The 288,358-nt window shown below is 44.6% G+C and overlaps 1 non-coding gene across 1 annotated transcript; it reads left to right on the top strand.

Moving 5' to 3' along the window:
• The first annotated feature begins 212,581 nt into the window (after positions 1 to 212,581).
• On the top strand, positions 212,582 to 212,688 carry LOC128899540 (U6 spliceosomal RNA). The gene has a single exon (XR_008463133.1). It is a non-coding gene; the product is annotated as a U6 spliceosomal RNA (small nuclear RNA).
• The last annotated feature ends 75,670 nt before the right edge of the window (positions 212,689 to 288,358 follow it).

The following is a 288,358-nucleotide window of genomic DNA, read 5'->3' as shown; positions in this document are numbered from 1 at the left end:
TTACAGCCCAAGGAATTATGGCTTCAGGCTGTTGTCACATTTGCTCTAGTTCATATTCATTATGTCTTCTGATCTGTCTCTAGGTTCAAGCCGAATCAAACCAACCAACCACAGCAGCAACAACAAAACCCCAAAACAACAAAACCAACACCACCACCACAAAACCCCACAAAACAATAACAAAAAACCCCAAACAAACAAAAAAACAGGCAGCTTTATAGAAGAAGCAGGACCTGTAAGAGGAATTCATGCAATTAATTCATCTGTCTGAGGGGTGAAGAAGAAAGAAAGAAGCCATGTGTGATTCAAATAATATATAATTTATATGAGTCAGGTACTTATCTGCAGAGGAATTTGGACATCATTTGCCAACCATCCCTGCCTCACCCCCTAGGGCTATCAGTGTGTTATCCATGGGCAACTAGACTTTCAAATAAGAAAAATATGAGCATGGCTTCGTTTTGTCAAGTCCTTTTATTTTCACTTCACTTTGAAAGAGGTACATGAAATTGGAATGACTTGGGTTAATGATGCTGTTTATGCACAAATTTTCTCATTGGCAAATCACAAACAATTTTACAATATAGTATCAGAGATTTAGCAAGGTCCATCAGACAAAGTGAAGAAAAAATTCTTTATGCTTATTCTGTATTATATATTTACAGCTTGCTACTGTAAAATATTTCACATAGTATGGATATCCTAACAGGCTGTCAAATGGAAAAACTTCCTAGATGTAGGAAAAACCCTTATAGTTCTTCAGATATGGTTTAGTTCTACCCTCTATACTACTTTCTGTAAATCAAGTGCCTAGCCTATATATAAAATCAATGCATCCATCTAGAAAGATTTTCCCTGTAGATTAAAATAAAAATAAAAAATTGGGGGAAAAAAAAGGTTGCATAGGATTTGCTATATCAGAAGATATGTTAACTAGGGCCACGAGGATGATCAGAGGGCTGGAGCACCTCTCCTATGAGGACAGACTGAAGGAGTTGGGGCTGTTCAGTCTGGAGAAGAGAAGGCTCCCAGGTGACCTAATTGTGGCCTTCCAGTATCTGAAGGGGGCCTACAAGAAGGCTGGGGAGGGACTTCTCAGGATCTCAGGTAGTGATAGGACTAGGGGGAATGGAATGAAGCTGGAAGTGGGGAGATTCAGGCTGGATGTGAGGAAGAAGTTCTTCACCATGAGAGTGGTGAAGCCCTGGAATGGGTTGTCCAGGGAGGTGGCTGGGGCCCCATCCCTGGAGGTGTTTAAGACCAGGCTGGACGAGGCTCTGGCCAGCCTGATCTAGTATGGGGTGTCCCTGCCCATGGCAGGGGCGTTGGAACTAGATGATCCTTGTGGTCCCTTCCAACCCTGACTGATACTATGATACTATGATAAAGTTAATAACACTATCAGTAAGCCACAATCTGAACCTCCAAATTTTAGAGATGGTAGTTAGTCAGAACATCAGAAGTTTCCAAGAGGTTACTTGAATGATCCATATCTAAGTTGCCATTTCCTGCACTACACACTCATTTTGCAAGGGAAGATTTGTCTAACATCAAAAAGCTCCTTTCTTGGATTGCTGAGATAACAGGAGAAGCAACATGTTTGTGGCTTTTCTTCTGCTCCTCTGCAAGAAGGGGACTTCTGGGGTCTCTCTCAGTTCTTTACTACTTCCGTGCTTTTCTCAGTTCTAGTCCAAAATTAAGGGAGGTTCAAACACAAATAAAATCCTTAATTTAATCAAGGAAATCTGCTCCCTATGCTAAAATATCACTTAAATATACATATAAACACACACAGTAAATTTGCTGATGACACCAAGCTGGGGGCAGGAGTTGATCTGCTGGAGGGTAGAGAGGCTCTGCAGAGGGACCTCGACAGGCTGGGCAGATGGGCAGAGTCCAACGGCATGAGATTTAACACATCCAAGTGCCGGGTTCTGCACATTGGCCACAGCAACCCCATGCAGAGCTACAGGCTGGGGTCAGAGTGGCTGGAGAGCAGTCAGGCTGAGAGGGACCTGGGGGTGCTGGTCGACGGTAGACTGAACATGAGCCTGCAGTGTGCCCAGGCAGCTAAGAGGGCCAATGGCATCCTGGCCTGCATCAGGAACAGTGTGGCCAGCAGGAGCAGGGAGGTCATTCTGCCCCTGTACACTGCACTGGTTAGGCCGCACCTCGAGTACTGTGTCCAGTTCTGGGCCCCTCAGTTTAGGAAGGATGTTGACTTGCTGGAACGAGTCCAGAGAAGAGCAACAAAGTTGGTGAGGGGTTTGGAACATAAGCCCTACGAGGAGAGGCTGAGGGAGCTGGGGTTGCTTAGCCTGGAGAAGAGGAGACTCAGGGGGGACCTTATTACTCTCTACAACTACCTGAAGGGAGGTTGTAGACAGACGGATGTTGGTCTCTTCTCCCAGGCAAGCAGTACCAGAACAAGAGGACACAGTCTCAGGCTGCGCCAGGGGAGATACAGGCTGGATGTTAGAAAAAAGTTCTATACAGAAAGAGTGATTGCCCATTGGAATGGGCTGCCTGGGGAGGTGGTGGAGTCGCCATCGCTGGAGGTTTTTAGGAGAAGACTTGACGGGGTGCTTGGTGCCGTGGGTTAGTTGCTTGGGCGGAGTTGGATTGGTTGATGGGTTGGACGCGATGATCTTGAAGGTCTCTTCCAACCTGGTTTATTCTATGTATTCTATTCTATATATTTATTTGATATTCAGGATTACAAAAAGAGGAGGGAGTACAGTTCTGTTACATTTTTCTTCTCATTATCCTAAGCTAAATTCTATGAAAAGCCATGAAGTACAGGGAGGTAGAGTGATAAGATGACAAATCCACTCAGTGTCAATAATGCAGAGTGCTTAAATTTTATCCATGTGAGTTTCCATCCTCAGATACAATTGTAAACCCAGAATGCTTTGGTATTGACACAGACATGAAGTTTCAAAGCTGCAAGAATAAGACTGACTTAGAAATTCCATGTGAGACACTTTCATTAATAAAATTTCAATTATTTAGCACTTCGGATTTTTACCCACCTGAGCCCTACATGATTATTCAAAATTTTAAAAGATTTTGAAAGCTCTAGCCCATACATATCATGTAACTGCAGAATATGTTTCTTCTGAAGGACATTTAAAAAAAAAAAAAATTAGGGTAAAACCATCTTTTAGTGTCTCTGGCACACTCTAGATCACTTTTTCTGGTCCAGAAAATTCAATGACCCCAGATAGCCACAAAAAGCCTCAGCCAGGAAATTGAAAGGCAGCCATTGCAACCACGGAAATTGGCTAAAGCATGTCAAGTAGAAAGGAAACACTTAGATACTAATTCAGGAACTTTCTGTGGCAGTATCTGACAGCAGACATTTCTGTGAACTTCAGGTGAATTTTGAAAATTTCCTCCAGATCTGAATGTAAATGTTTCCTCCAGTGTGGCAACAGTTGTTGACAGAGAATAGTCACAATTCTACTTTCTCTCTCTCTCTCTTTTTTTTTTTTTTCTTTTTTTTTTTTTTTTTTAAGAAAATAAATTAAACTACCTTAGATTTCTCTTTCTCTCATGCAAAGGGAAGCACTGGAGCCACACTTCAAAATGCACTTTAAAACACTCTTCCCCCTAGTTTCTGGAATATATATACCTAGACACAGTTGAGACTCCCAGTTTGAGGGAGAAGAAAAGTTCAACTAAATTATTTTCCAGATAATAGAGAAAAAGAACCACATTGCTTTACTTTTGGCCTGTCTTCAAGATAGTCTTTCTTTGATTAAACTTTTATAAATACTAAGCTGGGCTTTAAAGGAGAAAAAGTGTTCTGTCTAGGGAGAAATATCACATATCCATATGCCCTTACAGCCTTTGGAAGTTAATATCCTTTACATAAAGTAGTGGAGAGATCAAGAAAAAGAATATTTTCCTATTTATCAGCTGTATGTGCCCAAGTCTTGAGTAAATTAGATTATCATCTTCTTCTTGCAGTGGAAGACTGCTGATGCCATTCAATATATATGCTGTTAATGAGAGGAAAGGATGATATTTTTGGGGAAAGAGGGTTCTGTCTATGCATGCAGGAGAAGGATTCCTGCCTTTGCCAAGCTGCTGTCCTTGCTTTTCAACACAGTTTGCTCCACTGCCATTCACCAACTGCAGAAAGAGATAGACCATCTGATGAAGCCAAGACTAATACTTGATTTGGATGATTATCCTGTAGGTGTCTTATCATTGTCATGATACTTAGAATTAGTAATTATTTTTCTTCTATTTTTCTTCTATTTATGCAATCAATACATATATACATATATCACAACATACATTCTGACCAGATTCTGACCAACCTGACCCTTGATCAAGCTTTCAAGGAGAGACCACTGGCTCACTAATAAGGAATATCCTCTGCTAGAGGACAGAAGAAATGTTGGAGATGATCCCAATAGAAGATCTGGTCCATCTTCTTTCCCATCTTCTCTCTCCCTTTAACGGAACATTACTTAGGTAATAATAATGAGGTATATATTAGGTTTCCTCAGTCCATTTCAGTGAGGATTGCACCCACATGTGGCTAGGCTTATTGACTCCTGAAGTTGTGTATGACCATGAATAAATAACCAGGTGCCAGCACAGGTATTATTTTTTAATTCCATTAACAGTCTATTCTATTCTATTCTATTCTATTCTATTCTATTCTATTCTATTCTATTCTATTCTATTCTATTCTATTCTATTCTATTCGCTATGACCTTTAAAGTATGAAGTATTGTTTAGTTGAATAGGTTCCTTGTGTGAACTAGAATGTATCACTCAGATCCTACCTTGTCTATTCATAAAGGTCAAAGAGGATGCAATTTTGTGTATAAAAATATTTTTTCCTCACCATACTTGCCACCACAATATACTTTCTGGCTACATGACACTAAAAAAGGGGTAAGTACCTTAAAAATTATTAACTTAATGGTATTCAAACATCTTCAACATGTTCAATCTATTGGATTTATTTTTTTACTAGGAAAAAAAAGCATGGGTTTGTTTATTTATGGAATGTCTGAATAGAAATGGCGACAGAAATGCAAACTGTTAACATCTCACTTCTTTTTGAAATTAAGTTAGTTTTCAAGTGACAAAACCAAAATGCACCAAATAATATTTTTGCATTTGAAAACACATTTTTTTTTTCTTTTTTTCCTGAGGTTTTTGTCTACAGTGAACAGTGGTGGAGGAGACAGTTCACACTGATTGAAATTAAGATATGTTACTGTATTAATTGCTGATATTTCCCTGGTAATATTTTGTTCTAGAAAGGTCCTTCATTTTTCACTGCTTTCAATTCAGCTCAGAAGATATTTTTGAGATACTGGGTAGCCCCTCAAAGGAAAGAAGATGCTTTTTTCAGCCACTTTTGAAAATTAAGTTTGGAAGAATGCAGAACTGTTCATATTTCTGTGGGTCCCTCTGTAGCAGTTTCACAGGTAGAAAATTCTTTACAAAGTGGTGACACACTATATGATTACACATATATATAATGAAGTGGTTGCAGTTTAGACATATTGCTGCTTCCTAGTGTCAGCAGAAGGAGCATCTTCACCAGGAACTGAAAGTGCTTCACTCTAGGAACTAGAAAAAACACAATATGTGACTCTGTATTCAGACTTTACATGTGCTTTAATCAGGTAAATAAGACATATAGGATTTACAGGATAACCTGTCATCTCCCAGAAGCCCATCTAACATCCAAAATTATATGCTAAGACAATCAGCACATGAAAATTTGTGTTCATTTTGTCAGGTAAATACAGGCATGAATATATATCACTAAGGAGGCTTAAACAGAGAAAAGGCTTCTTTTCTCTGAGGAGGCACCAAACTCCTAGCAAGACATGAGGGTTCATGGGATATGCTTTCCTGCATTTAAAAGCTGCACTATGTGTTTGCAGCTATTGCTTGCACTGCTGCAAAACTGCAGCTCTTCCCTTGTAATAGTTGGCACTGCTGTCAAAGAAACCTCTGAATTGTTATGTTTGCACTACTATTCTTGCCAAGACAGACAGAATACAGACAAGGGCAAGAGGAGACAGAGGATCTGGGAGGGAAGTGGCAGCATCACAGATGGGAAATAAAGGCTTAATGAGGTAACTGAAATTCACACTGCTGTTAATAAAAAACCAAACCCAAACCCACACAAAACTCTACCCAAAATCCAAAGATCACAATGATTTAATTATCTGTCCAAACTAGGGTATGATGTATTGATGTCTCTGAAGACTTGCAAATTTAGAAACAAATAGTGGAAAGAGTATAATATGATGCCAAACAGAACTAATAAAGCTTGCTAGTTAGAAGGCAGTCAATTCCTTCTTTAAACATGTTTTCAGATGCAGCCTAAGTCCATCATAGCTGGCTTGAATGGCCACCCAGGATGAAAGTGTATTTGTTGATTGAATCATCAAAGGTAATCAATAATGGAAGTCAACAGCAGCAAATAAATAGAGCACTATTTGGGACAGTGATGTCTAGCTTTAAAAGTAAAAAGGTGGACATGAATCAGACTGTATTTCATTATTTTTGTGTTGGAAATTTCCATGTGACTAGCAGACTCCTCTTCCTGGACAGCAAAATAACATATACTAGAAGGCATGAGTGTTCAGACTCAGAAATGCAAAATGACTGCTATTAGTTAATCAATTTTATCAGAGTTTAATTGGTTTAAAACTGTCCAAGTACTTGCATCCCCATACTCAGAAATATCTTATTGCACCCTTTTAAAGCAGTGTGTATACAGAGAGCACAGTAGGTGGTACAGAAACAAATCCTCATTTTTGTCAGGAACAGGTTTGTGGCAGCTTGATCACTTCCTACCTGCTGCCAGGCTCCAGAGCAGGCAACACATAACAACACAGCAAATGCTGGAAACATAGTCACTCCCAAGCAGCCCAAACTATCCCCCACCAGGGGAGGCAAACCAGAATTTTCACATCTATTGCAGGGAATAAATAACTCACAGCTTCTTCTGCTCATCTCTACAACAGCTGCAGATGCTTAATTTCCTCACACACAAACCTGGGTAGCCCCATCTACACACAGCCTTCCTGGGGTTGCCCAGACACAGCAAACAGACCTTGACCAAATATAATCTCTGCTAAGCAGATGTGGGTGATGGAATCCTAGACTCTGGATAGTCAGGGTTTCAGTAGGTTTGGTTGTCTGCTATACACTTGTTCTAAGGCGGCAGCTTGCATTTCTCAAGTGCAATCTAAATAATCAGTCTTCTGTTTCATTTCCGTCAGTCTAGCCAAGAAACCTCTTGGAATTGCTTTTCTCAAGTCTCCAACCAGTAAGGTGGTAATATATACTTATATATGTATAAAAAAAAAAAATGCTTATACTCTATATATGTATTACACGTATCTCTCACACTGGGAATGTGAAATACAGCTAGCAAGACAAGTTAACATTGCCCTACTGTGGCTTTTCAGAGAGACCTGTCAGGTTTACACAGCTTTAGTCATCATAACTGCAATTCTTCATGCTCTAAAAAGTTTCTGAATGCTTCAATTAACTATAAAATCATTAATTTTATTTCCAACTCAAAGTCCTCAGCTTGAAATGTCACCTTACTTCATATCAAACAGAACATCAACTGGACTTAAGAATGAATAGTGAGAAACACTAAAAACAAGGGAACAGAAGTTAAAATAAATTCATGTAGCCCCAAAGAAGTCAGTTAGGATGTGCAGCTAAGCAGAAATCCCATATCTATGAACAAAAAGATAGATATATTTAAAAATTAGGACTTGTTGAAAAAGTTAACATTTATTTGGGCTGTATCAGAGGAAACATAAAGTAACTTTTTAATATTTTTCATTTTCAGTTCAAAAAGCTTGTGGTTTTACTACATTCTCTGTTTATAATTGTATTAATGTCTACAAAAGTTTTTCTTGTCATAATGTTTTTGTTGTCATAATTTTTAAAAAGAAGGAAAGCTCATTTGTGATATTTTTTTCAAAAAATTCACAGCATAACAGAAAACTGATTTGAAAGCATTTTTTAGACCCTGAAAATTTGGTCAAACATATTGCAAGAGAAATATGTTCTTCTAAAGACATCAGTTTCTGGACAGCTATGATTTTTTTGTACTTTTTGTGCTTATCATCAAAGAGAGTACAGGTTTTCCCACAAAAAGGGAAATAACTGTTCTGAACTTCATAACCATGGGTTGAGTTGAATCTGCTCATGTATAGTCAATACTATGATGACATCATGGCAGTTTAAAATGAAAGTGTTGTCTGGGCCAAAGTATCATGGAGCTTGAAGTTCAGATTGCAATGTGAGAGGGTTGCTGTTTCATTTGCTTCTTCTTATCCCAGGTGCTGACTGAGCCTACCAGGGGTAAGGCTATGCTTGACCTCCTCTTCACCAACAGGGAAGGGCTGGTGGGTGATGTGGTGCTTGGAGGGTGTTTAGGGGCCAGTGATCATGAAATTATTGAATTTTCAGTATTTGGTCAAGCTAAGAGGGGCAGCAAGAAGACCTCCACTCTGGACTTCTGGAGGGCAGACTTCAGGCTACTCAAGGATCTAATTCAGAAGGTTCCTTAGGAAACAGCCCTTAGAAACAAAGGGGTCCAGGAGAGCTGGGACTACTTCAAGGAGGAACTCTTGAAGGCACAGGAACAGGCTGTCCCAATGTGCCAGAAGATGAGCCGCTGGGTCAGATGGCCAGCCTGGATGGGTAATGAACTTCTAAAAGAACTAAGGGAAAAAAAGAGGGTCTATCATCTTTGGAAGAAAGGGGAAGCAACCCTTGAAAAGTTTAAGGATGTTGCTATGTCTTGTAGGAAGAAAATTAGGCAGGCAAAAGCACATTTGGAGCTTAGACTGGCCTCTGCTGTGAAGGACAACAAAAAGTCCTTCTATAAACACATTAAGAGCAAGAGGAAGGGCAAGGACAACCTCCACTCCTTGGTGGACACGGAGGGAAACGTTGTAACAAAGGATGAGGAAAAGGCAGTTACTTAACACCTTCTTTGCCTCATTTTTTTCTAGCAGGACAGAATGTCTTCCAGACAGCTGGCCTGTAGAGCTGGCAGAAGGAGTCAGGGAGCAGCATAGTTTTCCTCTGTTCCAGAATGGGGTAGTTGGTGATCTGCTTAGCCACTTGGATCCCCACAAATCCATGGGACCACATGGGATCCATCCTAGGGTGCTGAGAGAGCTGGCAGATGTGCTGGCTAAGCCGCTCTCCATCATTTATCAGCAGTCCTGGCTCATTGGAGACATCCCAGAGTACTGGAAGCTGGCCATCGTGGTGCCCATCCACAAGAAGGGCCGGTTGGATGAGCCAGAGAATTCTAGGCCTGTCAGCCTGACCTCAGTGCCAGGCAAGATTATGGAAGAGGTCATCTTGAGTGCAGTCACACAGCACTTGGAGGATGGCCAAGGGATCAGGCCCAGCCAGCATGGGTTTAGGAAGGGCAGGTCCTGCCTGACCAACCTGATCTCCTTCTATGATCAGGTGACCTGCCTGGTGGATGTGGGACAGGCTGTGGATGTAGTCTACCTGGACCTCAGCAAGGTCTTTGACACTGTCCCCCATAGCAAACTCCTGGCCAAGCTGTCAGCCCATGGCTTGGATGGGAGCACATTGTGTTGGGTTAGGAAGTGGCTGGAGAACCGAGCCCAGAGAGTTGTCGTGAATGGTGCAACATCCAACTGGAAGCCAGGCACTAGTGGTGTGCCCCAAGGATCAGTGCTGGGCCCCATGCTCTTTAACATCTTTATTGATGATCTGGTTGAGGGCATTGAGTCCATCATCAATAAATTTGTAGATGACACCAAGCTGGGGGCAGCAGTTGATCTGCTGGAGGGTAGAGAGGCTCTGCAGAGGGACCTCGACAGGCTGGACAGATGGGCAGAGTCCAACGGCATGAGATTTAACATATCCAAGTGCCGGGTTCTGCACACTGGCCGCATCAACCCCATGCAGAGCTACAGGCTGGGGTCAGAGTGGCTGGAGAGCAGCCAGGCAGAGAGGGACCTGGGGGTGCTGGTTGATGGTAGGCTGAACATGAGCCTGCAGTGTGCCCAGGCAGCCAGGAGGGCCAATGGCATCCTGGCCTGCATCAGGAACAGTGTGGCCAGCAGGAGCAAGGAGGTCATTCTGCCTCTGTACACTGCACTGGTTGGGCCACACCTCAAGTACTGTGTCCAGTTCTGGGCTCCTCAGTTTAGGAAGGATGTTGACTTGCTGGATCGTGCCCAGAGAAGGGCAATGAAGTTTGTGAGGGGTTTGTAACACAAGCCCTATGAGAGTCTGACGGAGCTGGAGTTGCTTAGCCTGGAGAGGAGGAGACTCAGGGGTGACCTTATTGCTGTCTACAACTACCTTAAGGGAGTTTGTAGTCAGGCAGAGGTTGGTCTCTTCTCCCAGGCAACCAGTACCAGAACAAGAGGACACAGTCTCAGGCTGCTCCAGGGGAGGTTTAGGCTGGAGGTTAGGAGGAAGTTTTACACAGAGAGAGTGATTGCCCACTGGAATGGGCTGCCCGAGGAGGTGGTGGGGTCGCCGTCGCTGGGGGTGTTCAGGGCGAGGCTTGACAGGATGCTTGGTTGCATGGTTTAGTTGATTAGGTGGTGTTGGATGACAGGTTGGACACGATGATGTTGAAGGTCTTTTCCAACCTGGTCTATTCTATTCTATTCTATTCTATTCTATTCTATTCTATTCTATTCTATTCTATTCTATTCTATTCTATTCTATTCTATTCTATTCTATTCTATTCCATTCCATTCCATTCCATTCCATTCCATTCCATTCCATTCCATTCCATTCCATTTTCCAGGTTTGGGCTGTTGGTCTTTCATGCTGTGCTGAGCGCTGTGTGCTTGGCTAGAAAGAACCACTTTATCACTGTCTTCTCCTGCTGCTTCATCTTTTTTTTTTTTTTTTGTTTTTCTGGAAATTGGGTAAGGTAATTGCACATTGTATCATCTTACTAAATTCCTTGTCTCAACCCATAGGTTTTTTGTTGTTGTTGTTTTGGGGGTATTTTGGTTTGGTTTTGTTTGGTTTAGTTTGGTTGGTTGGTTGGTTGGTTTTGTGTTGGTTTTTTTCCTGTTACTTTCCCTCCTGTCTGTGTGGGGGAAGAGTGACTTATGAGAGCAGGCTGTATTTGGTACCAAATATGGGGGTTGAAAAGCAGCTCCCCAAAATGAAGCCCAGGAGTTTGCTGGAGGATGGAAAGACAATGTCTGGGCATAGAGCACCCAGGATAAAACCAGCACATAGACTCCGGGTTTCCTTCTCTTGGAAGTTACAACCAAAGGAGGAAGGACTGAGGAGGGTCCCTGTGGAACAGCATCAGCCGAGCAATGCTGCCTGATAAGGCATCTATCTGCAAGCATGTCAATGTAGGAGCATGCTGGTTGTGGGTACAGCACTCAGCAAAAAAACTGAAATCAAAGGAAAAAAAAACACACAAATGAGTAAGTAGAGAATCTAATTATAGTTTTCTAATATAAAAGCAGAATTAAGGGTCAGGTTCCAAAACCTTGGAGAGTCATTCCTCACACATTGATTCCAAGGCAATGCTGTTCTCCCAGGCATGTTCTTCCTGTATCTGTATTTTTTAAACAGCAGATGGGAAGGGCAGAATAAGGGAGTCTTCCCTCCTCCTCACTTAATCACCTTCATCCCTCCCTGGATGCTGAGGAGGAAAACTGCATGAGTTAACCAGGCGAGTGGGAGGGAATTAAAATTAAAAAAGGAAAAGAAAGAGAGGCTGGCATAGCACACAAACCAAACCCATCTTGTATCACCAAAGGAGTATTTGCAAGGTCCAGTCAAGCTGACAATAGCCTTCCTTCAAGTTCACCATGTGGCATGCAGAAAAGAAGTGCCCTGCAGCTTCCAGGGAGGGCAAGCAATAGAGAGGTGGGAGGTGAGGATAGGGGCAGAGAGGCAAGCAGAGGGAGGGCAGGACAGCAAAAAGGGAGGAAAACAGGGAGAGTGCAAATCCAAATGTCGATTTGTAGACACAGCGAGGAGAGCCTGCTGGCTGACAGGCTGATTTATTGGATTCTTCCAGTTAATCACTGCCAGCCTGTGGCCAAACGGATCTCCAGCAAAGCTGAAAGGCAGCCGAGGGAAACAGGCTTATAAGCATAAAGCCACATAATGGTGTTCAATGAAGTGTGAGACTTTTAGTTCAGTCTCAGTGAGCTGGCTGCATTGCTGGAATGTCAAAGAGGGATTGTGGGTGGAAAAATTATGGATTTAAACTGCTAGCTGTAAATGAGGTCAATATGTCTGGTTCATAAACAGTCCGAGCCTATTCCAAGAATGCAGTGAGGGGGAAAATTAGCGTGAAGCCAACACTGTAGACAAACCTCATTGAGATATAATTGCAGCTATAAATACAAGCGAAAAGCTTACTGAGTGCAATAAAATACAGACATGGGTTTTTATCTCCCCACCGCATATATTTCCTTCTTTCAATCTATGCATTTGTTAAGTGTTGTGCATCTATAATATTTCCCCCTCCTCCCTCTTCTTTTTTCTCTGACACCCAGTGTTGAAATTAATTGAGTGTTCTTGATCTCCCATTCCATTTTATTCAGGCAAGATTGGAAAAAATCAAAAGAGCACATCTAAAGCATTTTCTTCCCTTTTGCTTTTTTTTTGAATCAGGTTGAAATGTGTTAAAAAAAAAAAAAAGCCATTGCATCTTTTTTATCTTAAAAAAATGAAGTAAAATGTCTTTTTAAACTAATACATCTGTTAGATCATTTGAATCTCAATTTAATGAGGTGACATCAAAGGCAAGTATTGGATTCTACGGAGAGTCTCTTTCAGAAGATACCTGGTCTTTGCTCATGAAACACTGACTTTAAATTAATGTGATGTTTCAGATTTTTTTTTTTTTCACTCTGTAGGTCTTTCATGACTAGGAGGGTGGGGATGAGGGTGAGAGGTGGTGGGGAAAGTGGTACCAAAGGACATAAGGACAGACATTGAGCAATATGCCTTACCCATCTTAAAAGCTGATACAGTAATAAATTGAAGTCTAATAGATCTGGTTAGGCTGTTTTTTCCCCTAAGCCAATTGATTTAAATGACAGTAATTTGGATAGCAAGGCTAGTCCTCTTTAAATTAAACTCATTAATATAATAGCACCAGTCTTGAATGAAATCCGTCTGTAACAGAACTTCAACTGGTCAGTGGTTTAATGATGCAGGGATGTCCTGAAGACACTCACATCCATAGAAACAAGACTAAGGACCCAAAAAATTGCAACCTGTTTCACTAGTGAAAAGGAATAAGGAGAAATACTGTCAAAGAAAGGTGAAAAATAATATGCCCTTTTTTTTTCTTTCTTTTTTTTTTCCCTGCATGACAGTCATGTAAGAAGCAGGGGTCTGTTATAACCAAGGAAGGAAAAATTATAAGCCTTTATTATTCCTCTAGAATCACAATATACACCCTCTTTCTCTTATCTTTAGGTATATGATTTCACACATTCCTACCCCTCCAGCTCTCTTTTCTCACCTTAGCAATTGCACATAAATTTGTTGTCCAGATGATATATACAAGTGCTGTCCAATGAGAAATGTCTATTTCACAAAATATCATATGAAGCACTAGACCCCCAAAAGGACATTTAAATGTATCCAAGGATTAACATACAGTGTAGAAAGATTATTTTTGGCAGAGGCCTTCACAATATGCTTAGGATTCATCTTTTACCTTCCTTCTCCACTGTTCTTGATTCCTATTGTGGCAGGCTGCTACATATTGTGAGGTAATTTCATTCTGTGCTTGAAGGACTATGCAGGATTTTCCTTGGATCTATTTAATGTGAGGCTTCGCCTGTGGGAACCTGAGAATGCAAGACTTCCATTTTGAAGAAAGCAACTTTGTGCTTCAGGCTCACCTTTGTGGGATCAATAGCACCTTCAAAACAGTTCTTCTTTTGAAAATAACCTTATAGTTTATCTCTTTATCCATCCACCCCACTGTATTAAAAGGTTGAATTAATTTTATATTTTATTTGATTTTTTTTATACTGACTAATGTAAGGCTGGTTTAAGTTATGATTTATCAAGTTGTACATCAGTCAGCTTCAGGTGAAGTTGTTTATTCGACTAGACAGGAGGTTAATTTTAATACTTGTGTGTAACAAATAAATTTTTGTTTGTCTTAGAATGAAGGAATTCTGCTTTATATGAAATAGCATCAGATATAATTGTCTTGACTAGGAATAAATTTACAAGGCAGGAATTATAAAAATATGGTTACCTTTATTTTCCCAAAAAGTCCGCCTCAAAATTATGTACAAAACTGGTTAGATTTTATTTATAGATTCTATTTGGATGGAAATTCTACAAGGATGTTTATGGGCAATTTTGGTTTCATTTAGAGAATTCAGAAAAAGGCTAAGCCACAAAATAGCTTAACCTCAGAGGCAAGCCAGGTCCCTAGGGAAAAGCCAAGAGTGACAGATGTTACTCACAAGGATGGAGACAAAACTTGTAGAGCAGCCCTGCTTTAGCAGTGCAGGGAAGCTGTACTGATGGTGTGTTTCCAGCAAACAACTGCAATTTATGTCAGGCAGAGTTGCTCCAGTGGGGTATGGAGCAGGAATCCAGGGCGCACAATTCCAGGGAGAAGCCAGGTCTGGGTGTTGCAGGCAAATCTCTCTAATTTTGCTGCAAACCTAGTGAATTCCAAATGAGTCCTAAAATGAGCCCCAAACAAGTCCCAGAACAAGTCTGAGACCACTTTCTGGTCATTCTATTTATGATTTCACTATACAATGTGCCCTGAGCCAATATATACTGGGCATGAAGAGCCCAGCCAATTACAATTCCGGATCCCAGCACGGGCTTCCCCAAGAGTGAATACATGTGTGGGACTTTAGTTCCCCGTGGGAGAAAAGGTGCTTTTTTTCCCTTTTTGTGCTCAAGCCTCCAGAAGGAGAGAAAAGGGATTTTGCACTTTTGTCTTTTCCCATTCAAACCTCTGCAGATGGAGGTGGGGGAAAGAGTGTTTGCAGCACCCTTCAACACTCCATTCTGATGGCAATGGACAGACTTGTCTAGGAATTTAAAGTGATGGGTAATTATCCCTTGCAATTCAATAAGGTTTGTGTGCTATTTAATAATAATAATAATAAACCAGGTTGGAAGAGACCTTCAAGATCATCGCATCCAACCCCTCAATCAATCCAACCCACCTAACCAACTAACCATGGCACCAAGTACCCCATCAAGTCTCCTCCTGAACACCTCCAATGATGATGACTCCACCACCTCCCCTGGCAGCCCATTCCAATGGGCAATCACTCTCTCTGTGCAAAACTTCCTCCTAACCTCCAACCTAAACCTCCCCTGGAGCAGCCTGAGACTGTGTCCTCTTGTCCTGGTGCTGGTTGCCTGGGAGAAGAGACCAACCTCCGCCTGTCTACAACCTCACTTCAGGTAGTTGTAGAGAGTAATAAGGTCCTCCCTGAGTCTCCTCTTCTCCAGGCTAAGCAACCCCAGCTCCCTCAGTCTCTCCTCATAGGGCTTGTATTCCAAACCCCTCACCAACTTTGTTGCCCTTCCCTGGAGACGCTCCAGCAAGTCAGCATAGTTCCTGAACTGAGGGGCCCAGAACTAGACACAGTACTCGAGGTGTGCCCTAACCAGTGCAGTGTACAGAGGCAGAATGACCTCCTTGTTCCTGCTGACCACACTATTTTTGATGCAGGCCAGGATGCCATTGGCCCTCCTGGCTGCCTGGGCACACTACAGGCTCATGTTCAGCCTACCATCGACCAGTACCCCCAGGTCCCTCTCTACCTGTCTGCTCTCTTGCCATTTTGACCCCAGCCTGTAGCTCTGCATGGGGTTGTGGTGGCCAATGTGCAGATGTGTTAAATCTCATGCCCTTGGACTCTGCCCATCTGTCCAGCCTGTCGAGGTCCCTCTGTAGAGCCTCTCTACCCTCCAGCAGATAAACTCCTGCCCCCAGCTTGGTGTCATCTGCAAATTTACTGATGATGGACTCGATGCCCTGATCCAGATCATCAATAAAGATGTTAAAGAGCACAAGGGCCCAGCACTGATCCCTGGGGCACACCACTAGTGACTGGCCGCCAGCTGGATGTTGCACCATTCACCACCACTCTCTGAGCTCGGTCCTCCAGCCACTTCCTAACCCAATGCAGTGTGCTCCCATCCAAGCCATGGGCTGACAGCTTGGCCAGGAGTTTGCTATGGGGGACAGTGTCAAAGGCCTTGCTGAAGTGCAGGTAGACCACATCCATAGGCCTCCCCACATCCACCAGGCGGGTCACCTGATCATAGAAGGAGATCAGGTTGGTCAGGCAGGACTTGCCCTTCCTAAATCCATGCTGGCTGGGCCTGATCCCTTGGCCATCCTGGAAGTGCTGTGTGATTGCACTCAAGATGACCTGTTCCATAATCTTGCCTGGCACTGAGGTCAGGCTGACAGGCCTAGAATTCCCTGGCTCATCCAACCAGCCCTTCTTGTGGATGGGTACCACGTTGGCCAACTTCCAGTCCTCTGGGATGTCTCCAGTGAGCCAGGACTGCTGCAAAATGATAGAGAGCAGCTTAGCCAGCACATCTGCCAGCTCTCTCAGCACCCTAGGATGGATCCCATGTGGTCCCATGGATTTGTGGGGATCCAAGCGGCTGAGGAGAGCGCCAATATCCTGCTCATGCAACACAGGGAAACTATGCAGCTCCCTGGCTCTTTCTGCCAGCTCTGCAGGCCAGCTGTCTGGAAGACATTCTGTCCTGCTAGTAAAATTGAGACAAAGAAGGTATTAAGTACCTCTGCCTTTTCCTCATCCTTTGATACGACGTTTCCCTCCGTGTCTACCTAGGAGTGGAAGTTGTCCCTGCCCTTGTTCTTGCTATTCATGTGTTTATAGAAGGACTTTTTGTTGTCTTTCACAGCAGAGGCTAGTTTAAGCTCCAAATGTGCTTTTGCCTCCCTAATTTTCCTCCTACATGATCTAGCAACATCCTTAAACTTTTCATGGGTTGCCTCCCCTTTCTTCCAAAGATGATACACCCTCTTCTTATCCTTTAGCTCTATTAAAAGTTCATTACCCATCCAGGCTGGCCATCTGCCCCAGCGGCTCATCTTCCAGCACATTGGCACAGCCTGTTACTGCGCCTTCAACAGTTCTACCTTGAAGCAGGTCCAACTCTCCTGGACCCCTTTATTTTTAAGGGTTTTATCCCAAGGAACCTTCTGAGTTAGTTCCTTGATGTGGTAGGTTGAGAGAGGGCTTAGCTCTCCCTCCTCCACAGAGTAAGGAACCACAGCTAACTCAGTCGAAGAGCAAAAGCTATATATTTACAAGCATATATGGAAAGCAGGTTATATATAACACAATATATACAGGTATTTACAATATATACACAGAAATACACAGCAAAGACAAATAACACAACAAAAATCCCTCCCTCAGGGAGGGATCCCCTCTTTGGAACCCCCTCTCTCCCCCCCTTACCTCCCTTTTTCCCCAAAAAGGGGTTAGAGAGAGAGAAAGGCAAGTTACTAAGGAAAAGAGTTGTTAGCAAGCTTCAAAAGCCCATGCAGGATTAGTGTTTGCTTATCTGAAGGCCAAGTCCAGCAGTTCGCAGAAGAAGCAGGCAGGGAGAACAGGCTGAAACACCAAACTCCCCCAACTCCCAAACCGAACTGAACTGAGGAAAAAATTTTCCAACCGCTTCACAATCTAAAGCTGAATTTTTGTTTATTAACCAATGAAATTCGTTTAGAATATCAGAATGTTTTGGTTCTAGTACCAAAAACATTAGCCAGTGTGTTCCAGCAGTGTTTGTTCTTAAAGGCACAGCCTCAAACGACCACACTTGAGCAAGCAGCACCTGGAGGAATTAAGGGAACAAAAGAGGCTGTATCTCCTTTGGAAGGAGGGGAAGGCTTCTCGAGGTATGTTCAAGGAAGTGGTTATATTATGTAGGAATAAAATTAGAGAGGCAAAGGCCCAGTTGGAACTGAAGCTGGCCACCTCTGTGAAAGAAAATAAAAAGCAATTTTACAAATATATCAACGCTAAAAAGAAGGGCAAGAAGATCATCCACTCCTTATTGGACCTGGAGGGGAACACGGTGACCGAAGATGAGGAAAAGGCTGAGGTCCTGAACGCCTTCTTTGCCTCGATGTTTAACAGCAAGGTAGGAGTCCAGGATGTGGCCTCCTGAGCTGGGTAATAGGGTCGGGGAGCAGTGTAATGCCCCAGAAATCCATGAGGAATTAGTTCAGGACCTGCTGAGCCACTTGGACACCCACAAGTCCATGGGACCAGATGGGATCCATCCTTGAGTGCTGAAAGAGCTGGCAGATGAGCTGGCCAAGCCGCTCTCCATCATTTTCCTCCAGTCCTGGCTCACTGGAGAGGTCCCAGATGACTGGAAACTGGCCAATGTGGTCACCATCCACAAAAAGGGATGGATGGAGGAACCTGGAAACCACAGGCCAGTCAGCCTGACCTCAGTGCCAGGGAAAGTGATGGAACAGATTATCCTGGCAGCAATAACTGCGCACCTGAGGGATGGCCAAGGGCTCAGGTCCAGCCAACTTGGATTTAGGAAGGGCAGGTCCTGCCTCTCCAACCTGATCTCCTTCTATGATCAGGTGACCCATAGGGTGGATGTGGGGAGGCCTGTGGATGTAGTCTACATGGACTTCAGGAAGGCCTTTGACACTGTCCCCCACAGTAAACTGCTGGCTAAGCTGTCAGCTCGTGGTTTGGACCGCAACACTCTGTGCTGGGTTAGGAACTGGCTGGAGGGCCGAGGCCAGAGAGTGGTGGTGAATGGTGCCACATCCAGCTGGCGGCCAGTCACCAGTGGCATCCCCCAGGGATCAGTGCTGGGCCCCATCCTCTTTAACATCTTCATTGATGATCTGGATGAGGGGGTTGAGTCAGTCATCAGCAAGTTTGCAGATGACACCAAGTTGGGAACAGATGTTAGTCAGTTAGAGGGTAGAAAGGCTCTGCAGAGGGACCTCGACTGACTGGACAGATGGGCAGAGTCTAATGGCATGGCATTTAACAAGTCCAAGTGCTGGGTGCTGCACTTTGGACATGCAACCCCATGCAGAGCTACAGGCTGGGGTCAGAGTGGCTGGAGAGCTGCCAAACAGAGAGGAACCTGGGGGTGATGATTGACAGCCACCTAAACATGAGCCAGCAGTTTGCCCAGGTGGCCCAGAAGGCCAATGGCATCCTGACCTGTATTAGGAATAGTGTGGCCAGCAGGAGCAGGGAGGTCATTGTGCCCTTGTACTCTGCATTGGTTAGGCCACACCTTGAGTCCTGTGTCCAGTTCTGGGCCCCTCAGTTTAAGAAGGATATCGAGACACTTGAACGTGTCCAGAGAAGGGCAACAAGGCTGGTGAGAGGCCTTGAGCACAAGCCCTATGAGGAGAGGCTGAGGGAGCTGGGGTTGTTTAGCCTGGAGAAGAGAAGGATCAGGGGTGACCTCATTGCCCTCTACAACTACCTGAAAGGTGGTTGTAGCCAGGAAGGGGTTGGTCTCTTCTCCCAGGCAACCAGCACCAGAACAAGGGGACCAGTCTCAAGCTGTGCCAGGGGAGGTTTAGACTCGAAGTGAGGAGAAAGTTCTTCACTGAGCGAGTCATTCGTCATTGGAATGGGCTGTCCAGGGAAGTGGTGGAGTCCCCGTCCCTGGAGGTGTTCAAGGGGAGATTGGACGTGGCACTTGGTGCTATGCTCTAGTCGTGAGGTCCGTTGGGACAGGTTGTACTTGATGATCCTTGGGGTCACTTCCAACCTTAGTTATACTGTGATATTGTGATACTCTGTGTGGTAGGTTGAGAGAGGGCTTAGCTGTCCCTCCTCCACAGAGTAAGAAACCACAACTAGCCCAGTTGAAAGAGCAAGCTATATATTTACAAGCATATATGGAAAGCAGGTTATATATAACACAATATATACAGGTATTTACAATATATACACAGAAATACACAGCAAAGAGAAATAACACAACAAAAATCCCTCCCCGAGGGAGGGATCCCCTCCTTGGAACCCCCTCTCTCCCCCCCTACCTCCCTTTTTCCCCAAAAAGGGGTTAGAGGGAGAGAAAGGCAAGTTACTAAGGAAAAGAGTTGTTAGTAAGCTTCAAAAGCCCATGCAGGATTAGTTTTTGCTTATCTGAAGGCCAGCTCCAGCAGTTCACAGAGAAGCAGGCAGGGAGAACAGGCTGAAAACTCCAACTCCCCCAACTCCCCCAACCGAACTGAACTGAGGGGAAAAAAAATTCCAATTGCTCTACAATCTAAAGCTGAATTTTTGTTTATCCACCAATGAAATTCGTTTAGAATATCAGAATGTTTTGGTTCTAGTACCGAAAACATTTAGCCAGTGTCTCAGCACTGCTTGTTCTTAAAGGCACAGTGTCAAACGCTCACACTCTGATACTGTGATACTCTCATACTCTGATACTGTGAGTAGCCTGAAGTCTGCCCTCCAGAAGTCCAGAGTGGAGGTCTTCTTGCTGCCCCTTTTAGCTTGACCAAATACTGAAAATTTAATTCTCTCATGGTCACTGGCCCCTAAACAGCCTCCAACCACTTCATCACCCACCAGCCCTTCCCTGTTGATGAAGAGGAGGTCAAGCATAACCTTACTCCTGGTAGGCTCATGCAGCACCTGGGATAAGAAGCTGTCCTCCATGCACTCTAAGAACCTCCTAGACTGTCTCCTCTCTGTTGTGTTGAGATTCCAGCAGATATCAGGCAGGTTGAAGTCGCCCATGAGAACAAGGTCAGGCAATCTTGAGACAGCCTTAACCTGCCTATAGAATGCTTCATCAACATCCTCTTCCTGGTTGGGTGGTCTATAATGGACTCCAACCATCATGTCTGCCCTGCCAGTGTTCTCTCTAATTCTTACCCACAAGCACTCAACCCAATCGTCCCTAATCTCTTTCTCAATGGCACCTAGTGCTTCCCTGATGTACACGGCCACCCCTCCACCCCTTCTTCCTTACTTGTCTCTCCTGAAAAGCCTGTAGCCGTCAATTGCAGTGCTCCATTCATGTGAGTCGTCCCACCATGTCTCTGTGATGGCAACTACATCATAACTTTCCTGCTGCAACAAGGCTTCCAGCTCCTCTTGTTTGTTACCCATGCTTCGTGCATTAGTGCACATGCACTGCAGCTGGGCTGCTGGTTGCACCTCTGACTCTAGCTTATAACCCCTAGACTCTTGCCTGAGGGGACTAGTTTCAGCCCCTTCCCCCTTTGAAACTAGTTTAAAGCCCTGTTGATGAGATCTGTCAATTCGTTTCCCAGAATCTTTTTACTTTTGGGGGACAGGCCATTCTCATATACTGTGACCTTTCCCCTCCTCTGGGACAGATGTACTCCATCTATTGCCAGCTGGCCTGGTGCAGTAGAAAGTTTACCAAGATCAAAAAACCTGAAATTCTTTTGACTGCACCAGCCTCTAAGCCACTTGTTGACTATGGCTGCTGACCTGTTTCTTACGGTATTCCCTCCTGCAACTAAGGGTATTGATGAAAATATTATTTGTGCACCTGACCCCTCAACCAGATCTCCCAGGGCCCTGAAGTCATTTTTGTTAGCCCTGGGAGTTCTGGTTGCAACATGATCATTCCCTAACTGCATAACTAGTAAGGGGTAGTAGTCAGAGGGCTGCACCTGGCTAGGTAGCCTTCTGGTAACATCATTAACTTGAGCTTCTGGGAGACAACAGAATTCCCTATGAGATGGGTCTGGCTGACATATGGGGCCCTCCGTTCCCCTCAGAAGGGAATCATCAATAACAATTACCCTCCTCTTTTTTTTTGAGGGAGCAGGTCCTGATGCCAGGGGAAGGCTGCTTAACCTTAGGCTGCTTTGCCTTAGGCTGTTTAACCTTAGGTTGTTTAGCCTCAGGGAGAACCCCAGATGGTGTGTCCTCTGGCATCAGGATCACCTCACCCTCGATCTCCAGTGCCCCATACCTGTTTTCCAAGAGCAGCAGGGAAGGTGTTGGGAGGCAAGGAGGTTTTACTTTGTGTCCTTTGAGAGGAACATGTGTCCATTGCCCTCTGCTTTTTGGGTAACCAGCCTCTGCTGGGGGAGCCTGCAGAGCCTTCTTACTCTGGTTCATCTCTTTCCTCCTCTGGTTCATCCCTTTCCTCCTCTGGTTCATCTCTTTCCTCCTCTGGTTCATCCCTTTCCTCCTCTGGTTCATCTCTTCCTACATTCCCTTTCATCTCTAAGACTAGCAACCTCGTCCTTCAGTCTGGCTACCAGGTTAAGCAGATAGTCAATCTTCCCAACATTATGCAAGAGTTGCCCCCACTACCTTGCATCTCAAGTGCCAGGCTCCAGCACTTTCTGCAGCCAGATGCCTGGACACCTACGTCTTGTTTATGACACCTACCTACCTGCATATATTCCCCCTCAGTCTGAGTTGAGACTGATTTTTTAAAGGAGCTATTGCGCCGAGTTACCACCATGGCCAGCCCTGCCCGCGGGACCTACTGGACAAAGTTTTAGAAAAAGTGTGGTGGCGTGCGTGTCTGAGAGAGCACCCAGGCTGAAATGGACCCTCCCGCCAGCTACCGGTGGCTTTAAAAGCGCTACGGCCGGTAACGTAGCGAGCCCGAGCAGTCCCAAGCAGCAACCACGTGGAGAAACTGCAGTGCCAAATTCAGCCAAGTGCCGAGGTGCTGCTCACTGGTCCCGCTGCCCCGTAGATTGAAAAAAAAAATTAATTTGCAAGTTAGCATTTCCCATATACCAAATGATAACAGTAACAAAACTATACTTAGCAATGCTACACAGACATATAAGCAAGCAATTGATTGCCCTGTATGTAGAGTCCATGGCAGAGCATTAATAAAGTTCATGATAGAGCCTTAGCTGCTCTGAGTCCATAACTGGTGGTCACACTCTCTGAGTCCTCATGCAGTCATCCATTGGCCACTCCCGTGATGTGCCTGCATCCCCTATGTGGCAGTTTCTGGTTCTCTCTCTCCCAGATGCTGGTTAGGTACTGGTCAACACGCCAGAACCAAGTCCTTAGCTTTGACTCTGTCCTGCGGGGAGACAAACTAGTCTTGGCATGTAGTAGCCGGCTTGACAGTTAATAGCTGGATACAATCTACCATGCACTGATGCAGTGTGTCCTCCCATGGCATCCAGGACTTCCCAGGCATATAAGCCCCTGGGCTTAGCCAATGTCATGGATACAATCCCTATGGAGGGCGGTTTATCCAACACAGGTTGTCCCACTTGAATCTGGGACAAGGATTTCTCTTTGATCCCTCCAGGCACATGGTCAGCATCTGCGACAGGCTCGGCTGGGCAGAAGGCTTTAATCTTGGGGCTGCCGTAAGTTCTCCAATGATTATCTACAGGAAAGACTTCCTGAGTCAGTCTCTTGTCCCAGCCATCCTTAGAGACATTTGCATGTCTCTTGATCAGGCCATTGGTTCTCTCCACAATGCCATTTTCCTGGGAGTAATATGGGATATGAAACACCTATTTAACCCCTTTACTGTGTGGCCAGTCCTACACTGAGGCTGCAGTGAAGTGTGATCTGTTATTGCTCTGGATGCACTCAGGCATTGGCAGGATGATAAACTAATGTTTGTCTCAGTTGTCTGGGCCCCTGTGGCTGCACAGGTGACAGTGGCCATGATCAAACCAGAGACCAGTTCTGCCCCAACCAATATGTATTTCCTTCCACATGAGGGTTTTAGGGGCCAAACATAACCAACCTGCCAGGTACCCCAGAGAGTCTTATCCTGGCAGATGTGTTGGGCTGATGCCAGTTTTGGATAGTTGGCCCTGAACATTACCTGGCTTTGTGGGCAGGCTGAAATGATGGTCTCATGTGCTGATAGAGAGACTAGCCATCCTCAAGATCTGCACTCATTATACAAACCAGCTTTGCCTGAGTGACCCCTTTTAAGGTGTATCTGCTCAGCTAATCTCTGCCGATCCTTCCCTTCTCTACTCACCACATAGATGCATGCCAGGTCATCCACCTGCTGGTTCCACTTTGCAGCAGGGGTATCTTTCTTTGAGTGCCAAGACCCGCCTTGATGGGTCTTGACCAGCTTATCTCCAGGAGTCTCTGCCAGTCCTCAGATTGCTATACTTTGGTGCTACCCACCTCCCACTGATCTGCCTGCAACCTGCAAATTCACTCCATAACTCTTTTAAAGGTTTCATAGGAGTTGGTGTAAATAGATCTGGCACCATTTTCCACTGCCCACAGTTCACCCACTTGGGCACTGCCTTCACCCTCTTCAGTGACAGTCCTACTTGTATTGATCACCAGGTCGGCTGCCTTGTAGGGCCATTGTGATTCCACTCTGTGGGAAGAGGCATTGGTGAACCACACTGCCTCGGTGTCAGAGCCTGTGGTCACCTGTGGAGCTACATCTAGTGAAGATGGATTGTACGGCTATTCCAGTAAGGCTGTGTCTGGGTTTACCAGTCACTGGAGTTTAGGCATTTTAGTGGGACCCTCCTTCAGAGGCATGAGGTGAGCAGTTCCCTCTAGGAAGGTGTACCACTTCCTCACAGTGGCTTTAGAAGCCACCCCCTCAGGAGGAGGGGTACCCTTCAAGATTGCCTTAAGTAAAGGGAAAGAGTTGCACTCCAACTTCTTGGGTGGTGTGAAGCTTCTCTGTTTCTTTAACAGCCTTTGTAAGGGAAAGGAATCCCTGTTCTTATTCTGAATACCCCTTTTCAGAATGCTGCAGAGGAAACCAAGAGTGCTCTATTGGGGCCTGTAGGTCCCTTCTGTTAAATGCCACAGTAGGAAGCATGTTCAGGGAAGCCCCATTCTGCTCTTAGGTAATCTTTTGGATGTAGTGGACCCAATTTCTGGTAGGTCTTTAATTTATCCTTAAGGATTTTAAGACTCTTGATGTATTTTGGGGTCCAATCCCAGGTGCTGTGCTTTTTAAGCAGATCAGAGTATCGCAGTCTAACTAAGGTTGGAAGAGACCTCGAGGATCATGGAGTCCAACCTGTCTCCACAGACCTCATGACTAGACCATGGCACTAAGTGCCACGTCCAATCTCCTTTTAAACACCTCCAGGGATGGTGACTCCACCACCTCCCTGGGCAGCCCATTCCAATGATGAATGACTCGCTCAGTGAAGAACTTTCTCCTCACCTCGAGTCTAAACCTCCCCTGGCGCAGCTTGAGACTGGTCCCCTTGTTCTGGTGCTGGTTGCCTGGGAGAAGAGACCAACCCTTTCCTGGCTACAACCACCTTTCAGATAGTTGTAGAGGGCAATGAGGTCACCCCTGAGCCTCCTATTCTCCAGGTTAAACAACCCCAGCTCCCTCAGCCTCTCCTCATAGGGCTTGTGCTCAAGGCCTCTCACCAGCCTTGTTGCCCTTCTCTGGACACGCTCAAGTGTCTCGAAGTCCTTCTTAAACTGAGGGGCCCAGAACTGGACACAGGACTCAAGGTGAAGCTTAACCAATGCAGAATACAGAGGCACAATGACGTCCCTGCTCCTGCTGGCCACACTATTCCCAATGCAGGTCAGGATGCCATTGGCCTTCTGGGCCACCTGGGCACACTGATGGCTCATGTTTAGGCGGGTGTCAATCAGCACCCCCAGGTCCCTCTCTGTTTGGCAGCTCTCCAGCCACTCTGACCCCAGCCTGTAGCTCTGCATGGGGTTGCATGTCCAAAGTGCAGCACCCGGCACTTGGACTTGTTAAATGCCATTCCATTGGACTCTGCCCATCTGTCCAGTCAGTCGAGGTCCCTCTGCAGAGCCCTTCCACCCTCTAACTGACCAACATCTGCTCCTAACATGGTGTCATCTGCAAACTTGCTGATGACTGACTCAACCCCCTCATCCACATCATCAATGAAGATGTTAAAGAGGATGGGGCCCAGTACTGATCCCTGGGGGATGCCACTGGTGACTGGCTGCCAGCTGGATGTGGCACCATTCACCACCTCTCTCTGGCCTCGGCCCTCCAGCCAGTTCCTAACCCAGCACAGAGTGTTGTGGTCCAAGCCACAAGCTGACAGCTTAGCCAGCAGTTTACTGTGGGGGACAGTGTCAAAGACCTTGCTGAAGTCCAGGTAGACTACATCCACAGGCCTCCCCACGTTCACCAGAAGGTCACCTGATCATAGAAGGAGATCAGGTTGGAGAGGAATGACCTTCCCTTCCTAAATCCATGTTGGCTGGACCTGAGCCCTTGGCCATCCTTCAGGTGTGCAGTTATTGCCACCAAGATAATCTGCTCCATCACTTTCCCTGGCACTGAGGTCAGGCTGACTGGCCTGTAGTTTCCAGATTCCTCCATCTGTCCTTTCTTGTGGATGGGGACCACACTGGCCAGTTTCCAGTCATCTGGGACCTCACCGGTGAGCCAGGACTGGAGGAAAATGATGGAGAGCAGCTTGTCCAGCTCATCTGCCAGCTCTCTCAGCACCCTAGGATGGAGCGCATTTAGTCCCATGGACTTGTGAGTGTCCAAGTGGCTCAGCAGGTTCCAAACTAATTCCTCATGGATTCCCAGGGCATCACACTGCTCCCCGACCCCATCGCCCAGATCAGGAGGCCACTCATCCTGAACTCCTGCCTTGCTGTTAAAGATTGAGGCAAAGAAGGTGTTCTGGAGCTCAGCCTTTTCCTCATCTTCTGTCACAGTGTTCCCCTCCAGGTCCAATAAGGGGTGGAGGTTCCTCTTTCCCTTCTTTTTAGTGTTAATGTATTTGTAAAAATGCTTTTTATTGTCTTTGACAGAGGTGGCCAGTTTCAGTTCCAACTGGGCCCTTGCCTCTCTAATTTTATTCCTACATAATCTAACCACTTCCTTGAACATACCTTGAGAAGCCTTCCCCTCCTTCCAAAGGTGAAACAGCCTCTTGTATTCCCTTAAATCCTCCAGGAGCTGCTTGCTTATCCAGGCCGGTAGCCTTCCCTTTCGGCTCATCTTTCGGCATGTGGGAACTACCAGTTCCTGTGCCTTCAAGAACTCCTGTTTGAAGTAGGTCCAACCCTCCTGGACCCCTTGGTTCATGAGGGTTGGTACCCAGGGAACTTTGCAAATAAGTTTCTTAAACAGGCTGAAGTTTGCCCTCTGGAAGTCCAAGGTTAAATTTCTGTTGGTGGTCCTCCCTATCTCCCTGCATATTGAAGACTTCACTATCTCATGGTGACTGCACCCTAGGCAGCCTCCCATGGTCACATGTCCCACCAGCCCTTCCCTATTGGAGAACAGCAGGTCAAGCAGAGCCTGTCTCCTGGTAGGCTCACTTAACAGCTGCGTCAGGAAGCAGTCCTCCATTCACTCCAGGAATCTTCTGGACTGCCTCCTCTCTGCTGAATTAAGTTCCCAGCAGATATCTGGCAGGTTGAAGTCACCCACAAGGACAAGATCTGATGATCTTGAGACAGCCTCCAGTTGTTTGTAGAATAATTCATCAGGCTCCTCATCCTGGTTGGGTGGCCGATATCAGACTCCAATCAGGATGTCAGATTTGTTACGTATGTGAGCATGACCATTTGGGTTAGAGCCAATAGGATAATGACTAGTAGGCATACATTATCGTATGATTATAAAAGTCTCATGTGAACCCAATAAAGCTGAACTTGCTTTATCACTCATATTGAGTCGGCCGCTTGTTCCACCACGGGAAAACCCCTCTGCAAGCACTTTGTCACTCATATTGAGTTGACCGCTTGCTCCACTGCAGGAAAACTCCTCCGCAAGTGGTGCCTGAAACAGGGACCAAGGATGTGGAAAATATGTGGAAGGACGCAGAATGCAGTAAGACATGGAAAATACGCGGAAGGACATGGAACGTGGTAAGACGTGGAAAAGACGCGGAAGGACACAGAATGAATGTGGAAGGATGCGGAAAGGATGCAGGAAGGCACAGAACATGGAAGGACACGGAGCGTGGAATAGCGTGCAATGGATAAAAAGGGAACTCTCGCCCTATTACAATCCCTTTAGAAAAGTGGCAACCAGGGTTCCCATTGAAGCTCTTACCGGGACTGTTAGCATTTGGAGCAGCCAAGGGCTGTTTTGCCAGCCCTGAGTCTTATTTTCAAGAGAAAGAGTGGGCAAAGTATGGAGAGATACTTTAGGACTTAGTCATAGATGAGGATAAGAATGCCCAGAAACTCATAAAGCCATGGCGAGAGACAATTAACTGTATAAGGGAATTTAAAATGGAAAATGAACTAATTGCCATGGCGATGCAACCGCTCGACCCCCCTCTCAAAGAGATGAGAGAGGGACTGTTTGGTCTTGGGAGAGATTATTTAGCTAAGCTGCCCACGGGCTGTTCCATACCAGTTGTCCCGCCTAACAGACAACCTTCTCCAGTGAGCCCACTTTCACCACCCTTGTGTCTGGCACCACAAACACTTTCTTCGCGAGAAGAAAAACTTTGACCATCACCAGCAGCACCCCCACCCCCACCTAATGTTGAGATCGGTATTCAAGTATCACAGGGCGATAAGAGTGATAATAACGATAGTGATAGTGATAGTGATAAGGAGCTGTCAGGTAGAATCAACAAATTGATACTAGAGGTAAAGAAAAGGGGAGGGGTCCAACAACGGGCGTAGAAACCAGTAGAGGAGCCTGCGAGTAAGGTCTCTTATAGATGATGTAATAGGGTGGACTGGGCAACAATGACTAGGGAGGCAGCGAAGGGAGGTGACTTTAAGTTAGTAGAACACTTAACGGCACAGGCTTTTCCTGTGGTGTATACTCGGGACCCCAAGGGCAATATGTTAGGAGAACACCATCCATTAGATTGGAAAATATTGTCACAACTAAGGGCAACAGTAAATGAGAGTGGCTTGCATGTTGAAACCGCACAGCAGATGCTGAATTTTATTTGGTCAGCTGGCATTCTTTGCCCTGAGGATATTAAGACCGTAATGTGGCTGATATTATCTCAATCACAGGTACTATTGTGGCAAGCTCACTGGCAAAGAAAATGTGAAATTAGTGAAGCCACGCCTCATGAAATCAATGATCCCCTACATGGGGTGATAGTGGCTCAACTAATGGGAACAGGGCATTTTGCCACCACGGATATACAGGTCTGCCTAGGGCCAGAGGTGAATATGGAGAGCATGTGGATGGCAAGGCAAGCCTTACGGCTAGTAAAAACTGCTCCATTAGTGCCATCATATATGTCAATCAAGCAAGGTTCGGAGGAGGCGTTTGCTGATTTTGTGGATAAAATTTGTAATGCCATTAATAGGGCTGATGTCCCAGATCACATGAAAGGGGCCCTGCTTATGCAGTGTATACTTGAGAATTGTAATGCAAAAACCAGAAATATATTGGTCACATTACCGAGTACAGCGACAGTTGAGGAAATGCTGGAGAGAATGTCCCAGGTTCCAGTTGGAGTCCAGGCGTTTGTCTTAGAGACCATTCAGCAGCTTGGGAGAGAAATAACCAGTGCACAAACGCAGGCACTTGCTGCGCTAGCTCCACTCAATCCACCTAGATAGGAGGAGGGAAGAGATTCTAGTGGCCCAACAGGAACCCTTTACTGAGCCGCAGGTACAATTTCTCTCATGTTGTATGAAGAGGTGTGGACTTGTAATTGCGCTCAAGAAAATACAGAGAGAATCTCCATGGAAGTATTTGGGCTGGCAAATTACTCAAAGTCAGATACTCTGCACACGAACATTGCTATGTTACTGTACTCCAAGGACAAAAACAGTTCCTAGGTGCATTGACGCAATGCAAAAAGAAAAAGGGGGAGAGTACGGTATTGGAGTGGTTTTTTTACCTCATTGCAGTTAAAAAAAACTGTCCAGGAAAAAAATTCACAAACAAACAAACAAACAAAAAAAAAAACCAAGGAAAATTTGGTTGAGTTAATCAAGGAAGGGCGACTCTCCCGCCATACAGCTCAACCTGCTATCATCTCCGAGCCACTGGATGTACAATCATTAAATGGATGGCCCAACATTGTGCCATCAAAGAGGAGTAACAAGCCACTAGCAAACACAGTTACAGTTTTCACGGATGCTGGACGGAAGTCACAACACGCAGCAACAACCTGGCAGGAAAACGGACAATGGAAACACAAACTCTTGGAATCAGAAAAAGAGGACTCCTTACAGACTTGAACTTGCTGCCGTTGTTTGGGCCTTTTCAAAGTGGTTACAAAGCCCTTTGAATGTGGTCACAGACTCTCTTTATGAGGGTGGACAATTGTGTCCCCACAAGGAAGGATGATAACCCGTTTGTTGTTTGATTGCAGTCTGTATTTAGTAATCTTTCTCCTTGGTCAATGGGATTCTTTAAGGAGGGGTTGCACTAGTTAGGAATAATTCTGTTGACGTTAATTGTATTAGGAATAATTCTGTTGATGTTAATTGTATTGAGACTTGTTTATGGTTGCATTATACGTAGTGTAGATAAGGTAACCGCCAAAGCCTTGGTTGTGCAAAAAGAAAAAGGGGGAATTGTTGGAGAACAGCTCAGAAAGAGAGGTCGAGGGCCCCTAAAAGTGCTGCACAACCCAGGCTTTGACACTGATTAGGCTATTAGCATAAGAATTGGCCAAGCTGGAGGTTGATCAGCAAGCTCTCAAGGACAGCTTGCCCTTTGAGAACTTGGTAAACAACTTGGGTGGAGTTGAGAGACAGGTAGAAGAGGAAAAACCACAAGTAGGAGGGTATGTGAGCATGACCATTTGGGTTAGAGCCAATGGGATAATGACGAGTAGACATACATTATCGTATGGTTATAAAAGTCTGATGTGAACCCAACAAAGTTGAACTTGCTTTATCACTCATATTGAGTCAGCTGCTTGTTCCACCGCGGGAAAACCCCTCCACAAGAGCTTTGTCACTCATATTGAGTTGACCGCTTGCTCTGCCACGGGAAAACTCCTCAGCAGATATTGCAGAGGGCCTTTTCACCATCCCCTCCCTGGGCAGCTGCTGCCTGGGTGAGGAGCAAAGTTGATTTTATCTTTGTTGATTCACAACAAGAGATAAAAAATTTAGTCTCTTACACATTTTCCTCACATTGACTGTAAATCTGAGGGATTATGAGGGATGGTTTATTCTTCCCTTTCTACTTCAGTGGTTGCATCCATGGAGGATTCTGTCCATTCTGCCTACAATCTTGATCTGTGAGTGCCTGAGTAGAGTTCCAGAATCAAACTGTGACTCTTTGGTGCCCATTCAAAACTTGATTTGTCAGTTGGAAAGTTAGGATGTCATCAGCAAAACTCATTCACCTTTCAACAGTCCAGTTTGGCTTGTGAGACATGGCAGATTGATTGTATCACTCCACCTCATTCTCGATCTGGTAAACAATATGTGCTGATGTGGTAGAGACAAGCACTGGATGGTTGGAAACTCATCCAGTTCCTCATGGAACTGCACGTAACACCATTCTTGGTCTGGAAAGACAAAAGCTGTGGAGATACGGTATTTCAGAGAGAATTGAGTCAGTCAATGGAACTCATTTCAAAAACAATCTTGTGAAAAACTGGGCCAAAGAGCACAGGAGCGAGTGGATATTCCACATTCCCTACTATGCACCAGCTGCAGGGAACATTGAACTCTATAACATTTGCCAAAAACTGCTCTGAAAGGCATGGTTGAAAAACTGGGACAAACATCTAACACAATCAACCATGTTGGTAAGTAGTAGAGGTTCAGTTAATCGAGCTGGACCTGCACAATCAGATTTGTTACAAAAGATAGAAGGTGATAGAGTTCCTGTCATTGGAGAAAAAAAATCTGTTAGGGAAAACTATTTGGGTATTTCTCCTTCAGGAGAGGCCAGGCCTACCTGAGGGGTGGTTTCTGATAAAGGTCTGGGTCACACTTACTGGGTAATGCAAGACAATGTTGAAATTCAGTGTATTCCACAAAGAAATCCAACTTTAGCTGAAAGAGTTTGAATTTATAGTGTTGTACAGATACAACATTGCACCCAAAGGGAGAAACCATGAGGAATCTGGCCCTGAGGGCCCTCAGTCACTGGAGAGTCCATGTCCTTTACTTAATTTCATCCACAAAGAGACAATCTGTTTTGTTATCTCCTGTTTTTTGAACTTTTAAATCATCTACATCTGAGGTAGCCAGAATAGAATACAACCTGAACATATGGACAATTAACTTTATTTACACTTTATTGTAGATATTGTTTTAGATTAGATTGATAGTATTAGCAACCAATGGAATTGTTTAGAAAGGGTGGATTGTGGTAGTTTTAGGGTATACCTTTCAAATTTTCCAGAACAGAAAGTAGTAGAATGTAAATAAATCACTATTGGGTGTAAAAAGGAAAATAATGATAATTCTAAACAATTCCCTTGGAGAAGTATCTACCATAAGACTTAGTTTGGAAAACAATTCCTCTTTTTGCTTCTTTGGCTCTGGCTGATGCCTCTCCTGGCTTTACTGATCTTGGCTGGACTGCTTTGTTGTGACTGGTATTAACAGTACCTTCGCTGCTATTTTCTCTTGTCCCTTTTGTGTACAGGGGGGGAGGGAAGGATGCAGGGAAGGGAGAAGCTATTGTAGCTCCCCTGATCTTTGGCCAGGGGCATCCTTGTGCTGTTAATTGCAAATACTTGCAAATATTATATATATTGTATATTTGTACATTGCAGATTGTAGTTTTGCTTGTAAATACAGCTTTCGTTTGCTTCCAACTTTGCTGGTCTGGCAAAATTTGATGTTGGGGGTGGGTGGTAGTTTTAGACTGTCTATAAAAATTTTCACAGATCTTGAATAGAAAGTAGCAAAATGTAAAAAAATCACTATTGGACATAGAAAGGAAAATAATGATAGTTTTAAGCTATCCCATTGGAATCATAATGGACTTAAGCCAGTAATGTAAAGAATTTTTCTCTCTTCTTGCTCTGGGAAAGATGCTAACTCACTTCTGCTTGAATTTGGTTGCATTGTTTTGGTTGCATCTAAGCTCTCTCTGCTCCTTTCTCTTGTCCCTTTTATGTACATGGGGGTAGAGAGGGGGCAGGGAGGGAGAAGCTATTAGCTTCTCCTGGTCTTTGGCCTGGAAGGTCCTTTTGTTTTTCATTAGTTGTAAATACCTGTCAATATTGTAGGCACTGTATATTTTTTACATATTCACTGCATTCCATTGTAGATTGTAGTTTTGCTTGTAAATACAGCCTTCATTTGCTTCCAACTGAGCTAGTCTGGCAAATTTAATGTTGAGGGGAATTTTCAACCCACCACAGGGGGAAATTTCAACCCATTGTACTGTTAAACACAGATGACCTTGAAGGTCTTACAATACAAAGAACAATGGGTGATTTTACTACTTACAGGCTTATAATTCCTGTCTGTTTTTAAAGTGTTCTCTATATTACAGAATAAGGTTACCAGGAGGAGATGTACAATATCTTACAGCAAAGTAATACAAGTCATTTTGTGATATAACTTTTCTGTAAAATGTGCCTGTGTTGATGGTTAAGCACATAGCCTTCAGTGTTGGTAGCCTCTTCAAAAATCTTTAACGTGGTTGCAATCATACGATATTCAAATCACGTTCTTCTTACAGACATTCTGAAAATTTTTCTATTCTTTTCTCAGCTTTATTCAGTTTCGGTTTGCAAGCCTAGCTGTAGACAGAGATCATGGTGATTTCACAGAGTTATTATAACAACACAAAGCCATCTAAATCAAAAAGCTTTCAATGAAAATGATGAAGAGAGGGAAATCATCAGGCTGCACAAAAACATCTGGGGCAAGATGATATAGATCAGACTCTTCTATCTGAACTCATTACTCTTGACTTTTGCAAGGATGGGAACAGAGAGTCTTATTATATTGCTTAGAGGATCTTCTTTAAGGAAATGTGTAGAAATTTTCTCTTAACTGAAAAAGTCATCCTTTGTTTGCCATTTTCCTGAAAACTTAATTCCCAATGTGTGCACTACTGTTGTAAACAGAGTGGTCAACACAACTTTCCCACTTTCCATCAAACCATACAAGACATCAAAGAATGCTGATCAAAATGCCATGGTGAGCACACTGAGCTATCTTTGGGCACACCTATAACCCCTGTCACATAGTCTATCACATACACAGGACATCACAAGATTCCCCAGCTTTATATCACTGAACTAAATTGCAGATAAAAGCTAGGAGCTCTCTCTCCTGATTTCATATACAACTGGCAAAGAATTTGCTGATTTTCACTCCCTTAATTTTCAGCACTGCAATCTTCCTTACCTGATGGATTTTTTGAGTTTATGATAGCCTGTGAGATGACTGAGACTAAAACCTTTGACAAAAAGCATACTTGTGAAAGTGTATGTAGGACGCTGCCACATTTACAAAAAAAACCCTACATTACAGCATCTGGAACCCTATCAAATATTTGCTGTGTTCCAGTGTTACGAATGGGCTGAATATTTTGTTGAGAAATTAAACAAAACAAATAAACAACAACAACAAAAACCCACAAACAAACCCCACAAACAAAAAACCAAGCACAACAACTTGCCTTAAGATCTTGATTGTAATTCCCATGGATTCTTCTCTTTAAAGTGAATTTAATGCACATCAGAAGTATTGGAGTGACATGAAAGAAGTAACTTGCATAGAATAATTTTATTTCTATTCAAACACTTTGGCTTTGATATTAGAAAATGTTCTATCACACAGCCTTTTAATTCACAAAAAATTCCCAAATGAGGAAATGAAGTCTTTCAAATGCTAGCCAGGATTCTATTTACCAAAAAATTTGGAGAGAGAGGGAAGGGAAAAAAAAAAAAGAGAGAGAGAGAGATCCACAATGCTATTGTCATTTTACTTGCAATTTATTGTGTCATGAAATGAAGTAATATAAATGATAATAATGTGTTATGACTCTGTGTGTCATTTACATTATGTGACATTCCAAATTTTCGGTTGAAGTGTTTAGAACAGAAAGTGTTGTCTTTGTTCATGTATTTTCAAGTACATGATGGCTGAGTTTTGTGTAAAATTACATCTGTTGACATATCTTCAGTTAAAATTATTTATTCATTTACTAGAAATGGTGCCCTCAAATGTATGTAATTATGGATATATATCCTCACATTAAGCCATAATTATGGATATAAGTCTTACAGCACATTATGAACATACTGCATAAGTTCACATTTACCTGAAATCCCACAGATGAGCCAATACTATACACATTAATATATTCTTCATTGCATGTATTCATAATATTGGGTTTCTGATGGCAGGAAGAACAGCATACTTCATTTTCATGAGTTAGGAATGGTTGCATAACTCAAAGGTGGCAGAGCAAAACAAAGCCACTAATGGATTCTCTACAGTCATCTCTACTGGATGAAAACAAAATTCCATTACAGTGACCACCATCACATATTTTATTTATACCATATCAGAGACTTACATCTACTGAGTAACTAAATTTTTTGTTACTTTTTGCTGAAGAAACTAATACCATTGAAGAAATAAAAAGATAGATTTTATTTCCCACTGGTAGGGTTCAAATATGTTTTTCATGCAAGTAAACACACACACACGTTAATAATGTCTTGCTTTTCCTAGTCCATTTCTTAGAGCTATTGGAATGAGTTCATGTGTCCCCTGGATATGATGGCATTTTTGCTCTTTAGATTTATACATCTGGGGGGTTACATCTTTTCATTCTCTGAAAGTGATTCTGGACTGTCTCGGTCTGGAGAGGGAAAGAGACTCCGTTCTTTTGAATATTCCTGTGTTATGAAATCAGAGGCACTGGCAAGGCCAAAACATCAACAGCCCTCGAGGCTATTTACTAACAGAATAAAGTGGATGGAACAGAGTAAGGGAGAGAGGGGGTGGAGGAAATGGAGAGATGGAGAAGAGGGAGAAGAGGGAGAAGAGGGAGAGAGAAGAGGAAGGGAATTATATTACCACCATCCCCCACCCCCCCCAAAGATGGTTTGGGTCTGTGGAGAAAGGGTGCTGCCACTTTGGTGTGGAGGAGATGTCATCCTTGTTGGCAGTGCTGTTCTCCACTGGAGGAAGGGAGAGAGAGATCCCAAAGTCCAAATCCAAGTCCTTCTCTGAGCAGCCTCTTCAGCTTCATGAGTTGCAGCAGGTGGAACTTGGGACACAGAGACAGGGTTCCTCCTGGCCTGCTGCTTCCAGGCTACATGGTGATGTCTTTTCTCCTGTCTCTGTCCTTGTATGTTCTCTGTTTTTCCTCTCCAGAGCTGGCACTGATCAGGTATTTTTCTTCTCCTAAGCAGGTATTGCTCAGATCTTTTATACATGTTTTTAGGTATGTGTCCAAGTGGTGAATCGATTATCCTTTTCACCATCCTCCCTTTCTGGGGTAGCTGATGGATAGAGATGATCTTGTCTATGCACATTCCAGAGAGTTGTTATCCAGTGGCTCTGCCCAATACACATCAGCTATTGTCTCGGTGAGGAGCTGTCGTGAATATGCCCTCAGAAATGACCGGCAGATATATCAATGAAAGTATATGTTAAGTTTATTTTTATATATATATACAAACTCTGCAACAGGGTGTTTACAGTCATCCGTCACGGGTATTGATATTTGGTCAGTGGAACTATCTTTACAGAATGTTTATGTATGGGCACTTAAAGCAAATGATTCACAGCACTTAGAATCAAAACTGATTCGGAAAGCGGTGGGGGAGGGGTTGGTCAGTGACCGGCAACCCTCCACCCGGAGTGATTTGAATGCTACCCTAACTGAAACTCTATAAAGAAAGGCTTGGCTTACTCACAAGCTGAGAACTTTGTGAAGACTTCCCTTAATAATGTTTATAATCCGCAGAACGTGGCACGGATGTGCTGTAATAAGGAAATAGGAAATGGCACCGACCACATGGCTGCACCGCGTGGCTGCAGCTTCTTACAGGATACAAAGGTTCCCCGCTTGGGGTGGGGCTGTGGCAGTTCAGCAATGCTAGTTCACACGGGCTACAAAGTTTTCTTCTGTAGCAATTGTGAGGGGTTGAGAGGAAAGGCTCTGCTTTCCCTCCCCCACTGAGAAAGAGACCACGGCTAAAACTTAGTCGGAGAGAGTATATTTTACAAGGAAACAGATTATATGTAACACAGCAAATACAGGTATTTTACAATATATACAGGAATATACAGCAAATAAACACAGTCAGAAACCAGACCCCCAACAGAGGGGGCTTCACCCTATGCCCCCTTCACCCCCCTACCTCCCTTCTCCCCCAAAGAGGTAGAAGAATAGAAAAAAGGGGAGTTAGTACAGCAGAGGCCTAAGCACAGGGAGTTAGTTAGTTCTTATCTCTTGGCAAGAAGCCCAGAAACAGTCCAGTGTGGAAGGGACAGGGAAGAAAGGAAGACTGAGAGAGAAAGTCCCAGCTCCCCTGGGTCCAATCTCACCTCCCACCTTACTTGGCCAATGAAATTCGTTTAGAATACCAAAATATTTTATAAACATTTAGCCAGTGTGCCCCTTCCTTAAAGGCACAGTGTCAAATGGTCACAGGCAATGGATCATGCAGTGGTTGATCCCACAGAGTACTGTCCACGGCACTGCATGCAGCTGGGTGATGGTGGCAAAGTACCACAAGGCCTCTTGGAGCACTGGTTTAGAATAGAATAGAATAGAATAGAATAGAATAGAATAGAATAGAATAGAATAGAATAGAATAAACGAGGTTGGAAAAGACCTTCAAGATCATCCAACACCACCTAATCAACTAAACCATACAACCAAGCATCCTGTCAAGCCTCGCCCTGAACATCCCCAGCAACAGCGGCCCCACCACCTCCTCGGGCAGCCCATTCCAATGGGCAATCACTCTCTCTGGGTAGAACTTCCTCCTAACCTCCAGCCTAAACCTCCCCTGGTGCGACCTGAGACTGTGTCCTCTTGTTCTGGTACTGGTTGCCTGGGAAAAGAGACTAACCTCTGCCTGACTACAACCCCACTTCAGGCAGTTGTAGAGAGCAATAAGGTCACCCCTGAGTCTCCTCCTCTCCAGGCTAAGCAACCCCAGCTCTGTCAGTCTCTCCTCATAGGGCTTGTGTTCCAAGTACCTCACCAACTTCATTGCCCTTCTCTGGGCATGATCCAACAAATCAACATCCTTCCTAAACTGAGGAGCCCAGAACTGGACACAGTACTTGAGGTGCGGCCTAACCAGTGCAGTGTACAGAGGCAGAATGACCTCCTTGCTCCTGCTGGCAACACTGTTCCTGATGCAGGCCAGGATGCCATTGGCCCTCCTGGCTGCCTGGGCACACTGCAGGCTCATGTTCAGCCTACCATCAACCAGCACCCCCAGGTCCCTCTCTGCCTGGCTGCTCTCCAGCCACTCTGACCCCAGCCTGTAGCACTGCATGGGGTTGTTGTGGCCAATGTGCAGAACCCGGCACTTGGATGTGTGAAATCTCATGCCGTTGGACTCTGGCCATCTGTCCAGCCTGTCGAGGTCCCTCTGCAGAGCCTCTCTACCCTCCAGCAGATCAACTGCTGCCCCCAACTTGGTGTCATCTACAAATTCATTGATGATGGACTCAATGCCCTCAACCAGATCATCAATAAAGATGTTAAAGAGCGTGGGGCCCAGCACTGATCCCTGGGGCACACCACTACTGACTGGCCGCCAGCTGGACGTGGCACCATTCAACACAACTCTCTGGGCTCAGCCCTCCACCAGTTTCTAACCCATCGCAATGTGCTCCCATCCAAGCCATGGGCTGACAGTTTGGCCAGGAGCTTGCTGTGGGGGACAGTGTCAAAGGCCTTGCTGAGGTCCAGGTAGACCACATCCACAGGCCTCCCCACATCCACCAGGCGGGTCACCTAATCACAGAAGGAGATCAGGTTGGTCAGGCAGGACCTGCCCTTCCTAAACCCATGCTGGCTGGGCCTGATCCCTTGGCCATCCTGGAAGTGCTGTGTGACTGCACTCAAGATGACCTGTTCCATAATCTTGCCTGGCACTGAGGTCAAGCTGACAGGCCTAGAATTCCCTGGCTCATCCAACCGGCCCTTCTTGTGGATGGGCACCATGTTGGCCAGCTTCCAGTCCTCTGGGATGTCTCCAGTGAGCCAGGACTGCTGCAAAATGATGGAGAGCAGCTTGTCCAGCACATCTGCCAGCTCTCTCAGTACCCTAGGATGGATCCCATCTGGTCCCATGGACTTGGGGGGATCCAAGTGGCTAAGCAGATCACCTACTACCCCATTCTGGAACAGAGGAAAACTATGCTGCTCCCTGGCTCTTTCTGCCAGCTCTGCAGGCCAGCTGTCTGGAAGACATTCTGTCCTGCTAGAAAAAATTGAGGCAAAGAAGGTGTTAAGTAACTCTGCCTTCTCCTCATCCTTTGTTATAACATTTCCCTCCGTGTCCACCAAGGAGTGGAGGTTGTCCTTGCCCTTCCTCTTGCTCTTAATGTATTTATAGAAGGACTTTTTGTTGTCCTTCACAGCAGAGGCCAGTCTAAGCTCCAAATGTGCTTTTGCCTGCCTAATTTTATTCCTACAAGACGTAGCAACATCCTTAAACTTTTCATGGGTTGCCTCCCCTTTCTTCCAAAGATGATAGACCCTCTTTTTTTCCCTTAGTTCTTTTAGAAGTTCATTACCCATCCAGGCTGGCCATCTGCCCTGGCGGCTGATCTTCCGGCACATTGGCACAGCCTGTTCCTGTGCCTTCAAGAGTTCTTCCTTGAAGTAGGCCCAGCTCTCCTGGACCCCTTTGTTTTATAGGGCGGTTTCCCAAGGAACGCTCTGAATTAGTTCCTTGAATAGCCTGAAGTCTGCCCTCTGGAAGTCCAGAGTGGAGGTCTTCTTGCTGCCCCTATTAGCTTGACCAAATACTGAAAATTCAATTATCTCGTGGTCACTGGCCCCTAAACAGCCTCCGACCACTACCATCCCTTCCCCATTGGTGAAGAGGAGGTCAAACATAGCCTTACCCCTGGTAGGCTCATGCAGTACCTGGGTTAAGAAGCTATCCTCCACACACTCTAAGAACCTCCTGGACTGTCTCCTCTCTGCTGTGTTGAGTTCCCAGCAGATGTCAGGCAGGTTGAAGTCACCCATGAAAACAAGGTCAGGCGATCCTGAGACAGCCTTAAGCTGCCTATAGAATGCTTCATCAACTTCTTCTTCCTGGTTAGGTGGTCTACAACAGACTCCAACCAGGATGTCAGCCCTGTTGGCCTTCCCTCTAATTCTCATCCACTGGCACTCAACCTGATGATCCCTGATCTCTGTCTCAATGGCATCTAGTGCCTCCCTGATGTACAGGGCCACCCCTCCACTCCTTCTTCCTTGCCCATCTCTCCTGAACAGCCTGTAGCCATCAATTGCAGCGCTCCAGTCATGTGAGTCATCCCACCACATCTCTGTGATGGGAACTACATCATAACTTTCCTACTGCAGCAAGGCTTCCATCTCCTCTTGTTTGTTACCCATGTTTCATGCATTAGTGTATATGCACTTCAGCCGGGCTGCCGGTTTCACCTCTGGCTCTAGCTTGTCACCCCCAGACTCCTGCCTGGGGGGACTGGTTTCAGACCCTTCCCCCTTTGAATCTAGTTTAAAGCCCTATCTATGAGACCTGCCAATTCATTTTCCAGAATCTTTTTCCATTTGAGGGATAGGCCATTCTCGTACACTCTGATCTTTCCCCTCCTCTGGGACAGATGTGCTCCATCTGTTGCCAGCTGACCTGGTGCAGTAGAAAGTTTTTCAAGATCGAAAAACCCAAAATTCTTTTGACTACACCAGCCTCTAAGCCACTTGTTGACTATGGCTGCTGACCTGTTCCTTATGGTATTCCCTCCTGCAACTAAGGGTATAGATGAGAAAATTATTTGTGCACCTGACCCCTCAAAGAGATCCCCCAGGGCCCTAAAGTCATTCTTGATAGCCCTGGGAGATCTGGTTGCAACATCATCATTCCATAACTGCATAATCATTAAGGGGTAGTAGTCAGAGGGCTGCACCAAACTGGGCATCCTTCTGGTAACATCTCTAACCTTAGCTCCTGGGAGGCAACAAACTTCCCTGTGAGTAGGGTCTGGCCGACATATGGGGCCTTCTGATCCCCTCAGGAGGGAATCACCAATGACTATTACCCTCCTCTTTTTTTTAAGGGAGCAAGTCCTGGTGCAGGGGAAGGCTGTTTAATCTTAGGTTGCTTTGCCTTAGGCTGTTTAACCTGAGGCTGTTTAGCCTTAGGCTGATTTGCCTTAGGCTGTTTTGCCTTAGGCTGTTTTGCCTCAGGGAAAACCCGAGATGGTGTGTCCTCCATCAGAATCACCTCACCCTTGACCTCCATTGCCCTGTACTTGTTTTCCAAGAGCATTGGGGAAGGTGATGGGAAGCAAGGAGGTTTAACCTTGCATCTTTTGAGAGGAACTTGCGTCCATTCCCCTCTGCTTTTTGGATAACCAGCCTCTGCCTGGGGGGCCTGCAGAGCCTGGTTACCCAGGTTTGTCACCCTTGTATAATCTCTTACATTTCAAAGTCTAGCTGCCAGGACCCCTGGAAAAGCCAATAACTGCTCCCTCAGCTTGTGGGACCCGCGGGTTTCTTGGTACTCGACTGAGACTGCCTCCTGCCGATTCTCCATGTGCTTGGGATCGCTTGGGCTCCCTGCGTTTGCCACGGTGCTTTAAAAGCTGGTGGGACCACGTGGCGGGTCCATTTCAGCAGTAAGCCCGTCCTCTTGCTGAGATGTGCGTGCTGCCACACTTTTCCTAAATCTTTGTCTAGTAGGTCCTGTGGGCAGGGCTGGCCATGGTGGTAACTCGCTGCAATAACTCCTTTAAAAAATAAGTCTTGACTCAGACTGAGGGGGAATATAAGCAGGTAGGTAAGTGTCATAAGCAAGAGGTAGGTGTCCAGGCATCTGGCTGCAGAGAGTGTTGGAGCCTGGCACTTGAGATGCAAGGTAGTGGGGGCAACTCCTGCATAACATGTGAGCAGATTGACTATCTGCTTAACCTGGTGGCCAGACTGAAGGACGAGGTTTGAGTCCCAGGCAAGGTGGATCACAACAGCTCTGGCATGGACACAGATACAGGCTCAAACACAAATGTGGGGGGCTCTTTTACCAAACAACCCCTATTTTCCATTTGCCCCATTAATACTGGTCCGATGAGCATCTGTTGCTAACACAAAGATTAACCAATGAACTGATATCTTCCAAATATGGCATAAGCATATGCTATAAACAGGGAAACAAACATATAGCCTGGCCCTTGTGCACCACAGGGATGAGACCACGCCCAGGTAGGCTGTTTACCTGGACTCAGTGGCACTAGGATCCCCCCCTGCCGCCTCCAGAAAGGAGGGGGAACAAAGGAAGGTTAACACACAGGGAAGTATGTCCTAGAAATATTTGGGGCACAATCCTGGCCATTCACTACAGGAGCAAAGATGATTTTATCTGTGTTGGTTCACATCAAGAGAGACAATATTTAGTCTCTTACATGGACTTATGGTGGTGCAAGAATAACGTCTTGAAAAATAACACATGCAATCATCTCATGATGAAACAAACTTTGGACTTTGTTCCTGATTTAGCAGGAAAGGCATAGTTAGCACCTTTTCCACTTAGAGAACAGCAAAAGGCAATGCCAATAGTTATGCTAAATCTGAGACATGCATCAGCTGGAAACAGGCTGGACATAAATGACCATGAATGCAGCAGTGACCAAAATGTGAGAAAAAAAAGATCTTTTTGCAAGTACTTACTTAAAGTATTCCCAAGATTAAGGAAGCCCAAGCTTTACGTCAATACAGCTTCTACAAAAAGAAAAAAAAGAAGGGAGGAAAAAAAGAGGAGAGTAATCATTATAGGTGACTCCTTTCTAAGGCAGATGGAAGGCTCAATACGTAGACCTGATCCTCATCTGCTGAAAGTGTGCTGCTTTCCTGGGGTCTGAGTTAAGAATGTGGCAGGAAAGCTTCCTACCCTGGTGTGACTCACAGATTATTATCCACTAATGACATTCCAGTCAGGAAATGATGAACTACAAAAAAGAAAAATGATGGTTCTCAAGAGGAACTTCTTGGCCCTGGGTCAACTGGTCAAGGGAGTGGGAGCACAGGTAGTATTGTCCTCCATCCCCATAATAATGGGGACCAACCCAGTTAGACTGAGAAAGACCTACCAGATAAATCCTTGGCTCTGAGCCTGGTGCCACCAACAGCATTTTAGATTTTTTGATCATAGGTTGATTTATGTGATGCCAGGTTTGATGGTGGTAGATGAGGTACATCCCTCTCAAAAGACCAGACTCATTGACAGGGCTTTAAACTAGATTGGAAGGGAGAAAAGCTTGCCAGAGAAAAACCAGAGCACTTGTGGGATGCTGTGATGGCTCCACTGATATCTGAGAGGAGGTAGGGGACAGTGGGCCATGTGGCAAGAAAGATTCAAGGACCACTGACAAGCCAGGACACATGGTAGTGCCTAGGAGAGATAAACCAGGGAGCAGACCACTACCCTGCAAAAAGGTGCCGCAACTGAAGTGTATCTCTGCCAGTCCATGGAGCATGAGGAGCAACCCAGAGCCCAAAGCTCATGCAGCAGGAAAAACTACGATATTATTGCCCTGATGGGAGTATTGTGGATTGAATTGCATATCTGAAGTGCTGTTTTCGGCTCTTTAGAAGGCACAGACCCAGAAAGGGAGTCAGTGGGGTGGCTATGTATGTAAGAGAAGGTCTTGACTCCCTCAAGCATGATGATGATCATGGAAAAGGCCAAGAAAGCAGATGTCATGATGGGGATCTGCTCTAAATTGCCCAGTCAGGATGAGGAGGTTGCTGAAGTGTTTTATAGGTGTCTGTGGATGGTCTCAGAATCAATGGGGGACTTCAACTTACCAGATATCTGCTGCAAATACAACACAGCAGAGAGGAAGCAATCCTGTAGGCTCTTGGTATTTTGCCTCAGTATTTGTTATTGACACCAGTTGCTCCTTGAAGGTTCAACCCCTGGAACTGGAAGGCAGGGATGGGGAGCAGAAAGCAACTTCTATAATCCAGGAGGAAACAATCAATGACCTATTGTGCCACTTAGATGCGTATGAGTCTCTGGAACTGGATGGGATACACCCAAGGGTATTTAAGGAGCTGGCCGATGTGCTTACCAAGCCACTCACCATTATTCATCAACAGCCCTGGCTAACCACAGAGGTCTCAATTGACTGCAGGCTGGCAAATGTGGTGCCTTTTGTATTCACTATAGGAAAGATATAGAGGTTTTGAAACACACCCAGAGAAGGGCATTGAGGCTTATGAAGATCCTGGAGCACATGAGCTAAGAGGAGCATCTGAGAGGGATGGGGTTGTTTAATCTAGACAAGAGGAGGCTGAAGGGAAACCTTTTTGCTCTCTGCAACTACCTGAAGAGAGGTTGAAGAAATGAGGGAGCCAGCCTCTTTTCCTTGATGACAAGCAACAAGGTAAGAGGAAATGTTTACAAGGTGCACCAGGGGAGGTTGAGGCTGGATATTAAGAAATACTTTTTTCACTGAAATGGTTATCAATCATTGGAATGGTCTGCCCAGGGCAGTGGTGGAGTCACCATCCCTGGAGAAGTTCATGTGGACCTGATACTTAGGGGTGTAGTTTATCATTGACACTTCAGTACTGGGTTGAAGGTTGAACTGGGTGATCTTTGAAGTCTCTTCCACCCAGATATCTTCTGTGATTCTGTGATTCTGAACAGCAGTATCTCCTAAGTTGCATGTTGAAGTATAGGAAAAAATTAACCTACACCACTATAAAGTTCTACTCTTTGTGCTCTTGCTGTTGTACTCTCATATTGACTATTCTACTACCCCACATCTGCAACAAATCAAAACAAAACAAAACAGAAGTTCCTTTTCCACTTAAAAAAACCCATGCCTCTGGTCTTATTTTGACAACCTGAATTTTCTTCATTTAAAGACTGCTTAATTTCCTTTAAAAGCTAGTAACAGTTCCAAGAAGTGCCGTAAGACTGTCATCAGCTTGACTAAGTAGATTTTGAAGGATTGTAGGTAGTGTTTCAACTAACCATTTGTGCCAATTTGAAAAGGAGCTCATGGACAAATCATCAGGTGTTACAGAAGCTACAGTTCCTTTCAAAGAAAGCAAAGTGCAATTTTTCATGATGTTATCTTTTTTCTTTCCTCTTTCCTTTTCCTTTTCCTTTTCCTTTTCCTTTTCCTTTTCTCTTGCCTCTCCTCTCCTCTCCTCTCCTCTCCTCTCCTCTCCTCTCCTCTCCTCTCCTCTCCTCTCCTCTCCTCTCCTCTCCTCTCCTCTCCTCTCCTCTCCTCGAGTCTCCTCTCCTCTCCTCGAGTCTCCTCGAGTCTCCTCTCCTCTCCTCGAGTCTCCTCTCCTCTCCTCGAGTCTCCTCTCCTCTCCTCTCCTCTCCTCTCCTCTCCTCGAGTCTCCTCTCCTCTCCTCTCCTCGAGTCTCCTCTCCTCGAGTCTCCTCTCCTCGAGTCTCCTCTCCTCGAGTCTCCTCTCCTCTCCTCTCCTCTCCTCGAGTCTCCTCTCCTCGAGTCTCCTCTCCTCGAGTCTCCTCTCCTCGAGTCTCCTCTCCTCGAGTCTCCTCTCCTCTCCTCTCCTCGAGTCTCCTCTCCTCGAGTCTCCTCTCCTCGAGTCTCCTCTCCTCGAGTCTCCTCTCCTCTCCTCGAGTCTCCTCTCCTCGAGTCTCCTCTCCTCTCCTTCCTTCTTTTTCTTCTTCTTTTTATCTTTTTCTTTTTTTTTTTTTTCTTTTTCTCTGTTTCTTTTTCTTTTTATCTTTTTCTTTTTCATGGAAGCAGGAAAATAAAGAAGTCAGCTCTCTAAAATCTCTCTTCTCACACCGTCTTACATTTTTGTTGTTGCTTTCCAGGTTAAAGTATTAAACTGAAGTTTAAGTGGCATCATTTGCCTTGGTCCTGCAGATTTCAGTGACATGGACAGGTTACTTCTCTACCTTCATGTCAAATAGAGACAGAAAGTAACTTGCAGTATTCCAGATTATTCATGTAAGGGAATGATGTCTGGCACACACAAAAAATATCCCTCTCCTTCTTGACTGTTTTTTTTTTTTCCCCCAAGAAATTATTTAGTTTGCAGAAATAGAATGGTTTAATAAAACTGGTCTTCTTTCTTCTACTAAAAGTTTACCTGCGAGAGCCCCGAACATAATAAAATCAGATTATGAAGGCAATCATATTTACTTGTAATAAATCAAATCTTACAGACATCAGTTAAGTCTCCTGTACTGCACTGGGACAATATTGCACATGCATACATCAATACATGAAGTGTCAGAAATATATTTCATAAGTTCAGAAAAATTGCATGCACACTTGCAGTACCACTATACTCAGTGAATTTGTAATGTGAACATTATGATGTATAAAGTGGCTTTGTTCCTACATTTAATAAGCACCACATGTCAAGCCCACAAATATAATGGAATTTGGTGATGATTTCTTACCATTAGATGTAGGTTATTATTTTCAGGAAGAGAAATTTTCCACATTTTATCAACAGTATCCAATTTTAAGAAGCCATCTTCTTTGTCTCCTCCAAATGCAGCCAGTTCATTAAATTAATGAAATAAAATCCCAGCCACTGGGATACTCAATTGAGTCAAATTGAAGAAAGCACAAGACAACTCCAGTTCCAGGGAAAATTGTTTTGTCTGAACTACCTGCATAGAATATTTGTGCTTATTATTCTAATTCTTGTATGTGCTTGTTTGAGTTACAACAGAACTATTTCTCTTTGGAGATTTTGCTTTTCATTTTGGTCTTTTCTAAGTAACTGCGCTTTCTGAAATTAACAGCATGCTTTTGCATATAGTGTTTGTTTCTCGTAGTGATAACACTTGGCATTTCCAGTTAATACCAAGGACTGGTATGCAGACCAAGTTCACTGCTAGATTTTGTACACTATGCAAAAGTGCAAAGTAAAAGGCCACAACTGCAGGGAGAGCAGGCAGTTCAAATGATACCAATTTGACCAGCAAAGTATTATATACATAGAACCATAGAATCATAAAATCACAGAATAGTCTGGGTTGGAAGGGACCTCCAAAGGTCATCTAGTCTAACTGACTCTGCAGTAAACAGGGGCATACTCAACTAGATTAGGTTGCCCAGAGCCCTGCCGAGCCTCACTTTGAATATCTCCAGAGACTGGGCCCCAGCTGCCTCCCTGAGCAACCTCTTCCAGACTTCCACTAGTCTCATAGTAAAGAACTTGTTCCAAACATCCAATTTAAACCTCTTTTTCTCTAGTTTGAAACCATTTCCCCTTGTCCTATCACTACTCTCGCCATCCTTCTTGTAGGCCCGCTTCAGGTACTGGAAGGATGTTATTAGTTCTCCCTGAAGCCTTCTCTTTTTCAGGCTGAACAAACCCATCTTCCTCAGCTTGTCTTTGTAACAAAGGTGCTCCAACCTCCTGATCATTTTCCTGGCCATTGTTTTGTCTTGGTCTGGAGGGGGAGAGAGATTCAGTTCTTTTTGAGCATTCCTGTGTTGTGAAACTAAAGGCACAAATGAGGCCAAATATGAAAGCAAGGCTGTTTATTAACAGAATCAAGGGGACAAAACAGAGGAAGGGAGTGAGAGAGAGAGAGGAAATGGAGAAAGAGAGAGAGAGCAGGAAAGGAATTCTACTACAACCCTCCCCCCCAATATGATTTAGATCCAAGGAAGAGTGCTGTCGCTTTGGCTTGGAGGAGACATCATCCTTCTTGGCTTGTGCTGTCCTCCACTAGAAGAGGAAAGGAAGAGATCTGAGCAGCCTCCAGCACACTGTGTCTTCAGTAAGCATGTCTTTTCTCTTCTCCCTGAGTTCTTCTTACAGCAAGCAAAACTTAAGGCATGGCTTTGCTGGTGCTGGTGGAGACATTCCTGGGCTACTTCCAGGCCAGATGTTCATGATGATGTTTTTTCTCTCTCAGACTTTTTCCTCTCTGTGTTATTCTCTCTGTCTGAGCTGCTAAGGCTCAGTGTCTTTTATTCAGTTGATCACAGCTGCCCCTGGCTCACACCCTGGTGACATTAATGCATATGTGACTTCCAGGTGTGCTATCAGTAGGCAGACCTGACCTATCAGACAGGTCATTCACAGTAATCTTATCTTTTTGTTGGATATTGCAGAGGGCCTTTTCACCATCCCCTCCCTGGGCAGCCGCTGCCTGGGTGAGGAGCAAAGTTGATTTTATCTTTGTTGATTCACAACAAGAGATACAAAATTTAGTCTCTTACACATTTTCCTCACATTGAATGTAAATCTGAGGGATTATGGAGGGATGGTTTATTCTTCCCTTTCTACTTCAGTGGTTGCATCCATGGAGGATTCTGTCCATTCTGCCTACAATCTTGATCTGTGAGTGCCTGAGTAGAGTTCCAGAATCCAGCTCCTAAAACCACTTCTCATTTGCAATTGAGCCCAGTCTGGGACTTCGCAGTATCACAGTATAACCAAGGTTGGAAGAGACCCCAAGGATTATTGAGTCCAACCTGTCTCCACAGACCTCATGACTAGTACCAAGTGCCATGTCCAATCTCCTCTTGAACACCTCCAGGGACGGTGACTCCACCACCTCCCTGGGGAGCCCATTCCAATGATGAATGACTCGCTCAGTGAAGAACTTTCTCCTCACCTTGAGTCTAAACCTCCCCTGGCACAGCTTGAGACTGTGTCCCCTTGTTCTGGTGCTGGTTGCCTGGGAGAAGAGACCAACCCCTTCATGGCCACAATCACCCTTCAGGTAGTTGTAGAGAGCAATGAGGTCACCCCTGAGTCTCCTCTTCTCCAGGCTAAACAACCCCAGCTCCCTCAGCCTCTCCTCATAGGGCTTGTGCTCAAGGCCTCTCGCCAGCCTTGTTGCCCTTTTCTGGACACGTTCAAATGTCTCGATGTCCTTCTTAAACTGAGGGGCCTAGAACTGGACACAGGACTCAAGGCGCGGCCTAAGCAATGTAGAGTACAAGGGCACAATGACTTCCCTGCTCCTGCTGGCCACACTATTCCTAATACAGGCCAGGATGCTGTTGGCCTTCTTGGCCACCTGGGCACACTGTTGGCTCATGTTTAGGCAGCTGTCAATCAGTACCCCCAGGTCCCTCTCTGTTTGGCAGCTCTCCAGCCACTCTGACCCCAGCCTGTAGCTCTGCATGGGGTTGCCGTGGCCAAAGTGCAGCACCTGGCACTCTATAGTCTAAAGACATCCATTGATAAAATTGCCCATTGGCCAAATCAAATTTAATAATCCATAGTTAATAACCTCTTCATAACAGTGCCTAAGAGCACTGGTTAATACTCAAACATCTTTTCCTTCAAGCTCAAGAACAGAGCATCCCAAGGAGTAAGAAATCAAGTAAGGGAGACAGAAGACGTACATGGTTGAGCAGGGAACTACTGAACAAAATTAAGTGGAAGTTTATAGAATAAAGAAGAGCCTAACCATTTGAGAGAAATACAAGATTGTTGTCAGAGTATGTAGAGATACAATGAGGAAAGCTAAGGACTCCTAAGTATTAAACCTGACAAAAGAGGTCAAAGACAACAAAAAAAGGCTTCTTATGTATATTGGAGAAAAAAAGACTAGAGGAAACATGGGTCTGCTGCTAAATGAAGTGGGTGTCCTTGTGACAGAGGATACAGAGAAGGCAGAGTTCCTGAATGCCTTCTTTGCCCTGGCACTTACTGCTAAGGCCAGCACTCAGGAATCCCAGACTTTCAAGACCGCATAGAAAGTGAGAAGAAAGGAAGAGTTTTACTTGGTTGAACAGAATTAGGTTAGAGAACAATCAAGTAAACTGAAAATCCACAAGTCCTTGGACCATAAAGAGCTATACCAGCAAGTGCAGAGGGAGCTGTGAGAAATTATTGCTAGGCTACTCTCCATCATCTTTGAAATTCCTAGAGAATAGGAGGTGTCAGAGGACTGAAAGTCAGTGTCACTCCAGACTTCAAAAACAACAAGGAGGACATGAATAACTACAGAACAGCCAGCCACACATTCATCCCTAGAGAGGTGAAGAAACAGGTTTTCTCTTGGTGTCATCTCAAAGCATATTGAGGATGAGAGAGTTATAAGAGTAGTCAGCATGGATCCACCACAGGTAAGTCAAACCTGACCAATCTGATAGACTCTTATGATGAGATAACTGGATGGACAGATGAGGGGAGGGCAGTGAATGTGGAATACCTTGACTTCAGCAAGGGTTTTGACACCGTCTCCCACAGCATCCTCACATCCAAGAATAAGAAGTGTGGATTGAATGATTAGACAGTGAGATGGATTGAGAACTGACTGAAGGGTAGAGTTTCAACTGTTTAGGTCAGTGGGGCAGAATTTAGCCAGAGGTTTATGGTTAAGATTTCTGCTTGGGACCGGTACCGGGACCAATGTGCTTGAGTTCAGAGGTCTCTATTTTGGTTTCTTTTTGTGGCCTTTTGGAGTGGAAGGACGTCAGCAGACATCAAGGACTGGCATGGTCATCTTCTCACATGCCTGCTTGAGAGGGTGACATCAGCCATGGCAAATTTAAAAACAGGAGAGCAAAGCTGTATGATGCCATTTTATCAAGAAAGCTAGTCTCCTCATTTGAGTGAAGCTAGCAGCATGTGCCAGGTCAGCTAACAGAGTGCAGAAGCCTCTGTGGTAGCTTGGGCAAAATATAGTAGGAAGGTGGAATATATATATTTAATAACAAAAAATAAAACCCCCAAACTTAATCTCACCTACTTGAAGAGATCCAGCCATGGTAACAACTCATCCGAAGGCTACTAGAAAAACAGTAGGTACCCAGACAGAGTCGGTGCATAAGCACTCAGGTGTCCAGGCTGCTAGCTGGAGCCTGGCACTTGGAATGGAGGATGAAGGAGACAACACCTGTGTGAGGTGTGACCAAGTGAATTATCTCCTCAGTCTGGTGGCTGAGCTAAAGGATGAAGTATCAAGGCTCAGGACTATAAAGGAATGTGAAAGGGAGTTAGATATGTGGGAGAAGGCTTTACAGACCTCCCCTGTCAAGGGAGGCACCCCAGGAAACTGGGGACAATGGGTACAGGTCCCTGTTAGGAGAAGCATGGGGAATTCATCCCGGCTCTGTTCAACTCCACCATTGACCTTGTGTAATATGTATGAGGCCCTGCAGGTTGAGGGCAATGTGGATGAGGAGGCAGAAGAGGAACCTTCTAAGGGGATGCCTGAAGCAAATCAGTCCCCACCAACCATCAGGACTAGTGTCATAATGAAAAAGAGGAGGGTAGTTGTTGTAGGGAATAGAGGAACTTATATGTTGTCCTGACCCATCCCACAGGAAAGTCTGCTGCCTACCTGTGGCCTGGGTAAGTGACATCACCAGGAAACTACCAAAGCTAATCCAGCCCTCTAACTATTACCCATTACTGGTAATCCAAGATGGAAGTGATGAGACTGATAAAAAGGGCACCAGGACAATCAAAAGGAATTCAAGGCCCTCAGATGATTGCAGTGCAGGAGTTCAAGTGGTGTTCTGCTCAGGGGTGTACACTGAGAGGAACAGGAGAAATCATGCTATCAACAAATGGCTCAGGGGATAGTGCCAGAAGTAGAATTTTGGGTTCTTTAATCCAGGGGCAACTTTTACCACACCTGATCTGCTGGACCTAGATGGGGCGAATCTGTCTAGAAAGGGCAAGAGGGCTCTAGCACTAGAGTTGGCAGGGCTCATTGGGATGGCTTTGAACTAGGTCTGAACCAGTCTCTCTGGAGAGGAGAGAGAGGGACATAAACCAGAGTTAGATGAGAAATCAGCAGCCCAGCTGAAGTCCATGTACAACAATGCATGCAGTATGGGTAACAAACAAGAGGAACTGGAAGTCTTGGTTCACCAGGAAAACTATGATGTAGTTGCCATTACAGAAACATGGTGGGATGATTCACACAATTGGAGTACTGCACTGGGTGGCTGCAAGCTCTTTAGAAGAGGCAGGGAAGGGAGGAGAGGAAGAGGGGTGGCCCTGTATGTTAGGGAATCTCTTAATGCCACTGATTGAGAGTATTGAGTGCCTGTGGGTTAAAATCAGAGGGAGGGCTAACAAAACTGATGTCCTACTTGGAGTCTGTAATAGACCACCCAACCAGGATGAAGAGGTTGATTAAATATTCTATAAGCAACTGGAGGCTGTCTCAAGATCATCAGATCTTGTCCTTGTTGGTGACTTTAACCTGCCAGGCATCTACTGAGAACTTAGCAGAGAGGAGGCAGTCCAGAAGGTCCTTAAAGTGTATGGAGGACAGCTCCTTGATGAAGCTGTAAAGTGAGACTACCAGGGGTCAGGCCCTGCTTGACCTGCTGTTCTCAAATAGAGAAGGGCTGGTGGGAGATGTGATGGTAGGCGGCTGTCTAGGGTGTAGCAACCATGAGATAGTGGAGTTTTCAACATTCAGGGAAATAAGGAGGAGTAATAACAGAACCCTCACTTTGAACTTCTGGAGGGCAAACTTCAGTTTGTTTAACAAACTATTTTTGAGAGTACCCTGGGTAGCGGCCCTTAAGAACTAAGGGGTCCAGGGTGATTGGACCTACTTCAATCAGGAGCTCCTGAAGGCACAGAAACTGGCAGTTCCCATGTGCTGAAAGATGAGCCAGTGGGGAAGGCGACCGGCCTGGATGAGCAAGCAGCTCCTGAAGGAATTAAGGGAAAAAAAGAGGGTGTATCACCTTTGGAAAGTGGGGGAGGCAACTTGTGATATATCTAAGGATGTTGTTCAATCATGTAGGAGAAAAATCAGAGAAGCAAAAGCCCAGTTAGAACTTAAACTGGCCAGTCCTGTGAAGGACAATAAAACTATTTTTATAAATATATTAATGCTAAAAAGAGGGGCAAGAAGACCCTCCACTCTTTATTGCACCTGGAGGGGAATATTGCAACTAAATATGAGGGAAAGGCTGAGGTACTAAGTGCCTTCTTTGCCTCCATTTTCAACACTAAGTCAGGAGAACTTCAAGATAACTGGCCTCATGAACTTGTAGATGGGTGCAGGCCCCCTGAAATCCATGAGGTATTAGTTCAGGACTTGCTGAGCCACTTGGATGTTCACAAGTCCATGGGACCAGATGGGATCCATCCTAGAGTGCTGAGAGAGCTGGAATATGAGCTGGCAAAGCCACTCTCCATTATTTACCAGGAGTCCTGGTTCACTGGAGATGTCCCAGATGACTGGAAACTGGCCAGTGTGATGCCCATCCACAAGAAGAGCTGGAAGAAGGCACCTGGAAACTCCAGGCCTGTCAGCCTGACCTCAGTGCCAGAAAAGATTATGGAGCAGATCATCTTGAGTGCAATCACAGTGCACCTGCAGAATGGCCAAGGGATCAGGTCCAGCCAACATGGATTTAGGAGGGGCAGGTCCTGCCTCACCAACCTGATCTTCTATGATCAGGTGGCCTGCCTGGTGGATGTGGGGAAGGCTGTGGATGTGGTCTGCCTGGACTTCAGCAAGGCCTTTGACACTGTCCCCCACAGCAAACTCCTGGCCAAGCTGTCAGCTCATGGCTTGGACAGCAGCACTCTGTGCTGGGTTAGGAACTGGCTGGAGGGCTGAGCCCAGAGAGTGGTGGTGAATGGTGCCACATCCAGCTGGCAGCCAGTCACTAGTGGTGTCCCCCAGGTATCAGTGCTGGGCCCAATCCTAATCAATATCTTTATCCTATTCAATATATTTATTGATGATCTTGACAAGGGGATTGAGTCCACCATTATTAAATTTGCAGATGACACCAAGCTGGGGGCAGGTATTGATCTGTTAGAGGTTAGGAGAGCTCTACAGAGGGACCTTGACAGGCTGGACAGATGGGTAAAGTTCAACATGATGGCATTTAACAGGTCCAAGTGATGGACTGGAGCCCATGCAACACTACAGGCTGGGGTCAGAGTGGCTGGAGAGCAGCCAGGCAGAAAGGGACCTGGGGGTACTGGTTGATAGTATGATGAACATGAGCTAGCAGTGTGCCCAGGTGGCCAAGAAGGTCAATGGCATCCTGGTCTGCATCAGAAATAGTGTGGCCAGCAGGAGCAGGAAAGTCATTCTTCCCCTGTACTCGGTACTGGTTAGGCCACACCTTGAGTCCTGTGTACAGTTCTGGGCCCCTCAATTTAAGAAGGACATTAAGCCACTTGACCGTGTCCAGAGAAGGGCAACGAGGCTGGTAAGAGGCCTCAAGCACAAGCCCTATGAGGAGAGGCTGAGGGAGCTGGGATTGTTTAGCCTGGACAGAAGACGAGGCTTGGGGAGACCTTATTGCTGTCTACAACTACCTGAAGGGTGGTTGTGGCCAGGAAGGGGTTGGTCTCTTCTTCCAGGCAACCAGCATCAGAACAAGGGGACACAGTCTAAAGCTGCACCAGGGGAAGTTTAGGCTTGAGGTGAGGAGAAAGTTCTTCACAAAAAGAGTGATTGTCCATTGGAATGGGCTGCCCAGGGAGGTGGTGCAGTCACCATCCCTGGAGGTGTTCAAGAGAGGATTTGATGTGGCAGTTGAACCCATGGTTTACTTAGTCATGAGGTGTTGGGTGATAGGTTGGACATGATTATCTCTGAGGTCTTTTCCAACCTTATTGATTCTAAGATTCTATGATAACAGTTCTCTCCAGGAGTCACTTCTGGGTCCAGTCCTGTCCAACCTATTCATCAGTGACCTGGATAAAGGGACAGAGTGTACCCTCCACAAATCTGCTGTCAATACAAAACTGGGAGGAGTGGCTAATGTACTAGAAAGCCACTAGAATGATGACATACAACAAGACCTGAACATACTGGAGAGCTGAGTGAGGAGAAACCTAATTAAATTGAACAAGGGGAAATGGTGAGTACAGCATCTCAGGAAGACCGTCCCCAGGTATCAGCACAGGTTGAGTGCTGACCTCAGGGTGCAGCTCTGAGGAAAAGGACCTGGGATTCCTGGTGGACAACTGGCTGACCATGAGCCAATAATGTGGTCTCCTGGCCAAAAAACTCAATGGCATCCTGGAATGCATTAAGAGGAGTGTAGCCAGCAGGGATCTTCTCTTTCCCCTCTACTCTACGCTGATGAGGCCTCATCTGGAATACCACATCCAGTTCAGGGTTCCCCAGTTTAAGAGGGAAAGGAACTACTGGAGTCCAGCAGAGAGCCACTAAGGTGATTAAAGTATTAGGGAATATCTACCTTATGAAGAAAAGCTCAGCGACCTGGGTGTGTTTAGCCTGAGAAGAGGACTCTGAGGGAGGATCTCATTAATGTTTATAAATATCTAAAAGATGAGTGTCAGGAAGATGGAGCCAGACTCTTCTCAGTGGTGTCCAGTGACAGGACAAGGGGCAATGGACACAAACTGAAACACAGGACTTTCCATGTAAACATAAGGCAAAAATCCTTCACTTTGAGGGTGGCAGAGCACTGGCACAGGCTGGACCATCTCTGGAGGCAGATTTTAGTGTGTTTTTTAAAGTTTTAAAATCAAGAGTACTTAAACTCTAAATATGTGTTGATGGTGAGCCACAAAGATCCCAGGGCTGGAATACCTGTAAGGCTCTAGCAGTCCAGTTACAACACAGGAGTTTTCAAAAGCCTCAGGATCACAGCAGGAATAATGAGCCAGAAAGGGATGAGACTACCAGAAACATCTTGAGAGATGTCTGATCCAGCAACTTTCTTTGGCACTATCAGTGAAAGATTATCTGGAAGAAGAAGAAAACCTGTAGAAGCGATGGGTTTCTGTTTTCTGTATTTATTTGTATTTACTGAGGCTCAGGAAGTTTTTCTGGCTCAAGCAGCTATAATTTCTGGACCTGTGTTGCTGTTTATGGGCTAGTCAATGAAATAGGTAAATGGATTGTGTGCTTGCATTGATGGGAATTCTACTTTTCCATGTGTTACTAGTAGTTCATACATTCATTAAAAATTTACTTATCAACCTTTAGAATAAATACATCTGAGCCCAGATCAGAAATCCAGCTGAAGAAACATTCACAATTTGTATTAAGGAAAAATCTCTTGCTGAGCTTTCCTGTTCTAGAATATAGAATTAACCAGGTTGGAAAAGACCTTTGAAATCATCACGTCCATCTTATCACCCAACACCACCTAATCAACTAAACCATGTCACTAAGTGCCTCATCCAGTCTCTTCTTAAACACTTCCAGTGACAGTGACTCCACCACCACCCTGGGCAGCCCATTCCAATGGCCAATCACTCTTTCTGTGAAGAATTTCTTCCTAACATTCAGCATAAACCTCCCCTGGTGCAGCCTGAGGCTGTGTCCTCTTGTTCTGGTGATGGTTGTCTGGGAGAAGATACCAACCCCCACTGGCTTTTGCAGTGAGGGTTATAAAATACAGTAGGCCACCAGCTACCTTCAAAGGTAAAACTTTTGGAAACTATTGATAAACAATAGAAGGAGAATACAGGAACTGTGTTATGAATAGGTGAGGTGATGAAACTCTATATTCCTTAATAATTTTACACTATCTTGTGTAATGCAAATTCATAGTATCATAGAATTGTTTTATTTGAAAGAGACCTTTAAAATCATCAAGTCTAACTGTTAATCTAGCACTACCAGGTTACCACTAAACTGTGTCCCTCAGCACCAAATTTATCAGGTTTTAAAATATCTTCAATGATGGTGATTCCACCAATTTCCTGGGCAGTCTGTTTCAGTGTCTCAAAAGCTTTTCAGTGAATAAATTTTCCTAATACTCAGCTAAACCTCCCCTGGTACAACTTAAGGCCATTGCCTCTTGTTCTATCACTTCTCATTTGGGAGAAAAGCATAACCTCTACCTCACTGCAACCTCCTTACAGGTAGTTATAGAGAGCCTTATGGTCTTCAGTCAGCCTCCTTTTCACAAGGCTAAATAACCCCAATTCCCTCAGGCACTCCTCATAAGATTTGTGCTTGAGACACTTCATAAGCTTCTTTGCCCTTCTTTGGACATGCTCCAGCACCTCAGTGTCCTTCTTGAAGTGGGTCCAAAACTGAATACAGTATTCAAGTTGTGATCTTGCCAGTGCTAGATACAGGGGGACAATAACTTCCCTACTCCTGCTGGCCACACTACTCCTGATACAGGCCAGGATGACGCTGGCCTTCTTGGTCACCAGAGCACATTGCTAGCTTATATTCAGCCTGCTGCCAATCAACCCCCACAGGTAATTTTCCACCAGGCAATTTTCCAGCCACTATTAGAATATATAGAATACATAGAATACATAGAATAAACCAGGTTGGAAGAGACCTTCAAGATCATCGCGTCCAACCCATCAACCAATCTAACACCGCCCAAACAACTAACCCACGGCACCAAGCACCCCGTCAAGTCTTCTCCTAAAAACCTCCAGTGATGGCGACTCCACCACCTCCCCAGGCAGCCCATTCCAATGGGCAATCACTCTTTCTGTATAGAACTTTTTTCTAACATCCAGCCTGAACCTCCCCTGGTGCAGCCTGAGACTGTGTCCTCTTGTTCTGGTACTGGTTGCCTGGGAGAAGAGACCAACATCTGTCTGTCTACAACCTCCCTTCAGGTAGTTGTAGAGAGTAATAAGGTCACCCCTGAGTCTCCTCTTCTCCAGGCTAAGCAACCCCAGCTCCCTCAGCCTCTCCTCGTAGGACTTATGTTCCAAACCCCTCACCAACTTTGTTGCCCTTCTCTGGACTCGTTCCAGCAAGTCAACATCCTTCCTAAACTGAGGGGCCCAGAACTGGACACAGTACTCGAGGTGCGGCCTAACCAGTGCAGTGTACAGGGGCAGAATGACCTCCCTGCTCCTGCTGGCCACACTGTTCCTGATGCAGGCCAGAATGCCATTGGCCCTCTTAGCTGCCTGGGCACACTGCAGGCTCATGTTCAGTCTACCGTCGACCAGCACCCCCAGGTCCCTCTCAGCCTGACTGCTCTCTAGCCGCTCTGACCCCAGCCTGTAGCTCTGCATGGGGTTGCTGAGGCCAATGTGCAGAACCCGGCACTTGCATGTGTTCAATCTCATGCCGTTGGACTCTGCCCATCTGCCCAGCCTGTCGAGGTCCCTCTGTAGAGCCTCTCTATCCTCCAGCAGATCAACTGCTGCCCCCAGCTTGGTGTCGTCAGCAAATTTACTGATGATGGACTCGATGCCCTCGTCCAGATCATCAATAAAGATGTTAAAGAGCATGGGGCCCAGTACTGATCCCTGGGGCACACCACTGGTGACTGGCTGCCAGCTGGATGTGGCACCATTCACCACCACTCTCTGGGCTCGGCCCTCCTGCCAGTTCTTAACCCATCGCAGTGTGCTCCCATCCAAGCCATGGGCTGACAGCTTGGCCAGGAGTTTGCTATGGGGAACGGTGTCAAAGGCCTTGTTGAGGTCCAGGTAGACTACATCCACAGGCCTCCCCACATCCATCAGGCGGGTCACCTGATCATAGAAGGAGATCAGGTTGGTCAGGCAGGACCTGCCCTTCCTAAACCCAAGCCTATAATATTGCATAGGGTGGTTGTGACAGAAGTGTGACCCAACACTTGGCCTTGTACCTCACATGGCTGGCTTACTGATCCAGCCTACCCAGATCTTTCTGTAAAGTCTTACTACCCTCAACCAAACCAACACTTCCACCCAGCTTAGTGTCATCTGCTAACCTACTAAAGGTACAGCCTAACCCCTCATCCAGATCACTGATAAAGATATTAAACAAGACTGGTCATAAAACTGAGCCCTAAGGAACAGTACTTGTTTTGCCACTGACTAGATTTAACTCCAATCACCACCACTCTCTGATCCCAGCAATCCAGTCAATTATTTATTCAGTGAAGTGTATGCTCATCCAAGCCATGAAGAGTGAGTTCCTCCAGGAGAATTTGGTGACAACAGAGATTGGAATCAATACAGCTGATCAGTATGATCTAGTATTGTTCCTTTATTGCTTCAGTATTGTTCGATTATAATGCAAGCATAGTACAGAGCAGACAGTAGAGCTGACAGGCTAGTAAGAAGTGCATAGAAAACCTTTACAACTTATATAAACTTGGAGGGCATTCTTGGCATGGCTTCATTGGCCCCTCACGAGTGACCCCACACTATTACTATAGATTATTGGTTAAACAGTAATAACACAGGAGATTGTTGATGCACGTGTGCATCCTGTTATTCTGAGATAACTCTCTTCGTTTATAACTACCAGCGTCCTGCTTTGGTTACACGGTGCAGGCACAGCACTATTCTGCTATACTGCTAGCCACTTCCGCACCCATGCTGGACACAGCCTACCACCATGTCAGGCTCTAGGTCTACACTGCCAGATTGCTCACACTGCTTATTGCAACCATTACCACAGAAGAATGCTGTGGGAAAAAGTTTTATTAAATTCCAAGTAAGAAACGTTCACAGCCTTTTCTCATCTACTAAGTAGGTCACCTTGTCACAGACGAAGAACTGGTTAGTGATTGCCTTTCACAAACCCATGCTGACTGGGTCTGATCACCTGATTGTCTTGCACATACTGCATGATGGCACTCAGGATGATCTTTTCCACAACTTCTCCTGGCACGAAGGTCAGACTGACAGGCCTGTAGTTTCCTGCATCCTCCTTCTTACCCTTCTTGTAGATGGATGCCCCATTTGCTGACCTCCAATCAACTGGAACCTCCTTGATGATTCAGGACTGCTAATTAAAGATGGAAAGTGGCTTTATGAGCACTCCACTAGCTCCTTCAGTATGAATGGGTGGACCCCATTCGTCCCCATAGACTTGTGTGCATCTAAGTACTGTAGTAGGTTACCAAGCATTTTCTCTGGAATACAAGGGGTTCACTTTGCTCCCCATCTCTACATCCAGCTCAGGAAGCTGGTCACTCAGAAAACAAAAGGTTTTACTATTAAAGACTGAGACAAAGGAATTCAGTACCTCAACCTTTTCCTAATCCTTTGACACTATGTTTCACTTTGCATTTCTTAAAGGATGAAGATTTGCCTTAGTCCTTGTTAATACATTTATTGAAACATTTTTACATTTCTTTTATGAGACTAGGCAGATTAAGTTCTAGTTCAGCTTTGGCTTTTATAATTTTATCCCTACATAGCCCTATAAAATCTTTGTAGTCTTCTTGAGTGGCCTTCCCCTTGTTCCATAGACCATAAAGGTTCCTTTTCTTCCTGGCTTCCATTCAAAGTGTTCTGCTTATCCAGGCCAGCTTTCTTCCCCATAAGCTTTTTCTCTCAGCACACAGGGATGGCTTGCTTTGTGCCTTAAAGATTCCCTTTTTGAAGAGTGTCCAGACTTCCTGAACTCCTTGGCCCTTCTGGACTGATTCCCAAGGGACTCTATCAACCAGCCTCCAAAACTCTTATCAATTTCATGATCACTGTGCCCAAGATGGCCCCCAACTAACTCCTTCTCTATTCACTAACAGCAGGTCCAGCAGGGTGCCTCCCCTAGTTGGCTCTGTCACCATCTGTGTTGCTTCACAGACAGTAGAAGCAGGAACAGGTAACCTGGGAGGAATACAGAACACTGCTGTTCTGTTCATGTATACACTGTTGTGTATAGATGAGGTCAGGTATCACACTTCTGTTTTGGGGTGCTGAATGTAGTAGTAGCAGCCTCTGTTAACAGGGTCCCGTTGTGTGACAAATGTAGGGACATGAATCCTGCTGCTGCTGCAAGCAGAATTCCAGAAATGCAGAGAGTAGAAAATCTTGGAACTACTCTCAGAATTACTTTATTGCAGATTCAAGATAGCCAGCATGGCTTCCCCAAGGGTGAGTACTGCATGAGAAACCTAGTGGCTTTCTATGACGCTCTAACTACAACAGTGGACAAGGGATGACTAAGAGATGTCCATCTATCTGCACTTCTGTCTAAGCTGGAGTGATATGGATTTGAGGGGTGGACTGTCCGATAGATAAGGAATAGGTGACAAGATTGCATACAAAGGAAAGTGGGCAGTCTTGATGTCCAGATGGAGATAGGTGACAAGTGTCCCTCAAGGGTCTGTACTGGGACCAGTGCTATTCAATATCTTCATCAATGGTATAGAGAGCAGCAATGAGTGCACCTTCAGCAAGTTTGCAGATGATACCAAGATGAGTGGTGCAATTGGTAAGACTGAAGCATAGGATGACATCCAGAGGGACCTGGACAGGCTGGAGAAGTGGGCTGAGAAGAATCAGTTGCGGTTCAATAAACACAAGCGCCTGCACCTAGGCTGGGCAACCCTCAATATCAATAGGGGCTGGGGGATGAAGATATTGAGAGCAGCCCTGAAGAAAAGGACTTGGGTAAGGCCTGTGGATAACAAGCTTTGACATGAGCCAACAATGCACACTTGTAGCCCAGAAGGCAAATCCTGTGCTGCATCAAAAGAAGTGTGGCTAGCAGGTCCAGAGGGATGATTCTGCCACCCTACTCTGCCTAGGTGAGACCTCACCTAGAATACTATGTCCAGGTCTGGGGCTCCCAGCACAAAAGACACATGTAGGTCCTGGAGTGGGTCTGGAGGAGGGCCATCAAGATGATCAAAGATGAAGACAGGCTGAAAGAATTGTGACTGTTCAGCCTGGAAAAGAGAAAGCTCCAGGAATACCTTATAACTACATTTCAGCATTTGAAGAGCACCTGTGAGAGACTAAAGCTTGTCTCTCCTTGTGTGACTCATCAAAGATAAAATCACTTGCTGCTTGACCAGACAATAGCTGATATGTGTTGGGCAGAGCCACTGGAACAACTCTTGGAAGGTGCAAAAGATAACATCAATCACTGTACCACAGCTGGCCTCACAACAATGGACCGAGGCCAACTTTGGGAATATGCATAAGACAAGATAATCTCCACCCATCAAGTACCCTGGAAAGGGAGGATGGTGAGACAACGGATTCACCACCTGTTTCCTGATGTGTAAGTGTGGAGGCATGTAGATGGAGAAGGAGGAGGTGGAGCGCCCCGCCCCCACCTCCATCCAGACCCTTGCCCAAACACACAGGAATACACAGAAAGATTTCCTGGGGAATGATACCTGGATATTTACCTAAGGATGATTTTCTGGCCCCTGAATTCCTGAGGGACAATGCTTGGACACATACCTAAGGACTAAAAACTCTATAAAAGACTTGAGCCACTACTGGCTTAGAAGAAGAAAAACACAGGAGAAAAACGGAGATGAAGGAAAACACAGAAGAAGGACAATGCCGCTGAGAAGGAAAGCATGAGAGAAGGAAAAGCCCGGGATGATGCTGCTCTGGAGAAAAGAGGCTGTGGAGCCTGGGAGAAGCAGACTGAACCCTCTCTCCGTGTCCTAAGCCTCACCTGCTGCAACTCATGGAGCTGAAAAGGCTGCCCAGAGGACCACATCTCTTCTCCAGCCATAGCCTCAGCACCGTTTCTCTACAAACCCAGCATCTCCTGCAGCACCTTTCCTCCACAGACTCAAACTGTCTTGCGGGGGGGAACGGGCTGCCCCAGTGTGTGGTTTAGATCCCATCCCTGGAGACGTTCAGGATTAGATGTGATGTGGCTCTGGGCAGCTTGATCTATTTGGAGGTGTCATAGCTCATTACAGGGGGATTGGACAAAATGACCTTTGAGGGTACATTCCAATATAATGCAGTCTGTGAATCATAGATTTGTAGAATCATTCAGGTTGGAAAAGACTCTTGGGATAATCAGGTTCAAACATTAACACTACTCTACCTAGTTCACCACTAAACTGTATCACTAAGCATAATGACCTTGAGACATTTTCAGGAATGGTGACTCGATCACCTCCCTGGGCAGCCTGTTTTAATTCTTGACTACTGTTTCAGTCACAATTTTTCTCCTGATGTGTATCCTAAACCAGCCCTGGTGCAACTTCAGGTCATTCCCCCTTTTTCTATCACTAATTTACCTGTGCGAAGAGACCAGAAGAGACTTCTCCATATTGTCCCTTCAGGTAGTTATAGAGGGTGATAAGGTCACCCCTCAGCCTCCTCTTCCTCAAACTAAACAGTCTCAATTCTCTCAGCTGCTCTTCCTAAGATTTATTCTTTAGGCCCTTCACCACCTTAGTTGCTCTTCTTTGTGCCCACTGCAGCACCTCAATGTCTTTCTTGTATTGAGGCACCCAATGGTTTTAAATTGGAGCAGGGTAGATTTAGGTTAGACATGAGGAAGAAGTTCCTTACAATGAGAGTGCTAAAATACTAGAACAGGCTGCTCAATGATGCGGTTGAGACCCTGTACTTGGAGTTTTTTCCTATCCCTGGAAGTTTTTAAGGCCAGGCTGGATGTGGCCCTTAGGCAATCTGACCTATTGGAAAGTATCCCTGCCCATGGCAAGGTAGGTTGGAGTTCGATGATCCTTGAGGTCCCTTTCAATCCTGACAATTCTGTGAAGATCAGGCTCATTGTGGCCCTAGGAATCCTGATCTAGTTGGATGTGTCCCTGCTGACTGTAGTGGGGTTGGACAAGGTGACCTTTTAGGGTTTCTTCCAAACCAGTCTGTGAATCTGTGAAGTCATATGGTGGACAGTCTAGAAGCCTATGGGACTACTCACTTTCTGCTCTGTTGTATTTTCAGCATATATCAGGAAAGTTGAAGTCCCTCACAAGAACAAAGGCTAGCAATTGTGAGATTTCTCCCAAATGCCTAAAGAATAATTTATCTGTCTCTTTATTGTACTTGGGTGGTCTATAGCAGACTCCCATCAGGATATCCATGTTGTTGGTCTTCTCTGGATTCTTACCCATAAACAGTCTGATTGTCACCATCATTAACCTCAAGACAGTCAAAACATTCCCTGGTATAGAGGGTCAGGACACCACCTCTCCTTCCTTGCCTATGCCTTCTGAAGAGTTTGTAGCCATCCAGTGCAGAACTTCAGCTGCACAGATCATCCTACCACATTTCTGTGATGGCAAATATATCAAAGTATTCCTGCTGCACAATGGCTTCTAGCTCCTCTTGTTTGTTTCTCATGTTGCATGCATTAGCATACATGCACTTCAGCTGGGCTATTAATCTTTTCACCTTTTTGGAGGGAGAAAGTCTGATTTCTACCTGACCATTCCCAGGCACTTCTGTACCTTAAACTAGGGACCCCAAAAGCATGTTATCAAACAAAGTGGCTTTTGCCATGTGTTCCTCAGAGAATTCACTAAAACAGACAGATGGACAGATGAAGGTTAAGCAACTTCCAGATTATGCCAGAAGTTAACAATACAGGAAGGTGTTATAAGTCATATTGCACATACACACACATATATATGTATGTATTTTTAAAAAAATGTATATTATGTATATATAAAATTAAATATTCTAGTCTTTTCTATGGATATTTCTTAGTAACCAGCTGTAGAAATCATGGAATGTGTATTTGTCATTATTTTTACATTCATATCTTGAAATAGTAAATAAAATTAAAGCACTATAATTGTCCATATGTATTATAAGTGATCAGGAGACTGGACTCTTTTTCCCTATGTATTTCTTATCACCTACCCATGTGCTCACTTTACACAAGTGCAAGTAGTGCACCATGTTGCTCTCACCACTGGTATAGAGGCTGAACAATTACACAGAATGAATATAAGCAACCAAAGAGCATAAAACTGATGTTTGAGGAGGACCACACCCATTTTAAGAACATTTGATACCTAAACCCAAAATTAATTGCTTGTGTAGTTTAGTGTCTACAAGAGCAGTATTCCAAAGCAAAATGATGAACCTACAAGAAATAAACATTCTTTGAAATATTTTTAAAATTATGGGCAATACAATACCACTAGTACATTTAGGGAAAGAGTGAATGATTGTTTCCTGTGCACTTCAGTACTGCCAAGTAGAAACATTTTACTGGGGAGAAGGTAAATTGCAATATTTGAATATCAAGCTGATGAACATCTTGAATACTGTACAGTGGAAACAACTTATGTTGAGTTGTGAGGCAAATGGTCTTTAAACAGATACATATTACCAAAAATCCCCATAGATTCTAATCATACCATGTGACTTGAGCAATGAACATTTACTAAGATGAAAGGACATTGTGGGTGGTGGGGCTCAAAAATTTTGCTTGTTTTGTAGTAGGAATAAAAACAGTAGAATGTGCTGTTTGCATTCTTTGGACATACTGTTTTACATTCTCTTAATAAGGCCATTCAAAGTGTTGTAGACTTCATTCAACATTGTGACATATTCTCAAGGAAGTTTACTCTGTAGTGTTTGTGTGTTTCCTGGCAGAGCTCATAAGATCAGATTTAATCAGTAGAGGTTCATATTGCCAATGACTTCTCATTTTGTTTCCCTTCTCCATATGAAATTGCCTGAGGATATTTACAGCTCTGTTCTGCAACAATATCTTTTTTTTTTTCCCAAGAGTAACATTACAGCAATCCATTATTTAAAAGAACTGGTAAACTTTATTCCTAGAAAGAAACAATCTCTACATCCCACTTGCTCTGGTTTCAGCCAGGCCCAACTTCTACAGGCATTTGCTTAGGGTAACATTTTTCTACCCAGATGTTTTTCAAACCACCATTCCTTCTTCAGTGACCCTTCAGTTGCTTCAGCACAATGTTTGAGTAGCCCGGTATGGAGGAAGAAAACAGTGGCTTCGAACGAGACTGAGAAGCATCTGGTGTGTGTTTGATTATTTCCCCAGTTACATGTAGCATTCTGGTTGGAATTAGAGCAGCAAAAGTGAGAATGGGAGGAGAGGGGGAAGGCTACCTAAATCGTGCTTGAGACTGACAAGAGTGCCCAGAAAACCTCTCACAAAAACCAACACTGCTGTCTGAAACAGACAAATATGAAAGACCACACCACTGTGGTATCCACCTTGTTTTTGTGGTGAGCCCGGATAAAATGCAGTGGGGAGGACAAAACACATCAAAGCACCTCAGCTTCTGTTTTGGAGCATGCAGCAAATCACAACCCTAGCACTTTAAATGATAATCAGACCTTCAGATCTGATTCCCTTGATTTGTAAGTAGTGCTAAACTTTATATCACTCTTGTGAAGCACCATATTGCTAGAACTGAATATATTTTAGGAAAAAATGAATGTGGGGTGAAGATAGTGGTAAAAGTTCAGGATTTGAAAGACAAGCATTCAATTGAAAGACACTTAAAAATAAAACCCATAAGTTCCTGAAAGTATATGATATTTATCTTGACCTTACTAGTAGTAATATTTTTAATATTAAAAAAATAAATAATTTGTAAGGTCTTATTTAAATTTAATTGATTTTTTTTCCAAATGTCTTTCGGTAGTAAAGGATATGCTTAAAGCTTCAAAATCTTGATAAAACATCTAAAGAAACTTTCAAAGTTCTTTTTGACCTACATTTTTAGATCTATTACTTGCTGAAACTCTGACCTAACTAGTTCATTACCTTAAATGAGCAGCAAAAATCTTGTTTTTATTACCATATTGATTTTATAAATGAAAGTTCACTATATGGGGACAGTAGTGGTAAAATAATCCTATGTCCATCATTGTGGTGCAACCAAGTTGAAACAGAATTACTTGCTTTTTCTCAGTGCATAACTTTTTCAAAATGCAGGTGTCATCATTTCCAGTTGTAGATGTGAGTGCTCCACATTTCTATCAATCAAGATCTAAGAATCCTAAATTAGTATCAGAAAAAGAGGAACATATGCAATTAAACCCTTGAAGAAACTATGATTCAAAAGTCTTGCGCAAGATCAATAACAGACAAGTTTAGGAGGAGTAACACAGAAAAAGATGTTCCCTGAAGGACAAGCCACCTCCTTCTAAGGACCATTCTGCTTTTCTTACAAAACATTGCTTCATTCATCTTTCAGGTTAAGTCACCTCTCATACAAAATCCTGGTTTGTCCTCAGAAGCAGTAATAAATGAGGCAGGTGTCTTCTAAGAGGAAACATGTTACAGTTGTATTGTCAACTTTTTCTCTATAATTTCTTAAATTCTGAACACTTGGGTTTACATCTTAAGTAGAATATACTGAATATAACAAATAATGAAAAACATTGGTTCTATAGTGCAGAAATTTATCTTCCCACATGGTAATCATAAGCACAGAAGTCCTGTAATTTGAAAATATTATTTAGGTTCTACAGTTGTTCTTAAGAAGTGCTTATATTGACCCTGTTAGCGTGGTCCCTTTCCAATAGAAGGATATTGCATGTTTTATTTTTTCAGTGTCTCCACAGACATAGAATTCCATATATTACAGAGTCTTTCATTTAGTGGTATCTTCTTTTCTGTTATGGCTTTTGTACTCGTTATTAGAAGCAAGTTCATTTCAGTTCACTCTGCTTTCAGAGAAAATTATATGATAAAATGTAATTATGACTACATCAGAACATATACCATGCAATTATTTCAGAAGCAAGAAACCACATCATAATTTTCCAGCCTTTAAGAAACTGGTTTTAGAATGGATTTTTATAGTGTTAATTTTAAAAAAGTCTCCTGAATTAAAAAACACCAGCAAAACAATTTCCCAAGAATATTTAATATGAAAATACCCTTATCTCTCACATAAAACATTTAGATAGTCAGCATGGATTTCTGCTTCTTAAGGTAATCAGATGAAGCTAAGCCATTCTATCATTCTGTGATTCTATGAACCTGATTATAGAGGGTTTCTGGGTTACTGAAGTTGAGGAAACAAAGCTTGACCTTGTGGTTAAACAATGCAGACATAGAGTGGGTGCAGAATATGAGCTAATAAAAAGGATATTCTTACTAGTTTCTTTTCGATTATCCAACAGGTGTCCTGAAAGAAGGATTCTGTAAAACTGCTAAGAAGTAAAAATGATTGGATTAGAATAATCTGAATATTTAGATGTTTAATCTTGCATTGAAATTTGTGCACCATAATTTTTCATTTTTCTTTGAATTCTCTGCTTGCAGCACTTGACTAGAAAAAGCTTTCTGTCATCTGATGAGAAGACTTTTGGGTATTGCTTTTACAGACTGAATGGATTTAGTAAAGAAGTTTGGGAAATACTGACATCACCTGCCACAAGAAAGCTAAGAGTGTTGCCTGCCTTCCTCATTCTCCAGAACCTACATTTCCAAATGAACCTATTTTTAAAGCCTGATGGTAGGCACTGATGGGCTGGCATTTCTTTTGCATGGTTCTGAGCCTGAAGTAGCTTGGTCATGTCACATTCATGTTATACATGAAACTTTGTCCTCAAAGATGGGATTACAGAGGCATGTTATTTTACCCATTCTCTCCTATGTACAATATTCACATTTTAGAAGTATCTGAATACTAATGTCTACTTAAAATATTGTTCAAAAGATTTTCTGATTTCTCTGGCAATACATATTTATGTATGTTGGCAGGTGTTTTCTGCTTGGTCTGATGATTCAGAGGGGATCCCAAAATACTTAAGTTACATGCTTACAAAGCCTTATCTCCATGAGAAGGTGTTTTATCACTTTCAGCAGCACTTCATCATTCATTCCTGTTGTCTGCCATATAAACTGAGTCAGAAGAACAATTAAAAAAAATAGAATTTATATATTGTCCAGAATTTTCCATTGTGCCTTCTGGTAGCAAACCAGAATGCAAAAACATACCATCTAGCAATCTAGCCATAACAATTTAAAAGAAAACAGCAAAAAGGCCATTGAGGATCTTATAAAAAGATAGGAAAAGCATGGAGACATTTCACATCAGCAGTCTTAAAAGCCTTCAGAATTTATTCCTACAAAAAGTTAGCAAAGTTAATTGAGGAAAAGTCTGCCTAAACACACTGAAATACCAGTAGGCATTGGAAATTAGAAACATGAGTGGCATGAGGTTGCAAAATATCACAGAATGGATGCAAATAAACCTTTCATGAAAACTGAAAATCTATTCAGCATGTCTATACAGACATAATTTCTGTGATCAGCAGATAGAGGGGTGTTCTTTGTGGGGTGGTTTTACACCAAGGTACACTGGAGTTAGACATATCAGTAGCTTGAATAACTTTGAGATTATTTTGAGAAGCAGCCTAGCATTTCTACCTCTGCTGCTAGCTCACAAAGCAACCCAAATGTTCTTGTGATCTAACTTGCACTAGTTCTTTACCTCCATAATATCAAAACCAAACCAATTTGGTTGTTCAGTTTAAGAACATGTTTTGTACATTTCTTTCAACAAGAGAACCATTGCCACAGATTACATCTGGAGACCAGAGTGAAAAAAAAAAAAGAAAAAAAAAAAAAAGTAATGAAGTGAACATAATGAGCACTCATGACAACATAACAGCATTCATTCTTGTTTGACATCCAGTAAGCTTCTGAGCCTAGAGTGTATGGTTAAGAAGACACTGACCTCTGTGTCATAACCCCTTCATCATTCTTGGCATTCTTCTTCAAAAATACATGTGAGTAGTTTCCCCTCCCCTGCTCTTTTTTTTCCACCCTAGAGAATGATTTTATCAGCATAGAGTGTTGTGTTCACCACAATGCATTAGCTACTTTATTCTTCTGAAAGAAAGCACAGAGATGCTCTGTAAAGTGGACATTAACATCTAAATCCAAATCTCTCCAAAATTCTCTCTGCTCAAAACTATTCAGATTTTCATCAAATGGCAAGGCTTTTCTTTCCTGTTTACCACAAAATGCAATGCAGAAAGACTAAAAAATGAAAGTTGGGCCGCAAGGCAGAAAAGTAATTTTAAAAAGTTAAAAAACATGAAACCAAAAGCTGTCTATTTTTCTGAAAGAAGCCTAATACTGAATGAAATGTCATTTCTATATATATGATTGCTGTGAAAATTAAGAACTAAGTGAATTCAAGAAGAAACTTGCATGTCTGTTGAACAGTGTTTTGTGTCAAAACCCTTAATCCTAATAGAATAGAATAGAATAGAATAAACCAGGTTGGAAGATCATTGTGTCCAACCCATCATCCAACACCACCCAACCAACTAAACCATGCAACCAAGCACCTTGTCAAGTCTCCTCCTGAACACCTCCAATAATGGTGACACCACCACCTCCTCAGGCATCCCATTCCAATGGGCAATCACTCTCTCTGTGTAAAACTTCCTCCTATCCTCCAGCCTAAACCTCCCCTGGTGGAGCCTGAGACTGTGTCCTCTTGTTCTAGTACTGGTTGCCTGGGAGAAGAGACCAACCTCTGCCTGCCTACAACCCCCCTTCAGGTAGTTGTAGAGAGCAATAAGGTCACCCCTGAGTCTCCTCTTCTCCAGGCTAAGCAACCCCAATCTAACCACAGACAAAATTTTCACCAATATCAAGTACTGGTACGCTGAAAAAATACTGAGAAACAGCAGAACCTTCAGGAATTCACCAATACACATTTGTGAAATAAAATGACACATGACAACATCTCCTGTCAGAGAACTGAAGAGTCGTTTCCTGTTTCTACCCTGAATCTTTGCTACTCAGGATCTTCAAACCGCTCTGTAACTGCTCTAAGAGGAGCAAGAAAGTTTTGCACCTATTATCCAGGCAAGAACCAAATGGAGGTGGAATGTCACATAGGCAGACAAAGAGGTAAGTAAAGATGTCATTTCGTTGTCTATCAATAGGCATTATGTACACTGCAAATGAATGTAACTTCTCAGCAGCCTGACAAACCCACTGTGAGAGGAGGTGCCTGTGTCATGCAAAGTACCAGAAAACATGCCTGGTAATATGGGCCACCATTGTGGCAAGAACAGTGTAAATAATGAAAACTGTATAGAGATTGAAATATTCTAAATCAATCACAGGCTGACACAATTCATATTCGTGGGTTTTTGTTTATTTGTTTTCAATAGGGACAAAGTGGCACCTAGAAAATAAATATATATATATATATATATATTAATCTTGCTTTTAAAAACAATTGATTCATTAGTATTCCATGTGATAATTATCATAATAGAGAGTAGGCTATTGTTTGGCAATAGTTATTTTTATTTTGTTTTCTCAATAGAAAATGGTATCAATTTCTGATTCAAAACAACCTCTCATAGTTTCACTCTGGAATCACCACAGAGAAGTATTGCAGTTTGAGCTGGGTGCCTCCCTGGTGTGTTCACTTCCTGTGTCCAGAAGTCCAGCCCAGAGGGATGGACACAGGAAATTGTGTATTTCCTACCATGATTCTTTGCACCACTATAAGATCCAGTGCGGGGTCTAGCACTTTCTCTTTTCTTCCTCCTCCGCCAGCCGGTAACTGGGGGAGATGTCTGCTGGCTTTGGGCCTGGCTAGGCCCAAGGCCACGGGGGGATGGGCAGTCTCAGGCCTGGCCAGCTGAGACTAGCCCAGCAGAGGGAGGGGGAAGAAGGAGCCCTGAGGGTCTTGGGTGCACCCTCAGGTGGGGATGGGATGCCTCTGGGTTTGCTTTGGGATCTTTCTTGGTCACTGCGCTTTGGGTTCTCTGTAACATTCACTGCTTTCTATTTAAACTTTCATCACTTTTGCAATCGGTTTGTTTGAGTGTTTTATTCCTGCCCGTGGTGGGGAGAGAGGGGGCTGCCTCAACCCAGCACAAGAAGTTATAGTCTCATCACTTTAAAATTCTTCTTGTCTTGCCAAATTCTGTTTTATAATGTCATTTTCCTATAAAACAAGCACATTAACTAAATATTTCCTTCCTTTAGGTGTAGATGAATTTTAGAGTAAAAAGTTTATAGTATAGTATAAAAAGCTTATAGAAGCAAATTTCATTTAACAGAATTCCTGCCCTTCCATTAGTATAAATTTCCACAGGTACAGAGATGGAATACATAAAGTTGTATGAACCAGTGGTCTGTGTCATTAAGGCAATCATGATAAAAATACTGCATGGAAAGAAATCTGGTTTGTGGACTTACACGTTACAATGGCACATACAATAGAATGGCTCTTTCTGAGGTGAAGTTCAGATGTCTATTGTAACTATTGAATTAAAATGCTGAACCTAAAAGCAGTGACTGGTCTGAGCAGGGGGAATTCAGGACAACTACTCAGGCATGTTTGCATCATCACAATGTGCCAGCAAGTTGAAATTTAAGGCTTACTACTTTAATCATCCACATAGCAAATGCTCTTGAAACTAAAATGATAACTTGGAGTTTGAGCACAGGGTAATCACAGTCACTGATGAAGACTACTAGCACTCAGATCTCAAGATTTAAATCAGTTTTCTTGATAATGGCACAGAAATTTTAACTAGAAAACTTGCATATGGAAAAGATTTTGGAAGCTGATCCTTGCTTCCCTTCAGCTATTACCTAGTAACTAATGGTGTGGGTGCTTCCAGTCCATTTGACAGCAGAGTTGCACAGGTTAGCTTAAATGGCTCTGCCAGACAGTGAGAAAGTCAGGGTAAATCAACGATGTCAGCACATTACTGAAGCATTCAGTTGGTACTCAGAAAGATGCATCCAGAAAGCATTGAACTCCAGAGAAAGCATTGAATTCCGGGAAATTTCAGGCAGAAGTATCTGATTCTTACCATCAGAGGCAAATTTCTATTGGTGGGATCAGTGTTGTCTAGCTCAAGGCAGTCACTAATTACTACTTGTAGCAAGCTGTTGCTATCCATCAGCTGTGGCGATGTACAGCAGTTTATACCTTCTCATCAGCAGTCCTTTTCACCAGTAGTGATTATTTACTTTTGGAGATAAGCTTTCATTGCTGACCAGCTGCTTCACAGTATTGCTACCTCTGAGGATAAACATTTTCTATGAAGCAACAGAGTATTACAGAGGTTGCAAATGCATATGCACATGTATTTGCAGTAATGAATTTACCATAGCAGTATCTAATTATGGTCAGGCAGTACAACTGGCACATTCATTTTCCACTCCAAACTTTGCCCTCCTCTGCTACATCCTCGTTCTAGCACTCTCTATCTTTCTGTCTCTCAGTTGGGCAGTCTTATCCATCCTTTCCAGCACTCTTCTGTGACTATTTGTACAGCATCAAAGGGGCCAGGAACCTAGGCAAGCTACTGTCAATACTTATCCCAATAGAGTCATCTGGATGTCTGAGAGAGAGAGCAGAGAGCCTCTGCTGGGGGCCTATGCTATGTGCTGAGGGAGGTGAGAATGTCAAAGACACTCTGCGGATGCAGTATTTTGAACATAGCCTGTGTTTCATGGTCACAGGTATTCAAACAGGGTTCTGGAAAATCTGTGTTGCTACAGCTACCAAAATCAGTGCTGTGGTGGTTAGCACAGAATACATCTGATTGGAAGAAACCTCAAAGATCATCCAGTCCAACTTTAAACCCAATACTGAAGAGTCAAAGCTAAATCATATCCCTAAGTGCCAGCTACAGATGCTGCTTATTCATCAGTCAACTATCAATCAATGCCCACAGGTCCCTCTCCAGGAGGTAGCTTTCCAACCACACATCCAAATCTGTAGCTTACCATGGAATTCTTGTTACCAAGGTGCAGCACCTGACTCTTGGCCTTGTTGAACTTCATACAATTACTCTTGGCCCTGTCCAGATACGAATGTAATTCTTCCCTAGCCTTTAGCGGATTGTGGTGGTTTTAGTCTATGCCTTTGAAATTTAGCTGCAGATTTTGAACAGAAAAGTAGAAAAATATAAATAAATCACTATTGGGTGTAAAAAGGAAAACAAAATATTATTTAAAAAAAATTCATTGGATAAATGTCTGGGATAAGAGGAGCTGTACTGTACCAATTCTTTACATTTCCCACTTCCCATTCTTTTTCTCTTCTCTTCTGATCTCAGCTGTTTTGCTTTGCTCAGGAGAGAGGTAACATGCTTCTGACTGGCCTTGGGATAAGTCTAACCCACTGCTTTTCTCTCCACTCTCTCCCTCTTTTGGGACAGGGGTTGGGGGGCAGTGGAATGGTCTTTTGACCAGGGGAGGGTTCATGTTGTTTGCTAATTGTAAATGTCTGTATAATATTGTAAATATTGTGTATTTTGTACATATTCATTGCATTCCATTGTAGAGTGTAGTTTTTGCTTGCAAATACAGCGTCCATTTGCTTCTAACCAAGTTGGTCTGGCTTAAAGTTAATGCTGGGGGGAAACTCCAACCCACCAAACAGAACACAGCTACCCAGATTGCTGTCATTAGCAAACCTACTGAGGGTACACCCAATTCCCTCACTGAGGTTATTGATAAAGATATTAAAGAAGACAGGCCCCAGGCACAGGACTCTGGGAGACACCACTAGTAACTGGGCACCAGCCAGATTTAATGCCATTCACCACCATTCTTTTAGTTTGGCCAGTTATTTATCCAGTGCAGAGTTCACTTATCCCAGCTGTGGTGAAGGCACATTATGTCCCAGCATGTGGACAAGTTTCCCTTCCTTCATGACGGAGACAAAAGCCAAGGCATTAGCCAAGCCAGTACAGCCCACTGCACGCACCTATCGCATGCAGTGCTCGTGCTAACACCAAATCTGGGCATAATTCCTGCTTCACACTTTCTACAGGCTGAAGCCAGTTGTTTACAAGAGTGCCCACTGGTCAAACCCAGCCTCGAGGAACCTGTAAGTATCACCCCAGTTGGTAAACAAGTTGCCCCCTCTTTCACTTTGTCTCTCTCCTTGCTCGAGAGGACAATGCTCATGCTATAGCCTCTACCATTGAGCTCGTTGTTAGCTTCTCTGTCATACATGCATGTATATTGAAAGCCTCTGCATCGTGAGAAGCAGCCCTGAGAATCATCTCCAGAGGGAGGACCTTTGCTGAGCCTGAGAAGTCCAGCGTCATCACAACTAGTCACACTGACCGGGAGAGCCCACCGTGCCTTCCGAGGACTGGCTCCCCCGAGGGTAAGATCTGCCCAGTTGCCAAGGAGAAGGGACTTGACCAAATCTGGCAGTCCATATATGTGCCTAACCTCGCTATTGCGGGAGAGGAGCCCTGTGAACCTCAGGGAAGATCCAGAGCACCATTCATGCCTATACCCACCATATCTGGGACTGCTCTGAGAGTCCCACTGTCCCTTTAAGTCAAGTAAACAGGAAGTCGCCACTCGTGTAGCCACACTTCTTCCCCAGGGCTGCTCCACACCAGCCCCAGAGCCCATTGCAGCTGGGCCACCCCCACTCTGGGTCCGCCCTGCCTGCTGCCATGTCCGATCGGAAACCTCTGGCCCCGCAGCCCTGCCTGCTGCTGTGCCCGATCAGAAACCTCCAAACCTGCCTATTGGGAACCATCACCCTGCCCTGCTATGCAAGCCAACTCCGAGGGCCGGTCCCATAGGTCAACCTGACCAGGACCACTCCCTATTGTCTGGAGGGAGCTGGCTGCTTATGAGCTAAGCCCAGGTTCCCTTTCCTCTCCACTACTGCAGAGAGAGGAGACAAACCCCCAGCACTGCTGGCCAGATTGACTAGGCATCAAGCCAGTGACAGTAGCCTGCCAGAACTCAACCTTGCTACAAACAAGAGCTACAAAGTATCTTCCACATGCTTTCCATCCACTAGCACTCAGTTCAAAGCCTCCACATCTCTGATGCATAGCAATAGCACTGTATATATCTATAAGCTGCCCACGCCCCATCGAGACACTATCTAGTAGCCAAGTGGCAGAATTGCACCCTTCATTATATAAATATAGAAAAGATTCTGTAAATAGTTCAATTGAGTTCTAATTAACATACTAAGACACTTATGGAATGCATTTCATGAACGTGCACTAGAACATGTATATAAAATAGTGATTCATTGGTTATTAATAATTTTTATAATTAATAAAAATATTTTCATAATTCATGTTAATAAATTTAATAACCTCTTCATCACACCAGCCTTGTGCCATGAGTTTCTGAAGGAGAGGAGAATGCTGTGGGAGACAGTGTCAAAGACTTTACAAAAGTCCAGGTAGACAATGTTCACAGCCCTTTCCTCATCCATTAGGCAGGTCACCTTATTGTAGAAGGAGATCAGATTAGACAGATAGGACCTTCCTTTCATAAACCCTTGCTGACTGGGAGTGATCACCTGGTTGTCATATACCTACACTGTGATGTCACTCAGGATGACCTACTCATGACTTTTTCTGGCACTGAGACTGACAGTGCTATAGTTCTCTGGATCATCCTTTGGCCCTTGTTGTAGATGGGCATGACATTTGCTAGTCTCCAGTCAACTGGGACCAGGAGTGTTGAGAAATAATGGTGAGTAGCTTGGCGAGTACATCTGCCCATTCCTTAAGTACCCTTGGGTAGATATCATCTGGTCCATAGACTTGTGCACATCTAAGTGGCACAAGTTATCTGGACAGGCAGGAGAGCTGGGTGAAGGCATACCTCATGAAGTTCAATAAGGACAAGTGCAGTGTCCTGCACCTCAGGAGGAATAACGGCAGGCACCAGTACAAGTTAGGTATTGCCCTGCTGGAAAGTAGCCCCATGGAGAAAGACCTTGGAGTGCAGTGGACAGCAAGTTATCCATGGCACAGCAATGTGCCCTTGTGGCCAAGAGGGCAAATGGTATCTTGGGGTGTGTCAAGAAAATTGTGTCCATCAGGGCTAGGGATGTTCTTTTCCCCCTCTACTCTGCCCTGGTAAGACTACACCTGGAATACTGTGTTCAGTTTTGGGGTCCCCAGTTCAAGAAAGAGAGGGATCTGCTGGAGAGAGTCAAATGGAGAGCCACAAGGATGGTTAGGGAACTTCATCATCTCCCCTGTGAAGAAACACTGAGATCTAGGGCTGTTTAGTCTTGAGAAGAGAAAACTGAGAGGGGATCTGATCAATGTCTATAAATATCTGAGAGGTGGATGTCAAGTGGAGGGGGCCAAGCTCTTTTCAGTGGTGCACAATAATATGACAGGGAACAATGTATACAAACTTGAACATAGAAGATTTCACCTCAACATGAGGAGAAATTTCTTTACGGTGAGTGTGATGGAACATTGGAACAGGCTACCCAGAGAGGCTGTGGAGCCTCTTTCTCTGGAGACGTTCAGACCCTGCCTGTGTGGACTACCCTAGGTGATTCTGCTTTTGGCAGAGGGGTTGGACTTGATGATCCCTGGAGGTCCCTTCTAACCTCTAACATTCGGTGATTTTGTGATTCTGTGATCATTTCCTCATGGACTGTGAGGGTTGCTTTCTGCTCTCCATCCCTGTCTTCCAGTTCCAGGGGCTGAACCTTCAAGGAACAACTGGTGTCACTGACAAGTACTGAGACAAAGCAGCAGTTCAGCAGCTCAAACTTTCTTTGTCTTTTGTCACCAGGTTCCCTCTTACATCCAGTAGTGGGTGTAAATCCTCCCTAACTCTTCTTTTACTGTTAACATGCTCATAAAAGTCCTTTTTATTACCTTTAATGACACTGGCCAGGTTCAGTTCTAGTTGAACTATGGCCTTTCTAATTTTCTCCCTACATACACTTGCAAGGGCTTTGTACTCTTTCTCAGTTGCCTGGTCCTTCTTCCATAGGTAGTAGACTTTCCTTTTCTTCCTGAGTTCTACCCAAAACTCTCTACTTAGCCAGGCTGGTCTTCTGCCCTGCTGGCTCATTTCCTGATGTACAGGCAATGTTTGTCCCTGTGCCTTGAAGATTTCCCTCTTGAGGAATGTTCAGCCTTCCTGGACTCCCTTGTTCTTCAGGACTACCTCCCAGGGGATGCCATCAACCAGTCTCCTAAACAACTCAAAGTCTGCCCTCCAGAAGTTCAAGCATGTGGTTCTATTGACTTCCCTCCTAATTTCACTAAGAACTGAAAACTCCACCATCTCATGGTCAGTTTGTCCAAGATGGCCACCAACCTTTATATTTCCTGCTAGTGCTTCTCTGTACACAAACGGGCCTAGTATAGAGGCATTCCTCATTGGCTCATTTAACATCTCTGTTAGAAAGTTATCTTCCATGCACTTCAAGAACCTCTTGGTTCCTGTCTGCTGTGATGCATTTCCAGCAGATATCCAGTAAGTTAAAGTCCCCCACAAGAACAAGGGCTATCGATTCTGAGACTATCCCCTGTCACCTATAAAACACTTCAGCAGCTTCCTCATCCTGATTGGATGGTCTATAGAAGCCCTCCATCATGATATCTGTCTTTTGGCCTTTCCCATGATTCTTACCCACAAGCGTTCGACCCTATCATCACTGTCGTCATTATGCTTGAGACAGTCAAGGTCTTCTCTTACATACACGGCCACCCCACTGCCTCTCCTTCTGGGTCTGTGCCTTCTGAAGAGCCTATATCCATCCAAGACAGCACTCCAGATACTGGATTCAGCCCACAATAATTCTGTCAGGGCAATAATATCATAGTTTTTCTGCTGGTTGATAGAATCACAGAATTGTCAGGGTTGGAAGGGACCTCAAAGATCATCTAGTTCCAACCTCTCTGCCACTGTGTTGCAGTGTGATGGTTTAGCCCAACTGCACTAACAAGAAGCTCAGCTGAATTCAGCCAGAGAAACTAATGAAAGCAGTATTTTACAAGCAGTAATGAAATGCAAATAATACATACAAAATATGCAGTATTTACAATATTATACAAGAATCTGCAAAAAGGATACAACACAGAAACCCTCCTCAGAAGGAGGAACCCATCTCAGGTTCCCTCCAACCACTCTCCCTCCCCTTTCTCTCTAGTTAATTAGAAGAAAAAGAGAAAAAGATAAAAATATTAGGGACACTTAAGTTAGCTCAAAGCATTGTTAGAAGTTAGCTGCTTGTCTTATCAGTTTCTGTCCAGGGTCAGCATGCATGCATTCTGGCGAAGAAACAGAAGACAGACTGAGACCAAAATGTAAGATCGTAAAACTACATCCCACTCACCTACCAATGAAATTAGTTTAGAATTATCTTCCTTTTGTTTTCCTTCTTACACCCAAGCATTCAGCTAGAGAATTCTGCAGCTATCCTTTCATAAAGGCACAGCCTAAACTATCACACATGGGAAGGGACACTTTCCACCAGATCAGGTGGCCCAGAGCCACATCCAGTCTGGCCTTGAAAACATCTAGGGATGGTGCTTCCACCATCTCCCTGGGCAACCTCTTCCAGTGTCTCACCACCCTTATGGGGAAGAACTTCAGGATGGCTAATCTAAATCTACCCTTCTCCAGCTTGGACCCATTCCCTCTAGTCTTATCACTACCAGACACCCTAAAAAGTCCCTCACCAACTTTCTTGTAGGCCTCTTAAGATATTGGAAGGCCACAATAAGGTCTCCTCAGACCCTTCTCTTCTCCAAAATGAACAAACCCAACTCACTCAGCCTGTCCACATAGGATAGGTGCTCCAGCCCTCTGATCAACCTTGTGGCCCTTCTCTGGACATGTTCCAGCATGTCCATATCTTTCTTGTATATAGGGGCTCTAGAACTGGACACAGTACTCCAGGCAGGGTCTCACCAGAGTGGTGTACAGGCAGAGAATCACCTCCCTCCACCTACTGGCCACATTTCTCTTGATGCAACCTAAGATATGTTTGGCTTTCTGGGCTGCAAGTGCACACTGGCAGCTCATACTGAATTTCTCATTCACCAGCACCCCTAAGGCCTCCACTTGGACATGGACCCATTTACAACCACTCTTTGGGTGTGGCTGTCAAGCCAGTTCTTTATGCACTGAGTTGTCTGTCCATAAAACCCATATTTTACCAGCTTGGAGAGCAGGATGTCTTGAGTGACAGTATCAAAGGCTTTGCTCAGGTCCAGACAAATGACATCAGCTGATCTCCCTTTATCTATTGATGTTGTGATTATGTCATAGAAGGCCACCAGATTCATCAGGAACAATTTGCCCTTGGTGAAGCCGTGTTGATTGTATGAAATCACCCCTTCATTATTCTTCTGCCTCAGCAGTGCCTCCAGAAAGATCTACTCCTTGATATTACCAGGCACAGAGATGAGACTCACTGGCCTATAGTTCCCTCAATCACGCTTGTTTCCCTTTGTGAAAATGGGGGTTATGCTTCCCCTATTCCAGTCAGTGAGGACTCAATGGACTGCCATGATTTTTGCAATATAATAGAGAGCAATTCAGTGACCTCATCCACCCTCAGTACCCTGTGACCTCATCCCTCAGTACCCAGTGACCTCATCCCTCAGCATCCCTGGATGTATCCCATTGAATCCCTTGGAATTCTACATTCTCAAGTTCTTCAGGTGTTCAGAAACCTGATCTTCACTTACAGTGGGCAGTTCCTTCTTCCAGCTCCTGCCATTGTATTCTGTGATTTCAGGAGTGTGGCTGAAGCCTTTGCTAGTGAAGGTTGAGGTAAAGAAGTCAAGAAGTCATTGAGAACCTCAGCCTTCTCTACATCACTTTTCACCAGTTCTCGTGTGAGAGGGCCTACACCTTCCTTAGGATTCCTTTTGCCATTAATGTACCTATAGAAAATTTTGCTATTCCCCTTGATCTCCCTGGCTCGGTTTAATTCTAACTGAGCTTTAGCTTTCCTAACCAGGTCTCTTGGGGCTCAGACAGTTTCCATATATGCCCCCCATTCTAGCTGTCATTTCTTCCGATCCTTGTACAGCTTCTTTTTATGTGACACTGAGTCCAGGAGATCCTTGCTCACCCAGACAGGTCTCCTAACATTCTTTCCTGCCTTCCTCTTTGTCAGTACACTTTGCTTCTGGGCACAGACAAGGCGAGCCTTGGATATCTGCCAGCTGTCCTGGGCTCCACTTTGTCCCATGATACTTTGCCCAGCAGATCCCTGAAGCGATCATGGTATGCATGCCTAATGTCCAGGGTTCTAAGCTTGGAATACATCCTCCTAGGTGCCCTGAGGATCTTAAATTCTAGCGTATTGTGGCCATTGCAGCCAAAGCTGTCCCTGAGCCTTATAATGGTCACAAGCCTTTTGTGCTGGTGAGAACAGGGTCCAGCATAGCAACTTTTGTTGTTGGTTCCTCCACCATTTTGAGGAAAAAGTTGTCATCTATGCATTCTGTTAGAGAGTATAAGGGCTCTGCAGAGGGACCTTCACCAACTGGACAGATGAGCAGAGTCCAAGAAGATGATATATAACAAGTGCTAGTGCCAGGTGCTGCACTTTGGCTGCAGCAACCCCATACAGAGCTACAGGCTGGGGTCAGAGTGGCTGGAGAGCTCCCAAACAGAGAGGGATATGGGGGTGCTGATTGATAGGTGGCTGAACATGAGCCAGCAGTGTGCCCAGGTGGCCAAGAAGGCCAGTGGCATCCTGGCATCCATCAAGAATAGTGTAGCCAGCAAGAGTAGGGAAGTCATTGTGCCCCTGTACTCTGCATTGGTTAGGCCACACCTTGAGTCCTGTGTCCAGTTCTGGGCCCCTCAGTTTAAGAAGGACATTGAGACACTTGAACGTGTCCAGAGAAGGGCAAAAAGGCTGGTGAGAGGCCTTGAGCACAAGCCCTATGAGGAGAGACTGAGGGAGCTGGGATTGTTTAGCCTGAACAAGAGCAGGCTTAGGGGTGACCTTATTGCTCTCTACAACTGCCAGAAGGGAGGTTGTAGCCAGGTGGGGGTTGGTCTCTTCTCCCAGGCAGCCAACACCCAAACAAGAGAACACAGTCTAAAGCTGCACCAGGGAAAGTTTATGCTTGAGGTGAGGAGAAAATTCTTCACAGAAAGTGTGATTGGCCATTGGAATGGGCTGCCTAGGGAGGTGGTGGAGTAGCCATCACCAGAGGTGTTTAGGAAGAGACTGGATTGGGTGCTTGTTGTCATGGTTTAGCTGATTAGATGGTGTTGGGTGATAGGTTGAATTTGATGATCTCAAAGGTCTCTTCCAACCTGGTTAATTCTATTCTATTACAATTGATCTCCTTTTCTTCCCAGTTGAAGAAGTCTAGAGGTGTGGGACTGAGTTACAAGCCCTGGGTAACTCACTGGATGGGTCTTGTCTTCATATTCATTCCCCTCTACCTCCAGAGCCTTGTACCTATTATGTGAATGTATCTGAGGGGGAATTGTAGGAAGGGAAAGGGGATTCCTGTGACTCCAAACAGAAACCTGCTTCCACATTCCCTCTTTTTCTCTTTTTTTATTGCTATTTTGTTATAGCCTGGTGGCAGGAGGCTAGGGGATTATTTTTCTTCATGTGTCTCTGAATGCACCTGCCTCAGGGATGGTACAGGGGCCCCTGTACTGTGTGGCAGGTGCTCCTATTTCTGCTGTAGGCAGGGCAGAGCCTGGCTCCACCACTATCTCCATTTCAGCCTCCCTAATTCTCCAAAGCCTTTCCATTTCATCTTGAAGCTTTTCATTTTCACTTTGCAGCTGTGCAGCTTGGCTGAGAAGATCACCTAATAGCTCACACCACACACAACCTCCTGCTACTAGGGAGAGACTGTATCATTCCCTGCAGCTTGGTCTGCACCATCCCATCTTCTGTGAGAGCTCTGTCTGGGTTCCCACCTCCGTTTTGGATGATGTCCACTTCTGCTGGGTGGAGACCATTGTACCTTGAATGGGTTGGTAATGTAATTATTTTTTTAAATATATTATTATTTTATTTTATTAATTTTTCTCAGCATCAAGCCTGCTTGACTACTGCCAATGTTTTTGTCTGGCTATCATTGAGACTGCTACACTATGCAGCCCAACCCCACACACACTGCTTGCTGCGTTGTGGCAAGATAGCTGCTGCCTTGCATTCATGGTCTGAGTGCTGCTTCCAGTTTTGCCAGTTTTAGATCTCCCATGGTTTTCCTGGCATCATGTAGATGATCCTATGGTCAAAAAACCCTAAGTCCTTAATGAAGGACAGGGAACTGCTTGAAATAGTCCAACACAGAGCCACAAGAATGGTTACGGGAGTGGAACATCTCACTAATGAGGAAAGAATGAGGGAGTTGGGCCTCTTTAGCTTGGAGAAGATGAAACTGAGCAGTGACCTCATTAATGTTTATAAATACGTGACATGTGAGTGTCAGGAGGATGGAGCCAGGCTGTTCTCAGTGCTGTCCAGTGATAAGACAAGAGGAAGTGGGTGCAAGCTGCAGCATAACAGGTGAACATAAGGAAAAACTTTTCCATGGTGCGGGTGACCAAACACTGGAATGGGTTGTGGAGTCTCCTTTTCTGGAGACATTCCAGATACAATTGAATGCATTCCTGTGTGACCTATTCTAGGTGATCCTCCTCTGGGAGTGGGGGATTAGACAAGATGATATTTTGAGGTCCCTCCTAGGCCCTAATGTTCCGTGATTCAGTGTGATTTTTAGTCAACTAAAAGAATTCTAGGTGAAATAGGACCCCAGCAATTCTTTCTTCATGATAATGTTATCAAACCCTTTTCTTTTCAGACATCTTTCCAAAAGCAATTATGATCCTTTTTGCTTGCCATCCCTTTCATTTTTGCATATGGTCATCTGCTGCATTCCAAAATTGTAAATAGTGAATCACATTTTTTATATAAAAATATTTTGAAGCCAACAATCCCTGTAGAATACAAAGTTTAATGCTGAGAATGCAGTTCTTATTAGAAAAAAAAGGAGAAAATCCATTACTGGAATTTTGTATACTTAAACTACATATGGTTATTAAATCCCATTTTCATAACTAGTAAAATAATATCTGGAATTACACATGTATTTGTACTATTTCAGTTGCTTAGATTGCAATAGTTTGTCCTTTTCTTTATACATTAATCGAAAACTCACAGAAATCAGCTTTCATTGAACTCTTATGATACCTTGAGTACTGTGTGCAGTCCTGGGCCCCTCAGTTTAGGAAAGATATTGAGGAGAAGCTGAGGGAGCTGGGGTTGCTTAGCCTGGAGAAGAGGAGGCTTATGGGAGACCTTATTGCTGTGTATAACTACCTGAAGGGAGGTTGTAGCCAGTGGGGGTTGGTCTCTTCTCCCAGGTTACCAGCACCAGAACAAGAGGACACAGTCTCAAGCTGTGCCAGGGGAGGTTTAGGCTGGATGTAAGGAAGAAGTTCTTCATGGAAAGAGTGATTGGCCATTGGAATGTGCTGCCCAGGGAGGTGGTGGAGTCACCATCACTGGAGGTGTTTAAGAAGAGACTGGATGAGACACTTGGTGCCATGGTTTAGTTGATTAGATGGTGTTGGGTGATAGGTTGGACTCGATGATTTCAAAGGTCTTTTCTAACCTGGTTAATTCTATTCTGTTCTATTTTATCCAAAAGCATAGACATTTTAAATTATTGAAATAGATACATTTTGTTGGAAAATGTATGGCTTGAGTGAAAACAATTCATTTTAATGAACGGTATCCAATTCAACACAATTTTTTTTACTATTGAATTTTTTTTAAACTTGCTTCTTTATGAATGTTTCTTTAAAGAACTTTTAAAATTCAGACTTTATAAGTCTTTGGGAGAAAGAATATTTAATAAAGCTTAAAGAAGAGTAGATTTTTACTGTTACTCATAAAACTGGCAGAGGACAACCTTTCTCTCATTTGAAACAAGTGGGAAATAGAACATAGCTTTGAGAAACTCTCTAGTCCATTCCATTTGTGTTTCCATTTTCCTTTCCCTTTCCTTTTACCTTTCCCTTTCTCTTTCTCTTTTCCCATTTTCAATTGTCTTCCTCTTTTACCCTGCTTTGTCTTCCCCCTTCTCTTGTCCCTATTTGTTTCTTCTCCCCTTCCCACTTCATTTTCTCTTTTCACTCCTCCTTTGCCCCTCTACCCCAGTGTTTTTCACCTCCTCTCCTTCCTCCTTCCTCCAGTTGCAGAGAAGTTTTGACCAAGTCCAGGAATCACTATTACCATTTAAACAGAATTTAAAACAAATTTCCTATCCAGTTATCTCTACTCTTTGGAAGGTTTTTGAATTTGACCCAAATCTATACATGGACAGTCCTATACAACATCACACTTCACCTTGGCAGTGACTTAAGATATGCATTCTTCCGACAGGAGGTAGTTAAATAATTTCCAAGAGCTGCTACAGAACATACATTTAGCTCCTGACTTTCTAGCTAGTAGGTGATTTTGGGTTGCCTATTTTCTCCACAATTTGAAGAAACAGGATTAAAACCTTGAGGCATTTGCACACTGTTTAATTTTTTCTTATTCTACATCAACGTCACTGAGTATATATCTTATGTTAAAGTATTTTTCTTTTCCCTGGACAGATGATGTACTTTTAAAGCACAATAAAAAATGAATAGCAGACCTTAGGCACATGTGGGGAAGGGGGGGGGGTGAGGTGGTTGGTTGGTGGGGTGGAATACAAGCAGCAGCCATTCTCCAAACATCTGTGAGAACAAAGCATTAATCCACATAATAAAGAAAGATAATAATGATCTTTTGATGATTTCTACAGTTCAATCTGAGAAGACAAAGTGGATTCATGCTATGTGTAAAGCTCGTGCATGGAGACAGTCTTGTCAAACATGGAGTTTATGCCTCTTCATGTGCCTGTAAGTCTTTCCTGCTCATCACAGTCCAGGTTAATAAAAAATGTGACTTGAACAGTTTCAGCAATATTTTTCTGACCACTGTACAGTAGTCATGACAGGTCACATTTTCAGCTCCTGGACAGATTTCTTATATTCAGAGATTTTTCCAGAAATTATTATTCCTGGCACCTGTATGAGGTGAAGTGGCATAAAGAGGCTATGGGGTGGAATTTTTATTTTCAAATTTACTAATTTTACAAAGTGCTTTCAGATATCCACAGCTTGAAAATATCCTTAAGCAGTAGTAATTTGTAGGCTCTTATCCTTATTTCAGATTAATCTCTTTTCACAAATGTTCACAGGATTCTGCTTAGAATAATGAGTTAGAAAAGAAGAAATTATTAGCAATTAAAATCATGTGCACCATCAATCTTCTAGAAGAGCAACTAGGACTAGCAAATTAGACAATCTATGCCTTAATTTGATAATAGCTACACAAACCAAGGAGTTTTGTTCTGACCAAAAATTCAGAATTGGAAAGATAAAAAATGGATGTATAGACAGCTGTTTCCTAAAAGATCCCTAGATAAGAGAGAGATTTTTTAAAAATCTAATATGTTTAGAAACATGACAACTTATCACAACTAGCGAGGACTAACAGGCAAGAAAGGTTTTTTTATCCAACTTCGTGAGAGTCCCAGTCATTAGGTTACCTCCACTGACTCACCTGACTACAGCTAGTGAGTGCTGGCAATTCTAATTAATTTTTATGACTTTCCTCACTCTTTAATTTTACAGTCTCCCTTTGGCAACAACTGGAGATGCATTTGATGTCTCAACACATATCCCCTTCAAGCCGTGACTCTCATTACCTTTACTCTCCCAAACACTTAGACTTGCCTTCTTTGAACTAAAGGATAGAGCTGGTCTTCCATATGCCTCCCTGATCCATCAGTTCTATTGTCACATCTGGTTCTCTGTATATACTTGCTCTCTTTCCCTCACAGTCTCCCAGCTACCAAGGAGTGAGACAATATTTCCTGTTTCTCAGCTCAGATCCAATTGCAGGCAAATTACCTCTCCACAACTGTTATTTTGGCTCTCCATCAGTTACCTAGTCCTGCCATCTCTTGAGCCACATTAATGATTCCTTTAGAGTTCAGGCTACACTCTGTATATTGTATATTGTTCTCAGACTGAACTCAGTTATTCTGCATGGGAATTCATCAGCATGAGATGCTCAAAAATATAGCAAGTGCTTAAGCAGTTGTCCCCTGCTCCATGTGAGGATCCTGAGCACAGTATCACACTGAAATACTATTAGCCCAATTTGCAAGTCTGATTTTGGATGCTGTCTACAGATTAAAGAGTGATGCAGTAAACGACAGTAACTCCAGAGAGAAGTCTATTACATCCATGTTGGTCTAGAGTAAGAAGAATGTCTTTCCAAAACAACTGGAGAAAGTGACAGCATGAAAAAATATGCGTAAAATTTATTCTGGGAAAAGATAAGACAAAGACAATTCTGTGGAACATATTTGGTCTTCTGTCTGCCAAAGCAGATCTTCCTTTCACTCTGTGGTAAAATTTTCACGATGTGTTGAGTTTCCAGCAGCCTCCTGTGGGACATTAATCAGTGGATTCTCAAACAATTTGCAAACAATTGAATAGAGAGCTTGATGGAATGCCATTCACCTTTCCCTCCATGTACACCTACCCATGCATTCTTCTATTTAAGTACAGTTTCAAAAAATACTTGTAAGAAGGTGGCAAAAGAAAATTCTTCCTTTATTCTTAACTTTCCTAAGTCAAGTTGTGCAGGGACCATATGATTCCACTTATTCTGCTTTACACAGCTGCTAAAGAATCTTTAAAATGTCATGGTTTCTCTCACCTAAAATCTTCAAAAACATAACAAATACAGAGGTTTACCTCCTTAAGAAAATGGATGAGAATATACTTCCTTGACAATAACTGAAAAATGGAACACAGTCACTCAAGGCGATTGTGTGTCGTGTGTGTGTCCCTCACCCCAGTAGCCCCTTCTGTGCTCAATAATTGCCATTTAAAATTTTTCTATTTTCAAAGGGCCTTTGAAATAAAAGTGAAACTTCTGTAGCAGCAGGATGCTATCAGCTGCTGCACAAGCACTGTATGATGCAGTATATATATGTACTATATATTACATACATATTTTAATCTTTCAATTTGTTCTCTGTGAAGTCTCTTGACACCATGATATGCTAGGAAATATGTCTAAAATGTTTAAGTTCAGAATTAACCCTCCTCACTGAAGTAGCTTTTTATGAAAAATATACAGTAACACAACAGAATAGCTTTATATCTGGAAAGAGAGATTTGGCCCTTAAAAAAAACACCTCAGAAGGCTACAGAAAAGTATAATTACAATTTAAAAATATTTGCACTTCTACAGTTTGCATTGAAACACTGACAATGCTACTGGATGGAATCAATTATTTGAACTTAACATTTATATATTAAAAGATTGTAAAATGGAATTTGACTGACTTGCAAAAATCCCTATGCCATAAAAATGTCCTTTCTCTACTCAAAATATCCCCTGAATGAAGTCATCATGTTTGGTCTGATTGCATTTTTTTCTCCATATATGTGCAGCTGCATTTGCTTCTCCATAAATGTCATTTGATTATGAGAAAATAAACAGGGAAGGACTCACAGGGAGTCAGTACAGGGCCTGCTTGTTTACCTGCCGCAGCTTTCTGGGCTGAAGAACAAATGTCATGCAAATGGTGCACCAGCAATGAGCTGCCAATCATCCTGCCTTGGCATTCACAGTGATTTGCTAAATCATTTAAAGAGACATGCTTTACTAAATGAAAAAATATCACCGGCAAGGGCCTGTGTTTAAACATGGGGCTGAGTTATTATCCCAGTAGGCTGGAATGAAATGAAGACATCTTCCAATTAAAGCTTGCAGATGAACCCAGACAAACCCCCCTTTTTTCATAAAGACAGGCAGATTATGATTGGGAGAGAACAGCGACAGAGGCTTTCATTACAAGCTGATTATGGTGATATAATTCCCAGTGCTGTGTGTCTGCAGGCCCAAATTCACATTTGAAGGTTTTTAATATAATTTCCTTAGGGTGAAATGCTGAGGATTTATTAAACTTTATGAAGGGCTTACAGATCCAATTTAAGAGGACATATCATAGGGCAAAACTGACAGATGATAAAATGGATGGTAGGAAAGAAGGAATTCAGAAGGTATTCAGAAGGAAGGAAGGAATTTGGAAACAAGGAATTTGGAAGGAAGGAATTCAAAAGGAATTAGGAAGGAAGGAAGGAAGGAAGGAAGGAAGGAAGGAAGGAAGGAAGGAAGGAAGGAAGGAAGGAAGGGAGGGAGGGAGGGAGGGAGGGAGGGAGGAAAGGAGAGAGGGAGAGAGGAAGGGAGAGAGGGAGAGAGGGAGAGAGGGAGAGAGGGAGAGAGGGAGAGAGGGAGAGAGGGAGAGAGGGAGAGAGGGAGAGAGGGAGAGAGGGAGAGAGGGAGAGAGGGAGAGAGGAAGAGAGGGGGGAGGGACGTAGGGAGAGGGAGAGGGAGGGAGGAACAGGCCACCCAGAAAGGTTGTGGAGTCATCTTCTCTGGAGACTTTCAAAACCCACCTGGATGCATTCCTGTGCAACCTGCTCTAGGTGATCCTACTTTGGCAGGCCAGTTGGACTAGATGATCTCTGCATGACCCTTCCAACCCCAACCTTTCAGTGTTTTTTGTCATTCTGTGATGTGATTTTATGCAGGTATATGTCCCATTATACATACATTCATTTGAATGTAATTAAGAATAAGCATGGAAAGTAAAAGTAAATAAACAGTGATACATATAAGCATCTAAACAATTCTGGAAAGTCTAAACTACACACACATGCACATACACACAAACGTGTACACCCATATCACAGTTGGCATAAGATTTTCTTCTACTGCATGTGTAGCTATATCCTTTAATGTATGAAATAACATCAGACCTCAGTTATAATGTATATTCTGGAAAATGTAAAAATAAATCAACACAATGGGGCAAGAGACATAATACCACATTTAAATGTCCATGTTTGGTTGATTGATTGATCAATTGATTTATTCTTATTTAAGTGACAGCTTATTTGTTTAGGTTCCAAATAAAAATAAATTTTTAAAAAAGAAAGAAGGAAAGAGAATAATAAAGGAATTATGAATGTCAACATCACTCTGGATAAATTTAAAAAAACTAGAACCACCTGTAAAGTACAAGGGTGGGAGCTAGCATAACAAATTATCTCCTTGTGAATTTCAGTCAATTTTTACAACTTGCAAAGATTAGTGTTCTCAAAAGAGATCAATTCTTATCAGAGATCCAACCTGAACAGGAGGTGTCAAAAGAAGCCAGCTATTTTGCTGTTTCATTTGCAGAAATTAAACCTTGCCAGAAAAAAAAAAAAAAAAAAAAAAAAAGAAAGAAAGAAAGAAAGAAAGAAAGAAAGAAAAAAGTGTTCCAGAATTCCAGATCCAACAGGTTTTTGGGTTTGGTTTCTTTGTTTTGGTTTTGGTTTTGGTTGGGGGTTTTTTGTTTCTTTGTTTTTTGCACGCACATCACATATTCATTGGCCATGACAAACAGGGATTGAATGCCAGATGAAGATATCATACTATATCAACACCTTTAATTAGGCAATTAAAGTGTACTTACAATATCTGAAGGAGATCCAAAAGTCACCAAAAGTTACCTAAGTAATGAAGACTTACAGAGGAAATCTTGATGAACTTTCTTGCCTGAATACAAAATAGCTTCTATTAGATCATGATCTAAACTTTACAACCAAGCCACTTTTATTGTGTTCTAAGTCAATGTTTCATATAAACTTTTCAGATATAAAAAAATATGCTACTTTCATTTCTAATCTGGTACACAGTAAGCATATTTCACTTTTCCTTCAGAATATAAAGTGGTTTCTAAAAGAGTTCTATAAGAAACTGTGAAGAAAATAAATGCTAACCAACAGAAACATACTCATTTAAAGACATTCATTTAAACCCTTTGTTTGTCTCTTTCTCCTGGAAAGGCCACAAGAAGAAAAACAGGCATTTTGTCACTCAGTATTTTGCTGGCATCACCTCAAGATATATTTTGATTGACTGCATTTTAAGAGGCATATCTTATTCTCTTTGGAAACTATATTATCTCAAAATGTATTTGTGTTTCTATACACAGAAAAGGAGATGTTTGGTGTAGCTTCACAGCTTGGGGAAGACACAATGTACCTACCAACTATTCTTGGATTTGTTTTAGATACAGCTCTTTCAACCTCAGATCTTTAGGAAAGAAGACCTCTGTTACTCTATGCTTGTACAGCACACAGTAAAATGAAGAACCTTCTGTGAGCAGAGTGTAAAGATACAACAGCAATGATAATATGTTAAGATGTTATGGTACTAGTTTAGCTTTGCCTTTTGTAAAGAAGTAAACACAGTTGACACATTTAGACCTATGCAATGAATTAGTAGAGGACTTGTGTGAAATCATGTTTCATTGTTGTGAAACTAAGATTATAAAATTAAACTAAATTTATGAGTTTCTTTGAGATCAATAAACAAAAGTTTAATAAAAGCTCAATGTAATTTCTTAGTATCATTTGCATGCAATCTAGAAATGAGGATAGTCATTGCATGATATTTAGTTACAATTTACTCATCAGACCAGCCTTTAACAACAAAAAAGGGCTTTGGGTGTCATGATATATTTGTGTGCTTAATGTTTGGTTATCAAACTGCACTCAAACTCTGTGCTTGCATGAATACAAACAGGACAGGCAACTCTTCATATCTTTGATTATCCTGTTGAGGTGCTGACAACTTTGCCAAGATTTTACCACTGAATTTGTCTAATGTCAGATGAGATTAACTCAGGGTTGCACCATCTAAATTCAACTCACTGGCAATTTTAATAGTGGCCAAAGCATGCTCTTATCAAAACAACATGTGTAATTGGGGATTATCAGTAACATCACCTTAATATACATACAAGTAACCCACAGATCAGCTTGAATTATGTATCCTTATCCACAGCCAACACAGCTTAAATCTGCAGAATCTGACTAATTAAGTGGTGGATGTTTACTGGTTTTGTTCTTTAGATCATTTATGGAGTGCAGGCCGTATACTGTGACATCTCTGTGACTGTTTCCCCAGAAGAACAAGGCATTTGATAATTCTAGTTCTATTCATATGGTCTTCCTTTGCCTCTCAGCCTGACCTGATTGAGAAGGTAGCCTTCCTGTGGTTTGTTGATTTTCTTCTGTCTGAATAAGAGCCCTAGTCAGTTATGGTGTCTACTGAAGTAAATAAATTTCTGGAATGTGTAGAGAACTCCTTCTTCATATAAATGTTAGATGTGACAACCAGGAATGAGGCACTGCTGGACTTGCTGCTCACTATCCAGTTAGTGACAGCCTAGGCTGCAACAACCACAATATTGTGGAATTTAGGATGCTGATGAGTATGCTGAAAGTGAGCTCCAAAACAAATGTTTTAGATTGCAGAAGAGCAAACTCCAGCATGCTTAGGACTCACATGGGAGGGATCCTGTAGGAAGCTTCCATGGAGATAAAGGAGCTAGAAAGTTTTTCAAGAACACTCTCCTAGACACACAGAACTGGTTCATTCACTCTAAAGGAAAGGAATATAGATGGAACAAGAGACTCCCTTGGCTTACCTCTGAGCTTCTCGGTCTGCTGGGATGTAAAAGGGAAATGTATGAGAGATAGATAAGTGGAAAATCACTTTGCCAGGTTACACCCATCCCTGGAGGCATGTGGTGAAAAGAACCCAGCTCCCAGGTGGACAAAAGAAACCTGAAATAGGTGAGTAGAGAGAGAGATATTTGGTTTTCCCCCTCCAAGGAGGAGAGGTCCCCTGGGCCTACTGTCCCCCCACTGTCTACTCCTCCCCCCCTTCTTGTCCAGCAAGCCTATTTAAAGGGGACCGTTTTCTTCATTCACTCTCTTTTCCCCTGCTTCGCCTTCTCAACAGAAGGGGCCCTGCTGCTCCTGCTTCCTGAGCTACCATGTGGTGAGGCCTACCTCCATGATGCATCCGCATTTCTAAAGAACTGCATCCACTCATATTGAGGGAATCCAATGTCAGCTTGGTCTGGTTTTGTATATTTTTCTATTTACCATTTTCCCTACACCTTTGTAACCTCCCTTGTTAATCAAATGTTATATATATATTTGTTAAAAATATCCTTTTTGCTTCCAAACCAATTCCAGACCATTTCTTTTGTGATTTTTACCTCTCCTTTACCCTGCCTAACTTGCTTTTACCTTACTGGGAAAAAAATGGAGAGTGGAGGTAATCTAATTCTGCTCCATTCGGGCTTTTGGACTTAGGGTAAAGCTTAACCGGCATTAGCAGTGCATAGATGTATTCAGGAAAGGAAAATCTCAGCTTCAATTGAAATTTGCTGAAGATGTCAAAAACTTCAAGAAAGGGTTCTTCAGATGTGTTAACAACAAACAGAAACAGAAAGGGACTATAGGCCCACTATTAAACAGGAGAAGTAGTCTAGTGACCAAGAACAATAAGAATGTGGGAGTCCTCAATACCTTCTTCACTTCTGTCTTCACCAATGCTGTTGGGTCCCAGGCCACAGGAATAAAAATGCAGGTTGATGAAGACAAAGTCCCACCTTCGGTTAAGGAAGAGTGGGTGTGTCAACTATTATAGGAGCTTGAAATTTACTGATCAATGGGCCTGGATGCCATCCACCCAAAGATGCTAGGAGAGATGGCTGATGTTGTTGCAAGGCAGCTCTCCATAATCTATGAGAAGTCATGGAGATCAGGAGACATCTCCAAAGAGTGGGAGAAGGCTAATATCACCCTCATGTACACTAGTGTCATGTCACTAGTGGTGTGCCCCAAGGATCAGTGCTGGGCCCTGTGCTCTTTAACCTCTTTATTGATGATCTGGATGAGGGCATTGAGTCCATCATCGGTAAATTTGCTGACAACACCAAGCTGGGGGCAAGAGTTGATCTGCTGGAGGGTAGAGAGGCTCTGCAGAGGGACCTCAACAGGCTGGACAGATGGCCAGAGTCCAATGGCATGAGATTGAACACATTCAAGTACCGGGTTCTGCACATTGGCCACAACAACCCCATGCAGAGCTACAGGCTGGGATCAGAGTGTCTGGAGAGCAGACAGGTGGAGAGGGACCTGGGGGTGCTGGTCGATGGTAGGCTGAACATGAGCCTGCAGTGTGCCCAGGCAGATGCCAAGAGGGCCAATGGCATCCTGGCCTGCATCAAGAACAGTGTGGCCAGCAGGAGCAGGGAGGTCATTCTGCCCCTCTACACTGCACTGGTTAGGCCGCACTTCGAGTACTGTGTCCAGTTCTGGGCCCCTCCATTCAGGAAGGATGTTGACTTGCTGGAATTAGTCCAGAGAAGGGCAATGAAGTTGGTGAGGGTGTGCTGGGTTGAGGCAGCCCCCTCTCTCCCCACCACGGGCAGGAATAAAACACTCAGACAAACAGATTGCAAAAGTGATGAAAGTTTAAATAGAAAGCAGTGAATGTTACAGAAAACCCAAAGCGTAGTGACAAAGAAAGATCCCAAAACAAACCCAGAGGCATCCCATTCCCACCTGAGGGTACACCCGAGACCCTCAGGGCTCCGCAAAATTTATAGTGGTGCAAGGGATTATGGTAGAAATACCTAATTTCCTGAGTCCACCCACTGGGATGGACTTCTGGACATAGGAAACACCCCTGTAGCAGAGGGCACCCAGCCCAAACTACGACAGCTGGCCAGGCCTGAGACTGCCCATCCCCCTGTGGCCTTGGGCCTAGCCAGGCCCAAAGCCAGCAGACATCTCCCCCAGTTACCGGCTGGCGGAGGAGGAAGAAAAGAGAAAGTGCTAGACTCCGCACTGGATCTTATAGTGGTGCAAAGAATTATGGTAGGAAATACACAATTTCCTGTGTCCATCCCTCTGGGCTGGACTTCTGGACACAGGAAATGAACACACCAGGGGGGCACCCAGCTCAAACTGCAACACACCACCCCTTATTTCATACCATAATCTTTGCACCTAAACACATCATCAAATCAGAAATCTTCTGATGACAAGTCCATCTCTTCATCTGGGTGTCCACTCAACCAGTCTCTCATTCAGGCTCAAGTGTCCGTCCATTCCAGTTCTTCTCCTCTCATCTAACAGAACCTCCCGCGATGCAGAGTTCACTCTTCTGCGGTGCAAGCTCTTCATGGATCCGTTGGACATCCTGGTCACCTGGAAAGAACCTCACAACTTCTCAACCAAACCTTCATTCCCATTTCTATCCACTCAGCGGCATATTTCCACCCCTGGTGCAAGCCAGTCAGAACAATCAGGCTCTGCTACTTCTCCACCCCTCCAGGAAAACAGCACACTGAGCCTCTCTCACCACTGCACGGACCTATCCCAAGCCCAGTGCTGACCGCTTTCAGCCATGGCCCCAGGCTCCACAGATGCATGCCACAGGTACACCGCCCCTCCACTGGGCGTTCGCGTACCGCAGATGTGGCAGCTCCAAGTACACAGCCCCACCCCGGGAGGGGAGGGGCTGCTCCACAACCTGCTGAGAAGAAGGGAGGTGGAGCCAGGTGCTAGGCGCCATTTTCAGAACTCGTCCGAAAACGTCAGGGAAGAGAACAGGGCTGGCCCCGCCGCCGCTCCGAGTGCACGGCCGGGGCCGCCGTCGCCGCCGCGGGCGCACGGCCGGACCCGCCACCACCACAGTCCGAGCAGGACGGCCCGGGCCGCCGTTTGCCGCTCCGAGCGCACGGCCTGGCCCTTCGCTGCCGCAACCCGAGCATAGAGCAGGGCTCCAGCCACCTCTACCGCCGCGGTACAGAATCAAAATCGCCTCCACCCCTTGGGCATTCAAACGGCTCCTCCAGAGAAAGCCATAAACGCGTCCCCAGGGCCCTTGAGAACAGCTTTCGAACTGAGTTCCCGTTCGCCCTCCTTGGGTATCGGGAGCCAGGCTCGCCCGCTCCGCCGCGGTTGGCCCTACCCCGCAGCGAGAACGGACCTGACTTTGATCTGCTCGCCGCTGCCCCTTCCCCCACTTCACCCCCCGCCACTTCTGCCGCTCCGCGGAGAGTAAAGGTGGAGGAGGGGCAGGTCCCACATTCTCAAGCGATACCCCAGTTCCGATGGTTAAGAGCCACCCCTGCTTGAAGTAGCAGGAGGGGCTCCGTGCCACCGGCCACGCACCAAGTATCCCCCGGCAATCCACGAGAACTCACACAATCGCCCCAACAACAACACTTTGAGCCCCAACTGCCAGAAAACCAGAACGACGCCCAGAACTAAATTTAAACTCTCTTATCTTTTGCAATCCGATCTGCAGAATGCACACAATAGCAAACTCCTCTCCTGGCTGGCTCGCCAAGAATGTGGTGGGTTTGGAGGCAGACCCCCTCCCCACAACAGCCATCCTCTGCTACCAAGAATGTGCTGGGTTGAGGCAGCCCCCTCTCTCCCCACCACGGGCAGGAATAAAAACACTCAAACAAACGGATTGCAAAAGTGATGAAAGTTTAAATAGAAAGCAGTGAATATTACAGAAAACCCAAAGCGCAGTGACAAAGAAAGATCCCAAAGCAAACCCAGAGGCATCCCATCCCCACCTGAGGGTACACCTGAGACCCTCAGGGCTCCTTCTTCCCCCTTCCTCTGCTGGGCTAGTCTCAGCTGGCCAGGCCTGAGACTGCCCATCCCCCCATGGCCTTGGGCCTAGCCAGGCCCAAAGCCAGCAGACATCTCCCCCAGTTACCGGCTGGCGGAGGAGGAAGAAAAGAGAAAGTGCTAGACCCCGCACTGGATCTTATAGTGGTGCAAAGAATTATAGTAGGAAATACACAATTTCCTGTGTCCATCCCTCTGGGCTGGACTTCTGGACACAGGAAGTGAACACACCAGGGGGGCACCCAGCTCAAACTGTAACAGAGGGGTTTGGAACACAAGCCCTATGAGGAGAGACTGACGGAGCTGGGATTGCTTAGCTTGGAGAAAAGGAGACTCAGGGGTGACCTTATCACTCTCTACAACTACCTGAAGGGTGGTTGTAGACAGACGGATGTTGGTCTCTTCTCCCAGGCAGCCAGTACCAGAACGAGAGGACACAGTCTCAGGCTGCACCAGGGGAGGTTTAGGTTGGATGTTGGGAAAAAGTTCTATACAGAGAGAGTGACTGCCCATTGGAATGGGCTGCCTGGGGAGGTGGTGGAGTCGTCGTCATTGGAGGTTTTCAGGAGGAGACTTGATGGGGTGCTTGGTTGCATGGTTTAGTTGGTTAGGTGAGTTGGATTGGTTGATGGGTTGGATACGATGATCTTGAAGGTCTCTTCCAACCTGTTTTTTTCTATTCTATTCTATTCTATTCTATTCTATTCTATTCTATTCTATTCTATTCTATTCTATTCTATTCTATTCTATTCTATTCTATTCTATTCTATTCTGTTCTACAAGAAGAGTTCCATGTAGAATCTGAGTAATTGTATACCCATTAGCCTCATTTCACCCCTAGGAAATTTACGGAACCAGTTCTCCCTCCTGGAGTCTGTCACAACTCAGCTGAAGAATGCAACTGGGAAAAGTCTACATGGATTGGTTCATGCAGGATGAGCAGTTGACACTGTCTTCCTGGACTTCTCCAAGGATTTTGACATGGTCCTCTCACAACCTCCTTGTAGAGAAACTGACACATTATTGCCTAGATTGGTGGCCTGTGTGCTGGGTGGCAGGCTGTACCCAGATGGTAAATAGCTGTTTCTCAAACCAGTCACAAGTGGGGTCCTGCGGGGATCAGAATTGGGCCCAGTGCTGTTTAGTATCTTCATAAGTGATCTGGATGTTGGTATCACGACTATCCTGATGAAGTTGCAGGTGACATCAAAATGAGTGGGGAGGTAGACACTCCAGAAGGGACACATACCTCTCCAGGAAGACCTGGGCAGGCTGACTGAGTGGGCTAGCAAGAACCTTATGAAGTTCTATGGGGACAAATGTAGAGTCTTGCACCTGGGAATACATACCCTAGGACTGCAGCTCAGACTGAGCCTGACTGGGGAGCAGAACTGTGAAAACGGACTTGGGGATCTTGGTGTGCAACAAGCTCAACATTAAGTGAACAGTGTGCTGCAGCAGCAAAGCAAGCTATGAGGATGCTAGGTTGCATCAGCAAGGACATCACCAGCAGGGATAGAGAAGTCATTATCCCACTCTACTTAGTGCTTGTCACACCACACCTGGAACACTGCATGCAGGTTCTGTTCCTCCTGTACAAAAAAAGATGTGGACAGGCTAGAAAGCATCCAGAGAAGGGCCACGAGAGTGATCAGAGGACCTGAAGATGTGCCATATAAGGAAAGGCTGAGAGAACTGGGTTTGTTCAGCCTTGAGAAGAGAAGGCCTAAGGAAGTTGTTATTAATACATACCAGTACATAAGGTGTGCCTACCAGGACTATGGAGACTCTCTTTTTACAAGGAGTCACATGGAAAAAGATGAGAGCTGATGGGTACAAGCTGCTCCTGGGGAGATTCTAATTGGATCTTGGAAGAAATTTTTTTTTCCCATGAGAAGTTAGGCTTTGGAATAATTTTTGAAGGGAAGTAGTGGATTTCCCTACATAGGTCAGTTTGAAGACTCAGCTTGGTGCTGGGCCACCTCATTTAAACTATACTACTAGCTAAAATGGTTGGACCAGATGATCCTTGGAGTCCCTTCCAACCTGGCATTCTGTGATTCTGTGAAGTACAATCAAATCCTCTTGCTATGAATCAGAATCCTGTGAAAGACTTGGCTAAAAAATAGTTTCTTGATTTCAGAACAGAAACATTGCTTTCATCACTTTGAGACTCAAAACTTTATACAACAGGAGGAAGGTTGAATTTCTAGTGGTCAAGTGAAACATTGTCATATTCTGGAGATTCTTTTGACAGATTGTAGGCAGAAGTGTGCTAAGAAAACAGGCTTGGTCATTACCAGACAAGCAAAAAATTTAGCCTTGCTCTAGCCTGAGGCACGTACAGCCAAAATCACATACTCCACTATCTGCCTTTGTTCTGTCATTCTCCCAACAGACATTTTATGACTTCTGTTCTGTCTTCTAAGAGCCTTACATTAGTTGCTTCTAATCAAATATGGCTGTTTCACATCTATGTAAACAGAGGAAAAAGGCTTGCAAAAAAGTAACCTCTCTATTTCTTCTTTACTTCATCTATGTTTACACAGGACCTCCCACTGTTATGCAGAGTAAACATCTACCGTAGTTCGCACTACAGTGACAAGTTAAAAAGGAGTCTCATTTTGAAACAGATTTTTAAAGTTTATTTAATTTTGATCCTGTGAACTTACACTGATATGAAACCACATAAGATACCTAAGAAAACTTGTTAGTATGCAAAGGAAGGATTAAATAGGATTGATTTCTCCTGGATATGAATATATAAAAGCTAAAGTTAGCTGTTCACTGAAGACACAGGCTCTGGTGAATGGTCATGATTGTAATCTTGCTAAAGTTCATCCACAAGGTATGTCAAGATAAAGAGAAAATCAGAAGCAACATACATAATCCTCCAGGAATTTGCCATCAAAATGACAACTAATAGAATTTTTCCCACTTTAAAATCAGATGCATTGACCTGTAGAACTCATTCACTCGTTACTACTTCTAAAGTGTTGAATTTTTAATGTTTCTAATTATCAATTATTATTAATCTGAGAAGTGTAAGTGAACACTTCAGAATATTTCTTAAAATGTTTAGAAGGTGACATGATGAGAGTAATATCTGCATGTACATATGGTAAGAAAAAAATGAGTATTCTCCAGACTTCAGAAGTTCACTACCTGGGATCAGATGAAAAAGTGTTACCCCACTGAGATATGTCACTCAGTTGAAAAAGTTGCACATTTTACAGTTTTTTATGCATTTCCTTAATGACTGTAAAACTGATAACAGTTAAACATTTATGCCAGAAGATAAAGAATTACCTATTCAAAGATCTTTCTGTCAGAGAAACTCTTAAGGACTGATTATTTCTGACAAAACTGTGAAATTGACACCTAAAGACCTCTGCTAGGGACATACGCACCAGTGTTCCAAGTTGATTGCATAAAATGCATGACAGTAATTGCTGTGTATCCAAGAATGACTGTCAAAAGAGTACTTTGAAGAAATTTTCTCACAGCATTAGGAAGACTGCATGAAGGGGGCTGAAATCACAGTATTCTCAGGCTTTCTCATCTGTACGATGAAGTACAGTATCTAAGTTGTATTTCCCCTAATCTTTGAAAAAGTTAGGAAATATAAACCTTAATACTCTGACATTTAGCAAAAAAAAAAAAAAAGTATTATGTACTTTTATAAGTACTGTCTGCTCCCACAGTCATGAATTTAAGAGCTATAATACTAAATTCAGGCCATTAATAGCTTTGGTTTAAGGGTAAACCTGGGATATGATGATTCTGAGTCATCTGTAAGACTAAATTATTAAGGACTTGCTTTGTGCTCTGGGCAAAGATATGAAAACTGAATAAAACATGTGCTTCCACACTAAAAAAGAGTTGCAAGGCTCATGTTCTGTAAAAGGTCTATTTGCCAGTCAAGAAACAGGATGGAGAACTGTGGGTGCCAGCAATAAGTAAGACTGAGGACTTGTTTAATAGTTTGCAGGTGAATGAGGTTATTTTTCTGCCAAGTCCTGCTCTTTGAAAGTGCTTGTCCCTGCAAGAGTTATGCCCACGACATACAAGCACAGAATAAACCCCATCACATAAGAAGGACCACTCCAGGATCCATGCCTGAGCTTAAGCAGGACAGTGTTCAGATGTAGAACCCAATTTCTTTAGAGTTAATGTCAGTAGTCACCTTCAGCAGGTTGCAGAGTACAAAATAAACTATGTTTGGAGTTTGCAGGTATTGCTTTTGCTTTTCTTTTTTTTTTTTTTGGTGGCCTAATATGAAGGAAACTTAGTGGCAGAAAGTAAGTACTTTGGTGCTAGCAGGATCCAAGTATACCTGCATTTTGGAAGGAGCAGTTTTCAGTGATAGGACTTCAGGCAACATGCAGAAAACCCCTGCCATATTATTAAAGGAAAATTAATTGGAAGAAGGCTGTATTGTCAGAAATCAATCCCAAACTATTTTTAGGTTTGATTCAATCTTATTCCTATGTTCAAGCATACTGTGTAAACTTAAATATTTTTATTTTAATCTATTTTCTTTATTATACCTTCTCAAACACCAAATGTGCGAATATGTAAGGTATTTCACTCTGTTTTGTTTCCATGTCACTGCATACACTAGAAACATTGCACCAACAATTTAAAGAACTGACCACTTCTCAAACCTCTTTTTATCATTACCCCAAGAACAGAAAACCTGCAGATTTCTGAAAATTAGTAGTATCACAAAGGTACAGCTGAAACCTACTTTGGTTAGGCAAACTAAGTAGAATATGAACCAAATGACACACATAATGTATCATTAGGATACGAAGCAAAGAGTTTAACCCCATTCAGATGCCTATGATTTTCAACGGTGACTGATGTGAACTATGCAGGTGAAAAGTAAAAATTGTCTCATGCCTCATCAGAAAGAAGAGACAAAGCAGCAGTTCGACTTTCACAGGAGCTGTGTTGTAGGAGAGCATTACCTGGCTATCCAATGAGTGAGGAAGTTAGTGAAGCATGAGTGGAAATAGTTCGTAGTATGATGGGAATTCATGATGATTACACACAGGCTTGCCTTGATGAGAAGAGTCTGAGAGCCCTTGGGCTGTTTGGTCTGGAGAGGAGAAGCCTGAGAGGGGATTTAATAAATGTCTATCAATATCCGAGGGCTGGGAATCAAGAGGGAGGGGACAGGCTCTGCTCAGTTGCACCGTGTGATAGGACAAGGGTCAATGGATGGAAACTACAGCACAGGAGGTTCCACATCAACATGAGGAGGAACTTCCTCACTGTGAGGGTCACAGAGCACTGGAACAGGCTGCCCAGTGAGGCTGTGGAGTCTCCTTCTCTGGAGACTTTCCATCTCTGTCTGGATGTGTCCTGTGTGACCTGCACTGGATTCTGTGGTCCTGCTCTGGCGGGGGGTTGGACTCGATCTCGAGAGGTCCCTTCCAACCTCTAACATCCTGTGATCATGACCTGTGATCATTTGTATCTCCAAATACTATCAAGAAAGGAACAGTCTGTTGACACAGAAGTGATGAGGAACCTATGGAAATGTGGTGAACTTTGGAGGTATTGAGAAGAGAAGGAATCTCTCTAAGCATTTTCATACCTCTAAGCTTGAGGGACCGTATACACATGCAAAGCTACAAAGACCTGCCTTGAATTTTCACTGCCTTAGTGAAACCATAAACATTCCAAAAGCAGAATCTCATAGGTTTGGAATTATGCTTAGTTTCCATTCACTGGAAGAGGATAGCTTACAGGGTGTGTAATGTCACATGTAGCATAACTGGGCATGGCACATCAATTCACACAGAAGGACATGCAAGGAAAAATCTGCACCTGCCAGGTCTGATGCCTCTTCTCAGATAGAGCTCTAGTGGGAACACATTGCCACCCAGGTATCTTGCTGCAGGGTGTGTCCTACTCTTACACTGATCTTGTAGGAGACCAGTAAGCATAGCTGCCAGCAATGTGATCAGGGAGAGGACCTCCCCTCTTAGTGACAGAGCTCTGGGAGGTGACAAGTATGTTGTGAACAATCAGGGATTGTGAGAAAGAGATAGATTCCTACAGTCACACCCTGCCCCCCTTGACAGAAACCCAAGAAGCAGACAGAGCTTGTGTTACCTCTAATGCCCTGACTAGGCGCAGGGATTCAGAAGATAGTGGACAATGGCAGCAAGTTCCTGGCTGACACAATGCGCACCCTAGGTACATCTCTCAGTAACTACTCCACCTTCCCAGGTGCCCTTGAAAAACAGACAGAGTGCTCTGCAAAGGGAAGCAGACAATGACAAGGGTGATAGATAATCCAGACTGGAGGATCTGGTAAGGTTTAGTCAGTCTAGCCCCTGTATCAAAATTTCTTCAGGAGAGAATAAAAGACAGGTAGGTCATTGTCCTCGATAACTCATTTCTGAATGGACTGGGAGGCTTAACATGCGGTTTGTACCTACATCTTCAGGAAGTCTGCTGTCTCCCAGGGTCCATTTAGTGAGGTAAGGAGAAAGCTCACTTCGCCAGCACAGCCCTCAGACTACTGTACACTGCTGATATCAGGCAGGCAGTGATATCACAGTATCACAGTATCACAGTAACTAAGGTTGGAAGAGACCCCAAGGATCATCAAGTCCAACCTGTTCCAACAGACCTCACAACTAGATCATGGCACCAAGTGCCACGTCCAATCTCCCCTTGAACACCTCCAGGGACGGTGACTCCACCACCTCCCTGGGCAGCCCATTCCAATGACGAATGACTCGCTCAGTGAAGAACTTTTTCCTCACCTCGAGTCTAAACCTCCCCTGGCACAACTTGAGACTGTGTCCCCTTGTTCTGGTGCTGGTTGCCTGGGAGAAGAGACCAACCCCCTCCTGTCTACAACCACCTTTCAGGTAGTTGTAGAGGGCAATGAGGTCGCCTCTGATCCTTCTCTTCTCCAGGCTAAACAATCCCAGCTCCCTCAGCCTCTCCTCATAGGGCTTGTGCTCAAGGCCTCTCACCAGCCTTGTTGCCCTTCTCTGGACACGTTCAAGTGTCTCAATGTCCTTCCTAAACTGAGGGGCCCAGAACTGGACACAGTACTCAAGGTGTGGCCTAACCAATGCAGAGTAGAGGGGCACAATGACCTCCCTGCTCCTGCTGGCCACACTATTCCTAATACAGGCCAGGATGCCATTGGCCGTCTTGGCCACCTGGGCACACTGCTGGCTCATGTTTAGGCGGGTGTCAATCAGCACCCCCAGGTCCCTCTCTGTTTGGCAGCCCTCCAGCCACTCTGACCCCAGCCTGTAGCTCTGCATGGGGTTGCTGTGGCCAAAGTGCAGCACCCGGCACTTGGACTTGTTAAATGCCATCCCATTGGACTCTGCCCATCTGTCCAGTCGGTCAAGGTCCCTCTGCAGAGCCTTTCTACCCTCTAACTGACTAACACCTGTTCCCAACTTGGTGTCATCTGCAAACTTGCTGATGACTGACTCAACCCCCTCATCCAGATCATCATTGAAGATGTTAAAGAGGATGGGGCCCAGTACTGATCCCTGGGGGACGCCACTGGTGACTGGCCGCCAGCCGGATGTGGCCCCATTCACCACCACTCTCTGGGCTCGGCCCTCCAGCCAGTTCCTAACCCAACACAGAGTGTTGCGGTCCAAACCACGAGCTGACAGCTTAGCCAGCAGTTTACTGTGGGGGACGGTGTCAAAGGCCTTGCTGAAGTCCAGATAGACTACATCCACAGGCCTCCCCACATCCACCAGACGGGTCACCTGATCATAGAAGGAGATCAGGTTGGAGAGGCAGGACCTGCCCTTCCTAAATCCATGTTGGCTGGACCTGAGCCCTTGGCCATCCTTCAGGTGTGCAGTTATTGCCGGCAGGATAATCTGCTCCATCACTTTCCTTGGCAGTGAGGTCAGGCTGACTGGTCTGTAGTTTCCAGGTTCCTCCATCCGTCCCTTCTTGTGGATGGGGACCACACTGGCCAGTTTCCAGTCATCTGGGACCTCTCCAGTGAGCCAGGACTGGAGGAAAATGATGGAGAGCGGCTTGGCCAGCTCATCTGCCAGCTCTCTCAGCACCCTAGGATGGATCCCATCCGGTCCCATGGACTTATGGGTGTCCAAGTGGCTCAGCAGGTCCCGGACTAATTCCTCATGGATTTCTGGGGCATTACACTGCTCCCCGACCCTATTACCCAGCTCAGGAGGCCACTCATCCTGGACTCCTACCTTGCTGTTAAACACTGAGGCAAAGAAGGCGTTCAGGACCTCAGCCTTTTCCTCATCTTCGGTCACCGTGTCCAGTAAGGAGTGGAGGTTCTTCTTGCCCTTCTTTTTAGCGTTGATATATTTGTAAAATTGCTTTTTATTATCTTTCACAGAGGTGGCCAGCTTCAGTTCCAACTGGGCCTTTGCCTCTCTAATTTTATTCCTACATAGTCTAACCACTTCCTTAAACATACCTCGAGAAGCCTTCCCCTCCTTCCAAAGGTGATACAGCCTCTTTTTTTCCCTTAAATCCTTCAGGAGCTGCTTGCCCATCCAGGCCGGTCGCCTTCCCCGCCGGCTCATCTTTCGGCACATGGGGACCGCCAGTTCCTGTGCCTTCAAGAGCTCCTGTTTGAAGTAGGTCCAACCCTCCTGGACCCCTCGGTTCATGAGGGTTGGTACCCAGGGAACTTTACAAATAAGTTTCTTAAAGAGGCTGAAGTTTGCCCTCCGGAAGTCCAAGGTGAAGGTTCTGTTGGTACTCCTCCCTATCTCCCTGCATATTGAAAACTTCACTATCTCGTGGTCACTGCACCCTAGGCAGCCTCCTGATGAAGTAGCAATAAGAAGTACAATGGTAATTAAGAGAGTCTTCAGGGCCTTAGGACAACAGAGTAAGGGGTCAGGAGCACAAATAATTCTCTCCCCTATCTCTCCAGCTGCAAGGCATGATGATGAGGAAATAAACAGAAAGAGAGAGCAGATCAGTTCCTGGTTCCAAACCAGCTCTCTCCAGCAGGTCTTTGGGTTTTTTTATAATGGGTTGATTTATAGGACACCAGGCCTGATGGTAACAGATGGGATGCACCTGGCTTAAAGCGGGAAAATTATCCTAGCACAGGAGCTAGCAGGGCTTTAGACTATAGTGAGAAAAGGTAGGGCACAAACCCAGGTTTTCTAGATATATGGGAGGTAGTCCTAAAGGGCCAGGGAGTCTCTGAAGGATGGATTCTCGTCAAGAAGGATGTCTGAAAGGTGCAGGAAGAGACCATCCCCATGTGCTGAAAGATGAATCAGCAAGGAAGAAGGCTAGCTTGGCTGAACAGAAAGACTTGGTTACTCTCTATGGGGAAAAGGAGAGTCTATGGTCATGGGAAGAAGGGCCAGACAACTTAGGAGGACTAAAGAGTTGTTGTGAGGCTATGAAGGAAGAAAACGATAAAGGCGAAAGTCTAACTGCAAATTAATTGGACTTCAGCTGTTAAAGACAACACAAAATGCTTCTACAAATATATTAGCCACAAAAGGAGGACTTTGTTGAATTTCTGTCCTTTGGCGTAGTCCCCCACAACAGCCTACTCTCCGAGATATCGATTTTATGGGTGGACTGTTCAGACGATAATGAATTGGCTGGATGGTCACATCCAGTGGGTAGTGTTCAATGGCTTGAAGTCCAGATGGACAGCAGCAACAAATGGTGTCCAACAAGGCTGGCAGTTCCCATGTGCTGAAAGATGAGACGCAGGGAAGGTGAACGACCTGGATGAGCAAGCACCTCCTGATGGAATTAAGGGGAAAAAAGAGGCTCCTTTGGAAGGAGCGGGAGGCTTCTCATGATGCATTTAAGGATGTTGTTAGATTATGCAGGAGAATAATTAGAGAGGCAAAGGCCCAGTTAGAACTTAAGCTGGCCACTCTGAGAAAGATAATGAAAAGCATTTTTATAAATATATTAATGCTAAAAAGAGGGGCAAGAAGAACCTCCACTCCTTATTGGACCTGGAGGGTAACACTGTAACTAAGGATGAGGGAAAAGCTGAAGTACTTGTGACTGTTTGAGGCTGTGCCTTTAAGAAACAGACAGTGCGGGGACACTCTAGCTGAATGTTTTCGGTACTAGAACAAAAACACTCTGACGTTCTAAATGAATTTCATTGGTGAAGGGGCAAAATGCAACTTTAAATTGTAGGGCAGTTGGAATTTTTTCTCAGTTTTGGGTTTCAGCCTGTTCTGCCTGCCTGCTTCTCAGTGAACTAGCTGGAGCTCACCTTGAGATAAGCAAAAACTAATCCTGCATGTGCTTTTGAAGCTTAATAACAACTCTTTTCTTTAATAACTGCCTTTCTCTTTCTCTCTAAACCCTTTTTGGGAAAAAAGGGAGGTAGGGGGGGAGAGAGAGGGGTTACGGGGAGGGAAACCCTCCTCTCGAGGAGGGAATCTTGTGTTATTTTCCTTTGCTGAGTATTTCTGTATATATATTGTAAATACCTGTATATATTGTGTTATATATAATCTGCTTTCCATATTTCTTGCTTTCCATATTGCTTGTAAATATAGCTTGTTTTTCTGACTGAGCTAGCTGTGGTTTTCTTTCTCTGTGGGGGAGGGAGAGCTAGGCCCTCTCTCAACCTACCGCATTATTGCCGCCCAACGTGGGGCTTGGTGATAAATTAGCTTAATTTAGTGCTTGCCTGAGTCAGAGAAACAAACATGAAGATGTTTTGGCTTTTAGAGCATCTGTTCTTCTCAGTCTTTGGTGTATTGATCTACAAATATTGCCTGGGTTTGATTATCAATCAAGTAGGTAAATAATATAATGCAAAAATTATATTTGTGGTTTAAGTACAAGATTCAGCTCCTATATGATCAGTGCCTGGAATTCTTTTGGCTTAAAAGGTACAGAAATGTTACCTCTAGCACTCTCCCAATTGAGATAAGGGAGTTTAAGATTCCAGTCAGTGAAAGGGTAATTTTAAGTGATGGCTGGGATCCAAAGCTGATTTTCTCGATGTGTGTAGTCCTGCTATCAGTGATGATTAATGTGTATTTGTTAGTAACACTGTACTGGGAGAAAAAAGTTTCTAAGGCATGTTTTGTTATAAAACAGAGGTCAAAGAAAAGAAAACACCACCCTGGCTCTGTTCCAGAAACATCTAGTGATGATGATAGTGGAGAATCTGTGTCACTTAAAGATAAATCTAAAAAGTCAATTGGAAAGGCAGCTTTGAACGGCACTGTTGCTGATTCTGGCAAGCAGCCCCAAACATGGCGGCTCCCACGTCACCAGCTGCCGCCATTAACAAGGCAAAGTCATTTCCTCTTTCTTCCATGGCAGGAGCAGAAGCGTCCTTCAAAGCAGCTAATCTCTCTCAAAGCCTATCAGCTTCTGATAAGGCAGCTGGAAACCCAAACACAGCTCCAGTTAAGCAAATAGCAGTTTTAACAACAAGGACTGGAAAGGCCAAAGCTGATTCAGGAGCTGATGGGGGAAGACAGCGAGGTTCTTCTGCTGGGGAGGAAGAGAAAATTTGTCTTAAAAATATAGCTGCGATATTGAGATCATCAGAGGATCGAGATGCAGCTCTTGGTAGGACAGCAGCTAGTGGTGGCGCTTTTCAGCTTAAAGGAATCCTTGAGAAAGTGACAGAAAGATTATTTGGACGGCAAGTTGAGGAAGAGGAGGCAAAGGAAGAAGATGACATATCTGACTGTTCTTCACCACATGAGGAATTGAGAAATGTGTGTAAGGATTACCTCAGAGCAGATAAGGAGCCAGTTCTCGCTTGGCTTGGTAGATGTTATGATACAGGTGCTCCAGCTCTAATGGTTGGAGACAAGTCAGCAGCTCAGCTAGGAACTCTCTCGAAGGATAATGGAATAGATAGACATCTAGGCAAGGCTCTCGGTAAGGTTAATCTGTGGATACGCCTTTTAATGGCGGTTCTCATGAGATACCCTTCCCTCAATGATCTTCCATGGAATCCTAAGCCCTGGACAACCATAGATGAGGGAATTAAGCGTCTGAGAGAATTTGCTGTTAGGGAGATACTCTATGGTGAACATGAATCTCTGAATCCTGATGATGTTCCTGTAGGAAATTGTATTGCTAAAAAGCTCATCAAGCTTGCTCCTTCCAATTATGCAAACATTCTGGCAAGCAGAATTGTGGCAAGAAATTACGGTGGAGCTCCTCCTACGGTTGGCCAATTCACTGATCAATTGAGGCAATTGGATGATAACATGACACGTGTTTCTTTGGTTTCAGCCATTGAAACTCTGTCTGGAAAACTGGAGAATTGCATGAAAGAGCTGAAGGATGAATTTAAAAACACCATATCCCAACTGGCACAAAGAGATAATTCCAATTCTTCTTCCAGGTGGATACAGGTTGGCATCCTCCAAGGAGGTCATTCTAAAACAGATCAAACAAAAACGGACCACCAAGGCAATCACGTAGGACCATTTGGATAACTCTGCGTGATCAGTTTGGTGAGAACATGAACAGATGGGATGGTCAACCAACTTCTAATCTTTTCAGGAGACTGAGAGAACTGCAAAGTGGCAGAACCCGAGGTAGCAATACCAGAAGGGTAGCTGTTACTTCTACAGTTCCCCAGGACAACTCTAGTAGCTCTAACAGTGGCTCCAGCTCTAACACTGCACAGTGTGCTCATTGCACCTGTGGACATGTTCCCCATAACTAGGGGTGCCCTGCCTCCTGCCAGGGGGAGAAGAGGGGTAATAGAGATAACAGAATCTATTGGGATGTGTACATCCAGTGGCCTGGCACTTCATACTTTCGGAAGTACAGGGCCTTGGTTGACACAGGAGCTCAGTGCACCATATTGGCATCAAATTATCAGGGATCAGAGTCCATAACTGTTCTGGGAGTCACTGGTGGATCTCAAGAGTTAAGTAAGGTGGAGGTTAATATAAGTCTAACTGGTAAACAGTGGAGGAAGCATACAGTTGTGACTGGACCTGACGCACCTCCTTGACTGGGTTAAAGCTTACCCTCAGAGATTCAGTCCCTTTGAGGCTGTCACTCTTCCCAACTGACAGGACTGGAAAACTGTGATGCTAGGCTGTGGTGAAGTGAAGCGAAGGACTCTTTGCAGTCTTCTGGATAATCTGAGGCACTGTGGCACTTCCTGGGTTGCTGGCTTCTCTCCACATTGCAGAGGCTGGTAGCATACACGTGAGCGAATGGAGCTTAATAGAAGAATTAGCTTAACATCAAAAGCAGAGAGCAAAGAGCTCAGGCAAAGAGCGACTTGTTTACAATTTGGAGTGTACTTTTATTGGTCCTTGAATTGGACCAATAGTCAACCATGATAAGACCCTTTCAGCTATGGCTAAGTATGTAGCTAGAATTATGCCCAAACATGAGCATCCCCTGAGGTGGGCTCATGATGTTGTTTACTCCAAAGAAAGCAGGTTGGGTTTTTTACTGAGTCTGACTGGTGCCTTTGTCTTTGTCTTCCCAGCTCTGGGCTGAGCACCCACTCCAGAAAGGAAAGAGGTGGAGGGGAAGTGAGCCAAACATGTTGGGACAAGTTTTGCCAATATCTGGGGCATAATTCTGGGCATAGGATGCCTTCACAACACCTGATGGAGAGGGCCCAGAAGAGGGCCATGAAAATGGTCATTGGAGCACCTCTGCTATGAGGACAAGCTGAGGGAGCTGTGGTTCAGCCTGGAGAAGAGGAGGCTTTGGGGAGACCTACTAGGGGCCTTCCATTGTTTAAGAAACATATTCAGAAAGTTCCCTGGGTAGCAGCCCTCAAGAACCGAGGGGTCCAAGATAGTTAGAATACTTCAAACAGAAGCTCTTGAAGGCAGAGGAACTGAGCTGGAAGGGAAGGCAACCGACCTGGAGGAGCAAGCAGCTCCTGGAGAAATTAAGGGGAAAAAAGAGGCTGTATCACCTTTGGAAGGAGGGGAAGGCTTCTCAAAGTATGTTTAAGGAAGTTGCTAGATTATGTAGGAAAAAAATTAGAGAGGCAAAGGCCCAGTTGGAGCTGAAGCTGGCCACCTCTGTGAAAGATAACAAAAAGCATTTTTATAAATATATTAATGCTAAAAAGAGGAGCAAGAAGAACCTGCACTCCTTATTGGATCTGGAGGGGAACACTGTAATTAAAGATGAGGAAAAGGCTGAGGTCTCAATTTTTTCTTGCCTCAATTTTTAACAGCAAGGCAGGAGGAGTTCAGGACAAGTGGCCTCCTGAGCTGGGTGATGGGGTCAGGGAGCAGTAAATTGCCCCAGAAAACCATGAGGAATTAGTTTGGGACCTGCTGAGCCACTTGGATACTCACAACTCCATGGGACTGGATGGGATCCATCCTAGGATGCTGAGAGAACTGGCAGATGAGATGGACAAGCCACTCTCCATCATTTTCCTCCAGTCCTGGCTCATCGGAGAGGTCCCAGATGACTGGAAACTGGCCAATGTGATCCCCATCCACAAGAAGGGTCGGATGGAGAAACCCAGAAACTACAGGCCAGTCAGCCTGACCTCAGTGCCAGGGAAAATGATGGAGCAGATTATCTTGGCGGCAATAACTGCACACCTGAAGGATGGCCAAGGGCTCAGGTCCAGCCAACATGGATTTAGGAAGGGCAGGTCTTGCCTCTCCAACCTGATCTCCTTCTATGATCAGGTGACCCATCTGGTGGATGTGGAGAGGCCTGTGGATGTAGTCTACCTGGACTTCAGCAAGGCCTTTGACACTGTCCCCCACTGCAAACTGCTGGCTAAGCTGTCAGCTCGTGGTTTGGACCGCAACACTCTGTGCTGGGTTAGGAACTGGCTGGAGGGCCGAGCCCAGAGAGTGGTGGTGAATGGTGCCACATCCAGCTGGCGGCCAGTCACCAGTGGCGTCCCCCAGGGATCAGCGCTGGGCTCCATCCTCTTTAATATCTTTATTGTTGATCTGGATGAGGGGGTTGATTCAGTCATCAGCAAATTTGCAGATGACACCAAGTTGGGAGCAGATGTTGGTCAGTTAGAGGGTGGAAGGGCTCTGCAGAGGGACCGCGACTGACTGGACAGATGAGCAGAGTCCAAAGGGCTGACATTCAACAAGTCCAAGTGCCGGGTGCTGCACTTTGGCCACGGCAACCCCATGCAGAGCTACAGGCTGGGGTCAGAGTGGCTGGAGTCAGAGTGGCTGGAGAGCTCCCAAACAGAGAGGGACCAGGGGGTACTGATTGACAGCCACCTAAACATGAGACATCAATGTGCCCAGGTGGCCAAGAAGGCCAATGGCATCCTGGCCTGCATTAGGAATAGTGTGGCCAGCAGGAGCAGGGAAGTCATTGTGCCCCTGTACTCTGCATTGGTTAGGCCACACCTTGAATCCTGTGTCCAGTTCTAGGCCCCTCAGTTTAGGAAGGACATCGAGACACTTGAACATGTCTAGAGAAGGGCAACAAGACTGGTGAGAGGCCTTGAGCACAAGCCCTATGAGGAGAGGCTGAGGGAGCTGGGATTGTTTAGCCTGGAGAAGAGGAGGCTCAGGGGTGACCTCATTGCTCTCTACAGCTACCTGAAAGGTGGTTGTAGCCATGAAGGGGTTGGTCTCTTCTCTCTAGCAACCAGCACCAGAATGTGACTGTTTTAGGCTAGGACACAGTCTCAGGCTGCGCCAGGGGAGATTTAGGCTGGAGGTTAGGAGAAAGTTCTTCACCGAGAGAGTCATTCGTCATTGGAATGGGCTGCCCAGGGAGGTGGTGGAGTCACTGTCCCTGGAGGGGTTCAAGAGGGGATTGGACATGGTGCTTGGTGCCATGATCTAGTCATGAGGTCGGTGGTGAGAGTTTGGACTCGATAATCTTTGAGGTCTCTTCCAACCTTGGTGATACTGTGATACTATGGGAGTAACATAACACTGAAACAGGTTGCCCAGGGAGGTGGCTGGGGCCCCATCCCTGGAGATAATCAAAGTGGGCTCAACATGGCTCTGGGCAACCTGATCTAGTTGCAGACACTCCTGCTTACAGCAGAGGGGGTTGGATTAGATGGCTTTTGGCAGTACCTTCCAACCCAGATGCTTCCATAATTTCCTTCCAACCCAGATGATTCCATAATTTACTCCTGGCTAACTGGGAAGGTCCTAGCTGAATGGAGACTGGCAAATATGATGCCTACAAGAAGGGCTGGAGCAAAAACCTGGAAAACTAGAGACCTGTCAGTCTGACCTCAGTGCCGGGGATAGTCACAGAGCAGATAATTTTGAGTGCCATTGTGCAGCATGCCCAGTCAACATAGATATATAAAATGCAAGTCCTGCTTAACAAACCTGATTCCTTCTATGACATGTTGATCTGTTTGGTAAGGGAGGAAAAGGTTTTGGATATTTTCTTCCTGGCCTTTAATGTAGTTTTTGACACTGTCTCCTGCTAAATCCTCCTGAAGAAACTGCTCATGGTTTAGATGGATAGACACTTTTTTCCAGTAAAAATCTTTCTGAACTGCTGGGCCACACAAGTGATGGTGAATGAACTTAAATCCAGTTGTCAGCCTTTCACAACTGGTGTTCTCCAGGGCTCAGTACTGGGGACAATTCTCTTTAATATCATTATTAATGATCGGTATGAAGAAATTGAGTGCACTCTCAATAAGTTTGCAGATGGTACCACCTTGGATTGGAGTGTTGATCTGCTTGAGGGTAGGAGGTCTCTGCAAAGAGATCTGGACAGACTGGATCAGTCAGTTGAGGTAAGTTATATGAAGTTTAACAAGGCCAAGCATGGGATCCTGTATTTGGATCACAACTGCATGCAGTGCTGCTGGCTTAGGGAACAGTGGCTGGAAATCAGACAGCATAAGAGGGGTGCTGTCTGACAGCCAGCTGAACATGAGCCAGTATTTTGCTCAGGTAACCAAGAAGGCTACCATCATCCTGGCCTTTACGAGGAATAGTGTAGCCAGCAGGAATAAAGACGATATCATGCCCCTGTACTCAGCACTGATGAGGCCATGTCTCAAATATTGTGTTCAGTGTTGGCCCCTGACTACAAGAAGGACATTGAGTTCCTGGAGAATGTCCAGGGAAGGGCAGCAATGCTGGTAGAGTATCTGGAGAACAAGTCTCATGAGGAGTGGTTGAGAGAACAGGGATTGTTTAGTGTGGAGAAAAAGAGGCTGAGGGGTAACAGAGTTGGTCTCTACAACTACCTGCAGTGAGAAGTGGTCGGTGTCTTTTCCCCAGTATCAAATAATAGAACAAGAGGAAATTGCCTCAAGTTGTGCCAGGGAAGGTTTAGATCAGATGGTAGCAAAAAAATTCTTTCTGGAAGGTGTGTTCAGGCATTGATAGTTACCATCCCTGAAGGTGCTCAAACTTACAGACATGTTACTTCAGGACATGGTTTAATGGCTATGCTGGTGTTTGGTTGATGGTCTGACTTGAAGATCTTATAAGTCTTTTCCAAATGAAAAAAAAAAATCTAAGAATCTATGATTCCTGTATGCTTTTTGCAGTTGGGTAAAACTTGGCTATAATTCATGCATTCAGCCCACTGAATGTTCTCTGTGAGAAATCTACTGAGAAAACCAGAAACAAAATAAATTAAAAGGGTCATAATAATGATTAAAAGAACTATTGAATAGTCTTCATATTCTTTTTTTTTTCTCTTTAAAAAGCCTTAGACTGTAAGCTTACATTAGCTATTTCACTACAAGTATATTTTGTAGCTGAAATCAATAAAAATATGGCTTCTACAAAATCAAGTTTTCATTAAATTTGCTCACAGGAAAATATTCAAACATCTTCATGAAAGAAGACTGATATGCCATGAGAAAGATGAAATTTCACCCCAAACTGACCTTTTCCCCTTTTCTAAATCTCCATAAAGGGGACAAAAATAGAGAAGGATCTGTTTCTTTGATGAATTCTACTAGTCTTTCTACTTTAGACCAAGTAAACCCACATTCCACAACTTAATCCAGTCAAAAAGCTCACCTGATAATAAATTTAATTAGTAGCTGGTCAATTAGATTTCTCTATGGCACTGTATCAAAAACTTTTGTAAAATCCAGATAAAATACTTCCATATCTTTTCCTTCATGAAGTCATTCCATTTTTTACTCAAATAGTTATTTCAGATATGTTAAGAATGACTAGATTGTGTAAACTGAGGCTAATTTATCTTTAAGTCAAACATGTTATGGAGAGTCCTTGGTATTGCCACCTTCACCTTCTTTTTGTTCTGATAAGTTACATATAAGTTACTTAAAATTAAACAAAAAGACCAAACAAACAACCAAACAAAAAGAAACCTGCCTAAAATAGTTAAGTGTCTTAATAAATCAGATTATATCAGAAAAATCATAGCTTGTGAACTTCATCAGAGTGGCTGGAGAGCGGCCAGGCAGAGAGGGACCTGGGGGTGCTGGTTGATGGTAGGCTGAACATGAGCCTGCAGTGTGCCCAGGCAGCCAGGAGGGCCAATGGCATCCGGGCCTGCATCAGGAACAGTATGGCCAGCAGGAACAGGGAGGTCATTGTGCCCCTGTACACTGCACTGGTTAGGCCACACCTTGAGTACTGTGTCCAGTTTTGGGCCCCCCAGTTTAGGAAGGATGTTGACTTGCTGGAACTAGTCCAGAGAAGAGCAATGAAGCTGGTGAGGAGTTTGGAACACAAGCCCTATGAGGAGAGACTGAGGGAGCTGGAGTTGCTTAGCCTGGAGAGGAGGAGACTCAGGGGTGACCTTATTGCTCTCTACAACTACCTGAAGGGAGGTTGTAGACAGGCAGAGGTTGTTCTCTTCTCCCAGGCAACCAGTACCAGAACAAGAGGACACAGTCTCAGGCTGCGCCAGGGGAGATTTAGGCTTTAGATTAGGAGGAAGTTTTACACAAAGAGAGTGATTGCCCATTGGAATGAGCTGCCCGAGGAGGTGGTGGAGTCACCATCACTGGAGGTGCTCAGGAGGAGACTTGATAGGGTGCTTGGTTGCATGGTTTAGTTGATTAGGTAGTGTTGGATGATAGGTTGGACACAATGATCTTGAAGGTCTCTTCCAACCTGGTCTGGTCTATTCTATTCCATTCTATTCCATTCTATTCCATTCTATTCTATTCTATTCTATTCTATTCTTCAGGAAATATTATCACATTTTTTTCTCTGGTATTGTAGGGTGACATTGTGCATGTTTTATCAATCCTTTCTAATCACACATTCCATTGAAAGGTGCATTTAAAATGCTGCCTGCACAGGCAGAATAAAGCATATCGCTAAATGTCCTGCTTGTTCCTCATACGGATTAAATTAACAGTGGAGATGTACAGAGAGTCACAGCAGCTGAGAAACTGAACCCCTGCTTTACCCATTGATAAAGCTATTGAAATGAAATTATGAGATACATGAATAAGTTGTGTATATGACATTTGATTTTGGGATTTAGAGTTGTCAGCCCTAGCTTCTGTTGCAAAGCAAATCAACAGGGAATTATTTAATCTTTCAAAACTTTTGGGTTTTTTTTTTCTTCCTTTCCATATTCTTCTTTGAAATACAGGTTTACTAACAAACTTTTAAGAGTTTGTGCTTTCTTTTGCAGAGGTCTTGCATCTGTGTCTGCTATTGCATATCTGTGCATTACTCATACCTACGGCAAGAACCAGATTTCTTTTAATAGCCAGATGTTGTTTTTCTCTCATATATCCATTGCTCATAGCATGAGTAAGAAAAGAAAGATTTGGCACTAATTCTTACCTTTCTTTAGAGTATAAAAGATCAAATAATTTTAACATCTGTAAAACTGCTTGACTCATATCCTTTACTTAGTATGACCTAGCTTATATCTGAAATCTCTCATTGTTGGGAGATCATGCCTTGTACAGTAACCTTATCCAATTTCTTTTGCCATCTCATCTTGTTCCCTTTTCTGAACAAGTTCTCTCTCTCTAATTCCTGTATTATATTCAATTTCAGGCAATAATGATTATACCCTTTTGTTAGTTCTATTGTCCTGGAAATACTCCAGTTCTGATAATTGCTTTCTGTTGACATATAACCCCCTTCTGCAGGTTCAGCTGGGTGACATATTCTCCTTTACTTCCTGTCCTAAAGTATCATGTCTTGTTGCTGTGCAGTTTTTAAACAGCTGCTCTGTTCTGCTCCACTGCCTTCTGCATTTAAATGATTTGCACAGTCACACAATTGTATGCATGTACACAGGCACAGTGATTTGGAAAAGAAAGCCAAGAAAACTTTGGCTGCTATTGCATTGCTATGTGAACAGGAGATAGTAGATACCTGAAATGTCTGGTTTAGCTCCTGTGAAACCTTCTCTCATATATTTTTAATATTAATCTACATTCTTTGAGCATATTCTCCTAGCAATAGTTACTTTCTTTGCCATGACATTCCTATTTCTTACACAGTTTTAAACCTCTATTTCTTTTTTATTTGGTATGGGGTGGGGTTTTATGTGGTGGGTTGTTTTGTTGTTTTTTTGGTTGGTTGACTGGTCTTTTTTGTTTGGTTTGGTTTAGGGGTTTTTGGTTTTGTTGTTTGTTGGGGTAGACTTTTTTCCCTTTCTTTTTTTTTTTTTTTCCCTGGTATTCAAATCTCTTCCCATGTTATGCATTCTCTCTATTGACCTCATCATGCAGACCTCTGTGTATGGCTTTTACTACTTTTATGGAACTTCATACTATTGCATTAGAGTTACATATACTGAGTGTGCTACCATCTACCCCCTTCAGTATTGCTTGCTTTTTCTATTAAACCCCTTACACAAACCATTTCTATCTGGGCAAAACTTAACATACTCTTATGTATTTCATAGAATAGAAATTCAGATTCATTGATTCATAAAACAGTTTTCATTGGAAGGGACCTTAAAGATCATCCAGTTCCAACCCTCATGCCATGTGCGGGGACACCTTCCACTAGACCAGGTTGCTCAACATCCAACCTGGCTTTGAACACCTCAAGGGAGGGGACATCCACGACCTCCCCAGGCAACCTGTTGCAGAGTCTCATGATCCTCACAGTAGCATATAACAGATTTGATTCTATTTGACCACAACAAGAGACTTCTTGCTTATACTGATTTTTTACAGTTCATGTTTCAGATTTGGCATAATTTAGTTGTGCTTCACTATGCTAGTTTGCATTCTAATTTCAAGTCTGAGGTTGAATTTTCCCCTGTTTAAAATAGGAAAGGAAAAAGAGTTCTCAGAATTTGATGTTCACACAGCCTCATGTGTCTCATGTGGTCCAAACATCCACCTTCCTCAAACATTTCAGAGAAACATATGTTGGAAAATTTCATTAGTAGAACAACTGCTTAACAAGTGTTTTGCACTAACCCTTTTCTCACTACCTCTGCCAGTCTTCTTACAATACTGAGGTTATGAAGTTGAAAATGCCCAAGTTTTCTGTAATGTTTATGTGATTCATGTAAAGCCTGATTCTAGGTGTTATGAACACTGATGGTGTTCATTGACTGTCTAGCCCCTGCTAGACAGGAAACTGTCTACCCCCTGCTATCGTAGGACACTTAGTCCTCAACCTATAACAAATGGCAAAATATTATGATGTTATTATAAGAAATGAATATACAACCTCATTTTTTAAAATATGTTCTGTTTAGTTGTCTTATGTCCAGTAGGGAATAGTATAAGGAGGAAAGATACAGATAAGTGCAATAAAAAAGACTACAGCAAAAATAATATATTTAATAGATAAAATGTATTGCTGGCATTGCACTGCAGTCAAGCTCCAACATGATAGCTTTTTAGTGAAGTGTCATGGTTCCTATGCAAAGTGCATAAACTGGAAGATTGTAGGCTAGATGTAGGCTGCTATATACATTATTAAGAAATAAAACCTCAGTTCCCATACTCAGCATATCTGCTGTCTTCTCAGATGGAGTAAGATAGGCAGCAATTCCTCTTCTATGACAGGGATGTTTCTTCAGATGCTGTTTCTTTGGCTTGAAGGGTGAGGGAAAGGGTGAATATTTGGATCACTTCTTAGTTTAACTGAAACAAACTGTCCTGTATATGACACAGTGCAGAGAAGACATCAGGCTAACCTTTCTTCACAGTTAGGTAAATGAATTTCCAACATGACCTCTAATGTGTCACTATTGTTCCAGACTGGCACTCTGCTAAGAGCTCTGATCAGGTCAAATTTTGCCAGGTGGCACCATAGTTTTTCAACAAGCTAGGAACAAGCCTTCTAGGAGCTAGATCACAGACACTTGTCAGTGCTGTCCACCTACTTTATTAATCACCCTGTACACTTCTGAAGAAACACAGATCAGCAAGGTGATGTTATCATATAGTTTCAGCATTGATCCACTTAGGGCTCTCCACTTAGCTAATACATGTACAGCTACATCTTTTTTGTTAATTGTTTTCCTCAGATACAGACAAATTTCAAAGACATACTTTGAGCTCATTAAAGATCCAATCAGTGTTCAAATCAAGTCCTGAGTCAGTAGATTTTTAGAATACTCTAATAATTGTTTAATCTTTTGGAAACAAGAAGTTGCTCACACTTTGGTGGGGGAAGTTGATAGCATTATTTTATACCAAAGTAACTATGTTCTCTTTCAAATACTGTTTAGCAATGCAGATGAGATTCTGAAATATACATCTTTAACAGGCTGTAGTTATGGATGCAGTATAATGCCAGATAAAAAAAATAATTCTTTTTGCCTTAAAAATATAAGAAATTTGGGTTTGGTTTCTCTTGTTGTTAGTGGGTTTTTTTCTTTGTTTATTTATTTGTTTATTTGGGGGCCCTTGGATTTTGGGGGGTTTTGTTTGTTTGTTTTGTTGGGGTTTTTTATCATCCTCAAGGAAGAAGCAAGCACAGTTTGATATTCAGTCAAAAACAACAGAATTTTTTTCTTCCATGCACTATTTTGTATTAAAGAAGTAGAAAAGTCATTTTTAAATCAAGACATAAGTGATGCAATGAAAAATTAATCTGTGGAATGTCTGGATAAAAAATAAATATAGTAAAAAAGTAAATGATACTTTTGAGAGATACACACTTTTGCGCAGATACACATAGATAGACAAATACTGCATACCTGGAGTAGGTATATCTTCATAGACCTTTGAATTTTGGCAGGAAAGCATACAGAAGCTTCTATCCTAGTACATCTAATCAGTTTCCTCTTTCCTTTTGAAACAAAACACACACGGGGAAAAAAATGCACTCTTTTCTCTGACTATGCTTTGAAACACATACATCAATTTTTTTTCAGATGTACTGCAAAATCCCCAAAACTCCAAGGTCTGCACCTTAAACAGGTGCTTAGTGGGAATTTATTCAGTGAAAAAGCACCACTGAAAAAAGCTGCATCTAGCAGAAGCAGTCCTAAAAACTTTTCTACCCATTTACATTCAGTTATCCATCAGTGGTATTATGTTATCTTCCCAGCTGGCTGTTTGTCTAGGTGAGTATTTTACAAAAATATGAGGTTCATTACGCAGTTCATTTTTCTCTACTCTTTCAGTTGTTGCTACATCCTCTTTGGAGAGGGAGAAAGATGCCCTAGGAGGAGAGGTGAAGGACATAGAGGTGAACCATTGCACATTATACAGCACCACCTGACCCTTACCTGTATATTTCAGAACAGTAGGAACAGAACTGGTGAACTGTGGTCTTCCACCAAGAAAACAAAACCAGCACCAATTATTATTTCACTCTGAGCACCAGAAAAACAAGGGGGAAAATAAATAACTAAATAAATAAAGTGGGGTGATGGTGTGCTTTCAGCAAAGAAGGTACAACAGTACAAGACAGAGCTTTGTATTTTGTGAGATGGCCAACCTTACCACAGTTTAGATATAACATTAAATAATTCAGCTCAAACAGCCTTGTTATGATTAGAAGGCAATTCTCAGTCCAACCAGTAGAAACAATCCTTCAAGAGGACTGCATACGTAATTTAGAATACCAGAAATTAGAATAGAGGTTAATATACAAGCAGAAATAAAGAATGCTTATGATTAGTTATTTCATCTATTTGAATAATTTTAAATGCAGGATTTGTATGGTAAATTCAGAGCCCATCTGTTACGTTAGGTATATCAGCCCTATGGCAGTACATAGTAGCTATCATAAATATTTAAACTTTTTGACGTGTATATAATTTCATTCTGGATTTGCTTTTCAGTATGATTGATAAATTGTCCGTTGTTTATTAAAAGATTATTCTTTTAAATTGAGTTGCAGTGTTGGTTAGAGTTCAGGCTACCAAATGTAATCTTTTCCCCAAGGTATGACCACACAGCATGCAGACCCTCAGCTTATAGCATAGCCAGCTCCAGTGCCCTTTGTGATGTTCTTCCACATCATCCCCATTAGTTGGAAATGTATTTGTTCCATCTCTTAATCCAGTTCTGTATTGCTGCTTATTGAATTGCAAAGGATATTTTAGACTTCTTTTTCTCCACTCTTCCTCAGGATCTGTACCCTGGGCTTGTGTGCTCCAGGAAACCTCAACATTGTTGTGGGATAAACGACTGATGACTTGAACTACAAGAAATGCCAGGGAACACAAATGAAATTAAGTTCTGCCTCTTCCTATCCTCTAGAAAACCTGAAGATAAATTACATGAGGTTATAACTACTGTTAAAACAAGGTCTCTTTTTCTAATTAGGGTATCTAAGACAGTATCTAGGATACGGTCAGATTTTAGACTCCGTCATCATGTATGGTATACTAGCATATTATTGGAAACCTTAACTGACCTGAAGCCTTGCTGTTTCCTATGTTTTCCTGCATTTAGACTATTAACTTATTAAGAGACATCTGGCTAGGGAGGGCTGATGGCTAAATCTGACAGGGAGTGGGATTTCCTCAGCTACTAGAACATCAGCTTTCAGATGTTTGTTTTCTCCTTTAGGAACTTAATAATATTGTCCTGACAGTTTGCTGTCTAGTATCTTGTCCAATATGCTGCATTTTGTAAGGTGTAAATGGGAGAGATAATGAATGGAACTTATTTGCATTTCCTTTTGTGTCAGCCACAACATGATTTCTCACATGAAAAAGTAATGGCATCTTTTCCCTTTGTGGCCTCTTTTTCACCTCAAAATCCTCTTTCTTCCAAGATATTTTGGGGTGTTGACCACATACATTACCACTTCTCTAGTAAGAAGTTAGCTATTGGACACCTCAATCTGACAGGAAGTTAGCCCAGGACTAGGAGATATTATCAAAATTCCTTCTATTGAACTTTATATTCATCCTCAATTTTGAGTCATGTTGTGTTCTGATTCAATACAGACAAGGGTGCAAAGCAAATGAAGTGGATCATTTAAAGAAAAAATATCTGACAGCATTTCCACAAAGTTTATCTTAATAACCTCATACAAAGATGCTTGAGTACTGTGTCTCGTTCTGGCCCCCTCACTTTAAGAAGGACATTGAGACACTTGAACATGTCCAGAGAAGGGTAATGAGGCTGGTGAGAGGCCTCAAGCACAACCCTTACGAAGAGAGGCTGAGCGAGCTGCATCGGGGGAAGTTTAGGCTTGAGGTGAGGAGAAACTTCTTCACTGAGAGAGTCGTTCACCATTGGAATGGGCTGCCCAGGGAGGTGTTGGAGTCAGCATCCCTGGCGGTGTTCAAGAGGGGATTGGACGTGGCACTTAGTGCCATGGTTTATTCATGGGGTCTGTGGTGACAGGTTGGATTGATGATCTTTAAGGTCTTTTCCAACCTTATTGGTTCCATGATTCTATGATTCTATGATTCTATGCATTTTCAAGCAACTTTTAACAGCCACAGAGAGGTTAAAACAGCTCATCATTTTTTGAAGATAATTGAGGGTATGACTGAAGACTTAATCTGATAGTGCTTTTTATCACAGTTCAATGGTATATTGATATTGCACGTGAACAATTATGACCTTCAATTGTTTATAGGTATTTCCAGGTTAAGGAAAAAGGTTAAGGAGGCTATTTCTGAGGAACTAGGTCTGGTGAGCCATGACCAATCTGGCTTGGCTCAAGGAGACCATCCTAAATGTCATGGCAACTTGGGAAATGCTTACCCATGTAATGACAGCTAAAAAGACAAAGATCACAAAAGATTCATTAACAGCTGTTATTATCACAGAAAAACAATCATAACTATCATTAGCAGACATCAGATTCAAGTTTTAGGTGGTTTAGCATCTATATTGAGAGTTGTCTTTTCTCTGTGGGCAGTTAGTGTCAATGATTACTAAATAATCAGGCCAAGCTATGCAGTCATGTTTTAATAGCATCATATAGAGACAGTGAATTGGAGGGAAGTGACTATGGCTCAGAAAACCACCAAACTCCTGACAGGGATGAACTATCAAGTACACACTCATTCTGTGATTGGTAGATTTCTTGTTTCTGATTTTGTATCATTTTGCCAGGTATTCTCAACACAAATTGAAAATAATGGAAGCAAGAAGGATCAGATAAATATTATACTGATCAGAAATGTCTTAAAAAATTCTGCCCTAGAAAATATTAACATTTCCATAAACCTCCTCTGTCCTTCTATAGAGAGTTTAGAATAGACTAGACTAGACTAGAATAGAATCATAGAATCACAGAATCACCAAGATTGGAAGAGATCTCAAAGTTCATCAAGTCCAACCTGTCACCACAGACCCCATGACTAAACCATAGCACCAAGTGCCAAGTCCAATCCCCTCTTGAACACCTCCAGGGATAGTGACTCCACCACCTCCCTGGGCAGTCCATTCCAATGGTCAATCATTCTTTATAATTCTTCCCAAAATCCAGACTAAACCTCCCCTTGCACACCTTGAGGATGTGTCCTCTTGTTCTGTCACAGGTTGCCTGGGAAAGGATACCAATTCTGACATGACTACAACCTTCCTTCAGGTAGCTGTAGACAGCAATAAGGTCTCCTCTGAACCTCCTCTTCTCCAGGCTAAGAAACTCTACCTCCCTCAGCCTTTCCTCACAGGGCTTGTGCTCCAAACCCCTCACCAGCTTTGTTGCCCTTCTCTAGACACATTTCAGCAAGTCAACGTCTTTTCTATATTGAGGGGCCCAGAACTGGACACAGGAATCAAAGTTTGGCCTAACTAGTGCTGAGTACAGGGGCACAATGACCTCCCTGCTCCTGCTGGCCACACTATTCCTGATAAAGGCCAGGATGCCATTGGCTTTCTTAGCTGCCTGGGCACACTGCTGGCTCATGTTCAGCCTACTATCAACCAGCACCCCAAGGTCCCTTTCTGCCAGACCACTCTTCAGATGCCCTAACCCCAGCCTGTAGCACTGCATGGGGTTGTTGTGGCCAATGTGCAAAAACCTGCACTAAGATGTGTTAAATCTCATGCCATTGGACTCTGCCCATCTGTCCAGTGTGTCAAGGTCCCTCTGCAGAGATCTCCCATCCTCTAACAGGTCAACAACTGCTCCCAGCTTGGTGTCATCTGCAAATTTACTGATGACGGACTCAATTCTCTCATCCAGATCATCAATAAATATATTGAACAGGATGGGGCCCAACACCAATCCCTGGGGGACACCACTAGTGACTGGCTGCTAGCTGGATGTGGCACCATTCACCACCACTCTTTGGGCTGGACCCTCCAACCAGTTCCTAACGCAGCACAGAGTGCTGCTGTCCAAGCCACGAGCTGACAGCTTGGCCAGGAGTTTGCTGTGGGGGACAGTGTCAAAGGCCTTGCTGAAGTCCAGGTAGACTACATCCACAGCCTTCCAGAAGGAACAGGTCGGCGGCTACAATCAACAAGTGGCTTAGAGGCTGGTGCAATCAAAAGAATTTTGGGTTTTACAATCTTGGAAGAACTTCCTACTGCACCAGGTGAGCTGGCAACAGATGGAGTACATCTGTCCCAGAGGTAGGAAAAGATCACAGCATACGAGAATGGCCTATCCCTCAAAGGGAAAAAGATTCTAGGAAGGGAATTGGCAGGTCTCATTAATAGGGCTTTAAACTAGATTCGAAGGGGGAAGGGGCTGAGACCAACCCCCCAGGCAGGAATCTGGAGGTGATAATCTGGAACCAGGGGTGAAACAAGCAGCCCACCTGAAGTGTGTGTACAGTAATGCATGAAGTATGGGTAACAAACAAGAGGAGCTGGAAGTCTTGTTACAGCAGGAATGTTGTGATGTAGTTGCCATCACAGAGATGTGGTGGGATGACTCACATGACTGGAGCACTGCAATTGACAGCTACAGGCTCTTCAGGAGAGACAGGTAAGGGAGAAGGGGTGGACAGGTGGCCCTGTACGTCAGGGAGGCACTAGATGCCATTGAGCTGGAGATCAAGGACGATCAGGTTGAATGCTTGTGGGTGAGAATTAGAGGGAAGACCAACAGGGCTGACATCCTGTTTGGAGTTTGTTATAGACCACCCAACCAGGAGGAAGATGTTGATGAAGCATTCTATAGGCAGCTTAAGGCTGTCTCAAGATTGCCTGCCCTTGTTCTCATGGGCAACTTCAACTTGCTGATATCTGCTGGGATCTCAAGACAGCATAGAGGAGGCAGTCTAGGAGGTTCTTAGAGTGCGTGAAGGACAGCTTCTTATCCCAAGTGTTGCACAAGACGATCAAGGGTATGCTTGAGCTCCTCTTCACCAATAGGGAAGGGCTGGTGGGTGATGTGGTGGTCGGAGGCTGTTTAGGGTCCAGCAACCACAAAATATTTGAATTTTCCGTATGCAGTCAATCCAAGAGGGGCAGCAAGAAAACCTCCACTCTGGACTTCAGGAGGGTGGACTTCAGGTTACTCAAGGAACTAACTCAGAAGGTTCCTTGGGAAACAGCCCTTAAAAACAAAGGTGTCCAGGAGAGCTGGACTTACTTCAAGAAAGAACTCTTGAAGGTGCAGGAAAAGACTGTGCCAATGTGCCAGAAGATGAGCTGCCGGGACAGATGGACAGCCTGGATGGGCAACAAACATCTAAAAGAATAAGGGAAAAAAAGAGTGTGAACCATCTTTGGAAGTGTGACCATTTTAGACTGTGCCTGTAAGACTGTGCCTTTAAGAAAGGGACAGTTACTGGAACACTCTGGCTGAATGTTTTGGTGTAAGAATGAAAACAAAGATTTTGTAAACTAATTTCATTGGTAGATTGGTAGAATGCAACTTTAAATTTTAGCTTTAGTTCAGTTTGAATCTCAGTCAGTTCAATCTGTTGTTTTCAGTCTCTCTGAACAGCTTTCTTCTGTCTGTGATGGCGGGTGCTGACCTTTCAACTAACCAGATAGTAAACTAATTCTTGCATACGCTTTGAGCTAACAGAATTTCCTGCTTAATAATTACCTTTTCCCTCTCTAACCCTTTTTGGGAAAAAGTGGAGGAAAGGGGAAGAAGGGGGATTTGGGGGGGGACCCTCCTTGCTAGAGGAGGGAAGGTTTTCTGAGTTACGTTCTTTGCTGTATATTTCTGTATATATTGTAAATACTGTATATTGTGTACATGTTCACTGCATCTCATCCTCCTTGTAAATATAGCTGTTATCCATTTTGCTCCTCCGACTGAGTTAGCTGTGTTTTTTCTTTGTGTGTGGGGGAGAACTGAACTTTCTCTCACCACCACAAGAAGAAAGGGGAGGGAACCCACAGAATGTTTAAGGATGTTGCTAGGTCATGTAGGAAGAAAATTAGAGAAGCAAAAGCACATTTAGAGCTTGAACTGGCCTCTGCTCTGAAGGACAGCAAAAAGTCCTTCTATATATATATTAATAGCAAGAGGAGGGGCAAGGACAACCTCCACTCTTTAGTGGAAATGGAGGGGAACATGGTAACAAAAGATGAGGAAAGGGCAGAGGTACTTAACACCTTCTTTGTCTCAATTTTTAATAGCAGGACAGAATGTCTTCCAGACAGCTGGCCTCCAGAGCTGGCAGATGGAGTCAGGAAGCAGCATAGTTTCCTTGTGTTCCAGGAGATGGTAGTTAGAGATCTCCTCAGCTGCTTGGATCCCCACAGGTCCTTGGGCCCAAACGGGATCCATCCTAGGGTGCTGAGAGAGCTGGCAGATGAGCTGGCTGGGCCACTTTACATAATTTTTCAGCAGTCCTGGCTCACTGGAGAGGTCCCAGAAGACTGGAAACTGGCCAACGTGGTGCCCATCCACAAGAAGGGCCCGTTGGATGAACCAGGGAATTACAGACCTGTCAGCCTGACTTCAGTGCCAGGCAAGATTATGGAAGAGGTCATCTTGAGTGCAATCACATAGCACTTATAGGATAGCCAAGGTATCAGGCCCAGCCAGCATGGATTTAGGAAGGGCAAGACCTGACTGACCAACCTGACCTCCTTCAATGATCATGTGACCTGCCTGGTGGATGTGGGGAAGGCTATGGATGTAATCTCTCTGGTCTTCAGCAAGGCCTTTCATACTGTCCCCCACAGCAAACTCCTGGCCAAGCTGTCAGCCCATGGCTTGGATGGGAGCACACTGCATTGGTTAGGAAATGGCTGGAGGGCTGAGCCCAGAGAGTGGTGGTGAATGGTGCCACATCCAGCTGGCAACCAGTCACTAGTGCTGTGCCCCAGGGATCAGTGCTGGGCCCCATGCTCTTTAACATCTTTATTGATGATCTGGATGAGGGCATGTGGTCATTTGAGGCTGTGCCTTTAAGAACAAACACTGCTGGAACACACTGGCTAAATGTTTTCGGTACTAGAACCAAAACATTCTGCTATTCTAAACGAATTTCATTGGTTGATAAACAAAAATTCAGCTTTAGATTGTGAAGCAGTTGGAATTTTTTTTTTCCTCAGTTCAGTTCGGTTTGGGAGTTGGGGGAGTTGGTTTCAGCCTGTTCTCCCTGCCTGCTTCTTCTGCGAACTGCTGGAGTTGGCCTTCAGATAAGCAAACACTAATCCTGCATGGGCTTTTGAAGCTTACTAACAGCTCTTTTCCTTAGTAACTTGCCTTTCTCTCTCTCTAACCCCCTTTTTTGGGAAAAAGGGAGGTAGGGGGGGAGAGAGGGGGTTCCAAGGAGGGGATCCCTCCCTCGGGGAGGGATTTTTGTTGTGTTATTTCTCTTTGCTGTGTATTTCTGTGTATATATTGTAAATACCTGTATGTATTGTGTTATATATAACCTGCTTTCCATATATGCTTGTAAATATATAGCTTTTGCTCTTCGACTGAGTTAGCTGTGGTTTCTTACTCTGTGGAGGAGGGAGACCTAAGCTCTCTCTCAACCTACCACAGGGCATTGAGTCCATCATTGGTAAATTCGCTGACGACATTAAGCTGGGGGCAGGAGTTGATCTCCTGGATGGTAGAGAGGCTTTGCAGAGGGACCTCAACATGCTGGACAGATGGGCAAAATCCAACGGCATGAGATTTAACACATTCAAGTGCCAGGTTCTGCACATTGGCTACAGCAACCCCATGCAGTGCTACAGGCTGGGGTTGGCGTGGCTGGAGAGTGGCCAAACAGAGAGGGACCTGGGTGTACTAGTCAGTGGTAGGCTGAACATGAGCCTGCAGTGAGCCCAGGCAGCCAAGAGGGCCATTGACATCCTGGCCTGCATCAGGAACAGTGTGGCCAGCAGGAGTAGGGAGGTGATTCTGCCCCTATACGCTGCACTGGTAAGGCCACACCTTGAGTCCTATGTCCAGTTCTGGGCCCTCAGCTTAGGAAGGATGTTGACTTGCTGGAAAGAGTCCAGAGAAGGGCAACAAAGTTAGTGAGGGGTTTGGAACACAAGCCCTACGAGGAGAGGCTGATGGAGCTGAGGTTGCTTAGCCTGGAGAAGAAGAGACTCAGAGGTGACGTTATTGCTCTCTACAACTACCTGAAGGGAGGTTGTAGACAGGAGGATGTTGGTCTCTTCTCCCAGGCAACCAGCACCAGAACAAGAGAACAGAGTCTCAAGCTGCACCAGGGGAGGTTTAGGCTGGAGGTTAGGAAGAAGTTCTACACAGAGAGTGTGATTACCCAATGGAATGGGCTGCCAAGGGATGATGGTGGAGTCACCATCATTGGAAGTGTTCAGGAGGAGACTTGATAGGGTGCTTGGTTGCATGGTTTAGTTGATTAGATTGGTTGGATAATACGTTGGATGTGATGATCTTGAAGGTGTCTTCCAACCTGTTCTGTTCTATTCTATTCTATTCTATTCTATTCTATTCTATTCTATTCTATTCTATTCTATTCCATTCTATTCCATTCTATTCCATTCTATTCCATTCTATTCCCCACATCCACCAGGAGGGTCACCTGATCATAGAAGGATGTCAGGTTGGTAAGGCAGGACCTGCCCTTCCTAAATCCATGCTGGCTGGGCCTGATCCCTTGGCCATCCTGTAAGTGCTGTGTGATTGTAATTCCCTGGTCCTCCTTCTGACCCTTCTTGTGGACGGGCATCACATTGGCCAGCTCCCAGTCATCTGGGATCTCTGGGATCTCAGTGAGCCTGGACTGTTGAAAAATGATGGAGAGTGGTTTGGCCAGCTCATCTGCCAGCTCTCTCAGCACCCTAGAATGGATCCCATCTGGTCCCATGGACTTGTGGGGATCCAAGTGGCTAAGCTGGACTCCAAGTACTTCCTCCTAGATTACAGGGGAACTATACTGCTCCCTGCCGCCATCCGCCAGCTCTGGAGGCCAGTTGTCCAGAAGACAATCTATCCTGCTAGTAAAAATTGAGGCAAAAAAGGTGTTAAGTACCTCTGCCTTTTCCTCATCTTTAGTTGCAATATTCCCCTCCATGTCCATTAAGGAGTGGAGGTTGTTCTTGCCCTTCCTCTTGCTATTAATATATTTGTAGAAGGACTTTTTGTTGTCCTTCACAGCATTGGCCTGTCTAAGCTCTAAATGGGCTTTTGCCTCTCTAATTTTTTTCCTGCACAATCTAGCAATATCCTTAAACATTCCATGGGTTATCTCACCTTTCTTCCAAAGATGATACCCCCCTCTTTTTTTCCCTTAGTTAACGCCGCAGGTCACTGGCCCACCAGGCTGGCCGCCTGCCATGGCAGCTCATCTTCCAGCACATTGGCACAGCCTGTTCCTGTGCCTTCAAAAGTTCTTTCTTGAAGTATGTCCAGCCCTCCTGGACCCCTTGGTTTTTAAGGGCTGTGGTAGGTTGAGAGAGGGCCTAGCCCTCTCTCTCCCACAGAGTGAGAAACCACAGCTAACTCAGTCGGAGAGAAAGCAGACTGTATTTACAAGCATATATGGAAAGCAGGTTATATATAACACAATATATACAGGTATTTACAATATATACACAGAAATATACAGCAAAGGGAAATAACACAACAAAAATCCCTCCCCAAGGAGGGATTCCCTCCCTGTCACCCCCTCTCTCCCCCCCTACCTCCTTTTTTTCCCAAAAAGGGGTTAGAGAGAAAGAAAGGCAAGTTATTAAGGAAAAGAGTTGTTATTAAGCTTCAAAAGCCCATGCAGGATTAGTTTTTGCTTATCTCAAGGCCAGCTCCAGCTAGTTCGCAGAAAAGCAGGCAGGGAGAACAGGCTGAAACCCAAACTCCCAATATCCCAAATCAAACTGAGAAAAATTCCAACTGCCCTACAATTTAAAGTTGCATTTTGTCCATCCACCAATGAAATTCATTTAGAATATCAGAATGCTTTTGTTCTAGTACCAAAAACATTTAGCCATTGTCCCAGTACTGTCTCTTTTCTTAAAGGCACAGCCTCAAACGGTCACAAGGGCTGTTTCCCAAGGTACCTTCTGAGTTAGTTCCTGGAGTAACCTGAAGTCCACCCTCCTGAAGTCCAGAGTGTAGGTTTTGTTGCTGTCCCTCTTAGCTTGACTGTATATTGAAAACTCAATTATTTCATGGTCACTGGACCCCAGACAGCTTCCAACCCCCACATCACCCAACGGTCCTTCTCTGTTTGTCAAAAGAAGGTCAAGCAATGCGTCACCAGTGGTAGGCTCATCCAGCAGCTGTAGTAATAAGCTATCCTCCACACACTCTAAGAACCTTCTGGACTGCCTTCTCTCTGCTTTGTTAAGTTCCTAGTGATATCAGGCAGGTTGAAGTCACCCATGAGAACAAGGTTTGCTGTTCTTGAGACATCCTTAAGCTGCCTATAGAATAATTCATCAACATCTTCTTCCTGGTTGGGTGGTCCATAACAGATTCCAACCAGGATGTCTGCCCTGTTGGTCTTCCCTCTAATTCTCACCCACAAGCACTCAACCCGATCATCCTTGATCTCCAGCTCAATGGCATCTAGTGCCTCCCTGATGTACAGGGCCACCCATCCACCCCTTCTCCCTTACCTGTCTCTCCTGAAGAGCCTGTAGCTGTCAATTGCAGTGCTCCAGTCATGTGAGTCATTCCACCACATCTCTGTGATGGCAACTACATCACAACATTCCTGCTGTAACAAGACTTCCAGCTCCTCTTGTTTGTTACCCAGACTTCATGCATTAGTGTACATGCACTTCAGCTGGGCTGCTGGTTTCATCTCTGGCTCTAGCTTATCACCCCCAGACTCCTGCCTGGGGGGACTGGTTTCAGCCCCTTCCCCCTTCGAATCTAGTTTAAAGCCCTATAAATGAGACCTGCCAATTCCCTTCCTCTAACCTTTTCCCCTCTGTGGGATAGGCTGTTCTCATTTGCTAGGGTTTTTCTTCCCCTCTGGGACAGATGTACTCCATCTGTTGCTAGCAGACCTGGTGCCTAGAGAGTTCCCCAAGATTGAAACCCCCAAAATTCTGTTGGAGGTCCCAGCCTCTGAGCCACTTGTTAATTACACCTGCTTTCCTCTTCCTTTCAGTATTAATTCCTGCAACTAAGGCTATTGATGAAAAAATTACCTGTGCCCTTGACCCCTCAACCTCTTTATGAGTGTGGGCCTTGATAAATTTATTTTTAAAAGAATACAAGATCACCTAAATGCAGTAATTAAGCAATGTATATTTTAGATTAAGGAAAATATATATCCAGATATGTACTCAGACTCCAGTTTTACATTTTTTAATTTTGCCTATTATAGCTGTAAAACCTGTATTTTCTGTTGTTTGATATTTTAATACATCCTCATCTGAAAAGAGTTTTCTACCAAAGAAGAGTTGTAGTGGTTTGAGCCTTAACTGGGAGTTAAGAGCTCAGATGGGGGAAAGGCTGAGAATCTCTCCCCCACCTCTCCCTCCTCCCTCCCAACAGAGAGGGAAAAAAAAAGGGTAAGGAGCAAATCCACTAAACAATAATTTGTAGTCAGCTTGGAAGTAGAGAGTTGAAGAGTTTTCTTTAAGCAATATAAATATAACAATATCAGAAAAGGTTCACAAGGGCAAGGAACAAGGATGGATGGGAGGAGGACAAAAACAAGAATAATACAAAACCAGTCTTTCTCTGAAGAGGTGCGGAGGCAGCAGGGAGAAGGATCAGGCCTGACCACGTGGCAGAGGAACAGGAAAGCAGCTGCAGTAGCTCTCATCCAGGAGAGGCAGGAGCCAAAAGGAGAACCAACAGCTACGATGTCCTGCTTTTTATACCCTAGCTGGGCAGGAAGCGGGAAGTGGAACAGACTCAGCTTCCCAGGGGAAAACACCCTGCAGGGAGGGTAAAGTACCCTCAAGCCCTCCACCCTACTTTGTTTTTTTTTGTTTTCAGAAAAGGTCGTTAACCCACCATAACCCACCCCTCTGTTCCACTTTGTTGCAGTTTGAGCTGGGTGCCCCCAACCCATTACACACTTCCTCTCTCCTGCCACAGCCCCTTCATGCAATCTTGACACATGGTATTTGAATCCTTGGTGCAAGTCCCTTGTTATCCTGGCTCGCTCTCTCCCAGGGCAGTCTCTCTCTCTCTCTCTCTCTCTCCAGTGATGGTCAGTGTAGGTGGTACTTGAACTGGGCAGGCATGTGGAGAAGAATCAGGAATCAGTCTGTCTTTGAAAGGGAAAGAAAAAAATCAGGAACAGTCCGTTGCTGTAGGGACATCAGGAACAGGTGCAGGTGAGATGATGCAGGAGCTCTCTGGGTTGGAGTGCGGTGTGTATGTTGAGTCCTGGATGCTAGGCTGGTATTAAGCTAGGAGGGAGAAACTTAGAACAACTTATAAGTATTCACACAATGAGTATAATACATTGATGAGTGTTGCCCCCTCTGAGTGCATCCCCTCTCAGCCAGAGTCACGTTCTGCTGTGGGATACACTGAATGTCCCCAGTTTCTAAAATGACCCAGTAGGTGTGACCAGGCTCCTCAGCCAAGACCACCCCTCGGGTTGGTTTGCCCCCACCAGCAGCAGGAAAACCCATACTGACTTCCCCAGCAGGTTTCTCTCAGCAATCACAGGAACTCCATTTCCATGCACTGTTTGCAGCAGGTCGGACTGGGCAGGACCAGCTCGGTTCACAGATCCTCTGCTGTTCACTGACCAAGTGGTTTGAGCTAGGTGTCTTTCCCAGTTCTTAAAGGTTCCACCCCCCATGGCTTTTAAGGTGGTCTTTAGCAAGCCATCGTAGCGTTCGACCTTTCCTGCAGCTGGTGCATGGTATAGCATGTGGTAAATCCACTCAATGCCATGTTCCTTTGCCCAGTACCTTAGGAGATAGTTCTTGAAGTGGGTTCCATTGTCTAATTCAGTCCTCCTGGGGATGCCATGTCTCCACAGGACATGTCTCTCTAGGCCCAGGATGGTGTTGCGAGCAGTGGCATAAGGTACTGGGTAGGTCTCCAGCCACCCTGTACTTGCCTCCACCATGGTCAGTATGTACTGCTTACTGCTGTGAGACCGAGGAAGGGTGATATAGTTGATATGCCAGGCCTCTCTGTACTTATATTTCGACTATCTCCCCCCATACCACAGAGGCTTCATGCACTTAGCCTGCTTGATAGCAGCACAGACATCACACTCATGGATGACCTGTGAGATGGCCTCCATAGAGATGTCCACGGATCTGTCTTGAGCCCACCGGTATGTGGCATCTCTCCCTTGGTGGCCTGAAGTGTCATGGGCCCAGCGAGCTAAGAACAGCTGGCCCTTGTATTCCCAGTCTAAGTCTATTTGGGAGATTTTAGCAGCCACATCTACTTGGTGGTTGTGCTTGTGCTCCTCTGTGGCTGTGCTCTTGGGGATGTGTGGATCAATGTGCTGCACCTTTGTTGGCATCCTGTCCAGGCAGGCAGCGATGTCTTGCCACAGATCAGTGGACCAAAATGGCTTCCCTTTTCTTTGCCACCCATTCCTCCTCCATTCCTTCAGCTACCCCCACAAGGCATTGACTACCATCCAGGAGTCAGTGTAGAGGTACAGCACTGGCCAGTTCTTGCTCCACTATATCCAGGGCCAGCTGGACAGCTTTTACCTCTGTGTACTGACTGGATTCGCCTTCTCCATCCCTTGCTTCCTCCACTTGCCTTGTTGGGCTCCAGACAGCTGCCTTCCATCTCCGCTTGCTTCCTAGAAGCCAGCGTGACCCATCTGTAAATAGAGCATAGCCCTTCTCATTGTCAGGGAGATCATTATATGGGGGAGCCTCCTCAGCACGGGTCACTGTCTGCTCTGGTGGCATTCCAAAGTCACAAGAGTACTCCCCTCGATTCTTAGCAAAGTTTTGTAAGTATCTCTTAATGTCATTCATAGTATTGCCTAACACTGCAGCATCAAGCATTCTGAGAGACAGACTTGCTGGAAAAGCACCCCTTTGACTGTTTTGACAAAGGTACATGCTAGAAGGCATTTTGAATTTGTCAAAAAAAAAGTTGAGTATTTAATTATTGGTATACTTAGACTCCACAAGCCTACATCCTACTCTAGTACAGTTGATCTGATTTTTACTATCAGCCTTGCTTTAAGTGAAAATTAGCTCAAACAAACAAGGAGCTGTAATGACCTCTAGAATCCCCCTATACATTTTATTGACTAAAATGCACAGAAAACAAGGCCATACAGTAAACCATATCAAATGTGGTTTACATGAGAGGGGAGAGTGGGGGGAAGAAATAATTTGTCTCAAATCCCGTAAATAGCCAATAAAAGTTCACCTTGCCTCGATATTGTCCTAGGAGAGGCAATCTCATTTGCATTTATTAGAAGTAATGATGTAGTGTCCTGCAGATAATTAACACAATAAAATGCTGCTAATTTCACAGTGTCATTATAAAATTTGCCAGTTTAAATTAGAAAGTGATTAACCCTCTGAGTGAGGCAATGACATTTCCATTCCCAGCATGTGAATTAAATGTACTTCTTTTTTTTTTTTTTTTTTCACTTTGAACGTTCATCTGTCTTTCGACTGATGTTGTCCTTCACTTTTCCAGTCTACTGCTCTGTCCAGCATGGAAATCTGTTGGCTAAAATATCTGAATCTTTTGGACAACGGAGGTGATTGGAATCAATACAGCTGACCAATATGATCGGGTACTGATCCTTTATTGTTCCAGTATTGCAGGCCTATGGCGCAGGCCTATGACGAGAGCATAGCACAGTAAAGTAAAGCATGGAAGGAGACGAGAGAGGACAGGCAGAAGTGCGTAGCAAGGGAACTGCTACAACTTATATAAACTCAGAGTGCCTTGTTGGCATGGACTCATTGGTTCCCTATGAGTGACCACACATCACACTATTATAGATTATTGGTCCAACTACTGATGACATGCGAGGTTTGTTGATGCAGGTGCACGTCCTGTTGTCCCAAGATAACTTGCTATGTTTATAGCTACCAGTGCCTTGCTTTAGTTACAGTGCTGCAAGACAACACTGTTTGGTACACTGATAGCTGGGTCTGCACTTATGCTGAGAATGGCCTACCACCATGTCAGGCTTTAGGCCTGCACTGCCAGATTGCCCACACTGCTTGTCGCTGGCATTGCCACATGAATCCATTACTATTTCACACTGTTAAGCCAAGACCATAACACAGGCATGGATATGCTAGTTACTAAAGGAAAAAGTTTCTGTTAAAATTGAAAAGAGCTAATAAACCCTGATAAGCAGAGATTCACTGACAAATTAACGTCTTGTTGGTGCATGTACGTGAGAGAGGTTTTTCCATTATTAAGAAAGAGGTTCATTTCATATGATAACAAGTTCTTAACCTTTTACCTGGACACTACTTTAATTCACTGTGTCTACCTCTTCCACAACCAGCTTTAATTAATACATTAAAACAGGAATAAACTCATTAAAATAATAGATTTTTGTACAGTAATTTAAATATTCTAGCTTGAGTGAAAACCTCTTAAAAATATTTAATGGAAACAAAACCAAAATGGAATTAATTTAAAATGCTGCTAAAAATACAGTGTCTTATCCACACTCCCTAAAGAAAATTCAAGATACAAGAATAAATTAGCAATGTATAAAGACTATACTTTAAAATGGAGGACATCTTTCCAAGATATGTACATTTAATTGGCAAATCTTGGTAACGAAGAAGAAAACTTAAGCTCAAACACTGCTAAAATTTAATTAGTTACTAAACCTTAAATACTATCCTGTAGGTTTACCATATGTTCTGTATGTTCAAGGTTCTTATTATAATTAAATACCTCCACTGGAAAACTTATTCTAGCAGGCAAGGAAATAAAAGATTAATACAGTACAATTCTCCATATCAAACTGTGGCTTTCTGTTAGAGTATTCCCAAAATTATATTCATGCTTAGAACTCAGCAACCATGTGTGTAGGCTTTGGCAAGGACATCGATTGTTGTTTCCACCAGTAGGTGCCAAATATCATTGATGCCTTTGCAGTATCTCTGTTCCAGGTCATGCCTAAGCTACTGGAAACAGATACTCAGCTTACATCAACTAAATCAGTAAGGAGCAGCTCCCTAGAATGCAGTGAGCCACTACACTCCACAGCAGGCTGTTGACTAGACTTGGAAGCAGAACATCTTTGCTTTTCCTGCAGAGAAAGGGATGTTATACAGCACATTGGAAGTAAAGATGATAGCAATTATTGCTGTCATCTAGATTTGTCTCTTCAGAAGTTATTTTTTAAACAAAACATTGATGATGAATTTAATTGATATACAAAAAGGTATCGTGCCCAAATATAGATTCTCAAATATATTTCATGCAAATCAAATATATAAAACTCCCATTTAAGTTCATGAAATAGTAATGTGTCATTGATTTGAAATACTGATAGCTGTCTCCCTGTGCTATCTACAAATACCCACTCGAGGCCATGTGAATTCTTGTGTCCCAATGAATTCACTCATGGAACTAGTTGCTGCTGCAGTAGCTGCAATAAGACTTAAGTTCTAAAACCAGAGAGTTCAACTTCAGCTAATGCAGAAACAAATTTGAACACTACATACAAAGTGGCTGACTGATTAGTTTTAGTTTGCTATGAAAAAGAGGCCAGTATGAATGCCCGTTTTAAAGAAAGCATTACAAACCACTCTGACCAGCCTCTTTGCATAAGCTTTTTGGCTATCTTACATTTAGGGGACAGACACATTCAGAGAAGGCAATATCCCACCTGCCTCACTGGTCTGGTAACAGTCCTCAGTCTTTCAGTTGTAGATTTTGCATAGTTAACCTCTTTTCTTTCTACACCAGGCCATTTTTTTCCTCCCCAAATGACCCCAAGTCTGACCTTCTTCTGAACAAAGATCCTTTCTCGGTTTCTGATATTTATTTAAAAAGCCAAGGACCACTGATCTCATAGCTCCCATCGGCAGCTCATTTCCTGCGAGAAGAGACTTAGTCTCATTGCTGCACTGGTCCAAGAATCCTACAACAATTGTTCAGTCCAATCTGTTCAGTGCTGCTCAATGAACTTTATAATTTCCCTAATTTCTTAGGCAGGCAGAGAAGGGCAGTAAAATTAAACTTACCACACAACAATCAAGTGTATAAATGACACATGTTAAAGCAGAGAACAGACAGCAGCTATTGAGGTAAACTAGAACAAGTATTCAAGACCACTACAGAAATGGAGTAATACAGAAATTTCCTTTACAAATGATATTGCCCTTCACCTTTCTTAAAAAAAAAAAAAAAAAAAAAAAAAAAAAAAAAAGTATTATGTTATTTTATTTTTCATGTACCAATATTATTATGCTATTATGTAAAGCTTATGGGGTAGCACCTGCTGCATTTGACAATGTCAAATAATTTATATGCAGATGACACCAAGTTAGGAGCAGATGTTGGTCAGTTAGAGGATAGAAAGGCTCTGCAGAGGGACCTCGACTGACTGGACAGATGGGCAGAGTCCAATGGAATGGCATTTAAAAAGTCCAAGTGCTGGGTGCTGCACTTTGGCCACGGCAATCCCATGCAGAGCTACAGGCTGGGGTCAGAGTGGCTGGAGAGCGGTGGCTCAGGGGTGACCTCATTGCCCTCTACAACTATCTGAAAGGTGGTTGTAGCCAGGAAGGGGTTGGTCTCTTCTCCCAGGCAACCAGCAGCAGAACAAGGGGACACACTCTCAAGCTGCACCAAGGGAAGTTTAGCCTTGAGGTGAGGAGAAAGTTCTTCACCGAGAGAGTCATTCGTCATTGGAATGGGCTGCCCAGGGAGGTGGTGGAGTCACCGTCCCTGGAGGTGTTCAAGAGGAGATTGGATGTGGCACTTGGTGCCATGTTCTACTCATGAGGTCTGTGGAGAGAGGTTGGACTCAATGATCCTCGAGGTCTCTTCCAACCTTGGTTATTCTGTGATACTGTGATACAGTGATACTTTATTATACTTACTGTCCTCTCCTATTCATGACTTCCCAGAACATTCATTTTGTCAGTCCACAGTTTTTAACAATTTTTATCTCTCCCTGAAAGTAAGTACTTTTTAAAGCCCCTTGAAAGTATTTTTCATTTAAATATGTTTGGAAGATATTAATTCACATTCTTATTTAAAGCTATGCCTGGTCACTTTTTAATGTGGAGCAAATATACACAGGTGTGGATCCTGAAGTTTAAAACTTGATGTTTGCCTACAGTTTGTATATTCTTTGGGTATAAGAAACAAAAATTGTGAAACATCTGACATGGGACCAATTGGTAGCACTGAGAGTAATGGAGGAACATTTGAATACAGCATTCTTTCACTGGAGTGTAGACAAAGCAGTCAAACCCTTAATGAAATGCTCTGGCTCTGCATCAAACCTGCAGGTATCCCAAAGTGTGCTAAAGCCATAGTTGGTCAGATAAAGCAGGTCACCACTACTGCTGAAAAAAAGTACTTCAACGTATTCTCTTATTTTGACTGCTTATCTCTGTCATACTGGGTAGTGAACCAGATCACTGGTTGAAAAAATACTGATTTGGCTTTACAGCATTAGCTTTCTTCTCACATTCAGGGCATGAGTAATCATTCAAGGTGAGGAGGAAGATGGAATTTCAGAGGCAGCATCAACTTTGCTTAATCAATGCATTCATGAAATACAGCTTGATTTCAGCTGATTGAAGAAACTGGGTTTGATATTTTAAAATTATTTAAAGCGCTCTGAACTTCATGATTCCAGCTAAGGCTATCCTGCATGCAGCTGTAACTTTGATGCCTTTTAACTTATATATTCCATGGGTGAAACCCATGCAATGGCTTTTAAATTTCTCTTTCTCATAAAAAAAAAAAAAATAATCTTTTGCTTCCTCAGTTTAGGAAGAACACTGTTCTGAGTTTTACAATGAAGTCTCAAAAATGGAAAAATATGAGTAATCATAAATTGTATATCAGTTTAAAATGTCTGAAAAGTCTGAATGAGATTTTAAAACCTGGGTACCAGATAGCCAGACTTCAAAACCTTAGTTTGGGCACCTCAGTAGCTCTTTTGATATTCAAAAAGGGCTACTCAGTAGCTCCTAGAGAATTCAATAGGGAAAAAAATGGATAATGTAGAGCTATATCTGGATGCATATTATTTATTGGGTTTGTTATATGGAGATTTTATGGACAGAGTGCAATGTGTATGGAGATTTCATGAAGTATACTTTTACTCTTCTGTAAAAGGATCTAAAGCCTGAGAAAATTAAATTTTATATTTTACAATGAAACTGTAAAATAAAAAAAAACAACAACCTGATTTTGATAGAAATGGTGTAAAACTCCAATCATTGGATGCAATATATAGAGCATTAGAGTCTCATTTTCACTTCAGTTCGTGCATCTGTAAAGCTTATTTATATAGCCAGGGTCTCTTTTTTGTACTTTAAAGTTTCAGCTTCTGTCTACAGACATTAAAATCAGCTAAACTTGCTGAGTTAACACCTCAGACACGATACAATGGATTTTCTGGGCAGATCTAGGCCCACCAGGGTGTGATTGTTGTATTTAGAAATTCCCAAGCCATTTACCAAAATTAGAATAGATGCTGGTTATTCATTTCCAGAAAGGAGTGCACATGAGCCAAGTGACATCCCTAATGTTCATATCAGAGTACCTTAAGGCAAAACCTTGCATCTGGTTTTCATATGAGAAGGAGCTCTCCCATCATTTTAGAAAACACAAGATTTGCCTATACCTGCATCATACTGTTTACTTATCTACCCTGTGGGAATGTTGTGAGCTCACCAATAAGCTGTTTAAAAAGATACAAACTCACCTCCTGTCAGCCTTTACCTTAAAACTCTGTTCAGGGAAATTTTTTTCTGCTGTAGGGCAAAGATGATGATGTTTCAGCTGTGGGGATCTTCTGCCCTATACATGTTTGATGCGGTGGGGAGAATCATCATGAAAATAACAGAATTAATATCTGCCCTCTTTGTCCCCAGAGACCTTGAAGGGAGTCATGGCCTTTGCTTCTCTCTTCTTGTTAATTCCATATGCTGTAGGTCATGACAGAAGCATAGCCAAATGTTGCCAGTTTGTTGCGGTGAAATTAAGGATTATGAAGTCCTGCATGACCAGAGATGATAATTGAAGGGTGTGAAGCATGAACTGGCAGTGTCTGTCCAAGGCCCTTCACATGAGCATGTCACCTCCATGCATTGACCTATTCAAGGCAACTGACAAGGATACAATTGTGTTCTGGTCTTTCCCTGAAGCTCCTGCAAGTGTAAGAGACATCCTCTGCTTTGAAATACCTGTTGCCTGATGACCTTTTCAAACATTACACCTGCTTCTTTCCAACTTGGAATTATAATATTTTGCTCTTAAAGATATATCTGTGTAAATAAATACAGCAGAAGGTCTTCAAATCTGTTGAATGAACCTAGGAACTCCTCCTTTTATCACAGATAGCTCTTTGCAGCAGATTGTGAAGATCCCACATATCCCCAACTTTTTCCATTGAAACTAGTCTTACTGATCTTAATTTTTTTAATACACATGATGACATCTGAAGAACATGCGTAAAAAGAGTTAGATGTAAATTATCCAACATCTTATCCCTTAATGTCAATCAAAATATCATTCATCTATGTTGTGAACAGTACTTTAAATTAAGTAAGATTTTGGCAGTGTGTGCTGAAACAGGTAAACACATAGAAACAAAAACAGTTTTTTAATTACTTTGCCTTATTTATTACGGGCAAGAAATTCAGTGCTTTATACTTAAATACTGCATGTCACTTCATTAGTCATACAGTATCACAGTATAACTAAGGTTGGAAGAGACCTTGAGGATCATCGAGTCCAACCTGTCACCACAGACCTCATGACTAGACCATGGCACGTAGTGCCACGTCCAATCTCCTCTTGAACACCTCCAGGTACAGTGACTCCACCACCTCCCTGGGCAGCCTATTCCAATGACTAATGACTCTCCATGAAGAAATTTCTCCTCACCTTGAGCCTAAAATTCCCCTAGCACAGCTTGAGAGTGTGTCCCCTTGTTCTGGTGCTGGTTGCCTGGGAGAAGAGACCAACCCCTTCCTGGCTACAACCACCTTTCAGGTAGTTGTAGAGAGCAATGAGGTCACCCCTGAGCCTCCTCTTCTCCAGGCTAAACAACCCCAGCTCCCTCAGCCTCTCCTCACAGGGCTTGTACTCAAGGCCTCTCACCAGCCTTGTTAGAATACATACATAGAATACATACATACTGTTGCAGTTTGAGCTGGGTGCCCCCCTGATGTGTTCACTTCCTGTGTCCAGAAGTCCAGCCCAGAGGGAGGGACACAGGAAATTGTGTGTATTTCCTACCATGATTCTTTGCACCACTATAAGATCCAGTGCGGGGTCTAGCACTTTCTCTTTTCTTCCTCCTCCGTCAGCCGGTAACTGGGGGAGATGTCTGCTGGATTTGGGCCTGGCTAGGCCCAAGGCCACGGGGAGATGAGCAGTCTTAGACCAGGCCAGCTGAGACTAGCCCAGCAGGGTGGGGGGAAGAAGGAGCCCTGAGGGCCTCAGGTTTACCCTCAGGTGGGAATGGGATGCCTCTGGGTTTGCTTTGGGATCTTTCTTTGTCACTGCGCTTTGGGTTTTCTGTAACATTCACTGCTTTCTATTTAAACTTTCATCACTTTTGCAATCCGTTTGTCCTGAGTGTTTTATTCCTGCCCGTGGTGGGGAGAGAGGGGGCTGCCTCAACCCAGCACACATACATAGAATAAACCAGGTTGGAAGAGACCTTCAAGATCACCGCGTCCAACCCATCAACCAATCAAACACCACCCAAACAACTAACCCACGGCACCAAGAACCCCATCAAGTCTCCTCCTGAAAACCTCCAGTGATGGAGACTCCACCACCTCCCCAGGCAGCCCATTCCAATGGGCAATCACTCTTTCTGTATAGAACTTTTTCCTAACATCTAGCCTAAACCTCCCCTGGTGCAGCCTGAGACTGTGTCCTCTTGTTCTAGTACTGGCCGCCTGGGAGAAGAGACCAACATCCGTCTGTCTACAACTTCCCTTCAGGTAGTTGTAGAGAGTAATAAGGTCACCCCTGAGTCTCCTCTTCTCCAGGCTAAGCAACCCCAGCTCCCTCAGCCTCTCCTCATAGGGCTTGTGTTCCAAACCCCTCACCAACTTTGTTGCTCTTCTCTGGACTCGTTCTAGCAAGTCAACATCCTTCCTAAACTGAGGGGCCCAGAACTGGACACAGTACTCGAGGTGCGGCCTAACCAGTGCAGTGTACAGGGGCAGAATGACCTCCCTGCTCCTGATGGCCACACTGTTCCTGATGCAGACCAGGATGCCATTGGCCCTCTTAGCTGCCTGGGCACACTGCAGGCTCATGTTCAGTATACCATCAACCAGCACCCCCAGGTCCCTCTCAGCCTGACTGCTCTCTAGCCACTCTGACCCCAGCTTGTAGCTCTGCATGGGGTTGCTGTGGCCAATGTGCAGAACCCGGCACTTGGATGTGTTAAATCTCATGCCGTTGGATTCTGACCATCTGCCCAGCCTGTCGAGGTCCCTCTGCAGAGCCTCTCTATCCTCCAGCAGATCAACTCCTGCCCCCAGCTTGGTGTCGTCAGCAAATTTACTGATGATGGACTCAATGTCCTCGTCCAGATCATCAATAAAGATGTTAAAGAGCAAGGGGCCCAGTAGTGATCCCTGGGGCACACCACTAGTGACTGGCTGCCAGCTGGATGTGGCACCATTCACTACCACTCTCTGGGCTCAGCCCTCCAGCCACTTCCTAACCTATTGCAGTTTGCTCCCATCCAAGCCATGGACTGACAGCTTGGCCAGGAGTTTGCTATGGGGAACGGTGTCAAAGGCCTTGCTGAGGTCCAGGTAGACTACATCCACAGGCCTCCCCACATCCACCAGGCGGGTCACCTGATCATAGAAGGAGATCAGGTTGGTCAGGCAGGACCTGCCCTTCCTAAACCCATGCTGGCTGGGCCTGATCCCTTGGCCATCCTCTAAGTGTTGTGTGATTGCACTCAGGATGACCTGTTCCATAATCTTTCCTGGCACTGAGGTCAGGCTGACAGGCCTGTAATTCCCTGGCTTATCCAACTGGCCCTTCTTGTGGATGGGTACCACGTTGGCCAGCTTCCAGTCATCTGGGATCTCTCCAGTGAGCCAGGACTGATGAAAAATAATGGAGAGTGGCTTGGTCAGCTCATCTGCCAGCTCTCTCAGCACCCTAGGATGGATCCCATCTGGTCCCATGGACTTGTGGGGGTCTAAGCTGCTGAGGAGAGCTCCTATCACTTGCTCTTGGAACACAGGGAAACTATGCAGCTCCCTGGCTCCTTCTGCCAGCTCTGCAGGCCAGCTGTCTGGTAGACGTTCTTTCCAGCTAGTAAAAATTGAGGCAAAGAAGGTGTTAAGTACCTCTGCCTTTTCCTCATCCTGTGATACAACATTTCCCTCCATGTCAACCAAGGAGTGGAGGTTGTCCCTGCCCTTCCTCTTGTTATTAATATATTTATAGAAGGACTTTTTGTTGTCCTCACATCAGAGGCCAGTTTGAGTTCCAAATGTGCTTTTGCCTCTCTAATTTTCCTTCTACATGCCCTAGCAACCTCTTTAAACATCCCATGGGTTGCCTCGCTGTTGTAGTTTGAGCTGGGTGCCCCCCTGGTGCATTCACTTCCTGTGTCCAGAAGTCCAGCCCAGAGGGATGGACACAGGAAATTGTGTATTTCCTACCATAATTCTTTGCACCACTATAAGATCCAGTGCGGAGTCTGGCACTTCCTCTTTCCTTCCCTCTCCGAGACTTGGTAACTGGGGGAGAGATCTCCCGGCCATGGGCCTGACTGGGCCCAAGGCCACAGGTGGATGGGCAGTCTCAGGCCTGGCCAGCTGAGACTAGCCCAGCAGAGGGAGGGGGAAGAAGGAGCCCTGGGGGTTTTGCATGCACCCTCAGGTGGGGATGGGATCTTTCTTTGTCACTGTGCTTTGGGTTTTCTGTAACATTCACTGCTTTCTATTTAAACTTTCATCACTTTTGCAATCCGTTTGTCTGAGTCGTTATTTCTGCCTGTGGTGGGGAGGGGATCTGCCCCAACCCATTACATTTTGGCGCACCAACGTGGGGCCAACTGCAGCTCGGATTGCAAAAGATGGAGAGTTTAAATTTAGTTCTGGGCGTCGGTTTGAGTTTGGAAAGTTGGGGCTCAGGTTTTGTGCTACCGGGGCGACTCTGTGAACTCCTGTGGACTGCAGAAGGATAGCTGGTGCGTGGCTGATGGCATGGAAGTCCCTCCTGTTCCTTGGGAACAGCGAGGGGTGGCTCTTTCTGTGACTTTCTGCCCAGGGTAGCTTAAGAGTGCTCGAGTAGCCTAAGAAGGCGAGACCTGCCTTCTCCTTGTTCTCTGCGGAGCGGCAGGGAGCAGAGGAGGGGCAGTGGCAAGCAGAGCGTGGTTGGCCCGCAGCTGCTGCGGGGAGCGGACACCCGCGGCGAGTGGGCAAGCGACTGCTGGAGGTGACTCGGACTCTGCATCGTGGCGACAGAGACGGCAGGGGCCGGGCCGGGCCGCGTTCAAGCAGCGGCGGCGGCACCGCCCGAGCCGGGCTGCATTCAGGCGGCGGCGGCAGCTGTAAATCTTTCCCTGGTGTTTTCGGACATGTTCCGAAAATGGCGCCGAGCACCTGGTTCCGCCTCCCTGTTTCTTCAGCGGGCTGTGGCACAGCTCCTCCCTCTTCCGGGGGTGGAGGTTGTGCAGCCGGATGCTGTCCTGCCTCGGTACGCGAGCGCCCAGCCAGGGGGTGCGGAGTGCCTCTGACATGCATCCGTGTAGCTTTGGTCCGCGTGAAAGCGGTTGGCTGCGGCACCCTGGATGGATTGAAAAAGGCAGTCGTGGAGCCGGATTGTTCCGACTGGCCTGCCCCAGGGGTGGAGAATTTGCCGCTGAATATGAGAGTAAAGGCTTGGCTGAGAAGTTGTGAGGTATTTCCAGGTGACCAGGATGTCCCAAGGAGCCCACAAGGAATTCACGCTGCAGGAGAAGGACTGCGTCGCTGGGAGGTTCCATCACATGAGGAAGAACAACTGGAATGGACTGATGCTTGAGCCTGGATGAGAGACTGTTTGAGTGGACGCCCAGATGAAGATATGGACTCCGCCGGACATGTCATCAGAAGTTTTCTGATCTGATGATGTGTTTGGGTGCAAGGATTATGGTATGAAATACAGGGGTGGCATGTTGTAGTTTGAGCTGGGTGCCCCCCTGGTGCATTCACTTCCTGTGTCCAGAAGTCCAGCCCAGAGGGATGGACACAGGAAATTGTGTATTTCCTACCATAATTCTTTGCACCACTATAAGATCCAGTGCGGAGTCTGGCACTTCCTCTTTCCTTCCCTCTCCGAGACTTGGTAACTGGGGGAGAGATCTCCCGGCCATGGGCCTGATTGGGCCCAAGGCCACAGGGGGATGAGCAGTCTCAGGCCTGGCCAGCTGAGACTAGCCCAGCAGAGGGAGGGGGAAGAAGGAGCCCTGGGGGTTTTGCATGCACCCTCAGGTGGGGATGGGATCTTTCTTTGTCACTGCGCTTTGGGTTTTCTGTAACATTCACTGCTTTCTATTTAAACTTTCATCACTTTTGCAATCCGTTTGTCTGAGTCGTTATTTCTGCCTGTGGTGGGGAGGGGATCTGCCCCAACCCATTACACTCACCTTTCTTCCAAAGATGATATACCCTCTTTTTTTCCCTTAGTTCTGTTAAAAGTTCATTACCCAACCAGGCTGCCCGTCAGCCCCGGCGGCTCCTCTTCCGGCACATTGGCACAGCCTGCTCCTGAGCCTTCATCAGTTCTTTCTTGAAGTAGGTCCAGCCCTCCTGGACCCCTTTATTTTTAAGGGCTTTCTCCCAAGGAACCCTCTGAATTATTTCCTTGAGCAACCTGAAGTCCGCCCTCTGGAAGTCCAGAGTGGAGGTCTTCTTGCTGCCCCTCTTAGTTTCACCAAATACCGAAAATTCAATTATCTCATGGTTGCTGGCCCCTAAACAGCCTCCGACCACCACATCACCCACCAGCCCTTCCCTGTTGGTGAAGAGGAGGTCAAGCATAGCCTTGCCCCTGGTAGGCTCACGCAGCACCTGGGAAAAGAAGCTGTCCTCCATGCAGTCTAAGAACCTCCTAGACTGTCTCCTCTCTGCTCTGTTGAGATCCCAGCAGATGTCAGGCAGGTTGAAGTCGCCCATAAGGACAAGGTCAGGAGATCTTGAGACAGCCTTAAGCTGTCTATAGAATGATTCGTCGACATCATCCTCCTGGTTGGGTGGTCTATAACAGACTCCAACCAGGATTTCTGCCCTACCGGTCTTCCCTCTAATTCTTGCCCACAAGCATTCAACCTGATCGTCCCTAATCTCTAGTTCAATGGCATCTAGTGCCTCCCTGATGTACAGGGCCACCCCTCCACCCCTTCTTCCTTGTCTATCTCTCCTGAAGAGCCCGTAGCCATCAATTGCAGCACTCCAGTCATGTGAGCTATCCCACCACGTCTCTGTGATGGCAACTACGTCATAACTTTCCTGCTGTAACAAGGCTTCCAGCTCCTCTTGTTTGTTTCCCATGCTTCGTGCATTAGTGTATATGCACCTCAGCTGGGCTGCTGGTTTGGCCTCTGACCCTAGCTTACTGCCCCCAGACTCTTGCCTGAGGGGACTAGTTGTTGCCCTTCTCTGGACATGTTCAAGTGTCTCGATGTCCTTCCTAAACTGAGGGGCCCAGAACTGGACACAGGACTCAAGGTGTGGCCTAACCAATGCAGAGTACAGGGGCAAAATGACCTCCCTGCTCCTGCTGGCCACACTATTCCTAATACAGGCCAGGATGCCATTGGCCCTCTTGGCCACCTGGGCACACTGCTGGCTCATGTTTAGGCGGGTGTCAATCAGCACCCCCAGGTCCCTCTCTGTTTGGCAGCTCTCCAGCCACTCCGACCCCAGCCTGTAGCTCTGCATGGGGTTGTTGTGGCCAAAGTGCAGTACCCGGCACTTGGACTTGTTAAATGCTATGCCATTAGACTCTGCCCATCTGTCCAGTCGGTCGAGGTCCCTCTGCAGACCCTTTCTACCCTCTAACTGACTAACATCCGTTCCCAACTTGGTGTCATCTGCAAACTTGCTGATGACTGAATCAACCCCCTCATCCATATCATTAATGAAGATGTTAAAGAGGACGGGGCCCAGCACTGATCCCTGGGGGATGCCACTGGTGACCAGCCGCCAGCTGGATGTGGCACCATTCACCACCACTCTCTGGGCTCAGCCCTCCAGCCAGTTCCTAACCCAGCACAGAGTGTTGTGGTCCAAACCACGAGCTGACAGCTTAGCCAGCAGTTTACTGTGGGGGACGGTGTCAAAGGCCTTGCTGAAGTCCAGGTAGACTACATCCACAGGCCTCCCCACGTCCACCAGACAGGTCACCTGATCATAGAAGGAGATCAGGTTGGAGAGGCAGGACCTGTCCTTCCTAAATCCATGTTGGCTGGACCTGAGCCCTTGGCCATCCTTCAGGTGCACAGTTATTGCCGCCAGGATAATCTGCTCCATCTGTTCAAGTGTCTCAATGTCCTTCCTAAACTGAGGGGCCCAGAACAGGACACAGGACTCAAGGTGTGGCCTAACCAAAGCAGAGTACAGGGGCACAATGACTTCCCTACTCCTGCTGGCCACACTATTCCTAATGCAGGCCAGGATGCCATTGGCCTTCTTGGCCACCTGGGCACACTGATGGCTCATGTTTAGGCGGCTGTCAATCAGTACCCCCTGGTCCCTCTCTGTTTGGGAGCTCTCCAGCCACTCTGACTCCAGCCACTCTGACCCCAGCCTGTAGCTCTGCATGGGGTTGCCGTGGCCAAAGTGCAGCACCCGGCACTTGGACTTGTTGAATGTCAGCCCGTTGGACTCTGCTCATCTGTCCAGTCAGTCGCGGTCCCTCTGCAGAGCCCTTCTACCCTCTAACTGATCAACATCTGCTCCCAACTTGGTGTCATCTGCAAATTTGCTGATGACTGAATCAATCCCCTCATCCAGATCATCAATGAAGATATTAGAGAGGATGGGGCCCAGCACTGATCCCTGGGGGACGCCACTGGTGACTGGCCGCCAGCTGGATGTGGCACCATTCACCACCACTCTCTGGGCTCGGCCCTCCAGCCAGTTCCTAACCCAGCACAGAGTGTTGCTGTCCAAGCCACAAGCTGACAGCTTAGCCAGCAGTTTGCTGTGTATTTCTGAGCAGTTTGTTCATTTTTTCATTCCTCCTTTCTTATATTTAGTAACAAAGGTATAAAATGTATACTCTTAAATGTCATATCACAAAATCACACAAACACAGAATGGTCTGGGTTGGAAGGGACCACCAAAGGACATCTAGTCCAAACTCCTCTGCACTAAGCCATGGCATCCTCAACTAGATCACATTGCCCAGAGCCCTGTCAAGCCTCACCTTGAATATCTCCAGGGGTGGGGCCCCAGCCACCTCCTTGGGCAACCTGTTTGATTGTTAACAACCCTCATGGTAAAGAATTTTTTCCTATTATCCAATCTAAATCTAGTCTTCTTTAGTTTGAAGCCATTGCTCCATGTCCTATCACTACAGGCAGCTTGTAAACAGTCTCTCTGCATCATGTGTGGTACATCATGGTGGACAGGTGAGGTGTAATGAAGTGAATTGTGTTCTGTTTGAAGAAAAGAGGTCAGAGAGTTGTGGTCAATGGGACTGAATCTAGTTGGTGCCTGTAACTAGTGTAGTCTCTCAGGGTTTACTGCTGGAACCAGTGCTGTTCAATATACTCATGAATGACCTGGATGAGAGCACAGAGTGCACTGTGAGCAAGTTTGCTGATGACACAGTACTGGGCAAGCATGGCTGACACATCAGAGTTGTGCTGCCATTCAGTGGGACTTGGACAGGCTGGAGAGTATGGTGGGGAGAAATTTAGTGAAGTTCAACAAGGGCAAGTGTAGAGTCTTCTACCTGGGAAAGAACAACCTCATGTATCAGTATAGGCTGGGGACTGATCTGCTGGAGAGCAGTGAAGGGAAAGAGTACCCGGGGGTCCTAGTGGGTGGAAAGTTTCCCATGAGCCACCAATATGCCCTTGTGGCTGAGAAGGCCAATGACATTCTGCAGTATATTAGAATAGGTGTGTTTGATAGGCCAAGAGAGGTTCTCCCCCCTCTACTCTGATATGGAGAGGCTGCATCTGGAATATTGTGTCAAGTTCTGGGCCCCTCAGTTCAAGAAGGACAGGGAACTGCTTGGAAAAGTCAAGTGAAGAACCACAAAAATGATTAAGGGAGTTGAACATCTTCCTTATGAGGGGAGACTGAGAGAACTGGGGTTCTTTAGCTTGGAGGAGAGAGGAGACTGAGGAGTGACCTCATCAATGTTTGTAAATGTGTGAAGGGTGAGTGCCAACAGGATGGAGCCAGGCTTTTCTTGTTGATGCCCAATGACAGGACAAGGGCAATGGGTGGAAGTTAAGGCATAGGAAGTTCCATGTAAACATGAGGAAAAAAATTTTCACTGTGGAGGTGATGGGACATTGGAACCAACTGCCCAGGAGGTTGTGGAGTCTCCCTCTCTGGAGGTATTAAAAAACTGCCTGGGTGCATTCCAGTGTGATCTTTTAGAGGTGATCCTGCTCTGCAAGAGGGTTGGACTAGATGATCTTTTGAGGTCTCTTCCAGCCCTTATCTTTCCATGATTCTGTGATTCTTGCAGGCCACCTTCAGGTACTGGGAGGATACTATTAGATCTCCCCAGAGCCTCCTCTTTTTTAGGCTGAACAACCCCAGCTACCTCACCCTGTCTTTGCAGCAGATGTGATCCAACCCCCTGATCATTTTCATGGCCCTCCTCTGGACCCACTCCATCAGGTCCATGTCCTTCCTACAGGGCTCCAGTCCTGTATGCAGTACTCCAGGTGTGGCCTCACCAGAGCAGAGCAAAGTGTCATAATCACTTCACTCAGATCTGCTGGCAATGCATCTTTTGATGCAGTCCAGGATGTGTTTGGCTTTCTGAAATACAAACACACACTGCTCATTTCTAGCTTCTTGTTCATTCAGCACTGTGGTGGTTTGAAAGGAAAGGCTCTGCTTTCCCTCCCCCACTGAGAAAGAGACCACGGCTAAACCCAGTCGGAGAAATGAGATTATATTTTACAAGGAAACAGATTATATGTAACACAACAAATACAGGTATTTTACAATATATACAGGAATATACAGCAAATGAACTCAACCAGAAACCAGACCCCCCACAGAGGGGGCTTCCCCCTGTGCCCCCCTTCACCCCCTACCTCCCTTCTCCCCCAAAGAGGTAGAAGAAGAGACGAGGATGGTTAGCAGGACAGGGGAAGAAGCGGACAGGCCTGTTACAGGGAGTGAGTTAGTACTTATCTCTTGGCAAGAAGCCCAGAAGCAGATCCAGCCGAAAGGGACAGCGAAGGAAGGAAGACTGAGAGAAAGTTCCCAGCTCCCCTGGGTCCAATCTCACCTCCCACAATCCTTGGCCAATGAAATTCGTTTAGAATACCAAAATATTTTACAAACATTTAGCCAGTGTGCCCCTTTCTTAAAGGCACAGCGTCAAACGGCCACAAGCACCCTCAAGTCCTTTTCCACAGGGCTGCTTTCCATTAACTCATCCCCCAGCCTGTATTGATAGTGAGGATTGTTCTGCCCAGGTGCAGAAGCCTACACCTGCTCTTGTTGAACTTCATGAGGTTCACATGGGCCCACCTCTCCAGCTTGTCCAGGTCTCTCTGGATGGCATACCATTCCTCTGGTGTATCAACAACACCACTCAGCTTTGTGTCATCTGCAAACTTGCTGATGGTGCACTCGATCTCACTGTCTATGTCACTGACAAAAATACTAAACACCACAGGTCCCAGTACAGACCCCAGAGGGACACCACCCTCTGGAAGAAAGCGTCCAGCCAATTGCTTATCCACTGAACACTCCACCCAGTCCATATCTCTCCAACTTGGAGAGTAGAATGCTGGGAGTGGGGAGGAGGGCTTCTGAACTAGCAGATGGAGTCAGGGAGCAACATAGTCCCCTGTAATCCAGGAGGAAGCAATTAGAGACCTGCTCAGCCACTTGGATCCCCACAAGTATAAGGGACCAGATGGGATCTGTCCTAGGTAACGAGGGAAATAGCAGATAGAATAGAATAGAACAGAATAGAATTAACCAGGTTGGAAAAGACCTTCGAGATCAAGTCCAACCTACCACAAAACACCATCTAATCAACTGGACCATGGCACCAAGTGCCTCATCCAGTCTCTTCCTAAACACCTCCAGTGATGGTGACACCACCATCTCGCTGGGCTGCCAATTCCAAATCACTCTTTCTGTGAAGAACTTCTTCCTAACATCCAGCTTAAACCTCCCCCTGCACAGCTTGAGACTGTGTCCTCTTGTTCTGTTGATGGTTGCCTTGGAGAAAAGACCAACCCCCACCTAGAAACAATCTCCCTTCAGGTAGTTATAAACAGCAATACAGTCTCCCCATAGCCTCCTCTTCTCCAGGTAAAGCAGCTCCAGATCCCTCAGCCTTTACACGTAGGGCTTGTGCTCCAAACCCCTCACCAGCTTTGTTGCCCTTCTCTGGACATGTTCCAGCAAATCAACATCTTTTCTAAATTGAGGGGCCCAGAACTGGACACAGGACTCAAGGTGTGGCCTAACCAGTGCAGAGTAGAGGGGCACAATGACTTCCCTGCTCCTGCTGGCCACATTATTCCTGACACAGGCCAGGATACCATTGGCTTTCTTGGCCACCTGGACACACTGCTGGCTCATATTCAGCCTACTATCAACCAGTACCCCGAGGTCCCTTTCTGCCTGGCCACTCTCCAGACACTTTGACCCCAGCCTGTAGTACTACATGGGGTTGTTGTGGCCAATGTGTAGAAACCTGCATTAAGATGTGTTAAATCTTATGCCCTTGGACTCTGCCCATCTGTCCAGTGTGTCAAGGTCCCTCTGCAGAGATCTCCCACCCTCCAACAGATTAACTCCTGCCCCCAGCTTGACTCCTGCCCCCAGCTTGATGTCATCTGCAAATTTACTGATGATGCACTCAATCCCTTCATCCAGATCATCAGTAAAGATACTGAACAGGATGGGGCCCAGCACTGATCCCTGAGGACACCACTGTGCTGCTGTCCAAGCCATGGGCTGACAGCTTGGCGAGGAGCTTGCTGTGGGGGACTGTGTCAAAGGCCTTGCTGAAGACCAGAGAGACTACATCCACAGCCTTCCCTACATCCACCAGGAGGGTCACCTGATCATCGAAGGAGATCAGGTTGGTCAGTCAGGACCTGCCCTTCCTAAATCCATGTTGGCTGGGCCTGATACCTTGGCTATCCTAAAAGTGCTGTGTGATTGCACTCATGATGACCTCTTCCATAATCTTGCCTGGGACTGAAGTCAGACTGACAGGCCTGTAATTCCCTGGTTCATCCAACCAGCCTTTCTTGTGGATGGGCATCACATTGGCCAGCTTCCAGTCTTCTGGGACCTCTCCAGTGAGCCAGGACTTTGGAAAAATGATGGAGAGTGGCTTGGCCAGCTCATCTGCCAGCTCTCTCAGCACCCTAGAATGGATCCCATCTGGTCCCATGGACTTGTGGGGATCCAAGGGACTAAGCAAGTCTCAAACTACTTCCTCCTGGATTACAGGAGAACTATACTGCTCCCTGACTCCATCTGCCAGCTCAGAAGGCCAGTTGTCTGGAAGACAACCTATCCTGCTATTAAAAATTGAGGCAAAGAAGGTGTTAAGCACCTCTGCCTTTTCCTCATCTTTAGTTACAATATTCCCCTCCATGTCCACTAAGGAGTGGAGGTTGTCCTCGCCCCTCCTCTTTATAGAAGGATTTTTTGTTGTCAATCACAGCAGTGCCGAGTGTAAGCTCTAAATGGACTTTTGCTTCTCTAATTTTTCTCCTATATGACCTAGCAACATCCTTAAACATCTCATGGATTTCCTCTTGCGAAGACACTCTCCATCATTTGTCAACAGTCCTGGCTCACCAGAGAGGTCCCGGATGAGTGGAAGCTGGCCAAAGTGATACCCAATCACAAGAAAGGCCAGAAGGAGGAACCAGAAAATTCCAGGCCAGTCAGCCTGACTTCAGTGCCAAGCAAGATTATGGAACAGGTCATCATGAGCACAATCACACAGCACTTACAGGATGGCCAAAGGATCAGGCCCAGCCAGCAAGGATTCAGGAAGGGCAGGTCCTGCCTCACCAACCTGATCTCTTTTTATGACCTCCTGGTGGACATGGGGAGGGCTGTGGATGTAGTCTACCTGGACTTCAGCAAGGCCTTTGACACTGTACCCCACAGCAAACTCCTGGCCAAGCTGTCACCTCGTGGCTTGGGCAGCAGCACTCTGTGCTGAGTTAGGAACTGACTGGAGAGCCAAACTCAGAGAGTGGTGGTGAATGGTGCCACATCCAGCTGGCAGCCAGTCACCAGTGGCATCCCCCAGGGATCAGTGCTGGGCCCCATCCTGTTCAATATCTTTACTGATGATCGGATGAGGGGGTTGAGTCCACCATTAGTAAGTTAGCAGATGACGACAAGCTGGGAGCAGGTGTTGTGTCAGAGGGTAGGAGGTCTCTCCAGAGGGACCTTGACAGGCTGAATAGATGGGCAGATTGGTTTAACATGTATGAATGTTGTGTTCTACACTTTTGCCACAACAACCCCATGCAGTGCTACAGACTAGGGTAAGAGTGGCTGGAGAGCAGTCAGGCAGAAAGGGACCTTGTAGTAGGTGTTGATGGTAGGTTGACCATTAGCCAGCCACCGATGTGCCCAGTGGCCAAGAAGGCCAATGACATCCTTACATGCATCAGAAATAGTGTGGTCAGCAGGAGCAGGGAAGTTATTGTACCCCTCTACTCAGCACTGGTTAGGCCACACCTTGAGTTCTGTGTCCAGTTCTGGGCCCCTCAGCTTTGGAAAGATGTTGAGTTGCTGGAACATGTCCAGAGAAGGGCAACAAACCTGGTGAGGGATCTGGAACACAAGCCCTGTGAGGAGTGACTGAGGGAGCTGGGGTTCTTTAGCCTGGAGAAGAGGAGGCTCAGAGGAGACCTTATTGATATCTACAACTACCTGATGGGTGGTTGCAGCCGGGTGGTGATTGGTCTCTTCTCCCAGACAATCAGCACCAGAACAAGAGGACACAGTCCCAAGCTGTGCAAGGGGAAGTTTAGGCTTGATCTTAGAAAGAAGTTGTTCACAGAAAGAGTGATTTGCCATTGGAATGGGCTGCCCTTGAAGGTGGTGGGGTTGACATCCCTGGAGGTGTTTAAGAAAAGACTGTATGAGGCACTTAATGCCACGGTCTAGTTGATTAGATAGGGTTGGGTGATCAGTTGGACTTGATGATCATGGAGGCCTCTTCCAACCTGGTCAATTCTGTGATTCTGTGTGTTATAGATGACTCCTGGTAGAAGTTTTTGGTAACAGTTTTATTGGCACTGAAAGATCTTAAACAGGTAATAAAAGGCAATAAAAGCAATAAAAGCAAGCAAAGCAACCAGTTGGGCATGCAAGGGTACAAAACTTCACCCCACAGCAGCTTTACAATAGCTTTCTTCATCTTATATAGTTACATCATGTACATAAACAAGCTTATGCTGAACAGAAGGCAGGCATATGATAATGAGTCTTCAGAATAGGTGACCAAATCCCTTCTCCCTACATTCTGTGTGGTAGGGGTCAAATCATCTACTTGCACGCATGCTCAGTCGTCCAGGCTTCTTATCTAAAGAAAACAAATTCTCAGTTCTTCTCAGCTTTGGTGTCTCCAATTAGCCAAACACACTGTCTCTGTTTAAGTCTGTAAAATATGCAGCTCCCCCTTTGTCCTCAAAACAGGCTCCTGCAAGCTCCTGACCCCCAGTCCCAGTGCACTCTGAATTCTCTACCTTTAACACAAATCACAGAATCACCAGTATATTCATAACATGTGTCTTGTCCTGAAACGTTCCAAAGGGACACAAAGCCTCAAAAATGCTCTGAACCAGACAATGAGCCAGAAGCTAGTAGGTCTGGTTTTTCAGGCTTGCCTGAACATGTTTCAGAGCCAAAATGAGCTAGGTGGGTGTGCTTTTGGCCACAGTTGGAAAGAAGGCTTTCTATAGGTTGCAATATCAGGGTTTTATCCCTATATCTGTGTTGCTACTGGCCATTATTTTCTCGGGAAATCTATAAGTACCAGCCCAAAGAGCCAGAGCATTGTCTTGCAATTGTCCATGCTCTGGAAGGAACCACAGACTTTGATTGGAAGCTGAACTGTGTTTCAGTTTACCCAGACAACACAGCAAAGACCCCTCGCTGTTTTCAGTGTTGTAAAGCCCAGGAACAGACACGCATCTTGCCAGGCTGGGAGGCGAAACCCCAGAGGAGCTGAGTCCCCGGGACAGTTTTGTTTGACTGGAGTAAGGAGCGAGCACCGCTGCAAGAGGATTGCAGCAGAGGAACCTCCTTTCTACAAAGCTTTCATCTACAAATCTTTCAGGAGCAAATCCTGCCTCAGCTGCAGACACCAACAGAAAGTGAAACTCTGCTCCTGCAGCCTCCACATGGTCGATGCCATTTTGGTTTGTCTAGATCTTAACGTGTGCCACGAAGTATCAGGATCAGTGAGTAATTACAGTATCTGATTTTTGTAAGCATCTATTGAAGGTCTGTTGCCTCAGGGAATTCTGGAGTTCCCCCCAGCTTTGTGGGCAATCGCCGGCTTCATTGCCCATGTTCCCTTTCTTTACAGTTTAAAGTGCTGTTTGTTGTTTCTGGATTTTTGTACATATTGTTTAAATTGTTACTTGTTCCTGCTGCTGAGGTATCTGTTCCTCGACCAAACATCCTGAACCTGTAAATAGGTTTTATTTAATATTTTTGTGGGATTTTTATGATTAATAAAATTATTAATTTTTATTAATCATTCTGCTTATTGAATATTAAAATAACCCTTTTATTGACTATATCAGTTCTTTAGCAACAACTCTTTGCATTCTATCCAATTCTTTTGATAGAGGGCAACACCTCCACCCCTTCTTCCTCTCCTGTTCCTTCTGAACAGCTACACTCTAGCCATAGGATTCATCCTACCAAGTTTCTGTAGCTGTCATTACATCATAGCTTTCCTGCAGCAGGGTAGATTCCAGCTCCTACTGTTAGTTGCCCATGCTCCATACATTGGTGAAGAGGCACTTCAGCTGTGCTGCTGTCCCTGTCTCCTTAGAAGGGCTTCCCATTGGTCTCCCAAGGCATTTCATGAGAGCTACCCTCCTATATCCTATTACCTCAGGAGCCCCAGGCTCAGCACTGTAAGTCCTTGTCTTTACTGCAGTGTTCACAACATGTTTCAGGGCAACAGGTTGAAGGCCCTTTATATCACCCCATCCTTCAAACCCTGGTGTGTCTTCCTGCAGACTGGCAGACTGAACGCTGCCCTTAGGCTCACCTCTAGTGTTCCAGGTTTTAACCCTGTCCCCATTCAAGCCTAGTTTAAAGCCCTTCCAATGAACCCTGCAAATTCATGTGCCAGGATCTTTTCCCCCTCTGAGACAGATGTACTCCTTATGCTGCTAGCAGACTCAGTGCCATATAAAATTCCCCAAGATCAAAAAACCCCCCAAAATTCTGTTGGTGGCACCAGCTTCTGAGCCACTTACTAGTCATGCACAATTTCCTGTTCCTTTCATTATTCCTTCCTGCTGTTGAGGTTATTGATGAAAAATTACCTGTGCCCCAGATCTTTCAATCCTCCTCCTCATAGCCTTGAAGTCCCTTTTGGTTGCTTTTGGACTTGTGTTTTCAACCTCATTGCTTCCACCTGCATAACTAGCAAGGCATACTAATCAGAGGGCTGTACCAAACTTGACAGCCTTCTGGTAACATCTCTGACTCAGGCAGCAGGGAAGCAGCAGACCTCCTTGTGAAAAGGATCTGGCTGACATATGGGTGCTTCTATATCCCTTGGAAGGGAATCACCAACAAAATTACCTACCCTCCTATTTTTTTTAAGGGTAGAAGTCCTAATGGGAGGGGGAGACTGATTTGCTTTGGACAATTCTCTGGGTGATAACTCTTCTGCAGTCTCATCTGCCCCATTGTCAATTTCCAGTACCACATACTTGTTGTGCAAGAGTGTCGTGGTTTAGGAGACCAATTCTCCCACCACAGACAAAAGAAAAGACTCAGACAAACGGATTGCAAAAAATGGTGAAAAGTTTAAATGGAAAAAAAAATGAAAAGTTTTACAGAAAACCACAAGCACTGTGACAAAGAGAGAGAGAGAGATATCCCAAAGCACACCCAAGAACATCCCATTCCCCACCTGGGGGTACACCCAGACCCCCCCCCAGGGCTCTTTCTTCCCCAGCCAACCCAGCTTTGTGCCTGGGCAGGCCCAAGGGAGGCAGCTCACGCCATTTTACCTAGGCAGCAGCGGGGGGACAAAAGAGGAAGTAAGGACCCTGTGTGGATGTTTTATAAAGGAGCAATGAATTATGGGTGAAATACCTGGTTTCCTGTGACCACCCAGTGGGCTGGACCCTTTTGGGACCTCACAGGTGTGGTCTGTGCAGTGGCATGCGGGCCAGCACCCAGTCTAAACCACCACAAAGGGCAACTGGGAAGGTGAGCAGTGCTGAAAAGGATTTCCCTTGCCTCTCCTAACAGGGATCTCTATTCATTTCCCACTGTTTCTTTGATCTCTTCCCTTCTCTAGGGGCAGTCTGCAATACCTGGTTCTACAAGCCTAACTGTTTTACACATCCCCTCATAGTCCTTAGTCTTACCACTTCTACATTCACCTCAGTCATCATGCCAAGCAGATCATTTGCCTGTTCATACTTAACACAGGTGCTGTCTCCACCACCCTTCATTGCAAGTCCCAGGCTCCAGCACTCTCTGCAGCCAGTGGCCTGAACACCTACATGTTAATGGCCACTGTTTGGGTACCCACATTTTTTCTAACAACCTTTGGCCAAGGGGTAACCAACAGCTTGGACAGGAGCACACTGTGTTGGGTTAGGAACTGGCTGGCGAGCCAAGCCCAGGGAGTGGCGGTGAATGGTGCCACATCCAGCTGGCAGCCAGTCACTAGTGGTGTGCCCCAAGAATCAGTGCTGGGCCCTGTGCTCTTTAACATCTTTATTGATGATCTGGATGAGGGCATTGAGTCCATCATCAGTAAATTTTCTGATGACACCAAGCTGGGGGCAGGAGTTGATCTGCTGGAGGGTAGAGGGACCTCGACAGACTGGACAGATGGGCTGGGTCCAACGGCATGAGATTTAACACATCCAAGTGCCGGGTTCTGCACATTGGCCACAACAACCCCATGCAGTGCTACAGGCTGGGGTCAGAATGGCTGGAGAGCGGCCAAGCAGAGAGGGACCTGGGGGTGCTGGTCGATGGTAGGCTGAACATGAGCCTGTAGTGTGCCCAGGCAGCCAAGATAGCCAATGGCATCCTGGCCTGCATCAGGAACGGTGTGGCTAGCAGGAGCAGGGAGGTCATTGTGCCCCTGTACACTGCACTGGTTAGGCCACACTTTGAGTCCTGTGTCCAGTTCTGGGCCCCTCAGTTTAGGAGGGAAGTTGGCTTGCTAAAAATGTGTCCAGAGGAGGGCAACAAAGTTGGTGAGCGGCTTGGAACACAAACCCTATGAGGAGAGACTGAGGGAGCTGGGGTTGCCTAGCCTGGAGAAAAGGAGACTCAGGGGGGACCTTATTGCTCTCTACAACTACCTGAAGGGAGGTTGTAGACAGGTGGAGGTTGTTCTCTTCTCCCAGGCAACCAGCATCCGAACAAGAGGACACAGTCTCAAGCTGCACCAGGGGAGATTTAGGCTGGATGTTAGGAAGAAGTTCTTCATAGAAAGAGTTATTTGCCATTGGAATGGGCTGCCTGGGGAGGTGGTGGAGTCACCATTATTGGAGGTGTTTAGGAAGAGAATTGATAGAGTGCTTGGTTGCATGGTTTAGTTGATTAGATGGATTGGATTAGTTGATAGGTTGGACTTGATGATCTTGAAGGTCTCTTCCTACCTGGTCTATTCTATTCTATTCTATTCTATTCTATTCTATTCTATTCTATTCTATTCTATTCTATTCTATTCATGGCTGGGTCTCTACAAGCACCTGACCTAGTAGGCTGCCATGATGACTCACCTTGTTCTTGACTGATCGGCCTGGTAGGTCAAAGGACTCTGTGCTCCCAGGGCCCAGGGTGCCTGTGTCTCCATCCATATCATTTCCCACCCTCCCTCTCGAGAGGATGGTTACTTAGCTGTAATGCTGTTATTGGCAAAGGGATTTTCATGCTAAAATGGTTAGATTTTTAACTGTGGATCTAATATTGAAAGTTAAGCAACCAGGGCAAACTGAGATACTCAGCAATACTTACAAAGGCTCACAGTACTTTCAGCATTTGGACATTAATGTCAGCTTTCATGAAATTGACTAATTTAAACACTGCAAAATATCCTAGATAATTCTATTACTCCATAACAATGAAGTGACATTTCATTGTGGCAATATGTTGCTTCCTAATACAATACATTAAAGATTCAAACAAATCTTATAGTTCTGTGGTAGTTTGGCCCTGGCTGGGGAGCAAGTCACCCACCAAAGCTGCTCTATCACTCCCCTTCATTAGATAGACAAGGGAGAAGGAAAATATAACAAAAGTGCAGGAATCAAGACAGAAGCAGTTTAATAGCATGCAAAGCCAAAGTAAAGGCCACACACAGAGGCAAAAGCAAAGAAAAAAGTTACTCTCTACTTCCCAGAAAAAGTTCAATCATTCCCCCAAAAGCAGAGCTTCAATATGTATGCTATTGCTCCAGAGGTCAAAGTCCATCAATGGAGTCCCACACTTCCTTCTTTCACTTAGCTGGCAGAATAGAATAGAATAGAATAGAATAGAATAGAATAGAATAGAATAGAATAGAATAGAATAGAATAGACCAGGTTGGAAGAGACCTTCAAGATCATCAAGTCCAACCCATCAACCAATTCAATCCACCTAAACAACTAAACCATGGCACCAAGCACCCCATCAAGTCTCCTGAACACCTCCAATGATGGTGACTCCGCCACCTCCCCAGGCAGCCCATTCCAATGGGCAATCACTCTCTCTGTATAGAACTTCTTCCTAACATCCAGCCTAAACCTCCCCTGGCGCAGCCTGAGGCTCTTGTTCTGGTGCTGGCTGCCTGGGAGAAGAGACCAACATCTGCCTGTCTACAACCTCCCTTCAGGTAGTTGTAGAGAGCAATAAGGTCACCCCTGAGTCTCCTTCTCTCCAGGCTAAGCAACCCCAGCTCCCTCAGCATCTCCTCATATATCATATATAGCCTCATATATAGCCTCTCCTCCCTTATCATATGGCATGGGATACCCCTTTGGTCAATTTCGGTTAGCTGTCCTGGCTGTATCCCCTCCTAAGACCTTGCCTACCCCTCAGCATAGTCATGGGACAGGGGAACATTGGAAAAGTACAGTCTTGGTTCTTGGCTCAGCAGTAGCCAGCTACAGCACTGTAAAACACAGCACTGGAAAGATGCTCTGGGGAGAATTAACTCCAGATCATCCAGACCCTAGACAAGTTAATGCATGGTTTCACATTTCATTCTATTTGGTTTCTTCTAATCCAACTAGGCACCATACTTGTGCACAGAAAATGAGCTAGTGAATAGCAGGTACTTGAATAGTAGCACATGTATCAGCTGGCATGAATTTCCACCTTACCTCTACTCTATGCTTTTGTCATCACCAGAAGCTGGGAAACTTCTTGCCAATATTCATGCCATGTATTCTGTGTTTCAAACACAGAAAATGCTAGACTCATATTTTAATCACTCTAACATTAAAATTAAACTTGGATATAAGATAAATTACAAGAAAGGCAATATTCATAACAATGGATTCCTTGCAGATAATTTGAAACACTACACTACTGCAGATAGTTAAAAACACTACTAAAAATCAACAGACTATTACACACATTGTCACTTTACAACAGTTTTGTACTTCATTCAAACATCTATTACAATTTTTGAGTTATCAAATTTATATCATTTTCTTTGGGACGGCAAGAGGTTTTTCCAAAGGACACTCATTTGAATAAATAAAATATTGGTGATGGATAACATGCAACAAAGGAGTTGTGACTGCCCGGTGAAGTCAGGTACTGATATATTTCACCAGTGCATTATATTTCTGTTGCTTAATATTTTATGCTTCATGAGGTTAAATGATGTGAGTGTATATCATTATTCTTATTCATATTTTGTAAGAAACTTAAAAGGAGGCTGAAAGAAGAAGTGACTATTAAGGCTACACAATCCCATAAAACACTTTAGTAATCACTGACAGTAGAGATCACCACATTTTTGCAAAAAAAAAAGGACCACTCAAAAGTCTGTTTTCTATGTTTTACTTAAACACAGTTAAAACTTTAATTCTAACAATTAATGTTTGTACATTGGTTTATTTAAAAATAAAACAAGTGCATAGATTTATGTTCTTATGACAAATTATTTTAGTCTTCTAAACTGCATTCTATGAACTAAAAATAAAGAAGCATGGACTATAAAGTAGCAATATAAAATAAAGTTGGAATATGTCTGAAGTGTGCAGCACAAGTTAAAAGGAACACCAGTATCTGAAAGTAGGCTGTGTCACCCAGTGTGAACAGTGCTGGAGTAAGCATTAGCTTCACAGCCCACAAAGCTAAGAGGCTGTAGCTTGTGGACACGTGATTGCCACTCTTCCATTTTATATTTGCTCATATGTTAATTCCAAACTACTCAACCCTTCATCACAATCAACCCAGCCACAGAATCATTACTGAAGGCCTGATTTTGCTCAGGTGTGACCATTTGAGGCTGTGCCTTTAAGAGAGGAACAGTACTGGGACACTGGCTGAATGTTTTTGTATCAAAATGAAAACATTCTGATATTCTAAACGAATTTCATTGGTAGATGGGCAGAATGTAACTTTAAGTTTTAGGGCAGGTTTTCTCAGTTTGGGTTTCAGCCTGTTCTGCCTGCCTGCCTCTCAGCAAACTAAGCGGAGCTGACCTTGAGATAAGCAAAACTAATTCTGCATGTGCTTTTGAAGCCTAATAACATCTCTTTTCCTTAATAACTCCCTTTCTTTCTCTCTCTAACCCTTTTTTGGGAAAAAAAGGTGGGGGGAGGGGGAGAGGGGGTTACAGGGAGGGAATTTTGTTGTGTTATTTTTTCTTTGCTGTATATTTCTGTATATATATTGTAAATACCTGTATATATTGTGTTATATATAATCTGCTTTCCATATATGCTTATAAATATAGCTTGCTTCTCTAACTGAGTTTAGCTGTGGTTTCTTTCCCTGTGGGGGAGGGAGAGCTAGGCCTGCTCTCAACCTACCACACACAGGGGAAGTGTGAGAGACTAAAAGCATGTCTCTCCTGATGTGACTCAACAAAGATAAAATCAATGACAGAGGCCACCTTCGGGAATATGCATAAAACAAGATAATTTCTACCCATCAAGTACCCCAGAAAGGGAGGATGGTGAGATAATGGATTCACCATCTGGCCCCTGATTTCCTGAGGGACAATACTTGGACACATACCTAAGGAATAAAAACTGTATAAAAGACTTGAGCAACTACTGGCTCAGTAGAAGAAAAACGGAGAACCAAAAACACAGAAGGAAAACACAGATGAAGGAAAACACAGGAGAAGGACAATGTTGCTGAGAAGGAAAGCACGAAAGAAGGAAAATCGTGGGACAATGCTGCTCTGAAGAAAAGAGGCCATGGTGCCTGGAAGAAGCAGACCAAACCCTCTCTCCATGTCCTAAGTTCCACCTGCTGCAATTCATGGAGCTGAAGAAGCTGCTCACAGGACCACATTGCTTCTACAGCCAAAGCCTCAGCACCCTTTCTCTACAGACCCAACATCTCCTGCATCACCTTTCCTCCACAGACTCAAACTGTCTTGGGGGGTGAGGGGGTGTGGTAATATAATTCCTTTCCTCTTCTCTCTCTCCCTCTCTATTTTCTCTCTCTCTCCCCTTCTGATCCATCCACTTTATTTCTAATAGTCTAGCTGTTCATATTTTGGCCTCGTTTGTGCCTCTAATTTCACAACACAGGAATATTTAAAAGAAATTAGTCTCTTTCCCTCTCCAGACAGAGACAGGAAGTCAACATAATTTTGCTTCTACTTTAATCTCTGCATTTTCAAGAATTAAAACATTAGTAGATTTGAATATTCAATTGTTTGTGGGAGCATTTTTATTAAAGACTATGAAAAAAATGTTTTAAGGATTAAGATTTTTCAATCACTGCACATTGTGAGGTCCATGAACTATGATAGAATTCTTGCTCTGATGAGCTCCTAAGGATGTCTACTGATTTGACTTTGGTTAAATTAATGAGGCGGGAATTGCAAAAATATAGTTATCTTTGTTTTTCCTGAAAATCCTGCCCCAAAATTATGCCCTACCCATCTGTTTACATATCCCCAGGGGAAGGCAATTTTGCACCTTGAAAGGCAATTTCGTGCCTTTATCTTTCCCCATTAAATCTCTGCTGATGGAGGTGGGGAAGAGGGATTTGGAGCACCCTGTAACACTCCACTCAGGTGGCCATGGACATTGTCTAGGAATATATAGTGATGGGTAATTACCTCTTGCAGTTCAGTGAGCTGTGTGTGCTATTTGTAAGTTAGCATTTCCTATATGCCAAGCAATAACAATAGCAGGAGCAATAGTTAACAATGCTACACAGTCATGTAAGTAAGTAGTTGATTGCTCTGTATGTGAAGTCTGTGGCAGAGCATTAATAAAGTTCATGGTAGAGCCTTGGGTGCTCTGAGACCATGACTGGAGGTCACATTCTCTGGTGATTATGCAGCCATCCATCGGTCACTCCAGTGATGTGTCTTTGTCCCCTGTGTATCTGGTTCTGGTTCTCCCTCTCCCAGGTGCTGGTCAGGTACTGGTCTACATGCTGGGACCAGGTCCTTAGTATACAGTAGCTGGCTTGACACTTAATAGTTGTGGACAATCCACTGCACACTGATGCGGTGGGTGGCTCCCATTGGCATCCAGGGCTTCCCAGGTGTATGAGCCCCTGGGCTTAGTTAATGTCATGGGCACAACCCCTATAGAGGGCAGTTTAACCAGCACAGGTTGGCCCTCTAGAATTTGACACACGGTCAGCAATCACTATAGGCTTTTGTGGGCTGGCTGGACCCCAGACCCTTTGTCAATTCTAAACCTAGGATACCTAGTTGAGCACCCATTTCAGTTAAGAACTGGCATACTTTAATGAAGCGGTGGGGCTGGCCTGCTGCCCTCAACACCTCCCTTAGTCTTCTGCTGTTAGGCAGGAAAAGGGTTAACTCCCTTCTCAGGAGAAGTGGCAGGCATCTTGGGTTTGGGGGGGGGGGGGGGGGGGGGGGGGGGGGAGGAGCTGCAGCTCCTGGGCTTGCCACATCTAAACCCATTTTTGTTTATTAATGAGAGTACTAAGATTTTCATTTGCCAGTCAGACATTGATTTTAGAGTTACGTCAGGCAACCCCAGAGCTAGTGCCTGCTTGTACCAGCCCTCTCAGGGTGAATAAGACCTATGGGCTGCATGCAAGCAGTTTCTCTGCTTGCCCTGGTCCCTGACCCCATTTTGTCTGCATCAGCACCTGTATGTATCTGGGCTGCTAGGGGGGTGCAGTGGTTTGAGCCTTACATGGAGTATAAGGGAAGCCTACAAAGTGCCCTGGACAGTTCAGAGGAGCTGGTAACCTCCAACTCTAATAGTTCACCTCCGTACACCAGGAGAAATCTGCTGCCCCAATATGCTAGCCATGCAGTCAATTGTCAAAAAGACATCTTTGCTCCAATCCCCGGGTCCTTCTGAGTCCAGAAAAAAATTATGTCTTCCCTTGTGGGATACTCAATAAACATAATCTGCCACAGATTCATCTTGTTCCCTTGCATACTGAATCTGAAAATCAGCAAGTTGTGCACTGGTGTACCTCTGTGTAATTGTCACAACATTGCCCTTGCCACTATGGTCTGAAATTTCTGGTTTGGACACTGGATGCACACTTTTCTATCCAATAATGCCTTCCTCCTCAGAACTCCCCTTGCAGCTCAGCACAGGACAGTCCCTCTCTGGTTTGGACTTGAACGTTTTGTATGATTTATTTTTAGATTTCCTTGGTATGGGGACAGACACTATTGGGTCCTCAGAAACAGCAATAGAGTTTCTTCCATGTGATCACTAAGGTCATCTTCCCCAGCATTATCTAAGGAAAAAGACTGTTGCTGCTGCTGCAGTTTCGAATCATTAAATATGTGTGCAGAGGTGGGGTTACTGGCTGGTTGTTTTCAACTAATTTCACTGTAATCTGCTCTGGGTTTTTACAATTTTCATGTGCCCAAATCAAATCCATTCCAGTAATTATGCACCCTTTTTTATGGAAGAACTCAACTATAGAAAACCCTGCTCGCTGCACCATAAATGATTTGATTGAGGTTAAATTAATGATGCAAGAATTGCAAAAATATGTTTCTTCATTTTCCTTAAACCCCTGCCCCAAAATTATGTACAAAACTGATTAATGTACAGGTTTTATTCAGTTGCAAATTCTACCAGGATGCTTATGGGCAAGTTTAGTAGAATTTAGAGTATTCAGAAAATTGCAAAGGCTAAGCCACAAGATAGCTTCACCCTACATATAAAATCAGAGACAAGCTAGGACCTTAGGGAAGGCCAACAAGAACACCAGGTGATACTCACAAGGACAGAGCAGGAATCTGGGGATGTTCCCTAGGTCTCTTTTTGGTGGCAGGCTCCAGAACTGCAGATTTTATAATCTGATTTGTGGATAACACAGCACAAATCCAAGGAAAAGGGACCCACCAGAATAAAAGTGTCCATAGACACAGCTGCCACAAGAGGAAACTCATGCAGTAGCACTGTATGAACAGTGCAAGAAACCCACAGTTTCACAGCAGGCAGGGTCACTCCAGCAGCAGGCAGGGAGCAGAACCCCAGGGCAGGTACATCCTGGGGGAAGCCAGGTCTGAGTGCTAGTTTATCCAATTTTGCCACAAATGCAGAGTGAGTCCAAGATGAGACAAAATGGGAGCAAGCAGAAAATGAGAGAGAGAGCCCCAACCACTTTCTGGTCACTCTATTTAAAGCTTTTTTCTAGACAATGTGTCCAGGGCCAATGTATACTAGGCATAGAGCACCCCTCTAATCATAGTTCCCAAATCCAGTGGATTTCCCACACTGGTAAATACTTGTGAGGGACCTGGTGGGAAGAATAGGTGCCGTTTACCTGTCCCCAGGGGAAGGGGAAGGGAATTTTACACCTTGGAAGGCAATTTCATGTCTTTGTCTTTCCCTATTCAAACCTCCACTGCTGGAGGTGGGGAAAGGGAGTTTGGAGCACCCCATAACATCTACCTCTAAAGACAAACAGGTGTTCCATATGGTCAGAAAAATCAAGAGGATATGGGAAAATCAAAGCACAGGTCATGGTTCTCCTTTGACATGTATCAGGAAGAGAAAATCACCTTCTTTGTGAAGTCAGCGGCATAACAATAGCCAATATCTCTTGAGCACACAAAGGGCCATACACAGGGAGAGAAAAACATACATAAAAAGGAAAGTCACAGAAACCCACTTCAAGCTTATTAAAGAAAATATTTCCATAATATGACAAATCACAGTTTAACAGTCAAGTGGCCAAAATCAATTAAAAATTCTTATAAAATAAATAAAAGAAGCATGACAAACTAGAAAGTCCAACCCATGAATATGACTATCAGACAATATTTCACAAGTGCTCCTGTCCAGTCTCAGTGAAGAAAAAAATAAAAGGGCAGAAAGTTAAGAGAACATATGAGGAGTTCATGAGTTTGTGACAAGTCATGAAGTTCCATTTCATCAGCTGGCTTGAGATACACAGAAAGATTAGCAAAAAGAATTTGTGAACCTGGGCTGTGGCAGATGGATGAGGTCATGAGGTCAGAGCTCTATCTTCCTGAGTTAAATATCATACTGTTCAAACTACTTCAGTATGATACCAGCTTGTGTTGTCTAGTCCATTACCTGCAGATATCATTGCAGAAGCAGTAAAAGCTTAAATCAAAAGCAACAGAGAAAGAAGAATTTCATTAATCCCTCAAATGTTCCCTCTACACAAAAATGCATGTCCTTAATATATATTTCAAGAAATGGATCTGACAAGACAGCACTTGCTGAAAAGCTCAAATTGTCAAAAATTTGCATTATAAAGGTTAACAATATGATCATTATATTTAAAACCTCTTGAACAAGATCCTTTTTGCAGTGATGTCAATGACTTGAATTCAGTCAGAGTTATGGTCCATCCTAATGTGGATATTTCCAAAGATGTGATGTGATTTATTCTTTTGTGACGCTCCCAAAATTTATATTACATGATTTAAGAGTAGAACTTTTTACTTTACCATGTTTACACAAAGGATTTGTTATCAACACTGTGAAAATTAAATCAATGCAAATGATGGCCAGAAGTACTCATTTGCAAATACATGATAAAACTGGTATTACTTCTGACATTTCTTCAGACACCATTTTGAGTAAATAAGAAATGCATTCTGTTCCTACCTGTTGTACTACAGTTTCACTGGGTTTAGTCCAATAATCCTGATTCAATATTGATACAAAACTTCTTGCAAAGATTTTCAAGTAGGAACTTCTATTTCTCATCATGACACATGTTGCCATCATGACTTTTATCTGAATTTATTTCCCTTAATTTTCCAATAGTTGTCTCTACAACTTAGTAGCCCAAGACTTGTGGAGAAGTGTATTGGCATCTTAGATAACCAGAGGGTCAAGGATGAAAAGTATATACTCAACTCTCTCCCTGAAATGTTAGTACACCAATGGATGCAGTACAGGCAATAAACAGAAGGAGCTGGAGGCCATTGTTCTACAGTGAGACTATGATATAGCAGCCGTCATGGAAACCTGGTGGGATGACTCTGAGAGCTGGAGTGCTGCAATCAATTGGTACTAACTTTTCAGAAGGGATGGGCAAGGAAGAAGAGGTGGTGGAGTGGCCCTCTGTATTAGGGAAATGTATGAAACCATGTAAATTAATGAAGGTGATGATAGGGTCCTTATGGATAAGAATCAGGAGAAAGGCCAGCAAGCATGATATTGTGGTAGGAATCTGTTGCAGACCACCCAAGCAGGATGAAGAGGTAGATGAATTTACAAGCAATTTAGAAAGGTTTCACAATCACTACCCCTTGTTCTTGTGGGAGATTTCAATTTCTCACATGTCTGGTGGAAATACAATACAGCAGGGAGAAAACAGTCCTGGAGGTTTCTGGAGGGTGTGGAGGATAACTTCCTGATAAAGCTAGTGAGGGAGCCAACCAGAGAAGATGCCCTGCTGGACTAATATCTTGTGAACAGGGAAGAACCTGTTGGGGAAGTAAAGGTTGGAGACTATCTAGGGCTCAGCAATCATGAGATGATTGAGTTCTCTATCCTTGCGGAAACAAGGAAAGGGGTTAGTAAAACTGCCACCTTGAACTTCCAGAGGGCAAACTTCGGCCTGCTCAGGGACTGAGTGACAAAGTCCCATGGGAGGCCACCCTGAAGGATATAGGAGCCCAGGAAGGCTGGACATCCATCAAGAGGGAAGACTTACAGGCACAGGCACAGGCACAGGCTGTCCCTGTGTGTCGAAAAACAAGTCAGCAAGGAAGGCACTCAGCGTGGCTGAATAGGGACATTTGACTGGACCTGAAGAAAAAAAGGAGAGTCTATGGCCTTTGGAAGAGGGGACAAGTCTCTCATCAGGACTATAAAGATGTAGTGAAGTTATGCAGGGAGAAACTGAGGAAAGCCCAAGCACAACTAGAGTTCAACTTATTTGATGCAGAGGGAAACATAGTGACTAAGGGGAAGGAGAAGGCTGAGGTGCCCAATAAGTACTTTCCCTCAATCTTTTGCACTAGAACCAGAAGTTCCCTGGACACCCAGCCTCATTAACTAGGAGTCAGAGAGGGGAATCAGAATGAGATCATCACAATAAATGAGGAAGTGGTCAGTGATCTGCTATGCCATTGAGACACAAATCTATGGGGCTGGATGGGCTACACCCAAGGATGCTGATGTGCTCACCAAGCCACTTTCCATTATTTGCCTGAGGTCCTGGCTAACTGGGGGAGTCCCAATGGACTGGAGGGTAGCAAATGTAACACCTATCTACAAGACAGGAAGAAAGGAGGATCTGGGAAACTATGGACCTCTCAATCTGACTTTGGTACCAGGGAAGGTCATGGTGCAGATCATCTCAAGTGCTATCACATGCCATATAGAGGACAACTAGGGGATCAGGCCCAGTCAGCATGGGTTTATGAAGGGCAGGTCCTGCCTGACAAACCTGATCTTCTATGACAAGATGACCTGACTATTGGATGAGGGAAATGCTGTAGATATTTTCTACTTAAACTTTCAAAAGCCTTTGTTTGACACTGTTTCCCACAGAATTCTTGTGGACAAACTGGCTACCCATGGCTTAGATGAGCACACACTCTGCTGGATAAAGCACTGGATGGACAGACAGGCCCTGAGAGTGGTGCTCAGTGGAGTTAAATGCAGCTGGGGTGCTCCTCAGGGCTCAGTGTTGGGACCACTTTTGTTTAACACCTTTATTGATGGTCTTGATGAAGACATAGAGTGTGTCATCAGTAGGTTTGCAGATGACACCAAGTGAGGTGGCAATGTTGATCTGCACAAGGGTAGAGAGGTTTTACAGAGGGACTTGGTTAGACTGGATCAATAGGCCAATGTTAACAGCATGAGCTTCAACAAGGCCAAACGCCAGGTCCTGCACTTGGGTCACAACAACCCCAAGCAACACGAAAGGCTTGGGGAAGTGTGTCTGGGAAGCTGTTTGGTAGAAAGGGACCTTGTGGCTCTAATTGGCAAGCAGTGTCCCCAACTGGCCAAGAATGCCAACGGCAACCTGGATTTTATCAGAAATGCTGAGTCTAGGAGGAGTAGACAGGTGATTGGGCCCTTGTTCTCAGCTCTGGTGACGTCACACCTTGACCACTGTGTTCAGTTTTGTGCACCTCAATACAAGAGAGATGTGGAGGTGCTGGAGCAAGTGCAGAGGAAGGCAACAAAGCTGATGAAAGGCCTGGAGAATAAATCTGATGAAGAGCAACTGAAGGAGCTGGGGCTGTTTCGTTTGAAAAAGAGGAGGCTGAGGGGAGATCTCATTGCCCTCTACAGCTACCTGAAAGGACGCTATGGAAAGGCTGGTGCTGGTCTCTTCTCACAGGTAGTTAGTGAAAGAACAAGAGAGAACCCCCTCAAGCTGCAACTGGGTAGGTTTAGACTGGACATTAGGAAAAAAAAGTATCAAGGAAAGAATGGTAAGGCATTGGAATAGGCTGACCAGGGAGGTGGTTGAGTAACCATCCCTGGGTGTATTTAAAGGTCGCTTGGATGTTGTGTTTGGGGATATGATTTAGGGGTGAACCTTGTAGGATAGGGTTATCCATTGGACTTGGTGATCCTGAGGGTCTTTTCTGACATGAATGTTTCTGTGATTCTGTGAAATTTGTAGTTTGAGATTTCTCCAAAGTCACATCAACATCCTACAGCCACATACTTCATCTGACTGAGTGACTGCCATGGGTTTATCCAATTGAATCTGTTGAATATTCAATAGCATGCTTACATGCCAGCTTTAAAACAGAAGTGCCAGATGGACCAAAACATCATGGGGCTCATAGTTCAGATTGCAACACAAGGGGCTTCCTGTTTCCACTTACAACTTCTGGTTTCCAGTTTGGGAGTGTTGGTCTTTTCCAGTGGGCTGACTGCAGGTTGGGTGATGCTGATAGTCATTTTATGTCTGATTTCTGCTGCTACTTCTGCAGTGCTTTTCTGCAAAATAGCTGAGGTAATTGCACATTCTATAATTTTCATTAAACTCCTTATCTCAAACCAGGAATTTTTGTGTAACTTTCCCTCCTGAACTTTGTGGGGGGAAGGGGATGGGAGGGTGTGTGCAGGGAGCTTGCTTGTGAGAACTGGTTGTGTTAAATAAGAAGAGTGAATAACAAGCTGCCAATCAACAGGTTCTCTGAAAGATTCCCAGGGCTTCAAGGTGCAGGGTAGGCTGTTGTTTTCCCTCTCTATATTTTGTTTTAATATTATTATGATAAATTGTTCTTATAATTTCTAATTTTGGTAATTTTGCCATATATAGATGTGCTTCAAAATTATAAAATTAAAATTTTTCAACTTCCACTAATTGCCATTACATGAAAACTTTGGGTAAATATTCAGATTAAATGCTTAAGACTGGTGGATCTGTCCAGCAGAATTCCTTCCTTACAATTCATTCTGTCTCTTTGAGAAAGCAGAAAGGACCCAGAAGTGGGGGGTAGATGGGTACTCATGGTTAAGCTCATTGGTTTAATTTCTCAAATTCAAATCTGCCAATGATAGAAGGTTTTTTACTAAGAATAATGCATTCTGCTTACAATGATTTGGAAATTGCGCTATGAAATACAATATGTTTCTCAGGAGCAATACAAAAGGAGAACTGATTGGCACAGAATTTCTCACACTGCCTCATCTGTTCCTCATTTCCCAAAGAAAAAAACCTACCATAGTATTTACCGTCAACCTATCAATTTACGCCATTGTTTTAGTTGTTGTTTTGCCATAAAAATTCATGTGTACTTAGAGCAGGCATTGTGTCATTCCTTTGGATTCCACTTCTTTCTATTGTAGTCTTTGTTCTGTTGTCTACCTGCCCTCTCCTAATAACTTTCATACCCTCTGTCAAATATAATTGAAAATGATCAACAGAATTGAGTCTCAAGGCACTTAAATTCCTACAGGTGTAATGAAAATTGGCATCTAGACAGAGAGAAAGATCCTATAATCTCCTGAAGGAAAGGATGAAGCATTACAAATTTTTTCTCTTTCCATTTTCCCAGCCAGTACACACACATTCCAAGCAGACATATTAGGAGCTGCCTCTGAAGTATAGGTTTTGGACTCATTGCAAAATCCTTCTAGGAAACTAACCTGCCTTAGCTGCAATATCAGTAATAACTTTCTATCTCTGAATTTCCCTGAGTACTATGGACCTGGTCTGCACAGAAGCACAGATGCAAGATGGTATCAGTGAGCTGGCAGAAGATTTACTCCTCTCTGAAAATCACAAAAGGCAAGCACTCAGGTTCTCTAGTATGCAAGTTACCAGCACACCTGTCTCCAAAGAAATTACAATACCACATAACCCTATGTGAGTATCTTCCCTTTTACAACCTATTAAGAGCTTCCATTAGCTAAGTCTAAAAATTACTGAACATTTATTCTGTAGTCTCTTGGTTTTATTTCATGCATGGTCGCCAGCTCTAGAGCACCTGTGACCATTTCAACCCACCACAGCACCCCTGCTATTTTGTCACACTTCAGATTTGGAAATCACTTCTCACCACATCAGACTGAGTTAAGCCACAAGTGATTCTGCTTGCAGTTTAAGTGCTGATTTACTACAGCAAGATCTGCTGTGGTTACTTAAAAATTCTGTTAATGGTGTGCTGGTTTGAGCCTTAACTGGAGTTGAAGAGCTCAGATGATAACAGATTGAGAATTCCTCCACCACCACCCTCCCTTTCACTAGTAAGGAAAGGGAAAGAAAAGGGAGAAAAGAAAAAAGGTTTGCTGGACAGGAAGGGGAAGTGGAACAGATCACCTTTGACAAGGGGGACCCCTCATCCTGGCAGGGGGAAAACCAAGTCCCTCTATGCACACTTGGATCAAGTTTCTTTTGAACTCCAGGGGGGCTTGGTTCTTTCTTTGGCTCTGCAGAGTCATCTTGACAGGCTGGACAGATGGGCAGAGTCCAACAGCATGAGATTCAATACATCTAAGTGCTAGGTTCTACACATTGGCCACAACAACCCCATGCAGTGCTACAGGCTGGGGTTGGAGTGGCAGAGAGAGACCTGGAGGTACTGGTTGATAGTAGGCTGAACATGAGCCAGCAGTGTGCCCAGGTGGCCAAGAAGGCCAATGGCATCCTGGCCTGTATCAGGAACAGGGTGGCCAGCGGGAGCAGGGAGGTCATTGTGCCCCTGTACACTGCACTGGTTAGGCCACACCTTGAGTATTGTGTCCACTTCTGGGTCCCTCAGTTTAGGAAACATGTTGACTTGCTGGAACATGTCTAGAGAAGGGCAACAAAGCTGGTGAGGGGTTTAGTGCACAAGCCCTGTGAGGAGAGACTGAGGGAGATGGGGTTGCCTAGCCTGGAGAAGAGAAGGTTCAGAGGAGACCTTCTTGCTCTCTACAACTACCTTAAGGGAGGTTGTAGCAAGGTGAGGGTTTTCTCTTCTCCCAGGCAATCAGCATCAGAACTAGAGGACACAGTCTCAAGCTGCACCAGGGGAGGTTTAGGCTGGTTGTTAGGAAGAAGTTCTTCATAGAAAGAGTTATTGGCCATTGGAATGGGCTGCCCAGAGAGGTGGTGGAGTTACCATCATTGGAGGTGTTTAGGAAGAGAATTGATGGGGTGCTTTGTGCTATCGTTTAGTCGATTAGGTGGTGTTGGATGATAGGTTGGACTTGATCTCAAAGGTCTCTTCCAACATGGTTAATTCTATTCTATTCTATTCTATTCTATTCTATTTCAGCTCCTACCCAGGATGGGTGTAACCTGGCACAAATGGTCATTTTGGATTTTGCTCCTGTCTCCCAATGTAGCTAAAAAATGATGAGCTGAAGGTTTGTGTGACAGTTTTAGGATATGCCTTTAGAAGCTGACTGAAGATTTTTGAGCAGAAGAGTGGAGAAATATAAACAAATCCACAGTTGGTTGTATAAAGGAAAACAAGGCATTATTCTAAACTAATTTCATTCGTCAGATGTGTGGGATGTATTCTGATGATCTCACATTCTTTTTCATTCTTTTATTCCTTTGCTGGCTGCTGCTTTCTGTTCCACTGGGCTGGGAGAATCTTATCAGCCTACCCTTGAAATAAGAGCTCTAACTCTCTAACATCTCTTTCTCTTTTCTTCTAATTAAACAGAGGAAAGGGGGGGATGTTAGGCGGGGTGTTAGGGGGGAATGTTAGCAGGGGAAGCTGGGCAGTTTTCCCCTGTTCAGGGGGGATTTCTGTGCTGTCTTCCAATTTTAAATACCTGTATAATATTGTAAATACTGTATATCTGTATATATTCATTGCATTCCATCGTGAAGTGCAGTTTTGCTTGCAAATATAGTTTCCACTTGTTTTCCCCGAGTGAACCGAGTTTTTGTTAATGGTAGTTGTCCAAACTGCCACAGTTTACTAAATATCTGACTTATTTCAACACATTTTAGTACACTTCATTTTTAATATTTTGCTGTTGTGTCTTTTTCCTATCCTGTTCTACACAGGTAAGAACAGGTCAATTAAGAGCTGATCCACCTTCTTTATTTCTCCCCTGAGTCATTAATACTGAATGCATTGTTTGTTAAAGTTTTAGAGAAGATGGCAAAAATAGAGGTAGCACTAATCTGGCCTTTTGCTGTCAGAGCAACTGGATTCTGAATTCAATGCATGGGAGTAAGGCCACCATCTCCTGGGCAATAAGTCAGTCCTATCTTCCTGTTCATTGAGCCCACAGACTTCCTTTGCCACATTAATTCCACTTGAACTATAATAACCTCCTGGCTGGCAGCTATTAATGATAAATCACAGGAGAAACTCTCAGTTCAGCATTGGAGGTGGACAAGCAAATGTGAACAATAGAGAAATGCTTAATTAAGTGGGATCAGTAAGTAACATTATTGGAGGGCGGGGGGAGGGAATCCCAAAGCATTGCGATTTTTTTCTGATTTCAGTCAGAAAATATCCTGAAAACAGTCTGGGCACCTGGAGATTCTGAACACTTAGTACTATTTTACCTCAGGCAGATTTTTTTCAATAAAATATTAATTAAGTATGAAACAATACAAATTACATTAATCAGCCTCTGCTTTCCCTCCAGTTTACAGACATCATCACAATACTTTGTTCTTGTATCTTTCCATCTCTTTGCATACACTTATGCTTCACTCATGCAGTAGCTTTCAAGAACCTTCTCTGGAGATTACCTGATCTATTCAGTGAGTTCCTGAATGTTAACACTCAAATTGCCAGGAACAAAATCATCAATTTTTATTTATTTATTGGAGGGATAATTAAATTTGCAATCTGCTAGTCCATAACTGAAGCACATAACTATCTGTTGTCATTACATGGCATCCTCACCTTCATCTCATTTTCAGATTTCTGCTGTATTCTATATATTATTTCTTTTCCCTAGTCATCTGGATCTTCAAAATCTCACAGCTCTGTATAATATTATTTATGCAAGCAATCCAACTGAAATCAAAAGAATTGTATGCAGCTAATGAAAACACATGTGGTTTATATGCCCTTGGGAGACAAAGGACATAATGATCTCTTTAGGAGTGAATTTAATCTTGTAAAATGCTCATGGCTCTTACAATTCCAGAATATCATGAATCTGGGTAAGAAATTTGTTTATAATTGGTAAAACTGATCAAAATTTTGCAATTCCTTCTATAAAATGTATCTTCTGTGATCAGGTTCCAAGAACGCAACAGAAGAACTAAAAGCTATACTTCAAAAGGCAAGCACCTTGTACTATGATTAGAACAGGAAAACAGATTAGTCAGATGATAATTTCAGTTTAAAGATTTATGTTTCTCATAGTAAAAGGGTTCATAATTTCATTTTCAAGAACATATTTGATTTCCTTTATTTTCTCTAGTACAGCTCTGAAAACAACTTTTTAAGAAGTTCACCTGGTTTTGAAACATATCATGGAAAGAACCTTTCCCATAGTCTGTTCTGATTAGGTTACCTATTGTCATATGAAATGTTGTTTCCTACTTGAAAATCTGTTGTCATAGACAAGAGAACTGTACATTTCACTTGGAATGTGCTGTTGTCAATTTTCATTTATTATCCATCATAATACCTTGCTATAATCAGTCTAAAAGTTTTGTACTTCGGACTTAATAGACATCTACATTTTTTCTTTCTTCCCTCTTTTTGTTGTTGTTGTTGGTGGTGGTGGTTGGGTTTTGAATTTTCCAGGGCTTCTTCTGTGCTGTTATTCTGGGTTTTGATGGCTGGTTGGGGGAGAGGGGATGGTGTTTGTTGGTTTTGGTTGCTTTTGGGGTTTATTTTCTTTGGGTTGGGGTTTTTTGGTGGTGGTGGTGGGTTGGTTGCTTTGGTTTGGCTTGGTTTGGTTTTTGTTTACTTGTTTGTTTTCCCCAGTAAAGAGTGTCAGAACTTCTGGTGATGAGGAAATGCATCAAAACCAGCAATTTCTTAGGTGTAACAGCCCATGCAATGATCATCATGGCTTTGGTTCAAAACAGAGGATTGCGAGTTCAGTACCTGACACAAATTGGTGGTTATGTGAATGAACAAGTTTCACTGCAGTTTTGTACCTCCATTTTTCATACATAAAAGGAGGAAAATGTGTGTTTTTTACCTCATTGCATCTTATAGGTAACAATTTCGTTCAGGAACATGAAATGCTATCAGAAGCCACCTGCATACCTTAATGTTGCCTCAGAGGCCTGTCTCATATGATAGGAAGAAAACTTTCTACTGGGGCAGTCACTTGCTTAAACTGATGGCCACATGGGACCAGTGGGACACAGCATATAGAATTTCACACAAGATAATCCCTGAAGATTAGAAAGGTAAAGCAAGGTTTATTGAAAAATCAACTGTGCTGAATGAAGGCTGGGGGAAAATAAATAAGTAAGTAAAACGAATGTTTTCATTCCACTTGGAAGATGAGAACTACTTAATATGTTAGTGAGCAAGCCTCAAATGGATTTTTAATCAACAACAGTTCTCATTTACTGGAAGAGTGAGCCTATGAATAGACTACTACTAGTGAGTGACATTATGGGCCATTCATCTGCTTAAGTTGCCTGAAAATTTCAGTGACCAGTGAAGGATTATTATTAATTTTCAGCCTGTCTTTGTTAAGTACCTGATATACTGTACCACTCTCTTATTCCCCTTTTCATCCATTTTTACTGATATTAAAATAAAACTCAGCAATTATCGAATCAATCATGCCTGATAAAACTACTCAAGGTAAGGTGACGTGCGTCATATTTACCCACTGAGACTAACAGGTGGAATTTCAATAACTGAGGAAATACTTACTTTATTTGTTTATTTGTTGCTTTTTGTAAGATGGTAACTTCTGCAGCAATTAATTACAGCTCTTTAATAGATGCTATATAAAGCAGGAATTCTTGTATTGTGGTTGAGACAATGAACTGAGGCTCTAGAGCTATCATAGACATTTCTGGTTTTACCAAAGGCTTCTCTTGTAACCTCAAAACAGTCATTATTTTCTCTGCACCACAGTTCTGGCAATAAAAATTACCTACAAATGTTCTGCAATTTAAAAACTAAAGACAAAACACCACTTTTCTTGAGTAAATAGCTGTGCAGACAGATAATAAATGAGGAAGTTGGGAAAGCTACAGCTAAAGTGAGATATTTTGTCACAGAGAACGAAAAATATTTCTAAATTATTTTTTTTTTCTAAGTGGTGTTAAGAGTAAAAACTATAACTCATATGTTTCCTCCTGTAAACACTAAAAATCATTACTATTACTTTTTTTTTTCATGAAAAAGAGGACTTTTTTGCCTAAAGCAAACAAAAAGTAAAGCAAAGTACAAAAATTATATTCTATTAATAAAATTGATATTTTTTTAATCTTAATACATAGTATGAAAACTCATCTTCTTCACCTTACATTCATACAGCCTTCTCCAGATAAGATTACTTCTCCATTTCCTAGATCTTCTTCTGGTGAGAATACAAAAAGGCAGGACTTCTTCCAGGTATCCCAAATGACACACAACACTGGATTACTCCAAATAGCTTCAGATTCAAAGTAAAATCTACCCAAAAAAATCTACTTTTTGTTTTTCCTAAATCAATCATTTCACATCTCATTAGGCAAACTGCTGAAGAATATGCATTTATACTTTTTCTTGGGGGAAAAAAAAAATAAATAAATGTAACATTCCACTCCTTTTTATGTACTTTGTTTCTCTCTCCCTGCTGAGGTGTGTCTCAATCATTGCAAGGAGTAATCTGGCTTCATACAGTTTTTCATCAGTCTACGATTCAGGAAGTTTAAAGTACATAAAATAATTCATAATCAATTATATATATATTGTATATATCTCTCTGTCTATATCTATATATAGATAGATATAGATATATATTGCACTCCTTCAACATTAATTTCCACTGCTTCTGTGCTTTTCCCATGTGTTACAGTCTCCTAATTACAATGCCCACTACAATATCTTGTTTTCATTAACTTTAGGAATCCAACTGTAGTATTTTAAGAGCACCACAATACAGTGCATGGATCCTCTGTGCTTTGTAGTCTACATTAACTATGAAATTACTTGCTGTGGCATACATTCTCACATATTTATACTATACGTGCCTCTTAAAAGTATTTTAAACAAACAGTATGTTGAGCTCTCTTAGTCACAACATGAATGAAACCAAGATACTCTATAGCTTCTATGTCTGCAGGAAGCATAGAGGTGATGAAAAACGTCAGCAATGAGCAACATGAGACACTTGACTTGGCAAAAAGTAGGTAAGGATGGGCAGAGAAAGGACCTCACAGGATGTAAAATAGAATGTCAATGTCAGTATTACATGTAGTAATTAAGATCCATAATATTGGGAGGTGGCCTTTTCTCATTCTTTCTTTTGTCAGTAAACAAGACATGAAGAACCTTTCACCTTTATTAATTTGAATGTGCCTTGACTAGGTTACAAATAAGGAACATTGCTCTAAATGTAAATATTTTCTCCTTCCACTACTATTTTAAAAATTCTGCCTATTATTTTTGGGGATGGGCAGCTTTCAGAGGTTACTCATTGCCCCCAGTCATTCTTTGTTGTGGCTGAGATAGTATGCTTGCACTTGATAATAGGAAATAATTTTCATTCTTGACTGACAGAGGGCTTTTTCATAGTATAGGATACAGGTCTGTTTGCTGGGCTCAGTATGTTGGCAGTGGCTGAAGAACAGAAACTGATTTTGGAGGTAGAAGTTCAGGTGAACAGTGGCCTCCAGGTAAGATTTAGGCAGCACCAGGCACAGGAGACATTTGTACTCTTTGTCTGATGTTGGATGCTGGCCAGAGCAGCTGATTTCATTGTCCCTCACAGTAATACCCATGGCTGCTGCACTGCTACCAGAATGTATGTGACTTCATGCATGTGCACTTGGTATAGGATTCAGAACAGGACATGATCTTTCTGGTTCTTGTATAGGCCAACTCAAGTTAACAATATATTCAAGTATCATTTTTGGTTTTCAGGTGAATTTCATAAGCTGAAGAGATCCAAAGTTAAGTAACATGAAACCATGAGCTTTTATCCTGTTTTAACAGAGAGAGAAGTGTCCAAAAGAAAGGAAGTAGTCCAGCAGTCACTAATTTTCAGAGACATTCAAAAGAAATGTATGTTTGGGAATACACAATATAGTGCCAGTATCTCCATGCGTGCCCAGGATTCACCAGCCAGAAACAATCCAAGTCATCACTATTCTGTTATCCTGGGTGTAATAAAACCTCGGAAAAGCCACACACACAAAAAATGGAATTTGAACAGATGCAAAAATAAAGAAATTTTTCCTGGGTTTTCAAACCGAGAAAGATCTAATCATGACTAGGAAATATCTTATAGAATTAAAAAAAAAAAAAAAAAACATTCATTGACAATTTTTATTTACTCTAATGGACTCATTTTGTTTCTCATCTCCTAGTGTTAAAGTCTTCAGAATTTTAATACAGTTTGGGTAATCTTTGGACACATGTCTTAAGAGAAGGCTTTCCACAGTGTCTGAAGAATAAATAATCTGAAGGACCTAGCAATAAGCTCCTGTCACCTTTATAAGGTTTGTTACAAATAAGGCTAGCTGGTGTAAGTAAAGCAACTAATGGTTGTTACTGATACCATAGGAATAAATAGATATTGTTGTTGTTGTTATTATTATTATTACTACTACTATTATTATATTATGACTATAAGACTACTTTTATAAGAAATACAATTTTCTTTAGCAAGCACATAAACTTCTTTTGACAAAATGGTGCCTACAACATTTAAGTTATATCAGATCTTTCTTTCTGCTGAAAAGTAAGTTTTGTATGTATATATTACATTTATCTTGAACCATCTCATTTAAATTAATCTTTCCAATTACCTTTTACACTGACTACATTTGTTCTGACTCGTCTTGTGAGTGAAAATGGAAAACATTTTCTCAGCAATAGATGTTACATTTTTCTGTCATTTCTGCAATGAACCAGTTCCTTCAACATGTTTTCTCCTTTAGCAAAGTGACTTGAAGTCTAACAGCAAAAATACGTAGTGCCTATATAAAAAAAGACATAAGAAAGCATATTTTTATGGCTTCTGTTTCTCCTACCTGGCAATATTGTCTGACCTGTAGGAGATACCTTCTTACATTAAATTATGTAGATTCACCCAATTTTTCATTTCTTACTGAAATGAAATACATATAAATTTGTTGTGGTCCCCTTCTATAGTGTACTGATTTGCTCATAGCTGTTTAGAAGAACATATTTCAGACTTTTACTGAATGGGCCATTTGTGAGCTGTAATGGGCTCCTAAATAATGATTTGATTCAGTTAGCCTGAGAGCAACAAAGGAAGTTAATACTGTGAAACATATGAGGCATATGAAGTGCAGACAGCAGTTTCACCTGACTCAGTTCTCCCTAGGCAAAACGATGGCAGGACCACTAGTGTCCCTGGCTACTGGGAAGAAGAATTTGTTACTGATTGTTATTCAAGGTATTTTGTCACAGACTGTGACAAACAGGTTAAGTGGAAAGATTTGCTCTTTCTTGGATGACCTCTGAGACCAAAACACAAGATACTTACAGAAATTAATATGCTGTGTCCAGGGAGTTTGTTAACCAAAAATACAAGAAGCAACAGAGGATTACTACTCTGAAGATTTTCAATATCCAGTCATTTATACATTCGTTTTTCTGTAAACTTCTGATTTTTCATTGTCTGAATAAAAGACCTTGTTTATAGATTTTAACACGTTCTAAAAATCTGTTTCCAGGCCACAACATAGATGCATTTTAAGCAAATTACACCTGGAACAATGTAAGGTGAAAGCAGAAACTGGTGGTGAACATTTTGTATTTAAATAGCACTTGTATATTTAGACAGGATTTATGAATAGTTTCACTCATTAAGCAGGGAGATAATGTATGAATTCTCAGTGGAAGTGGAATATGTATGTATTAATGGGTTAATGTCTGAAATTTTTTCCCACTGTATATACAGTGACAGTGTTATGATCATAAGGAGGTTATTATGTGCTGGAAGATGAACTGCCAGGGCAGATGGCCAGCCTGGATGGGAAATGAGCTTCCAAAGGAACTAAGGTTAAAAAAGAGGGTGTATCATCTTTGGAAGAAAGGTGAGGCAACCCGTAGAATGATTAAGAATGTTGCTAGGTCTTGAAGGAAAAAAATTAGGGAGGCAAAAGGCCATTTAGAGCTTAGACTGGCCTCTGCTATGAAGGACAATAAAAAATCCTTCTATAAATATATTAATGGCAAGAGGAGGGGCAAGGACAACCTCCACTCCTCCTGAGCTGGCATATGGAGCCAGGGAGCAGTGTAGTTCCCCTATGATCCAGGAAGAAGGAGTTAGAGATCTCCTTAGCCACTTGGATCCCCACAAGTCCGTGGGACCGAATGGGATCCATCCTACGGTGCTGAGAGAGCTGGCAGATGTGCTGGCCAAGCCACTCTCCATCATTTTTCAGCAGTCCTGGCTCACTGGAGAGGTCCCAGATGACTGTAAACTGGCCAATGTGATGCCCATCCGCAAGAAGGGCCGTTTGGACGAGCCTGGGAATTCCAGGCCTGTTAGCCTGACCTCAGTGCCAGGGCAAGATTATGGAAGAGGTCATCTTGAGTGCAATCACACAGCACTTACAGAATGGCCAGGGGATCAGGCCCAGTCAGCATGGATTTATAGAATGGAAAAGGATAAACCAGGTTGGAAGAGACCTTCAAGATCATCACGTCCAACCCAAATGGAAGGGAAGGTCCTGCCTGACCAATCTGATCTCCTTCTATGATCAGGTGACCCACCTGGTGGATGTGGGGAAGGCTGTGGATGTAGTCTACCTGGACTTCAGCAAGCCCTTTAACACCATCCCCCATAGCAAATTCGTGGACAAGCAGTCATCCTGTGGCTTGGATAGGAGCACACTTCATTGGGTTAGGAACTGGCTGGAGGGCCAAGCCCAGAGAGTGATGGTGAATGGTGTCACATCCAGCTGGCAGCAGTCACTAGTGGTGTGCCCCAAGGATCAGTGCTGGGCTCTTTCATATCTTCATTGATGATCTGGATGAATGCATTGAGTCCATCATCAGTAAATTTGCAGATGACACCAAGCTGAGGGCAGGAGTTGATCTGCTAGAGGGTAGAGAGGCTCTGCAGAGGGACCTTGACAGGCTAGAGAGATGGACAGAATCCAATGGTATGAGATTTAATACATCTAAGTGCCAGGTTCTGCACATTGGCCATCAACAACCCCATGCAGTGCTACAGGCCGGGGTCAGAGTGGCTGGAAAGAAGCCAGGCAGAGAGGGACCTGGGGGTGCTGGTCAATGGTAGGCTGAACATGAGCCAGCAGTGTGCCCAGGTGGCCAAGAAGGCCAATGGCTTCCTGGCCAGTATGAGGAATAGTGTAGCCAGCAGGAGTAGGGAGGTCATTGTGCCCCTCTACACTGCACTGGTTAGGCCACACCTTGAGTCCTGTGTCCAGTTCTGGGCTCCTCAGTTTAGGAAACATGTTGACTTGCTGGAGCGTGTCCAGAGAAGAGCAACAAAGTTGGTGAGGTTTTCGAACACAAGCCCTATGAAGAGAGGCTGAGGGAGCTGAGGTTGATTAGCCTGGAGAAGAGGAGCCTCAGGGGAGACCTTATTGCTCTCTACAACTACCTTAAGGGAGGTAGTAGACAGGCAGGGGCTGGTCTCTTCTCCCAGGCAACCAGCAACTGAACAAGAGGACACAGTCTCAAGCTGTGCCAGGGGAGGTTCAGACTGGGTATTAGGAAGAAACTCTTCACAGAGAGAGTGATTGCGCATTGGAATGTGCTGCCCAGGGAGGTCGTGGAGTCAGCATCATTGGAGGTGTTCAGGAGGAGACTTGATGGGGTGCTTGTTTGCATGGTTTAGTTGATTAGGTAGTGTTGGATGATGGGTTGGATATGATGATCTTGAAGGTCTCTTCCAACCTGGTCTATTCTATTCTATTCTGTTCTATTCTATTCTATTCTATTCTACTCTATTCTAATATTCAACAGGCTGAATGAATAATAAAATTATTAATCATTTTTAAAATAAAATTATCCCACAGAAAATATTAATAAAATCTATTTACTGGTTCAAAAGATTCAGTTGTGGAAGAGATACCTCACCAGCAGGAGCTGGAGCAGGAACATGTAACAATTTAAACAATATGAGCAAAAATCCAGAAACAACAAACATCAATTTAATCTGTAAAGAAAACAGAGAACATCAGCCCCAGAGCTGGAGATTGCCCACAAAGGACGAGGAAATTCTAGAATTCTCGAGGTCAACAGACCTTTAAAAGGTGATTATAAAATATCAGATTTTGTTATTTACTTACTGATTGTGGTATCACGCAGCACGTATGGAGATTTAAACAAAACCAAAATGGCACTGATAACATGAAAGCTGCAGGAGCACAGTTTCACTTTCTGTTGGCTTTTGCAGCTTGTCGCTAAGGCACATACAGGGTTTATCTCTGAAGGCTTTGAAGCTGAATGCTTTGTAGGAAAGAGGTTGCTGCCGAGGCTTGAAGGGCTTGTTAGAATAGAATAGAATAGAATAGAATAGAATAGAATAGAATAGAATAGAATAGAATAGAATAGAATAGACCAGGTTGGAAGAGACCTTCGAGGTCATCATCTCCAACCTATCATCCAACACTACCCAATCAATTAAACCATGCAACCAAGCATCCTGTCAAGCCTCGCCCTGAACACCCCCAGCAACGGCGACCCTACCACCTCCTCAGGCAGCCCATTCCAGTGGGCACTTCCTCCTAACCTCCAGCCTAAACCTCCCCTGACGCAGCCTGAGACTGTGCCCTCTTGTTCTGGTACTGGTTGCCTGGGAGAAGAGACCAACCTCTGCCTCACTACAACCCCTCTTCAGGTAGTTGTAGAGAGCAATGAGGTCACCCCTGAGTCTCCTCCTCTCCAGGCTAAGCAACTCCAGCTCCCTCAATTTCTCCTTATAGGGCTTGTGCTCCAAGCCCCTCACCAACCTTGTTGCCCTTTTCTGGACACGCTCCAGCAAGTCAAGATCCTTCCTAAACTCAGGGGCCCAGAACTGGACACAGTACTCGAGGTGCGGCCTAACCAGTGCAGTGTACAGAGGCAGCATGACCTCCCTGCTCCTGCTGGCCACACTGTTCCTGATGCAGGCCAGGATGCCATTGGCCCTCCTGGCTGCCTGGGCACACTGCAGGCTCATGTTCAGCCTACCATCAACCAGCACCCCCAGGTCCCTTTCCACCTGACTGCTCTCCATCCACTCTGACCCCAGCTTGTAGCTCTGCATGGGGTTGTTGTGGCCAATGTGCAGAACCCGGCACTGGGATGTGTTAAATCTCATGCCGTTGGACTCTGCCCATCTGTCCAGCCTGTCGAGGTCCCTCTGCAGAGCCTCTCTACCCTCCAGCAGATCAACTCCTGCCCCCAGCTTGGTGTTGTCAGCAAATTTACTGTTGATCGACTCAATGCCCTGATCCAGATCATCAATAAAGATGTTAAAGAGCATGGGGCCCAGCACTGATCCTTGGGGCACACCACTACTGACTGGCCGCCAGCTGGATGTGGCACCATTCACCACCACTCTCCGGGCTCAGCCCTCCAGCCACTTCCTAACCCATCGCAGTTTGCTCCCATCCAAGCCATGGACTGACAGCTTGGCCAGGAGTTTGCTATGGGGAACGGTGTCAAAGGCCTTGCTGAGGTCCAGGTAGACTACATCCACAGCCTGCCCCACATCCACCAGGCGGGTCACCTGATCATAGAAGGAGATCAGGTTGGTCAGGAAGGACCTGCCCTTCCTAAACCCGTGCTGGCTGGACCTGATCCCTTGGCCATCCTCCAAGTGCTGTGTGACTGCACTCAAGATGACCTCTTCCATAATCTTGCCTGGCACTGAGGTCAGGCTGACAGGCCTAGAATTCCCTGGCTCATCCAACCGCCCCTTCTTGTGGATGGGCACCACGTTGGCCAGCTTCCAGTCCTCTGGGATGTCTCCAGTGAGCCAGGACTGCTGAAAAATGATGGAGAACGGCTTGGCCAGCACATTTGCCAGCTCTCTCAGCACCCTGGGATGGATCCCATCTGGTCCCATGGACTTGGGGGGATCCAAGTGGCTAAGCAGATCACCAACTACCCCATTCTGGAACAGAGGAAGACTATGCTGCTCCCTGACTCCTTCTGCCAGCTCTGCAGACCAGCTGTCTGGAAGACATTCTGTCCTGCTAGAAAAAATTGAGGCAAAGAAGTTGTTAAGTAACTCTGCCTTCTCCTCATCCTTTGTTACAGTGTTCCCCTCCATGTCCACCAAGGAGTGGAGGTTGTCCCTGCCCTTCCTCTTGCTCTTAATGTATTTATAGAAGGACTTTTTGTTGTCCTTCACAGCAGAGGCCAGTCTAAGCTCCAAATGTGCTTTTGCCTGCCTAATTTTATTCCTACAAGATGTAGCAACATCCTTAAACTTATCAAGGGTTGCCTCCCCTTTCTTCCAAAGATGATAGACCCTCTTTTTTTCCCTTAGTTCTTTTAGAAGCTCATCACCCATCCAGGCTGGCCATCTGCCCCGGCGGCTCAGCTTCCGGCACATTGGCACAGCCTGATCCTGTGCCTTCCAGAGTTCCTCCTTGAAGTAGTCCCAGCTCTCCTGAACCCCTTTGTTTCTAAGGGCTGTTTCCCAAGGAACCTTTTGAGTTAGTTCCTTGAGCAACCTGAAGTCTGCCCTCTGGAACTCCAGAGTGGAGGTCTTCTTGCTGCCCCTCTTAACTTGACCAAATACTGAAAATTCAATTATCTCATGGTCACTGGCCCCTAAACAGCCTCCGACCACCACATCACCCACCAGCCCTTCCCTGTTGATGAAGAGGAGGTCAAGCATAGCCTTACCCCTGGTAGGCTCACTCAGCACCTGGATAAGAAGCTGTCCTCCATGCATTCCAAGAACCTCCTGGACTGTCTCCTCTCTGCTGTGTTGAGTTCCCAGCAGATGTCAGGCAGGTTGAAGTCGCCCATGAAAACAAGGTCAGGCGATCTTGAGACAGCCTTAAGCTGCCTAAAAAATGCTTCATCAACTTCTTCTTCCTGGTTGGGTGGTCTATAACAGACTCCAACCAGGATGTCAGCCCTGTTAGCCTTCCCTCTAATTCTCACCCATAGGCACTCAACCTGATGATCCCTGATCTCCAGCTCAATGGCATCTAGTGCCTCCCTGATGTACAAGGCCACCTCTCCACCCCTTCTTCCTTGTCTATCTCTCCTGAAAAGCCTGTAGCCATCAACTGCAGCGCTCCAGTCATGTGAGTTGTCCCACCACGTCTCTGTGATGGCAACTACATCATAACTTTCCTGCTGCAGCAAGGCCTGTTTAGACAGGTTCTTCAGCTTCAATCTTCGCAGCAGTGCTTGTTGCTTCTTCCAATAAAATGAAACTGTCATAGGGACTTTCAGCTCCTTCTGGGTTGTGTCTCTCAGCCTGGCAAGACACGTCCATTCTGCTCCTTGGCTATGCCCATCCTGGAAAAAAACAGCAGGGGAGGGCTTGTGAGATTTTTTTTGCCTTCCCTGGAGGGTGTTTCCTCTGCTGGGAAACTGACTTGGTCTGTTCCATTTCCCCCCCCAGCCCTTGTCCACCAGGATTATTGCAGCCATTGCTCTTTCTCTCCCTTCTGCTTCATGGGGATGAAAGAGTTGTTGCTGGCTTGCTGCTCCCCTGCCACATGTTCCTCCCTGCTGCTTCCACATTTTGCAAAGGACTGGTTCTGTATCTCATATTTTTTTCTTTTCCTTCTCCCATCCATCCTTGTTCCTTACCCTTGTGAACCCTGCCTGTCATTGTTACATAAATATATATATATATACTGTTTAAAGAAAAATTCTTTGCCTCTCTACTTCCAAGCTGAACCCAAATTTTTTCTTGGTGGATTTGCTCCCCTACCTCTCTGTGTTGGGAAGGAGGAGGAGGGAAACAGGGGAAGGATTCTCAGCCTTGCCCCCATCTGAGCTTTTAAGCCCCGGTTAAGGCTCAAACCACCACAGTTATACAGCAAGGGGTCTTGCAGTCCTGTCTGGGTAAAGTGAAGCACAGCTCAGATTCCAAGATGTGTGGCTTTTCCCAGAGCTTGGACAATTGCAAGGCAAAGAACTGGCTCTTTTGGATGGTATTTATAGATTTCCCGAGAAAATGATGGCCAGCGATAACAAAGATTAAGAGATAAAAACCTGATGCTTCAACCTATAGAATGAGTTTTCTCCAAAGGTGGCCAAAGGCACGCACACCTGACCCACTGGGACTCCAGGACATGTTCAGACAAGCCTGTGCAACGCAGGCAATTTCCTGAAAAATGAGACCTGCTGGCTCCTGCTCCAGTGTCTGATTCAGAGAATTTTTGAGGCTTTTTGTCCCTTCAGGACAGACAGAATGAGAGGACACAGGGTAAGTTTAGGCTGGATCTTAGGAAGAAATTCTTCACAGGAAGAGCGATTGGCTATTGCAATGAGCTTCCCAGGGAGGTGGTGGAGTCACCATCACTGGAAGTGTTTAAAAAGAGACTGGATGAGGCACTTGGTGCCATGGTTTAGTTGATTAGATGGTGTTGAGTGTTAGGTTGGTCTCAATGATCTCAAAGGTCTTTTCCAACCAAGTTAATTCTGTATTCTGTCTTGTCCTGGCCTCTAAATTTCAAAAAGGCATTCATTTTACATCATTGCAAGAATCAGGCTAGTCGATAGGGACAGAAATTATCACTCTTGGTTTACTGGCTAAATTCTATCTTCTGCAAGGGTCCTGATACAATATCTAGTAGTTGTGAGTTTACTGTGCTAAACTGGTAGCTGCTCAAGAATACCTTTTCTTTTAGCACAGAAGTGTTTGTAATACAGTTTCTCTTGGAAGATGAAACATTGTCTCTAACAAAAGCGGTAAGAATAATAACAACAACGCTACTTCAATTACCTCTGTGTAAAAATTTTTAAAAAAATTAAAAATGCCATAACTAGGAAACTTGAGGACAGCATAATTAATTTCTAATAAGAGTAAATATTTCTGATCTCAGTAAGTACCTTTTTCCCTTTTAAACTGGAAGTAATAAAAATTAAAATATAAGCAAGCAATTGTGTATTTTCCTCATGGCTTTACATATTAACCAAGCAGTTTTTATTATTAGAGGGACCTAGCAACTGCATCAGAAGGGCCATGACCACCAGGGATTTGTTTTGTTGTGGCAGAACTGGAGATAAACTGAGGAAGCAGCCAAAAATGAGAAGGGAAGCACATTTCTTTGTAAGTGAAAGAAGCACCTCCTGTGTTTCGTCAAATGCCCTTTGTTGTCGTTCTTCTGGACAGGCATCCTGACTGATATTTTTTTGGAATAGGGAAGATCATATGCTCTTAATTTTCTGGCTGCATAATTCTGAACATATTACTTCAAGTTTCTTCTTGCTTATTCCCTTATTTTTGATGTTCAGACTTGCAAAGATTTTTCAACATGTTAATGATACTGTGTTTTTTTTTATGTGAATCTTCAGTTAACAATAATCAGAGGAGCCTTACAGGACAAAAAGATATTTTCAGATGACATAAATTAGTATAGCTCCACTGTTCTGTTGTACAGCTGCTGAGACTCGTGTGTGCAAAGCTCATAAAATACTACCGCTGTAAAAACAATGCTAAAACCATGCATTCTGGTACCACAAAGTCCTAGAAGAGGCATTATCAAGCCAGCTAAACCTGTTTGAGCCACTGCCATTTCTCTTCCCTCCCCATTTGCAGGGTCCAGGTTTGAGGTCAAGGAGCCAATAGGTAGGCGCCGTTAAGGCTGCCTGGAGGGGGTGGAAGCTGGACCCCAAGCCACACATTTCAGAGAGACAACTGCACATGTCAGAGGCTATTTGCGAAGGCATGTGTAGTTTTGCCCGCCAGACAAGATTTTGAACTGACTGGCGGGATTTGAATAGCTCATGTGCCATTGGGCTGTTCAGTTTTCAAAACGGGAATTTATAGTGGAAGATTTCAAGAGCCACATGTTTTTTTTCTCTCCCTCTCATCTTCTCCCCCTCTGTTCATTAATGGGATTCAAGGCAGTGACAAGCACTTACTTTCTACTGTCTTCAGGGCAATTAGCTTCTTTTGTCCTAGCAGTATAGTGTTTAGGTCTTTGCCACAGCAGTGTCTCCGTCTCTTTCACTTCCTTTAATTTTGGATACTACCTTTGGGTTATTCCTTCCCTTTGGATTACAACTACAAACTCAGAACATTCCTTAATTCAGCAAAGCTTTTGGTAGTTAACAGCTTGGTGGTTCATAAGTAACTTACATTAATTCACCTGGTTATTTCTAAGGTTTATAGCTTGTTTACCTGTTGGTTAGTGCCATTGTGAGCCCTAGGTGGTCTGTCTCGCCACCCAGGGCAGCATTGCTGTTTGTTTCACATGTGAAAGAAGTTTCCAGTTTGTTCCTCTGCATTCCAAGTTATGATTTTTCTAGACTGTTATTCTACTGTTTATTAGCCTCCTACCATGTGTAATTAACCTATTGTCGACTGGGCAAATGAACCTGAGTCAAAATGGATCAGAAAAATAATGTTTTATATTTAATAAATTGTATACATATTTTATCATATTTATGGCTATCAATTTGAGAAAAAATATATCACTCAAGCAGAAGCAGGGAAGTCATTGTGCCCCTGTACTCTGCATTGGTTAGGCCACACCTTGAGTCCTGTGTCCAGTTCTGGGCCCCTCAGTTTAGGAAGGACATTGAGACACTTGAACGTGTCCAGAGAAGGGCAACAAGGCTGGTGAGAGGCCTTGAGCACAAGCCCTATGAGGAGAGGCTAAGGGAGCTGGGATTGTTCAGCCTGGAGAAGAGGAGGCTCAGGGGTGACCTCATTGCTCTCTACAACTACCTGAAAGGTGGTCATAGCCAGGATGGGGTTGGTCTCTTCTCTCTAGCAACCAGCACCAGAACAAGGGGACACAGTCTCAAGCTGTGCCAGGGGATGTTTAGGCTCAAGGTGAGGAGAAAGTTCTTCATGGAGAGAGTCATTAGTCATTGGAATGGGCTGCCCAGCGAGGTGGTGGAGTCACCGTCCCTGGAGGTGTTCAAGAGGGGATTGGAAGTGGCACTTGGTACCATGGTCTAGTCATGAGGTCTGTGGTGACAGGTTGGACTCGATGATCTTTGAGGTCTCTTCCAACCTTGGTGATATTGTGATATTTAAATAGTCAGATAGAAAGTTTCCTCTCCAGAAAAAACAGAAGGAGCTGCCGCTCAGCTAGCCCATCTTGCAAAGTAACATTTCCATCTTCAGATATAATACATACTACTCCATAAGCCAGTTGTGCCTATAGTTCCCATTGTGAAGACAACTTCCCACAGGTAACCTAGACATCTTCAACAGAAATCTTCAACTGACCAATGAATTAAGAAACTTCTCCTTTTGAGAGAGTCATACATAAAATCAAAGAATCATAGAATGCATCAAGTTGGAAGGGACCCTCAAAGGTCATCTTGTTCAACCCCCCCTAAAGTGATCAGGGACATCTTTTAGTAGATCAGATTGCTCTGAACCCCATCAAGTTTGTCCTTGAATGTCTCCAGGGGTGTAGTCCACATCACATTTTCAGGCATCCTGTTTCTAGTATTTCTCTACCTTCATTGTGAAGAATTTCTCCTGGTGTCCAAATTAAATTTGCCCTACCCTAAAATCATTGCCCCTCATCCTACTGCTACATGCTCTCCCTGAATATTTCTGTCTACACAGTACAAATGCACCGAGAAAACTAATAAAGGCTTTAATTACATCAGTCCAGACAGCATCAGCCATACTAGTATTATCAAGCCATGAAATATAAAATATACTATCACCTTTTCCATCTCTGTGCTGGAAGTTACTTTCCTCTGTAATGACAGGTTGAGAAATATTCAGCTGTTCTTTGAATCAGTTGTAGAAACCAGCAGGATAAGACATTAACAAGCTTAGAAGGTATTACCTGTCTAGCCCTACCAGGAGGTTTATGCTGACTGCAGGGGTTTCACATATCTTTTATACTTTCATGAGGGAATTAGTTAAAATTGCCACAGTGTAAAGTATTTGATTTAGATTAATCTTGCTTTCTCAAGCAGTGGAGACTCATTGTTCTGATTGGCTGTTCTACCCATACTGCCCTTAATGCTCTAACTCTATACTCATGAAAAAAGCCTTCAGTTCAAAGCTCTTGGTGGATAAGTAAAATGGATCATTATTATCTTTTCTAGAAATCTTTAAAAGACTTAGAAGAATAAACTGGAAAGTAGTAAGAGACATACCTCCAGCACTGAGTCTGGGCATATGTAATATTTTAACTTTCTTAACAAGATTTCTCATCCTGAGACCAAAAAAGTCTTAACTGTTAGTCTTCTAACCTAAAAACACTGATAATCTTATGGTGATTCTTCTCTTATAGTGCATGAATACACTGTTGGATGTGGGATGTCCAAGGAATGCCTTGATTAGTCTACCTAACCACAGTCTATTTGCACAATTTCAAGCATTTTTAGTGTGAGTCTTCAGTTCTCCCTGTAGATATAAAGTGCAGATCTTTCCAGGCATGAAACCATCAAAAGCATTAATGGGGACATACAGGAAAATTAGAACTTCAGTGTGAGAGGCCTTCTGTTGCTATAATGACATGATAGCACCAATGATTTTGTTTGGAAGCAAGTGATAGTCAGCAAAGCTTCATGATGCTGATGCAGGTGTGAGTGTTCAATTACATTTTAATGTCTAATCTTTTAGCCCTACAAGGTGCCAAATCTGTGGCATGAAACAAAAACATTATCTGTTTTGGTCCTTTGGACTGTGATTTGAGATCAGTTTTTAATTGTCTTAAAAGAACAACCATACAAAGCAAATAAGTATTTCATGGTACTAAAGACATTCATATGATCTAAACCACCAGATGTTTATCCTTCTTTATGGCTTAGAAACATTTATAAGTCTTAATCCATTGATCTTGCTAGATAGTATAATCGTGTGGCTCAGTTGGTAGCGCATAAGACCCTTAATGGGAAGGTCCTGAGTTCAAGCCTGCAGTGGGCAGTAGTATCCTCCCTATGCTAGTCATGAGGTCCGTGGTGACAGGTTGGACTCCATGATCTTTGAGGTCTCTTCAGCCAAGAAGGCCAATGGCATCCTGGCCTGCATCAAGAACAGTGTGGCCAGCAGGAGCAGGGAGGTCATTCTGCCCCTCTACACTGCACTAGTTAGGCTGCACCTCAAGTACTGCGTCCAGTTCTGGGCCCCCCAGTTTAGGAAGGATGTTGACTTGCTGGAACAAGTCCAGAGAAGGGCAACAAAGTTGGTGAGGAGTTTGGAACACAAGCCCCATGAGGAGAAACCGAAGGAGCCGGGGTTGCTTAGCCTGGAGAAGGGAAGACTCAGGGGTGACCTTATTACTCTCTACAACTACCTGAAGGGAGGTTGTAGACAGGCAGAGGTTGGTCTCTTCTCCCAGGCAGCCAGTACCAGAACAAGAGGACACAGTCTCAGGCTGCACCAGGGGAGGTTTAGGATGGATGTTAAGAAGAAGTTCTGTACAGAGAGAGTGATTGCCCATTGGAATGGGCTGCCTGGGGAGGTGGTGGAGTCGCCGTCATTGAAGGTGTTCAGGAGAAGACTTGATGGGGTGCTTGGTGTCATGGTTTAGTTGTTTAGGTGGGTTGGATTGGTTGATGGGTTGGACGTGATGATCTTGAAGGTCTCTTCCAACCTGGTTTATTCTGTGTATTCTATACTGAGATGGTTTTTAACTGCTTATTAGGATTATTAACAGATCAGTGCAAGCCTGACCTCACCAACCAATAATTCTTGCAACTGTATATTTATAAAATCCCCAATGTTAATTTCTTAGCATCAGAATTACCTTCAATACAGTGATACAGAAGTAGATGATTTGACAGAGGAAGCTACATTTTAAAAAGTGCTATCAGAGATAATGTGTGGAGCCTTGACCTGAATCAATTAGAGTTTTGACCTTATATTACCCGAGGGAATATTACCTAGCATTTGTAAAGACATTGGCTTGGAGATATGAAAGAGAAAAAAATCACTATTGTTTACTCAGCAGGAGATGGGCTGTGGAAATGGTTAGATTGCACTCTCATATAGACATACAATCATATAAATACACTCATGCACACACACCACAAGCACAACACACACATAGAGCCATGTACATTCATAAAACCCTCACAAAATCTCCTCAAAGTCCTGCCCATTTCCACAATCATATTTTAAATGAAAGTAACAAAATTTGCGTGATTTTAATTTTATTTTATTATTTTATTTTATTTTATTTTGCAAGAACCAGGCCCATTTTCAGTAGTTTATATACATGTAATTAGCAGTTTAATTTCCTCTGAGGCTAAATTAGCCCTATGATTTTATTTAATAACAAGGAAAAATTACTGACAGGGCTCACAAGGCTGTGCCAGCCTTAGCTCTGCACTGCCCTCTGCTGTCTCCCAGAGACTCACGCTGGGCCAGTTCGACCTCGAGCACCACATCTGCAACCTGCAGTCTGGAAGCATGGGAATAGTCAGAAAGCAAGTATGAGGGAATATTGTGCAGCTTACAACTACATTTAAGTAGGACTCCTTCCCTTTTTTATTCTCCAGCCACCAAAAATGCAAGAAATACATTCCTATGCTGTGACTTTTTTTCAACAAACTCCTAGATTATACTTGCTAGCATATTAGCCTTGTAGCAAACCCTTTCATACAGCTTAGTTCAATTATAGATTACATTGCATGCCTGTAAACAGTCCATGAAGCTCAAGAAAATAATGCAGTGCAAAGCAGAACCCATCATGTCTGAAGCAATGTAATCACTGATGTAAAATCTTATTCTGGCATTGTATCATATTTTACTTAAAAATACATCATTACTAGGGGAAAACAAATCCATCTGTTGCAAAGGAGGGATATCTTCTATGGGGACACATTGTACCGACCACCAGTTCTTTCAGAAAAATTAATTTGTCATATAAAAGACTGCCTCCTACCCTCATCTAAAAGGCTTGCTCTTCTCTCCATCTTACACATCCATCTCCAGAAGCACGTTTTTCATCTAATGACATTTATACAGAACCTTTCAGCTACACAATCCAAAATGTAGGGCAGACCTTATAAACTGATTATACATACTTTATAATAATCCTGGCTAACATCAACAGCAAAACTCAAAAGTATTTAAAAATATTATGCATCCTTGCAGAATGCAGAGATCACTGTATTCTGAGAAATTACTTTCTTTGTTGCTGAAACACAGCTTTTTCTGATGTAGAAAATAACACACAGTGCATAGCTATATTAAAAAAAATTGCACAAGGAAAACAAAAACATAATCTTCTCTAGTGTAATTGCAGAGGGAATTTTAAAAGAAGCAGAAGGTAATGAGCCTACTGGAATTTAGCCAGAAATAATAGCCTTTTGTTTCTGATGTACTTAAGGAAATACAGCTGGCATCACATTGGCAGGAAATTAGATCAATTAATTTGTAGAACTGTATTCTGACTAGCTAGATTTTCAGAACAAGGCTGCATCTTGAGATCTGCATAGAGAGAAACCCTTTGGAAATGGTTAGCTCCTGACAAAGTAGCCAGTTCAGTAACAACTAGCATCCACATTCCTCCAATGTTATCTTTGCTCTGGAGCCATATCTATGGGAGGAAAGACTCTTAGAAAATTTGGAACTGTGGGGTTTTTTAACCTGTGACAAGTTCCAGCAGGCATCCAAGTAAATGTAGGAATGGAACCTATTTCCTGCATATCAAGAACTGAGAAGAAAAGGCACAAGGACATTACAGAAGAAAGATTACTTCAGGAAGATGGCTTTCATATTCTGACAATACATTCAATTATTCTGGCTAGTAGTGTAAACACAAATCCTTCTTTACTCCAGACAGTATATGTCACAAGCTTTCTCTCATTTCTTGATTATTGTAGGAAAAATATGGCTTGGTCTTCATTAAAGTCAATTATATAGCAAATAGCTGTATACATCTCTTTCAAAAATTTAAAAAATATAAATAAGACAAAACAAAGCAAACAACAAAAAAGGTGATTTCTTCAAAGATGTGAAAGAGCTGGTCCAGATGATTAATCAACATGATGTCTCAACAGTTTCTTATTTTTGAATGCTGTTGCTAAACTTCCCCTGGCACAGTTTGAGACTGTGTCCTCTTGTTCTGGTGCTGGTTGCCAGGGAAAGATGGAAAATAAATCATAAAATCACAAAATGGCTTGTGTTGGAAGGGACCTTAAAGGTCACAAACCTCAAATTACTGTGTTGTCTTGGGAGTAGAATCATGTGATGAATCCATTATTGTAAAATGTGGAACACGTTGTTTTGTAAGATATCCAGTACAGAGATAAAAGGAAGTCAGAGAAAGAAGTACAATGAAGATTGCATGATGGAGGTTGTGGAACAAGGCATGAAGGAAATGTTACTAGAAGGAACTGCTAGATCTCATCTCACATCCTGTATATTACACATTCTAAGATATCATCTAGTTATCTATGTCTTAGGTCCATTAAATTACATCTAACAGAAGTGTAACATGTTTATCAAAACCATTTGTCAAAAGCATTTATCACCCTCACTATTAGAAATGTGTGATTTCTTTCAATTCTGAAATTGCTTCGGGGTCTAACATCACTTCTTGTTTTGCATTTCTCCAAGGCCAAGCAGGACATTGTCTCCAAATCAAAAGGGAGGACCCTGGATCTTTCTTTAAGTATGGTCATTGAAATGCAAAAAGAGTAATCATTATTCTGTATGCAGATATATTCATTAATGCATGTCATTTAAACAGATTTCACCCTTTCTACTCAAATGGAAAATCAAAATACTACTATGTTGTACAGTTGTTGCCAAGAGATCTTCTGAAGTTATTCAGGAAACTGTTCATTTGCTTGGGTTTTCTGTAGAAATTACTTAAGCTTGTATAATCAAATAATCCTCTAGCAGCACTAATTTAAAATAAACATATGCCAGTCTGCGAGTTTTTGTTTGGCCTTCATTGTTTGATGTGACAGGTTTCTAAATCAGTATATTGTAGAGAGGCTGCTAGAGCTATGAAAATGTTTTCGCCTACATCTAATTTATGCACATAGCTCTTAGAACAACCTATTGCCAAGGTATGTTTCTGTCATGTCACTTCTGTAGATTTTACCTGGAAACACACAGCAAGAGCCTTTCTGGATTCATCTCAGTAGCTCTATATGTTTGCAAAAAATGTGTTTGTACACCAGTGTAGTTCTCTGAACTCCTTTTGCAGTCCCTGTACAGTAGGTGACACATGTAAGGAGCAATCCTTCTGTCTCAAGTAAACACCTCTTCCTTACCACTGACTACGTAAGAGTGACTTGCAAGGTTCTGGTCTTCTACCTCATAGCTGCCTTAAGGTTAGAGAGCATGAATCTGAATGGTCCCATTCCACTTAGACTAACTTCCTAATTGACATAGTCTTTCAAAGTTACAACCTTTTGAGTCTACAAAGCAGGGATCATTTGTGGGTAGAAGCCTCTTTGTTTTATGATATGTCCTATGACTAACACACAGGTGTTGAATTTTACTGTATCCCAAGTTTCACAAACACTTGCCCTTCCATTGAAGCTCATTGGGACAGGAAGCAGCCTGCTAGGGGATCCAAGTGCTACAGCTAAGTGGGATACTCCAGTGTTATCACAGTCCATCAGGCAGCCTCATTTTGAAGCAGAGAGGAAGACTGAAGAATGCTTTGCAAGGCTGAAATACATGCACTGCTGATTGTGAAAAAATCCTAGGAAAAGGAGGTAAACTTTTCAGGATCTTTTCATTCTTTAGGAACTGGATGTGGTTACTGATGTGTGTAAACTTCTTTAGGAAAATAACAGAGAGGAATGAACTTCGGAGCTAATATAGGAAGCACTTCACATTATCAGGGCGAAAAACATGACAGCCAAATATACCCTTTCACCATGTGTCCTCCAAAGCTCTCTTCTGTTTTTAATCATATAGGAAACTAAGAAATTCTACTGGCAGGCAATAAACTTTAAGCTGAAGCTAAATGAGAAAAGGACCTTATTTTTTTTACCCTATCAAATAACATCAAAAATCACCTTTTACTTACTGCAGATCAATAGCAGTGCTGAATGAGAAGAAGCTAATTTGAGCAATTAGAGTAGCATATCTGCTCCTCACTTGGTGTTTCTCTAAAGCAGAAGTTTTTCTGATTCATTCACAGGGTTGCGCTACATCATCTCATGCAAAACTGGGTTTGATCTGACAACTCACAAAATGAGTTACAATCCAGTATAATCAATATCAAAAGCAATTTATCATTGTATATACAAAATACCATGCTAACAAAGTATTATTACCCAAACTGGCATTTTGGAAATAAAAATTTATTTTATCATGTCTTCTTTATCCTTCTCACAGATTATGCATAGCTTATTCTCCTTTCCACAGGAGAGAGCCAGAAACTGAGCAGATAAGCCCTAGCACAACTCTACACAAACTCTCAGTGTTTTGTTCTCTACATCCCACAGTACCTCACAAGGCAACAATGACTGTATCGCTCTGAAGGAGACCATTACCAACAATGGCTGAAACTCTGGTATGGGCCACAAATGGAATTTCATTACAACTGCATTCAAAGGTATTTCAATCATCACTGATTGCTGACTCTTTTTGAAGGAAAAATAATTTACTGAGTAGATTCAGTGACTGGGGGAATCACAGCCCATGATTCCCCACTCCCTGGTCTCTTGTCTCCTTACAAAACCAGTACATGCACTCCCTTGCTGATCTTTTGGAACTGTCATGGAGAAGCCTGTGCATTCTAAATGCTAGGTTCTGTAATGTAAACTAAAATAGTTAATAACGACACAGTTGGGGAGGTTTATTGTTGTTGTTCAAATCAATATGAAAATAAAGTGAAATAATTTAATTGTAGTGACAGGATGATCTTTGAGGTCTCTTCCAACCTTGGTGATTCGGTGATTCTGTGACTTCTTTTTGTCCGTAAAATCAGCTCATGGTATTTTCTCCACTCCTTACTGGTGTGCCTCTTCTCTAAGGCACCACATTACAGTGTAGTATTCATCAAATTTCTACTGTCTTTTGTTCTTCAGCCCTTTAGCCTGAAGTACAAGTTGTGACAGATGTGCTTGGAAGGAAACCATTTTCTTTGCTAGCAGAAACTGGGCTGAGACCATCAAAAAACCTTCTGAAACAGGTGACAGTGTCTAGTGCTTGACATAGCTTTAATCTAGAAGGGTATGAATTAAATAGTTCTTTTGCTGATGAACTCTGTAGCCTTCCTACCATTGCCCAGCCATACCTGAACCAAAAAAATATTTTATATCATACAACCGTGGTAATTCCTTGTGTTGTCTGTTCTTTTCTAGGCAAATATTTTGTAAATATGGCAAAAAGTAATGTGAAAGAAAAATATGCATATGAAAATGTATACATACCTGTGCATGTATGAATGTTCATAAAACAAATCAACCAGATTATTTTTTTAATATGTTTCTCTAAAGGCACTATTATTAATTTATAAGAATGCAAGTCCATAATTATTATACTTCCTCTACAGAAAGCTGAATTTGGTCTCCTTTTTAAGTCTGGAAACAAGAAAACATGAAGATAACTCCAAAAATCTTGCTCAGGTAGACATTCTCCATTAATTGCTCCATTTAGACTGCTACAGCCAACCCCATCCCTTGGTCCTCCAGGCACCGTCATGTTTCATCTATTTAAACATAAAAGTATTATCTGTTTTCAGGTTGCACCCACACACACTGCCTATCTTCCAAAAGCTAGCAGTGGCACTTTAGGACCCTTAAAAATCAAAATACCAAAAATAAGTGGGAGACATATTCCCAGAATTTTCTGGAGCCAGACATGGACTGAGATCAATGTCCTGTACTGGCTGCTGCGGAAGCAGCAACTTGGCCTGCAGAGATTTAAAAAGAAATTACCCAATTAAGATGTAATGGCCCTCCAGCCTTTCTAGGCTGTGAATGAGAGCAGACATATTTACAATCACAGGGTATCATAAAACTCCATCTAGTTAGATCAAATCAGCACGGCTAAATTAGCCAGCAACATCCTGATTAGGTGCTGTGCCTGTGCTTGTGTTGGATGATTTATGATAGGATCAGTTAAGACTGTCAAAAGAGATTTTAAAATTACCTTCTAGGGGGGAAAAGGCTGGAAGAGCGAGATATTGAGGTTTCAGGAAGACAATTTCACTGTCTTACTGTGAAGGATCACAGTGAATAGAGGTGAAGAAAGATTACATTTGTCAATGTGTTTGCATGATGAATACTTATCCACAATCTCACACACACTCAGACACACACATAAGTAAAGCAGGCAAAGTTCATTTTCCATTGAGGAGTTGTGTTATGGCAGGGCATCTCATCACCATTTAATTATCCTTACAGAAAGATTTGCATTTTTTAAAATGAATCTTACTTATGCTTGTGAGCAATGAAGGACTGAGAGAGCTCAACAAAGCGGAGTCCTCTATTTAGCCGAATGTCAGAGAAGATTGTAGGCAGGTGGTCCAATTTTGTTGGGGAAAAATATTTCCCCACCCATCCCTCTCCTCATCTCATTCTCTCAAGTTAGTCCAGAAAATATGATAATCAGAAATTTCACCTGGAGCTGCATAAAGGAGGCTTCAGATGAGAGTAGCAGTACAATTTGGTGTAAATGTAGTCTATTCATGAATCCAAAATAAAAATTACTTCCTTCATAATACTGTTGAGAATTCAGGGAAGAAGGTTCTTTCATCCAGGAAAGCAAGAGCAGCACCTCAAAAGTAAGGGAACTTAGACTGGGTTTTATTTGTTGCTATGCCCAAGCTCTTTTTGCTTCTCCAGCCTCTCATAGTATTTCTTTCTTTGATACATGCCTCGTCTCCCAAACTGCCGGCCACCCTGAAATTCCTCAGCTGACCGCCTGAGCCCACTAGGTGTGACAAACTCCAGAAAGGGTTTACCATGCTTATTAGTTTCTCCTGCTGCCATAATCCTGCAAAGGAAATATTTTTACAAGGCAGTGAAGCGGGGTGGCCTTCGCCTTTCTTAAAATATGGATGAGGAATGGTTTCAGTGACTGAGCACAAAATGGAAATGCTCTTACACCAGCTCCTCCGAAGAGAGAATATTATGCTCTAGACCATCGCTACAGCACAGTAATAAATAAATAAATAAATGTCAGCACTTTACACTAAATACTGCTTCTGATGATAGCAGTGTGCACCATAAAGCTGAACACCATTGACTGTTCACAAACTGGACACTGAGCCACTGCTGGTTCTTAGGAAACTATAGTTGTTGTTGTTATTACTATTATTATTACTATTATTCCAGCATTGCTAAGCAAACAGGAATCCTCATCTGATCTGACCTTCATCTAGGGTTTCATGGGCATCTGAGGATCTGCTGAATGATCTGATAACAAGTGAACATGCAGCCAGGCAGCAGATTCAGAGTCCACAGTCATTATGCAGGTCTGACTGCTAACCCCTCAGGTAATCTGTTTAACTTCATCAGATGGAGTCTGCTAACAGTTTTCAGTGGATGAAGAGAAAAGAGACTGCATAGTCTGGGGGACTAGAAGTAAGTTTTACAGAATGTTCTTTCTTTAAGCAGTGATTCTTATCCTGGATAAATACATGCCTAAACATACTGTATATGATCCAGTTCTCAGACGAGCAAAGTGATGGGAAAACATGACAGAGGATGTGAGGCAGTACAGAAAGTGGAAAAAATTGCCAATTAATGAAGCTTATCTATCCAACCCCAGGTTTACAGGTACTATAAGGCTACAAAGAAGGTTTGCAAACCCTTTTGGGATATAATGGGAAATCTCATGTTGTTTAGGGAACTCTTAAAGACAGTAACCCAATACAACTATCACCTTTCTACAGAGTCATTTTAGTCCAGGCATGATGTAGCTGCTGGATGACCAGGCAAGGCCATCACAAGCAACAGCAGCAAGACAGGGACTGAAGAAACTGGTTAGGTCCAGGTCCTCACTTCCCAAAGCATTCATATGCATTTGTGATTTGCAGTTCAACTCAAAATAAGAGATTTATTTTTCTCTCCACTACTATGAGATTTGGTGCCTAAATAATGTGAACCTGAGTGAATAGGTGGTTTTACTAATTATACACTCCAGGATACAGAACTGCAAGTTTTTGAGTTAAAAGACTATCAGTATAAAGTTCAAGGTCAGAGACCTACTCTTTATATTTCTGTATGTAACCTAAGTAAGAAATTATTGCTATCAAGTCTTTCCTTTCATTCTAGGACTTAGGATCAGTGCTTTGAAACTTCTAAAAGAAACAATGTGAACCTTTAACATACATCTTTCAAGCAATTTCCCTGCTGAATTGACCCCTAGATAAATACAATAAACTATCTAAAAATAGATCTCAGTTTCCCAGTATTTCAATCTCACACACAACTTTAAAGCAGTCGCTAAACTTTTGCTTTGTTCCCCTCAATCTCTATAAGGAATATTTAGTTTAGATTGTAATTTGAAACTAAATATTACTTATAGAGAATTTATATTCTATGTAAAAGTCCCAATTACATGCACAGGGTTAAACAAGTGGGTTTTTAAAGATACTGTTTAACTTGCAAAACAAAATGTTTAACACACAAAGTTTCGTCATTAGAAATGTAACTACAATACTCCATAGCTAGTGTTAATTATAAAGATTTATATTGTTAATAATCCTCTTTGTGCCATTAATCCTCTTTAAGATGGATAAATGACTTTTTTTTTTTAAGCAGTATATATGTAGTAATATTTCATTTTTAACATAGTGACCCTGAAAATAAATATTTATATAACCAAGAAAATTAGGTACTTGCCAAAGGCTACCATGATGTTCAGAAACATTAAATATGTTCTGTCTACTCTTAACACATATGTAATGGCTCTTTGCTTGGTTCCGCAGCAGTCCAGAAACGCAGCATCAATGGGAAAATGGTGGTATGTGATCTCACAGTGCATGTGTGTTAAGTGACAAGCTAATCACCACACACCTAATGGTCCTGCATTTGGTTTTCTAGCTGTAAATATGTATTTTCAATACTTGTCAGCCACTTACCCACACTTGCATGCTCTTGGCACAATATTACTCTGTCTTTTTTTGCCCTGCTCAGTGAAAATTTAGAAAGAATACAACTGTATAAAGCAATGGCTAGCACATTTTTAATAAGTAAAATTTATGGTCTAATGTGTCTACTTTTAGCATGACTATTGTTAAACCTGGAGATCAAGCAAAGTGACACTAAATATATTGCTTTATCAATTGGATTCGTTCAAGTGAAAAATGCTGATCATGCTATGTCTATCCCTTGGGTGCAGAATGACTACTTCACTACTTGAGCGGTCGATACATAAAAGTCAAATTCATTATAATTTGTAGCTTTTTTTTTTCATGAAGAAGAACACAATTCTCAGTACATCAATATCAACTCTTAAATCCATATCGGATGGAGAGGGTACAGCACAGTAATTCAATCTCTTTACACTTAATGTAGTCGGGAAGGGAGAATGAAAACAAGCTCTTGTAATATGATGGAAAAAAACAGGATGCAATCATTCTGATGGAGCTGTGCAAAAGAGTCATTTTACACCATTCATTACCAGGGCAACAAAATATAGTAAGCCCCATATATCTTAGAGGTGACATTTTAGCTAAGAAACTGCTTCTTTGGTATTTTTTCTGTCTATGAAAAGCAATGTTACTAACGTTTTCACTTGTCATGTACTACAGGGCAACACATTCCTGCTGACATGCCCATAATGGAAAAATAGAGCAGTTAAGTAGTATTACAGTCTAACTTTTAGGATACATGCTAATCTGCTCTTTAAAGAGACTTCAGACATTTTCAAACACCCTGGAGACATGAGAGACTGGGAATTTCTGCTTGAGTGTACACAGACAAGAAGACAGATGTGTTTAGTGAAAACAAAGAAACACTCTTTTCCAGTCTTTTCTGATTTAGCTAAAACCTGGAAGTTTTGGGGGCAGGTTGTGGCTTTTTATATTTGTTTGCTTGCCTGTAGTTAAATACACTGAAGTGTTTGTAAGTGGCCACCCATAAACACACCAGTGCCAGGTATATCAAATGTGTTGATTTCCATATTTTATTACCAGTGAATGTATCAATTATTTCAGGCCTATACATATGAAGGTCACATTTCAGATTCTTATAGAGCTGCTGCTGAATTCATAAGGGGGAAGATACTCAATTTTCATGCTCTACTTTTACATCCAGAGGGGATGAAAATGATGACATGGGATTTAGTGGGTTCATGAATGAACCTGGTCATGTCTTAATAGCCAGAATTCACATGTGAAACAACACTATAACAATAACCCTTTTTTAAGTTGCAGATGCCCTAGAGTACTGTAGGCCTCTGGAGCTGGTGCCAGCTGGGACCAGATAAGAACTGATATTTAAGCATTTGTCTCTGATCAGTGAAGTTTCTAAAGTCAGACACCAGAACTAGGGTGGAAGTTAACCCCCACAGCCAGGTCACAAAGGTAATGGCACAGGTTGAAGAGTAAGGAAATATTTATTACAACCTTAGAGAAAATTAATATAATATTCAAAGAAAACACATTCTAGTGGTTAAATTAGCAGTCTAGACACACAGATGAGGCCAGAGATGAGATAGAATATTTAGTTATACTGCTAAGGAAGATGAAAGGCTTGATACAAAGTCTGACAATCCTTGGGCATTGCAGAAAATCACTAACATCATGATGTGACCAGAAGGATCTGGGTTACAGTGGCAGGGGGTGTGAAAAGACCAGCACAATACACAACATAAGGAGTAATTCACTTCAATGGAATAGCAAACATAAGCAGGCACAAGAAGGATCAAGAGAAACAGTCCTACTGTTCAAAGTATGCAGAGAAAACAGAAGGATGAAGTGTGACGTGAGGTAGGGAATCACATTTTAATAAAACAGGAAATTAAATAGAAGATCTTCACAAGCCTTGAAACCACTAAGTATGATGAGATTATGGTAACTAGTGGTTTGATAATAGTCTGCATCAGAATGTTGCTTTTTCCTCTACAAATCAGTCTTTAACACAATAGCTACAGAGATGGGCTGACACACATAGTTGGAAAGCTACAGAATCCTCTATGAGATTGTCCTTGAAACATGACCAGGACAAATTACAGGAAATACTTATTTCTGCTTCCTATGTGATATACTGAGAAGTCCTGGCAGACTGGAAGAAAGGAAACATCACAGCAATTTTTTAAAAGAGTAGAAAGGAAGACCCTGGGAACTGCCAACCTGTCAGCCTCAGCTCTGCGGCTGGGAAGGTCATGGAACAGATCCTCCTAGATGCTATACTGAAGCACATGGAGGACAGTCAGCATGGCGTTACTACAGGCAGGTCTGGCCTGGCTAATCTTGTGGCTTTTTATGACAAAGTGACTATGTCAGTAGATAGGGGTGACCTATGAATGTGATCTACTTGGACTTCTACAAGGCCTTTGACATGGTCCCCTGACAACATCTTCCTCACCAAGATGGAGAGATATGGATTTGATGGATGGACAGATCAGTGGATAAGGAATTGGCTGAATGGTTGCATCCACAGGGTAGTGCTCAATGGTTTGAAGTCAAGATGGAGAGCAGTGACAAGTGGTGTCCTTCAGGGGTCCATACTGGGACCTGCACGGTTTAATATTCTTATCAAAGACATAGAGAGTGGGATCAAGTGCACCATCAGCAAGTTTGAAGATGACACCAAGCTGAGTGGTGTCATCAATATGCAACAGGGATGGGATGCCATCCAGAGAGACATGGAAAAGCTGGAGAGGTGGGCCCAGGTGAACGTCATGAAGATCAACAAGAACAAGTGCAGGGTTCTGCACCTAGGCCAAAATCACAGAATCACCAAGGCTGGAAGAGACGTCAAAGATCATCAAGTCCAACCTGTTACCACAGACCTCATGACTAAACCATGGCACCAAGTACCACGTCCAATCCCCTCTTGAACACCTCCAGGGATGGTGACTCCAGCACCTCCCTGGGCAGCCCATTCCAAAGGATAACAACTCTTTCTGTGAAGAACTTTGTCCTCACCTCGAGTCTAAATTTCCCCTGGTGCAGCTTGAGGCTTTGTCCTCTTGTTCTGGTGCTGGTTGCTAGAGAGAAGAGAACAACTCCCTCCTGGCTACAACCACACTTCAGGTAGCTGTAGACAGCAGTAATCACAGTATTGCAGTAATCACAGTATCACAGTATCACTAAGGTTGGAAGAGACCTCAAAGATCATCAAGTCCAACCTGTCTCCACAGACCTCATGACTAGACCATGGCACGTAGTGCCACGTCCAGTCTCCTCTTGAACACCTCCAGGGACAGCGACTCCACCACCTCCCAGGGCAGCCCATTCCAATGACGAATGACACTCTCCGTGAAAAACTTTCTCCTCCCCTTGAGCCTAAACGTCCCCTGTCGCAGCTTGAGACTGTGTCCTCTTGTTCTGGTGCTGGTTGCTAGAGAGAAGAGACCAACCCCTTCCTGGCTACAACCACCTTTCAGGTAGTTGTAGAGAGCAATGAGGTCACCTCTGAGCCTCCTCTTCTCCAGGCTAAACAATCCCAGCTCCCTCAGCCTCTCCTCATAGGGCTTGTGTTCAAGGCCTCTCACCAGTCTTGTTGCCCTTCTCTGGACATGTTCAAGTGTCTCGATGTCCTTCCTAAACTAAGGGGCCCAGAACTGGACACAGTACTCAAGGCATGTCCTAACCAAAGCAGAGTACAGGGGCACAATGACCTCCCTGCTCCTGCTGGCCACACTATTCCTAATGCAGGCCAGGATGCCATTGGCCTTCTTGGCCACCTGGGCACACTGCTGGCTCATGTTTAGTTGCCTGTCAATCAGCACCCCCAGGTCCCTCTCTATTTGGCAGCTCTCCAGCCACTCGGACCCCAGCCTGTAGCTCTGCATGGGGTTGTTGTGGCCAAAGTGCAGCACCTGGCACTTGGACTTGTTAAATGCCATTCCATTGGACTCTGCCTATCTGTCCAGTCAGTCAAAGGTGCACCTGAAGGATGGCAAAAGGCTCAGGTCCAGCCAGCATGGATTTAGGAAGGGCAGGTCCTGCCTCTCCAACCTGATCTCCTTCTATGATCAGGTGACCTGCCTGGTGGATGTGGAGAGGCCTGTGGATGTGGTCCACAGCAAGGCCTTTGACACCATCCCCACAGCAAACTGCTGGCTAAGCTGTCAGCTCGTGGCTTGGACAGCAACACTCTGTGCTGGGTTAGGAACTGGCTGGAGGGCCTAGCCCAGAGAGTGGTGGTGAATGGTGCCACATCCGGCTGGCGGCCAGTCACCAGTGGCGTCCCCCAGGGATCAGTACTGGACCCCATCCTTTTTAATATCTTCATTGATGATCTGGATGAGGGGGTTGAGTCAGTCATCAGCAAATTTGCAGATGACACCAAGTTGGGAGCAGATGTTGGTCAGTTACAGGATAGAAAGGCTCTGCAGAGGAACTTTGACAGACTGGACAGATGGGCAGAGTCCAGTGGGATGGCATTTAACAAGTCCAAGTGCCGGGTGCTGCACTTTGGCCACGGCAACCCCATGCAGAACTACAGGCTGGGGTCAGAGTGGCTGAAGAGCTGCCAAACAGAGAGAGACCTGGGTGTACTGATTGACAGCTGCTTAAACATGAGCCAGCAGTGTGCCCAGGTGGCCAAGAAGGCCAACAGCATCCTGGCCTGCATTAGGAATAGTGTGGCCAGAAGGAGCAGGGAAGTCATTGTGCCCCTGACTCTGCATTGGTTAGGCCACACCTTGAGTCCTGTGTCCAGTTCTGGGCCCCTCAGTTTAAGAAGGACATCGAGACACTTGAACGTGTCCAGAGAAGGGCAACAAGGCTGGTGAGAGGCCTTGAGCACAAGCCCTATGAGAAGAGGCTGAGAAAGCTGGAATTATTTAGCCTAGAGAAAAGAAGGCTCAGAGGTGACCTCATTGCTCTCTACAACTACCTGAGGAGGACACAGTCTCAAGCTGCACCAGGGGAGGTTTAGACTCGAGGTGAGGAGAAAGTTCTTCATCGAGCGAGTCGTTCATCATTGGAATGGCCTGCCCAGGGAGGTGGTGGAGTCACTGTCCCTGGAGGTGTTCAAGAGGAGATTGGACATGGAACTTGGTACCATGGTCTAGTCATGAGGTCTGTGGAGACAGGTTGAACTTGATCCTCGAGGTCTCTTCCAACCTTAGTGGTACTGTGATACTGTGATACTGTGATACCTTAGGATGGATCCCATCCGGTCCCATGGACTTGTGAGTGTCCAAGTGGCTCAGCAGGTCCCGAACTAGTTCCTCATTTCCAGGGCATTACACTGCTCCCTGACCCGATCTACCAGCTCAGGAGGCCACTCACCCTGAACTCCTGCATTGCTGTTAAAAATTGAGGCAAAGAAGGTGTTCAGGAACTCAGCCTTTACCTCATCTGCAGTCACAGTGTTCCCCTCCAGGTCCAATAAGGAGTGGAGATTCTTCTTGCCCCTGTTTTTAGTGTTAATATATTTGTAAAAATGCTTTTTATTGTCTTTCACAGAGGTGGCCAGCTTCAGTTCCAACTGGGCCTTTGCCTCTCTAATTTTATTCCTACATAATCTAACAACTCCCTTAAACATACCTCAAGAACCCTTCCCCTCCTTTCAAAGGTGATACAGCCCCTTTTAACCCCTTAAATCCTCCAGGAGCTGCTTGCTCCTCCAGGCTGGTTGCCTTCCCCACCAGCTCATCTTTTGGCATGCAGTAACTGCCTGTTCCTGTGCCTTCAAGAGCTCTTGTTTGAAGTAGGTCCAACCCTCCTGGACCCCTCAGTTCTTGAGGGTTGGTACCCAGGGAACTTTGTGCATAAGTTTCTTAAACATTCTGAAGTTTGCCCTCCAGAAGTCCAAGGTTAAAGTTCTGTTGGTGCTCCTCCCTATCTCCCTGCATATTGAAAACTTCACTATCTCATGGTCACTGCACCCTAGGCAGCCCCCCACCGGTCACATCTCCCACCAGCCCTTCTCTATTGGAGAACACCAGGTGAAGCAGAACCTGACCCCCGGTAGGCTCACTTAACAGCTGCATCAAGAAGCTGTCCTCCATTCACTCCAGGAGTCCTCTGGACTGCCTCCTCTCTGCTGAATTAAGTTCCCAGCAGATATCTGGCAGGTTGAAGTCACCCACAAGGACAAGATCTGATGATCTTGAGACAGCCTCCAGTTGCTTATAGAATAATTCGTCTGCCTCCTCATCCTGGTTGGGTGGTCTATAACAGACACCAACCAGGATGTCAGATTTGTTAGGCCTCCTTCTGAGTTTAGCCCACAGGCTCTCAATCCTTTCATCCTCCACTTCAAGCTGTGTGACATTGAGCGACTCCCTAATATACAGAGCCACCCCTCTTCCTTTTCTCCCTCGCCTGTCTCTCCTAAAGAGCCTGTAACCCTCCAGTGTAGTACTCCAATCATATGTATTGTCCCACCATGTTTCTTAAATGGCAACTATATCGTAGTCTTCCTGATGGACTAGGACTTTCAGCTCTGGATATAATCCTAGCTATCAATACAAACTGGGTGTGAGGTGATGGAAAGCAGGATTTGGGGGTGCTGATGCACAAGAAGCTGGATGTGAGCAGGCAGTGTGTGCTTCCAGCCCAAAGGCAAATCGCATCCTGGGTTGCATTGAAACACGTGTTGCCAGCAGATTCAGAGAGGTGATTCTGTCACTTTGCTCTAGTGAGACCTCACCTGGGGTACTGTGTACTGATCTGGAGCCCTCAGTATAGGAAGGACATGGACCTAATGGAGCAGGTCCAGAGGATGGCTGCAAAAATGATCAGAGAGTTGGAGCACCTCTGCTATGAGCACAGGCTGAGGGAGCTGAGGTTGTTCAGCCTGGAGAAGAGGAGCCTCCAGGGAGACCTCGTACCAGCCTTCCAGTACCTGAAGGAGGCCTACACAAAGCATGGACAGAGACTGTTGACAAGGGCCTGTGGTTATAGGTTGAGGGGCAATGGCTTCAAACTGGAGAAGGGCAGATTTAATTTGGATATCAGGAAGTTCTTTACTATGAGGGTGGTGGAACACTGGAACAGGTTGTGCAGGGAGATAATTGAGGTCCCCTCCCTGCAGCCTGGTTTAGTTGGGAACGTCCCTGCTGACTGAGGGGAGGTTGGACTATTTGACCTTTGAAGGTCCCTTTCAGCCTGGACCATTCTATTCTATTCTGCAGTGACTAACTGTAAGTATGGTATGAACTGATAGCTTATGCATTGGTAATTTCTAACTCTTGAATTTGGGTGGTGATAATTTGTTCCAGTCCTTAGGCTTTGTTACTCCCCATGGTGTAGTGGTATGTATATGGAAAGGCTACAAAATAATGCTTTCCTCTAAATGTAAAATGCATTTTTTCTGAAAGCTGCCCAGCTTCTGATATAGTTTATCATCAAATTGATAAAATATTAGTATTATTTCTTAGATATAAAAAAATATTTTCCCCAGCTAATTTGGTCCAGGATCGTTTGCCTGGTTGATAGTAGGTTGATTATTCATGACAGAATGTTAATAAACAGTGGAATAACAGTCTAGGAAAATCAGAACTTGGAATACAGAGGAACAAACTGGAAACCCTTATACACACAAAATCAAATGACAGTGCTGCCTCAGGTGGCAAAATGGTTCCCTTTGGCTTCACAACAGAGCTAAGCAACAGGTAAACAGGCTATAAACCTTCGAGATAACCAGATATATTAGTGTAAGTTACTCAAGAACTGTTAATCACCAAAACCTTTGCTGAATGAAGTGATGTTCTGAGTTGCAATTTGTAATCCAAAAGGCAGGAATAATCTAAAGGGTAAAAATCCAAAATTAGAGGAAGTGAGAGAGAGGAAGATCCGTGACTCAAACTTGCTTGTTAGAACAAAAGAAGCTAATTACCATAAAGGCAGCAGCACAAGTAGGTGCTTGTCACCATCTCAAATCCCAGCAACAAAGAGGGGTGTGGGCTCTCAAATTATCCCCTACAAATTCCCTTTTTGAAAACTGAACAGACCAATGGCAGAGTACCTACTAAAATCCAGGCAATTGGTTCAAAATGGTGTATAGCAGCCAAACTGCACACGCCTTCTCAAATAGTCTGTGACACATGCAGTTGTTTCTCTGAAATGTGAGGTATGGATCCAGCCTCCACCTCCCCCCAGGCAGCCTTAGTGATGCTTGTCTATTGGCTCCTCAACCTCACACCTGGACCCCACAATAGGTCGGGGTAAGTGGGGGAGGGGGAGGCAGGAAGGGCAGGGGGCAGTGGCCAAACAGGTTTAGCTGGTTTGTTAATGCCTCTTCTATGGTGGCTTCTTAAATCACTGACAATACATCCTTCCTGACTGGATAATGCAATTCTCAATAGGTCACAGTTGGGAAAGAAGGTGCATATGAAATAGAGACAGATTTCCAGGATTCCCAACCAGTAAAGGACAGCACAGCATTTGCAGGTCACAGAAGCTGCCTGCTAGTGAAAGTACGTCTGTTGATTTGCCCTCTACATTTGAAACACGAATGCATCATTAGGAGTCTTGCTTGTTACTCAGTGCATGGCTACCTGCATTCCAGCCATGCTTGGACTATGCCTGAGGCCTCTGGCCTTGGGTAGCAATGATGGAAATCTTAGTTTTGAAAGATGTGGATTTGGAGCACTTTAGCCAGATATGGCGACGACGGAGGTTCTTGGAATCAATACGGCTGACCAATATGATCGGGTATTGATCCTTTATTGTTCCAGTATTGCAGGCCTGTGGCTCAGGCCTATGGTGAAAGCATGGCACAGTAAAGCATGGAAGGAGAGGAGACAGGACAGGCAGAAAAAGAAGTGCGTAGCAAGGAAACTGCTACAATTTATATAACCTTGGTATGGCTTGTTGGCATGGACTCATTGGTTCCCTATGAATGACCACACATCACACTCTTGTAGATTATTGGTCCAACTATGGATGACACACGAGGTTTGTTGATGCAGGTGCATGTCCTGTTGTCCCGAGATAACTTACTATGTTTCTAGCTACCAGCGTCTTGTTTTAGTTACAGTGCTGCAGGCACAGCACTGTTTTGGCATACTGGTAGCTGGCTCTGCACTTACGCTGAGCATGGCCTACCACCATGTCAGGCTCTTAGGCCTGAACTGCCAGATTGCTCACACCGCTCGCAACTGGTGTTCCCACAGAACACTTATTTCTCCATGTGACAGGGCTAGTCTGTGCACTTCAAACCTTACCCTCTGGCATTACTATTTCACCTGTTTCGATCTCTCTTATCTCCCCTACTTGTTTCTGCACAATGCATTTAACCCTATATATATATATAGCCTATTATATAAAAATGTTACCCAGTGTGGTCCTGGGTGAAGCAAAGTGTTAAAATAAGCAAAGTGCAGATATGAAAATAGAATTCCATGTTCTCTGAGATATACAGATGCAGCTTCCTGTAACCCAAATGTTATGTATTGCATAGCTGATCAAGCCTATGTATGAAGATGCAGAATTAGGCTGTATGTTAGTTTCAGGCTATGCCTTTGAAATTTTTCACAGATCTTGAACAGAAAATGGTAAAATGCAAATAAATCACTGTTGGGTGTGAAAAGGAAAATAATAATAGCTGTAAACAATCCCATTGGAGAGTTATCTACTATAAGATTTAGTTTACAAGACAATTTCTCTCTCTTCTCACTTCCTCAGGTTAGGAAATGAGAACTTTGTGCTTCTGCTAGCTTCTGGTTGACCTCGACTGCATTGTTTTAGCTAAGTTTTAATTTCTCTGCTCTGAATCTAGTACCTTTGTCTACAAGAGGGTAAGGGGGACAGGGAGGGAGAAGCTATTAGCCAAAGACCAGGGGGATCCTTGCGCTGTTCATTAATTATAAATACCTGTAAATATTGTAAATACTGCATATTTGAAAATATTCATTGCATTCCATTGTAGACTGTAACTTTGCTTGTAAATACAGCTTTCATTTGCTTCATAAGCAGCTAGTATCTCCTTCTCTGTTGGAGTATAATTTACCTCTGAGCCTTTGTAGCCAGGAATCCAGAAACGAGGTGGATGTCCACAGGCATCACCTGGAGCAGGACTTTTTTATTTTAGTATATATGCTTCCAAAGCAAGCACATACACTAAAAATTGGAAGCTACAGAGAAGATTAACATGGCCCCTGCACAAGGATGACATAAAAATTCGTGAAGCATTCCATATTTTAGAATATGTGCTCACTTCAGCAACACAGGCCACTAGTAAGATGAACAGGGCATGTACCTTACTTTGAGACCTTGCAAAATCTCCCTGTTACAATAATCTGATGAAGATGTTAATCCAAGATTGCTGTACAGTTTCAGGTTATGAGTTTAGAGTTTCTTTGAAAAACAGAATAGTATTTAATAAAGAAAAGTCTCAATAGCTGTCTAATATTGTTTGTTGTGAATTTCCTTAAGTTCTGAATTTAACAAGATTTTTTAAAGTACACAGTATATATGACGTTCCACAATAAAGAAAAGTACTTATTTTGCTTTCTGCTAGCTGACCTTTATTTTAATCATCAAGTACAGGAATGAAACAAAGGCAAGAGTATCTCACAGTAGTATTAATTATCTTTGCACAGTCCTTTAAACTCGTTATGGTGGTAGTGCCAAACAGGCCTAGCACAAACCCAGACAGGCCCTGATGCGTCTAGACATAGTCCCCCTCTCCACCATCCTTCCTGCAGAAGTCAGGTTAATGTGGGAAACAGAACAAAAGGACAGGACTTAACATGTCTGGTAAACAAGTCTCCTTTTCGGGTAAGAGCACGTGTACTGGTCACTGCTTCTCCCAGACCAGGCCTACATTTCTGCCTTTTATGGCCACAGGCTGGCAGAATCGCTTTTTGTTCAGTAACTGTTTGCTGGCTTCAGTTGCCCTATTGGCCCAATTGAATCTCAGGCAATCTACAGGCTGATTTCTAGTTGCCTTAGCCTTGCTCAAACTTGCTTTGCCTGCTTAGACCTGCCTTGTCTGAAGCTGTAGTGACTTGAGTTGCCTTGCCTTGAGTTGCCTGGTCCAGAGCCTGGGATAAAAGCCATGAGCCTACTGACTGCAAGCTAGAGAAGCCACAAGCTTTAGGAGTGGGAGACATGCCTTGTATCCCCCTTACAACTAGAATTTTGCCATGCCTGTTTACCCAGGAAGATGCAAGAGGCCATCGTGAAAAACATTGTAAACTGCCCACCATCCTGCTGGAGCCAGACTATCCCTGAGACCACGTGGCATTCCTGCAGGCAATTAGCCATGTCTGGTGCATGAGAGCACCCCCAAAAAGCCTCAACAGTTAATACACAGCAGCAGCACTCCCTGCTTGCATGGAATAAGTTGTGAATAATTAATTCATTGCCTCTTTGGCTTAATGGTTCTTGTTGAGTCTCCCCTGCCCCATGGTCAAGCGCCATTTTGAGCTTTCTATTATTCCACACGATGTGCTTAAAATTGTTATATTTGTAATATGTGCCTAAATATTGTATATTCCAACCATACATTGAACCTAATTATTATGGTTTGGGCAATTTTTCATATTAATTAAAAGTTATTGATGGTCTTATTAATATTCATATTTGCCATGTCTTAATTATTAATTTGTACATTCTATTGCACTCATAAAGATGAAAACATTACTTAGATTACAAATTAACATAAAAAATTCATACTCCTATTCTTCAAATACAGGATACTGTTTAAAAGACATTTACACATTTTCATTTCAAAATTTCACACTGAAATCAAGCAGCAAAGAGTCTTGAGATTTTTCCACTTCTCTCGAATTGTTTCTGTGATAGTGTGGTGGTTTGAAAGGAAAGGCTCTGCTTTCCCTCCCCCACTGAGAAAGAGACCACGGCTAAACCCAGTCGGAGAAATGAGATTATATTTTACAAGGAAACAGATTATATGTAACACAACAAATACAGGTATTTTACAATATATACAGGGATATACAGCAAATAAACTCAACCAGAAACCAGACCCTCCACAGAGGGGGCTTCCCCCTGTGCCCTCTTCACCCCCCTACCTCCCTTCTCGCCCAAAGAGGTAGAAGAAGAGACGAGGATGGTTAGCAGGACAGGGAAAGAAGCAGACAGTCACGAGCCCACTGGTATGTTGCATCTCTGCCTTGATGTCCTGATGAATCGTGAGCCCACCGAGCTAAGAATATCTCAGGTCGGTGTTTCCAGTCGAGATCAAGTTCAGAGTCCTTGTCTACTTGAGAAACTCTTGCAGCTAGATCTGCCTGATGGTTGTGTTGCTGTTCCTCAGTAGCTTTGCTCTTAGGAATGTGAGCATCAATGTGTCTCACCTTCACTGGAATTCTCTCAATTCGATCAGCAATGTCTTGCCACAGGTCGGCTGCCCAGATGGGTTTTCCTTTCCTCTGCCAGCCATTCTTTTTCCAGTTCTTTAGCCAACCCCATAGAGCATTGGCTACCATCCATGAGTCCGTGTAGAGATAAAGCTTTGGCCATCTCTCGCATTCCGCTACGTCAAGAGCTAGCTGGACAGCTTTTACCTCTGCAAACTGACTGGATTCTCCTTCTCCATCCTTCGCCTCTGCAACTCGGTGTGTTGGACTCCACACGGCAGACTTCCACCTTCACTTGTTCCCGACGAGATGACAGGAACCGTCTGAACAAAGCATACCTCTTCTCATCATCTGAAAAGTCATTGTAAGGAGGAGCTTCCTCAGCACGAGTTACTCTCTCCTCTGGAGGTTTAGTACAGTTGGCATCTTCAGGCCAACTTGAGATCACCTCCGCCAGACCAGGTCTTTCAAGATTTCCCATTCGAGCTCTCTGCGTTATCAGAGCCATCCACTTAGACCAGGTGGAATCTGTGGCATGATGTGGTGTGGAACCCTTGCCTTTGAACATCCAATTCAAAACTGGCAATCTGGGAGCTAAGAGAAGTTGTGATTGAGTTCCAATCACTTCAGAAGCTGCTTTCACTCCTTCATAGGCAGCTAGAATCTCTTTCTCTGTTGGAGTATAATTAGCCTCTGAACCTCTGTAACCTCGACTCCAGAAACCAAGAGGTCATCCACGTATCTCACCTGGAGGTTTTTGCCACAAGCACCAGGTTGGACCATTGTCACCTGCAGCCGTGTACAAAATGTTCTTAATGTCTGGATCATCTTGGACAGGTCCCAGACCCACTGTTTGTACCACTTCTTGCTTTATCTGGTCAAAGGCTGTTTGTTGTTCAGGTCCCCAGTGGAAACTGTTCCTCTTTCGAGTCACATCATACAGAGGTTTCACAATCTGACTGTATCCAGGAATGTGTAGTCTCCAAAATCCCACTATCCCCAAGAAACGTAGAGTTTCTTGCTTGTTCGTGGGATTTGCCATGGTAGAGACTCTGTTTACCACATCCACTGGAATGTGTCGGCATCCATCCTGCCACTGCACTCCCAGAAACTGGATCTCTGTGGTAGGACCTTTCACCTTGTCTCTCTTGATGGCAAAACCAGCATTTAGAAGAATGTCCATGATTTTGTTACCTTTCTCGAAGACTTCCTCAGCAGTTTTACCCCAGACAATGATATCATCGATGAACTGGATGTGTTCTGGAGCACCACCTTCCTCCAGAGCATCATGGATTACTGCATGACAGATGCTGGAGCTGTGGATCCAGCCCATTGGCAATCTGTTGAAAGTGTACTGGATTCCTCTCCAGGTGAAAGCAAACTGAGGCCTGCATTCCTCTGCTATGGGAATAGAGAAGAAGGCATTAGCAATGTCTATGGTAGCATACCATTTGGCCTCTTTGGATTCCAGCTCATACTGGAGTTCCATCATGTCTGGTACTGCTGCACTCATAGGCAGTGTTACTTCATCCAGGGCTCGGTAGTCCACTGTCAGACGCCAGCCTCCATTCGGCTTTCGCACAGGCCACACTGGACTTTTGAAAGGTGAATGAGTTTTGCTGATGACTTTCTGACTCTCCAACTGACGAATCAGATTCTGAATGGGCAACAAAGAGTCATGGTTGGTTCTGTATTGTCTGTGATGCACAGTCCGAGAAGCAACTGGCAATTTAATGTCCTGAATCTTGTGTTGTCCCACATCTGCAGATTCATCAGAGAGTTCAGGTCTAGCAGACAGTTTCAGCTTTTGTCCATCAATTTCTACAGAAGCTACTCCAAAAGCCCATTTGTAACCTTTAGGGTCCTTGAAACTCCCTTCTCTCAGAAAATCAATTCCCAAAATACAAGGTGCATCAGGTCCGGTCACAACTGTATGCTTCTTCCACTGCTTACCAGTTAGACTTCTATTAACCTCTACCTTACTTAACTCTTGAGATCCACCAGTGACTCCCAGAATAGTTATAGACTCTGATCCCTGATAATTTGATGGCAATATGGTGCACTGAGCTCCTGTGTCAACCAAGGCCCTGTACTTCCGAAATTGTGAAGTGCCAGGCCACTGGATGTACACATCCCAATAGATTCTGTTATCTCCATTATCCCTCTCCTCCCCCTGGCGGGAGGCAGGGCACCCCTAATTATGGGGAACATTTCCACAGGTGCAATGAGCACACTGTGCAGTGTTAGAACTGGAGCCACTGTTGGAGCTACTGGAGTTGTCCTGGGGAACTGTGGAAGTAACAGCTACCCTTCTGGTATTGCTACCCTGGGTTCTGCCACTTTGCAGTTCCCTCAGTCTCCTGAAAAGATTAGAAGTTGGTTGACCATCCCACCTGTTCATGTTCTCACCAAACTGATCACACAGAGTTATCCAAATGGTCCTACGTGATTGCCTTGGTGGTCTGTTTTGGTTTGGCCTGTTTTGGAATGACCTCCTTGGAGGACGCCTATTCCTCACAGCTGAAACCTGCACCCACCTGGAGGAAGAATAGGAATTATCTCTTTGTGCCAATTGGTGTATGGATTCTTTCAGCTCTTTCATGCAATTCTCAATTTTTCCAGACAGAGTTTCAATGGCTGAAAACAAAGATACACGTGTCATGCTATCATCCAATTGTCTCAATTGATCAGTGAATTGGCCAACCGTAGGAAGATCTCCACCATAATTCCTTGCCACAATTCTGCTTGCCAAAATGTTTGCATAATTGGAAGGAGCAAGTTTGATAAGATTTTTAGCAAGACCAGCTGCTACAGGAATGTCATCAGGATTCAGAGTATCATGGTCACCATAGAGTATCTCTCTAATGGCAAACTCTCTCAAACGCTTAATTCCCTCATCTATGGTAGTCCAGGGCTTAGGATTCCATGGAAGATCATCTCGGGAAGGGTATCTCAGGGAAACTGCCATTAAAAGGCGTATCCACAGATTAACCTTACCGAGAAACCTGGCTAGATGTCTATCTATTCCATTATCCTTTGAGAGAGTTCCTAGCTGAGCTGCTGACTTGTCTCCAACTATTAGAGCTGGAGCACCTGTATCATAGCACCTAGCAAGCCAAGAAAGGATGGGTTCCTTATCTGCTCTGAGGTAATCTTTGCGGCCATTGCGAATCTCCTCCCTCTGTGACGAGCATTCGGTGATGTCATCCTGCTCTCCATCTATCACATATTCCTGAACGTTTTGTCCCCATAATCCTGCTGTCACTCTCCTAAGGATCTCTTTAAGCTGAGAAGCGCCACTGCCAGCTGCTGTCTTAGCTGCATCTCCATCCTGTGATGATTTTAATAACTCAGCTATATCTCTAAGACGAACCTTCTCTTCATCTCCAGCAGACCCTTTCCTATCAGAGGTTCCCTCACCAGGATCAGTTTGTCTAGTAGAGGTTCCCTCACCAGGATCGGTCTCCTGCTCTTCTCCTCCATTAGCTCCACTAGCTCCTGGATCAGCTTTGGCCTTTCCACCTCTGGTCTTTAAGACTGCTACTTGTTTAACTGGAGCTGTGTTTGAATTTACAGCCACCTTGATAGAAGCTGACAGGTCCTGATCTAAACCAGCCGCCTTGGGGGCCCCTTATGGTCCTGTCATAGCTAACGGAAATGACCTTGCCTCATTACCGGTCACCATCTTGGGAATGGGAGCCGCCCCTGGCTGCTTGCCAAAGTCAGGGAGCGGAGCATTTAAGGCTGCTTTGCCAATAGGTTTTGCTATTTTTCTAACTGATGCAGCCCCTTCGTCGTCACTCGAGGACTCTGGGGCAGATTTAGAGGAACGCCTACGCTTCCTGGATTTTTGTTTAATCATAAAACATGGTCGAGAAACCTTTTTCTCTCTACGTAGAGCCCACAGCAGACACACAATAATTATCAGCAACAGCAGGATTACACCCGTCAAATAAATCACCTTAAGATCCCAGCCAGCACTTAAAGTTACTCTTTGACCTCCTGAAGTGTTAAACTCCCTTATCTCGATCGGCGAAGTGGAAGATGTTATATTGCCGTAATTATTGAGCCGAAAAAAACCTAAACAACATTGATACAACAGCTGGATCCTATGCATAAACCACAAATAGATTTTACGCATTAAATATTTACCTATCTGGTCTAACATCAACCCAATGCAGTACCGGTAGACCAACATGCCACAGACCAAGAAGAATAAACGTTCTAAAACCCAGAGCACCTTCATTTTGTTTCTCCGGCTGAGACAAGCAATAAATCAACTTAATTACTTAATTGCCAGGACCCCCTGATCATTTTCATGGCCCTCCTCTGGACCCACTCCATCAGGTCCATGTCCTTCCTACAGGGCTCCAGTCCTGTATGCAGTACTCCAGGTGTGGCCTCACCAGAGCAGAGCAAAGTGTCATAATCACTTCACTCAGATCTGCTGGCAATGCATCTTTTGATGCAGTCCAGGATGTGTTTGGCTTTCTGAAATACAAACACACACTGCTCATTTCTAGCTTCTTGTTCATTCAGCACTGTGGTGGTTTGAAAGGAAAGGCTCTGCTTTCCCTCCCCCACTGAGAAAGAGACCACGGCTAAACCCAGTCAGAGAAATGAGATTATATTTTACAAGGAAACAGATTATATGTAACACAACAAATACAGGTATTTTACAATATATACAGGAATATACAGCAAATGAACTCAACCAGAAACCAGACCCCCCACAGAGGGGGCTTCCCCCTGTGCCCCCTTCACCCCCCCTACCTCCCTTCTCCCCCAAAGAGGTAGAAGAAGAGATGAGGATGGTTAGCAGGACAGGGAAAGAAGCGGACAGGCCTGTTACAGGGAGTGAGTTAGTACTTATCTCTTGGCAAGAAGCCCAGAAGCAGATCCAGCCAAAAGGGACAGCGAAGGAAGGAAGACTGAGAGAAAGTTCCCAGCTCCCCTGGGTCCAATCTCACCTCCCACCTCCTTGGCCAATGAAATTCGTTTAGACTACCAAAATATTTTATAAACATTTAGCCAGTGTGCCCCTTTTTTAAAGGCATAGCTTCAAACGGTCACAGATAGTAATAATCTATACTGTAATTTTTGAAAAATTATATTCTAGGAAGTATGTGATCTTTAAATATTAGAAAGCATCATTCAAAATGAATTAACACATTCACAAATACATAAGTTTCTACTTATTCAAAATTCCTTCTCAGATTAGAATAGATGCCAGCAAAATACACACAAGAATTAAATTTATACTACCAAATATTCACTGTTCCCTAGCATTTCTCCATCCTTACTATATGGTGCTTTGGTACCAAGGTAGAGTCTCCTCTACTCAGCTGCCACTCTTCTAAGCTGCCATTCCTGTAATGTTTTTGAAATTAAAGCAGTGAAGTGCATGCAAATGAAACTAAATCTGGACATTCAGCAATATACCATCTGGCATGGACAGCAAATTAGGATACTGATGACTGGTTGTGAGTTCAGTCAGAGATTATCAGTGGAATAGTAGAGGTCTGTGGTGGTAGCAGGACCAGCACAGAAGTTTTCACTGTTCCACCCATTAAACATTGTTTGGGAAGGCTTTTTTTCATCTGAAAGGCTGGTGCTTCATCCTTTTTACACCATCATCTTGGTTCTCAATGTAAAGTAAAAAATCTATATACTGAAAGTTGGAAAGGTGCAAGATGGCCAACTTACTGTTAAAAGAAATTTTCCTGCAGCAGGTAAATGCACAGCAGAGACCAAGTGTGCACAAAGTTGCATATGAGAAGAGATGGTTAGTACATCAGTATAGTGCAGGCTGTTTAGAGATGATTAATTGCACAAAGACTGATGTTGCACTCAGAGTTGACAACTAATCTAGGGAGCCTGACAGGCAGGAATGAAGACAGGAAATGTCTAGTAAATTGGATTATTTTCTATATATAGCTTAACCAATAGTACATGCCATAGAGAAAATGGATTTGATTTGGAGAACCATAGATACTTCAAATGAAGTATAATCTTCTTTTGATATGTTCAACAGAAAAGAAGAAGTATTAAGACTCAGGACTATAAGGGAATGAGAAAGGGAGTTAGATATGTGGGAGCAGGCTTTACAGACCCCCTCAGTTGAGGGAGGCAACCCTGGAAACAGGGGGGAATGGATACAGGTCCCTGTTAGGAGAAGCATGGGAAAATCCACCCCAGCCATCTTTGCCTCCCCTGTTGCCCTTGCATAATAAGTATGAGGCCCTGCAAGTTGAGGGCAATGTGGACAGGAAGATAGAAGAGGAACCATCTGAGGGGATGCATAAAGCAAATCTGTCCCAAACAATCACTGGGACTAGTGCCATAATGAAAAAGAGGAGGGTATTTGCTGTTGGTGACTCTCTTTTGAGGGGAACATAGGGACCTATATGTTGTCCTGACCCATCACACAGGGAAGTCTGTTGGCTACCCAGGGCCTGGGTAAGGGACATCACCAGGAGACTACCAAAGCTAATCCAGCCCTCCAACTATTACCCATTACTGATAATCCAAACTGGAAGTGACGACATTGATAAGAAGATCACCAGGACAATCAAAAAGGAATTCAAGACCCTCAGACAACTGATTGATGGAGTAGAAGCTCAAGTGGTGTTCTACTCAGTTCCCTCAGTGGCAGGGGTGTACACTAGAGGAACAGGAGAACCCGTGCCATCAACAAATGGCTCAAGGGATGGTGCTGGCAGCAGAATTTTGGGTTCTTTAATCAAGGGGCAACTTTTACCACACCTGACCTGCTGGACTTAGATGGGGTGAATATATCTAGAAAGGGCAAGAGGGCTGTAGCACTAGAATTGTCAGGGCTCATTGAGAGGGCTTCAACCTAGGCTTGAAGGGAGTGGGTGATGAAACCAGTCTCTCTGTAGAGGAGAGGGAGTGATATAAACCAGAGTTAGTGGAGAAATCAGCAGCCCAGCTGAATGCACACAGTATGGGTAACAAACAGAGGAACTGGAAGTCTTGGTACGCTGGTGTGGCAGTTTTAGGCTATGCCTTTAAAAGATTTCTAGCAGAGAAGAAGAAAAATATAAACAATACACAGTTGGGTGTAAAAAGCAAAACAAAAGATTATTCTAAACGAATTTCATTGGCCAGAATCTGTGAGATGTACCCTAGCAATCTTACACATTCATTTCCTTCATTCATTTCCTTCTTCTCTAGCTTCTTGGCTGTTCTGCTCGGCTAGGGAGGATTTAATCACTGCTAGCTGACATTGCAGATAAAAACTAACATTCCTCTTGATGGCTCTCTTTACTTCTATTACAGGGAGAAAGCAGACGGAATTTTGGGGAGAGTGGAGCAGCTTCCCTGCTTTCTCAGGGAATACCAGCGGGGAGTCCAGGGGCATTTCCATGCTGTTTTCTGTAAATACCTGTATAATATTGTAAAAACTGTGTATTTTTTACACTTTCATTGCATTCCATTGTAGAGTGTAGTTTTCGCTTCATAAATACATTTGCTTCCAATTGAGCTGGTCATGCCTAGTTAATGTAATTGGGAAATTCCAACCTGCTATAATCAGGAAAACTATGATGTAGTTGCCATTACAGAAACAAGAGGGACAATTCACACAATTGGAGTACTGCACTGGGGGGTTGCAGGCTCTTTAGGAGAGACAGGTGAGGGAGAAGAGGAGGAGGGGTTGTGGCCGTTTGAGGCTGTGCCTTTAAGAAAAGGGACAGTACTGGGACACTGGCTGAATGTTTTTGTATCAAAATGAAAACACTGATATTCTAAACGAATTTCATTGGTGGATGGGCAGAATGCAACTTTAAGTTGTAGGACAGTTGGAATTTTTTCTCTGTTTGGGTTTCAGCCTGTCCTCCGTGCCAGCCTGATCTGCTTCTCTCCCTGTCCGCTTCTCAGAAAAACTAGCCGGAGCTGACCTTGAGATAAGCAAAACTAATCCTGCATGGGCTTTTGAAGCTTAATAACAACTCTTTTCCTTAATAACTTGCCTTTCTTTCTCTCTCTAACCCCTTTTTGGGAAAAAAGGGAGGTAGGGGGGGAGAGAGGGGGTTACAGGGAGGGAAACCCTCCTCTTGAGGAGGGAATCTTGTGTTATTTTTCTTCGCTGTGTATTTCTGTATATATATTGTAAATACCTGTATATATTGTGTTATATATAACCTGCTTTCTATATATGCTTGTAAATATAGCTTGCTTCTCCGACTGAGCTAGCTGTGGTTTTCTTTCTCTGTGGGGGAGGGAGAGCTAGGCCCTCTCTCAACCTACCACAGGGGTGGCCCTGGATTTTAGGGAATCTCTCAATGCCACAGAATTTGAGGTGGAGGATGAAAGGATTGAGTGCCTGTGGGTTAAAATCAGAGGGATGCTAAACAAAACTGGCATCCTGGTTGGAGTCTGTTATAGACCACACAACCAGGATGAGGAGGCTGATGAAATATTCTACAAGCAACTGGAGGCTGACTCAAGATCATCAGATCCTGTATTTGTGGGTGACTTTAACCTGACAGACATCTGCTGAGAACTTAATTCAGAAGAAAGGAAGCAGTCCAGAAGGTTCTTAGAGTGTACAGAGGACAGCTTCTTGATGCAGCTGGGAGCCTACCAGGGGTGAGGCCCTGCTTGATCTTCTGTTCTCAAATAGAGAAGGGCTGGTGGAAGATGTGATGGTAGGAGGCCCTCTAGGGTGCAGCAATCACGAGACAGTGCAGTTTTCAATATGCAGGGAAATAAGGAAGAGCAATAACAGAACGCTTACTTTGGACTTCTGGAGGGCAAACTTCAGCCTGTTTAAGAAACTTATTCACAAAGTTCCTTCCAGAGGGTGGACAACTGCAAGACAACCCTCTGGCTCCTTGGGCTGGTACTTATAGATTTCCCGAGGCAATAATGGCCAGCAGCAACACAGATCTAGGGGTAAAACCATGCAATTGCAACCTATAGAAAGCCTTCTTTTCAAACGTGGCCAAAGGCATGCCCACCTGGCTCATTGTCTGACTCAGAGCCATCTTGAGGCTTTTTGTCCATTCAGGACAATGTTTAAGGAAGTTGTTAGATTATGTAGAAAAAAAATTAGAGAGGTAAAGGCCCAGTTGGAACTGAAGCTGGCCACCTCTGAGAAAGATAATAAAAAATATTTTTATAAATAAATTAATGCTACAAAGAAGGGCAAGAAGAACCTCCACTTCTTATTGGACCTGGAGAGGAACACTGTGACTGAAGATGAGGAAAAGACAGGGGTCCCAAATACTTTCTTTGCCTCAACAGCAAGGCAGGAGGAGTTCAGGATGAGTGGCCTCCTGAGCTGGGCAACAGGGTCAGGGAGCAGTGTGATGCCCTGGAAATCCATGAGGAATTAGTTCAAGACCTACTGAGCCACTTGGACACTCACAGCCCATGGGACTGGATGGGATCCATCCTAGGGTGCTGAGAGAGCTGGCAGATGAGCTGGCCAAGCCGCTCTCCATCATTTTCCTCCTGTCCTGGCTCACCAGTGAGGTACCAGATGACTGGAAGCTGGCCAGTGTGGTCCCCATCCACAAGAAGGGTTGGATGGAGGAACCTGGAAACTACAGGCCAGTCAGCCTCACCGCAGTGCCAGGGAAAATAATAGAGCAGATTACGTTGGTGACAATAACTGTGTACCTGAAGGATGGCCAAGGGCTCAGGTCCAGCCATCATGGATTTAGGAAGGGCAGGTCCTGTCTCTCCAACCTGATCTCCTTCTATGATCAGGCAACCCACCTGGTGGATGTGGGGAGGCCTGTGGATATGGCCTACCTGGACTTCAGCAAGGCCTTTGACACTGTCCTCCACTGCAAACTCCTGGCCAAGCTGGCTTCTGGCTCCTGGCCAACCTTGTGGCTTGGACAGCAACACTCTGTGCTAGGTTATGAACTGGCTGGAGGGCTGAGCCCAGAGAGTGGTGGTGAATGGTGCCACATCCAGCTGGCGGCCAGTCACCAGTGGTGTCCCCCAGGGATCAGTACTGGGCCCCATCCTCTTTAATATCTTCATTGATGATCTGGATGAGGGGATTGAGTCAGTCATCAGCAAATTTGCAGATGACACCAAGTTAGGAGCAGATGTTGGTCAGTTAGACCGTGGAAGGGCTCTGCAGAGGGACCTCGACAGACTGGACAAATGGGCGGAGTCCAATGGGATGGCGTTTAACAAGTCCAAGTGCTGGGTGCTGCACTTTGGCCACAACAACCCCATGCAGAGCTACAGGCTGGGGTCAGAGTGGCTGGAGAGCTGCGAAACAGAGAGGGATCTGGAGGTACTGATCGACTGCTGCCTAAACATGAGCCATCAGTGTGCCCAGGTGGCCAAGAAGGCCAATGGCATCCTGGCCTGCATTAGGAATAGTGTGGCCAGCAGGAGCAGGGAAGTCATTGTGCCCCTGTACTCTGCATTGGTTAGGCCACACCTTGAGTCCTGTGTCCAGTTCTGGGCCCCTCAGTTTAGGAAGGACATTGAGACACTTGAACGTGTCCAGAGAAGGGCAACAAGGCTGGTGAGAGGCCTTGAGCACAAGCCCTATGAGGAGAGGCTGAGGGAGCTGGGATTATTTAGCCTGGAGAAGAGAAGGCTCAGGGGTGACCTCATTGCCCTCTACAACTACCTGAAAGGTGGTTGTAGCCAGGAAGCAGATGGTCTCTCCTCCCAGACAACCAGCACCAGAACAAGAGGACACACTCTCAAGCTGCCCCAGGGGAAGTTTAGGCTTGAGGTGAGGACAAATTTCTACATGGAGAGAGTCATTAGTTATTGGAATGGGCTGCCCCGGGAGGTGGTGGACTCACCATCCCTGGAGGAGTTCAAGAGGGGATTGGATGTGGCACTTGGTGCCACGGTCTGGTCATGAGGTCTGTGGTGACAGGTTGGACTCGATGATCTTTGAGGTCTCTTCCAATCTTAGTGATACTGCGATACTGTGAAGGCACAGGAACAGGCTGTACCCATGAGCCGAAAGATAAGCTGGCAGGGAAGGTGACTGGCCTGGATGAGCAAGCATCTCTTGCAGGAATTCAGGGGAAAAAATAGGCTGTATCACCTTTGGAAAGAGTGGGAGGCAAGACATGATACAGTTAAGGATGTTGTTAGATCCTGTAGGAGAAAAATCAGAGAGGCGAAAGCCCAGTTAGAGCTTAAGCTGGCCACTTCTATAAAAGACAAAAAAAAGTGTTTTTATAAATACATTAATTCTAAAAAGAGGGACAAGAAGAACCTCCACTCTTTATTGGACTTGGAGGGGAATATTGTAATTAAAGATGAGGAAAAGTCTGAGGTCCTGAATACCTTCTTTGCCTCAGTTTTCAACAATAAGGCAGGAGGACTTCAGGATAACTGGCCTCCTGAACTGGTAGATGGGGTCAGGGAGCAGTATAGTCCCCCTGAATTCCATGAGGAAGTAGTTCGGGACCCACTGAGCCACTTGGATACTCACAAGTCCATGAGACCAGATGGGATCCATCCTAGGGTGCTGAGAGAGCTGGCAGATGAGCTGGCCAAGCTGCTCTCCATCAGTTTTCAGCAGCCCTGGCTCACTGGAGATGTTCCCGTTGACTGGAAACTGGCCAATGTGATGCCCATCCAGGGCCGGATGGAAGAACCTGGAAACTCCAGGCCTGTCAGCCTGACCTCAAGACCAGGCAAGATTATGGAGAAAATCATCTTGGGGACAGTCACAGTGCACCTGCAGGACAGCCAAGGGCTCAGGTCCAGCCAACGTGGATTTAGGAAGGGCCTCACCAACCTGATCTCCTTCTATGATCAGGTGACACACCTGGTGGATGTGGGGAAGGCTGGACAACCCAGCCTAGAGAGTGGTGGTGAATGGTGCCACATCCAGCTGGCAGCCAGTCACTAGTGGTGCCCTCCAAGGATCAGTGCTGGGCCCAACCCTGTTCAATATCTTTACTGATGATTGGGATGAGGGGATTTGAGTCAGTCAACAGTAAATTTGCAGATGACACCAATTTGGGAACAGATGTTGAATGGGCAGAGGGCAGAAGGGCTCTCCAGAGGGATCTTGACCAGCTGGACAGATGGGCAGTGTCCAACATTATGGCGTTCAACAAGGCCAAGTGCTGGGTGCTGCACTCTGGCCACAAAAACCCCATGCAGCACTACAGGCTGGGGTCAGAGTGGCTGGAGAGCTGCCAAACAGAAACGGACCTAGGGGTACTGATTGACAGGTGGCTGAACATGAGCCATCAGTGTGCCCAGGTGGCCAAGAAGGCCAATGACATCCTTGCATGCATCAAGAATAGTGTGGCCAGCAGGAGCAGGGAAAACATTGTGCCCCTGTACTCAGCACTGGTTAGGCCACACCTTGAGTCCTGTGTCCCTCAGTTTAGGAAACGTGTTGACTTGATGGAATGTGTCCAGAGAAGGGCAATAAAGCTGGTGAGAGGTTTGGAGCACAAGCCCTATAAGGAGAAGTCTGAGGGAGCTGGGGTTGCTCAGCCTTGAGAAGAGGAGGCTCAGGGGAGCCCTTATTGCACTCTACAGTTACCTGAAGGGAGGTTGTAGCCATGTGGGAGTTGGTCTCTTCTCCCAGGCAACCAGCACCAGAACAAGAAGACACAGTCTCAAGCTGCACCAGGGGAAGTTTAGGCTCAAGGTGAGCCTAAACTCACAGAAAGAGTAATTGACTATTGGAATGTGCTGCCCAGGGAGGTGGTGGAGTCACTGTCCCTGAAGGTGTCCAAAACGGGATTAGATGTGGTTCTTGAAGCCACGGTTTAGGTAGTCATGAGCTATTAGGTAGTAGGTTGGACTTGATGATCTGTGAAGTCTTTTTCAACCTTATTGAATACATGATTCTACGAACAATATGTTTCAGTGTGGAAACTGATAAGTGAAAGTCGAAAGAAAATAAGATATCAGGAAAACATGGAAAACTAGTTGAAGAGAAAGTTAAATGAAAGAAGAATCAAGTGGAAGGTTATTTTTGCTGACACCTTTAGCACTGGATGTACAGAGAATAATGTACCAGTTAAGGACAAGGCTGACAGACGTGACTGCCTGAAATGAAGTATTTAAGTCAGCATTTTAGGCAACCCAGTGAATGACCTAGATTTCAAAACTAAGTCAATTCAGTTCACACTGTTATAGTATTCATCACTGAGAGTATTAGACATATCTTTAAATGCCTGAATGTGAATTGCATGTATATAGAATAGAATAGGAGTAGAATAGAATAGAGTAGACTAGAGTAGAATAGAATAGAGTAGAATAGAATAGAGTAGAATAGAACATCCTAACATCCAGCCTAAACCTTCTCTGGCACCGTTTGAGACTGTGTCCTCTTGTTCTGTTGCTGATTGCCTGGGAAGAGAGATCAACTCCCCCCTGGCCTCCAAGTCTCCAAGGAGAGGGCTTCCATGACCTCCCTGGGTAACCTGTCCTAGTATCTCACCACCTTTACTGTAAAGAATTTTTTCCTAATATCTGATCTAAATCTACCCTCCTCAAGCTTCAATCCATTCCCTCTCATCCTGTTGCTACTACATCCCAGCTTTCTTGCAGGCCCCTTTCAGGTACTGAAAGGCTGCTATAAGGTCTCTCTATAGCTGCCTTTTCTCCAACCTGAACAATCTCTTGGAGCCTTTTTCCACAGGGGAGGTACTCCAGCTCTCTGATTATCTTCATGGCCCTCCTCTGGACCTGCTCCAGGAGTTCAATATCCCTCTTACACTGGGGCACCAGAACTGGATGCAGTACACTGGATGTGGGCTCAGAAAAGCAGAGTAGAAGGGGGGAATCCAGTCACTTGTCCTGCTGGTCTCATTTCTTTTGATACAGTTGAGGACACAGTTTGCCTTGCAGGCTACAAGCTCACATTGCCAGCTCAGGTTGAGTTTTTCATCAGCAGATATCCCCAAGTCCTTCTACTTGAGACTGTTCTCAAGCCATTCCTCACCCAGCCTGTCTTTGTGGTTGGGATTGCCCCTACTCATGTGCAGGACCTTACATTTGGCCTTGTTGAACTTCATGAGGTTGGCTTGGGCTCACCCCTTGAGCCTGTTCAAGTCCCTCTGGATGGCATCCCTTTCCTCCAGCATGTCAGCTGAACTTCACAGTTTGGCGTCATCTGCAAACATGCTGAGACTGTTGTCAATTCCCCTGTCCATATTGCCGCCAGAGATGTTAAACCACTTTCCTGACCCCTGAGTTACAACACTTATCACTGGTCTCCATTTGGACATTTAGCCATTGACCATAACTTTCTGAGTGTGGCCATACAGCCATTTCCTTATCCAGCCAGTGGTCTACCTCTCAAATCCATACTTTTCAAATTTGGTGACCAGGATGTCATGCAGCACATTGTCAAAGGCTTTACAAAAGTCCAGGTAGATGACATCAGTTGCTCTTCCCTTATCCACTGAAGCTGTTGCTCCATCATACAAAGTCACAAAGATTGTCAGGCATGATTTGCCTCTGACAAAGCTTTGTTGTTTACTACCAATCACTTCTTATTAATTTTCTGTATGCCTTATCAAAGCCTTCACAAGCATCTGCTCCATGATCTTGCCAGGCACAGAGGTGAGATTGATTGGCATGTAGTTTCTGGGGTCTTCCTTTTTTCCCCTTTGAAGATGGGGAGAGACTTCACCAGATTTCCATGACTTTTCTAATATGATGGACAAATAGGTTGATTTGGCAACTTCATTCACCAGTTTCCTCGAGACCTGTAGATGGATCTCATCAGGCCCTATGGATTTGGCCCTATGGCCCTATTCCTCAGACAGTCTCAAACTTGACCTTCTTTCCTCCAGCATTAGTCCTTCAGGGCGTAACTCTTGTCTGCACTGCAGCTAGTGTGTTGTTATGGAAATAAAAATACCTAATGTGACAAGGCAAAGAGCCTTATCTGCAATTAAATTCCTCAGGATCGTTGTAGCTTATGTCACATAATGCTTATATACTAATACCTAGGGGGAAAAATAAACCTACATTATTTGGTGAGTGGAATTTTATAATTTTGGTGTGTAAGTCAAGCCTCCCTATGGATTCTCTTTAGACACAGAGAGTCTTCATGCCTCTCTGTGTAGCAACACAATAGGTGAATACTGCACATTGAATACTCAAAGTTTCTATTTATTTTGTTGTGTTGCTAAAAGGATACAAGAAGTTAAAAAAAAATTTAAGGCCACTACCTTATACACATTCATAAACCATGAATTTATGCAGTATTTTGAGTATACACAGGAAAAAGCCCTGCATACTATCTACATTCTTTTATTAAATAAATTCTGTTGCTCCAGATGAATTAATTTCAACTTAGTTACCTACATGTCCATGGAACTATTATTTTTAATTCAGTGCTCTTTTAAGTGTTTTAAAGATACAATGCCAAGTGTATAAAAAGTACAGGATAACCCAAAATCTTATCCATAGTTGAAAAATTCTTACAATAAGACACTGTTCTTATCTCAAGATGTGCACAGGCAAATGTTGCAATAAAATTATTTTCTGGTTCTTTCTAACTAAACTTGACCTTATTTGTGATTTTTTGCCAATGTAATGGTTCAGATGCATACCAGTTTTGCAAGAGAAAGGTATTTTTTCGGGGAGCATTCTGTCTCTACTAAAGTCATTGAAAGCAGTAAGTAAATAAAAGTACATCAGGAAATTGCTGCTCTCTGAGCAGTGGTATATTATTAGTGAGAAGCATTAACTTCGTTTGACTTTTGCATGTGTGGTGGTTTAGGCTGGGTGCCAGCCCCCTGATGCTGCTGCACAGGCCACACCTGGGATGTCCCAAGGGGTGGGCCCAGCCCAGGGGGTGGTCACAGGAAACCAGGTATTCCATTCCCATAATGCCCCACTCCCATATAATATATTAGCAGAGGGTCTTCACTTCCTCTTTCTTCCCTTGCTGCTGCCTAGGTAAAATGGTGTGAGCTGCCTCCCTTGGGCCTGCCCAGGCCCGAGGCTGGGTTGGGGATGGAGAAAAGAGCCCGGGGGTGGGGGTGGGGGGGGGTACCCCCAGGGGGGGATGGGACGTTCTTGGGTATGCTTTGGGATATTTTTGGGATATCTCTGGGATATCTCTCTCTTTGTCATGGTGCTTGTGGTTTTCTGTAAAACTTTTCATAATTTTTCTCATTTAAATTTTCCATCTTTTTTTGCAATCCATTTGTCTGAGCCTTTTCTTTTGCCTGTGGTGGGAGAATTGGTCTCCCAAACCATGACAGCATGACACAAAATGGCACTGACCTGACAAAGTTGTTCAGGGACAGTTCATGGCCCCTGACCCAGTTCTGCCTTATAAGTGAGCTAAATTCATTACACTGATCTTTGATCACTTCAGGAATCTGCTGGTCAAAGTACTGTGGGTGAAAGTCCCAGAGGGAAGGGGGGCCCATGGGCATCTGGTCAATATTCAAGCATCATCTTCTCCATGTCCAGGAGCAAAGTAAACCCCCAAAGAGTAAGGAAGGAAAGAATAGTAGGAGATCTGCCTGGATGAGCATGGAGCTCCTGGACACAATGTTACACAAAAAGAAACTGCACAAGGAGTGGAAGAAAGGTCAGCTAGAATGGAGAGTACATAAAGAAGCTGCCTAAGCAGCAAGAAACCTGGTTAGGAAAGCTAAAACTTAGTTACAATTAAATCTAGCCAGGGAGATCAAGGGGAACAGCAAATGTTCCTATAGGTATATTCATGGCAAAAAGAACAGTAGGGAAGGTGTGGAGCCCCTCAGAAAGCAAACAGGTGAACTGGTGACAAGTGGCATGGAGAAGGCCTTCTTCACCTCAGTCTTCACTGGCAAGGGCTCCAGCCACACTCCCAGGATAATGGAAGATTATGGCAGGGACTGGAAGAAGGAACTGCCCATTGTGAGTGAAGATCAGGTTAATGACCATCTGAAGAACCTGAAAGTGTTCAAGTCCATGAGACCCAATGGGATACACTCATGGGTGCTGAGGGAACTGGCAGATGAGGTTGCTAAACCACTCTCTATTATATTCCAAAAGTTATGGCAGTCCAGTGAAATCCCCACTGACTGGAACAGGGGAAACATAACTCCCATTTTCAAAAGGGAAAGAAGGATGACCCAGGGAACTATAGGCCCATCAGTCTCTCCTCTGTGCCCAGTAAGATCGTGGAGCAGATCCTCTTGGAGTCACTACTGAGGAAGAAGAAAAAAGAAGAGGTGATTTGGTATAATCAGCAAGGCTTCACCAAGGGCAAATCCTGCCTGACAAAGCTGGCGGTCTTCTATGACAAGGTCACAACATCAATAGATGAAGGTCGAGCAACTGACGTCATTTACCTGAGCCTGCACAAAGCCTTCAAAACTGTCCTGCACAACATCCTGAACTCCAGTCAGGTAAAATATGGTTGTCAATGGGTCCATGTCCAAATGGAGGCCAGTGACAAGTGGAGTACTGGGACCAGTCTTGTTTAACATCTTTGCTGGAGACATGGACAGTTGCATCAAGTGCACTCTCAGCAAGTTCGCTGACAACACCAAGCTTTGTGGTACAGCAGGCATGCTGGAAGGAATGCCATCCAGAGGAACCTTGACATGTTGGAGAGGTGGACCCAAGCCAACCTCATGAAGTTCAACATGACCAAATGCAAGGTCTTGCATCTGTGTTTGGTCAACCCAAAGCACCAATTTAGGCTGGGCGGTGACTGGCTTGAGAGCATCCCTGAAGAATAGGACTTGGGGGTGCTAGTGGATGAGAAGCTCAACAAGAGCCATCAGTGTGCACTTGGAGCCCTGAAGGCCAATCATATACTGGGTTGCATCAAGAGAAGCATAGCCAGCAGGTCAAGGGAGGTCATTCTCCCTCTCTGAATCACTCTGGTGAGACTCCATCTGGAGTACTTTGCCCAGTTCTGGAGCCCCTATTGCAAGAAAGATATGGATGTGCTGTTCTAGAAGGGCTATGAAGATGATCAGAGGGCTGGAGCACTTCTCCTGTGGAGAAAGACTGAGCAAGTTTGAGTTATTCAGTCTGGAGAAGAGAAGGCTCTGAGGAGACCTTACTGTGACCTTTCAGTGTCTGAAGGGGGGCCTAAAAGAAAGCTGGTGTGGGACTTTTTAGGCTGTCAGGTAGTGATAGGACTAGGAGGAATGGATCCAAGCTAGAAGCAGGTAGATTCTGATTGGATGTTAGGAAAAAGTTCTTCACTCCTTTGGGTGGTGGGACACTGAAACAGGTTGCCTAGGGAGGTAGTGGGTGGCCCATGCCTGGAATTTTCAAAATCAGGCTGGATGTAGCTCTGAGCAACCTGATCTAGTGTGAGGTCTCTCTGTCCATGGCACAGGGGTCGAAAGTGGAAGATCTTTGAGGTGACTTCCAAACTTGATAATTCTGTGACTCTGTGACCTGTGGAGGAGGTATGGTTCTTCAGTCTTTTGGTAGGTTGAGAGACCAATTCTCCCACCACGAACAGAAGAAAAAAAGACTCAGACGAATGGATTGCAAAAAAGGTGGAAAGTTTAAATGGGAAAAAAAAAACTATGAAAGTTTTACAGAGAACCACAAGCACCATGATAAAAGAGAGAGAGATCCTAAAACATACCCAAGAACATCCCACTCCCACCTGGGGGTACACCCAAAACCCCCAGGGCTCTTTCTGCCCCCACAACCTGGCCTTGGGCCTAGCCAGGCCCAAGAGAGGTGGCTCACCCCATTACTCAGGCAGCAGTGAGGGAAGAAAGAGGAAGAGAGGATCCCCCACTGATGTTTTATAGGGGAGCAGGGCATTATGGGATGAAACACCTGTCTTCCTGTGCCCACCCACTGGGCTGGACCCTTTTGTGGGACATGCCTGAACCACCACAAGTCTGGTGAAGAAGAGGCAGAAGAGAAACCTCATTGCTCTCTACAACTACCTTTAAGGGAGGTTGGGGGGAGGATGGGCCAGACTCTTCTCTTTGGTGGCAAGTGACAAAACTAGAAGTAATGGTTTCAAGATCAACTAGGGGAGGTTCAGGTTGAAATCTAAGAAACACCTCTTTACAGAGATGTTTATTAAACATTGGAATGGTCTGCCCAGGGCACTGGTGGAGTCAACCTCCCTGGAGGGGTTTAAGCAGTGTGTGGACCTAGGGCTTAGGGACATGGGTTAGTGTTGACCCTTCAGTGCTAGGTCAAAGGTTGGACTGGATGATCTTTCAGGTTTCTTCCAACCAGATGTTTTCTGTGATTCTATGACTGGCTTGTCCAAAGAAATAAACACTTTTGATCCCAGCCATGTGTGATGGGTTACGCCCATCCTGAAAGCAGCGGGGAGGGGTTGTGAGAGTCCTGCTCTCCTCGGAGTGGGGTTTCCCCCCTGGGAAACTGAGTTAGTCTGTTCCACTCTGCCTCCCTGTCCAGCACAACTATAAAGGGGAGGGTATGGCAAGAATTTGGCTCTCTTTTTTTCTTCTGCCTCAGTGGGACAAAAGGACTAAGAGAGTTGATGCTGGCTTCCTGGTTGTGACCGTTTGATGCTGTGCCTTTAAGGAAGGGGCACACTGGCTAAATGTTTATAAAATATTTTGGTATTCTAAACGAATTTCATTGGCCAAGTAAGGTGGGAGGTGAGATTGGACCCAGGGGAGATGGGAACTTTCTCTCAGTCTTCCTTTCTTCGCTGTCCCCTTTGGCTGGATCTGCTTCTGGGCTTCTTGCCAAGAGATAAGAACTAACTCACTCCCTGTGCATAGGGCTCTGTCTGCTGTACTAACTCCCCTTTTTTCTCTTCTTCTACCTCTTTGGGGGAGGAAGGGAGGTAGGGGGGTGAAGGGGGCACAGGGGGAAGCCCCTCTGTGGGGGGTCTGGTTTCTGGTTGAGTTAATTTGCTGTATATTCCTGTATATATTGTAAAATACTTGTATTTTGTTGTGTTACATATAATCTGTTTCCTTGTAAAATATACTCATTTCTCCGACTGAGTTTTAGCCGTGGTTTCTTTCTCAGTGGGGGAGGGAAAGCAGAGCCTTTCCTCTCAACCCACCACACTCCTCCTTTTTTTGTCTCACCAACGTGGGGCCTGGCAATTAAGTAATTAAGTTGATTTATTGCTTGTCTCAGCCGGAGAAACAAAATGAAGGTGCTCTGGGTTTTAGAACGTTTATTCTTCTTGGTCTTTGGCGTGTTGGTCTACTGGTACTGCATCGGATTGATGTTAGACCAGATAGGTAAATATTTAATGCGTAAAATCTATTTGTGGTTTATGCATAGGATCCAGCTGTTATATGAACGCTGTTTCTGTTTTTTTCGGCTCACTAATTACGGCAATATAACGTCTTCCACTTTGCCGATCGAGATAAGGGAGTTTATCACTTCAGGAGGTCAAAGAGTAACTTTAAGTGCTGGCTGGGATCCTAAGGTGATTTATTTGATGTGTGTAATACTGCTGTCGGTGATAATTAATGTCTATCTGCTGTGGGTTCCACGTAGAGAGAAAAAGGTTTCTCGACCATGTTTTGTGATTAAACAAAAATCCAGGAAGCACAGGCATTCCTCTAAATCTGCCCCAGAGTCCTTGAGTGACGAGGAAGGGGGAGAATCTGCGTCAGTTAGAAAAATAGCAAAACCTATTGGAAAGGCTGCCCTGAACGCTCCGCTCCCTGACTTTGGCAAGCAGCCAGGGGCGGCTCCCATTCCCAAGATGGCGACTGGTAATGAGGCTAGGTCATTTCCATCCACCATGACAGGACCGGAATGGGCCCCCACGGCGGCTGGTTTAGATCAGGACCTGTCAGCTTCTATCAAGGTGGCTGTAAATTCAAACACAGCTCCAGTTAAACAAGTAGCAGTCTTAAAGACCAGAGGTGGAAAGGCCAAAGCTGATCCAGGAGCTAGTGGAGGTAATGGAGGAGAAGAGCAGGAGACCGATCCCGGTGAGGGAACCTCTGCTAGACAAACTGATCCTGGTGAGGGAACCTCTGCTAGGAAGGGGCCTGCTGGAGATGAAGAGAAGGTTCGTCTTAGAGATATAGCTGAGTTATTAAAATCATCACAGGATGGAGACGCAGCTAAGACAGCAGCTGGCAGTGGCGCTTCTCAGCTTAAAGAGATCCTTAGGAGAGTGACAGCAGGATTATGGGGACAAAACGTTCAGGAAGATGTGATAGATGAAGAGGAAGATGACCTGCAGAGCTGCTGTCACCAAGGCAAGAATTGCGCAATGTCCGTAAAGATTACCTAAGAGCAGATAAGGAACCCATCCTATCTTGGCTTGCTAGGTGTTATGATACAGGTGCTCCAGCTCTAATAGTTGGAGACAAGTCAGCAGCTCAGCTAGGAACTCTCTCAAAGGATAATGGAATAGATAGACATCTAGCCAGGTTTCTCGGTAAGGTTAATCTGTGGATACGCCTTTTAATGGCAGTTTCCCTGAGATACCCTTCCCGAGATGATCTTCCATGGAATCCTAAGCCCTGGACTACCATAGATGAGGGAATTAAGCATCTGAGAGAGTTTGCCATTAGAGAGATACTCTATGGTGACCATGATACTCTGAATCCTGACGATATTCCTGTGGCAGCTGGTCTTGCTAAAAAGCTCATCAAGCTTGCTCCCTCCAATTATGCCAACATTCTGGCAAGCAGAATTGTGGCAAGGAATTATGGTGGAGATCTTCCTATGGTTGGCCAATTCACTGATCAACTAAGAAAATTGGATGATAGCATGACACGTGTATCTTTGTTTTCAGCCATTGAAACTCTGTCTGGAAAAATTGAGAATTGCATGAAAGAGCTGAACGATTCCATATACCAATTGGCACAAAGAGATAATTCCAATTCTTCCTCCAGGTGGGTGCAGGTTTCAGCTGTGAGGAATAGGCGTCCTCCAAGGAGGTCATTCCAAAACAGGCCAAACCAAAACAGACCACCAAGGCAATCACGTAGGACCATTTGGATAACTCTGTGTGATCAGTTTGGTGAGAACATGAACAGGTGGGATGGTCAACCAACTTCTAATCTTTTCAGGAGACTGAGGGAACTGCAAAGTGGCAGAACCCAGGGTAGCAATACCAGAAGGGTAGCTGTTACTTCCACAGTTCCCCAGGACAACTCCAGTAGCTCCAACAGTGGCTCCAGTTCTAACACTGCACAGTGTGCTCATTGCACCTGTGGAAATGTTCCCCATAATTAGGGGTGCCCTGCCTCCCGCCAGGGGGAGGAGAGGGATAATGGAGATAACAGAATCTATTGGGATGTGTACATCCAGTGGCCTGGCACTTCTCAATTTCGGAAGTACAGGGCCTTGGTTGACACAGGAGCTCAGTGCACCATATTGCCATCAAATTATCAGGGATCAGAGTCTATAACTATTCAGGGAGTCACTGGTGGATCTCAAGAGTTAAGTAAGGTAGAGGTTAATAGAAGTCTAACTGGTAAGCAGTGGAAGAAGCATACAGTTGTGACCGGACCTGATGCACCTTGTATTTTGGGAATTGATTTTCTGAGAGAAGGGCGTTTCAAGGACCCTAAAGGTTACAAATGGGCTTTTGGAGTAGCTTCTGTAGAAATTGATGGACAAAAGCTGAAACTGTCTGCTAGACCTGAGCTTTCTGATGAATCTGCAGATGTGGGACAACACAAGATTCAGGACATTAAATTGCCGGTTGCTTCTCGGACTGTGCATCACAGACAATACAGAACCAACCGTGACTCTTTGTTGCCCATTCAGAATCTGATTCGTCAGTTGGAGAGTCAGAAAATCATCAGCAAAACTCATTCACCTTTCAACAGTCCAGTGTGGCCTGTGCGAAAGCCGAATAGAGACTGGCATCTGACAGTGGACTACCGAGCCTTGAATGAAGTATCACCGCCTATGAGTGCAGCAGTACCAGACATGATGGAACTCCAGTATGAGCTGGAATCCAAAGAGGCCAAATGGTATGCTACCATAGACATTGCTAATGCCTTCTTCTCTATTCCCATAGCAGAGGAATGCAGGCCTCAGTTTGCTTTCACCTGGAGAGGAATCCAGTACACTTTCAACAGATTGCTGATGGGCTGGATCCACAGCTCAAGTATCTGCCATGCAGTAATCCATGATGCTCTGGAGGAAGGTGGTGCTCCAGAACACATCCAGTTCATTGATGATATCATCATCTGGTGTAAAACTGCTGAGGAAGTCTTCGAGAAAGGTAACAAAATCATGGACATTCTTCTAAATGCTGGTTTTGCCATCAAGAGAGACAAGGTGAAAGGTCCTACCACAGAGATCCAGTTTCTGGGAGTGCAGTGGCAGGATGGATGCCGACACATTCCAGTGGATGTGGTAAATAGAGTCTTTACCATGGCAAATCCTATGAACAAGCAAGAAACTCTATGTTTCTTGGGGATAGTGGGATTTTGGAGACTACACGTTCCTGGGTACAGCCAGATTGTGAAACCTCTGTGTGATGTGACTCGAAAGAGGAACAGTTTCCACTGGGGACCTGAACAACAAGCAGCCTTTGACCAGATAAAGCAAGAAGTGGTTCAAGCAGTGGGTCTGGGACCTGTCCGAGATGGTCCAGACATTAAGAACATATTGTACACGGCTGCAGGTGACAATGGTCCAAACTGGTGCTTGTGGCAAAAATCTCCAGGTGAGACACGTGGACGACCTCTTGGTTTCTGGAGTCAAGGTTACAGAGGTTCAGAGGCTAATTATACTCCAACAGAGAAAGAAATTCTATACATAGAATACATAGAATAAACCAGGTTGGAAGAGACCTTCAAGATCATCGCGTCCAACCCATCAAACAATCCAACACCACCCAAACAACTAACCCACGGCACCAAGCACCCCATTAAGTCTTCTCCTGAAAACCTCCAGTGATGGCGACTCCACCACCTCCCCACGCAGCCCATTCCAATGTGCAATCACTCTTTCTGTATAGAACTTTTTCCTAACATTTAGCCTGAACCTCCCCTGGTGCAGCCTGAGACTGTGTCCTCTTGTTCTGGTACTGGCCGCCTGGGAGAAGAGACCAAAATCCATCTGTCTGCAACCTCCCTTCAGGTAGTTGTAGAGAGTAATAAGGTCACCCCTGAGCCTCCTCTTCTCCAGGCTAAGCAACCCCTGCTCCCTCAGCCTCTCCTCGTAGGGCTTATGTTCCAAACCCCTCACCAACTTTGTTGCCCTTCTCTGGACTCGTTCCAGCAAGTCAACATCCTTCCTAAACTGAGGGGCCCAGAACTGGACACAGTACTCGAGGTGCGGCCTAACCAGTGCAGTGTACAGGGGCAGAATGACCTCCCTGCTCCTGCTGGCCACACTGTTCCTGATGCAGGCCAGGATGCCATTGGCCCTCTCAGATGCCTGGGCACACTGCAGGCTCATGTTCAGTCTACCGTCAACCAGCACCCCCAGGTCCCACTCAGCCTGACTGCTCTCCAGCCACTCTGACCCCAGCTTGTAGCTCTGCATGGGGTTGTTGTGGCCAATGTGTAGAACCCGGCACTTGGATGTGTTAAATCTCATGCCGTTGGATTCTGCCCATCTGCCCAGCCTGTCGAGGTCCCTCTGCAGAGCCTCTCTACCCCCCAGCAGATCAACTCCTGCCCCCAGCTTGGTGTCGTCAGCAAATTTACTGATGATGGACTCAATGTCCTCGTCCAGATCATCAATAAAGATGTTAAAGAGCATGGGGCCCAGTACTGATCCCTGGGACACACCACTAGTGACTGGCTGCCAGCTGGATGTGGCACCATTCACCACCACTCTCTGGGCTCGGCTAGCTGCCTATGAAGGAGTGAAAGCAGCCTCTGAAGTTATTGGATCTCAATCACAACTTCTCTTAGCTCCCAGATTGCCAGTTTTGAATTGGATGTTCAAAGGCAAGGGTTCCACACCACATCATGCCACAGATTCCACCTGGTCTAAGTGGATGGCTCTGATAACACAGAGAGCCCGAATGGGAAATCTTGAAAGACCTGGTCTGGCGGAGGTGATCTCAAGTTGACCTGAAGATACCAACTGTGCTAAACCTCCAGAGGAGAGAGTAACTCATGCTGAGGAAGCTCCTCATCACAATGACCTTTCAGATGATGAGAAGAAGTATGCTTTGTCCACAGATGGTTCCTGTCATCTCGTCGGGAACAAGTGAAGGTGGAAGTCTGCCATGTGGAGTCCAATACGCTGAGTTGCAGACGTGAAGGATGGAGAAGGAGAATCCAGTCAGTTTGCAGAGGTAAAAGCTGTCCAGCTAGCTCTTGACGTAGCGGAATGTGAGAGATGGCCAAAGCTTTATCTCTACACGGACTCATGGATGGTAGCCAATGCTCTATGGGGTTGGCTAAAGAACTGGAAAAAGAATGGCTGGCAGAGGAAAGGAAAACCCATCTGGGCAGCCAACCTGTGGCAAGACATTGCTGATCGAATCAAGAGAATTCCAGTGAAAGTGAGACACATTGATGCTCACATTCCTAAGAGCAAAGCAACTGAGGAACAGCAACACAACCATCAGGCAGATCTAGCTGCAAGAGTTTCTCAAGTAGACAAGGACTCTGAACTTGATCTCGACTGGAAACACCGAGGCGATATATTCTTAGCTCGGTGGGCTCACGATTCATCAGGCCATCAAGGCAGAGATGTGTGGTGGTTCGAAAGGAAAGGCTCTGCTTTCCCTCCCCCACTGAGAAAGAGACCACGGCTAAACCCAGTCGGAGAAATGAGATTATATTTTACAAGGAAACAGATTCTGTGTAACACAACAAATACAGGTATTTTACAATATATACAGGAATATACAGCAAATGAACTCAACCAGAAACCAGACCCCCCACAGAGGGGGCTTCCTCCTGTGCCCCCCTTCACCCCCCTACCTCCCTTCTCCCCCAAAAGAGGTAGAAGAAGAGATGAAAAGGGAGTTAGTACAGCAAGCGGAGGCCTATGCACAGGGAGTTAGTTCTTATCTTTTGGCAAGAAGCCCAGAAGCAAATCCAGCCGAGAGGGACAGTGAAGGAAGGAAGACTGAGAGAAAGTTCCCAACTCCCCTGGGTCCAATCTCTCCTCCCACAATCCTTGGCCAATGAAATTCGTTTAGAATACCAAAATATTTTACAAACATTTAGCCAGTGTGCCCCTTTCTTAAAGGCACAGTGTCAAACGGCCACAAGATGCAACATACCAGTGGGCTCGTGACAGATCCATAGATATTTCCATGGATGCTATCACACAAGTCATCCATGACTGTGACATTTGTGCAGGTATTAAGCAGGCAAAGCAAATTAAGCCCTTGTGGTATGGTGACAGATGGTCCAAGTACAGGTATGGTGAAGCTTGGCAGATTGACTACATCACTCTACCACGTTCTCGTTCTGGTAAGCAATATGTGCTTACTATGGTAGAGGCGAGCACTGGATGGCTGGAAACTTATGCAGTCCACATACAACTGCATGCAACACCATTCTCGGTCTGGAGAGACAGATCCTGTGGAGACACGGAACTCCAGAGAGGATTGAGTCAGACAACGGAACTCATTTCAAGAACAACCTTGTAAAGAGCTGGGCAAAAGAGCACGGTATTGAGTGGATTTTCCATATTCCTTACTATGCACCAGCTGCAGGGAAGATCAAATGCTACAACGGTTTGTTGAAGACCACTCTCAAAGCCATGGGAGGTGGATCTTTGAAAAACTGGGAGAAACATTTAGCACAAGCAACCTGGCTGGTGAATAGTAGAGGTTCAGTGAACCAAGCTGGACCAGCACATTCAGATCTGCTACGGAGGGTAGAAGGTGATAGAGTTCCTGTTGTTAGAGAAAAGAATCTGTTAGGTAAAACTGTTTGGGTATTTTCGCCCTCAGGAGAGGCTAAACCTGTCCGAGGGGTGGTTTCAGCAGAAGGTCTGGGTTACACTTATTGGGTAATGCAAGAGAATGGTGAAATTCAGTGTATTCCACAAAGAAATTTAACTTTAGCTGAAAGATTTTAACTTCAGACTGTCATACAACTACAACACGCCCAAAGGAAGAATCCCTGAGGAATTTACAGCGTACGAACCCTGAGAACCCTGAGAGCCCTGAGTCAACTGAGAGTCCCTGTGTTCCTGTTTCCCTTTTCTTCACCTCGTCTGCAGAGAGACAAGCTAGTTTCCATTTTCTTATTTCCTAACTTTTTGGACTTCTGAATCATCTACATCTGAGTATAGCCGGAATGAACTTTACTCACGAACTGTAAATATTGTTTCCGATTGGATGGACAGTATGAATGACCAATGAAATTGTTTAGAAGGGGTGGACTGTGACCGTTTGACACTGTGCCTTTAAGAAAGGGGCACACTGGCTAAATGTTTATAAAATATTTTGGTATTCTAAATGAATTTCATTGGCCAAGTAAGGTGGGAGGTGAGATTGGACCCAGGGGAGATGGGAACTTTCTCTCAGTCTTCCTTTCTTCGCTGTCCCTTTTGGCTGGATCTGCTTCTGGGCTTCTTGCCAAGAGATAAGAACTAACTCACTCCCTGTGCATAGGGCTCTGTCTGCTGTACTAACTCCCCTTTTTTCTCTTCTTCTACCTCTTTAGGGGAGGAAGGGAGGTAGGGGGGTGAAGGGGGCACAGGGGGAAGCCCCTCTGTGGGGGGTCTGGTTTCTGGTTGAGTTAATTTGCTGTATATTCCTGTATATATTGTAAAATACCTGTATTTTGTTGTGTTACATATAATCTGTTTCCTTGTAAAATATACTCATTTCTCCGACTGAGTTTTAGCCGTGGTTTCTTTCTCAGTGGGGGAGGGAAAGCAGAGCCTTTCCTCTCAACCCAGCACACTGGTTCTCTGCCTCTTGGTCAAGCCTGTTTTTTTCTCTCTCCTGCATCCACACTTCTTCAAAGGACTGTTGGTTTTGTGTATCTCCCTATCCATCCTTGTTCCTTATCCTTGTGATCCCTTCCTGTTATTGTTATATATATATATATATATCACACCTGATAATGCACCCTGATATCACCGAGGTACAAAGAGGCTGAGCCTATAGTCACTCAGGGAGTCACAGGGGGCTCACAAGTTTTGACTATACTGCAGGCTGAGATAAGCATGACCGGGAATGAAAGGGGAAAGCACAAACAGTGACTGGTCCAGATGCACCTTGCATTCTTGGCATTGACTTTCTGCAGGAGGGATGATTTAAGGACCCTAGAGGTCACAAGGGGGCATTTGGGGTGGCAGCTGTAGAGACTGCAGGCAAAGAACAGCTGTCTACCACACCTGAGCTGTTGGATGAACCCTCTGTAGTGGGCAGCCATAAGATGCAGGATTTGAAGTTACCTATCGCCTCTTGCATAGAACATCGCAGGCAATACAGGACCAACAGAAACTCTCTTCACCCCATACACCAACTGTTTTGATGACTGGAGAGCCAGAAGGTGATCAGCAAGGCTCACTCACCCTTCAAGAGCCTGGTATGGCCAGTGTGGAAGGCAAATGAGGAATGGAGATTGAATGTGGACTACCGTGGCCTGAATGAAGTGACTCCTCTGATCAGTGCTGCCATGCCAGACATGCTGGAGCTCCAGTAGCCAAGTGGTATGCCACAATTAACACTGCTAATGCCTTTTTCTCCATTCCCATTGCAGAAGAATGCAGGACAGTTTGCTTTCACCTGGAGGGGAGTACAGTACCAATGGAATCGGTTGCCTCAGGGCTGGGTCCATAGCTCAACCATCTGCCATGAGGTGATCCAGACTGCCTTAGAGAAAGGTGGAGCGCCTGAGTGGAGGTGGGGCCCATCTGCAGTTTATCGATGACAACATTGTATGGGGTGAGACAGCAGAGGAAGTTTACCAGAAGGGTAAGAGGATAATAGATATCCTGTTGGAGTCTGGCTTTGCCATAAAGAGAAGCAAGGTAAAAGAGCCTGCCAGGGAGGTCCAGTTCCTGAGTGTGAAATGGCAAGATGGCCATCACCACATCCCTCAGGAGCTGGTGAACAGGATAGCCACTATGGGGCAACCCATGAACAAGAAAGAGACACAGTCCTTTTTGGGGCTTGTGGGCTTCTGGAAAATGCACATTCCTGGGTGCAGTCAAATCGTGAAACCTCTCTTCCATGTAACACGGAAGAAAAATGATTCTGTATGGGGACCTGAGCAACAGGTAGCATACAACCAGATAAATTGATAGGTGGTCCATGTTAGGGCTCTGGGACCTTTTCAAACTGGAATAGAGATCAAGAACGTGCTGTACACTGTGGCCAGTGAGAATGGTCCTATGTGGAGCTTGTGGCAGAAGGCTCCTGGTGAAACCAGGGACAAGCCCCTAGGTTTCTGGATTATGGGGTACAAAGGCTCCAAGGCCAACTACACCGCAACAGAGAAGGAAATCCTATCTGCCTATGAGGGTGTCTGGGCTGCCTCTGAGGTAATTGGGACTGAGTCACCACTATTTCTAGCTCCAAGTCTTGCAGTCCTGATCTGGGTGTTCAAAGGGAGAGGTTCAACCCCACGTCATGCCACAGATGCCACCTGGAGTAAGTGGATGGCCCTGATAATTCAGCAAGCTTGGATGGGGAGCTTCAAATGCCCCGGCATAGTGGAAGTCGTCACCAACTGGCCAGAGGGTGCTGACTTTGGAATGCCACCAGAGCACACAGTGACTCATGCAGAGGAGGCTCCCCTATCTAATGATCATCCTGGCAATGAGAAGGGCTATGCTCTATTTACAGATGGGTCCTGCTGGCTTGTGGAAAGCAAGCGGAGGTGGAAGGCAGCTGTCTGGAGCCCGACAAGGCAAGCGGCAGAAGCAAGGGATGGACAAGGTGAATCCAGTCAGTATGCAGAGGTAAAGCTGTCCAGCTGGCCCTGGATATAACAGAACAAGAGAACTGGCCAGTGCTGTACCTCTATACTGACTCCTGGATGGTAGTCAATGCCTTTTGGGGGTGGCTGAAGGAATGGAGGAGGAACGGGTGGCAAAGAAAAGGGAAGCCTGTTTGGGCCGCTGACCTGTGGCAAGACATCGCTGCCCACCTGGACAGGCTGCCAACAAAGGTGCAACACATCGATGCACACATCCCCAAGAGCAGAGTCACTGAGGAACACAAGCACAACCATCAAGCTCAGAATGTAGGTTACCTCTCTCTTCCCCTCCCACTCTTCCCATTGGGAAAAGATAGGCAGGGAAAGGTAAAGGTGTAACAAAGGAGACTTGAACTGAATTGTAAATTAAAACTTAATTTTAACAAAAAAAAAATTTATTAAGGCAAAAAGGATGTAAAAACATATCACAGAAATGGAATAGATAGAGAAATATATAAAAAAACAGAACTGGTGATGGAGTAGGTCCAGCCACATGGCAATACTGCTCCCAGACAGCAAGAAAGCTCCCCACCATGCAGCAAAAGAAAAGCAAGGGAGCTCTCCAGAAATTTCAGCCTCTTAAATAGAGAGCATGCAGGCAAGGGAAGGAAATAACATGACACATGATCCACTGCCACCCCCTGGGCTGGGCTTTCCACTCACTTGAATTGAATTCCATGAGTTCAACAGTTAACCCTCAACCTACAAGGAGCAAACTTTTCAGAAAAACTTGCATTTCTTTTCTACTTTCTCTGGTGAAAATTTCAGAAATGCCAGGAAAACAGCTGTTTAGTGAAGCAAGGCAATTTCTTCCTCAAGATTAAACTCCCTTTCTCAAGGGATCTTCCAACTCTGTAGGCCCAGAGAATAAGAGACCATATTGCCCTATATTTGTTTGTTGTCTTTTTTGCAAAGTATGAAATGAGTACTCTCTTCCACTTATCTCTGCATCTTGAAAGCTTTCTGACAGCCACAGCTTAGGCAGTACTCTGCATTCATTGCTGTTGTGCTGCTTCCCAGAAAGATCTTGCATTTGTTTGCTGCCTGGGCTGAGCAACCTAACAGCAGTTAATCAGATGTCTGCATCCTACACACCTTGAAAAATCAAAGAGCACGAGTACTTTCCATCCACATTCAGGTCTTTAATCCCTCCCTGGAACCACCAAAAAGTTAGCAATGATTATGACAACAATGTTTGGTTGGTAGCGGTCAGCATCACCTAACCGTTTCATAACCCCATGTGGCAGCCACTAAGATCAGTCACCACATATGTGGTCACATATTCAGCCACCAGCCTGGGGTTGTAAGGCTCCATGATACTGTTATTAAGCCTCTGCTCCACCCAATTCTTTAAAGCCAAATGATGAAAATGTATTTCAGGATGAAACTACGAAATTCAGCTCTATAATACATGCACATTTCCACTAACAAGATTGCTGATACTTGGGCTGCCACCACTCACAACAACCAAGTGAACGTTCAGAAATTATTGAGGAGAAATTTCAAATAAAGCTAGCAAATAAGCAAGCAAACAAAACCTCAATCAACCAAAGGAGAAAAACCAAACCAAACCAAAACACAACAACAAACACGAAACAAATAGACACCCCTAAACAGGACTGGAAGGGCTGAGCTTGCAGACTAGAGGAAAAAAAAGGCAAAAATTTATTATATAGAGGAAGGGCAAGGGAGGGGACCAGCATTGGCTTGAGGTGTGCTTTGTGTTCATAAATACTTTGTCAATGTTACCAGACAAGTTCAGATGTTGTTCCCATCATTTTTTAGCTGTTGCTACCAAATGTGTAATATGCTTCTGTGTACTGTCATAAGTCAGCTAAAACATGTGTAAACATATGCTATGTCAGTCATTAAGGAGAAGGGTATAATTACACTTTTAAATGTGGCAAAGCATTTTGAAAGTAGTGTATAATTTTCCAGAGAAGGAACCTTTATGAAACATATCTTTTCCAGAGTATTTATACAGTCTGACATCTCCAGATTTGTTCAGATCAAGAGCCCCACTGTGAACAAGCAGACTTCAGACAAAGGAAGCAATTTCTTCTTGAGGTGCCATTTCAATGAAAGAGTGAAGCAGAATGAGAGAGAGGGGGAAAAAGTTAGGAGAGTAAAGGGCACACCATGTTACTGCTCGCAGTTCAGAAATATGCAGAATCTGGCATAATTACTCTAGGAAGTCCTGTTGAGAAGTGTCTAGGGTTAGGATGCTGCTCTCACTGTTGGCAAATGATGTTTCATCCTTGATAAAATAGAAGAAAGGTAGGGAGTTTACATATTTAATTAGATTAAAGAGTCTCATTGATCACTTGGGGTAATGAGATCACACATTCTCACAGGGAAAGAGGCATAGCAAGATGGCACTGTCTTGGTCTGGAGAGGGAAAGAGACTCAGTTCTTTTGAATATTCCCGTGTTGTGAAATTAGAGGCACAAACGAGGCCAAAATATCAACAGCTAGACTATTTATTACATAAATAAACTGGAAATAAGAAGGGGAGAGGGAGAAGATAGAGAGGGAGAGAGAGAAGAGGAAAGGAATTGTATTACCACACCCCTTACCCCCCACCCCCCCCCCCAAGACAGTTTGTGGAGGAAAGGTGCTGCAGGGGATGCTGGGTTTGTAGACAAACAATGCTGAGGCTTTGGCTGGAGAGGAGATGTGGTCCTCTGGGCAGCCTGGGTCTGTAGAGAAAAGGTGCTGAGGCTTTGGCTGGAGAAGAGATGTGGTCCTCTGGGCAGCTTCTTCAACTCCAGGAGTTGAAGCAGGCAGGACTTAGGACACAGAGGGAGGGTTCAGTCTGCTTCTCCCAGGCTTCACAGCCTCTTTTTCTCCGGAGCAGCATTGTCCCGGGCTTTTCCTTCCTTCTCAGCAGCATGGTCCTTCTTCTGTGTTTTTCCTTTTCTTCAACAAGCCAGTAGTAGCTCAAGTCTTGTATACAGTTTTTAGTCCTTAGGTGTGTGTCCAAGCATTGTCCCTCAGGAATTCAGGAGCCAGGAAATCCTCCTTAGGTAAATATCCCCAGGAAATCTTTCTGTGCATTTCTGTGTGTTTGGGCAGGGGTCAGAATGGAGGGGGAGGGGGCCTCCACCCCCTCGTCTCCATCTACCTGCCCACACACTCATTACACATCAGGAAACAGGTGGTGAGTCCATTGTCTCGCCATCCTCCCTTTCTGGGGGTATCTGATAGCTGGAAATGATATTGTCCTGAAGGCGTGATGGCTGGGTCCTTGGGCCATTGTTGTAAGCCAGCTGCAGTCCAGCGTTATCACGATGCAATCGCAAGGTGATTTGCATGCAGGATTGGTAGACAGGATTCCTACATGATCTTTGCACCTTCTTTCCAGTGGCTCTGCCCAACAACATATTGTCTGGGCAAGCAGCAAGTGATTTTATCTTTGTTGAGTCACACAAGGAGGTACAAGTAGTCTCTCACAGGCACTGAGGCATCCTACAAAATAATATCCTCCTTTTGATATAAGCACCACTGAAGAAGGATTTACAAGGCCAGTCTAGAAATATGAACATCTTATCTTTATTAATCTTGCAACTTTTTGAAGGTAAAAGTTTAAAAATATTTACTCAAATGTTTTCAGTTTTCCAAGAATAAAAAAAGAATAAGAGGGAATGGACTGAAGCTTGAGGAGGGCAGATTTAGACTAGATATTAGGAAGACGTTCTCTGCAATGAGGGTGTTGAAACACAAAACAGGTTGCTCAGGGAGGTCTTGGATGCTCCCTCCCTGGAAGTGGTCAAGGCCAGGTTGGATGAGGCCTTGAGCAACCTGGTCTAGTGGAAGGTGTGCCTCTTGGGGGATTTGGAAGTAGGTGATCTTAAATATTTCTTCCAACCTAAACCATTTTATGCATCTATTACTTATTCTGCGTACTAAGTTCAGATGATCCACCAGACTATTCTGGCTTAGCTAATTACCACTCATCAGCTCATCCACAGTAATCAGAGAATCACAGAACTGTAGAATGATAGGGGTTGAAAGAAACTCTGGAGATCATGTAGTACAACCTCCCTGCTGATGTGTGTATACCCAGTCCACCTGGCACAAGAACACATTCAAAGAAGTTTTAAAAGTGCCAAGAGAGAGTCTCCACAGCCTCTCTGGGCAGCCTTTTCCAGTGCTCTGCCATCTTCAAAGTAAAGAACCTTCTCCTTATGGTCAAGAGAAACCTCGTGTGTTCCCATTTGTACCCCTTATGTGTTGATAACATGATTTGGATCACAGAGTACAGCAACAAGAATGTGTGGAAAGGATCATGCAAGTTTTGATTTTGTCAGGGGAGCAATTAATATTTTCATATTTTAAATACCTATGTAGCTCTCTAGTTCATGGTATTTCATTTGTTATTCAACACACAGGCACAAGTAAATGCTGCACATGTGATTAAAGGCAATCCTGAATTCAGCTGCTTCATTCCTACAGTCTCTGGAAGGTTAGGAATTTTTGTCACTTCAGCAGCCAAAGGTCCCAGTCAGGACAGGCCTGGTCAATAGAACAACAGTCACTTGCATGATTTTCCTGATCATTTATCTGAAAATAAAACAAAAAACATTAAAAAAAAAATCCTGTAAGCAGCAAGGAAAGTCCTAGAGATCTGCATGCTGACAGTGAGAATGAAAGGGATGAAGGGTATATATTCTGACACATAATTTCTCTAAAACCAGGTGCAGAAAATAGCCTTGTAATAATATTGGCATTTCATAACTCTGTGCTGAAACAGATTGTTCAGGTAGTTTAGTTGTCCTTACCAAACAGCATCTGATGTATTAAACAGCTTTATACAAAGTGTTGCAGCCCCCAAGGAGAATGAATATAAATTTATATCCCTGAATAAACATTTTTTTTCACAGAATCACGGAATGTTAGCAGTTGGAAGTGACCTCAAAAGATCACCTAGTTCAACCTGCTGCCAGAGCAGGATCACCGAGACCTGATCACGCAGGAACACATCCTGTTCAGTATCTTTATTGATGATATGGACAAGGAAATTGAGTCCATCATCAGTAAATTTGCAGATGACATCAAGCTGGGGGCAGGTGTTGATATGTTTGAGGGTAGGAGAGATCTGGTTTCTACCAGACTACATTACCCTTAATGGGAAGGTCGTGAGTTCAAGCCTGCAGTGGGCAATAGTGTCCTCCCTACTCTAGTCATGAGGTCTGTGGTGACAGGTTGGACTCGATGATCTTTGAGGTCTCTTCCAACCTTAGTGATACTGATACTGATACTGATACTGCAGAGGGACCTTGACAGGCTGAATAGATGGCCAGTGTAAAAGGGCATTAGATTTAACAGATCTAAGTGCAGGTTGCTACACATTGGCCATGCAGTGCTACAGGATGGGGTCAGAGTGGTTGAAGAGAGGCCAGACAGAAAGGGACCTGGGGGTACTGTTTGATAGTAGGCTGAATATGAGCCTGCAGTGTGCCCAGGTGGCCAAGAATCCCAATGGCATCCTGGCCTGTATCAGGAATAATGTGGCCAGCAGGAGCAGGGAGGTCATTCTGCCCCTGTACACTGCACTGGTTAGGCCACACCTTGACTCCTATGCCCAGTTCTTGGCCCCTCAGTTTAGGAAAGATGTTGAGTTGATGGAACATGTCCAGAGAAGGGCAAAAAAGCTGGTGAGGGCTTTGGAACACAAGCCCTGTGAGGAGAAGCTGAGGGAGCTGTGGTTACTTAGCCTGGAGAAGAGGAGGCTCAGAGGAGACTTTATTGCTCTCTACAACTACCTGAAGGGAGGTTGTAGCCAGGTGGGAGTTGGTCTCTTCTCCCAGGAAGGCAGCACCAGAACAAGAGGACACAGTCTCAGGCGGTGCCAGGGAAGGTTTAGGCTGGATGTTAAGAAGATGGTCTCCACAGAAAGAGTGATTTGCCATTAGAATGTGCTCCCCAGGGAGGTGGTAGAATCACCATCACTGGAAGTGTTTAAGAGGAGACTGTATGAGGCACTTGGTGCCATGGTTTAATTCAACAAACAAGAGGAAGTGGAAGCCTTGCTGCAGCAGGAATGTTATTATGTAGTTGCAACCACAGAGACGTGATGGGACAACTCACATGACTGGAGCGCTGCAATTGATGACTACAAGCTCTTCAGGAGAGAGAGGGAAGGAAGAAAGGGTGGAAGGGTGGCCCTGTACATCAGGGAGGAACTAGATGCCATTGAGATGGAGATCAGGGATGATCAATTTGAGTGCCTGTGGGTGATAATTAGAGGGAAGGCCAACAGGGCTGACATCCTGGTTAGAGTCTGTTATAGACCACCCAACCAGGATGAAGATGTTGATGAGTCATTCTATAGGCAGCTTAAGGCTGTCTCAAAATCGCCTGACCTTGTTTTCATGGGCGACTTCAACCTGCCTGGTATCTGCTGGGATCTTAACATAGCAGAGAGGAGGCAATCTAGGAGGTTCTTAGAGTGCATGGAGGACAGCTTCTTATCCAGGTGCTGCGTGAGCCTACCAGGGGTAAGGCTATGCTTGACCTCCTCTTCACCAACAGGGAAGGGCTGGTGGGTGATGTGCTGATTGGAGGGTGTTTAGGGGCCAGCGACCACAAGATAATTGAATTTTCAGTATGCAGTCAATCCAAGAGGGGCAGCAAGAAGTCCTCCACTCTGGACTTCCGGAGGCAGACTTCAGGCTACTCAAGGAACTAACTCAGAAAGTTCCTTGGGAAACAGCCTTTAAAAACAAAGGTGTCCAGGAGAGCTGGACCTGTTTCAAGGAAGAACTGTTGAAGGTGCAGGAACAGGAACAGGCTGTGCCAATGTGCTGGAGGATGAGCCGCCAGGGCAGACGGCCAGCTTGGATGGGTAATGAACTTCTAAAAGAACTAAGGGAAAAAAAGAGGGTGTATCATCTTGTTACAGTTTGAGCTGGGTGCCCCATGGTGTGTTCACTTCCTGTGTCCAGAAGTCCAGCCCAGAGGGAAGGACACAGGAAATTGTGTGTATTTCCTACCATGATTCTTTGCACCACTATAAGATCCAATGCGGGGTCTAGCACTTTCTCTTTTCTTCCTCCTCCGTCAGCCGGTAACTGGGGTAGATGTCTGCTGGCTTTGGGCCTGCTAGGCCCAAGGCCACGGGGAGATGAGCAGTCTCAGACCAGGCCAGCTGAGACTAGCCCAGCAGAGGGAGGGGGAAGAAGGAGCCCTGGGGGTTTTGGGTGTACCCTCAGGTGGGAATGGGATGTCTCTGGGTTTGTTTTGGGATCTTTCTTTGTCACTGCGCTTCGGGTTGTCTGTAAACATTCACTGCTTTCTATTTAAACTTTCATCACTTTTGCAATCCGTTTGTCCTGAGTGTTTATTCCTGCCTGTGGTGGGGGGAGGGAGCTGCCTCAACCCAGCACACATCTTTGGAAGAAAGGGGAGGCAACCCATGAAAAGTTTAAGGATGTTGCTACGTCTTGTAGGAAGAAAATTAGGGTGGCAAAAGCACATTTGGAGCTTAGACTGGACTCTGCTGTGAAGGACAACAAAAAGTCCTTCTATAAATACATTAAGAGCAAGAGGAAGGGCAGGGACAACCTCCACTCCTTGGTGGACATGGAGGGGAACGTTGTAACAAAGGATGAGGAGAAGGCAGAGCTACTTAACACCTTCTTTGCCTCATTTTTTTTCTAGCAGGACAGAATGTCTTCAGACAGCTGGCCTGCAGAGCTGGCAGAAGGAGTCAGGGAGCAGCATAGTTCTCCTCTGTTCCAGAATGGGGTAATTGGTGATCTGCTCAGCTGCTTGGATACCCACAAGTCCATGGGACCAGATGGGATCCATCCTAGGGTGGCAGATATGCTGGCCAAGCCAATCTCCATCATTTTTCAGCAGTCCTGGCTCACTGGAGACGTCCCAGAGGACTGGAAGCTGGCCAACGTGGTACCCATCCACAAGAAGGGCTGGTTGGATGAGCCAGGGAATTCTAGGCCTGACAGCCTGACCTCAGTGCTAGGCAAGATTATGGAAGAGGTCATCTTGAGTGCAATTACACAGCACTTCCAGGATGGCCAAGGGATCAGGCCCAGTCAGCATGGATTTTAGAAGGGCAGGTCCTGCCTGACCAACCTGGTGACCCACCTGGTGGATGCGGGGAGGCCTGTCAATGTAGTCTACCTGGACCTCAGCAAGGCCTTTGACACTGGCCCCACAGCAAACTCCTGGCCAAGCTGTCAGCCCATGGCTTGGATGGGAGCACACTGCAATGGGTTAGGAAGTGGCTGGAGGGCCAAGCCTAGAGAGTGGTGGTGAATGGTGCCACATCCAGCTGGCAGCCAGTCACTAGTGGTGTACCCCAGGGATCAGTGCTGGGCCCCGGGCTCTTTAACAACTTTATTGATGATCTGGACGAGGGCATTGAGTTATCATCAGTAAATTTGCTGACGACACCAAGCTGGGGCAGGAGTTGATCTGCTGGAGGGTAGAGAGGCTCTGCAGAGGGACCTCGACAGGCTGGACAGATGGGCAGAGTCCAATGGCATGAGATTTAACACTTCCAAGTGCCGGGTTCCGTACTTGAATACTGAGAATCTGCTTCTGCATGTATTCTAAATACAATGCAATGGTCTGCTTTACCTAAAAGAGGAGAAAACAGCATATTCTCTGTTATCAAATTGCATGGGTTTTTTGAGTCTTAATGTAGCTACAGGAGATGTACTATTTTTCAGTTTGTAGCATATTCTCCCTTACACTGGGAAATAGTAGTAGGCTCTATACATTAAAGGAAAAAGAGGCTGTGCATCTTGTAAAGCCCACATTAAGTAGTACCAATTTTTCCAATTATGTCACAAAGATTCTGGCAACCCTTCATTTTCTTCCATATGAATCCTGCTCATAAAAGAGGATATTGTTTCAGTAAAAGCAGAAAAACCAGGAAAAGCAGGAAAAAAAAAATACTGTTATGACAGTTTTCAAAAAGTATTGCTGAAAATGATCTTGCAGGAGAAAAAAGGGGTGGGGGGAAGATACAAAAAATACAACAAGAAGGGAAAGGGAAATCTTTCTGTATATAGACCTATATCATGCAGTAAAACTATTAAACATAGTCTTGTACATACACCAAACCCCATGTTGTTTCTGTAACTGTTACTTATCTTGCTCAATGTTTAACATATCTGTTCCCATGGTGTTTTTTCTCTGAGCTTGATAGATCCTTACAAAAAGTTTGTATTTCAAACAGCTAAATGTGGGTTTCAACCTCACAACTAGAATGAAGGTTAAAACATAACTTGAATGTACCGAACCTTTTGGGCAATAATCTACAGAGGTTCTCATACCACCATCAGCACAGCAGCTGCATAGTATATAAGCACTGTATGTATTAAATGATATGATGAACATCTAATGTGTGTATTTCACAAAGGAAAATGATATGTGCAATGTTTTATAATGTCTCGTAAGTATCTTGTCTCTCATGAGCACCTCTTCACCCTCCTCCCATTCCCACCCCAAACTAAGTTGTATGGGACCTGGAGGTCTATACCTGTATAACAGTGGATGTAAAGGTCAAGAGCCAGGACTTTATATTGCAGCTAATGCTTTTAAGTGTCCAAATATCAGTCTATGCTACATGTTATAATTTGTCACTGCCTTACTTGGATAATGTTATCCTGTGAAGGAAGGGTGCAATGGTTTAGCGCAAGACCTAACCTGCCTGTGCCCCCAGCACAAAAGTGAAGGGAAAAAGTAACACAGAAAACTCAGGACTGAGACAAAGACATAAGATAAGAGTTTAATATAATATAAAATATCATGATCACAATGCATAATTACCTTAGCTAGTAATTTAATTAATCTAATAATACAATGCATCGTTACCTTTGTTTAGCCTATTTGCAGAAGCAGCACAGTGAAATACAAGAAAAAAATCATCATGAAACAGAAAACCAAAACCAGTGAACTACCCCAGACCCACACATCTTGCTGCCAGACCTGCCCTGTGGAAAAAGAGCCAGCACCCAAGAACCCAGAACCCAGAGGCAGCAACCAGAACAGGAAGCCTCCCATGTTGCAATCTGAACTTCAAACCCCATAATACTTTGCCCCACTTAGCACTTTTTTTTTTTTTTTTTAAGCTGTTATGACTGCAGCATGGTATGAGTAACAGCCTCAGATTCAACTCAATCCATCACACTGGCAAAAGAGAGATGTGGCATCAGCTGTCAAAGGCACAGGTGGGGTTTATACTCATCCAATGAAGGCAGGTGACATGCTGGCCTCTGCAAGAGGCACCTGGTCTCCAGATTCAGAAACAAGGTGTGAGACTAGCAACAGAGTGCATATGAGAGGATAAAAGAAAATATTTTTGCACACATATTCTAATTTCTGAATCTTTCGAATCATTAATAGAAGCAATCAAAGCTGTTGTGCTTCACTTAGTTGTAAGGTTGTTGATCCAGGCTACTTGAATACGTTAAAACCTACCACAAAGAATAGCACTGTAACCTAGTGATAAGAGCAAAGAAAAATATTCTGTCAAAGCTTTGGCTTTTAAACAGCATACGTTGAAGAGGAAATGTTATCTAGAATTCAGAAGTGTTGCCTTAATTAAAATGGTTTTCTCCTTTCTTTGCTTTCTATTCTTTACCACACACCCTACATAATTGAAAAGAGAACCACAAAAAGAATGTCAGAAACTTAAAAGATGCTATTAACAACATTCAAAGAGAATGGAATGGAATGGAATGGAATGGAATGGAATGGAATAGAATAGAATAGAATAGAATAGAATAGAATAGAATAGACCAGACCAGGTTGGAAGAGACCTTCAAGATCATCGCGTCCAACCCATCAACCAATCTAACCCACCTAATCAACTAAACCATGGCACCAAGCACCCCATCAAGTCTCCTCCTGAACACTTCCAATGATGGTGACTCCACCAACTCCCCAGGCAGCCCATTCCAATGGGCAATCATGCTCTCTGCATAGAACTTCTTCCTAAAATCCAGCCTAAACCTCCCCTGGCACAGCCTGAGACTGTGTCCTCTTGTTCTGGTACTGGCTGCCTGGGAGAAGAGACCAAGAGGCAGGTGTTATTTTTTCTAATCAGTTATTTTTTTCTAATCAGTTTTCTAATCAGTTACCCCCCGAGGGTAACTTGCTGTATCATGTGTGGGAGATCCCAAAACATATGAAGATGCTTAGGTAGCTCTTGTGTGTCCTGAAAACAGTGGGAAGAGGTGGAGCACACCTTTTTCTCCCACATTGTGCCTAGATGTCATGTGAACTTTTAGGTAAAGAGCCCTGGCTAGATAGATAAAAGGGATCCCTGGCTTAGTACTTGATTCTCCATCCAGAGCTGAAAATATACACCAGAAAGTGAAAAAGCCTCTCCCGAACAACCATTCTGAGGGGATATTATGAGCCACTACTCCAACTCTTATGGTTTGAGGTGAGATTCCTTTAAGAACCACTGAGTTGAGAACCTTCATGAGGACCAGAGAGGTCCAGGCGTGGACCAGAAAGTATAAATTCTTATCCTATCCCATAATTCTGCTCTTTATGAGCTGGCTGTATGGCCAGCTCCCTCTCATCTCCCTTGGCTCTTCTCCTGGGAAGGCATGAGCCCTGGCGTGGGGGGTGGAATTTGGGCCTATCTGTGGCCTTGAGCAGCCTGGCTAATTTTTCTTACAGAAGTCTGGCCTGGTTGGGCCTAAGGAGGCATGGGATGGAGGAGAAAAGAGCACCAAGGCCTGAGAGTTTTGGCCTGGTTTGGAGGGAGGTTGTGTGAAGCTTTGGCCTAAGGAGGTTCTTGGACAACCGTGGCCAAAGTGGACTATAGGATTTTTGTGTATGTATATGCTTTCCACTGTAGTATGTAGTTGTAAATAGTATTTCCATTTAAACTTTCCATTCTGTCCAGTCCTGTGCAGAATATTTTCTTTAAATCCTTTGAGAATGGTTAAAGAGCTCTATCTCACTCCTTAAACTGTAGACACCAACTAATCTCAGAAATTATAAAAGTGTATTTGAAAGTTTCTAAGGATTCTTGAACCCATTACTGTGACTGAAAAATTCCAAACTACACTCAGCATATAAAGAGGTAGCTTAAAACAGACACAAGTTAAAAATTAGCTACCAAATAAATCAGAAAATACTTAGCTAAAACACCTGACTATTTTGACTATTTTGACTGCAGAAAATACTTAGCTAAAACACCTATTTTCTCTGCTGCAAAGCATATTCCCTTACCTTGTTCTGAATGAGGGTTTCACTTTGCTGCCATTGCCATAGCTTTCCTCTGTATGAACTCACTAACATCCTTCTCCCTGTAGAGGAAGTTTCCCCTCAGATATATTTGTATTGTATCACAAATCACGATACTGCTTTGTCACATATTCTGCTGAGTTCACCATTTCCTCCACTGACAATTTTCCTGCTTACTTGCTTCAGCTGAAAAGTGAAACCTTCTTGAGGTAATCTTAGAATTACTTACTCTTTTCATACTCAGTTACTTTTCAAAAGTGAAACCTGTTCTTTAAAATTTTAATTCTCTGCAGTGAAAATGTGCATTTAATTGTTAAATGTGTCTGCAGCTGGGATCTTTCCTGATAGGAGTTTATCCTAGAGCATATTTTTACATCCAAGTTATAATTCCATGAGAACTTAAATAAATAGTACATTCTGATAGTTCTCTTTATTGTCTGTAACAGTGACACTATCATTTCAAATGTCTAGTAATTTGCATTAAAATAAATGTTACTAAAGTAACAGATTTTTTTAAGTAAAATATTGTTTTGCTAGCTGTCTCAAATGTCAAATAGAATGAATTTTGCATTAGTTCTGTGCAAATTTTTATTGAATTCAAACTTCAAAATAAATCTTCCTATATATATAAAATGCCTCCTATCAAAACATGAAAACCCACTATGTGATTATAAGAAGAATTTCAGATCACAGTATCACAGTATCACAGTAACTAAGGTTGGAAGAGACCCCAAGGATCATCAAGTCCAACCTGTTCCAACAGACCTCACAACTAGATCTCATTTATCTTCATGTTTAATGGACTTCTCATGATTTCTTCTCTATCTAGACTGTTTTTAAATCATTTTATGGTATTTTATATGTTATAAATGGATTCAAATCTTGGTTTAGTAGTTCACCTAATGAACAATGGATACTATCACAGTATCGCCAAGGTTGGAAGAGACCTCGAGGATCATGGAGTCCAACCTGTCACCACAAACCTCATGACTAGACCATGGCACCAAGTGTCACGTCCAATCTCCTCTTGAACACCTCCAGAGATGGTGACTCCACCACCTCCCTGGGCAGCCCATTCCAATAACTAATGACTCTCTCCATGAAGAACTTTGTGCTCATCTCGAGCCTAAACTTCCCCTGGGGCAGCTTGAGACTGTGTCCCCTTGTTCTGGTGCTGGTTGCCTGGGAGAAGAGACCAACTGCTTCCTGGCTACAACCACCTTTCAGGTAGTTGTAGAGGGCAATGAGGTCACCCCTGAGCCTCCTCTTCTCCAGGCTAAACAATCCTAGCTCCCTCAGCCTCTCCTCATAGGGCTTGTGTTCAAGGCCTCTCACCAGCCTTGCTGCCATACTCTGGACACGTTCAAGTGTCTTGATGTCCTTCTTAAACTGAGGGGCCCAGAACCGGACATAGTACTCAAGGTGCAGCCTAACCAATGCAGAGTATAGGGGCACAATGACTTCCCTGCTCCTGCTGGCCACACTATTCCTAATGCAGGCCAGGATGCCATTGGCCTTCTTGGCCACCTGGGCACACTGATGGCTCATGTTTAGACAGCTGTCGATCAGTACCTCCAGGTCCCTCTCTCTTTGGCAGCTCTCCAGCCACTCTGACCCCAGCCTGTAGCTCTGCATGGGGTTGTTGTGGCCAAAGTGCAGCACCCAGCACTTGGACTTGTTAAACGCCATCCCATTGGACTCCGCCCATTTGTCCAGTCTGTCGAGGTCCCTCTGCAGAGCCCTTCCATGGTCTAACTGACCAACTTCTGCTCGTAACATGGTGTCATCTGCAAATTTGCTGATGACTGTCTCAATTCCCCTCATCCATATCATCAATGAAGATGTTAAAGAGGATGGGGCCCAGTACTGATCCCTGGCGGATGCCACTGGTGACTGGCCGCCAGCTGGATGTGGCACCATTCACCACCACTCTCTGGGCTCAGCCCTCCAGCCAGTTCCTAAAAGAGCACAGAGTGTTGCGGTCCAAGCCACGAGCTGACAGCTTAGCCAGCAGTTTGCTGTGGGGGACAGTGTCAAAGGCCCTGCTGCAGTCCAAGTAGACCATATCCACAGGCCTCCCCACGTCCACCAGAAGGGTCACCTGATCATAGAAGGAGATCAGGTTGGAGAGGCAGGACCTGCCCTTCCTAAATCCATGATGGCTGGACCTGAGCCCTTGGCCATCCTTCAGGTGTGCAGTTATTGCCACCAGGATAATCTGCTCCATCACTTTCCCTGGCACTGAGGTCAGGCTGACTGGCCTGGAGTTTCCAGGTTCCTCCACCCGACCCTTCTTGTGGATTGGGACCACAATGGCCAGTTTCCAGTCATCTGGCACCTCTCCAGTGAGCCAGGACTGGAGGAAAAAGATGGAGAGCGGCTTGCCAGCTCATCTGCCAGTTCTCTCAGCACTCTAGGATGGATCCCATCTGGTCCCATGGACTTGTGAGTGTCCAAGTGGCTCAGCAGGTCCTAAACTAATTCCTCATGGATTTCCAGGGCATCACACTGCTCCCTGACCCTATTGCCCAGCTCAGGAGGCCACTCGTCCTGAACACCTGCCTTGCTGTTAAAAATTGAGGCAAAGAAGGTGTTCCGGACCTCAGTCTTTTCCTGCTCTTCAGTCACAGTGTTCCCCTCCAGGTCCAATAAGGAGTGGAGGTTCTTCTTGCCCTTCTTTTTAGTGTTAATGTATTTGTAAAAATGCTTTTTATTATCTTTCACAGAGGTGGCCAGCTTCAGTTCCAACTGGGCCTTTGCCTCTCTAATTTGTTTCCTTCATAATCTAACAGCTTCCTTAAACATACCTCGAGAAGCCTTCCCCTCCTTCTAAAGGTGATACAGCCTCTTTTTTCCCCCTTAAATCCTCCAGGAGCTGCTTGCTCATCCAGGCCGGTTGCCTTCCCCACTGACTCATCTTTCAGCACATGGGAACTGCCAGTGCCTGTGCCTTCAAGAGCTCCTGTTTGAAGTAGGTCCAGCCCTCCTGGACCCCTTGGTTCTTGAGGGCTGCTACCCAGGAAACTTTCCCAATAAGTTTCTTAAACAGGCTGAAGTTTGCCCTCCAGAAGTCCAAGGTGAATGTTAAGGAGCTCTAACTCCAGGGAAACTAAAGTGGTTCTAAACTCCAAAAATTACAGCTTTTATAAAAAGAAGAAAATAAAAAAACATACTTAATGAAGTACTGCATCTCACTACATTCAGAATCTGTCTAAAAGCTCCTAAATTTCTTAATGATACAATTGACACAATATGTTAAAATTAATTCCTTTCTATTTAGATCTTTAAAATGTCCTTTATTTTTTAGAATGATAAGGAAATTCACCACCAAATGGAAAACGACAATTAAAAATTCATGTATTACAATAGGTGGGAACACAGAAAGCACTACACTGCACAAAATAAATGCTGTATTTTCTATCTGACCATGGTCAAAGATGAGCTCTTCTGGGAAATATTGTTGTCTGTTGTCATGAACAGTATTCTACATCTTTCTTAGGGTAAGCAATGATACATAATGATATTTAACTTAAGACACACAACTGCATTTCTCAGGAAAGCTACTATAAAGATCTTGCAAGTCTTCCGTCTGAATAACAATTCATTTTCTTGGATCCTCTGCCTTAAAGGTTTTCACCATCCAGCAATACAACTGATGTGGCTGTCTCAGTCCAGAGAGGGTAAGAGATTCAGTTATTTTGAATATTCCCGTCTTATGAAATTAGAGGCACAAAGGAGGCCAAAACATCAACAGCGAGGCTATTTAGTAACAGAATAAAGTAGACAGATTAGAAGGATAGAGGTAAAGGAAAAAGAGAGAGAGAGAAGAGGAAAGGATTTATATTACCACCCACCACCCCCCAAGACAATTTGGGTCTGTGGAGTAAAGGTGCTGCCTTGCTGTCTGTGCTATCCTCTGCTGAAGTAGGAGAGGGAGAGATACCAAAGTCCAAGTCCAAGTCCTTCTCTGAGCAGCCTCTTCAACGCCATGAGTTGCAGCAGGCAGAACTTATGACATGGAGAGAGCGTTCCTCCTGGTCTGCTTCTTCCAGGCTACATGGTGATGTCTCTGTCCTTTTCTCTCCTGGTATTTTCTTTGTGGGTTTTGTTGGGTTTTGTTTTTGTTTTTGTTTTTTCAGAGTGGCATTGCCCATGTCTTTTCCTTCTTCTGAGCCAGTAGTTGCTCAGGGTTTATAAACAGTATTTTAGGTATGTGTCCAGGTGGTGAAACCGTTGTTCTTTCCACAATCCTTCCTTCCCGGGTTATCTGATGAGTAGAGATGATCTTTCTACGCACATTGCAGAGAGTTGTTATCCAGTGGCATCTGCCCAATACACATCAGCTATTGACTGGACAAGGAGCAAAGGCAATTTTATCTTTGCTGATTCACATCAAGAGAGACAAGATGTAGTCTCTTACAGTAGTATTACCTCTTTGTCCTCTACTCTCTGACCTCTCTGTGGTGACACATTGACTTTACAACAGCTTGATATTAACAAGAAGCCATAGAAAGAAGATAAAGAGTAGCTTTTACTTGCTCCATTAATTTGTACTGCTGTAAAAAGGGGATGCAGGGACAGAGATAAGACATACTTCCATTCACACAATCTCAGAACATTAGAGGTTGGAAGGGACCTTGAAAAATCATCTAGTCCAGTCCCCGCTGCCAGAGCAGGATCACCTAGAGTAGGTCACAGAGGAATGTGTCCAGGTAGGTTTTGAATATTTCCAGTGAAAAAGTCTCCACAACCTCTCTGGGCAGTCTGTTCCAGTATTTTGTCACCATCACAGTGAAAAAGTTTTTTGCTCACATTCATGTGGAACTTCCTATTCTCCATCTTGAACCAATTTCCCCATGTCCTGTCATTGGACATTATTAAGAAGAGCCTGGCTCTGTCCTCCTGACACTCGCCCTTCACATATTTGTAAACATTAATTTGATCATCTCTCAGTCTCCTTTTCTCCAAGCTAAAGAGACCCAGCTCACTCAACATTTCCTCATAACAAAGATGTTCCGCATCCTTAATCACCTTAGTGTCTCTGTGTTGGACTTTTCAAGGAGTCCCCTGTCCTTGAACTGAGGGACTCAGAACTGGACACAATATTCAAGATGCAGCTTCATTAGGGCACAGAAGAAGGGAGAAGAACCTCTTTTAAACACAACTCTTCTAATACAACCCAGGATACCACTGGCCTTGTTGGCCACAAGGGCACATTGCTGGTTCATGGTCATCCTTCTGTCCACCAGAACACCCAGGTCCCTCTCCTCTGCACTGCTCTCCACAGGTCAGTCCCCAGCCTATACTGATATGTACGGTTGTTCTTTTCCAGGTGCAAGACTCCACACTTGTACTTGTTATATTTAATTTAATTTCTCCCCGCCCAACACCAGGTCCTGGTGAATGCAATACAGCCTTGAGGTGTGCCAGCCTGTAGCAGTTTAGTCTGGGTGCCTTCTGCTGCTGTCACATGGGGTGCACCTCTGGTGCCCTGGGTGTCCAGCCCAATGGGTGGACACAGGAAATAGCGTATTTCATTCCCAAAATGTCCTGCTCCCTATAGATCCAAGTGCAAGGTCTCACACTTCCTCTTTCTTCCCTTGCTGCTCTCGTGGGAGATGCTCCCTATCTGGTAATGGAAGGGGAGTTATCTCAAGGCCTGTTGGGCCTGGCTAGGCCTAATGCCAGGAGGAGAAGGGGGAAGGGCAATCTCAGATCTGGCCAGCTGAGATTAGCCTAACAGTGGAGGGGGGAAAGAAAGAGCCCCAGGGGTGTTGGGTGTACCCTCAGGTAGGGAGAAGGGGAGTGCTGGGAGGCTTCTGGGTATGCTTTGGGATCTTCTTTGTCACTGTGCTTGTAGCTTCTGTAAAACACTCACTGCTCTTCCATTTAAATTTTCCATCACTTCTGCAATCTATTTGTGTGACTCCCATTTTTTCTGCCCTGATGGGAGACAAGGGAGGATCTGCCTTCAAACTGGGACATTTAATGGTAGCACAGAGGGTGCTTTGCTGTGGGTACTCTACAGATCAGATTGGAGAAGATGGAAAAGTTAAAATGGAAATCTGGGTGTTGTTGATTTTTTTGGTAGTTGGGGCTCATCATGCCACTAGTGCTACATGGAGTAAGTGGGTAGCACTGATTACACAGCAAGCTCAACTGGGGAAACCAAACCACCCAGGAATTCTGGAAGAGATTATGGACTGGCCAGAAGGCAGAGATTTTAGAGCATTGCCTGAGGAAGTGGTTCATGCCCAAGAGGCACCACCATACAATAAGTTATCTGAAGATGAAAGGCCTTATGCCCTGTTTACTGATGGATCTTGTCTTGTGGTAGGAAACCATCAAAAGTGGAAAGCTGTTGAGGCTACTGAAGGGGGAGGTGAATCAATTCAATACGCAGAAGTGAAAGCCATCCATTTGGCTCTAGAGATTGGTGAAAGAGAAAAGTGACCAGTACTTTAACTTTACAAACATTCTTGGATGGTGACTAGTCCCTTGTGGGGATGGCTACAGCAGTGGAAAAAGACCAATTAGCAAGCCTACTTGGGCTGCTTCATTGTAGCAGGACATTGCTGCTTAGGTGGAGAATGTGACTCTGAGGGTACGTCATGTTGATGCTCACATACCTAAAAGTCATGCTAATGAAGATCATCAAAACAATGAACATGCAGACAAGGCTGCCAGTATTGATATAGCTCAAGTGGATCTAGACTGGGAGCGTAAAGGTGAACTGTTTGTAGCTCAATGGGCCCGTGAAACATCAGGACATCTAGGGAGAGAAGCTACATACAGATGGGCTCATGACCGAGGGGTAGACTTGACCATGGAAGCCATTACACAGGTCACACATGGCTGTGAAACCTGTGCTGCAATCAAGAGGGCCACCAGAGCCAAGTCTCTCTGGAACAGAGGGCGGTGGCTGGGTTTTTGCTATGGTGAGGCCTGGCAGATTGACTATATTGGACCACTGCCATGAACACGCCAAGGCAAGTACTACATCCTCACCATGGTAGAAGCAACTACAGGCTGGTTAGAAACATACCCTGTAAATCATGCCACTGCCCAGAACACCATCTTAGGCCTTGAAAGGCAAATCCTGTGGTGACACTATACCCCTGAACAGATCGAGTCTGACAATGAGGCTCACTTCAGGAACAATGCCTTCAGCTCCTGGGCCAAGAAACATGGTATTGAATGGGTGTATCACATTCCCTATCACCCACAAGCATCTGGGAAGGTTGAAAGATACCATGGACTGTTACAGACTATGCTGAAAGCATTGGGTAATGGGGCATGGAGGCACTGGGATGCAAATTTAGCAGAAGCCACTTGGCTGGTTAATTCTTGGGGATCTGCTAACCATCCTGGTCCTGCCCAAACAGAACCCTTGCACACTGTAGGGGGAGATAAAGTCCCTGTAGTACACATGGGAAAGTGGCTAGGAAGGGCAGTGTGGGTTGCTCCTCCCATGGGGAAAGACAAATCCGTTTGTGGGATTGTCTTTGCTCAGGGGCCTGGATGTACTTGGTGGGTAATGAAAAAACTGGGGAGACTCAGTGTGTGCCTCAAAGGGATCTAACACTGGGGGAAAGGTAATTTGGAATGTGAATAATGTGAGTTGCATGTTGCAGAAAGTAATGAAGTAAGAAGAACCCAGACTGATGAAGGCTTGCAAGGATCAAGAGTGACACAGTGGCTGAGACCAACTGGAGTTGGTGTACAAGAACAGAATATCCTGCTTCTCCTGTCTTGAACACTCCCAAGTAACATCTGGAGGAGCAGAAGAACTTTTTTTATTTTTTTTTTAATAGAGGACTGAGACATTGATATAAGTCTCTATATGTTGGATATTCAGATAGTTTAAGTATGCTGATCAGGGTGTGAGTGTAAGCAAGAATTTTATTTTTTTAGTGTAAGAATCAAATGAGATGGTTAAATGTATTGAAATGTGTAGAACCTGAGCGTGACACAAATGGCATGGAATAACAGGCGGAGATTCTATTGGGTTGGACAGAGCTGGAGTTAATTCTCCTCACAGCATCTTTCTAGTGCTGTTTTTTTGCAGGAGTAGTTAATAACACAGCAGTGTTTTGGCTGCTGTTGAATCCAGTATCCAGTCTGTGTCCTTTCAACATTTCCCTGCCCCAAGAGTACATTGAGGGGTGGGCAAAATCTTGGGAGGGGACATGGTTGAGCCAGCTGACTCAGACTGGCCAAAGAGGTATTCCATACCATATGACATGAGCTCAGGTATAAGAATGAAGCGAAGGAAGGAAGTGGGAGGATTCGTCCGTGGTGTCTATCCTCCCAAGTAACCACCAAGCTTAGAGAGCCCTGTTTCCTGAGACTGACCATCATCCTGCTGATGGGAAGTAGAGACTAACAGCTTTCTCTCTGCTTTTTGCTTCCACACGGTCAATCACTGTTTGCTTATTAGTGTTATTAAAATTGCTCCTGTCCTATTACTGGCTTATGCTATATTCACCACCACCCCACCCCCCCCCCCCCCCCGTCCATTTAAGAGGGGGAATGATAGAGTGGCTTTGGTGGGCATCTGGCTTCCAGGACAGGGTCAAAACACCATACAGCCACTACTCCCAGTTTTGTGTCATCAGCAAACCTGCTGACAGTGCCCTCTATTTGCTCATCCAGGTTGCTGATGAACATACTGAATAGTACTGACCCCTGAGGGACCCCACTAGATACAAGTATTGAACTACACTCCATCTCATTGACCACAACTCCCTGACTTCTTTCCTTCAATCAGTTCACAATCCACATGACTACCCAGTCATCCAGACCAAACTTCCTCAGTTTAGCTGTGAGGAGATGGTGTGAAATGCTTTATTGAAATGAAGATAAACCACATCTACTGCTCTCCTATCATCTACCTACCTGGTTATGTCCTCATTAAAGACTATCAGGTTGGTTAATCATGGCTTCCCCCTGGTAAAACCATGTTGACTGCTCCTAATGACCCTCTTACCCTTGATGTACCTAAGGATAGTGCCAAGGATAAGTTGTTCCATTGCCATTGCAGGGATGAAGGTGAGGATGACCAGTCTATAGTTACCTGGATCCTTTTTCTTGCCCTTTTTGAAGATTGGAGTGAGTTTTGATTTCCCTCAGTCCCCAGGAATCTTCCCTGTTCCCCATGACCAGTGGTGATGGAGAGTGGCCTAGCAATGAATTCTGTCAGCTCCCTCAGCACCTATGGATGTGGTGGGCTGAAAATTCCCCCCAACATCAGATTGCCAGACCAGTCCAGGTGGCAGCAAATGAAGCTGTATTTACAATCAACACTACAATCTAAAATGAAATGTAATCAGTATGTACAAAAGATATAGTATTTACAAATATTTACATGTATTTACAATTTATAAACAGCACAAGAACGCCCATGGCCAAAAACCAGGGGAGCTGATTCAGTGGCCTGGCACTTCACTTTCAGAAGCACAGGGCCTTGGTTGACACAGGAGCTCAGTGCACCATAATGCCATTACATAGGGTCCAAGCCTATAACTATTTTGGGAATCACTGGTGGATAACAGGATTCAATTAAGTTGCAGGTTGACGTAAGTTTAATTGGGAAAGAGTGGAAGAAACATATAGGAACAGATACACCTTGTATTTTGGGAATTATTTTCTGAGAGAGACCCTAAGGGCTACAAATGGGCTTTTGGAGTAGCAACTGTAGAAATTGATGGAGGAAAATTGAAGCTGTCCATTAGACCTGAACTTTCAGATGAATCTGCAGTTGTGGGACAACATGAGATAGAGGATATGAAGCTGCCAGTTGCTTCTCAGACTGTGTATCACAGACAATACAGAACCAGCTGTGACTCTTTGATGTCCATTCATAACTTGATTAATCAATTGGAAGGTCAGAATGTCATCAGCAAAATTCACTCAAATTTCAACAGTCCAGTTTGGCCTGTGCAAAAGCCAAATGGAGAATGGCGTCTGACAGTTGACTTCCATGCCCTGAATGAAATAAATCCACCCATGAGTGCAGCAGTAGGAGACATATTGGAACACCAGTGTGAGCTGGAATCCAAAGAGGCAGAATAGAATAGAATAGAATAGAATAGAATAGAATAGAATAGAATAGAATAGAATAGAATACACCAGGTTGGAAGAGACCTTCAAGATAGTGTCCAACCTATCATCCAACATCACCTAATCAACTAAACCATGCAACCAAGCACCCCATCAAGTCTCCTCCTGAACACCTCCAGTGATGGTGACTCCACTACCTCTTCGGGCAGCCCATTCCAATGGGCAATCACTCTCTCTGTGTAAAACTTCCTCCTAACCTCCAGCCTAAACCTTCCCTGGCGCAGCCTGAGACTGTATCCTCTTGTTCTGGTACTGGTTGCCTGGGGGAAGAGACCAACCTCTACCTGTCTACAACCCCCCTTCAGGCAGTTGTAGAGAGTAATAAGGTCACCCCTGAGTCTCCTCCTCTCCAGGCTAAGCAACCCTAGCTCCCTCAGTCTCTCCTCATAGGGCTTGTGCTCCAAGCCCCTCCACCAACTTTGTTGCCCTTCTCTGGACACGCTCCAGCAAGTCAACATCCTTCCTAAAATGAGGAGCCCAGAACTGGACACAGGACTCAAGGTGCGGCCTAACCAGTGCAGTGTACAGGGGCAGAATGTCCTCCCTGTTCCTGCTGGCCACGCTGTTCCTGATGCAGGCCAGGATGCCATTGGCCCTCCTGGCTGCCTGGGCACATTGCAGGCTCATGTTCAGTCTACCATTGACCAGCACCCCCAGGTCCCTCTCTGCCTGGCCACTCTCCAGCCACTCTGACCCCAGCCTGTAGCTCTGCATGGGGTTGTTGTGGCCAAAGTGCAGAACCCAGCACTTGGATGTGTTAAATCTCATGCCCTTGGATTCTGCCCATTTGTCCCGCTTGTCGAGGTCCCTCTGCAGAGCCTCTCTACCCTCCAGCAGATCAACTTCTGCCCCCAGCTTGGTATCATCAGCAAATTTACTGATGATGGACTCAATGCCCTCATCCAGATCATCAGTAAAGATGTTAAGGAGCACAGGGCCTAGTTCTGATCCCTGTGGCACACCACTATTGACTGGCCGCCAGCTGGATGTGGCACCATTCATCACCACTCTCTGGACTCGGCCCTCCAGCCATTTCCTAACCCATTGCAGTGTGCTCCTGTCCAAGCCATGGGCTGACAGCTTGGCCAGGAGTTTGCTGTGGGGGATGGTGTCAAAGGCCTTGCTGAGGTCCAGGTAGACTACATCCACAGGCCTCCCCATATCCACCAGGCCACTCACCTGATCATAGAAGGAGATCAGGTTGGTCAGGCAGGACCCACCCTTCCTACATCCATGCTGGCTGGGCCTGATCCCTTGGCCATCCTGGAAGTGCTGTGTGATTGCACTCAAGATGACCTCTTCCATAATCTTGCCTAGCACTGAGGTCAGGCTGTCAGGCCTAGAATTCCCTCGCTCATCCAACCAGTCCTTCTTGTGGGTGGGTACCACGTTGGCCAGCTTCCAGTCCTCTGGGATGTCTCCAGTGAGCCAGGACTGCTGAAAAATGATGGAGATTGGCTTGGCCAGCACATCTGCCAGCTCTCTCAGCACCCTAGGATGGATCCCATCTGGTCCCATGGACTTGTGGGGATCCAAGCAGCTGAGCAGATCTCCACCCCATTCTGGAACAGAGTAAATCTATGCTGCTTCCTGGCTCCTTCTACCGGCTCTGCAGATGGTATGCTACCACAGACATTTCTAATGCTTTCTTCTCTATTCCCATAGCAGAGGAACTCAGGCCTCAGTTTGCCTTTCCCTGGAGAGGAATCCAGCACGCATTTAATCATTTGCCCCAGGCATGGATTCACAGCTCAGGCATCTGCCATGCAGTGTTTTGGAGAAAGGTGGTGCTCCAGAACACATCCAGTTCATCGATGACCTCATTGCATGGGGTAAAACTGCTGAAGAAGTCTTCGAGAAAGGTAACAAAATCATTAACATTCTCTTGAAAACAGGTTTTGCCATTAAGTGAGACAAGGTGACAGGACCTGCCAGAGAGATCCAGTTTGTGGGATTCAAGTGGCAAGATAGTCCTATGGCATGAGATTTAACACATCCAAGTGCCGGGTTCTGCACATTGGCCACAGCAACCCCATGCAGAGCTACAGGCTGGGGTCAGAATGGCTTGAGAGCAGCCAAGTACAAAGGGACCTGGGGGTGCTGGTCGATGGTAGACTGAACATGAGCCAGCAGTGTGCCCAGGCAGCCAAGAGGGCCAATGGCATCCTGGCCTGCATCAGGAGCAGGGAGGTCATTCTCCCCCTGTGCGCTGCACTGGTTAGGCTGCACCTCGAGTACTGTGTCCAGTTCTGGGCCCCTCAGTTTAGGAAGGATGCTGTCTTGGTGTCCAGAGAAGGGCAATGAAGTTGGTGAGGGGCTTGGCAAGCCCTATGAGGAGAGGCTGAGGGAACTTGGGTTGCTTAGCCTGGAGGAGACTCAGGGGTGACCTTATTACTCTCTACAACTACCTGAAGGGAGGTTGTAGACAGACGGATGTTGTTCTCTTCTCCCAGGCAACCAGCACTAGAACAAGAGGACATAGTGTCAGGCTGCACCAGGGGAGGTTTAGGCTCAATGTGAGGATGTCAGGAAGAAGTTCTACACAGAGAGAGTGATTGCCCATTGGAATGGGCTGCCTGGGCTTGTGGTGGAGTCACCGTTATTGGAGGTGTTCAGGAGGAGACTTGATAGGGTGCTTGGTTGCATGGTTTAGTTGATTAGGTGGGTGGGGTGATAGGTTGGATGCGATGATTCTATTCTATTCTATTCTATTCTATTCTATTCTATTCTATTCTATTCTATTCTATTCTATTCTATATATATATTTGAAAGAAAATTTTTTGCCTTTCTACTTCCAAACCTACTCCAAATTATTTCTTGGTAGATTTGCTCCTTCCCTTTTCTTTTTTCCCTCTCAGTTGAGGAAAGGGGTGAGGGGGTGAGCGGGGTAGGGATTCTTAGCCTTGACCCCCATCTGAGCTCTTAGATCCTAGTTAAGGCTCAAATCACCACAATATTTTGGCACTCAGACATGGGGCTTGGAAATTTATATTCTATTTGGAAAGTAATAGTTTGTTTGAAAGAAAGGGATTGGAAGCAGAGATGTCAATTTTGAAGACTCTGGTGTTCCAAGCTTTTGTATGGGTATTTGGCTGGATCATTTGACCCATATCTACAAACTAAAAACTTACCATGTCATGTGGTTAATGATAGAGATGCTGGTCAACTAGATAAAAACTTGAACAATGAAGCTGGGCATGTATCTCCTGAATTCTTTGAATTTTACTGGCAGTGGTAACTTCTCTAACATAGGAAATTTCCTGAAGTGAGCTATGGAACCAACAGTGTGGATAAAAAATGTCTGTGATGGAAAATTGCCTATCATTACAATATGCTCTATGTTCTTAAATATAATCTTTATGGGCATTTGCTGTGACCATGCTGGGTGGGCATAGCACTAACACATTAAGAGCTCTTTGCAGGGTGATAAGGTAGTCCTTTGTAAGCTTTAACGACCAGGTGGGTGTGTGCTGTGAGCATTATAAGCACTGTGTAAACAACAAGAGGGAGGGCTTGGGTTGTAGGGAGTGTGGCAGATCTCAGCCTGGGCCCCAGGCACAAGGGTTTGCCCCACCACCAGCAGTTCCACATTTAACCCCTGATGCTCCTGCCCATGCAGTTTCTCTAGAACATGTCACCACACACAGGAAAAGGAGGTAAAAATCATCTCCAAACACAGATGGTGAGGAAAGCATGTCGGCAGGGCCTAGCACCTCACAGAACCCAGTGGTGGATGAGGAGGACTCAGATCAGGAAACAATAACTCTTACATCTCTGCCCAGAAAGAAATTAAGGCAAACTTGCCTGGATAACGCACAGAAACAGGGTGAGCCAATACTAAGGTGGGCCCTGAGATGCTGGGACAAGGGGGTGAACACGGAGGACCTGGATAAGAGGGAGGCAAAGCTTTTAGGCTCCCTGACTCGTGATGCTGGTCTGGACAAAGAGCCAAACTCGATGGAATGCACACTCTCTGGGCCCAGATCCTCAATGTCATAAAGAGCCAGTACCATTCAAAAGATGACCTGCCCTGGGGCCCAATTAGATGGACAACTATGGAACAGGGCATTAGGTAACTGAGACAGATAGCTGTGCTGGAAATAATTTATGGAAAGGGCCAGCTCACTTCGGACCCAGATGAGATGCCCATGAGATAGCCCTTTGTAAAGAAACTCACACAGCATGCCCCTCAAAAACATGCTCACACATTAGGAGGGATACTCCTGACTGGACAGGATGGAAGTCCTAAAATTGTCTGAGAGTTTGCTAATGATTTAAGGGAATATGAGCACAGTGTAAATCGGAAACCCCTAATCTCAGCCATAGAAACTATGGCTAAAGACATGTGATGGGTTACGCCAATCCCGAAAGCAGGAGCCAGGAGGGCTTGTGAGAACTTTGCTCTCCCTGGAGGGTGTTTTCCCCACTGGGGAACTGAGTTAGTCTGTTCCACTCCCCCATCCTGTCCAGCAAGCCTATAAAATGGAAGATATTGCAGCCATCTCTCTCTCGGCTCCTACCTTGCCTGGATGAGAGGACTGCTGCTGCCTTCCTGCTTCTCTGCCACGTGGTCAGGCCTGGTTCTCCTCCCTGTTACATCCACACCTCTTCAAAGGACTGGTTTTGTATTCATATTTTCCCCGTCCATCCTTGTTCCTTACCCTTGTGAACCCTTCTTGTTACTATATATATATATACACATCTAAAATAAAGAGAAGCAAAGTAAAAGGGCCTGCCAGGGAGATCCAGTTCACAGTATCACAGTATCACCAAGGTTGGAAGAGACCTCAAAGATCATCAAGTCCAACCTGTCACCACAGACCTCATGACTAGAAAATGGCACCAAGTGCCACGTCCAATTGCCTCTTGAACCCTTCCAGGGATGGTGACTCCACCACCTCCCTGGGCAGCCCATTCCAATGGCGAACGACTCTCTTTGTGAAGAACTTTCTCCTCACCTCGAACCTAAACTTCCCCTGGGGCAGCTTGAGACTGTGTCCCCTTGTTCTGGTACTGGTTGCTAGAGAGAAGAGACCAAATCCCTCCTGGCTACAAGCCCCCTTCAGGTAGTTGTAGAGAGCAATGAGGTCTCCCCGGAGCCTCCTCTTCTCCAGGCTAAACAATCCCAGCTCCCTCAGCCTCTCATATTGGGCTTGTGCTCAAGGCCTCTCACCAGCCTCGTTGCCCTTCTCTGGACATGTTCAAGTGTCTCGATGTCCTTCTTAAACTGAGGGGCCCAGAACCGGACACAGTACTCAAGTTGTGGCCTGACCAGTGCAGAGTACAGGGGTACAATGACCTCCCTGCTCCTGCTGGCCACGCTATTCCTAATGCAGGCCAGGATGCCATTGGCCTTCTTGGCCACCTGGACACACTGATGGCTCATGTTTAGGCAGCTGTCAGTCAGCATCCCCAGGTCCCTCTCTGTTTGGCAGCTCTCCAGCCACTCCAACACCAGCCTGTAGCTCTGCATGGGGTTGTTGTGGCCAAAGTGCAGCACCTGGCACTTGGATTTGTTGAATGCCATCCTGTTGGACTCTGCCCATCTGTTCAGTCGGTCAAGGTGCCTCTGCAGTTCCTGGGTGTGAGATGGCAAGATGGCTTTTGCCACATCCCTCAGGAGGCGGTGAACAGGGTAGCCACTGTGGGGCAACCCATGAACAAGAAAGAGACATAGTCCTTTTTGGGTCTTGTGGGCTTCTGGGTCAAATAGTGAAACCTCTCTTCCATATAACATGGAAGAAAAATGATTCTGTATGGGGACCTGAGCAACAGGTAGCATACAACCAGATAAATTGATAGGTGGTCCATGTTAGGGCTCTGGGACCTTTTCAAACTGGAATAGAGATCAAGAATGTGCTGTACACTGTGGCCAGTGAGAATGGTCCTATGTGGAGCTTGTGGCAGAAGGCTCCTGGTGAAACCAGGGACAAGCCCCTAGGTTTCTGGATTATGGGGTACAAAGGCTCCAAGGCCAACTACACCGCAACAAAGAAGGAAATCCTATCTGCCAATGAGGGTGTCTGGGCTGCCTCTGAGGTAATTGGGACTGAGTCACCACTATTTCTAGCTCCAAGTCTTGCAGTCCTGACCTGGATGTTCAAAGGGAGAGGTTCAACCCCACGTCATGCCACAAATGCCACCTGGAGTAAGTGGATGGCCCTGATAATTCAGCAAGCTTGGATGGGGAGCTTCAAATGCCCCAGCATAGTGGAAGTCGTCACCAACTGGCCAGAGGGTGCTGACTTTGGAATGCCACCAGAGCACACAGTGACTCATGCAGAGGAGGCTCCCCTATCTAATGATCATCCTGGCAATGAGAAAGGCTATGCTCTATTTACAGATGGATCCTGCTGGATTGTGGAAAGCAAGCGGAGATGGAAGGCAGCTGTCTGGAGCCCAACAAGGCAAGCAGCAGAAGTAAGGGATGGACAAGGTGAATCCAGTCAGTATGCAGAGGTAAAGCTGTCCAGCTGGCCCTGGATATAACAGAACGAGAGAACTGGCCAGTGCTGTACCTCTATACTGACTCCTGGATGGTAGTCAATGCCTTTTGGGGGTGGCTGAAGGAATGGAGGAGGAACGGGTGGCAAAGAAAAGGGAAGCCTGTTTGGGCCGCTGACCTGTGGCAAGACATCGCTGCCTACCTGGACAGGCTGCCAACAAAGGTGCAACACATCGATGCACACATCCCCAAGAGCAGAGTCACTGAGGAACACAAGCACAACCACCAAGCAGACCTGGCTGCTAAAATCTCCCAAATAGACTTGGACTAGGAACACAAGGGTGGGTTGCTCTTAGCTCGCTGGGCCCATGACACTACCAGCCACCAAGGGAGAGATGCCATATATTGGAGGGATCAGAGCAGATCAGTGAACATCTCTATGGAGGCCATCTCACAGGTCATCCATGAGTGTGACATCTGTGCTGCCATCAAGTAGGTTAAGTGCATGAAGCCTCCCTGGTATGAAGGGAGATGGTCGAAATATAAGAACGGATAGGCCTGGCAGACTGACCACATCACCCTTCCTCGGTCTCACAGTGGCAAGCAGCACATACTGACCATGGTGGAGGCAAGTACAGGGTGGCTGGAAACCTACCCAGTACCTCATGCCACTGCTCACAACACCATTCTGGGCCTAGAGAGACATGTCCTGTGGAGGCACGGCACTCCCGAGAGGATTGAATCAGACAATGGAACCCATTTCAAGAAGCACCTCATAAGGGACTGGGCAAAAGAACATGGGATTGGGTGGGTTTACCACATCCCATATCATGCACCAGCTGCGGGGAAGGTTGAGTGTTACAATGGCTTGCCAAAGACCACCCTAAAAGCCATTGGGGATGGAACCTTTAGGAACTGGGAAAAACTCCTAGCTCAAACCACTTGGTTACTGAACAGCAGAGGAACTGTAAACTGAGATGGTCCTGCTCAGTCTGACCTGCTGCAAGTGGTGGATGGAAATGGAGCTCCTGTGATTTCTGATAAAAACATGCTGGGGAAGTCAGTGTGGGTTTTCCCTACTGCTGGTGGGGGAAACCAGCCCAAGGGGTGGTCTCAGCTGAGGGGCCTGGTCACACATACTGGGTCATGTTAGAAACTGGGGACATTCAGTGTATCCCACAGCGGAATGTAACTCTGGCTGAGAGGGGATAAACTCATGGGGCAACACAGAACAAGGTAATAGAGTCAGTGTATAACAGTTATAAGTTCTTCAAAGTTTTTTTCTCTTGTAGTTAAATACCAGTCTAGCATCTAGGACTCAATATGAACACACCGCACACCAACCCAGAGAGCTGCATCTCACCTGCACCTGTTCCTGATGTCCCTACAGCAATGGACTGTTCCTTTCTTTCCCTTTCAAAGACAGACTGATTCCTGATTTCTCTCCACATCCCAGCCCAGCTCCAGCACCAACTACCTTGGCCAGCACCAGAAAGGGAGAGACTGCTCTGAGAGAGTGCCAGGATGAAAAAGGGACTTGAATCGAGGATACAAGTACATGGAATACATAGAATACATAGAATAAACCAGGTTGGAAGAGACCTTCAAGATCATCACATCCAACCCATCAACCAATCCAACACCACCCAAACAACTAACCCACGGCACCAAGCACCCCATCAAGTCTTCTCCTGAAAACCTCCAGTGATGGCGACTCCACCACCTCCCCAGGCAGCCCATTCCAATGGGCAATCACTCTTTCTGTATAGAACTTTTTCCTAACATCCAGATTGAACCTCCCCTGGCACAGCCTGAGACTGTGTCCTCTTGTTCTGGTACTGGCCGCCTGGGAGAAGAGACCAACGGCCACACCAACATCCGTCTGTCTGCAACCTCCCTTCAGGTAGTTGTAGAGAGCAATAAGGTCACCCCTGAGTCTCCTCCTCTCCAGGCTAAGCAACCCCAGCTCCCTCAGCCTCTCCTCGTAGGGCTTATGTTCCAAACCCCTCACCAACTTTGTTGCTCTTCTCTGGACTCGTTCCAGCAAGTCAACATCCTTCCTAAACTGAGGAGCCCAGAACTGGACACATTACTCGAGGTGCGGCCTAACCAGTGCAGTGTACAGGGGCAGAATGACCTCCCTGCTCCTGCTGGCCACACTGTTCCTGATGCAGGCCAGGATGCCATTGGCCCTCTCAGATGCCTGGGCACACTGCAGGCTCATGTTTAGTCTACCGTCAACCAGCACCCCCAGGTCCCACTCAGCCTGACTGCTCTCCAGCCACTCTGACCCCAGCCTGTAGCTCTGCATGGGGTTGTTGTGGCGAAAGTGCAGAACCCGGCACTTGGATGTGTTAAATCTCATGCCGTTGGATTCTGCCCATCTGTCCAGCCTGTCGAGGTCCCTCTGCAGAGCCTCTCTACCCTGAGAGGCTCTACCCTGCAGATCAACTCCTGCCCCCAGCTTGGTGTCGTCAGCAAATTTACTGATGATGGACTCAATGTCCTCGTCCAGATCATCAATAAAGATGTTAAAGAGCATGGGGCCCAGTACTGATCCCTGGGGCACACCACTAGTGACTGGCTGCCAGCTGGATGTGGCACCATTCACCACCACTCTCTGGGCTCGGCCCTCCAGCCACTTCCTAACCCATCGCAGTGTGCTCCTATCCAAGCCATGGGCTGACAGCTTGGCCAGGAGTTTGCTATGGGGAACGGTGTCAAAGGCCTTGCTGAGGTCCAGGTAGACTACATCCACAGGCCTCCCCACATCCACCAGGTGGGTCACCTGATCATAGAAGGAGATCAGGTTGGTCAGGCAGGACCTGCCCTTCCTAAACCCATGCTGGCTGGGCCTGATCCCTTGGCCATCCTCTAAGTGTTGCGTGATTGCACTCAGGATGACCTGTTCCATAATCTTTCCTGGCACTGAGGTCAGGCTGACAGGCCTGTAATTCCCTGGCTCATCCAACCGGCCCTTCATGTGGATGGGTACCACGTTGGCCAGCTTCCAGTCATCTGGGATCTCTCCAGTGAGCCAGGACTGATGAAAAATCATGGAGATTGGCTTGGCCAGCTCATCTGCCAGCTCTCTCAGCACCCTAGGATGGATCCCATCTGGTCCCATGGACTTGAGGGGGTCTAAGCTGCTGAGGAGAGCTCCTATCACTTGCTCATGGAACACAGGGAAACTATGCAGCTCCCTGGCTCCTTCTGCCAGCTCTGCAGGCCAGCTGTCTGGTAGACGTTCTTTCCCACTAGTAAAAATTGAGGTAAAGAAGGTATTAAGTACCTCTGCCTTTTCCTCATCCTGTGATACAACATTTCCCTCCATGACAACCAAGGAGTGGAGGTTGTCCCTGCCCTTCCTCTAGCTATTAATATATTTATAGAAGGACTTTTTGTTCTCCTTCACATCAGAGGCCAGTTTAAGTTCCAAATCTGCTTTTCCCTCCCTAATTTTCTTCCTACATGCCCTAGCAACATCTTTAAACATTCCATGGGTTGCCTCACCTTTCTTCAAAAGATGATACACCCTCTTTTTTCCCCTTAGTTCTATTAAAAGTTCATTATACAACCAGGTTGGCCATCTGCCCCGGCGGCTCCTTTTCCGGCACATTGGCACAGCCTGCTCCTGAGCCTTCATCAGTTCTTTCTTGAAGTAGGTCCAGCCCTCCTGGACCCCTTTATTTTTAAGGGCTTTCTCCCAAGGAACCCTCTGAATTATTTCCTTGAGCAACCTGAAGTCCGCCCTCCGGAAGTCCAGAGTGGAGGTCTTCTTGCTGCCCCTCTTAGTTTGACCAAATACCGAAAATTCAATTATCTCATGGTTGCTGGCCCCTAAACAGCCTCCGACCACATCACCCACCAGCCCTTCCCTGCTGGTGAAGAGGAGGTCAAGCATAGCCTTGCCCCTGGTAGGCTCACGCAGCACCTGGGAAAAGAAGCTGTCCTCCATGCAGTCTAAGAACCTCCTAGACTGCCTCCTCTCTGCTGTGTTGAGATCCCAGCAGATGTCAGGCAGGTTGAAGTCGCCCATAAGGACAAGGTCAGGAGATCTTGAGACAGCCTTAAGCTGTCTATAGAATGCTTCGTCAACATCATCCTCCTGGTTGGGTGGTCTATAACAGACTCCAACCAGGATGTCTGCCCTACTGGTCTTCCCTCTAATTCTTGCCCACAAGCATTCAACCTGATTGTCCCTAATCTCTAGCTCAATGGCATCTACTGCCTCCCTGATGTACAGGGCCACCCCTCCACCCCTTCTTCCTTGTCTATCTCTCCTGAAGAGCCTGTAGCCATCAATTGCAACACTCCAGTCATGTGAGCTATCCCACCACGTCTCTGTGATGGCAACTACGTCATAACTTTCCTGCTGTAACAAGGCTTCCAGCTCTTCTTGTTTGTTTCCCATGCTTCGTGCATTAGTGTACATGCACCTCAGCTGGGCTGCTGGTTTGGCCTCTGACCCTAGCTTACTGCCCCCAGACTCCTGCCTGAGGGGACTAGTTTCAGCCCCTTCCCCCTTCGAAACTAGTTTAAAGCCCTGTCGATGAGAGCTGCCAGTTCCCTCCCCAGAATCTTTTTACCTTTGGGGGACAGGCCATTCTCATATACTGTGACCTTTCCCCTTCTTTGGGACAGAAGTACTCCATCTGTTGCCAGGTGGCCTGGTGCAGTAGAAAGTTTACCAAGATCAAAAAACCCAAAATTCTTTTGTCTGCACCAGCCTCTAAGCCACTTGTTGATTATGGCTGCTGTCCTGTTCCTTGTGGTATTCCCTCCTGCAACTAAGGGTATTGATGAAAAAATTATTTGAGCACCTGACCCCTCAACCAGATCTCCCAGGGCCCTGAAATCATTTTTGATAGCCCTGGGAGTTCTGATTACAACATCATCATTCCCATACCACATGTCACGATTGGGTGAAGGGGCTGTGACAGGAGAGTGGAAGTGGAACAGAACAGAGGGGTGGATTGTGATGGGTTACAGCCACCCTGGTATATATATTATAATCATTTATATATAGAATTATAATTACCACAGTATCAACAAGGTTGGAAGAGACCCCAAGGATGGAGTCCAACCTGTCACCACAGACCTCATGACTAGACCATGGCACCAAGTGCCACGTCCAATCCCCTCCTGAACACCTCCAGGGATGGTGACTCCACCACCTCCCTGGGCAGCCCAGTCCAATGACAAATGACTCGTTATATGAAGAACTTTGTCCTCACCTCAACTCTAAACCTCTCCTGGTGCAGCTTGAGCCTCTCCCCTTGTTCTGGTGCTGGTTGCCTGGGAGAAGAGACCAACCCCTTCCTGGCTACAACCTTTTTTTTTAAAAAAAAAAATCCTTGAGTACTGTGTCCAGTTCTCCTTGAGTACTGTGTCCAGTTCTGGGCCCCTCAGTTTAGGAAGGACATCGAGACACTTGAACGTGTCCAGAGAAGGGCAACAAGGCTGGTGAGAGGCCTTGAGCACAAGCCCTATGAGGAGAGGCTGAGGGAGCTGGGATTGTTTAGCCTGGAGAAGAGAAGGATCAGAGGTGACCTCATTGCCCTCTACAACTACCTGAAAGGTGGTTGTAGACAGGAGGGGGTTGGTCTCTTCTCCCAGGCAACCAGCACCAGAACAAGGGGACACAGTCTCAAGCTGTGCCAGGGGAGGTTTAGACTCGAGGTGAGGAAGAAGTTCTTCACTGAGCGAGTCATTCATCACTGGAATGGGCTGCCCAGGGAGGTGGTGGAGTCACCGTCCTTTGAGGTGTTCAAGGGGAGATTGGACGTGGCACTTGGTGCCATGGTCTAGTTGTGAGGTCTGTTGGAACAGGTTGGACTTGATGATCCTTGGGGTCTCTTCCAACCTTAGTTACTGTGACACTGTGATACTGTGAACCACCTTTCAGGTAGTTGTAAAGAGCAATGAGGTCACCCCTGAGTCTCCTCTTCTGCAGGCTAAACAATCCCAGCTCCCTCAGCCTCTCCTCATAGGGCTTGTGCTCAAGGCCTCTCACCAGCCTTGCTGCCCTTCTCTGGACACGTTCAAGTGTCTCGATGTCCTTCTTAAACTGAGGGGCCCAGAACTGGACACAGTACTGTGACCATTTGAGACTGTGCCTTTAAGAGAGAGACAGTGTTGGGAACACTCTGGCTGAATGTTTTGGTACCAGAATGAAAATACTCTGATATTCTAAATGAATTTCATTGGTAGATGGGCAGAATGCAACTTTAAGTTTTAGGGCAGTTAGAATTTTTCGGAGTTTCAGTCTGTTCTGCAGTTTCAGCCTGCTCTGCCGTGCCAGCCTGATCTTCTTCTCTGCTTGTCTGCTTCTCAGAAAACTAGCTGGAGCTGACCTTGATATAAGCAAAACTAATTCTCCATGTGCTTTTGAAGCCTTATAACATCTCTTTCCCTTACTAACTGCCTTTCTTTCTCTCTCTAACCCCTTTTTGGGAAAAAAGGGAGGTAGGGGGGGAGAGAGGGGGTTACAGGGAGGGAAACCCTCCCTGAGGAGGGAATTTTGTTGTGTTATTGTTCTTTGCTGTATATTTCTGTATATATTTTTGCAAATACTCTATAAATCGTGTTACATATAACCTGCATTCCATATATGCTTGTAAATATAGCTTTGCTTCTCTGTCTGAGTCTAGCTGTGGTTTCTTACTCTGTGGGGGAGGGAGAGCTAGGCCCTCTCTCAACCTACCACAAGTACTCAAGGTGTGGCCTAACCAATGCAGAGTATAGGGGCACAATGACTTCCCTGCTCCTGCTGGCCACACTATTTCTAATGCAGGCCAGGATGCCATTGGCCTTCATGGCTGCCTGGGCACACTGCTGGCTCATGTTTAGGCAGCTGTCAATCAGCACCCCCAGGTCTCTCTCTGGCAGCTTTCCAGCCACTCTGACCCCAGCCTGTAGCTCTGCATGGGGTTGCCGTGGCCAAAGTGCAGCACCCGGCACTTGGACTTGTTAAATGCCATCCCGTTGGACTCCGCCTATCTGTCCAGACGGTCGAGATCCCTCTGCAGAGCCCTTCCACAGTCTAACTGACCAACATCTGCTCCTAACTTGGTGTCATCAGCAAATTTGCTGATGACTGACTCAATTCTCTCATCCATATCATCAATGAAGATGTTAAAGAGGATGGGGCCCAGTACTGATCCCAGTACTGATTATTGTTATTTTTATATATATATATTGTATAAAGGAATTTTTTTGCCTCTCTACTTCCAAACCAACTCCAAATTATTTCTTGGTAGATTTGCTCCTTCCCTTTTCTTTTTTTCCTCTTGATTGGGAAAGAAGAGGGGGCACAGCAGGGAAGGGATTCTTAGACTTGGTCCCGATCTGAGCTCTTAAATCCCAGTTAAGGCTCAAACCACCACACCTTCCTAGATAAATTCACCCCATCAAGCAGGTCAAGTGCAGTGAAAGTTGCCACTTGATCAAAGAACCCAAAATTCCTCTGCTGCCACCATCCCTCAAGCCAATTGTTGATGGCATGAGTTCTCCTGTTCACCTCAGTGTACACCCCTGCCACTGAGGAAACTGAGCAGAACACTCTCATCAGCTCCCGCCCCAATAATCACATGAGGGCCTTGAATTCTTTTTTGATTGTCCTGGTGCTCTTCTTATCAGTCTCATCACTTCCAGCTTGGATTGCCAGCAATGGGTAATAGTCAGTGGGCTGGATTAATTTGGGTAGTCTTGTGATGTCCCTTAACTGGGCCCCATGTAGGCAGCAGATTTCCCTGTGGGACGGGTTGGGATGATATATGGGTCCCTCTGTTCCCCTCAGGAGAGAGTCACCAACAACTATAACCCTTCTCTTTATCTTTATGGTGCTGGTCCTTATAGTTAGTGGGGACTGCTTTGCCTTAGGCATCTCCTCAGGTGGTTCCTCTTCAGCCCTCTCATCCACATTGCCTTCGGCCTGCAGGGCCTCATGCTTATTGCGCAAGGGGAATGGGGGAAGTGAACAGGGCCGGGATGGATTCCCCATGCTTCTCCTAACAGGGGCCTATATCCATCCCCCCCTGTTTCTGGGGGTGCCTCCCCCAACAGGGGAGGTCTGCAAAGCCTGCTCCCACATGTCTAACTCCCTTTCACATTCCCATATAGTCCTGAGCCTTACTACTTCATCCTTCAGTTCAGCCACTTCATGCTTAAGCTCAGCCACCAGGTTAAGGAGAAAATTCGCTAGTTACACCTGACACAGATGTTGTCTCCTTCACCCTCCATTCCAAGTGCCAAGCTCCAGCACTCTCTATAGCTAGCAGCCTGGACACTTGCATGTTTACGTGCCAACTCTCTCTGGGTACCTATTGTTCTTCTAATAGTGTTTGGCTGAGTTGTTACCGTGGTTTAGGGGGTTTATTGTTAGTTGTTATAAATATATATTCCACCTAATTACTATAATTTATCTGAGTTACCACAGAGGCTTCTGTACTCTGTCAGCTGACCTGGCACATGCAATTGGGCAAGAAGCTTAGCTCTCCAGCCAAAATGGCATCATGTGCTCAGCCCCACCAGCTTTTAAAATTCCTGTGGCTGACATCACAATCTCAAGCAGGCACATGGGAAGATGACTCTGCTGAACTTCACTGTCTGCCAGGGATTCTTCCAACCTGAAAAGCCCCAAAAACAAACCAAAAGAGAAAGATCTCAGCTGAAGCACACTGGTCTTGGTGCTGGTCCCAATCAGCTCTCCAGCCAAAATGAATGGACAGTATTAGCAAGTAATGCAATTGTTTAGAAATGGTAGTTTTAGGATGTACCTTTGCATTTTTTAAAAGTTCTTTAACAAAAAGTGGTAAAATGTAAAACAATCACTATTTGGTGTAAAAAAGGAAAATAATGATAGTTCTAAATGATCCCATTGGAGAGGTATCTACACTAAGAATTCATTTGCAAAACAATCTCTCTTTTCACTTCTTCAGCTCTATCTCTTGGCTTTGCTGACCTTGACTGTATCACTTTTTGTTATGAACCCACCTAAGGTATCATCTAACAAGGCACCCATCTCTTTCTTGAAATTGTGGACATCTGATGTATCAAGAGGGACAGTGACAAATCCTATTCCTCCTCCATTCCCCGCCCCCCCCCCCCCCCCCCTCCCTAGGCACTTCTCTGAGTGGATGTAAACCTATATTAACTTCCTCTTGGTCATGCCAAACCTTGCTTGTTGTTTGAGGTGGCAAACAAGCAGAAAGGGGACTGTCAGTTGCAGGGGACCCCTGTTCTGGTTCTGGTAAGATGGTGATGAGTTATCCAAAGGTTCACATTTCTCCTTTTCCTTGTCCTTATCCTCAGTTGTTAGTGTAAATATGGGAACAGGGGTAGGGTGTGAAGCCCTAATCCAAACAGCAGCATAGTCAGATTCTCCCTTACTAAAACACTTTTTAGAATTCACATGATGGTTCAAAGCTTGGCAAATATCCCAGGCAGCCAGTACCAGAACAAGAGGACACAGTCTCAGGCTGCACCAGGGGAGGCTTAGGCTGGATGTTAGGAAGAAGTTCTATACAAAGACAGTGACTGCCCATTGGAATGGGCTGCCTGGGGGGGTGGTGGAGTCACCATCATTGAAGGTGTTCAGGAGGAGACTTGATGGGGTGCTTGGTGCCATGGTTTAGTTGATTAGGTGGGTTGAATTGGTTGATGGGTTGGACGTGATGATCTTGAAGGTCTCTTCCAACCTGGTCTATTCTATTCTATTCTATTCTACAAATCCAATCCTCAAAAAATCCAAATATGGGTGAAAACACGTATGGTCTAAATGTTTTTTTTGGCCAAAATTGCATACAGTAGTAAACCATTTGTTCCTTTGATTTTCCTTTTCTCAGCTCATCATCATGCCAATATTGTAACATGATCCCTAACGCACACTCTGGGGGAATGGGGGGGCATTCTGATTACTTGCTTTTCTTTTGTCCCATTCTTCTAATCACTAATCACTGACCAGGGACCGAACCCGAGCCGCAGGAGTGAGAGTGCCAGCTCTGAGCCACTAAATGCTAAACCACCAGGATCTCTTGGTTACCACAAAGCAAATGCTACGTTCCTCCACAGTGCCAGTCCTGCTCCCTGTGAACGACCAACCCCTCATTGTGCCAATCCCTTGCAAAAGTCAGAACAGCAGAAAAAAAAACTCCCAGATGCCACAGCCCAGGTGTCCCCACCCTCTTGCAGAAGTCCGAGACTGTGGAAGCCAAAAACTCCCGAACCAGGTCCCTCTGGAAACCGGGATGTCAACCCCACAAGTGTAACTGCCCCACAGGCCCCCACAGTTCAGGCCCCTCAAGGAACCGACTGCAGGATACCAAGTTCTCCCGAACCAGGTCCCTCAAACTGAGGTCCCTCCGGAAACTGGGATGTCAAACCTGCGTATGTAACTGCGCTGTGAGCCCCCATGGTTCAGGCCCCTCAAGAAACTGATCGCAGGATACCAAAAACTCCTGAACCATGTCCCTCACTGCCGTAACACCGGAAACCAGGACACCAAACCCACGAATGCCAGAGCGACACAGGCCACCATGGCCCTGGCCCCTCTAGAAACCAGACTGCAGGATACCAAAATCTCCCTAACCAGGCCCCTCATTGCCGGAACACCAGAAACCAGGACGCAGCGCTGGTAGCCAGATTCCTACAGAGGACCAGTCTCCACAGCCCCGATACTGTGGAAACAATGCTGCCCCTCACAGCCTGAATTCTCCAGGCCTGTGAAGACCTCCTGGCTACCACCGGGAATCCTGGAATCCCCACCCACAGTGAAATTCCAGAATGCCCATAGCCAGGAGTTCCTCTACCCAGACTCACTGAATGGCCTAGATCCTGTGCACAGAGCCTTCACAGGGGTAACACTGCCAACTGAACTATGACAAAAAGAGGGGAAAAAAAATTTTTAAAAATTCTCTTGCTTGCTCATATGTGAGTTTGGAAAGTGCTGCCTCCTGATCTTCCCAATCACCAATGAAGCCACCAAACAGTGGGGGCTCTCTTCATTGGGAGTTCAGAAAACAGAAGTTCAAGTGGACTTTCCCGGCCAACGCACCAGAATTGTTATGAACTGGCCACACAAGAAAATTTCTAAGTTTCTTGTGAGAGTTGTTTTATTAAAAAAGGAGAAGCAAGCAAGGAAGCAGAGACTGGTCTGCAGAGACTCCTCCCCCACAGACACCTCCAGTCTCTGCCAAAAAGCCCCTTACAATTACCTCTTTTCTTTATATAGCTACCTCATCTACATATGCATGCTTATGCTTAATAGAAGGCAGGGATATGATAATGAGTTCTAGCAACTTCTTGGGCTTCTTGAGCATGCGTCTTCCTTATGGTAGGGGTCCTTCTGAGGGGGTCATAGATGAACTAGGAGATGTCTTTCTCATGCGTCCTTTGAATGACTCACCTTCTCACACAAGTACAAAGGGGCCTCTCACAGGCACAGGTGTGTAGGACTTATCTAAGGTAAACATTCTGCAGTCCTGAGAAAGTTGGTATTTCACAGTATCACCAAGGTTGGAAGAGACCTCAAAGATCATTACCACGATTGAGAGATGGGACAAAGCTTGATGCAAGCAAAGTGTCTATTGTACGAAGTCTTTTCTTTATATAGGCTAACAAAATCAAAAGCAACTCGTGATTGGTAATTAGATGTGTCTGTGCGACAGTTACAGATTCGTGATTGGCTGCTGAGAAAATACCAGGGAACACACATCCCTGGGCAAGGCTCAGAAAGGTGTTAGACAAAAGGCAAATGATCACACATCTCATATCTAAGTTCAGACAGAAAACAAAAGACTCTGTCGCAGTGTTTACCAGCTCTTATTCTCAGCTCATTGTGTGGCTTCCCTGAGTCACAATGGCCATTGGTAATCAGCTAAATGCTTTTTTTTCTCTACACAGCTGCAGTTTGCTCCCAAGGTTTGTGGCCCTCAAGAGCTGAAACATTTTCTTCTATCATCTGAGCATTGCTTGAGGTTCTACTCCCTAAATTCAGTTCGTCAGATCATCAAGTCCAACCTGACACCACAGACCTCATGACTAGACCATGTCACCAAGTGCCACGTCCAATCCCCTCTTGAACACCTCCAGAGGTGGTGACTACACCACTTCTGTAGGCAGCCCATTCCAATGACGAATGACTCTCTCAGTGAAGAACTTTCTCCTCACATCAAGGCTAAACTTCCCCTTGTGCAGCTTGAGACTGTGTCCTTTTGTTCTGGTGCTGGTTGCTTGAGAGAAGAGACCAACTCCCTCCTGGCTACAACCACCTTTCAGATAGTTGTAGAGAGCAATGATTCTCTGTCTCCCCTGAGCCTCCTCCTCTCCAGGCTAAACAATCCCAGCTCCCTCAGCCTCTCCTCATAGGGCTTGTGCTCAAGGCCTCTCCCCAGCCTCGTTGCCCTTCTCTGGACATATTCAAGTGTCTCGATGTCCTTCTTAAACTGAGGGGCCCAGAACTGGACACAGTACTCAAGGTGTGGCCTAACCAGTGCTGAGTACAGGGGCACAATGACTTCCCTGCTCCTGCTGGCCACACTATTTCTAATGCAGGCCAAGAGGCCATTGGCCCTCCTGGCTGCCTGGGCACACTGCAGGCTCATGTTCAGTCTACCGTCAACCAGCACCCCCAGGTCCCACTCAGCCTGACCGCTCTCCAGCTACTCTGACCCCAGCCTGTAGCTCTGCATGGGGCTGTTGTGGTCAAAGTGCAGCACCTGGCACTTGAATTTGTTGAATGCCATCCTGTTGGACTCTGCCCATTCTGTCCAGTTGGTCAAGGTCCCTCTGCAGAGCCCTTCTGCCCTCTAGGGTGTAGTGATCATGAGATACTGAAGTTTTCAATATGCAGGGAGATAGAGAGGAGAACTAACAGAACCCTCACCTTGGACTTCCGGAGGGCAAACTTCAGCTTGTTTAAGAAACTTATTGGGAAAGTTTCCTGGGTAGCAGCCCTCAAGAACCAAGGGGTCCAGGAGGGCTGGACCTACTTCAAACAGGAGCTCTTGAAGGCACAGGCACTGGCAGTTCCCATGTGCCGAAAGATGAGTCAGTGGGGAAGGCGACCGGCCTGGATGAGCAAGCAGCTCCTGAAGGAATTAAGGGGAAAAAAGAGGCTGTGTCACCTTTAGAAGGAGGGGAAGGCTTCTCCTTATATGTTTAAGGATGTTGTTAGATTATGTAGGAGAAAAATTAGAGAGGCAAAGGCCCAGTTGGAACTGAAGCTGGCCACCTCTGTGAAAGATAACAAAATGCATTTTTACAAATATATTAACACTAAAAAGAGGGGCAAGAAGAACCTCCACTCCTTATTGGACCTGGAGGGGAACACTGTAACTAAAAATAAGGAAAAGGCTGAGGTCCTGAATACCTTCTTTGCCTCAATTTTCAACAGTAAGGCAGGAGGAGTTCAGGACAAGTGGCATCCTGAGCTGGGTGATGGGGTCAGGGAGCAGTGTATTGCCCTGGAAATCCATGAGGAATTAGTTTGGGACATGCTGAGCCACTTGGACACTCACAAGTCCATGGGACCAGATGGGATCCATCCTAGGGTGCTGAGAGAGCTGGCAGATGAGCTGGCCAAGCCGCTCTCCATCATTTTCCTCCTGTCCTGGCTCACCGGAGAGGTCCCAGATGACTGGAAACTGGCCAGTGTGGTCCCCATCCACAAGAAGGGTCAGATGGAGGAATCTGGAACTACAGGCCAGTCAGCCTGACCTCAGTGCCAGGGAAAATTATGGAGCAGATTACCTTGGCGGCAATAACTGCACACCTGAAGGATGGCCAAGGACTCAGGTCCAGCCAACATGGATTTAGGAAGGGCAGATCCTGCCTCTCCAACCTGATCTCCTTCTATGATCAGGTGACCCTTCTGGTGGATGTGGGGAGGCCTGGGGATGTGGTCTACCTGCACTTCAACGAGGCCTTTGACACTGTACCACACAGCAAACTGCTGGCTTCCTGGGTTAGGAACTGGCTGGAGGGCCAAGCCCAGAGAGTGGTGGTGAATGGTGCCACATCCAGCTGGCAGCCAGTCACCAGTGGTGTCCCCAAGGGATCAGTGCTGAGCCCCATCCTGTTTAATATCTTCATTGATGGTTTGAATGAAGGGATTGATTCTGTCATCAGCAAATTTGCAGGTGATACCAAGTTGGGAGCATTTATCATCTCTCTGACACCAAAACAGTCTGAACACTCTATTCTCAAAACAAGCCAACTGCCACTACCACCCTGAATACTGTATTTTGTAACACAAATCACAAACCACTATTGCATTTATAACACTTTTGTAGTGGCTGGTATTAACAATAACTTCTCTGCTCTGTCCCTCCTCCTTTTTGTGTACAGGGGGGTCGAGAGAGGAGCAGAGAGTGAAGAAAATATTAACTTCCTCTGGACTTTGTCCAAGGGGGTTCTTGTGCTGTTTATTAATTGTAAATACCTGTAAATCTTGTGAATACCATATACTTTGTGCTTGTTAATTGAATTTCATTGTAGATTGTAGCTTTGCTTGCAAATACACTTTCATTTGCTTCCAGCTGAGCTGGACTGTCAAATTTAATGTTGCGGGGGAATCTTCAACCTACCAAAAGTGGTTAATGGGGGTCATTCAGTTCAATCTTCTTCTCTGAATGGAGTCGTCATGGAACTTAGACAAAATTACTTAAGGCACTTGTCCAGTCACATCCCCAAGGAAATACATTTTAGAAGCTGCTTGTCCAGTCTGCTCCATTTCTTAATTAATTCCATAAATTTATGGAGAACCAGAAATGCTTCATCTTTTCCTAGGTTATAGCTGGTATGGATCTATGCAAAACAGTTGCCTATCCTGTGATTTCTTATGCTGTATTTTTACGAAATCAGATAAAGATTGCCAAACACTCTATTCATAGATTCTGTGGTGTGGGTTGGAGGAGACCTTAAAGATCACCTGGTTCCAAACTCCCTGCCATGGACAGGGACACCCTCCAGATTGCTC

The sequence above is a fragment of the Dryobates pubescens genome, chromosome Z, assembly GCF_014839835.1.
Source record: "Dryobates pubescens isolate bDryPub1 chromosome Z, bDryPub1.pri, whole genome shotgun sequence".
Taxonomy (NCBI): Eukaryota; Metazoa; Chordata; class Aves; order Piciformes; family Picidae; genus Dryobates; species Dryobates pubescens.
Note: the sequence above shows the minus strand (reverse complement) of the source record. Positions and strands in the feature narration are given on the sequence as shown.